Consider the following 246,264-nt stretch of genomic DNA (forward strand, 5'->3'; position numbering starts at 1 on the left):
TGCAAATGCTTTCACATTGTATGTCAGAACAGTTAACTTAATGTTCTAATCCTAATTTATATGCTAAAGTCAAAGTGAACAGCTTTTCATATTGTAAACCGAAACACAAATATATCCCCTGTATTGTATTCCATTGTTATGTTTATGAGGAACAGCTGATTGAAGTTATGCAAATGTATAAATTATAGCTAGGTGTTGAGGTTCTTTCGTGGCCATATGGTAGACAGTTAAAAGACCACTAGAGCTGATCTTGTGTGTAAAAGTGCACTCGTGCATAAATGTGAGATTGGCCCCTTAAAACACTGACTGCCTTTTCCTGTTTTTAGAAGACCTGCAGGAAACGTCCCCTGACGTAGAAAGGGGATAGGTGGGAGACCACTTGCCAATATATGTGATCACATGGAACAATATGGTATTCCACCATTTCAATGCAGTCACTGCCTCGTTTGTCCCACATCTGAGGATGATGTCCCTTTTCTTTGCCATTTACTCCCCTTTCCTGAACCACACTGTGGGGTTTTTCTCAGCTTGGAGATAGAAGGTTTTTGACCATCGTCCACAGGGACAAATGTCCTTCTTGAATGCAATGGATTCTGAAAACTGCAGGGGTGGATAAGGAATGCCAAAATATCCTTCCCCACTGTATACTGCACAGTGCAAAACACAATCTATGATCAATACCAAATACTCTCTATTGTATAAGGGCAGGACTGAGGGATATAAAATAATACAGTTGCTGTAATTCCATCTGATGTTGGTGTTTTTATGACACTGTGTTATGATGAACTAAATGTTCCTGTTGGAAGAGAACACATGTTAGTGTTTTGGAATAATTATTTAATTTTGAGATGTTTGCAGTGTTTTGGTAGTCATAGTGTATGGTGTTAGTGCATTATTTTATTTAGAAAATTAGTGTTGGAGTTTTGTTTACAATGCATGATTTTGAGCATTAAATTAACTGTTTTGACAATTGCGTGTTGTAGGTGTGTTGGTGCATTAAGAGTTTAGGAAATATGATAAAAGTATTGAAAAAAATTGTCATAGCAATCATAAAAATAAATTCATCACAGAATCCTTGAGAAACAAAACAAAACATTGTTTCTGAAAAATACTAAGCAGCATAACTTTTTAAGAATAAGAAATCATTTTAAGAAAACTTTTTTCCATCAACTGATTACAACTGTTGTATGATGCGCCGTTTGCTCACTCTCATGTAAACAAGGACAGATGAAAAGCACATGGGCCTGCTCTTGAAAGATGAGCTGATTTGCTGAACATCAAAAATGCAGCAGTTACAACGGTAATCCTGAAAACAAAACAGTTTACTTTCTGTTTCTGAAACCTATTTAAATAATTTAAACAGCCTTTCAGATGTTTGGATTCACTATGGTGTTCCTCACTGCACCAAAATACTTATATATTTTTGACTTAATAGGCTATTTATTTTCCATCTTTTTTTTAACATTTTAATCTGAACTAGAAATATTGGCCCTAAATATTGTTTGAAAGTGTTTATTGTTTAGTCACACTTTACATTAGGGCTTAATTAGTTGACATTACTTAATTCATTAGTTAACATAAACTGCCATTGAAAAATTCTTCTACAAAGATTCTGTATCAAATGTAGCTACTGCTCACTGTAAATGTAACTATGCAAGAAACATTTAATGGATGCACTGGGGCACAACCTCAGTGGTGTACTCTGGGATCAGTGGGTGTTTTGGGTCTCGCAACATCATATACCCTCACCCAGGCGACCCAGACAGGCTTTGTGGAGGAGGCCTGTTGTTAATTGTGGGGTTTCTCTCCAGCTTTAATGAAGTGAACTGCCTTCTTTGGAGCTTGATGATACTTGCTGGTGCTGATGGCAGAGGCTAAGCTCTCAGCAGTTGCCTTTAGCACCTGGTCATGTCGTTAACAATACCGAGCATCAGCCAGAGCCTTTGGGCAGCTGCTGAGGAGATGTTCTAAAGACCATTTTCCAGAGCAAAGAAGGCAGGAAGGTGTCTCGCTCTTCCCACAGACATAGAGGTTCGCTGGGCTTGGCAGGGCATCATAAACAGCTTCTACCAGGAAATGGACCCAATGAAAATCTGCCTCCAGGATGTTTGCCCAGGTGATCCTGCGCTGCAGTGTACACTCCCACTTAGTACTAGACTGGCAACCTTAGTGAGCCGAGCTCCAAGTTCTTTGTTGGTCTTCTGGATGGCGGCATCCTGAAATTATTGTAGTAATCCAGGATCAGTTCCTTAATCTTACTGGGAACATGATGGAGGTGTAGAGCAAGCTCGACCAGCTTATTGGCCATTAGGCATTTGCCAAGTCCAACCACAAAACAACTAGGTCACCTAGTCGAAAGTGAAAAAGTGAAAGTGACGTGACATTCAGCCAAGTATGGTGACCCATACTCAGAATTCGTGCTCTGCATTTAACCCATCCAAAGTGCACACACACAGCAATGAACACACACACTGTGAACACACACCCGGAGCAGTGGGCAGCCATTTATGCTGCGGCACCCGGGGAGCAGTCAAGGGCACCTAAGTTGGCCCGAGGTTCGAACCCACAACCCTAGGGTTAGGAGTCAAACTTAATGTAACTACACCAGTGTGTTCCAAGCAGCCAGGAGCTCCATAAATCCCCTCCTTCTGCACTGAGGGATCGATGTAGTTGTTCTTGAGGAGAAACTCTTCGTCTTCATGAGACGATGCTGAAAAACACCTTCCCTACGAAACTCAGTAGAGAGATGTTTCAAAACTGGTTTATGTTTTTCGAGGTCTCCTCTTTGGGAATCCACACTCCCTCAGCACACCTCCACTGATCAGTAACTCTTTCTCTTCACCAAGTAATCCTTCAGACTTGGCCACCTCAAGTTGAACTCTGTTGTTGGGGGGCAAGGCTGATGAGAGCTTTGTTGGGCTCCAGGTCTTTGTCTCTCAAGGAATCGCTCACTGTGTTCTGGAGGAAACGATTCACTTCCTCTATTGAGCACTCTAGCCGACCGCTACGCTTGTCCTAGAGCAGTTGTTTTGTGAAGCAGAAGGGATCGGCGGTGAAAGCCACTCGCTTCCTGGCTCTCTCTTCCCCATCTCTGATGTTACTCTGCTCTGCGTAGAATCATCAGTTTCTTCCCCAGGATGTTTTGCAGCTCTGCTAATGGTGGCTTCACCTCATCAGTAGCTTTCTTGTACTATTTCTTGAGGATGCAAAGCTCCTGACGCAGGTGATGTATTTTGGTAGCCCTACGGTTCATGGTGTGGGAGGTAGACTTGGGTTTTTCCTTTCTCTACCCAGCCGAATCTTTCTAAGGCATAGCTAAAGATGATGGTAGTCATCATTTGGAGTGGACTATCAGTATCTCCTTTGGCTGTGGCTTGGATGATGTTGTACACATCCTCGGCAAACTGCAGCCACTCCGTTTGCTGGCTGGGGGCCACTTAATCCCCCGCTGAACTACTCTTCTGAGATTTGGAGGCTCTGGTACGTGGAGGGACCGGTCTCTGTGAGTTGCCTCCTGGCTGGGCTCCTCTTGTGTTCAAGACCTGTGCATTACCTCACTCTCCCACTCCAAAAAAAAGCATTAACTGGTTAACTAAGAAGATCTTCCTGTAAAGTGATACCTATTGGTCTACATAATAGTTTTGCAATTTAATCTATGTAAATCTAATGTTTTTTTCTTTATATATTTTTGTGTATTGCTTTATTGTACTTAATGTTACATTATTTTTTGTTATAAGAAAAAAAGCATTAAACCTGTTATAGTTTATGACAAAACCTTTATTGAAACTAAATTCCACTATCGTGAAAATACTGTATACCATGATAAAAGCATTAGCAATTAATCGCTAAATTCTACAAAAATCATATACCGACATATCCCTTTTGTATAATAAAAACAGCCAAACATAGACATAATGATGCAAAAAAATAAAACCCTGGACACCAGACATACACCAATGACTTTGGATGTCTGACCCAGTTAATGTTATATCATTTATAACATGAGGGAGTAGTAGGATCCTCTCAGACCGTGGGCTGATATGTGAGCACGCATCAGCATTCCAGGGTCTGGAAGGTGATGATTAACAAGAATAAACGGCATTCAATCTTGTGTTCTGTGGTTGTGCATTCCCATCAGTGTCTGGAGAGCATGTCTTTTCTCTTCAATTTTTCAAACTTTAAACAAACACAGACTGGGTGGTACAGTTGAGGACCGACGAAACCCAAGATAATTATCCCAGCAGCAAAAGCAAACGCACACTGAAGTCAATCTAATCACATAAAACTATTCCTTATATCCTTCACAAAGCTGCTCTGATTGACACAAAGTGCTACATATATTTTATCTTTCAGCTAGAGGTGAGAAGAATAATAAACTTCTAGGCCTATATTGTACAATTATCACACATTTTCTCCAAATTGCTCATAATTGGAGGCTCGGGTTGTTATTTTAAGCCTTGTCCTGTGTTTTTCTAAGTCACATCTATTGGAGCTAAAGAAAAAAGGCTATATTAATCATTAAAGGCCCGACTGTGTGCACTCTGCTTCAGTGAGCACACAAGATTTGTAGTTGCCATAGAGATTGCACACCATGAGAGTAACCCCTGAAAAAATGGCCTCTCTGCACAGCGACTGCAAACCGGTCAGAACGCCATTAAAAGGATAGTTCAACCAAAATCCAAAGATCATTTATTCACCCTCATGTTGCTCCAAACTGTATGACTTTACTTTTTCTGTGAAACATTAAAAAAGATATTTTGAAGAACTGTTTTTTTCCATACATTATTTGTATAAACGTCAATGGGGTACAAAACAACATTAGATCCATTATATGGACAATATACTGCTAAGACATTTTTCTTTTCTTTTTCCTTTTTTTTTCATAGAATGGTGAAACTTTTGCCACTTTCAAAATAACTAAACAGTCCTGGCAAAATGTCAGTATCACATTATAAGTGGTGTGAGGAACTTCCAGAACAGTTAAACAATGCTGTGGAAATGCAGGGTATGGATGGGGGTGGGGTACCATTTGCTAAATAATCATCCACAGAAAGGCACTGGTCAGTAGACCAGGAACCGGCCTGCAGCAAGATTAAAGAGACACACCAGCCATGCCTCGTTTAGCCGGTCCCCTAGGGGGTCATGGAACGCTACAGTGGGCATCTCACATTTATCCAACATCAGCAGCTGCTGGACTGCCCCTGCCCTCCCCTTCACTCCCCTCCCCGTCCCGCTGGGGCATTCAGCAGATTTTAATTTCACTTCTAGCTTCTGTTCTGCAGCTTGTGCTTTAGGCACACAAAAGCCTGAGTTTCAAGTTGAACGTGAGAACCACCTCATCTCCTGAACCCTATTAGCATATGAATCCTTCAGCAAAATGATGGGATGGAAAGAGGGATGGGAAGACATAAGAGAGTGACTGAACAGGAGGCAAAGTGTGTCACCACCAAGTTAAAATCTTTTTTTTCTTTTTTCAAATTATGTTTTTTTGTTCTGTTTTTTTTTTTTTTTTTTTTTTTTTTTTTATGCGTGGGCATTATGCTTTTTATTAGAGTTTATTTTTGAGAGGCGTATGAACTTAAAATGGACAGGGAATGCTGTCAAGTTATTTGAAATAAGCTTTTATAAGTATAAAAGTTTCAATTTGAAAACACATACAAGAGATGCTTGAACTCGACCCAAGCATACTCAAGGTCTGTGCAGGTAAACAAAATGTGCCCATCTGGAATAAACTGGAGCTTTTCAAAGGCTTTTCAAAGAAGGTTGTAAGTGCTATTTGGCCTGGGTTTCATCCTCACAGATCATTTATTGCCTGAGCAGCTAATCTGCCAGCAAACCCAAGATTGACCCCATTCTTCAGGGTTGATCTGATGGGTCTTGCTGGGGGATATATGATGGAGGAATGAAATGACAACAGTTGCACTGACCCGATCAGTCTCTCTCAGCATGGTAACAAAGGGCCCCATACTTGTTCTTCTCCTCTCCAGCTGCGGACACAGAAACACAGCTGTCAGCAGAGCAGAACAGGAGAAATTACACACAGAACAAATTGATGTGGACCCTTGTGACACTCAGATGATTCATGGCTGACAGAACGCCTGGTTTAAGGTGAGTCTGCGAGTAAAACGTCCTTCAAAAATAACTATGCAGGTCAATAGGAGTCAAAGAAAAACAGAAAGTAAAAAGAATTCAAAGCATCCTGAATGTAGTCAGCTAAAATGTAGTCATGTTGAGATCAGTATCAGCCAGTAGCCCTCCACACTTGGCCTTTTAAAAAAATGCACTCAGTCATTTTTATAGTGAAAGTGTCTAATAATGGGGGTTAAGCCCAAAATATACTTTGGTATTTATGTGTATACCAAGGTATGTGTACAGTGTGTGACATAAATAAGATGAAACTACAATACAAACTACTGTAGACTGTAACAACAACAGATGCCAGAGTTGATGAGTGCTCTTGCTCATGTTTTAAATGAGAACAAAGACATTTTTAATCAGCTGTATCTTCTAGAGAGAAACACTTCATGCTTTGAAAGGCTACGCTCAAAACTGAAGTATACTTTGGGCTTCACAGAGATAAAGAGAGTTGTATTCGGTTGGTTATGTCATAAAAAATTATGAAATAATCGCACATGCTTTAAAAATAGAGATTTTTTTTTATTTTTATTTTTTATAAAACTTGTTAAACTAGGTAAAGGGTAAAAGCAACTCTTTTGTAAATGTTGACTTTTTAAATGAGGAAACAGACTTACTAAAGATCCCCATAAAATATAGTACATCTATTAGGTTAAAGAGACTAAAATTAGGTTAATATTGAATAAATTAAGGCTTTGAGTTCCTCAAAACTTTGATTCAGAAAGTATATTTGTCACTTTTGCCTGCTTTTTAGAGATAATGGCATAGGCCACTGAAAAAACCCATATTGTTCAACCACTACCAAGAGTCATGGAATATGTCCCGAATGAATCAAATAAATGTGAGACAGCACACATAAAATTGTTCTACCAAGCAGATAGTTGTAGATTTACGATCTGTTTTTTATCATTGGTGGTCTGCCGGACCATTACACAACACAAAACGACATCAATCTCCACTTCTGTCAGCCCATTAATGACAGTGGCGGCCACTTCCCCTCTCTATCTGCCCAAGTCCCATCAGCTTTTTGTTTCCTTCTTATTTTATAGTGATGAATGACTGATGTTATCGCAGACTGGGAGACAGGCTTTTACAAGCATGGATTACTTCAGTACACGACCAAAAACTACCACACTACAAGAAGCCAGGAGCATTAGATCAAAGCTCATAGCCACAAAGCAGTCTGACAGCAGTCTAGATAAGCACCACACATGTAAGGGAATCAACTAATGTCGTCCACAGGACATTATTTATACATTTTAATATGTCTTTCTCTCTGAGTTTGCAGAGGACTGGGGATGTGGCAGCACAAGGCTCAGAGCAGCTGCCTGTGTCATTATTGCTCTGAACAGCTTTTATCATTCCCATAAATCTGGTTCTGCAGAGCCCCATAAAATGGCAACCTGTGATGGTCTGGCACTCCGATCACCCCACAGAGAGAGAGAGAGAGAGAGAGAGAGAAGAACCACAGGAGCTGTTAACCTGACTAATGGCAAACTCTACTTGTGCAAAAGCCCAGCGGACTCCATGACCGCATTTACTGCTGCTACTGATGAGTAAACAGAGGTGAAAAAAACCCGAAACTTGGTATTATCAGTTTCAAAAATTCTGACAATAATACACAAGAAATTGAAATGCAGAATAAGTGCTGAGCTGTTAAGTGTGGGGTTCCTGGAAAATAACTAACTCTGTGTCCTAACAGACGCATGAAAAGTCATTAAATTGACAAGCAATATTTAAATTTGAGCCTTTGTCACAAGAGCAACAGAACATTTTGCCAGTAACTTGCTTTCCATTTTCATGCCACTACACTGGGAAACACTACTTGGCCTCCTAATGTTGTAAAGTTTACAGGGAGACAAAAAATATTGAAAAATGTATAACAATTTACAACAGTGGCCAATCTATGTAGTATAATATATATATATTAGGATATAACAACAGGCCTACAACGTATTGTTATTAAACCGCTTGGTACGAGGCTTTCAGTTTGGGATGCATTACAAAACGAACAATTCATTGGACTAATATATGGCTATTCAGTTAGCTTCATTTAAGGGAAAAATTATCAAATTGAAAATTTGAAGGGTGCTGGGTGGGGGCGGTCATCCCAATGTATTTTTGGGGGACAAATTAAATTGAAAAGCATATTCAGCTCTAAACTAAACAAATATTATACCAACAATAACATCTTTGAAAGGTTAACATTAGTGCTATTAACAGATTCAAAAATAACTAATCAATCACACATTTTTATGTAATTAATTTTGATTAATTGCATATTAATATATTTATGTTATCATAATTTCATATTGAACCTCCAAATTAATGAAGAAATAACATAAATATGCTATATTTTTAATATGGTTTAATGGTCTTCTTTTTCTTTTCTTTTTTCTTTTTGCTAAGTAGCCGACTGTTAATGAAGGTTGTCACGGTGCCAAAATGGCAATATTCGGTACCGATACCAGTAAAAATCCACGGTTCTCTAAGTGGAAGAGTTGTTTACATACATTATAACTAGTCAATAATGCCTTAATTCAGATCAAAAGCTTGCACATAAACAAGAGGTGGGATTTATTACAAGAACCAATCACATTCAATCATAACCGATCATATCCAATTATAGCTTATGTGACTTTCCCCAATTCATCTAAATGTGCCTCCAGAAAACTTTGGGGTCCACTTTTGGGTCTCTGTAGAAAGTCTATGGACTGAAGGGAGGCAAGCCTCTGCTCCAAAGTGACTTTTAGACTTTTAATATTATATTTTGTCATATTTGTGGTGTTTTGTTTTTGTAATATCGATAATTTTCTCATCCAACTTTTTGAGGAGACACTGGCTCCCTTGCCTCTGTAAACCCCCTGATATATATTTTCGAACCACTTTTAAGATTGAAAGTAATCAGAAAATCTCCACTGTCACTTCTGAATAAATTTAATGCACACAATTAATAGATGAATGCCAATTTAATGCATTCTGCTGAATAAGAGTATGAATTTCTTTCATAAGTCATACCCCGAAGTTTAGTGTAAGGGTAGTGTAAAAAAATTATCTAAAATACATTATAACAATGCATAAAATTATTATAAAGTTATAAACGCATGAATATTTGAAAAGGTTAAATTTGAAAAATTAATTCAAAGAAATGTCATTTTATCTGTCATCGTATCTTACCGCATGCAGCATGTTAAGACAATTGAAAGAAAGATCTATTATTTTACTGCACACACTTTCATCTCATTGCCTTCAATTCCGACTGTAAACTAGGGTAAACTATGAGTTAATTAAACTGCCTTTAGTGGCTATTTCTTTGTTGCGGCACTTGAACTTACACCACAGGGAAGACATAAAACATTTCAAACTACACCCAAAGTCAAAAAGCGATACTGTTGACAGTTTCAGCCTATAAACCTTCCAGGATCTCACACACGAACAATACCAGCTTCCACTACAGCATATGCTCCTTTTATCAGCTGATCTCATTTCACACTCAGCCTTCAAATCCATCACAGGGACAGGTAAGCTTGCTGAGAAAACAAAGAGCTCAGAAATAATATGGCTTCCAAGGGTAACTACAGTGTCCTGCTATTGTAGGAAAGGAAACACCTCATATAATACTCAGGACATTCTTGAAAATAGGAAAATGACCGCTTTCCTTCTAGCTCAGTGGCCTTCTGTGGCATGCTTTTAGGGTTGTGTTAACAACTGAACTCTCTCACCCCACACTCAAAGCACACAGCTGATGTCAGGATGATAATGTTGCGTGAGCAATGACGTGAGCCTGCCAGACCAAACAAAAAGACACATTTGATGTACTTTGGCCCAAAGCAGAGTGAGCTAAGACATCATAACAACAGGCTGAAGTCATCCTGCAACATACTTTGTAAAAAAGCAACAGCTGTTAATTTGCTATGCTTTGGTAAATATTACATTTCTCCTGACTACAAAGGAACCAAGATGTACTTTTCAGGATTTCTACACTCAGGTGTTTCTACAAACAAGTGTGTGCTCTGTCTCTAAGAAAGCCTCCACTACTGTCAATCATTGTTGTCCATGTCTGTTTGACCTGTTTGTTCACTTTCCCACCACTTAGATTTAAGTAAGGAATTTATAACAAAGTGAGTTTTTTTTATTTTTATATATATAATAAACATAGAACATTTTTCTCATTGTTGGAAACTTTGGAGAACACTGCATCCTTCAGAGCAGTTGCAAGTTGCAAAGTTTTTTAACAATGACATCTAATTAATAAAAGCCACAGAAAAATCGTACTACCATTAGACAGTCAACTAAGCCTAGACCAACTTCATGGCCTCTGGCGCATTGAGTGGGATGCTCTATCGATTAAGGATTCAGACAACAGTATTCAGGACATTGAAAATGTTCAAGCTATCTGCATTTATTATTAAGAATGGCTCAAGGTTCTTCAGCAAATTTGTGAATTTACTAAATGATTTAGTAAGTCCGAACTCAGTTTCAAAATGTATTCATTGTGATTTTCAATGAAAACATGCCCACGCTTTTCTTGCAATACATATTTGCTTTTTAATCAAAAGCAAACATATCTGACCACGAACCAAGAGTGTTTGTGTCCATAAAATAACCCTCATAAATTTAAGAAACTCATAAAGTTGAGGTGATAAATGTGTGTAATTATCTAAGTGCTAGAACAAGTACTTTAGACTCAATGATTTAGAGCGCAAACATGCTTTTCATATGTACTGTGTAACAGTTACTTACAAACAGTGCCAAAGGGTGCAATGAAATGAAACCATATTAGTGGATTATGGGATTGTCATACTGCTGTTTAACAGAACTTCCCAGCTGTGAATTCCCAGTGTCAAAGAACGGGAGTGAGTGATATGTCTGGTGAGCATTTAGCGTAAAACAAACAGCGGTTTAATATGTCGAAAAACAGCTCATCTCTACATCTCCTGCTGGAGAAGGGAGCTTCCCATCAGCACAGCTGTCAACAGCTGGGTGGGAGAACGCTTTCATGGACTGCCTGCTGTTCCCCTCTGGGGATCAAAAGAAAGAAATAGCTTTTATTAAAAATAAAAAAATTAAATGGCAAACACAAAAGATGCAACAATATGATTAATAAATATAATCAAATCTGTTTTAAAGTGTAACGTGTGTTAAAAAAAACTAATTAAAATGTGTAAATAATGCAATAATGCACAGTTTCTGTTTAATAGCACAAATTACACAATTTAAATACTATTTTAAAAGTTAGATTTAAAGGTTTAAAAGACAGACAAACTAACTATACAGACCTGGATGGCAATACTCTGGTGTCTTGATGTTGTTCTGTCCACAATCAAGCTTGTAGATCTTGTAAATCTAGCTTGTAGATTTGATACTAAAACACATATTGTCTTAGCTGGGGGGCATGAAAATGATGATTTCACCTTTGAGGATACTATTGAACTATGCAGTTAAAATAAAGACAAATTAAGACAGCTTTGCACTACAAGGTAACATTAATGAGCTGATAAAGCATGACAGAAAATTACCCATTAGAGTTGGATATGTTGCTGCTTATAATAGTACTGCTGCCTCGTGTCATTACTTTAGATGCAGCAGGTGACAAGTGTTCCTCATTGTAATCATTCCCACCTTCACAAAATAATGTGTAAGGACAATAAGAGCACAGATTCTTAAAACACACAAGACTATGTTAGTGGCAAGAATCCCAAAAATCTCTGTCAACAGCTTGTTTGGCACATCAGCACACAACTGCAGAAAGAATTCAGAAATACAACCCGGTGAACAGCACAGCACTGATAAAAAAATAAAATAAAATCAGCCCTTTTTCATCATACCCACGTGGCAGCAGCAGAGCCAAATCTCTTCCGCTATCCCGTCGCATAGACAGAAATTCACTCTGAATCAGAGCAGCCACACATGAAGCAGTGATAAGATGCTTCTCGAGGATTCAGGTAAACTCTGAGCTCTGTGTCAATGAGGAGTTCTCAGAATGTATCCACGTGTCTTCCCACATCATTACACAAGTCCAAGCCTCCTAACCCCATTTTGCCAGCATGTAAACAGAAGGCAAACATCGCTCCTGACCTTTTCTTATACTTCACTGATTGCCGACCTGAAGCAAACAAGCCGATTCTGTCCATTTAAGCTCAGCAACACAAAGTTTCTTTGACCTCATGCTTTTTTTCTAAGTTTTATCTCAACTGCCTGCTCAAATTTCTTCTGGCTTAACAGATAAACTGTACAGCAGCAAAAACACTAGAACTCAGTAAAAAAAGAGCACGCACTCATCTCACATGGCTTCCTGTCAATGCCGTCCATCTGTTCCACAGTAATCCACGTTCACCTTTTCAACCGTAGAGCCATGGGTGCAGAAGGAGCCACTCGAGGTTGGAGCCAAACAGACACAGAGTACAACAACACAAGAGTCAGTGCCGTAACTTCCCCTCCCTCCAGTTCAAATTTGGGGGCTGGATTTGGTGGGAGGCGAGCGTGCCTCAGTGAGCATGCTCTGAAACGAAAGGCACACTTTTATACGCACATGACAAGTGATTTCCAGCCCCTGGGTCCCTCCTCCCCTCCACATCCTCCCTCCCTTCTGCCTCCGAGCTGAACAGAACCCAGGAATGCAGCTCAGACCAAAGTCCGGCCTTCATCAGAAGGAGAGGAGGGAAAGAACTCCCCCCCACCCGATCAATAACACGTCCAGCTGCCCGAGGCGAGCGCTGAACTTTGCCGGCCGCTTGCTTTTCTTTATTGGAGGCAGGTGGCTAAATGGCAAGAGGTCTGTACCACAAATGGGAGGCTCCCGGTTTCCACTGAAACCACTGCTGGGAAAACGGCATCTAACTGACCCCCTGACCCTTCGAGAGCCCCGGGGCATCACAAAATGACTGGCTTTCCCAACAACATGGTTTTTCTGTAAAGAATAGGAATGTGAAAGGTAAAAAGACACCTGAGCAAAAGTGTTCAACTGGTTAAGTAAGATGTGAAATACCTACTTGTGTTACTGCTCTTCTCAAGTGACACACCTCCCTTAGTGAACTCCTTGACCTCTACTGAAACTCAAACAGGTCTTAAATTATTTCTTTCTACACTACCCTTCAAACCTTTCAGGGTCAGTAAGATTGTTTATGTGTTTGAAAGAAATTGTTCATGCTCACCACGGCTGCATTAATTTGTTTAAAAATACATTAAAAACAGTGATGCTGTGAAATATTATTACAATCTAAAATAACTAATTTATTTTTGAAAATGTATTTTAAAATGTAATATTCCTGTGACGTGTTTATTCCTGTAATGCAAAATGCAAAGCTGAATTTTCAGCATCATTACTCCAGTCTTAGTGTAACATGGTCTTTCGGAAATTATTATAATATGCTGAATTGCTGCCCAGGAAACATTTCTTATTATCAATGTCGAAAATTTGTTGTGAAAAATTTTTGTGATGCTTAATTTTTTATCTTATTTTATTTTTTAACTGTGAGATTTCTTACAAATATTATTTGATGAATAGAAAGTTCAGGATTTATTTACAGCATTTATTTGAAATATAATTTTTTTGTAACATTAACATGTAGCATGTAGCAGATTTGTTTAATAGAAATCATATTATTTAATAGAAAATGAGATTATACTGTAATCTAGAATACTTTATTCTGCAAGTTTTCTGTAATAGTCATTAAACTGCCACTATATTTCCGACATTGTGCTACTATAATCTCATGTCTGCTATTCAGTCTGAATTCTCGCTCTTTTATTTTCTACTTGATTAAGTAATTTCAACTCCAGTCAATATTTCAGGGTATTTATTAATTTGTTAAGTAGCCATGTAATAAATGATATGTCATTACCAGAATTAACTGTGCAGTATCCCTTACATAACCATGCATTTGAAAAGGACTGACATTTCTGATGTTTACTTTGTTAATTTCTAATACAAACACAACCACAACAAACGAAACATCTACAACACAAAATTCACAGAACTCTAAGAGAAAATTAAGCAAACTGAGCAATTCAAATGGTCAAAGAAAATTATTGATTATGGATAATATACATTTAAAATGTAAAACAGTATAATACTGATTTACAGTATGAAGGTGAAGACACACCTCCCATGGTGTTTTTCAATGTGTGCATGTCTGTTTTCACTCTTCTATCTGTGTGCGGCTGTCTGGATAACTCTGATAAGCGCCTTGTCTCAGTGTACATGCTGCTGTATTTGCCATTTCACTGATCAACCGGATGAGACTTTTTTGCTTGCCGAGTGTAGCAAAACAAACCATTGCTGTAGTCACCCATAAACGCGTACTTATCACAAACCACTCTATCTATCGCAGACAAAAACAGGCATGACCCATGGAATCACTGCTCGTTTTCTCCAGCCCGCTCTCACAAACACACGCTGCGCTGATAAGCCTGAAGAGCAAACAGACTCATTCTAGAAAACGTGATTTAGCTGGAACAAGCTTCTATTCAGAGAAACATGACTAAATTCATCAAAACAAAACTAAAGGTTGGTTATTTCTCTTTTAAAATCGATCAAATAATGAGATTTTCTACATTAGGTATTACATTTTATGCTATCCATTTAAGAAAGTCTGTGCAGGGTGTTTCTGCAATGCTCTGGCGATTCTCTCTCCTGCCCCAGTTTCTAAGAGAATCTGTCTGCATTCAAACCAGGTTGTACAATGAGGACATTAGTCCTTTGAGACATTCTCTCAGCCTCCGTCTAGCTCTCTCCTCTTTCACACACTTCTTTCCTGTCTTTCCCTGATTGCCACCCTACAATGAGAACCCTACCTCGTTCTCTTCATTCCTCTTCCCTCTTAATACCTGTCCATCATACCATGTCCCTGTAGGCACCAAACAAATACCAAGTTAATGTCTTACCTCAAATAGTTTCTATTCATTTTCTAAAACGCTGGAGCATCATTATCTGGAACAGGGGTTTTCAGAATGGGGTCCAGGGACCCCCAGATGGCAAAAACAGATCTGTGGGGGAAAACAAAAAAGAAATTGTAAGACTTACAAATTTCATATTTTCAAGTAAATTTTATGCTGGTATTTTATCTTTTTAGGGAGTTTCTCCCTAAAGTCCCTTTATTTTTTCTATTAAAAAATGGATTTATTGTAAAATGTGCTATACAAATAAATCTGAATTGAATATAAACATTATAGATAATATTTTAATTCTTTCTTTTAACCTTAGTACATTGACCACATAAATTATTTAATATTTAAACATCACATTGTCTTTATAATATCATACAAGTTTATGTATAAGATTACAAGTTCATTACAAAATTTAATTAATTAGGTAATATTATTGAAACAATTCAGAAGGTGTTTACACAAAACCGCCATTGTTTTCCATAAACAAATCGCCCGATTAGTTTGGCGGGTGTCAGGGTAACTACAAAGGAGAGAATTAAATGAAGGAGGACTGCTCCAGATGATTGCAGATCGGTCAAGGTCAAAGGTTATGGGAAAAAAAGGAGGTAAAAAGAGCACTCGTGCTGAGGTGAAGGAGGTTGTCTGACTGGGTAAGAACAAAACGGTGCAGGGAGGTGCAGAAGTGGGGGAGGAAGATTGTCATTACGGTGACCAACAATAAAAGGTTTAAGCCTGCGAACCTTCAAAGCCAAAATAATGCCAATTAGGCTTTAAGAGACCCTAGCATGGATTCAGCCAGTGGCTCTTAGCCAGGGTCCTATTTGTCGGCTTCAATCAGCTTTAGTCAGACAAACAGCTCGCATTGTCTGTGCATAAAAACTACATCAAGAACAAAAGCTGAACATTTACTGCCATTCTTGGGTCACGCCTTGCCATAACACAGCAGCATTGACCGGCGATCCACTGCACTGACCCTATGACTTTACGAAGTGAAAACAAATAAGAACGTGGCTTAACTCTGCGATGCAAAGGCAGCTGCTGCCTGTCCCATTGATGCTGAATAGCATGTGGTTATCTGGGTTTCATCTGCAAATAAAAAAGAAAGAACATAAGCTAAATCTCAACAAACAATGAGTGGACTATTTTAATTTGTCGTGGTAAGTAAATCAGATCCTAATCTCTCCCAGTTGTTTGCATTAATAAAGCTACTAACCTCTTGAGCCTGGAACAAAGATCTGTGCAAACAGCAGCAACTACAGTGCAGTTCATATGTTCAAGCAAACACCCTATATTTATTACACTTTAAGTATTTGCATAGTCTTTCTGCCACAAATATATAATGAAACTAATGATGCTTATTTAAAAGAATTACAGACAGCAGATAGAAGTGTTTGACCCAGTTGCTATGAAAATTTGTGACATTCTATATTGTTAGGCTATTTTTGAATATTAAAATAATAATAATAATACTTTTATTGTAAGGTATCTGTGCAAACCATAGACTGTAAATGGCAAATTAATAGCAAATTTTCATTGCCGCTTTTTTTCTTAATAGACTAGAAACATCTGCACAACCCCACAATGGACCTTTTGTGTGCATGTTAGAGTCTAAAAACTGGCCTTGAACTAAATGAGCTTTACAGCAAACAAAAAAGTTGAAAATTCACAGGTGTTACACTGATGTTGCATGAGGCAGCGGAGTAGCTACGGTACATGCATTACACAGGATGAAGCTCTATTGCCTCCTACTGGAAATAAACGGAAGTTCCCGAGGTCCTTCCCGATTGGCACTGTAGTATGCTACAATTTGCAGCTCTTTTCATGTGTTGGAAAGGTTTTTGGATATCTGAAATTAAAACAAACACTTTTCAAAGCCTATATAATAGATGTGTGAATGAAACTGAAATACATTTTCCTTTTCTTGTCTTTAAAATTCAAGTAAATACACTTCACCTTTACAAAAACGTTAAACAAAATCCTTTAAAAATTCAACACACGCACACGCACACACACACACACACATACACACACACACACACACACACACACACACATATATATATATATATATATATATATATATATATATATAATTTGTGATGGATTTTATATTCATGTTTTTTTTTCTCTTCACAAATAAATCAAGAAAACTGGCAGACTTACCTGAAATGTCGTAGTTAGGATGGTTAGATCTGTACAATGTTCCATAATTTGTAGAAACAGAACTTCCTCTTGAAATATTTGCAAACCTCTTTATTTTTACATTCAGTGACAAACAAAAGCTACAAAACTTATTCTGTCTCTGAAAGAAAAGTGAACAAAAAAACAGCAGTATCAAATATCAACACTGAAAATAAAACGTTATTCCGGTGAGATGGCTGTTGACTCATAAAGGGAGAGCCAGGGGCTCAGTGTCTTCACACACTTTTTATGTGTGCGTGTGTGTGCGTGAGCCCTCCTTTCACTCCACATATACGTGCCTTTGCCATCGGCATTGCACTAATATATGTCTTGTCTTTAAGAGGGCACTTCCCTTTTTTCTCTCTTTTTGACTGGAACTGAAATCAATGGTCACGCAATTACAGAATGTGGATTTGTCAACTGATGTCTGGCTGCTAAAGTGCGTGTGGGGAGCACTATACAAATACCCAATAAGAGGTTCAATAAGAGCAGTAACACTGCTGATTGCCGACTACGGTCCCATCAAAACCAGACAGCCAGTTCCAGGTGTTTTATTCTGTTGAGAGGCAATATTGCATATTGGCAAAGAACATCAATGTTCACTCAAACGTCTCAAGGCGGCCTATTGACTCTCCACCAGGGAGCAGAGTCAACCATTTGGAAGTTATAGCTCCTTTCAAACTGTTTTAAGATAGGAACAAACGTTCAGAGCTGGAAAGTGCTGTCTCGAGAGGCCCCGTCACCGATAATTAGTGATCAATCACGAATTAGTTTAAAAGCTTGAAAAGAACACTGAGAGCATTATTAGATTGCAGAGATTCACTGCTCTCCAATAATGACTTGGATTTTTAGAGGACTGAAATCCTCCAATCGTTTGTCAGTCTCCTCTATTGCCAATCACAGCCATTAATCAGGGGAAGGTCCAACCGGCCCATGTCTGAAAGATTGCAGGTGCCAAACAGAAAAGAAGGGGAAAAAAGGCTGCTTACAGCTTGTGTAATTAGAGGACATTAACTCAGAAGGAGTCAACTGCTTCAGGTTCATCACTATGTGATAAGTATACTTTAAGCATTTGATATTGCTATGACTAAGTCTTAAAATGCCACTAGGCCTTGAAAGATTCATCAGAGTCATTTATGTTAATTCAATAAGATCTAAACTGAAAGGTATTTGCCAATATTGTCTTCAATTACAAACAAATACAAGCACGGTTACCAAATGTACATGCAGTGCATAGTGGTTTAAAACTGTGGCTACTTACAACTAATCTAAAATATTTCCATGTTTGCTGTTTGCTATTGAAACCACTCTCTCCTTTAAGGATCTCTGACAGTAGGTGACCTGAACTGACCGGCTCTCTGTAATTGAGCAAATACATCAATGCTGCATTTGTTCAATCTAATTTCAGGCTGTTACTAGAGGGCATGTTTATCGAAGAGCACAAATACGTCTAATAACTCTGATTAGCCCACAAATCACAGGCTGAAGGAAGAAGCCGGATGACAAGATACAGTACCTGAGGTTAAACCAGTACATTAAAGATGTAATATCGTTGTCCTTAAGAAACCAGACCTTTCTTGTTTTCCCTGTGGCTTCAATGACTGATTCAGTCTGAAGCAAATTTGTATTTTATTTTTTACAATCAAACAGTTGTAGCTCTCAGTTTCAGTTATTGTGGCTTAAACTTAACATTGACACTAGAAAAAGCCTTCTATAGTTTGATAATTTACTGTTAACATACTCACTTTTTTGTAACAGCTGAACTCGATGAACTACTGAAAATGGTGACGTACTTGATAAATGTGTGAAACAATTTTGACTGAAATTAAATATCCAATCGGCTGGTATCACGCTTTTAAAAGTAGGCTACCTCACCTGGTAAGGCGCGAAATGGCAGACAGCAGATGACAGAAAGGCAAAAGACGCTTGACTACACCAAGATAATATGCACCCTCACACAAACCCACCTCTCCTCTTTTTTCCCCCCAAAAGGCAAATGTTTTTTTAATGGATCCTGGCCCAAATTGGCTAGAGATGTGTCTTAATAAAATGTACAATTATTACCTTAGAGTAACTTAAAGTGAATGAATTATGGATCATTTCTCAGCTCTTTTTTTATTCTGATATATCACTCTGCTGTATTTTATATTTTTGGGACACTGTTCATGCCGTCAGTCAGCAGCCATGAAGTACACAACTGTCCCTTGTTCGAATCATTTCGGAAAATCGGTCCTTTCAAACATTTTGCTCCAAAGAACCTATTCATAAAAACAAGATGCAAGTGCGTCATCGTGTGGCTCTAGACATCATGACGTGGCATATTTGCACGCTAAGCGGAATAATTGACTCCCGGCCATTGAATTATTAGAAAAAGAATGCACACCCGAGGTGTAGGGGTGTGGATTAATTTCCTAATAATTCAACAGCCTGGAGTCAATTATTCTGCATACTGCGGTTACCACACCTCAAGCCATCGATCAGATGATCCATTTAAAGGGATTCGTCCGGTTTTTGTACCAAAATTGATAGATTATTTCTTCCGCATCTCATCCAATGCCTCTTTTGCTAGTTCCAAAATGTAATTTAAAGCTGGTAATGGAGGCTTGAGCCATTGATCGCATTCTAATGCAGATATTTATGAAGTTATTAGAAAGAGAGCAAAAGAGACATGGACACAGAACAAGAGAAAGAAAGAGAGAGGGCTTGTTAATTAGGCTACCACAGTGCTGTTATTACCTCGTTAGTGGGGAATGTCATGTGTACCCTTTAAGCTGCTACACTATATCCTGTAGGCTAACTGATAAAATCGTCAGGGCAGTGCTGACAACACCTTTTGGTGCAAACTGCTTTACTGTTATTTCAGTTAATTATGCAAAGTGACATAGAAATGTAAGGTCAAGAGAGCTGCCTGGAACTACTTTCGCCATGCGTTTCCCTGAAAATAATTGCACACCGCAGATTGATCGTCAGCCAATCAGATTCAAGCCTTCAACGGCCCCGTGATATAATTATTTTATTAATAATCGTTATTTATAAATTTTCGATCATTCGTCATTTATAAAAACAGTAATTTAGAACATAAATAGTTTGTAATTTCATTTAACAAAGCATGCGTTGAATTCAATACAAATTACGTACGTTAAACGATTGAACTCAAAATAACAATTCTGGATTTCTACAAGATATCTTTCCTAAAAGTTACAAGAAACAATTAATATCAAACAAAAAGGCACCTGTTCAAAGGCAGGTGCATACCCACCCTCAAAAACATAACGACTTTTCCAAGTATAGCCTATATTATTATTAGTCGAAGAATGTGACAAAAATCATTTTTAAATTTGAAACTAGTTTGGAATATTCATTTTTAACAGTATGACAAATTACATTAAATGATCTCTGATTGTGGATATACTGCTAAATAGAACCATTTTGTTATTCATCTAGTTAAACATAAAGCCTTCTTTAATTAATTGCTGTGCATTTGCATATGAAACCCAATCAATAGTTAAAAAAATCCAGTAGGCCTATGCTGCATAGTGTATTACAACTGAGGTAAAATTAATTCTCGTTTGACCAAGTGCAATGTGTAATATTTACAATGATCTATTTACAGAAATGCAGTATAATATACTGTACATAACTATGTTTTCAGAGGTGTAGAAAGACCTTACTTAATGGACCGTTATGTTTTTATTACCTTAGATTGATCCCCTGGGTCCCTTTACATGGAAGTCGCCACCATGTTTCTACAGAAGCCCTAAACAGACAAACTGCTTTACAAAGTGCGTTTCGTCACTTTGTTGTTCTTGCGAATATAACACCGACACAATCATGAACATGAGAATTTCTTTTAATTAAGTAAATCTAATTCCTTGATTTACCTTCATAAAGAAATCTCATTGCTCTCTGCTTTCTTTACCGACGACATCTTTACTTGTGTTGGCCACCATAGCTTCTCTAAAGGGAGGGGTGAGTGGGGGACTCAGCCGTTGGTTGCAATTCTCAACCTCACCGCTAGATGCCACTTAAATTTACACACTGCACCTTTAATTTTTTAAAGCTATAGCATATGCCTAGCCTAGACATTGGTCACACTCGCACTAGATGAGAAATTATTAAATCTTTTCTCCTCAGAAGCCAGACCAAATTCCCCTTTATGTAGTGGTATTAAACATAAAATATACCAACTGTCTGTCTCTTGTGACCCATCATTCTACATTTGACTGTGGACTGACAAATTGCTTATAGTTGAAAACTTACTCTGTTTTACCTGCTCCAGACACTGGAAAGACCATAAAGCTTTAAGTACCAGAGCACAAACATGTTTCCCAAAGACCTTCCCTTGTCTGCCACTGGTTGAAAAAACTAAGATCCCTGCCTTTATCTCATGCCATTGGTTGAGCCATGGTGCTATTCCGGTTTCACAAACAATAAAGCAGTTATAGCCACTGACTACAGTGTTACAGCTTTTCAGAATAAAAATAATAATAAACCTACATTTGGCTTGTTATACAGTTTTTCTGTGCACATTAAAACAAAACTTCTTCAATATTTTGTTTTAATAATTACACACTTCAGCATTAATGTAAAGATAATACAAATACATTTGATATCCATTCAACTATGCTAAAACCAATATAACACTTTTTATGCATTCAAGTTACATTTGCAAGAGAAATTAAGACATAATTGCTTTTAAGCTCTTTAACACCTCATTGCAAAATTTTACATATTTGCATGGCAGGAAGTTATTTTTAAAGGGGTCATATGATGTTGCTAAAAAGAACGTTATTTTATGTATTCGGTGTTATCCAATGTGTTTATGCGGTTTAATGTACATTATTGTTTCTCCTTTATGCCGCGCCTTTCTGAAACGCAGCAATTTTTATAAAGCTCATCATTCTGAAAAACAAGGTGTGCGCTGATTAGCCAGCTATCCAGTGTGTTGTGATTGCCCGCATGTCTCAAGCGTGTGACAAATGTTATGCCCCTCACCATACTGTGGTCTTGTGTGTCCCAGGGTGACACCACAAACAATAAAACCCATCACAAACGAGACATTTGTTGCATCCAGTGGGGACATAATTACTGATTATAATTACTTAGGTGAACCTCAAATTAGAATGTTGTGGAAAAGTTCATTTCAGTCATTCAACTCAAATAGTGTATTAAAGAAATTCAATGCACACAGACTGAAGTAGATAAAGTCTTTGTTTTAGTTTTTTTTAATTGTGCTGATTTTGGCTCACATTTAACAAAAACACAACAAAATCTCAACAAATAAGAGTACTTCATAAGACCAATAAAAAATGTTTTAATGAATTGTTGGCCTTTTGGAAATTATGTTCATTTACTGTACATGTAATCAATACTTGGTAGGGGCTCCTTTTGGTTTAATTACTGCCTCAATTCAGCGTGACATGGAGGTGATCAGTTTGTGGCACTACTGAGGTGGTGTGGAAGTGCAGGTTTCTTTGACAGTGGCCTTCAGCTCATCTGCATTTTTATGGCTTTTGTTTCTCATTTTCCTCTTGACAATAGCCCATAGATTCTCCCTGTTGTTCAGGTCTGGTGAGTTTGCTGGCCAGTCAAGCATACCAACACCATGGTCATTTAACCAACTTTTGGTGCTTTTGCCAGTGTGGGCAGGTGCCAAATCCTGCTGGAAAAGGAAATCAGCATCTTCAAAAAGCTGTTCAGCAAAAGGAATCATGAAGTGCTCCAAAATTTCTGGATAAATGGGTGGCGTGACTTTTGGATTTCCAAAAACCACAATGTACCAACACCAGCAGATGACACTGCACCCCAAATTAACAGACTGTGGAAACTCAACACTGGACTTCAAGCAACCTGGGCTATGAGCTTCTCCACCCTTCCTTCAGACTCTAGGACCTTGGTTTCCAAATGAAATAGAAAACTTTCTGTCATCTGAAAAGAGGACTTTGGACCACTGGGCAACAGTCCAGTTCTTCTCCTTGGCCCAAGAAAGTCACCTCTGACGTTGTCTGTGGTTCAGCAAATTTCTTGACACATTTGTGTGTGGTGTCTCTTGATGCCTTGACCCCATCTTCAGTCCATTCCTTGTGAAGTTCACTCAAATTCTTCAATCAATTTTGCTTGACAATCCTCAGGTTGCAGTTCTCTCGGTTGGTTGTGCATCTTTTTCTTCCACACCTTTTCCTTTCAAGCAACTTTCTGTTAACATGCTTGGATACAGTACTCTGTGAACAGCCAGCTTCTTTGGCAATTAATGTTTGTGGCTTATCCTCCTTGTGAAGGGTGTCAATGATTGTCTTCTGGACAACTTTCAGATCAGCAGTATTCAGTGGAGCACAAGATAGCAATGCGCTGAAACGTTTGCTGGTGTCCATTCTGTTTTTAACCCACATGCACTTTGCACCTTTTTGCATGATGCAATTTGAAAAATAAAATAATTTTTTGTAGACTTCCAGTCTGGAGTGGATCAGTGTGCGGCCAGCCAATCCTCTTGTTCAATCCAATGCCATTGGCTCTACGCACCTGTAGTACAAGGACCTGCAGTACTAGAACTTTTTTTCTGTTTGGAGCGCTACATATTTTCCTAGTTTCAGATCAGCAGTATTCCCCATGATTGTGTAGCCTAGTGAACCAAACTGAGAGACCGTTTTGAAGGCTCAGGAACGCTTTGCAGGTGATTTGAGTTGATTTGCTGATTTACATGTCACTATATTCTAATTTGTTGAGATAGTGAATTGGTGGGTTTTTGTTAAATGGGAGCCAAAATCATCACAATTAAAAGATTCAAAGACTTAAACTACTTCAGTCCGTTTGCACTGAATTTATTTAATACACAAGTTTCACAATTTGAGTTGAATTACTGAAATCAATGAACTTTTCCATGACATTCTAATTTATTGAGATGCACCAGTAGTGTCTCTTTACGTAGCGTTGTGTAAACGCTGCGTAAACAAAACCATATCTGCATTTGTGATTGAATTAACAATCGCATCAAATGACCCCTTTAATCTTTACAATAAGTGCTGCATTATGCCACTGTGCATTTTGACTTGTTAAAAGTGATAGCCAATGCCCTGAGAAAGCCTTTTAAAGGCTCAGTAAACATGATCACAAATGTTCATATTATTCAGTGTGGCCTCCTCTGTCCACCTGCAAACAAAAACTCTGCCACATCCCATATCGTATTTGCATAAATTAAACCTGGCTGTGACCGATTACATCTGTTTAAAAATATTCTCAGATGTGTGCTTCCAGTGCAGTTAACATTCCAGTCTCTGGTGGCCAGATCCTACAGATAGGCTCATTCTTGCTGTAAGGTCTCTCTCCAGCTGAAGCTGTGGTTGGGCCCATGAGTTAAAGGAAGAATGGGTGGGTCCACTAGCTGCCAGACCCCTGAGTCCCCCTGCTCCTCACAGGCACACAGACCCAGATATGGAATCTGGATGGAAAGATTGGCTCCCATTAAGCATCATGTTTAAAGTGTCAAGATCGAATGTTTAACGTAAAAAGGATGAAACTAACCTTTCGAACTACTTGCACAAAATCCTTAGGATTCTGGGGAGAAAGGCCCTGGATCTGGCGAGTGCAGGCCTCCAAAGAAGAAGCATGTCCCACAAATAGAATATTTTTTCCTGATGTAAAAAAGGAGGGTGTTGGTAAACATCTATGAGGATTGTGTACTAAAAGCAATATTTCTGATCACTTACCCTTATTTTTGCAGTATGCCAAAATGTCTTTGGTCACCTGGTGGCTGCGACTGATGTACGTATCATACGCCTCCGAGACGGTTAGATTGCTAATGGGGATGTGAGGTCTGCGGGAAGGCAACTGTCGATCAGGACTGAATTTGAAATGTAAACAGCTCCTACACTGTATATAATAATCACGTTATCTGTTACCTGTATGTTGTGTCTACATTAAGGTTGGCTGCAGCAAGATCTATGGGGGGTATCCAAGCAGGCAAAGACGTTCCTGACACCCATTTAGTCCACTCAAAAAGCCCAGGCTCCACTCGAATGCTTATTCTTCCATCTTGCTGCATTCCTAGAAAAGGTGCACATGACATTGGGGTCGGAGAGTTTAATGGATCATTGCTGTATAAAACTATTCTTTTTTTTCTTTCTGTCTGAACAATTGTGTATTTATAATATCTTTATATTTTCACAGTATAAAGTTGGTCTTCATACATGAAAAGATATAGCTGTCTTTTAGATTTTAATAATGAAGTCTATACGGCATCTAAAAGATTTAAAACCACTGGTCTAAAAGACATTTACATTCTCCTACTGGAATTTTCCTGTAGACATGTAGACCACTGCTGCCAACAGATTCCTGACTACAGTATGTACCTCTGAGGATTTCATGAGCTGTCTGGACACATCGGAGGCTGGGTGAGCAGTACACAAAATCAATAGTGGTATTACTTTCCAGCAAAGCTTCACCTGGAAATCAGATGGATAACATAAAAAGAGCATGATACACAATTCACTGGGAGAATTCATCTCAACATCATAGCACTGGGCAGACATACCCACTATCTTCGCCTGTGTAGCTCCAAACACTGTGATAGGAGAATCCATTCCATAGTCCCTGTGTGCTCCACCCCAGGCAGGTAGTTCAGCAGGCATATTCAGGTTACTCCTCACGTACCTGCCTGTAGGATGACAAACTGAGCTTGCAAACGAAGGGGTCATTTACACAACAGCATTTTCAGCCAAAAACGGGAAACTTTTTATCTGTTTTGCCTATTCTTTAACACAACAATTTTTTTTTTCAACTGAACATATATATTTTTGAAAAGGGTTTCAAAGTGCAAGTTTTTGAAAACGCCACCGTTATCGTTTCCAGGTAAAAATGTGAATCTTTGAAAAACAAGCGTGTGTAGTAAATGTTAGGCATGTAGACATGCGCAGTATGTGTCGATTTTAAAGGCTAGTGTGAACAAGTATACACAACAATTGCAGAGTACATGGTGTTGTTGCTGCTCAAAAGTTTGCTAACGCTTCTTCAGCAAATTGTGGTTTTACTTCAATATTACAACCAACAGCGGAGATGCATAATATACAACATATAATCGTCACTTCCCTACAGGTACTGTTTACTAACAAGGTGACAGCACCAACTACCGTATTTTTCGAACAATAAGTTGCACCTGAGTATAAGTCGCATCAGTCCAAAAATACGTCATGATGAGGAAAAAAACATATAAGTCGCATTTATTTAAAACCAAGAGAAAACATTACCATCTACAGCCGCCAGAGCGCCCTCTTGCGGCTGTAGACGGTAATGTTTTCTCTTGGTTCATGTCTCTTAGTTAATTTCTCTGGGTTCAAGTCAAATTAATTTTGATAAATAAGTCGCACCTGACTATAAGTCGCAGGACCAGCCAAACTATGAAAAAAAGTGCGACTTATAGTCTGTAAAATACGGTACTGGCCTGGCATACATAATACAGTACAGCTTTTTTGGCCGTTTTCGTTTCCGTTCCGTATCATTTCATTTCCGTTTTTGACTACATTGTTGTTGTGTAAATTTAGCCTAACTCTAATCTGTTCAAATTACCTTTAGAGTCAGAACACTGTGAGAGCCAGTGTTTCCCGAACACAACATCCATTCGTTCTCCATGCCGACACACAAACAAGGTCCTTTTAGGGGTCCGAGACTGGATGCTTGAGCGAAGCACCTATCATCAACAGCACAGAAATGCTCATGAATGATCAAATCATCTGTAACTGAACCAACCCAAAGTTTGTTTTGAACTCAGCAGTGAAAAATGTTGGAAAAGTCACTTTAATTGCTGTATCGTGTAGTAACAGGCACCTGCATAGGTTGGCAAATAACACTCAAGATGGCAGACTCTCCCAACTTTGAGTTTTCAAAGCATCGTATGTTGAGCAGCCCATCCAGTGATTTGCTCTCCTTGCAACCCTTTTCCGAAGGGGAAGTACAAAAGAAGGAGTGTGACCTGTTTAAGAAGCATAGAGAGAAGAGCATCCAATAGACACTTTACTATCCCATTAGGCCACAGGAGAGTATTTGTGAATGGAATTGAAGCGATGCAGCTGATGCTGATAGGAAAACATGCCAAATGTAGTTGATCCAGTTTAAATTATACTAGACACGTTTGTGAAGTAATAACTAATTCAAAAGAAGCACCTACTGAAAGCTGATGAGTACAATTTAGGTGAACCTTCCCTTGAACCCCAAGAACATTGCAAGTAATACTGATTAGTTGCACTGAGAACTATCAAACTTGCACCGCAAATCATTTGGAGAACTTACCCATGAAAGACCCAGGTGTCAGACTCATCAGCCGGGCTCACATAGTTCTCAGGCAGCAGGGCAGAGATGCCTGTACCCAGAGACGTGCCGAACACCCAGCCCTCACTAGTGCTCATTTGCTCCACTGTAGTCGTGAAGATAAAGTCTCCAGGCACCAGTTCCAGCTCATCGTCATTCTGAGGAGTGTAGGGGTACATCACTCGCAAAGTCTGACAACGAAACAGAGGTAAGTCTGCGTTAAAGTGCATTCCAGTGAACTAGCAAAACATTAAAACTGAAAAGAAGTTTTAAAAGGACATAAGGCTCAACTCACCTCGTGATTTGCAAACCGTATGTCTCGTGAGAAGAGGGTGGCGAGCCAGTCACAACCCAGCTTGACTTCAATCCCTCTTGCCAACTTTTCCAAGATAGTATAATGATTGGTTGGGAAGTGATAGGCTAGAGTCAAATGAAGCTGCTTTTTATGGGGTTCCACATGAACATCTATGAAATAAATAGGGTATAAATTCATAAAAATGCTCACGACACTATTCAAATACACAGTATTTTGATAGATGAATAAGTATCAGTTTATTTCATTAGAACACAATTTAAACAGGGAAAAAGGGGAAGAAAAAAAAACAACATCTAGAATGTTTGATTTACAGTTTATCTTTGATAAGTACAGATTTAAAGGGATAGTTCACTCAAAAATTTTAATTCTGTCACCATTTACCCTCATGTCTTTATTTTTTCAATTTAAATTCTGTCACCATTTACCCTTATGTCTTTCTTTTTTCAGTAAAACAAAAAAGGTGAATGTATCTGCTAACATTTGAATGTACTGAAAGCATGTAGTGTCGAGGGGATGTCAAGCTCCAAAAAGGACAAATAAGCACCACAAAATCATAAAAAAGTAGTCCATACAGTTGTTTGCTGTATTACGTGCACTATATATGTTTTCTGAAAATACATGATAGCTTTGTGTAAGGAACAGAACAATGTTATTTTAGTATTATATACTATTATAATTGTATATTTTCAGCTTAAATTTTTTTTTGTCATTAAAAAAATATTTCTATTTAGCTTTATTTTATTTCAGGTTTAGAATGAATAATTTTAGTACTTAAACTTAGTTACAAAGGCAATATATCCTTTTTATTATTATTTTTTTTATCATTTATTAAGTGAAAAGTATCTTTAATTATTTTAGTTAATAGTAACAACAGAACAGACTAAAATTCATGTGATTATTTGCTGATAATTTTAGTTTTGTAAATATCGTGTTTTCATTATACTGAATTTCATCTTTTGTGTTCCATCGAAGAAAGTCATATGGATAATGAACGCCATGAGGATGAGTAATGAGCTGATTAGAACAAAATTAAACGGGAGCACTATGAAGGCACCATCTGTGACAAATGCTCTGATCACGCCTCCCCACCAGCTTTAGCAGCAGCCTCCACCGCAAAGTCAGCCGCAAACTTCTTCAGCGTCTCAGCCACCTGCTCCTCCACGAAGAGGCCTATGAAGTTGGTGGAGGTGTAGAGCTCCAGGGGCAGGGGGCTGGGGAAACGTCCTCTCCATTGATTCACTGCAGACTGCAGAGCTTCACACAGAGCCACTAGTTTATTGTCTGGACACTACGAACACATAAAATGCAGAAATGTAAAATGACACAACTTAAGAATAATAAATCAAGATTAAAATAGAAACTGTGACTCACCATAAAGAACTGGCAGAGTGTGATGTGTGGGAATATGTTGTGAGCTTTGTTTTTTCCACAAGTTAAGCGAGACTGCTGCCAGAAATGAGAAAGCTGGTTTTGTAATGGCCCACTGGGGCGCAGATACAGCACATACTCTCTTGGTAAAGGGTCATCCAGAAAAGGGTCATCCAAATGAGAGAAAAGCCTATGAAGATAAATGCCCATGATCGTGAATGCTACAGCACAGCTAAACCAGCAAATAAAGCCTGTGTAATTGTTACCGTCAACAAGAATTGTTTTATGCGTAGAAAAACTGGAGTGACTCATATGAACCACTAGAGGGTGGTACTATTCCTCAAGAAAAGCCAGCTCGAGCAGGGTAAGTGTAGGAAAGCTCACCAGTCACATGCAAGCTGAACACTTCTGCCTCCAGTCGATGCCAGAGCTTTCAATCTGTAAAGAGAGCATATTTTTAGAGTTATCAGCATCCAAAATCAAAGAATATAGTTAGAACATTTGGAAGATCTGGACTTTACTTTGGTGCCTTGCGTTTATTAAAAAATAATAAGTTGATTAATTCTGACCATTCATGCCAGTGTGTTAAAGCCATGTTTTATTTATTTATTTAGGAAATTAAATCTTTTTGCCTTTCATTTAGATTTAGCAATAAAAAGAGAGAAACTTCTACATTCATAAAATATATTATACAGGGGGTAAAACAGGTATTGAACATTTTATCCCAATAAATAGATTTCTGAAGGTGCTGCGGATATGAAATTTACACCAGATGTCGGTAACCACCCAAGTAATCCATATATACAAACAAAACAAACAATTTTAGAAATTAAGTTACCTGTGATAAAATGGAATGGCACAGGGAAAAAAGTACTGAACTACTGAAATGTATTTAATAATTTGTAAAAAAGCCTTTGTTGGTAATGAAAACTTCAAGACGCCTCCTGTATGGAGAAACTAGTTGCATGCATTGCTCAGGTGTGATTTTGTGCCATTCTTCCACACAAACAGTTAGGTTCTGTGGGCCTCTTCTATTAACTCTGACCTTTAGTTCTTATTTTCTATTGGATTCAAGTCAGGTGCTTCGCTGGGCCATTCTAGCAGCTTCAGAGAGTTCTTGACTGTGTTTGGGATCATTTTCTTGCTGAAATGTCCACCCTGTTTCATCTTCATCATCCTGGTACTGTAGGTATTGGGACTGAACCAGCTTATATTATTTTCCACTGACAAGGGGCAGGGTTAATTTCTAATTACTGATAGATTTCAGCTGGTGTGTCGGCTTTTCATGCCTTTTTGAACCTCCCTTTGTTCATGTGTTCAATAATTTCCCCCTTCGTCATTCAAATTTATTACACATAACTTTATTTCTGAATATTATATATACATTTCCTATTTTTCTTTGTATGTGGATTACTTTGGTTATTACTGACACCTGGTGAAAATTTCAAGTCAACGGCACCTTTAGAAACATATTTAGTGAGAAAAGTGGTGAGGAGTTAAATTATTTTACTGTATATATTTAATCCATTCATTAAATGTATTATATTATATATTTGGTCTACATTAATACAATTATACCATTAATTATCTTTAGTTAACTAAAACGCTAACAGTTAAGTTTATTGTTAAATTTAATACTAAGAAAATGCTTTCCCACTGTGTGGAACCACTGCATGCAAGTTCATTAAGCATGTTGTACTGTGCAGGCCTGAGCGAGCATATGATGGCAACATGTCTGAATTCTAGGATTGGTTGCATAAGACCCAAGGTCTGCTAATATTTCCTGTGGACAGTGTCATTTCTTTTAATCTAATACAGTATGCTATGCACTCATACTATGACTCCATGAGGTCTGTGACAGTGGAAAGCATGTGTAAAATGAGATGAGATTATATTTTTATGATTTCTAACACGAGCCAGAGAAGAAGCTGTGTGAGAGAGGTGATCTTTCACACTTCTCTCACACATCAGTGTCTCATACACACTTTGGTTGCTTCTTGAGGTGAGAATACTGCTTTAAAAAGCATTTAAAAAAAATAGGATTAACTTTAAATAGAAAGTGCCTCAGTATAACACAGCCTGGGTCATATTTTCCTTGATCTTGCATAGTTCTGTTAATGGTTTTTAAAGATAAACACACTTTCTTCATTTGACTGGCTTCTATCAGGTGGCAGATGAATTTATGCCAATTTATGGACACACAACCTTTGATATAAACAACAAAAGGTATGGGACGCATTTCTGCCTTCATTTAAAAAAAATAACTATGCACTATAATATAGTTAATTGGACTTTTGAAAAAAAAATTGGAATACGTTTTATGGGAAAATGCTATTTCAGGCTTACTACTTATTGTATCTGTACTTGATATTTTAATTATGTGTGAAATTTACAAGCTTTTTTTTAGTAAAAAAAATTTCTACACCAGAGTTTATTTAAATTATTTTGGCAATATTACAGTAACAGACTTGTCACCCATTTCTGGGTCATGACCTTTATTTTCTCCGTTTAAATAAGGCTATGGACTTAAACCAGGATGGTTAATCTGGCAGACATTTAAATATACATTTCTACTTTTAAACAATATTGCAATGTGCATACGTTAATTGCATTGTTTTCCTTTAAAAAAGAAAAAAAGAAGAAAAAAAACATGCATTAAAAAAAAAGAATAACCGCCCACACACTCACAATCTGTTTATAGGTGCCTTTTTGTGTCAAAGTACTTAATAAACCAGTTAATTTCATGTGGCAGACATTTAAATTGACATTTTTACTTTTAAACAATATTGCAATATGCACAAAAAAAGGATGCTATAGTAAATATTTTGTTCTCGCCTACATGTTCCTCATTTAACTGCCTCATGAATAATATGTGTAACCTGTAAGACGTTAAGTCGTGAACATATTGCAAGTATTATAAAGAACACCCTAATTTGCCATTTTCAGAAAACCTGAAACTTGATATAATAAGAAGAAGAGGTAAAAAAAATTGAACAGCATGCGTGTGAACAAATAACCGTCCCATTGAACAAAACTACACTGTGAAATGTTTTCTGTTCTCAAAGCTCAACTAAACGAGACAATGACTGTGGTTACATGCAATTTTGAACATTTCAGTCTGTGAACAGGTCATTATAAGCATCACATATAGCCTCTTTTCAACTATTACCACTGAAGCGAAACCCCAGGGTATACCAGGACTTCCCCTGAGCTCTGCTCTGCAGCTACCTCAAACAGGAAATAGTTCACCAAAGGCCACGGCCAGTCTGTATGTTTGCTTGCTGTAAACCTGATCTCTTAAAATAAAGAAGTGGGTTAACAACACAGTAGAAAACAGAAGGAAGGACAGGGTTAACAAGATATTACAGACATAGCCAGAAAGCCAAATGGGAGGGGAAAACAGACTTCTCTGTGGCAGCTTAAACAATTCTTTTTCGAAGACAAAGCACAGACCAGCAAAAACATTTTGTTTAAAACTACAGTAGGTCTCTCACGATTCTAATGAAATTTGATTAGTGATGGGTTTTTGCAACATTATTTATCTGTTGAAAAATTGATTACATGTATTATTTATTACAACTTTAAGTACGAGAAAGGTGCACTGCAAATAAAATGCATTACTACTGCTATTTTTATTATTATTATTATTATTATTATTATTATTATTATTATTAATTACTGTGGATTTATTAACGGCAGTCAACATGTGGCATATCTGAACATAATTAAATGACCAGATATATTAAATAAACTTATTATGAAAATACAATCAAACACTGACATTTAGAATATCTCAATGATCTCTCAACAACATGCAAATTATTAACATGACATAAAATTAAATGTTTTTTTTTTTTTTTAAACAAAACATAAAAGTGTGCTTTACCATGAACCAAGAAAGAGTACTGGCCTAAATACTGTATTTGTATTAGCCAGATTTTCAGGTGAATATGTGCCAAAATAACAGTTGGCTCATGGTCTTTCACAACAACAAGGCAAACACAAAGGTATTCTGTCCTCTTTAATTTTTGATAAGTTTATTCTGCTATTTTAAATGTATAATATATGACTGATATGCTATGGTTAGATGAATGTTATTTTTGCATTTAACATGCTTTTTTCCCCCGTTTTATCAAAACAGCCCTGCACTTTTTCATAGTAAAAGCTGCACAGATCAAGTCTTCTGTTACTACTGTTTCTTACAGTAAAATGACTAGCATACTTACTGGATCAGAAAATAGACTTTATTTAACTAGTTAACAAGAAGATAACAGAACAAATAAATTCTTATTTATTAAAAAAAATTACAAATAAATTCTTATAAAATCTTATTTCATTTAAAAAGCTCTTGACAACATGAATAATTAGCATGCATACCAAGCGTGATAGTGAAAACATCCACCCATTAAAGTTTAAAGTAGGTCATAATGCTTGAAGTAATATTTTCCTTTCAAAAAAACCAAATGTGCATTTTAAAATCAAGATTGATAAAGAAGAAGAAGAAGAAGAAAAAAAAAAAAAAAAAAAACGCCCACACACACCACACACACAACCTGTCATGTCTTCAGATGCCTTTTTAGGTCTTACAAGCTATTTCCAATTTACCCTGAATTACTCATATACAGTTTGATGAAGGTGCAGTGGGGTGATTCTTTACAGATTCCGGTGACACATAGATATTAAAATAAATATGAATGGAAATGTGGAAATGTTTGATCAGCAAACTTTCTGCCTATGGCTCAATAAATGTACATTTAGTCATTTTGCAGACGTTTTTATCCAAAGCGACTTACGATTGGGGAATACATAAAGTGATTCTTCTAAAAGGAGGCAAACAGACACAGGAAGTGCATGTAAATCCAAGTTTTAGGCATTGTTCAAATAAGTACAAGCTAGAAAGGGAAGGAATATTTTAGGATGAAGTCAAGTAGCATCGAAAGAGATGAGTTTTCGGCGGTCGCTTAAAAATTTTCAGGGAATTTGCACATATATGTCCCCATGTGCTTTGAGAAAAAAATGGAGACGTATAAAAGCATTTCATAATAATTATCAATAATTCGACAATTTAGTACAACTGCTTTTCTGCCACAACTCACTAACAAGAGTAACATCTTTGTGGTGCATTTGTGATATACAAGCATGCTAAATACACGTAGAAACAGCGCATCCTTGTGGCGCGGAGGACACAGAAGAGCATACGCAGCACGGTGATATGGAGTGACACAGAGGAAACCGTTGACAAAAGGAATTATTGAATAAAGTCATTATTTTAGTTTTCTTTGCTTACAAAAAGTGTTCCTGTCGCTTCATATAACCCAGATTGCACATCTGATGGCAGATGGAGTATTCTGACGACAATTATCATTCCTTCTATGGACCTTGACACTGTTATTTACTTGGCAGTCAATGGGACAGGCTCAAGCATCCAGGTTTTCATCTCAAATATCTTAAATTGTGTTCTGAAGACGAACAGAGCTTTTACGGTTTTGGAACAACATGGGGGTAAGTGTTTAATGACAAAATTTTCATTTTGGGGTGGAGTGACCCTTTGACACAATTAAGATTAGTCAATTTTATTATTCTGTTTTATTCTGTTCCATTTTTGTCATTACTGACTGTTTATTTTTATAAATCACTCAGATAATCTCATCAATGTGACTTTCATTATAAACCAGCTGACCAAACAGGCAAGAACACATCTTCCACTCGGCTCTTTGGGGAAATCCCACAGCTCAGACCTCTGCATCCTTAAGTTTCCTGTTTACAGACCTTCCTTTAGCCTGATTCCGTTGCCAAGACACTCAAGAGAGTCACTGCAATCCAAAACAACAATTCAAACAACTAGTTTTACAGACAGATGCTCCAGTGTGTACAGTGAATTTAAAAGATTTACTACTGCAGTATTGCAGTTAATTTATTAAAATTGTTAAAGTTATCAATGCACCTAAACAGTAATATATTTAAAAAGTAAGGGATCAGTAAGAATTTATTTTTTAAGAAATTAGTAATTTTATTCGGCAAAGGATGCATTAAATTAATCATGAGTGGGAGTGAAGACATTTATAATGCTACAAAAGATTTATATTCCAAATAAATGCTGCTATTTTGGAGCTTTTTATGCAAAACATGACAGTTATCACAAAAAAGAAAAAAAAAGAAAAAAAAAATTCTTTCCTGAGAAGGAAATCTGTATATTAGAATTATTTCTGAAGGATCATGTAGACGACAGAAATAAATTACATTTAAAGGGGTCATGAACTGAGGAACCAAAATTACCTTGATCTTTTGATATATAAGAGGTCATTGTGTAATAATATTTCACAACATTCCTGTTTTATTTTGATAAAAAATGTAGCCATAAAAGACTTCTAATATGTAAAATTTTTACCAATCACAATAGAGATGAAACGGTACACGTATTTGTACCGAACAATTTTCGTACAGATCTTTCGGTTCGGTACGCATGTACACCATATTACACAAACTCATTATATTTTACTAATCCTATTAGTCTTAAATATTTAAATGTACAGTATGTTTAAATTAATCTGTTATGAAATGCTATGAAAGCCAATTTAATATATTTTAACAAATAATCAAATTATTTCGATTTTAATTTAAAAACTGTGTTATGTGCAAAATTTACATGTTTGCATAAAATTATTTATTAAGTTGATTGTAGATAATTTATTTAAAAATAAATATACATTTTAAGTTTGTTTTAGCTGAGGTAGATTTTTATTATTAAGAAAATTTTAACTATAATTGAATGTATTTAAAGAAAGAGCAACTTGTTCAGTAAACCATAAAAAAAAATTCAGTTTAAAATTTAGTTTCCCCCCTACTGTACCGAATCATACCGAGCCGTGACGTTAAAACCGAGGTAAGTACCGAACCGTCATATTTGTGTACCGTTAGTTGTGTCTGGTAAATATCTACAATTAATAATCCTGTCCCTTTTCCAAAACAATAACCAACACAGCAAAGGGTGGAGCTGTATCCTTGTGTGCCGTCCAGAGCTTGAGTGTGAGCAGGAGGGTTGAAGGACACCCGCATTTGGACACACGGCTCTCATTCTGGCAATCGCACAACCGCCACAGATGGTGGACTCACAAATGAGAGAACACACACTGATACAGGCCCTTTATAAACAGTGGAGGAGTGGAAGAGTAGGCTGACTTTGTAACAACTGCCTTTGTGGATCCCACTCTTGTGCCTGCGTCTGTTTTTCAGCAGTGAAGGAGAGATTTGCTCTCTACTGATGCTTGCGTACTGGCCTACATCTGTTTCCTTTATCCCAGCAGCCACAGAGGGAGCTGAGCCAAAGAGGAAGAAGAAAAAGATACGATTGATCTCACTGACGCCCAGCAAGAGCAACAAACAGACGCTATCCCATAAACCCCAAGGCCCACAAGTACCAGCTGCCATCCCTGCCACACGGGGGACTGAACGAAGAGAAGTGCGCACAGCTGTCCATCCCAAAATATGGCCAGCCAACACCTGCAGGCCTGTCGGCAAATGTGGCCAACTGTGTGGGCAAACTGATGGCCCACTTGTTTCCACAGAACATGAAATGCATCCTCACAGGCTGCGAGGGATATAATGTGGCCTTTTAACAGGGAAGACGATCAGGATCTGTGTATTTATGCACCAGGAGGTCATGGTCGCTATCTCATCGCCTGTGTTGCGTGCCATTTTTCAGGAAGGAAGCTGATGACATTTACACAGCATGACCGACCCTGAGACAAAACCACAGTGAGGCAGCATTATTATATGCACAGACTGACTACTGGTAAATGATACCTTATGACAAGACAGTAACGGTGATATTTGGATGAGCAACACAATAACGAGAAAGACTGGTTAGTGAAAAACAAAGAAGAAATTTTAAAGAATACTATCTTATCGATTTTTAATGTTATGAAATAAGAGAGGACTAGAGCTGTCAAGCTCCAAAATGACAAATTCACCATAAAATGTATTTTTTTTATTTACTCCGTTATTCACTGACAATCTTGACATCCACTTTAACTTAAACCACCATGAGCTTGTTGAGCTCATGAGAGAAAGAATGATACTTGTGTAAATAATCCGTTTAAGCAGTTCTAACAAGTCTGAATGACTCTAATGATTAATATGATTCTGTGCACTGGATTGATTCTGTTGAAATTAATCTGCTGATAGGTATGATTTTACTGAACAGAATGATACTGACCAGAATGTTTCTTTTTACAGGAATGATTTGGACTGGAACAATTCTACTGATCGAAATTATTGTACAGATTTGAATGATTCCCCTGATTGGAATCATTTACATTTATGCATTTTGCAGACGCTTTAACCCAAAGCGAGTTACAATGCATTCATGCTATACAATTTTTTTTTTTTTTTACCAGTATGTGTGTTCCCTGGGAATTGAACCTATACTGATGCACAAAGTGATACTGAATGGAATAATTCTACTGATCAGAACGAATCTAATTAACAGAATGATGTTCATCACAATGACTCAGTTAATGATTCACATTTGAATATATCAAGCCCTCATTAAGTTATGTCTTTTATTTTTTTTATTTATTTATTTATTTTTTTGTCATTTTGGAGCTTGACATTTCCAGTCCTTATTCAGCTGCATTATATCGACAAGAGTGATTTTATAAAAAAAAAAAAAAAAAAAAAAAAAAAAATTCCAAATGCAACAGGACCATATTGGTAAACATCAGGGCACAGACAAATAATAATCTTCCCACACAAGACAAGACATTGACTACATGTGCTTTAATTCTGAACAGCTGCATGGTCTTGGGTTTTCTCATTTACTTGCCAAAATAAGAATGAAAAAAAAAAAAACACCTTGTGACTTACAAATCATTCATGCTGTAATGAGCGCAGATGTTCCTCCTCACATGTTACAGGACACATTTACCCTCATTACACTGAATGGTTCGGTATGATGGTGGTCGTAACTCAGGTAGGGGTGTTGATGTGGAGGGGGGTTGAAGAGTTTGCCAGGCATATGGGCCCATCTGCATGCTAAGAGGGCCCCCAAACTGTTGAATTATTATTACTATTAACATTTTAACTAATTGTTATCTTCTATACACAAACATGTTTTAACCATAATTAGTGTAGTCAAATAAAATTACAATCTGTAAATTATAGAAATGATTAGTGAAAGTGAACTTCTGTAATGTAACTTAAACTTTGTGCATTAATAGCACAAAGAACATGATGTATAGAAAGAAGAACTTGTTCGGTGGCCTTCAGTGGATCTTACAAATTAGGTATAATATTAAAACAGGAAATCAGGGCAGTTCACTGTTGTTATGTGGGTCAATTATAGTGGCATATTAATAACTCCTATGACTACACTCCATACATGCTAGTTCATACAAAAGCATAGGTGCCTTTACATACAATATTTATCTTTATTTTTATTTAAACTGCCCGAGCGCATACTGAAGACAGACAGATTACACTGTCTGATAGGCTAAATAGATGTACGTTTTATAAAACATCTGACAAATACAATAAAATATGGAGAAATATATATATATATATATTGTTACTCTTATTTTACACAAATATTATTTAATTGTTTAATTATTTCTCTATTTTATATATGTAATTATAATTTTAGATTATATATATATATATATATATATATGTATATATATATATATATATATATATATATATATATATATATATATATATAATTCAGATATGCTAAGTGAATGGCAAATGACATATAGACATCTATAGCCTACACTGATTTAGACATAATCCTCTAGTTTACATCTCTCCGTGGGTTTTTTGACACAATTACCAAAAATAGCTTGCAGACAATATTATGTGATATCAGTGTGATATCAGTGATCCGAAGGACAAACAAAAGTATTTTTTAAGCTAACCATACAGGTTATTAGAAACAGTTTGCAGTGTAGGTTAACCGCTGTTTTCAGATTCGTGACTTTATTACGACTTAAAATCAAAGTAGTTCACGCCAATGACAGTTTAAAACGTCCTGAGGCACCCTATATATGATTAACCCCGAGAAACGAAACATTATCTTTATTCATACAATTAATATTTTAAGAAGAACGTCGTCATGTAGCCTATGATAAATATGGCACTTACGCTCTCTGCTGAGGAAATCCCATCGAAAGCAGCACGTCCAGATTGGATCCATGTTTGACAGAAACGCAACTGTTCTGTCTCAATCTGCGAGGAATTATCTTTGAGTAAAGATCCTCCTTTGCTGCCATCCTTCAGTCCCATCAAATGATACTAACGACAGTCGAATACGACACATCCACATGTGCTTATTTCGCGATTTACGCTATGAGTACAAGCATAATCGTCCCTCCTCCTGACAGCGGCAGTGTATGTTTGTATACAGTTAGTTATACAGTAGATTAACGAGCTAGTAATGGCTGTGTTTTAAAAACCTATGGAGCTGTCAAGTCAGGACACGACACCACATTTGAGCAACGCGCCTCTATGCCCTAAAATGCTGTCTAAGTAGGCAGGTCACGAGGTTTTGAGACACAACCCAAGTATTATGCGCGTCAAACATTTATAACTACCAAACACGTTTACTCGTCACGCTTGACACCAACCCGATTTTATTATCTTAATTTACCTACAAGTCTAAAGCTGAACACAATTTACCGTTTACTGTGTCACATGACCCGCAATATCAAATAAATGAACAAAATAACTGCCACTGCTTAATTAAGTAGCCTATGTTATTTCACTACTAATGTAAAGTGTTTTGACAGAGGATAAAATTGGATAAATTTCCTGGTAGTGCTGACTATATAGGTTAGAATTAATTAAAATAACTCTACTAAATCACGTGTACTGGAGTAAACACTCTCGGCTCTGCTCAAAAATGTCTTTACAACACAAGCACAGGATGGGTGTGAAAGGCTACCAATGCAAAGTCAATTGTTTCTCATTTCTATTCGAAGCGTACAACAATTGAAGCCCCACCTTCTGCTAAACAATGATCTGCGATAAATGAGTCTGAAATAGGAAAACAGTGGCAAGCTCATTTAAACTCAAGTTAAAAACTGAAATACAAACTTAAAAGGAATAGTTCTCCCCAAAAAATGAAAAGTATGTCATCATTTACTTACCCCCACTTACCCCTTCATTGAATGGACGAAAAATAGTTAAAGATTTTTTTTTTTTTTTTTTTTTTTTACAAAATGTAATGTTCCACAGAAGAAACTACATACATGTTTGAAATGACATAAGAGTAAATTATTACAGATTAATAATTTTTTTGAGGGGGGGGGGGGTGGGGTATGTGAACTAGGGATGTTCCTCTAGCGGAGTCACAACAGCTTTTTGGCAAACAAGAAATTAAACCTTTTCACTGAGTGATCAGCTTTGACTCGGCACTGATAGACTTTATGACTCATAAGGCACAATAAATAAGACAAAACACACATCCTGCCTTTTGGAAAGCCCTCTTCATCTCCACCTAGTGGTAAAACATAATAAAAATGTATACACTATGACAAAAATGTGTATCATGTGCAACATTGACAATAGTAAGAAATGTTCCTCGGGCACCAGATCGTGTGACATTACATTTTAAAATAAATTAAACTAGTAAACAGTTTATAGTATTACTGTTTCTGTATCTTTACCCCCCCAAAAGTATCCTTGGTGAGCAAGATAAATTTCTTTTAAAACCAATTAAAAAAATCCCACCAAACTCAGACATGTATATTCAAGTGTATATTTATGTTTGATATAATTTTGCATTCATAATGTCTAAACCACAGCACCACTGCCAGGCAAATTGCAGATCCAAACTACAAATACAACAAATGATCATTCAGATGTGCCTGTTTTCTGTAAGTCATATTACCTTTAATGCCATTTGTAAAAAAAAAAAAAAAAAAAGTCATGGAACAACTCAAGGTATCATTTACGAGAACTTTAGGAAATGATGGATGCCTTGACGCATTTATGTATACACCGACCTGATAGACATATTGCAACCTCAACAGCGGATTTTTTGGTGATATATAAATTAAGCTGTATTTAAAAAATGCAGTCAAACTGCTTTTCAGCTATGTATGAGAGTTTGATGGATGGACTATAGCATCATACCACTGTAGCTCAAAGTTTTTATCCATGAGCTATGCAAGTCTGGGCAGGTCTTTACACTGAAAAGCATTGTTTTCATCGACCACTTGTTATCCTGAATGGTAAGGCTGATGATACATGGGGAAACAGTTTGAGCAATGTTGCCGTTAAAGAGTAACCAGGTGAGACACAGGGCCCAAGACCAATATAAAGTATCCAGGTAGAAATTTGTCACCCAATTTCAATGGTAGAGTGCCCAAACAACATTGCTCAATAAAAAAGTTGCCCCATGTATCATCGGCATAAAGCTACAAGATCTATTACAGCATCTATTACAGCATGGAAAGTACACAACAACTGCTGAAGAGCAAATGCTCAAAGATATAAACCTAACTGGCTTGATCAGTGAGTTCAGGAAATGATTCATCAACAGCGGAATCACCTGTTGAGAAAGGAGACGACTTATGAAAGGCTTCATTTTTTTACAGTTAGCACATAAACCAGGACATGAAGCAGGATTTACTGTTCAATCAACACTGTGTAACATTACTGTGAATCCTTCCAGAATCAAGCCGGAACAAGTGAAGATCGCTCATGTCCAAGGGAATGTACTCTCCTATAGAAATTAATATTTTGATACAAAGTATAGCCTCCTGAAATCCAAGTTTCTATTGCTGTATAAATACAGTACCATTTTCAACACTGAAATTTTTTATTTATTTATTATTATTTTTTTTGCAGTAGATCGGCATATTAGAATGATTTCTGAAAGGATCGCATGACACTGAAGACTGTAGTAATGGCATTACATCTTCAAATATTTTGAAATAGAAGACTTTCTTTCTTTTTTTTGCAATACATAGAAAAGTCTACCAACTAGAAAAGATAAACATCCCAGGTTCATACTCAGTAATGAAAGTTATTTATATTAACCAGAATAATATTTAGGTTCAAAAACAGAACCACTCTCATCCCTCAGCTGTTTGTTGAAGTCCATGTAAACCAAGCCTTCATAGACCTATAAGAAGGTTAATAGAGACGATCATGTTCCACACAGTGCATATCAAATTAATATGAATGTACAAACCCGCACAACTTTATCCTGTAGACCAGCTGTGATTAACAGCTCATCTATCTCTACATTGAAAATGAAGTTGGCTCTGATTGGTTTAGGAAGATCCTGTCCCAGGATAAAACTTAGCTAATAGTTTATTTCTACATAAAAAAGTTCTAAATAAAACCACTGATTGGCAAATGCTACACATTGGACTCTTTTCGAAGGAAGTAGAAAACCACACTGACTAAAAGCAAGATGAGATACGCTCCTGAAGCTTATCAAGGAATCACATGACCGATAGCTTAAACCAGGGTGTCCAATCCTACTTCTGAAGGGCTACTGTCCTGCACAGTTTAGCTCCAAAACCAATTAAACACACCTCAACCAAAAGTAACCAAGGTCTTTAGAATTAATAGATTCATCCAATTAGGTAAGCTGGAGCTAAACTCTGCAGGATCTTGGCCCTCTAGGACCAGGATAAGACACACCGTCTATGTGCATGCTTATGCTTACTTGTATACAGTACAAAACATAAATAGATTTTGTTTGAATTTCTCTGTCACTATTTTAAGTACGTTTATATTCTATGATTATGTCTTCTGTCTATTTTCTTTATCCAATTCTACAATTTATATGCCAAAAATAAATTTCCATTCCATGACAAACTGAATAGACTAAACTTGCCATGGGACCCTTATTAATTAAATAAAAATACAAAAAAATAAAAAGAAAGGAAGAATCTAATGAGCTTGGTTAATTTTATAATATCAGAAATTTCTAATGTCTATTTGATCTAATGTCTAAATTCTTTGTATTTTGATGATGTCCTATCTATATATCTGTAATATCTGCCTATGTGAGATTTATGATAATGCCAAAACAAAATTACATTTTATGATAAAATTAATGAACAATAAATGTTAATCAGAGCTTGTGAAAATGGCAAAATGAAAAACGATAAATAATCTGCAAATTTTGGAAAATGTTATAATATATCAGAGGGTATTTCTTCCATTAAAATTACAACAATGGCTCATATCTCACCGATGGGTGTTTGGACACACTTCGACAATTCCTCTGGTGTAGCTCTTCTCTCCTGACTCATAATAGTTCATAATGTATAACAAGTTCTCCAGGCTCAAGCATCAAATACAGGTAATGAGAATTACAACTGAGTAGGAATTAGACCAGTTATTTTAACAAAGTAAATGAGTGTAAGGAATAGTGATGAGTGAGAGTAAATACAGATGTGTGTGTGACGTACAGTAAATGCAGTAATTACTGGGTATGGGGCAAGTGGGAAAGTACAAATCAATATGGACCTGGATGGGTCACTGTGTATGATATCTCACCCACTAGAATAAACTTGTAACAACAGAATCAAGCCTTAGATCTAAATCTACCTTAGATCTGAAAAAGCAAATTACTTGTGCAATCTTAAAGTTCTGATCAGCACAAAGCATGTCTCCTGCAATCTGCAAAATTTGATTTTCACAGCCTAAAAATTTTTAGATTTAAAAGAATAATAACCAAAAAAAATAAAAACTTGCTGAAAATGTACTCACATTCAGGCCAAGATAAGTTTGTTACTGAATGAAATTTAGCTTAATTAAATTTAGCATTACATGACTTGCCACGCCCTTTTATTTTGGCCAGAAGTAACTGAAACACAATCATGATGCATTTGTATTATGTTTTCACTTTATAACCCATTAATTGATAGACTAGAGTGGTGTGGATTACTTGTAACCACATAGACTTCACTGAAGATCTGGTGGGAGGGTAAATCCTGTGTTGCATTAGTGTTCATGGAAAACATTTACAATTATGCTAAAAGTACAGAACAACAAATATTATGACTCACGTTTTGACAGTTTCCCACCAGAAATCCAATATTCCCCCCGACTCCAGGTAAAAGGGCTTTGGGCACACTGGTCAGATGAGCAAACAGACCTGTAACATCACTCTTGCGATACAAGTTTAGTGAAGCTCAGCATTTCATAACATATTCTTATCCATAGCACACTTTCTCATTCTCTTTTTTTTCGTTTTAAATATAAATTTATAATGTATAACTGAATCGCGTCACTGGAAACCCTGCAAATCCTTAAGACCGCAGTTTGAGCCAGCGGCTCAAATTCATATGGCTCAGGCCCTGGCCCTGTGTCCACAGACACCTCGACATCCTCCCCTTCAGGTGAGGGGTGGGGGAGAAAAGTCCTCTAGTTCAAATGAACGCTCTGTTGCAAAGCTACTTGCATCACTCTCCATTTTAGTGACTCTCGACAGCTGCTGTCAATCAATACGTCACTGCGGGTCTCAGGTTCATGCCCCACCCGGCTCAGCCCCACCCTCGGTTCGTCTCCTCCATCTCCGCTGTGCTCTGCCCACTTTTCAGCATTTTTCAAATATTGCCAGTGGGTGGAGTTTAGTTACCCTTTAAATATACAGGCTTTTTAATATGGCAAACCGTTTTAACATTCAACTATTTAAACCAACCCTATACGTATACTAGGATATGTATACTAAGAATCTTAATCACTACCAAGTAATGATTAGAGAAACAAACCTTTTTGAAGCTTTGAATCAACTAATCCAATTGCTTCGCAAAATGATTCATTGTTTCAAAGCACTCGAAAAAACACGGTGTTTACTGAAATCACATTACTTTGGCATTCTGATATGCGCTCCGAACCACTGTTTCGAAAACAAAAACGATTCTGAAAAGTTTTGAAGTTTCATGAAGCAGTGCTTCGAAAGTGGCCATCACTACTAGCAAATATCACAGTAGTGACTAGTTAGTTATTTAACAAGCACAATAATTAACCTTAAATGTCGCTAGTAAGTGATTTCTTTTTAAATTTTATTAATTGCTTTTAATTAGTAGTTATACTAACTGGTCAGAATAGCTACTTTACATCTAAAGTGAAATGCACTCTAGTATCTTAAAAATGTTGTCTAAATAGGTATAAGGATACATAGAATAGATACTACCAATTAGTAAAAGAAAACGTTAGTTTTAAGGAATAAATATTCAAATGGCTTGCCATAATGTTCGTGTGCATAGAGGACTGTCTAAAAGGCAGGTCCCTATAATATTAATATTTCAGTCTTCAACATTTTCAGTTGCCTTATATTTGCTATTTAACAAAAATGGAAAAGAATATCTCCAGGAATGGGAGACTGTTTGTATATTTCTGTTAAATACTTTTTTTTTTACACAACAACAAACTTGTCGATGCGGAGATGTTCAACAGATTGAGATCTGAATCTAGAGAATAGCTTTGTGAGGAAAATGTGTTATTTATTTCAGTACTCTGCATAGTGAAATCTACTATGACCATATTGTGAATTGTCAATTAGCAGGCAGTTATTTGACATGCTCATTATTCTGACAAATTAAGCTAAAAAACCTGAACTTCGAAAGTATGAAATATATGAAAATGCATTAATAACACAAATATTTGACATTACTAATTTCCACAAAGTTTAGAAGAAACGGTACAAAATAAACAAACCTGTCCTGGTACATAAAAAAATGAATGTTAAATAAGATAAACGTACAGGGGACACAAAAATAAAATATGTACATAAGGCAAGATCCAAATGGAGAATCATCACCAGGTTGTTTAATACTGCATTATGTTAGTCCTGCAATGTTCAAGGTTATTTAAAAACATCAGAAAATTGAATCTTCTGCGCTGAATGTTTTTCGATCTAAATTCTCAAAACTCCAACATCCTTTTAACTCTTCACTGGGGTTCTGCACTTGCTGCTGCAACTATGCCATGCTGCCGGAGCCGGCTCCTCAAAATCTGATTCTTAGATTTCCAATCTTCCACCTAAAACAACAAAACAATTAATGAGAATAAAACCTCTACCCAAGACTCACTTGGAGATTTAAATTAACTTAAATGAATACAATTTTTCTGTAAAATTAAAACCAGGATCAAAATGACGATTCAATTGAAAGTTAATTATTATACAGACCTAAATTATCATATTAATATAATTTATAATTTACAGATATAATTACAGTTATCCCTTATTGGTGCAACCAGTAAAATACCTCTTGCCGTAACAGCTGGTTATCCATCTTCAACCTATCAAGGGTGTTCAGTTCATCTCCTAACCTGCTGTTACTTTGTCGCAGCTCTTGAATGTAATCGCAGGCCTTTGATAGGATCCCACCTTTACTCTGAAACACACACAACACCAAATTTAGAAATAACCCAGCACTTCCTGTTGCTACAAGTAGACAGTACTAACAAATACCTGTCCAGTTTTAGTGGAATCCATGGTGCAGTCTGGAATTGTTTTGGAGAGCTGAACAATCCAGTTGTTAATTTTGTCTCTACGTCTTCGCTCGACTGTAAAGTGGTTTGGAAATAATCAATTGCAATTAATCTACACAACTAACCATAAGTCATTTACAATTATTTTTCAGTACCTTCATTGTGCTGAGCTCGCCTTTTATCATCTCTCGAATTTCTTGGCCCCTCTGTCTTACTGCAAGTATTTACAAAGTATGTTACAACAAATGTTTTTGTTCCTTGGGTTCATTTTGTTCCTACAATAATCCATTAATCCAGATTCAGTTCAGTCAACAGCTAATTTAAATACACTTTACACTACAGGTCAAACATTAAATTTTTTTTTTATTATTCTGGTTGGAAAAAAGCCTCTTATGCTCATAAAGCTGCATTTATTTGATTAAAATGACAGAAAAAAAATATTTTTTACTTTCAACCACCAAGGATCATGTGACACTGAAGACTGGAGTAATGATGCTGAAAATTCAGCTTTGCCATTAAAGGAATAAGTTACATTTTAAAATATATAATACTAGAAAGCAGATTAACCAAATAAATGCAGCCTTGTTTAGCAAAAGAGAATTAAAAAAAAAAATAATAATAATAAAATAAAAAAATTATTCCATACTTTTTCGTTTTCACAGTTTAATATAACAGCATACTTATAGTGATATCAAAATAATAAATTGAGTCCATTATTTTAAATTCATTTTACATTACTGTTAAAGGGGGGGTGAAATGCTATTTCATGCATACTGAGTTTTTTACACTGTTAAAGTGTAATGCTAAACATGGACAAAGTTTCAAAAATTAATTTGTACGTTTGAAGGAGCATTTCTGTTCCAAAAATACTCCTTCCGGTTTGTCACAAGTTTCGGAAAGTTTTTTTTGAGTATGGGTCTGTGATGCGTTAGATGGAGCGGAATTTCCTAATATGGGTCCTAGGGCACGTCTGCCGGAAGAGCGCGCGCTCCCGTATAGCAGAGCACTGAGAGCACAAAAGACGTTCACTGATCAGAGCGAGAGCATCGCGAAATGTAACAAAAGAAGTGTGTTTTTGGTTGCCAGGGCAAGACAACCCTGCACAGATTACCAAAAAAAAAAAAAAACAGCATTAAGGGACTAGTGGATGGAGTTTATTTTTACAGAGCATCAACGGAGTTTCGAAGATGCTTGTTTTGCAAACAAGGCCCAGTTTGATGCCGGATTTTCACATCGTTTATTTCTTAAGGATAATGCAGTCCCAACGAAGAGGGTCACGATCGTGTGTTGGAACCGCATGCGGTGAGTAAAACTGCTTCAAATATCTCTGTGTTGTTAACTTAGCTATCGGCGCGTAAGCACATCAAGTAAACAACATGCGATGTTGTCATCAAACTGCACTTTCCACATGTACAGCTTAAAAAAAAAAAAAAAAAAAAAAAAAAGACGACAAAGTGGAACTTTGGAACTAATTTTCCAAAACCGCTAAGCAAATATATACAGTTTCAGTACATACCACATAGACGTTGTTGCTGATGCTGCTCTTGTTAAATTTCAGCCTCTGGATCTGATTCTGGATCATAAATATACGCTGAATCTGACTGTTAGCCATGGTTTGTTTTTCCTCACGGTAAAGTCACAGCTTCAAGACGCTCTCAACGCAAAAGCCTACTGGCGCTCGTGATTCTTTAGCTCCGCCCACACACCACGCCTCCAGTCGGTCGTGTTTTTCCGGGAAAAACCGGTACAGACTATCTTTCTCTTATGAATATAACAAAACTAAAGACTTTTTGGAGTTATGGAGGATGCAGTACTACTCTATAGGTACTCAAGATTAACAGGATATTGAGTGAAAGCGAGCATTTCACCCCCCCTTTAATGATTTTTACAAACTGCAAATAAAGAAGTGCAAAGAATGCAAAACAGCAAAAACTGAATAGAGAAATGTATTAAACGAGGCTGGAAGAAGCAACATTACGCATTGTAAGGTTGTGTACGAGGTGCAATAGACCTCTGGTTGGCTCCAGTAAGGACCTCCTGTGGAGACATCATAACATATAACTGACCTGAAACAAGAGCAAAAAACAAATAAAAATAAAAACTCAGTCTGTTTTGCAACAGAACTGATGCACTGTTCAATTGATTCACTGTTACTATCAAATGAAATGCATCATTTATGTTCAAAAAGGTTTGATGATGTACCTGCAGGAGCACTTTGACTAAGCAGAGCATCTGAGGCCTGAACACCAGTCACCATGGTCCCGGCCGCTGTGTCTGATATAGTAGCAGGATAGTATGTGTAATGGGTTTCTGTGCCATCGCCATCTAAGCCTTCTGACTGAGAAAAAACAGCCTGAAAAACATTTTTAAATAATATTAAAATGAAATGTAATTAGGTTCAATTCTATTCATCTATATCAGGTGAAGCAATTTTGCACCTGCGTAAGAGGCTGTGTTGTAGCAGGAAACCCAGTCACTACACTAACAGCTGTTGCACTGTCAGTTTGAGCTTCCAGCTGTCCATCTGCGACTTGGATTACGCGATATGTAACCTGAGGAAAAATTAAGAGGATAAGTTGTTATGCAATACAATCTTACACTTGTCTGTAGAAGCTACTTAAAGTGAAAAAAAAGAGATCACTGCTCAATATTTCGAGTCCTTGTCAGAAAAAACATTCTATGGGAACAATTACGTTTGGTTTATAATCTGTCTGCATCATCACCAGGTGTAAACTGGGCCTAAGTTCTCACTCAGGTCTGAATGTAACCCTTCCTCTCCATCTCCTACCTGCCCTGAGGGAGGGTACAGCTCCCCTACCTGCCCCCCGGCTCCCTCTGTCTTGAAGAGGTATTTGATCGGCTGCTCCGAGGAGAATGTAGAAGCAGACTGAATAGTTGTAATTGCTGATGGGTCCTCTGCAGTAGCAACTGCCCCTGAGAAAGAGAGAAAGAGAGAGAGAGAGAGAGAGAGAGAGAGAGAGAGAGAAACACACACACACATCAATTTTCAAAACTTACTTAAAAATAAACTTGCATTACTGCATCACCCTTGATCTTACAATACCTTCTTCAATGACTGGAGAATTGACATCAGGTTCAGAACTTTTCTGGTGTCTAAAAACACAACATTTAAAATATGTAGTTAATAAATAGTAAATAATAGTGCTATTACAAACTGTATAGTTCAAGTATTTGATTATTTGCTACAAACCCTTTCATTTCCACAGTCAGTCTGTACCAGGTAAAATGTACCTTCACTCCCAGTAGCCTGATCAAACCTTCACAGAATCCGACAGAGGAAACCAACAATATAAACGTTAGCATAAAAATACTCGAGAACGTGTGAGTACTTCATAAAATGTACACAATAACCGTTATTAACAAAACTGGCCAACAGGAGTCACTCCTCACTTACATTAACACTCCGGATGTGTACTACACGGTAAACATTTTAAAATAAATACATTTTAAATTAGATGCACAAGAATAACTAAACTGTGAAAAATACAAAGTTATTTATAATGAATAAAAATATAGATTATATTTGTTTCAGTTGAGAGGATAGCTAGCTAGCTAACCTACCAGTGCTATCTGGCAAGCTTAAACAAACAAAAAAAAAAAATTAAATGCGCCGCGTACACGAATAAATCACTTCCATCTACATTTAGCCATAATGAAATTGATGTTTAAGTAAGCAAAATAAATATGTAAATTCATTTATCATCTCACCGTTTACTATTGTGTGCCGTCTTGTTTACAACAGGAGCAACCGGAGCGGTTAGTCTCTGCGCATGCGCACAGAGTCGACTCCAATAGGACATTACTGTGTGGATTGGCACATGACCGAAGGAGTATCTTTTTTTTTTTTTTTTTTTTATTGTTTCTTTTCTTATCACAATAAACAATGCAAATATCTCACACAAAAAAGAGAAAAAATAAAGAATATTACAATCCTCAAAATGTACAATATAAATCTTATTGTATCATAAACTAAGAATCACACCTCCAGCAAATCATCTGAGAAAACATTTTCTGCTTTTCACATGACAAGGGAGAACAAACTATATTGAAAAACAAAAACAATAAAAAGTAAGCTAAAACAAAATAAATAAAATAAGACAAACAATATAAAAAGGACTCAGCATATCTGAAGTGTTATTAAATGTTTATGCAATTTTTTAGCATGGGCATTCTCAACCTTTATGAGACAGTTTTGGAACAGCAAAAGTTCATTTTTAAGTGCAGACCATGTGGGGGAGGACTTAGCAAATCGACATTTATGTATATAATATTTTGTTGCTATAATTAGATTATTGACCAAAAATTCATCATTTTTATTTTGTAGAATTACACCCATCTGAATGTTTTGATATGAAAAGAAATCTGACCGAAGGAGTATCATCACAGGTTTTTTACGGAAGTTAGAATGTGAACTTTTTGGGGTAACGTTAGTTGTATAAAAATATGCATAATTTTCTTTAAATGTCATTTAATCGCCTTGCTTTGTTAAGTGTCAGAAAGTGGAATGTTTAAACATATTAGGATTTGAATTTAGCAACTTTAAGCGTATAATGTCGTCTTTTAAAACAAACGTGACATTTTGTAAAGTCGTTTCGTTCCGGATAGCAGTGGATAACGTTCTGGGTTCAATCCAAAAACGGGAAAGCTGACTAACGTAAAGTTATGTAGGGAGTGCGTTTGTTTTAGTCCAAATCTGAGAGTCGATATCAGTATTATATGTCTTCAGAAAACGCCAGACGGCGCTGGAGGTTCGATCCCTCGTCTTCAGAAAACTCCAACTAAAGAAACCGCTGAGCAATCACAACACTCATTTCGTGTTGTTACATGGAAACCACATGTACACATTTTATGATGTTCTTTTTACTGTTTATCAAATAACGATTATTTATAGGTTACTGTGTGTGCATAATTATGCAAATTGATTTTCTGAACTGTTTTTTTCTAAGCACATTTTACCATTTCCAAACCACATCAGTTAATCAGTCTTAAACTATACATTTTGTGTTTAGTAATTTATAAGTGATATATAATATATATAATTATCCATGAAGCCTGGAAGTCTTATATTCATGTGTGCAGGTTTTCTTTAAAATTAAAAAGATAAAATTAGCCAAAAAAGAGATTGACCTCAGACTGAAAATTCAAAAACTATTTAATGCCCACAAGAAGCATGCAGTACTAATGCAATACTATAATTTGCAAATTCAAGGCATGACCATTGGACAAGGAAATCCTCTTTGAGTCAGCAGGGTCAGAAAAAAACAGAAAAGACTTAACTGCAAAAGAATTAAGAATAAATGTAAAGAATTAGGTGTGAAACCATCAGGAACCATTTAGTCTCCAACACCACCATTTTCCAGAACTGCAACCTACCTAGAGTATTATTTACCTATAAGTCTCAGAGAACTTGACGCCTTGTACTTCTGAAGAGTCCAGATAGGTTGCAGTTTTAAGAAATGGTGGAGACTCCAGAGCAACAACACAAATCTTTCTTTACATTATATAGTGTTTATTTTGGGGAAATGATGCATAATTTGAGATTTGGTGAGAGTGTGACATAGGTCTATATGTTTATGGCTTTCAGGAAGAAAAACAACAACAACAACACACACACACACGTTTGTTTTTGTGAAAGTGGGGACATCCCATAGGCGCAATGGTTTTTATAATGTAGAAACTGTATATTCTATGGCCCTTTACCAACCCTACCCCTAACCCTAACCCTCACAGGAAACTTTGTGCATTTTTACTTTCTCAAAAAAACCTCATTCTGTATGATTTATAAGCGTTTTGAAAAATGGGGACATGGGTTATGTACTCATAAGTCACCCTCTCCTTGTAATACCTGTGTCATACCCATGTCATTATACAAAGTTGTGTCCTGATATGTCACAAAAACATGCCCACACATACACATGCACGACTGTCTTATGATGCATGCATACACTGTTGAACATTGTTAGTATATTAAACTATCAGAGTGTTAAAAGTGTGCTTTTAGACACAGGACCAAATGACGTAGTTGAAGAAACAACAATAAAGGCTTGTTGTAAATTATTATGCACCTTATTTTTTCCCATAACAGTAGGCATAGCCATTTAATGGGTCTGGCTTTTGGTCTCAACTGCATCCAGCAATTTTTAGCTGCACAAAACAGCTTGTTTTGCTGCTTGATATTGCATATGGGTGTCTTATCATGATATTTGAATGTATCATCTTTACATTAAGTAGCTTTACTTTATCTGTTATGTGAGTTTATGTAATTTATTTTTCATTCCATAATGTTTCCTATACTCCTATACCTGATTTTACAAATAAGCTTCTTGGAAGGAAATAAATGCTATTAACCACAGCAATTTGGAGACATTCAGTAATGGTCCACTTCCACGGCAGTCCGTTGGTCGCTCTAGAAAAAAAAAAGATGCTTAATCTGTTAAAGGGTGGAGGATAATGAACTGATGTAAAAAGATAGAAAGCAAAAATTCAGAATGCAAAATTCAGAACTCAACCAATCTAGGTAAACAGTATATTGTATAACAGTATATTTTTTCCACAAAATGCCCATATTTTCCCAATTTTGGCAAAGTTCCATGTTTTTACAAAAACATTCCAACTATATTAACCATTATTTATTGGTCGAGATTAAGTTAAGAAACTGACACTAACCTTTCCCAGTCTATTTCACAACGTGTTTCTTCTCTTCTTGACTTGTTTTCCGTGACAGAGAGCATACATAAGTCTTGGTCTGGTTTTGGTAAATCTTGGCATGATCTTTGATAATGAGTCGACACACTTCAGTTGTAGCATAGAATGAAACATTGCTGTTATCCATTGTCTTGTTTGAGCTGGCGATTAGTGTCTCGCCATCATAAAGTTTGCAGTAAAAGGCTGTGTTGTCACAAAGTGGGTAGTAACAATCAACTGTTAGGCTTTGGTTTTTATTGACACAGACTGTGAATACTCCAAAATCTGGTTTATTATGGCAATAGACAGCTGAGGAAGAAAATAATCATCATGTATTTTGATTTGAATGTGCATTGATGTAAATGCTTTCCTGACAGTAAAATAGTGTTATAGTTCCTTGAAAGTCTGTAAAATGATTCAGATTTTATTTTATTTTACAAATAATAAACATTACATGCATAGAGACCATGAGTGATTTAAAAACTTTAATCTTGAAGATTAAAAAAGTGTAACTTGAATCAAATCACATTAAACTTAAAGGCCTACAGTATATGAGATTTGTGTGTGATTCTTACCCGAGAACAAGAGGATGACAGCAATCACTTTAATATTCAAGTAGCTCTCTGTGTGAAGCAATAAAAACAAACAAGCTAAAACAAAAAGTAGGGTTTCATTTCGTAAATATGGAACTGCTTTTTTTTCTTTGTGTATAGAGGATTTTCTCTCACACCAAAGGTTAAGAATAAGAATTAAAATATCAATTATAATATCTATTATTTAGTCTTTAAAGTCACAGATGATACCCAGAAAAAAATAAATAAACAGGATAACATTAAAGTCATCCGTTGACACACAAAGGATACTGGCATCTACAAATTTGAGCTATTATACAGATAGTTGACAGGATCAACAGTTTGAAGACTAAAAGATTCATAACAGAAAACAATTAGAAAGCTCTTACCTTCGATCATTGTTGCTTGAATTTATTTGCGTTTTGTGTTAATAATCCTTCTTTAAACTATTTGAAATTGAGAGAAACATCTAATGTTGTCAGCAGGGTTCCGATGAGAGAAATCAACAGGAACGTGCTTTTGCTGAGCTTTTATAGCATTCATTTGTGTGTGTGCTGAGGGATTTAATGCATTTCCAGATTAAGATAATTATAATTAGGAAACTATTTCTTAGAAAAACATATACGTACACCCCAATCTTTCTATATAGATTTGAATTATTACTATATACTATAACAGCCTACAATATATCACCCTTTATTTTTTCTTAAATCATGAAAAATATTATAGTCAGAGAGAACCGCAGCCTTCCCAATTCACAGTCCATCAGTGTGCCTTTTACATGTGCTAAAACATCATGAATTATAAATGGTACTATCAGAGAGATGAATTTCCGGGAGATGTTATAACAACTTCACTTTGATGCATTTCTAACCATAATCATAATTGATATTCTCAGAACTACTTGTTTAAACTCCACATCATGTAGTCACTTGTACGAATCAGAAAAGCAGTTCCTCTTCAGGACCTCGAGCTGCGTCGAAAACGCTTTGGGGAACGTGCTTAGCATGAGCGACTCTGAATATTGTGTGTAATCAGTCCAATGGAATAGTGACGTAAGCGACCAGGAAGCTATAAAAGCACGTGCCGCGCAGCTGGCATCAGCTTCGCGTCTTCAGCACTCTGTGTGTGAATGTCATTTGTTTGTCTTGTGAGTCTTTTTTACTGTTGTCTGTCCAGTAGAGCTCCAAGTCATGTCTAAGAGCCAGGCGAAAACCAAGCATATTAAAGGCGAATCCGGATCACGTTATAGGTTGTGTGTTCCTCCCTGCCCGCGATATATAACGAGCGAGGATACACACAGCCTATGCGTGGTCTGCCTGGGAGCGAAGCACGCTGAGTCGGCCCTCGAGGGGGCTGTCCGCACTGTGAGAGAATGTCGGTGCGGCTGCTTCGTTCCCGAAGGGCCCCTCTTCGAGGAGGGGGGCCTTCGCCAGCATTCCCCGCGGTGCTGGTCCCGCTTCTGCTGAGGCAGAAAGGCGGCTGCACTCGTGGGGTTCACAATTGGATTTAGGCGAGTCCCTATCTCCTTCCACTTCCGCCAGACCCGGTGCCCAATCATTGGAGTCGGAAGCACGCTCTACGGTTCCTTCCACCCAGGGAGAGGGATCGACACTCCGCCTCTCTTCCTCCGAGGAGGTTGACGTGGAGTCTGTTGTCAGTGATTTGCCACCCCACTCGCCGCAGTATGAGGAGCTCTTAGAGAGGTGGTGACTCAGGCGGAGGCCAAACTGAACATTGATTAGCCTGCCGAAAAAACAACTGAACTGCAGCGAAGCAAGCTCGATGAACGCTTCCTGTGCGCGAGTCAACCACCTCCTAGCCGGGGCCTTCCCTTCTTTCCCGACCTGCATGAAGAGATCACCAGGTCGTGGAAACGCCCATTTTCAACCCGCCTCTACATCCCCTTGTCTGATTACTATGGTAACGTAGTGGGGATGGGAGAGCACGGCTATAGAGCGATGCCTCGGGTGGAACAGACGCTCGCGAGCTATCTGTCCCCCTGTGCTGCATCGTCTCTGAAGGCCCCGGCATTGCCCTCCAAGCCGCTCAGAACAACATCGGCCTTGGTGGGCAAAGGGTACGCGGCTGCAGGTCAGGCTGGTGCGTGTCTGCACACCATGGCGGTGTTACAGGCGTACCAAGCCAACCTGCTTAAAGAGCTAGATGAGGTAGAGGAGATCAAGTCCCACGATATTTCTAAGCTAAGAAGCACCGCTGATCTCTCCCTCCGCGCCACCAAGGAGACTGCCCGAGCGATTGGGAGGTCCATGGCAGCTATGGTGGCTTAAAATGCTTATATATATATATATATATATATATATATATATATATATATATATATATATATATATGTATATATATATATATATATGTATATATATATATATATATGTATATATATATATATATGTATATATATATATATATATGTATATATATATATATATGTATATATATATATATATATATATATATATATATATATATTATAAGCATTTTAAAATTTCTAATTCTACGTTTTTTTTTTTTTATAAAGTATTCCTATTTCCTCCCATTCCTTTCTCTTGTCCAAAATCTCCAGATCAATTTTTGCTTCAGGTATTATACATACGGGCACTTCACTCCATACTGAAGAAATACTGCATACTGTATCAAATATCTGGTATATCAAAGCTTCATACACTTTCACATTACATCATTGAAGATCTTTCTGATCCCCATTCTTTACCAGCTATTGCCAGCATAAAATTTACATTTTTCCTACACTTTTTCTCAACTTCTTCTATATTACCAATCATATAAAATCAGTATTAATAGAAAATGTATTTGTAGTGCAGAAGTGGAAGAACACAAAAGTGGTTTGTACTGTAGGTGTATTGGAAATTGTTGAGATTAGTGTTTTAAATATAACATTTTCAATATAGATATGGAATTATTTAATTAACTGAAATTCTATTTTAACAGCAAAACTAAAACTGCCAGTAGATGGTGGCAAGTCATTCCTTCAATTGATTCGCTCAAACTGCTTATTCATTCAGTTAACGAAGCAAGTGACTGTCTTTATGAATGGGAACAACCAGGAGACAATCAAGGTCAAAAGCTGAGAAGAAGAAGATGAGTAAGGATGTGTGGTGGATATGGAGACAAAATAGAAGAAGTGATAGAAGAGGCAAATGAAGTAGGCTTATCTATAAAACAATGGCCACTACGATCAAGACAGGTTTGAATATTTGGAAATTAACATTGTCCTCAACTATTTAAATGTTTCATAGAAGAGGTATGTAATCCATCAATGTGTACTGCCCTGTTATATTGTATACTGACTGTAATGATTTTTAATCCAGCTTCAAAACATTTGTACTGTGTACCAAGGAATGGTGACCGAGTGAAGCAGCTAAGATATTAGTATGTTCAAGTAAAACATCTGTGTATGTGCATACAGTAACGACTTTACAGCAACATTTTATAGTAATATATTGTACAGTAAGTCTGACCTTTACACATTTGCTATAAAGTCAGAAGAGAACATGCAACATGTATAAATTTTGTTTAAATGTGTCTTTTTTCAAAATGAAAATACATAAAAGGATTTTAGGATATAGTGTATTTGGAACTGTATTTAAGTGAACCACCTCAGAACCTAACCAAATCAAAAGGGCTGGAGTTATGTGTGAATTATTGTTTGAACTCTCATTTTGACGGCACCCATTCACTGCAGAAGATCCATTTGTGAGCAAGTGATGCAATGCTAAATTTGTCCAAATCGGTTCCAATGAAAAAACAAACTCATTCACATATATATGAGATATCATATGCAGTTTTTGCACTCTCAAAACACTTGATTCACCACAAGCTGGTCATGCCTGTTGGCCAAAAACATACATAAAAACACCTTTTACAAACCATTTGCAAATGTTTTCTTGAAAGTCTAATCTATCAAATCCAATGACACATCGTATTTGTGTAATGTGTGTTTTTTCTTTAATTTACAGGAATTTACTTTTTTTTATATATTGGCTAAACAGGCCAATAAGAGATAACTGCTACTACTTTTTTTATTACACAAATGTCCCAACCCTAACAATGACTCACTTTGTCATGATATTGCAATGGTAATAGCTTTTTGGTGAACAAAATTCAGATATTAGGATGGGTACTATAGTTCCAAGTTTGTTTATTTACTGTCAAAAATGCAGGAATCTGATCTTAAATGCAGGGATGTGATCTTAACATGGCAGCATCCATGAGAGGGCAAGTTCTTTAGGAGTAAAATGTTTTTACTGGAAAAGAATGCACGTTTGTATTTATTACTTGATATTGATGATGTATTATTTTCAAAATTGTAAAAAAAAATAAAAAGCTGCTCTGATTGATTTCTTACACAAACTGACCAGTAGCCCCTCTTTTACACATATGTGTGTGTGCTGTGTAAACAGGGACAGCAGGTCAGTGACCATGGTTTTTCACTGATTGCAACATGCATGATGATGAAACAATATTAAAAACTAAATATGAAGATAATCTTAAGATTTTTCAAATGTTTCTATTATATTGTTTATATTTCACAGTGTAAACATATATATATGTGTTGTCTTTGGATGATATCTGGTACTAATTACTTGTTGTTGTTTGTTATTTCACAGAATTGAAATGATTCAAACTGTGCATGATGATAGAAGGAGTGGTTATGCAATATCTTGAGACCTTTGCACAGTGTCCCAAAGCATTGACTGGGAAGACACGTTTAGTAATGATCTGATATTAGATTAATAGGATTAACAAATGTAGGTTATTCCAGAAATTAATTATTAATTTGATGATGAATGCAACTAATTTCTCAATAGCTTGTTTTGGACAAGTTTCCTTTAAAATAAAGACACGGTCAAACTTTTGTTCATAGTGTGTTCTGCACGATCAGCCTTCATCATGGCTTTCAATGCGCTGTGTATTTGGAAAGGGCTAATTTTAGTTTCTTTCCTCTTCCTTTCTGTCCATGGACAAGCCTCAGGGCCGTAAGTACCTTTAAATGATAACTGTTTAGTAATATCTACATATAAATATTTCGTTAACCTAAAGCGATCTTTTTTGTAAATGTTGCACTTGAATAGGATCCTTAAAATGCTGAAAGTTTTCTCAACTATACAATGCAAAAATAATAATACTATATTCCCAAACATGGGAACTGCTTAAACTGAAGTGCAGGAAGTTCTAGAATATGTATTGGAATACAAAAGCGGTAGAACTGTGGACAAGCAAATCTCTTTATGCTATGATATCTCTCATCAGGTCTTTCATGGTGACGTTTCCTGCAGTCATCGAGTCGGGATCTGAAGCTAAATTGTGTGCAAGTCTTCTCAAACCCAATGAAAGCCTTGCCATGAACATTTATCTGGTTGATGGTGATCAGAGCACTTTAATGCTGCAGGAGAAAGCTGAGGAAGAGTTTCACCGATGCTTCAACATTCAGGTTAGCCAGCAGGAAATGTGCATTCACACATCATTTAACATTTTAGTCAAGATTTAAAATAACATATCACCCAACAGACACCTCTGGTAGAAGCAGAATCAGTGCAGGCAGTGAAAGTGGAACTTCAGGGGAAGAACTTCAAGATGACTGAAGTGAGAAAAGTCGTGTTCAGACGTTACAACCATTTGACTTTAATCCAGACTGATAAACCCATCTATATTCCAGGACAGACAGGTGAGCTGTTCATTTTATAAGATTTGAAGTTCAGGGAATAGTGAGGCTGTTTAGTTTGTTTCACACTGCTGATGGTGTTTTAATGGGATGTCATTAGTGAAAGAGCATTAGCACTGTGCGGCACAATAGATATAGCCCACAGTAGCCACACCCCAAACCACTGGGCTGTTTCATTCTGCTTGGTTTTATTTGCATCTGATAGTACTAAGTGTATCTTTCATTGTCAAATATATTACAAAAACTGTTTTATAAATGTACTCCTTAAATGAACAACTACTCTATATTGAAACTTTAAAATATGTGGTCTGCTCACATGTTTACTTGTTCTACATATGAGATATTTTGGAAATGACATTGTTTTCTAGTTATACTATGTAATCTATCTGGTATTTATGGAGCAAGTACATTTAATTTAGTCAGTGTTTCTTTATTCAAATTGAATTCATTCATTTTCAAATTAGATTCAAATTCAGTTTTCTTCCCACATTTCTTAGTTCCTCTAATTTTGCACTGCATCTCAGAAATGAAAAGTTGCGAAGTTTGTAATCTTATGTTATAACATATCACTCATTTCACAGTGCATTTCAGAGTTGTCACCATGGATAGAAATTTCGTACCCTTTGATCAGAAGGTATGTATCTACCTATATTTAAAAATAAATAAATAATAATAATAATAATAATAATATACATATATATGTACCCTGCAATAAATATTTTATTTGCAATGGATAAAAAAAGTAATAATAATGATTTTTATGTTTGTTTGTATGTTTTTAGTACAGTACAGTCGTGCTGGAGGTAAGCACATGGTACCCATCTTTTACAGCCACTGGTGTCACACACAACAAAAAATTTATGGAATTTGCATTTCACATGTTTGTTGTACTTGCAGTTATTAAATATTCAGTGATTATAGATTATTAATAATGGTCAGCCTCTACAGTAGATTAATAAAGCTGAGCTATATCAACACTGTGTTCTTTGGGATCAAACAGGACAATCAGAATAACAGGATTGGTCAGTGGAAAGATGTTTCCTCAACAAGGTGGATATTGCAGCTTTCTCATGAGTTGAACCCAGAGGCCCGCCAAGGCATTTATAAACTAAAGGCTTATATTGGTGAACGGGCGATCACACATTATTTTGAGGTGAAGAAGTATGGTAAGTGACAATTTCATGGAACATTTTTGCAACGTAAAATCTTACCCATAACCTTTTTAATTGATTCCATGGTTTTGCTTTCCAGTTTTACCAAAGTTTGAAATGACCATGAAAGCTCCAAAAGAAATAACGTTTGGTGATAGTGAGATGAATATGGAGGTTTGTGGAAAGTAAGTGAAGGTTTTTTCTGTTTTACTGCATTAAAATTCTAAAATACTATAAACAAAACATTAATTTTTTTATTATATATTATTTACTTTATAGATACACATTTGGTAAACCAGTGGCTGGGAAAGCAAGAGTGGAAATTTGTCGGGAACATTTGAGATACATTTCTCAAACAGACTTGATTTCACCATGTTTGGTTGAAACTACTGAGGTGTGTGACTGCATTATTTTATTTTAAATATATGAAACATTTTCATCATAGTCTTTGTATTGGATGTTTTCAATGGATATTTTTGTACTCTATCTGCAGATGAATGCAATGGGTTGTGCCCCCTTTACTTTGGACACATCAATCTTTTTTAATTCTAAAAATGAGAGATTTCTAAAAGAACAACTTACTTTAAAAGTGAATGTAACAGAAGAAGGAACAGGTAAGAACTTCGAAAAACTACATTTACGTTAATATTAATTTTAACAGTCATATTAAACAGTTATATTTAATTGTTTGTTTGTTTTATCAGAAAACACCATGGATAAATCTGAAACTATAATTCTGACATATGAATTTGGTAAAGCTATGTTTAGTGAGCTACCCAAAAGTTATGAACATGGGTCCGTTATACAGGGAAAGGTATGTTTTATTTCTTTTTACATTAATAGTGAGTTGTATTGAAATACAGTCTGATTAAAAAAAAAATGTTTTCCTGTTGAACAGATCAAAATTGTGAATTTAAAAGGAGCACCTCTTCAAAACAAAGCCGTTTATCTTTTGGAGGGTAAACTGTGGTCCTCAAAACTGCTCCTAAATCTCACTACAGACAGTGATGGACTGGCCAGTTTCTCTCTTAATACATCTAGTCTTTCTGAAAGTGATATTAAACTAATGGTATGATAATATTCGTGCACCCAGTGTTTGATCAACTGATGTCTTTGGTAATTGAAAATAACTCGACATTCTTTGTTATTCAGGCAAGTGCATATCCAAAGTTCCAATATCAAAGCTTTAAAACACCATACTTCTCTACAGAAGAAAAAACAATTCAGCTTCTCCGACCCGACACTCTATACACGCCAACATTAAGTGAACTGATTATAGAAGATATTGAGCAACCATTAAAGTGTGCTGCTGAGTTTACAGTGACCATCAAGTATTATTTTGTTGGAGAGACTGTTCAAGACTTCAAAACTGACATCGTCTATATAGTGAGTACAATTGCTGCATGTCCACAGGCTATCTACAGTATTACAATCATGCTTTCCTCTGAGATTTTCAGTTTGTCATTGGAGTGTCATCTGTCTCTTTCAGGTCTTGTCCAGAGGAGTGATCGTTCATCATGGATATGAGAAGGTTGAAGTCAAGTCTTCTAATGGAGCAGCAAATGGCAGAGTATCATTCAAACTGTCTGTTGGTGCAGATCTAGCTCCTGCTGTGCAGATTCTGGCCTACTGTGTTCTGCCCAGTGAAAATGTTGTTGCTGGTAGCAGAGATTTCATGACTGAGAATTGTTTAAAAAACGAGGTACACAAAAGGTTCTGAGATAATTTAGATATCACTGTCTTTAAACCTCATTTTAACACAACAAAATTTTCATCACAGCAACACTAAAATGACTGGCTCTGTTGTTGTCGTCACAGGTTTCTCTGCAGTTTTCTCCTGCTAGAGCAGTTCCTGGTGAGAAAAACACTCTCCATCTCTCAGCTCAGCCTGGTTCACTGTGCGGCCTCAGTGCTGTAGATCAGGGCATCCAGATCCTGAAGCCAGGAAAACGTCTAGATGCTGAAAAGGTTTAATTGTATACCTCACATGGCTAAAATGATGGCCAATGTTAAAAAGCTGTCTACATTACAAAAGATGAATATTTCCAATAACATGTTTTTAGTAGTTTAATAATTGGTAAATGTTTTTTTTTTTTTTTATCTCATCACAGATCTTTAACCTGCTGCCAGTGCGGTCAGTTTCTGGTTATCCTTACAATGCCGTGGATACACCGGAGTGCCTGGAAGTTAGACCTCGTCGTGCTGTGTCACTAGACCGTGTTTATGACAGCTTGTTGGTAACAAACTGCTCATTAAATTGTTGACGTTACTTATAAAGAGAAGAAAGTAGGATATAATTAAAAAAAAGATAAACATAGTATTACACCATTCTCAAGAAATGTAAATTTTAATTTACTTTGTTTTTCAATTTCCATTCAGTTTCATTTCATGTCATTTATTGCTGTTTGACAGAATGTGGGATTGAAAATGGCAACAAATTTGCATGTGAGACAACCCGATTGTCTGACACTCTATGGTGTAACTTATCGAAGAGGTTTTCACTTGGGTACGTCTACTTGAAATTTGTAATATGATTAATGTTTTGTTGTTCCATATAGGCCTAAATTGGAGAAAATGTTTAAGGGATCCCAAAATCATTTCAGCGGAATATCACTTTGCTGTTGTTGAAATTTTATTGTTAGCAGCTGATGTCTGAAATGGATTCAGATGCATAAACAAACAACAGGTTTTGTAGATGAATAAATGCATAAATAGAGACTGATGGGGGAATTTACTAGAATCAGTTCAAACCTGCTTTTTGCACACGTGCATTAGTAATTTATTTGAATTTTCAGAAAGGAAGAATTCTGTAAAGGAAAGTTCTGCTCGACCACCTCTGGAGACAGTTCGTACCTTTTTCCCAGAAACATGGATTTGGCAGCTCACTGAAGTGGGGTATGTAAATGCCATAAAGACCATATATTCAAGGATATACTTAACAAACTTTGTAAGTGGCACATTACGAGGAAAGATAGGATAAGATAAGACTTTATTTTATACCCAAGGGAAATTTACATTACAGTAGCATAGACAATAAAACACACACACACACACACACACACAAAATAGAATGAAGAAGAAGAAAAACCTAACTTAATCATACTAAAGTCCATATATAAAAATGACGATGACGACTGAATATACAAAATAAACATCATAAATACTGCCATTCACCGAAAAGTACTGTACTTCTAAGTAAAAATAAATAAATTTTCTGAACATGGATAAATAACTGGGTAAAACAGGTCTTATTAGAGTGTCAGAACCCAGGCTCAGTGCTAAGATATGCTGAACTCATCTCTGGTAGCGCTGAGTTATCAGTTTGATACACCTTTCAGGAGACGTCAGCAAAGAAAGTTGCTGATGCAACTACATAAGCAGAAATTTCACAAAAATTCCATAGTACATTGAATGCCACCAAAGTTAATCAATCTCATGAACAGTTGAAGGTGACTTTGGCCCCTCCTGTAAAAAACTCTAATGTTATATGACCAGTCCAATTTATTGTTTTTGTTAACACCCAGATACTTGTACACGCCTACCATCTCAATGTCCAGCCCCCGGAAATTTACTCTGCATTTTACTGTACTGTGCTGCACAACAGGGACTCTGGATCAGCTCAGGTTCCTGTGACGGTTCCTGACACCATCACCTCTTGGGAGACGGAGGCCTTCTGTCTGTCCTCCAAAGGTCTGGGTCTGGCTCCTCCTGCTCAGCTGACAGTTTTCCAGCCCTTCTTCCTGGAGCTCTCTCTGCCTTACTCCATCATCCGTGGGGAGATCTTTGAGCTGAAGGCCACTGTCTTCAGCTATCTGTCCAAGTGCATCATGGTGAGACTTCAGACTTAGTTTTATTCAATCATATCAAATCTGCCACTAATCATGTGTGTTTGATTGACAGGTTAAAGTGACTCCAGCTCCTTCCTCAGACTACACTCTCAAAGCCTCCTCTGATGAACAGTATTCATCCTGTCTGTGTGCTAATGGAAGAAAAACCTTTAAATGGATCCTCACTCCTTCTGTTCTTGGTGAGTTTTCCAGTCTGAATCATTGTTTCTCAGTGTTTGTGGATGTTTGTATCTTCACGTACATGCCTTGTGTTGTAGGAGTCTTGAATATTACAGTCAGTGCAGAGGCTGAGTCGTCCCAGACTGTGTGTGACAATGAGATTGTGAGCGTGCCAGAGAGAGGACGCATTGACACAGTCACACAAAGTCTGCTTGTACAGGTCAGCACACTTCAAACAGCTCTCAGACGTCATTTCTTCATGATCCTAATGCTGCTTATGTCAGTATGATGTGTTGATGTTACTGTTTTATGCTGCAGGCTGAAGGAACTGAGAAGACCGAGACCTACAGCTGGTTACTGTGTCCAAAGGGTTTGTCTGCAGAAAACATTTAGCATTATAGTGTTTCTCTGCTGATCACTGATGTGTTTCTGTCTCTCTGGTTCATAGGTGACAGTCTCACAGAGGAAGTGGATCTGAATCTTCCTAAAGATGTGATAAAGGGATCAGCAAGATCCTCTGTTTCAGTCATTGGTAACATTTACATACACAAGCAGAAATTATATGTTTGTGTTTGGGTTTTTAAAATGTAATCAGTTTCATTGGTGTTTGGTTTTTAGGGGACATACTGGGTCGTGCACTGACAAATCTTCACGGATTACTAAAGATGCCGTACGGCTGTGGAGAACAAAACATGGCTATTCTTTCTCCCAATATTTACATTCTGCAGTATCTGGAAAACACAGAGCAGCTCACTTCAGCCATCAGAGAGAGAGCCACTGGCTTCCTTAAGAGTGGTGAGAGAAATTAGTCAGGTCAAGAAAATACTGAGAAATGAACTCACAATACATTAGATTTCAGAAAAACTTGATGAACCCAAACATTTAATCGCTGTCAAACTCAACAGGATATCAGAGACAACTGAACTACAGACATTACAGTGGTGGATTCAGCACATTTGGACACGGAGATGAGAATGCATGGTAAAAAGGGTTTGCTCTTATTTTTATCAAAGCAAATAAGTTCATTTAAATTAATAAACCCAGGCATCCTGTATAAAATATTATATAGTCTGTCTTCTCTTCTTCTTTTTTAAATTGAGTTGATTTTGAGTTATCATTTGAGTTACAATACAGCAGTGGTTCCCAACCTTTTTCAACTCGCGGCCCACACAACCAAACACATATGTTTGCGCGGCCCACTTCAAAAAAATTAACTGACCCCGCTATTGTTGGGTTAATAACTTAGTACTCAGAAGCTAGATTTTAGACTATATTTATTGAATAAACTAGGGCTGTGCGATATGGACAAAAAAAAAAAAAAACTATCGCGATTTTTTTGATCAATTTTGCAATTGTGCTTTTACAGTCATAAATGCATTCAGGATTAATTTGAAACATATTTCCAAAAGAAAACCAATCAGAGCTTTATCAAAAAGTTGTAAAGTCTCTACAACAGACATAAGTCAAAATTATCACTATAGTGAAGATGTAAAAAAATGTATAGACTTGTGGCAAAAAAATAAAATAAAAAAAAAATCCTGTATACAGGGACTTTTTTTTTCTTTTTTGCCATGCATTGTTCATAGAGCTCATTAATTGTAGCGGTGCCTCAGGTGTTTGCAGTGTGTATACAGTATGTGTATGCGGTCAGCAGTGAGAGCGCATAAATATAACGCGAAAGCACATTAAAATAATGCACGAGTGCGAATCTCTCTGTTCGCAGCAGATTTCCTTTGCTCTGTCACAAAACCGGTCGTGCTTGCTCAGATACACGCTGCTTTGCGAGGAGAGTGTGTGCACACTTAAAACGTGTCTCCTCTCACTTAAACTGCATCCTGTTCACTAACAAATTCACTCTATGCTCATGTGTTAGACATGAATTATTTTCGCACGTTTTTATTTCTAGCCTTTTACCGCAGTGAGAACGCTCTGATCCGTCAACATTGGCTCAGAAAAAAAGGCTCATCACAGACAGTGTGTGAACCTGGAGTTAGGCATATGCGCACGCTCAAATCGTGATTTTAGGACGTTTTCTTTTAATCGCACAGCCCTAGAATGGACTGGAAATGAACAGAAAATAATTGGCGGCCCACCTGCAATACCACCGCGGCCCACAGGTTGAAAACCACTGCAATACAGGAACTAATAATTAAATTAATACACCACCAGGTTGACTGCTTTTGTCCTGAGGTCTTTTGGAAAAGCGCAGAAATACATATTTATTGATCCACAAATTATTCAGAGTGCAAAGAAATGGTTAATAAGCAGACGGGATTCAGACGGCTGTTTTATCCAACAGGGAAGACTGTTCAACAACAGAATGAAGGTGTGCTATGTGTTTCTCATTGTTTGCTGTGATCAGTACACACCAAGTCTGGTAATAAATGTAAAAATGGTCTTCATTTCTATTTCTCCTCTATTCCAGGGTGGAGTGAATGATAATGTGACCATGACGGCCTACATTACTGCATCACTACTTGAACTAGAAACTCCAGTCACAGTAAGTTCATCTACATGAAACACAGTAGGCTATAAACTCAGAAAAATTAAGCTCACAGTGGCTGTTTCTCTGTTTCTTTCAGGATCCTGTCGTCACTAGAGGTTTGTCATGTTGTAAGTCCGTCATTGAGGATGTCAAAAACACTTACACCACTGCTCTGCTCGCCTACACCTTCAGTCTGGCTAAAGACACAGACACTCGACAGCAGCTTTTCAAGAAACTAAACGAAACTGCTATTTCAGACGGTAAGAGATTTGTTTTCAATTACTTTCTGTTGTTTTCAACGACTATACTTGTTTTGTTTTTTTAAATGCCTTTGTCCATGTGTCCTAAAGGGTCTCATCTCCACTGGTCTCAGTCTGCTTCTGCTGATGACTCTGATTCTCTGGCAGTGGAGATCAGCTCATATGTGCTGCTAGCTGTTCTCTCTGCTGATTCACTCACTACAGCTGATCTGGGCTTTGCTAACAGGATTGTCAGCTGGCTTGTGAAGCAGCAGAATGCCTATGGAGGATTCTCCTCCACACAGGTGACTCAGACTACTCAAAATCAAACACTTGATTGCTGAATAATGGGTAAAAGACACATTACTGAACACATTTATTTCTCAGGACACAGTGGTGGCTCTTCAGGCTCTGTCTTTGTATGCTACCAAAGTGTTCAGCTCTGACGGCTCCAGCACAGTGACTGTACAGTCAGCAGCAGACACTCACCACTTTGATGTCAATCAGGAAAATAAGTTACTGTACCAGGAGAAGCAGCTGCAGGACGTCCCAGCCAAATACAGCATTGAAGTGAATGGCTCAGCCTGTGTGTCTGTGCAGGTCTGTAGAGCGTTCAGCTTTGCTCACTTTCTCTCTTTCTTCTCTTAGCTTTTGTGGTTATTGTGCTGTGAAATGGTTTTTGTTCATGTTGACTCTCTCAGGTCGCTCAGTTCTACAACATTCCCACTCCTACTGAAGCTAAAACACTGAGCATTGATGCTAAGATTGAGGAAGATTGCAAGAAAACCTTTGGAAAATACCTACTGTTAAATTTAACTGTGACGTAAGACCAGTTACTTTATGCTGTGAAAAAGTATTATGGTTATGGCTATATTTTATTCAACATTAACTCTGATGGTTCGTATTTTCCCTTTTCCAGATACAACGGTCAACAGACAAAATCTAACATGGTCATTGTGGAAATTAAACTCTTATCAGGATTCACAGCTGACACATCATTGGTGCGTTTGACTGTAAAATGATTCATTTTTAGATTTGCTGTACTGATTCACTGTACAGCAAATCTAATGATGGAATATATTGTCTGGTTCAGTTCTGGGTATGTGACAAATAATACATTTCTTATTTTCTTTTTTTAAATCACCTAGCTTGAACTTCAACGCCTTCCGCCAACATCACTTGTGGAGCGGCTTGATTCTAAGGATGATCATGTCATTGTGTATCTGAAAGAGGTGAGAATAGAGACACATTCATATAATAATTTCAGTGATTCATTCACATTTGATCTACTGTTAAATCTTAAATTTCCATGATCCTGTTTAACATCCTGCAGGTTCAACAAAATATTCCAGTAAATCTCCAGATACAACTGAAACAGATTCTTCCAGTAAAGAATCTCAAACCAGCTGCGATTAAAGTCTATGATTACTACCAAACAAGTAAGATTTGATGTGCCATTTCATCTGTTATTATTATGCGATTGCTATTAAGATAATTTCTCTGTATCAATATTTCCCGCAGGTGACCAGTCACAGACCGAGTACTCATCCCAGTGTGAATGAAGTGTCATGCTTCACTTCTGCAGTTGGATGAAAAAGTTAAATTCTCACTAAACGTTTAATGTTTCACTGTTTTTTCCAGTGTTGATTATACTTTTACAGAATTTTTTTTCTTATTATACTTTTTTTTTCTTATTGTAAAAAAAATACATGCAAATACTAGTACTCTCTTGTCAGCAAAATAACTAGTGTACTTTTCCTTAACATCATTGACAAAAAGACCCAGAAATAAAGATTTAAAAATACATTGATTATCTTATATGTATGTGGACATTTCTCACATTTTATTTGCACAGATTAAGTTAAGATGTATGAATTATCAGCATCCCTCCTCCACCCCATCTCCTTACTTCGAGTTCACTTAATAAATAGACGGGGAAGGGGGGTTACTCTAGGTTCAGTTTCCGAAAACGTACAACGGTCTTGTGCAGTCTGGTTTGTCTTTCACAAAACCCCTCACTTATTTGAGAAAAAAATTGCAATGCAATAATACCCCCCAAAAAAATAAAATAAAACTCTATTAAGTAGACCACTACTACATTCAACATGACAAACTATTAACAAATATCAACACAGTTTCAAGTGTCTCACAAATGCCTTTTTGGTTCAAATAGGAAAAAGAAAAAATAGTTCACAAATTGTCTCGCCAAAAAGGCTACAAAAAAGCAACGAAATTAGTCCAAGTCACAAGATCAGCAGTAATTCCAACAGTTTAATAAATAAAGTTCCCACAGTCAATAAGGGAAAAAATACATAAAAAACATTTCCCCGATCAAAAAACAGTCAAAAGTCAAGTCATGAGTCATCAGAACTGGCCTAGTAGTGTACTCACGACACTAAAATTTTTAAATTGTTAGTTTTGTAGTTTTTCATATGTATCATTACATTAGTAAGCTCCAAGCCAGTACCTGCATTTAAAGTTGCAATCGGACAAAGGATGCAGCGAACCAGTGTAACCTAGCCTCAGTCTTGGCTAAGCCTGAGGTACATCAAATATATTATATATCAAATTTAAAAGAGATTTAAAAACAAATATCAATATCTTAAACTGAATCCTAAAATGGACAGGTAACCAGTGAAGAGAGGCAAGAAAGGGGGTGAAAAGCAGTACCCTCAATACAAACACATTGTTCCAAGCGTAAAATCAAGGTCTTATGGTCTACAGTATCAAATGCAGCCGTGAGGTCTAGTAGAATTAAAATCGCACAGTCCTCTGGGTCAGTAGCAAGTAACAAGTCATTAAAAACTTTCAACAGTGCAGTTTCTGTACCATTTAAAGATCTAAAACCAGACTGAAACACTATGTGTATACAGAGATCTAGAAATGAATTCAATTGTCCAAATACAACCTTCTCCAGTAGTTTGGAAAGAAACTGACGTTTTGATATAGGTCTAAATTGAGCAAGAACTGATGAATCCAAATTAGATTTCTTCAGCTCATACTGATTAAAAAGAGCAGAGAACTCTTAGTAACTCTTAAGTAGAAATGGATAAAAAAAAGTAGATGGGAGAGAAATATTAGCTCTAACAACCTCAATCTTAAAAAACCTAAAGCAGTTTGGTCAAGACCAGTTGTTTTTAAATGTGCTATATAAATAAATTTGTATTGTAGTGTATTATGTAGAAGCTGACTTTACTGAAAGATGAACAGTCTAATTAGTGGAAGAAGAGGAAATGCCTTGAGACGTCTACATCTACATCTAAATTATATTTTACTAGTCTCTGTTGTCTCATTAAATTTAGTATGTAACGAATATTCTTCTGGGAAATGTATTGGAGTAAAAGTGTAGGTGACATGGCAGGAAAAATGGGTTCTTACTCGTAACAAAAGTCAGTCAAAAAGTCAGTAACAAATGTGAGTTTAATCAAAACACAAAATTACAAAATCCAGTTGGTTCTTATATCCTATGACATTGCATTTTAACTTAACATGAAATTCCTTTAACTTAAACGTTTAAACACAAGTTTTATCCACAAATGACAGCAAGACGGTAAAAAAAAACGGTTTCTCCCTTATTTCCCTGATCGCACCTATTCAACCTCGTTTAACAGCAAGTGCGTGGCCGTTAAAGAAACAGAACCGGAACTATTCATCAAAAACATAAGAAAATAATAATGAAACATATACATAGAAAATACCAAAATTGCCTCTAAAAGAAAATTACAGAAGTTATACTTTACGTCATTACTTGCAAATCAAAACTCTAAGCAAACTGTTATAAAACATTACTGACGTTAAATTCAGTCTTACAAAAAGTATCGATTATAATTAGGAAATGTTGTATAGAGTAAAAGTAAAAGTTTGGTGAAGTATATAAAACTCAAGTAACGTACAGCTACATACTCCAAAAAAATACTTAAATGGTTAGTTCACCCGGATAGCAAATTTATGTAATTAATATCTTACCCTGATGTTGTTTCAAACCCGTAAGACCTCCGTTTATCTTTGGAACACAGTTTAAGATATTTTAGATTTAGTCCGAGAGCTCTCAGTCCCAGTCAGAGGGTCAGTTAGAATTTTTTGAAGCATCAAAAATACATTTTGGTCCAAAAATAGCAAAAACAACGACTTTATTCAGCATTATCTTCTCTTCCGTGTCTGTTGTGAGAAAGACAAGTCAAGATTGTTTGTGAAGAAGTCTTTCCAGTCAAGATTGTTTGTGTCTGGGAGCTCCATGGGACGATAGTAGGTTATCACGATCTGGAACAGCATCACAAGGGTTTCCCCCTTGAGGGAGTTGGCACAAATGCCCTCGTGAAGGTGATGGGGTCTGGGCTCACCTGAGCCACGGAAATAAACATTGCCTGTTCCTCCATTTTAGGCACGGCGGATAAGCGGGATAAACAAGACTTCTTAAAAAGCTAAACATTAACGCGGGGAAAGGGAATGCCACTTACTGTTGGGTCTGCTGTTCTGCCATGGTTCAAGATGTGGGACAATACTTTGGAGTTTACCCTCCCCTCAGACTGTACTCCAAATATGCATAACCCTTACTCCATTTATTATATTGTGTGTGCACTTGTGAAACTCTTTAACTGTACAGTAGCAGTGGAGGACTATAATTATGTTGCAGAACTAAAAAAAAATCAGCGGAAAGTGGCATTTCATTACTGCCCACACAAGGAAATTGAATATTCAAGCTGTTTATCCATTTTCTACCCCTGAACATAAAAAAAATATAATAAAAAACAGTAAAATCTTGTTTTAATTTATTTCTGAAAAGAACTTGTAGTTGCTCTCCCACTCAATTTGAGTGGGTGTAATTATCAGTTGTTACAGCCCACTATTTGTCTACACAGTTAAAGGTCAGTGGCTGTGGATTTCTAAGTAGACGAGGGGTCTCCGAACTTGGCCCAGGAGGGCCAACATCCTGCAAAGTTTTGCTCCAACTTGACTCAACACACCTTCCTGGAAGTTTCTAACATGCCTAGTAAGACCTTGATTAGCATGTTCATATGTGTTTTATTAGGGGTTGGAGCTAAACTCTGCAAGATATGGCCCTGCAGAGTAGGATTAGGTTTTCAGATCACATTTACATTTACTTTCAGATTTGCTTAGTCTGCATAATACCCGACCTGCTTCTTAAAAAAAAAAAAAAAAGAAATGTTTTTTGTTAAAGGGGTCATATGATGTTGCTGAAAAGAACATTATTTAGTGTATTTGATGTAATGAATGTGTATTTTGTTTAAGATTCAAAAACATTATTTTCCACATAATGCATATTATTATTATTATTATTATTGTTTCTCCTCTATGCCCTGCCTTTCTGAAACACATCGTTTTTTTTTTTTTTTTACAAAGCTTATTGTTCAGAAAAGCGAAGTGTGCTCTAATTGGCCAGCTATCCAATGCGTTGTGATTGACCGAATGTTTCAAGCATGTGATGGAAATGTTACGCCCCAGTATAAACATATACTGTTATGGTGTGTCTCAGTCAAAACACCAGCATGAAACTGATCTAATTGATCCACAGCACGATATTGTGCTCCTTCTGAAGGTGAAACAGTTGTTTCGCTTTCACAATGAAACACACAGCCTCTCCACGACATGACGCTGACGGCAACTGTGAGAATCAAAGCTATACCACCTTTCTTTGCGTGAACATTTAGCCAGCATTATGCAAATCTTCCCACACAGTGATGTAGACATGTTGGGGCGTGTTTAAACAAGCAGTTTTACGGGGACGTGGACAAGTCTTAAATTTATAAAGAATATCTCTTTGGATTTGAGACTTTAGTATTTGCAACTTTACAGATCTTCTTTATGCACCAAGAGCTTCTAACACTCCAAAGAGAAAGGAAAACATTTAATCGCATCATATGACACCTTTAAGTTTTGCTTCAAAAAAAGCAAACTTCAGTTTTTGCTTTTCAAATAAAAGAGTGATTTTAGTTCAATATGATGCAGGCTCATTTATTGGTAATAAATAATAATAAGTAACACTGATGACAATAAACAATCAAATAATTCTTTTCTTGTTGGGGGCTTGTTTCTGAAAAGCTGTGGTTGCTTATTTTTCTTGTGAGAGTTGACAACTGTTCTCTGAACTTTAAAGATTTCAGTTGAGTGCCTTCATATTATTTACTAAGATTTTAACTGTTCAGTTTATTTTTTGACTGCAAATAAAATTACTATTTAGACTGTTTACATGCTTGGACATTCCAATATGCAACATTTAAGTTTTAAGCTATGTTGTCAACTCAGAATTACATTGTGAAGAACTTAATGTTTATTGAATGTGTATTTTGTGTGTGAATAAAGTTTTATTATATCTTCACCTGAATTTAATCTACTTGTAATATTTTGATGCTTGGTCTTGATCAAACTCATCATTACAAAATAACCAACCAACGCACATTGGCACAAACGGTGTTGTCTACATGGTTGAATCATTAATCAGAGGATCAATACAACTGTTTTTTAAGGACCTCCTTTAGCATGAGACTGCCTTTATAAGAGACATTTCAGTTAATGTCATGATCACTCGTCATCATGGATCTGAACATTACCTGCTGTTGGAAGGGGCTATTTCTGTTCGCTTTCCTTCTTTTCTGTGTCAATGGACAAACATCAGGGCCGTAAGTTTTTTATGATTTCTGCTAAAGACAGGAATTTTATTTTATTTGTAATAAAATCTTGAATGGCAAAAGAATATTTAAATAGTAATAATTAACCTTTAAATTGTGCAGATTCTTAAATATTCTTCATTACACTTTCATTTTAAATATTTAAATTATATATTATTATTATTATCATTTTATTTTATTTTTTCAAAAACTTTTCACTTTAAATAAAAAAGCTGTACTTTTCTGGGACAACTAGAAATGTTTTGATTTTTAGATGTAAAAAAATTACATTACATTACATTAATCATTGTACTTTGATTTCTCCTGTATTTATTTAACTGGACTGTGTTGCAAGAAAAAAGGTTGGGTTTTTGAAAGACAACTTATAGCATAAGAAACATGCATATCTAAGGACTTCGGGACTATTGTATGATTATTATCTTTTTTAAATAGATATTTCATGGTGACATTTCCTGCAGTGATTGAGTCAGGATCTGAGGCCAAACTGTGTGCAAGTCTTCTCAAACCCAATGAAAGCCTTGTCATGAACATTTATCTTGTAAATGGTGATCAGAGCACTTTACTACTGCAGGAGAAAGCTGAGGAAGAGTTCCACCGCTGCTTTAATTTCAAGGTTTGTCATCAGTAAATTATAATATGTTTGTATAATCATAATGCATCTAGTTTTTTGAGATTGCATGTTTGCAGAGGTTGTGAATTATATAATGTCTACATTAATATATATATATTTTTTACTTTTTTTAATCAGGCTCCTCTGGTAGAAACGGAATCTGTGCAGAAAATGAAGGTAGAACTTCAAGGAGAGTCCTTTAAGCTGTCTGAAGAGAGAAAAGTCATGTTCAGATATTACCATCCTCTGACCTTTATCCAGACTGATAAGCCCATCTATATTCCAGGACAGACAGGTGAGCTGTGAATGTTTCAAGTAAAACATGTTATCATCATGCAATGAACTGATGTAGAAACATAGATCAATAATGACTACTGTTGCAAAGTCCAGCATACGAGTAAACATTTCAATGGGTTTGTAAACAGACAAAAAAAAAGAGCAGCGAAAAGTCAGAAAGCAGACAGGAAAGACTGACGGGGTGCTAACAGCTTTAACATAACAATGGCCATCTAGTGTGTGCTATTGAGAAATCCCTTCATATCCAAACCTAAATTCAGCCTGAATACTGGAATTACCCCAAAAAACTAATGCGTAGCTAAAGATAAAGTATTACTACATGGGGAAGCCATGGTCTAATGGTTAGGGAGTCATACCCTTAACCCAAAGGTTATGGGTTCAAGTCTAGTACCGGCAGGGATTCTGGGGGGGGGGTAGTGAATGTACAGTGCTCTCACCCGCTTTCAGTACCATGAATGAGGTGCTCTTGAGCAACAACCCAAACCCCCAACTGTTACCCGATCGTGCTCCACAGTGACAGAACTAAAGCATATGCACTAGGAGGTAATAAAAATGAAGCAGCAAGCTCACATTAGTGGGTTATACAAACATTGTCAAATAGAATGCAGCCTTGAATGGTGCATGTTTGATTTGTCGAGCCCTCTCGCAGGATACACATACATCACACATCCATACTAATGTCACAAAGTGGGGTACAATCACTAGTTATATTAGTAGTAGGGGTTAAACGACTAGTGATTTTTGAAAGTCAAATTTTATGTGATGAAGTCGACTAGTCGCTGATGACGTCATTAATGAACAAAACCCTAGTTTTTCTATTAGTGAAGCTGTGGGATTTAGTTATTAACAAATACATTATAAAACTTTTAAGTTTCTAAACCATTTTTGTTGAAAAAAATCACAGAACAGCATTGAGAGTACTTTTCCACGCAGAATGATTCTGTGCCCAAGTGATCTGCAGATGACATACAAGCTGCTGTCTATAGCCTATGTGTGTGCATTAAAGTGCAGCTGTGCATTAGATTAGAATAGCGATTACCTTACCTGTACAATAAGCAGTTTAGAATGTGCGTTCTCCTGTTCAATTTCGAGCATCCAGTAATATAGTCACACATGTCTTGTGGACCTTTCAGAGTATACATTTACTTGTCATTTAAACTGTTTGGAAAGGTAAATTTGGAGCGTAAATGTGGAATTCCTTCAAATGTTTATCCTGTTGCACCCTCTATAGGACCGGCGACAAGTCGACATCAAGCTTAAAGGGTTAGTTCGCCCAAAAATGAAAATTATGTCATTAATAACTCACCCTTATGCTGTTCCAAACATGTAAGGCCTCCGTTTATCTTCGGAACACAGTTTAAGATATTTTAGATTTAGTCCAAGAGCTCTCAGTCCCTCCATTGAAGCTGTGTGTACGGTATACTGTCCATGTCCAGAAAGGTAAGAAAAACATCATCAAAGTAGTGCATGTGACATCAGAGGGTCATTTAGAATCTTTTGAAGCATCAAAAATACATTTTGGTCCAAAAATAGCAAAAACAACGACTTTATTCAGCATTATCTTCTCTTCCGTGTCTGTTGTGAGAAAGAGTTCAAATCAAAGCAGTCTGGATATCCGGTTCGCAACGAATCATTCAGTTCACCAAGTCGAACTGAATCGTTTTAAACGGTTCGCATCTCTAATACACATTTATCCACAAATGACTTAAGATGTTAACTTTTTTTTAATGTGGCTGACACTCCCTCCGAGTTCAAACAAACCAATATCCCGGAGTAATGCATGCACACAAACAGTACACTGCTTGAAATGCTGTGAAGATGAACACCGAACACCATTCGGATCACCAGTAGTTCTTTCGGACAGTTCGATTCAATAAACCGGTTGAAGAAAACGGTTCACCAGTTCTTTTGCGCTCGACGTAATGGCATCATTGGCGAGGATTGCCCTTGATTCAAGCCTTCGGTTTACCCGCGGCCATAACACTAGCACAGAATCAAATCACCAAAAGAATCAGTTCAGTTCAGACGCTCTGTGTGTCAGTCTGCTTCACGCTGAATCACACATGCGCAGTATCATCGGCTCCTCGGTTCACGAATCGGACGCGTCTGACAGAAACGGTTCTTGACTCGTGACGAGTCAATGTTTTGTTGGTTATTTGGCTCGGCTCGGTGTTCTTCTTCAGTTCTCGCTTCACAGCAGTTCAGTCAATGTACTGTTTGAGTACATGAATTACTCCGGGATATTGGTTTGTTTGAACTTAAAGGGAGTGTCAGCCATGTTAAAAAAGTTTTTTTTGGGCGAACTAACCCTTTAAAGCGTCATGGCAGGACACTGAAGTCGACTATTCGACTAATCGAGTAGTCGGTGCAAGCCTTAATTAGTAGAGTAGCTAGCTACATGAAAATCATTGAATGTAACTTGAAAAAAGTAATTGTGCTATGGGTGTATAGGCTGCACATACACAGTCACTGTTAATGCGAGCTACAGCATGGCATACCAGCCTAAACAATCTAGCTGAAGCACATGCCGGAGATTCGTCCAGTGGCTGTTCCCTTGCACAGACAAAACAGGGGGGAATTATAAAACCTATCAAATGTGGCTTTTAAAGACTATCATGCTGCTCAACAAATATCCTGTAAAGACATACCTTTAGATAAGGCCCATGACAATGCCAAACTCCTCATGGAGTGGGCTCAAACACCTATTGGGCAGTCAACTCTTCTGGAGGCTTAAAACAGACTAATAGCTTCCACTATTTAGTGCAACAGTCTCTTCTCCTGGACTGGATGGCATGTTTAGCACCCACAAAGTAGACAAACAGCTGCTCGTTCACGCAAAACTGGTTGGTTGTGTTCATAAGTCTGCAATGCCCGAGCCAGTCCCAATGACAGGTCCCACTATTTGACAATATTTCTCTGCACAAGCTGGACATGTAGCAGGACGAGAGGAGAACACCCTATTGGTTTGATTTGAAATTCTTATTGCCTGGACCTTTGTCCAGGATTTTCTGAAAATTATGGCAAGAAGCCATTATAGTGACTGACATATGCCAACGCCTATGAAGTAGACATATTTTTGGTCCACCGACACGGTCCAGTCCCTTGGCCACCAATGAGTGCGACCACAGCCAAATCACTTTGTGCAAAAAAGTTGTTTTGTACCATCCATGAGAGATCACAGTTCTGGGGTGGGAAGCATGCTATGAGGGTTAGCGGGCACCCCCCCCCCCCTCTCTCTCATTTTATTGGCGGGTTGCAACTAACTTGTTCAGGTGCATACCTCCACCTACTGTACCGGGGTTTGCAACTTCAAGGCTTCACGTACTTCGCATGGAAACACCCTATATGCTGTGCTCTAACCCTGTATATTTAAGAAACTTAAAGATTTAGTGGGCACCCATAGGAAATTGTTCTTTATATCAGGCAGACCACCACTCTGAGAGGGGGAGTGACTGCCACGCATAGCAATTCACCAGTGGAGTGGTGCTATAAACATAGCAGGTAGCAGCTGAAGTGGGGCTCTACACTCACCTAAAGAATTATTAGGAACACCTGTTCAGTTTCTCATTAATGCAATTATGTAATCAACCAATCACATGGCTGTTGCTTCAGTGCATTTACGGTTGTGTTCCTGGTCAAGACAATCTCCTGAACTCCAAACTGAATGTCAGAATGGGAAAGAAAGGTGATTTAAGCAATTTTGAGCGTTGCATGGTTGTTGGAGTCAGACGGTCCAGTCTGAGGATTTCACAATCTGCTCAGTTACTGGGATTTTCACGCTCCACCATTTCTAGGGTTTACAAAGAATGGTGTGAAAAGGGAAAAACATCCAGTATGCGGCAGTCCTGTGGGCGAAAATGCCTTGTTGATTCTAGAGATCAGAGGAAAATGGGCCGACTGATTCAAGCTGATAAAAGAGCAACTTTGACTGAAATAACCACTTGTTACAACTGAGGTATGCAGCAAAGCATAAAGTGATAATTGTGAAGCCACAACACGCACAACCATCTCTAAGCAGGTACTGCTTAAAGCACATGAACAAATGAGAAACTGGTACTCCTCTGAACTCTCCTCACTGCTGACCACTGTGCTGAGACAGGGGACTGTTTGCATCGCATGAATGATTGAGTGACTGAGACTTCTCTATGCTCTGCTCATGGCGTGTCACAACTTAAATGCAGGGGGCTGTCTACATCACGTAAATAAGTGAGCAACCGGACTGTCTCTGCTCTTTTCTTGACTGGCCTGAAGGATCTGCTCGCATGCAGTGAACGAGTGAGTGATTGGAAATGCCCTGTGCTTTGCACACTGCTGGCCACCACTCTAAGGTAGGGGGCTGATTACATTAGGGTTGCCTAAACATTGCTTTGAGGCAAGGGGCTGCTGCCATCACATGAATGAAAATGTTCCATACACTGCTGGCCACTGATCTGAGGCAAGGGGCTTCTGATATTGTGCAAATTAATGAGTAATTGGAACTTTTCAATGACCTACACACGACTGTCCAATGTACTAAGGCAGGGGCTGCTAATGTTGTGTAAATAAGTGATCAATTGAAACTGCACTACACTCTGCACACAGCTGACTGCTGCTTGGAAGCTAGTGGCTGCTAATATAGTGTGAATTCATGAGCAACTGGGGCTTTCCTGAGCTCTATATACAACTGGCTGCTGTTTGGAGCCAAGGGGCTACTGGTATGATATAATTGAGCAATTGAGTAACAGGAAATTCTTCATGCTCTGCACGGCAGACCGCTGCTCAGAGGCAGGGGGCTGCTTGTGTCTTGCAAATGAGGAACTTTGAGCCTCTGTAAAACTCCTCTTGTAAGCAGCACTGTCAGTTGCAAGGCCATTTTCCCGTCAACTTGAGATCCTGACTTGGAAATGGGGTGAGGAGAATGCTGGAGTCCTGTAGGCCTCATTCACTGGAGAATAGACAAACTCATTTAGCACTGCAACTGCATGGGACAGCCCAGGTAGAGAGGCAGCAAATATCCTTTCCAAAGGTTAGACGTGGGAGGTTTAGGTGAACAGGGGATTGACCTATCACAGGGTCCACACCTAAACTCCTAATCTCACTGTGCTGCCACTTCGGTCTCTGCTGTTCGTATAGAGTGGCCTGCTGCTCAGAGAAATTTGCTGTACCGGACAAATCTGTCTTTCTCTCTCTGTTAGAATTAGATGTCGTGAAAGGGGCCGAGTTTCAAGATACACAATGGAGCACACCAAACTAAACGGGGAGGGAGGGCAAAACACTCACATGCAAACAAAACACACTCCTTGTCGGCCGCGCGATCGACTCTCTCATCCATTTGCATAGACAAGAGATGTAAAATCATGATTTCTATCATTTAAAAAAAAAAAAAAAAATTATTATATATATATATATATATATATATATATATATATATATATATATATATATATATATATATATATATATATATATATATATATATATATATATATATATATATATATATATATATATACTGTGTGGGCCAGCCCACATTGGCCATATTTCATTTATATTTTTGTTTAAATTAATAAATTTGTTTGTTTAAATTAATAAATGTTTAAATTTAAAATTGTCACTCAAAGCACACTTAGTAATTAACCTCTGCTGCATTTTGAATCAAAAAGCACATTAAAAAACAAATACTACTTAGATTAATATATTGATGCGATGTTCAAAGTAACGTGACTGCAAACTAAACCAACAGGATACTAGAACTGCGGTCCTGAAACTGCAGCCATCGCTATATCGTCCAGTACGGTAGGTGGCGCTGTCACGGAAAACTAGGGTCCTAGAACTGCGGTCCTTGATCAGCGGTCCTGAATCTGCAGCCTCTGGTTGTGCAGGAACATACTATTGCCTGGCTTCAGTACATTTTGGAGAAAGGCGTTTTCCCTAGCAATTACGCAATATTGAGAGAGTGACCTAATAGGGAACTTCATTTTTTTTTATCTTGTAGTGTGAACGCAAAGCAGAGGTTTTAATACACATTTTTGTTTTCACAGTGAACTTTAGAGTTGTTACCATGGATACAAACTTGGCACCGCTTGATCAGCAGGTCTGATTTGTTTTGTCTTAGATTTTTATCTCCCTCATCTTCTTTTGCATTCTGAATACAGATATATATATATAGAGTTCAGATGCAAAAGCCTCTAAATGCCATCTGAAATTTTCATTTAAAATTAGGATTTTTATTAAGCTCCATATGCTTAGGTTGAGTCATTTTACTTTAATGGCAATGTGCAGGTCCTTTTCCAGGCTATTAAAGTGAAAATACTGATCATAAATATAGGAGCCTGATAAAAATCCTAATTTTAGATGAAAATTTCAAATGGCACTTAGAGGCTTTTGCATCTGAACTCTTCATATATGTATATATATATGTATATATATATATATATATATATATATATATATATATATATATATATATAGCTATTAATCCTTTTGATATCCCAAATAATTTCATAATTATTTGTTATTTTGCAGTATGGTTCTGTCGTGCTTGAGGTAAGAAAAAAAAAAACTTCTGTACAGTCATAACAAACACACATTTTAAATTCTTTGCTTCTTTGGCAATTAATGCTTGTGGCTTACCTTCCTTGTGAAGTGTGTCAATTATTGTCATCTGGACAATTGTCAGATCAGCAGTATTCCCCCATGATTGTGTAGCCTAGTGAACCAAACTGAGAGCCCTTTTTGAAGGCTCAGGAAACCTTTGCAGGTGTTTTGAGTTGATTAGCTGATCGGCATGTCACCAGATTCAAATTTGTTGAGATAGTGAATTGGTGTTTTTTTTTTTTTTTTTTTTTTTAAATGAGAGCCAAAATCATCACAATTAAAAGAACCAAAGACTTAAACTACTTTAGTGTATGTACATTGAATTTACTTAAAACACAAGTTTCACAGTTTGAGTTGAATTACTTTTCCACAATTTTCTAATTTATTGAGATGCACCTGTATATATTATATTTGCAATTATTGTATTTTCATTAATTCTTTAATGATCAGGAGGACATGTAGTGCTAACTGTAACTAAATATCTGAACTGTGTCTAAATAGGACAATCAGGGTAACAGAATTGGTCAATGGACAAATGTTTCTTCAACAAGATGGATTTTGCAGCGTTCTTATGAATTAAACCCAGAGACACGTCAAGGTGTGTACAGACTGAAGACTTATATTGGGGACAGGATGATATCACATGATTTTGAGGTGAAAAAATATGGTAAGTCATAAAAAGAAATAATTTTCAATATTTCAGTAATATCTTTGTATATTAATTTCTAGTTTGACTACTAAAAATCTAATTTCTACCTTCTGATTTCCAGTTTTGCCAAAGTTTGAAGTTACTATAAAACGACCCAATAAAGTGAGTGTTGATGAAGAAGAACTGGTTATTGAGGTTTGTGGAAAGTGAGTGGTTTATTTTATTAGCTGCGTTAAGAGAGAGTATTTTCTTCTATTGTATTATTTTGAATTCATTTTTTTTTTTTTTTTTACTGTAATTTTTTTTTATCCTAATTTATTATTTTGTTAACTCAACCCTTGGCTGTATCTGTTGCTTGTACCTTTTTCACAGATACACTTATGGGCAGCCTGTACCTGGTAAATCATGGGTAAAAGTGTGCCGTAATATTCTGCCCTACCATTATGCCTCTGATAGTAATCCATTATGTTTAGAGGAGACCACTGAGGTATGCGAGCTGAAATTCAATACAAGTAATGGTACACAATATATTTCTTCCATTGATCCAAGCAAATCACTCTTTAGTAAATTTATGTGTTCATTTACTATAATTAGATAAAAAAGACAGGCTGTGCCATCCATACCATAGATGTATCAGTCTTTTTGAACTCCACACTAAAGACAAATCTGCAGAATTCTCTTCATGTTGAAGCAACAGTCACAGAAGAAGGAACAGGTGAGATGTTGGATTTGGTCAGATCCTTGTTACACACATTTTCTTTTTTTCTATTTCTTTTTAGAAATGAAAAATAAATATTTTTACCATTTACAGAGATCACCATGACAAAATCTGAAACTATTTCTCTCACTTATGAAATTGGAAAAGTAACACTTACTGACTTGCCCAAAACATATGAACATGGATCAGTTATAGAAGGAAAAGTAAGTCTAAAATTAGTTTGTCTCAGTCTTACAACATTGATTCAACTTCTTCGTCTTCTTCTTCTTCTTCTTCTTCTTATATCATTTATTCCTTAAAAAAACTTATTTTCAACAGATCCAACTCTCAAATTTCAAAGATGCACCAATTCAAAACAAAGTGGTTTATCTTTTGGAGGGCCAAACCTGGTCCTCAAAACTGCTCCTAAATCTCACTACAGACAGCGATGGACTGGCCAGCTTCTCTCTTAATACATCTAGTCTTCCTGAAAAAGATATGACTCTGATGGTATGATCACTTTATTTACCTAGTTTTCTTTTGTGTTTGCTGGAGGGTTCAGTTGTTTGAGCAAATTTATTTTCTTTGTTTTTCAGGCAAGTGTGTATCCAGAGTTACTTTATCATGGTTATGGTTACAAAACACCTTACTTCGCTAATGATAAAAAAACAATTCAGCTTCTCCGGCCTGTCACTCCATACACCCCATCATTAAGTGAACTGATTATAGAAAATATTGAGCAACCATTAAAGTGTGATGCTGAATTTACAGTGACCATCAAGTATTATTTTATTGGAGAGACTGCTAAAGACTTCAAAACTGACATTGTCTATATGGTGAGAATGTGCAGAATGTACACTGATACACTGATGAATTCATTGTTTGTTAACAGTATTAACTGGCTGCACTGGTCAGTTTGTCATTGGAGTGTCATCTGTCTGTTTCAGGTCTTGTCCAGAGGAGTGATTGTTCATCATGGATATGAGAAGGTTGAAGTCAAGTCTTCTAATGGAGCAGCAAGTGGCATAATGTCATTCAAACTGTCTGTTGGTGCAGATCTAGCTCCTGAAGTGCAGATTCTGGCCTACTGTGTTCTGCCCAGTGAAAATGTTGTTGTTCATAGCACAAAATTTGATGTGGAAAAATGTTTCAGTAACAAGGTATGTATTGTATCTTGACAAATAAGCCTCTTGAAACTGTATTTCTGGCTCAGTCCTAAAATAAATAATATTTACTGTCATCACAGGTTTCTCTGCAGTTTTCTCCTGCTAGAGCAGTTCCTGGTGAGAAAAACACTCTCCATCTCTCAGCTCAACCTGGTTCACTGTGCGGCCTCAGTGCTGTAGATCAGAGCGTCCTGATCTTGGAGTCAGGAAAACGTCTGGATACTGACAAGGTGTAAATAATTAAAAATTCATATTGACTACCTGTGTCTTTTCTGGGAATCTACCGGATGAATCAAATGAGAACAGACTATACTTAAATATTTCTACTATGATCCATCTATATTTAAGATTGCATCCTGATCTTACGAGAATAGACATTAATGTGAATGTGGTCATATGACAGATCTTCAACCTGCTGCCAGTGCAATCAGTGTCTGGTTATACTCAAACTGTTGAAGATGAGCAGGGGTGTCTGCATGTGAGACCCCGAAGAGATCTGTCAACAGACAAGGCCTATGAATCCTTAAAGGTTGGTGGATTATATGAATGACAGTGCTGTAGATAATGATTGGGTCAGTTCTGTACATTCATAAGTAATTGCACAAGAAAGCCAAACTGATTGTTCTGACAATTAAAAGTGCCATTTTTCTTTCACAGAGAGTGGGATTGAAGATGGCAACAAATTTGGCTGTGCGACTCCCTCAGTGTTTGTCATACAGAGGCTTGACTTATCACAGATACAGAAGTATAGTTACATGAAGTATCTTTATAATTCACTAAATTATTAAATCTAAATAAAATTCAATTAAAGTTAATGCATTAACTATGACAGCTCTAAAATATAAAAACTACAGTTAGTAAACTAAAATAATTTAAACAAAAAAACTCCACTAAAATAAAACTGTATTATGATGATCTGTTTTCTATTCACTGTTTTACTTTGTATATCTGTTTACTTTGTATACACTGTTTAACTGTACATATTTCCACATCTTTTCAGTTATGTATCGTCAACATGTCTCATATGAGGCAAGGTTAGGGATGTCTCCACTGCCAGATGCTACATCCAGCAGAGATTCTCCAGCAGTGACGATTCGAACCGTTTTTCCAGAAACATGGATCTGGGAGCTTGCTGAAGTGGGGTCTGTGAAACATAATCAGTACTTCTGAAATCATATTGAAACATATCTTTAATAAATCATGTTCCCTCAAGTCCAGATGGAAAAAAAAATCATACTTTCTTTACAGATTCTAAGTAAAAAAAAAAATACTGTGCTGAATATTAAATATAACAGGGAAAAATGGATGCTTAATGCCAGAGTCTGAATCAAATAGACCTGTTGTTGTAATTCCACAAATAGAGACTCTGGATCAGCTCAGGTTCCTGTGACGGTTCCTGACACCATCACCTCTTGGGAGACGGAGGCCTTCTGTCTGTCCTCCAAAGGTCTGGGTCTGGCTCCTCCTGCTCAGCTGACAGTTTTCCAGCCCTTCTTCCTGGAGCTCTCTCTGCCTTACTCCATCATCCGTGGGGAGATCTTTGAGCTGAAGGCCACTGTCTTCAACTATCTGTCCAAGCGCATCATGGTGAGACTTCAGACTTAGTCTTATTCAATCATATCAAATCTGCCACTAATCATGTGTGTTTGATTGACAGGTTAAAGTGACTCCAGCTCCTTCCTCAGACTACACTCTCAAAGCCTCCTCTGATGAACAGTATTCATCCTGTCTGTGTGCTAATGGAAGAAAAACCTTTAAATGGATCCTCACTCCTTCTGTTCTTGGTGAGTTTTCCAGTCTGAATCATTGTTTCTCTGTGTTTGTGTATGTTTGTATCTTCACGTACATGTCTTGTGTTGTAGGAGTCTTGAATATTACAGTCAGTGCAGAGGCTGAGTCGTCCCAGACTGTGTGTGACAATGAGATTGTGAGCGTGCCAGAGAGAGGACGCATTGACACAGTCACACGAAGTCTGCTTGTACAGGTAATTTATCCATGATTTGTCCATGACGTCATTTATCCATTACCCTAATGCTGGTTAATACAGTATGGTGTGTTGATTTTATTGTTTTATGTTGCAGGCTGAAGGAACTGAGAAGACTGAGACCTACAGCTGGTTACTGTGTCCAAAGGGTTTGTATACAATTATTTTGAGTCTTAAGAAACAATAATGCTGTGATTATTTGGCTTGTGTTTAGTTTTTAGGGGACCAAGAAAGATTTCAACTAACAAAAAGTTGCTCAGAGAATTTTGATTAATTAAATTTGTTTGGCCGGTTTGTTCTGTAAAGACTAATTAGCCCATTATTTTCTAAACATAAACCATATACCAAAATATGCTCATATGTCTGTTATATTAAAGAGAGCTGAAATTTGTAAACCTTTCATGACAACTGTAATTTCAAAATTGTGGCTATTTTGTCTTATTTTTTACAAAGTGTATTAATCGCAATAATATCTGGCTGTGATTTTATTTAATTTTTATTATTATTTATGGGACTTTACAGACAGTATTAGAATGTTAATTCTATAATGTTACTCTGCTAATCAATGATATTTGTTTCTATCTCTCTGGTTCATAGGTGACAGTCTCACAGTGGAAGTGGATCTGAATCTTCCTAAAGATGTGATAGAGGGATCAGCCAGATCTACTGTTTCAGTCATTGGTAACATTAACATACACAAGCAGAAATTAAGAGTTTGAGTTTGGATTTTTGAAATGTAGTGATTTTGATTTGTCTTTGGTTTTTAGGGGACATACTGGGTCGTGCACTGACAAATCTTCACGGATTACTAAAGATGCCGTACGGCTGTGGAGAACAAAACATGGCTGTTCTTTCTCCTAATATTTACATTCTGCAGTATCTGGAAAACACAGAGCAGCTCACTTCAGCCATCAGAGAGAGAGCCACCGGCTTCCTTAAGAGTGGTGAGAGAAATCAATCATGTCAAGAAAGTACTGAGACTGATAATAAATTCTTCATTTTTCAACATGCATGAATGTCAGTCCATTGAGCTGAACAGTCAGACACATTGGATCACCCCAAACAAACAGTTAAAGTAAATTATTATCACTATAAACAGGATACCAGAGACAGCTGAACTACAAGCATTTTGATGGGGCATACAGCACATTTGGTCATGGTGATGGAAATACATGGTAAATATATATATTTTTTTCAATCTTTTGTTAAGGGAGTTTTGTTAGTATTCTACAATTACAGTTAAAAAAGGAAGAAATTTCTATGTTTAAATCATTTGGTTTGAGATATTTTGGGTTTGTTTATACAATGATGACATCTTTTTTTTTTAAATAAAACTTTAAAACACCAGGTTGACTGCCTTTGTCCTGAGGTCTTTTGGCAAAGCACAGAAATACATATTTATTGATCCACAAATTATTCAGAGTGCAAAGGATTGGTTAATAAGCAGACGGGATTCAGACGGCTGTTTTATCCAACAGGGAAGACTGTTCAACAACAGAATGAAGGTTTATCTATCTATCTATCTATCTATCTATCTATCTATCTATCTATCTATCTATCTATCTATCTATCTATCTATCTATCTATCTATCTATCTATCTATCTATCTATCTATCTATCTATCTATCTATCTATCTATCTATCTATCTATCTATCTATCTATCTATCTATCTATCTATCTATCTATCTATCTATCTATCTATCTATCTATCTGTCTATCTATCTGTCTATCTATCTGTCTGTCTGTCTGTCTGTCTGTCTGTCTGTCTATCTCTGTCTGTCTGTCACCTGTAAAATTGTAAATTGACTTAAAAATATATTTTGGCTTTAATTTTAACATCAGTCTTGTGTATATGAACTTTCCTCTAATAGTTTTGAGTGTTACTTTATTTACCTCTATTTCTCCTCTATTCCAGGGTGGAGTGAATGATAATGTGACCATGACGGCCTACATTACTGCATCACTACTTGAACTAGAAACTCCAGTCACAGTAAGTTCATCTACATGAAACACAGTATAATCTCATAGAAAAAAATACTCACAACTGCTGTTTCTCTGTTTCTTTCAGGACCCTGTCATCAGTAAAGGTTTGTCCTGCTTGAGGTCTGTCATTGAGGATGTCAAAAACACTTACACCACTGCTCTGCTCGCCTACACCTTCAGTCTGGCTAATGACACAGACACTCGACAGCAGCTTTTCAAGAAACTGGAGGATGTTGCTATTTCAGATGGTAAGATAGTTGTTTCTGATGACTTTCTGTTGTCCTATATGACTATACCTTTTTATACTGGTGTCTCTTTTGTCCATGTGTCCTAAAGGGTCTCATCTCCACTGGTCTCAGTCTGCTTCTGCTGATGACTCTGATTCTCTGGCAGTGGAGATCAGCTCATATGTGCTGCTAGCTGTTCTCTCTGCTGATTCACTCACTACAGCTGATCTGGGCTTTGCTAACAGGATTGTCAGCTGGCTTGTGAAGCAGCAGAATGCCTATGGAGGATTCTCCTCCACACAGGTGACTCAAACTACTCAAATCAAACACATGATTGCTGAATAATGGGTAAAAGACACATTACTGAACACATTTATTTCTCAGGACACAGTGGTGGCTCTTCAGGCTCTGTCTTTGTACGCCACCAAAGTGTTCAGCGCTGACGGCTCCAGCACAGTGACTGTACAGTCAGCAGCAGACACTCACCACTTTGATGTAAATCAGGACAATAAGTTACTGTACCAGGAGAAGCAGCTGCAGGACGTCCCAGCCAAATACAGCATTGAAGTGAAGGGCTCAGCCTGTGTGTCTGTGCAGGTCTGTAGAGAATTCAGCTTCACTCTCTTTCTGTATTTCCTCTCTTAGCTTTTTGCATCTGTTCTGCTATGATATGGTTCATTCGTTTATTTATTTAATTTTGTTCATGTTGACTCTCTCAGGTCGCTCAGTTCTACAACATCCCGACTCCTACTGAAACTAAAACATTGAGCATTGATGCAAAGATTGAGGGAGATTGCAAAACACTGGGGCAAATTTTTTTCTTGAACTTCACTGTCAAGTAAGAACACACAAATACACATTATATATAGGTGTGTGTGTGTGTGTGTGTGTGTGTGTGTGTGTGTGTGTGTGTGTGTGTGTGGTTGTGTGTCTCGACTAAAACCTGGCCACAGCTAAAGATTTTCCTAGTTTAGTACTAGTTGACATTTATGCTATTAGTCATGTATCATGATATTAATTTAATTTGTGGCAAGACAGAGACTGTCTCTTGTCTAATATCTAATGTCTTGTCATCTCCCAGTGTTACATAGCAAATGACACTTGTTGTGAAAGGCCAAAATAGCAAATGTTCAATTATATAATGCATATCTCTGGAACAACTCATGGAATATTGTTAAATTTGTGGAAAATAGTGTGATTGCATAGCAAAATGCAAAGCCGACGTATGGCTTAAATGTATGGCTTAAAATTTTATTGTACCTCTCTCATTCAGCACAAATCCAAATGTTCCATAGTTGATATGTAATAATTAATTGTTAAACTATTATTTATTTTGCAATCAAAACTTTCTCCTAAACTTGTTTAAAATAGCATTAACATACAAAAATGGTATAACCATAAGTGGTTCTTGGTCAAGGGTGGTTGTCAAAGTTGACTAATGATTAGGGGACATCACTAATGTATTAACAACAATTTTCACTAATTTGTAATTTTGTTACAGTATGAGGCATTTAAAACCATTTTATCTGTTTGCTTTTTTTTTTTCCAGATATGATGGTCTACAGGAAAGGACTAACATGGTCATCGTGGATATTAAACTCTTATCTGGATTCACAGCTGATACATCAATGGTGCAGTGTTTCATCACAAACTTCTACAATTTCTAGAGTTCAATAATTTGAGAATAACCATCAATTTTTCCACGCAGCTTGGAATGTACTCCTCACTTGTGGAGCGTGTTGATGCTAAAGATGATCATGTCATAGTGTATTTGAAGGAGGTGAGAGAACAGCAACATTTATATAATTTTATGTCATCCCTAATTTTGAGAATGGGAGAAAACAGGGTGCAATACTGAAAAGTAAAACCTTGTACTATTTGATTCAACCTCTCAATTTTTTCTTTTTTTTTATCAAAATGTTCATTTTACCTTGCCATTACTTATTTTGCAATCAAGCAATCAAGATGTTTTTAACATTTCAAAACACATTCTCCTGTTAAAAGATGGAATACATTTTGACATGTGACCAACAATTCCAAATCTTGATTTATTGTACAATCTTCTTTTTCTTACCTCACTTCTTAATACAAGTCTGACTTGCTAACAATATGTGACCCTGGAGCACAAAACCAGTCTTAAGTTGCTGGAGTAAAACCTTGTAGGGGTTAAAATGATTTTTTATTTATTTTATGTGTGTGTGTGTGTGTAATATATATATATATATATATATATATATATATATATATATATATATATATATATATATATATATATATATATATATATACCTCATAGCATTTACAATTGCTGAAGATGTTTTGTCCCATGTTTCAAGAATCACTGTCATATTAACTGATTCATAAACATTTTATTATTAATGTCCATGACTGATCAGTTTTTTCCTCCTGCAGATCCCCAAAAATATTCCAAAGAACTACCTGATACAAATGAAACAGGTTCTTCCAGTAAAGAATCTCAAGCCAGCTGTTGTCAAAGTGTATGATTACTACCAAACAAGTAAGATTTTATATGTCAGTGCTGAAAGTTGTTGTCATGTGAGATATTAATTGTTTATTCAGATCGATTCTATGTACATTTTTCCATCGTTGTATGCATGTTAACATCTTTATTTTTCTTCAGGTGATCAATCAGAGACTGAATACTCCTTCCACTGTCAATGAAGCTGCAGAACTGTGTATGTCACCTCTTTATTCATGCTGGATGAAGATGTTTGAATTTTATCATTTTAATCTTGTATAATAGGCATACTTTTTTCCTTTTCATAAGCCTAAATTTTAATAAACCTCCAAATTGTTTGGCCATGTCTCAACAACCTGAGAATATGATGCATAAAACGGTTGAAAACAAGTTATGGTGATTTGGTTTTGATTTTTCTATGTGTAGAAGCTTTAGCTAAGACAGCATTTCAGAATCAGATGAGGTTTGATACTGAAGAATGATTCCTGTCACAAGCTCAACATTTAATGTCTTCCTGCCCGTCACAAGACCAGTCACCTCTGTGCACTACATTTCCCAGAATCCTCCATGGCACACACCTGCTTACTGTACACAATCACTGCACCTGTCTACCATCAGCGTCATCAGTCTTTATAATCAAGCACTCTCACGCTATTTGGTTTCAAGTTTGCTACTCTTCACTCTTATCTGACTCCATTTACCTACCTGTGTTCTCCTACAACCCCTTTGCGCCCTCACCATCTGAAAGACAAAGGAAGGACTCTTGTGACTCACTCAGTTTAGTTCGATTACTGAACTGTTGATGCCTACCTTGCCCCTCTGTTGAATATCCTGCCGTCCTTATCCTCTGTCCATCCATTGAGCCTGTTGTGATTTCCCACTTACCTGAGTGTTCCCTGTGTGTGTTGCTGACAGATACTTTGTAAAATCTTCAGAACACAGTTTAAGATATTTTAGATTTAATTTTAGATTGTAAAATTTCCACAGTCAGTGATGTTTTGGGGTGCCATGCCATCTGCTGGTGTTGGTCCACTGTGATTTCAGAGGTCAAAGGTCAACACAGCTGTATACCAGGAAGTTTTAGAGCACTTCATGCTTCCTGCTGCTGACTAACTTTATGGAAATGTAGATTTCATTTTCCAACAGGACTTGGCACCTGCACACAGTGCCAAAGCTACCAGTACCTGGTTTTAGGACCATGTTGTACTTGTTCTTAATTGTCCAGCAAACTCGCCTGATCTTAACCCCATAGAAAATCTATGGGGTATTTTGAAGATGGAGATGCATGCGATATGCCAGACCCAACAATACAGAAGAGCTGAAGGCCACTATCGGAGCACCCTGGGCTCTCATAACAGCTGAGCATTGCCACAGATTGATCGACTCCATGCCACGCTGCAGTAATTACAAGCAAAACGAGCCCCAACTAAGTTCACGTTCGTACAATGTTTCTAAAAATCCTTTCTTTGTGTTGGTTTTAAGTAATATAATAACTATTTGGGATTTTCCTTAGTTGTCAGTTATAATCATCAAAATTAAAAGAAATAAACATTTGAAATATATATCAGTCTGTGTGTAATGAATGAATATACAAGTTTCACTTTTTGTATGGAATAAGCTAAATAAATCAACTTTTTAATGATATTCTAATTATATGACCAGCACCTGTAGGTTGTAGAATTTTTATATTCTCCTGCATTGTTAATTGAACAGCATCAGCCAACAACTAAATTACATTTAAAAAATAGAAAGAAAAAAAATATAAATGACTAACAATTTACCCCAAATTATCAGCCTGTCTTAACCCATCAGTCAAGAAAGTAAAGAATGCTATTATTCCGAAAAGTTAAACAACTGTATAAATATAATATGAGAGTGAGATAAAGAGAAAAAAGAATAACAAAAATAAATGATATTACCCCTTTAAACAGAAAAAGTATGTATTAATCCTGTGCAACCAGGATTACCAAAATTATTCCAGAGTTTAGGAGTCATGCGGAAAAGCTCTACACCCTCACATGGACTTTGTTATTCTCTGTGCATTATACAAAACAAAAATATAGTATTGGAACAGCAGCTTCACAAGTCTCTACGTTGAAGGGCAAATTATGGTACTGAATCTCAAGTAAGTATTTTTAAACTGAGTTTCATGACGAGCTTTCAGAAGTAATTTTAGAAGTGTCAAATGATTTTGCAAACATATTACGGTAATTCTCTTACTCCGAATGAGTGGGTGTAGGTGATGTTTGACCCTCAGATTCAGTGTCATTGTTTGTTTAATCAAGGAAGACATCAGCAGCCTTACGTTTTGTTCACTTTACAGTTTGTTCAGATGATACACTATATATATTGTTTACTACAGGTCGTGTGAATTGATAATATAACATTTAGCACAAATTAGCTCAATGCTAATTCACCACTCATGTTTTCATAACAAAATACCTGCATGGTTGAATCATTAATCAGATTTTGTAAGACCTCCTTTAGAATGAAAGTCCATTTATTAGAGACATTTATCTCATGACCTGGATAGTATGGGATGGTCACTCGTCATCAAGACAGTAAATGTTAGCTGCTGTTGGAAATGGCTCCTCTCTTTCTTTCTCATCTAAGTCAATGGACAAACATCAGGCAAGGCACCTCTATCTGCAATGCCCCTTAATAATTTTTGAAGGATTATATAAAAGTTTAACTGGACCATGATCAGAAATCACAATAGACCCATAGGAGATCAAGATCAAAAATCTGATCTGAAGAAAGCCTTGAACAATTAGATATCTGCCTGACTTGTATGAAACCTTTGATATATTAAATTGGATGGCTTTATGAATCAGAATCTTTACTCCCCTTGAGTTGGATGTATATGAAGAAGAGATCACTTAAACCAGGCCATCTTCTACGAACTGTACTTTAAGTAGTTAGCTAGACAAAAGGTGGGTTTCTTGAAGCACAATAGATTCTTTAAATTGTTTGTCTATTTTAACTTGGAAAGTTTGGGGCTAGGTAAGTCAGTAGAATATCTTAAAGAGTTTTAAAAAAAACTAGAAATCTGGTTGTCTGTGGTAGCCCTAGTGACAAAAAAAAGTTTACCAAATATACTTGCAGCCAGACTAATTGTCAGTGTACTTCAAGTGTGTTAATGATTAGTTAACTTGAAGTGTGCTATTTTGGAACAACTTTTTGAATCAACTTTTTTTGTACTAAGTGTATTTAAGTTGTAATTAAATTATCCTAAAGTACAACTTTAAGTGTATTTAGTCTACTTTTTGTGCTAAATTGGAACAACTTCAAGTATACTTAGTACATTTTAAGTATAAACCTATTTACAAATTGAACATGTGAGAGAAAATTCACAATTATCTTATTGTTTTTTATTAATTAGAGGAACCAGACTTCCATTGAAACTTCTCATCCCCTCACTCCCAAGTAAAAACAGAAGGATTCACAATTTTATACTAGAAATTGTCAAACTTTGCCAATCTGCATATTCATCTCAAAATCACGAAAAAAAAAAAAAAAACATGGTATATAATCTTCATCATGGTGTAGAATCTTCAGTATTAACAGATTTACACATTTTAATGAGCTGAGGTTTCAGAAGCCATATAAGAAGAGGTCAAAGTATTTGCAGATATGAAGAAACATTTACTCTGAGTGGGTGTAGGGGATTCTTGACCCTTGATTTCAGTATTGATTGTTGAAACTGGAAGGAGCCCTAGGGGTATTTTGGTTGTGTGTGTGTGTGTGTGTGTGTGTGGTTTGTTCAGATGATGATGTGTGTATATTTAACCATTTTCTACAGGTTGTGTAAATGACTAAAAACATTTATAAAATATAAAAATAAATATACATTTCCTTGTAAAATGGCAGCATAAATTCACTGTAAACTTTGTTGTTAAACTGTAAAATATGTTTTGAAAATATCTGTATAAGTATTTGTTACAAAATCATCTATATTGTATTGCAGAAATACTGTAATCATTTTAATATTTACTGTAGCACAGATCTATTTTTCAGGTTTTTGTAGTGCTTATATTGCACAGGTTTTCAAATGTTATTGCCTACATGCATGGTTGAATCATTAATCAAATAATCAATACAAATGTTTTTGAAGGACCACCTTTAGCATGCGACTCCTTTTATAAGAGACGGCTCAGTTCATGTCAAGACCTGGATATCACTCGTCATCATGGATCTGAACGTTAGCTACTGTAGGAAATGGCTCCTGTTCTCTCTCCTTCTTGTCTGTGTCAATGGGGAAACATCAGGGCCGTAAGTAAATATGTTTCTATTCATTTTAATTTCTGTATTAATCTTCTGTCGCTTTTTCTAAGTTAAAAAAGTGGCAACTAGATCAACACATTAACTTTGTTCTGCAATAAAATCCATAAAAAAAGTAAATTAAGAAAAAAGAATTTACTACTCAAATCATTGAATGCCTTATCATATCTTTACAGCTCTTTCACAGTGACGTTTCCTGCAGTGATTGAGTCAGGATCTGAGGCCAGACTGTGTGCAAGTCTTCTCAAGCCCAATGAAAGTCTTGTCATGAACATTTATCTGGTTGATGGTGATCAGAGCATTTTACTGCTGCAGGAGAAAGCTGAGGAAGAGTTTCACCGCTGCTTTAACTTCAAGGTCTGCCCTTAGCATATTATAATAAATACAGGTGCTTCTCAATGAATAAGAATGTCATGAAAAAGTTCATATATTTCCGTAATTCAACTTAAATTGTGAAACTCGGGTATTAAATAAATTCATTGCACACAGACTAAAGTAGTTTAAGTCTTTGGTTCTTTTCATTGTGATGATTTAGGCTCAGGTCTAATATGTTATATCAACTCATAAATAATCATAACAATTATAATACATCATAATACTTACGTATATGTGGTTATAAGTTTAACAGTATGATTATTTATAACACACAATGAGCACCATATTAAATCTACTTCATTAACAGTATAATGGACTGTATCCTATCTTGACATTATTTAAGATTTTTTTCAAAGTAATTTATTTATTTTATTTGTAGAAAAAAAAAAGACAAAAGGGACAATACATATTAATGAAAATATTTCACAAATGTAAATATGCCAGATTATAGCCAAAGGCTAATTTCCATCTGCAGACCCCCAAACAGGTAGATGTTACACATAAATACACATAACTACATACAGACACACTATGCACAGTCTATATACAGAGAAGCAAGTACAATAACAGTGATCACAACATACATGTCCATAATACACTATATCCATGCTACACTAACTCCTATTACACAACCCATATCACACTGATAGTTCTATCCCCTTTATTTTTACAAAACACTAACTCTATTTTACATCTAGTATGTATATTTATGATTACTAAACATGCTCACATATTTGTGTGTTCCTCAACCATACTTTTAAACGATTCCTAAAAATAGGCAAACTTGTGCTTTCCCTCACTGACTGAGGGATACTATTCCAAAAGCTCACCCCCTGATATGATAGAGCGTTCTGTGAAAAGGATGTCCGCCTAAACGCCAAGACACAGTCACCTCTCATATTGGCTCTAGTCACTCGAGACCCGACAGCACTGATAGACCTTTGTTTAATAAAATCACTCAATGGTAGAGGTGCCAGACCATGTATAACTTTATAGATTAAACAGGCTGATTTAAATAATTTGAAATTCGCAAAATTTAAAAACTTATATTTATCTAAAATATTACAATGATGATATGAGGAAGGTTTCTTATCTAATATTTTCAATGCTCTTTTGTAGCATACCTCAATTGGCCCGATAGCAGCATGACTCGTATAAGACCAACCTGTGACACAGTACTCAATATGAGCCAGTATCATAGAGTGCAAGAACGTAATCGCTGCTGTATCCGATAATGAGGTACGGATTTGTTTAAAGTTCCGTAAATTAAAATTTACAGTATTCACAACTTTTTTAATATGTTTTTTAAAAGATAATTTCGAGTCTATCAGAACTCCCAGATACCTGAATTCCTCAACATTAGTTAATTCTTGTCCACCCAAGCAAACTTTTACTGTGGCCACAGTTGTTTTAGGTTTACTAAAACACATTGATACAGTCTTTTTAACATTAAGACACAAGCATGAATCATTCAGCCATTTTTGCAAATCATCTAAAGCGAATGAAAGCTGATGGGCTGCATCCTCAGCACTTTTGGCATGTGTAAAAATCACCGTATCATCAGCATACATAATCGTGTCAACATTTTTGCATACATTGGGCAAACTATTCACATACAATGAAAATAGCAGAGGTCCTAAAATTGATCCCTGAGGAACACCCTGTGTATATTGAAGATAGGGTGACTTGCAATTCTTTATTTGCACACATTGTTTTCTATCCGATAAATAAGACTGTATCCATTTAACTGTTTGATTACTAAAGCCAAATGTTAACAGTCTAGACAAAAGCTTTAAGTGATTCACAGTATCAAACACACGCTTCAGATCAACAAAAACAGCAGCAACATAACTGTTTTTATCTAAATAGAACTTCACCTTCTCGACAAAAACACAAATAGCCATTTCAGTTGAGTGTAGAGATCGAAATCCAAATTGCATAGGGTGCAGACCCGGATTGGAATCATTAAAATGTGCAATGATAGAGTCGGCTATCCACTTCTCCGCTATTTTAGAAAAGATAGGAAGTATGCTGATAGGTCGATAAATAGCAGGGTCTAGTTTATCACCCGATTTGTATATTGGTATGACATTTGCAACCTTCCAACTCAAGGGAACGACTGCCTGCGTAATTGACAAATTAATAAGATGGGTCACAGGCACCAAAATACAAGATTTAAAAAGCTTCAGAAGATTGGTATCAAATCCAAACACATCCCTTGCTTTAGAATTTTTTAATTTAGAGATTATGTTATCTACTTCATTTTCTGTAATTGCGTGTATATTAAACGTAGAATTTGGAGTTACGGCATCCATATAAAGGTCAATGTGGGCCATATTTTGTTGAGAGTCACAAGAGCTAGAAAACAATTGAGCGATCTCATCAATGGTATTTTGAAAATAACTATTTAATTTAGTTGCTAGGTTGAAAGGCTCTGATACCAATTCATTAGCAAATTTTAGTTCAAGGTCTTTATCAGCAATATGCTTGCTTGTACCCAGGAGTTTGTTAATATTTTCCCAAATCAACTTACAATTTCCTCTGGCACCATTAATTACAGACATGAAGATATTTGCTTTTGCTATTCTCAAGGTTTGTGTGACTTTATTTCTTGCGGATACAAAATGTAATCGATCAGTAGTTAATCCAGATTGTAATGATTTTTTTAGTAATTTATCTCTGAGTATCATAAACTGTTTACACTGATTATTGATCCAAGGCAAGGAATAAACTCATTTCTTTAAATGACCCACTTTCTGAAATTGAGACAGAATCATTTTAATAGTAGAGTATATTAAATCACAACATTGATTAGTGTCATCACATATTACTATACTAGACCAATAAAAAGTATTTAGAGCTGCAATTAAGCATTGTTCTTGGCTCTTTGGAATAAACGTTTGTTTTATATGAATGTTTTTACAGACACTTCTCAATCGTTTTTTAGTCAGCTTTCTAGAAAAGAATATAGCATTGTGGTCAGACAAGCCAGTTAGGAAATTGTACGTTTTTATTATTCTATCTGGTTTGTTAGAAAACACCAGGTCTATCAAAGTTTTAGAATGATTTGTTATTCTAGTGGGATCACTGATCATTTGTGTTAATCCAAAATTATCTGTAGTTTCTTTCAGTTTCTTTCTGTCACTTTTGCTGTCCCAATTTACATTTAAGTCTCCCATTAGAATAACCTCATTATTAAAGTCACAACAACTCAGAAGTGCTTTAAATTGATCATAAAAATCTACTTTTGCTGACGGCGGACGATAAAGACATAGAATAGTAAATGACATTTCTGTTGAAAGTGCCACTTTAACTCCAACACATTCAATTGATATTTCAGTAAGCCAAATTATTTGTGTACATTTTAAAGAGTCCTTCATATAAATTAACACCCCTCCTCCCTTCCCTTGATGCCTATCCATTCTAAAGACATTGTAGCCCTGTAATGATACCACTGCTTGTGGGGAAGAGGGTTTAAGCCAAGTTTCTGAAAGTCCTAAGAAATCCACATTTGAGTTAAAGAGAAGATGCTCTAATTGTTCCCTCTTAGGGGCCATACTGCGTATATTCAGATGGCCTCCTAAGAGCCCTTTATTTTTACACTGTGGATCCCATAGTCCTGGCTTGATTAAGAGTCTGAAATAACTTACATGATCGATATTTTTTAAATACCGGGTTCCTTTGTGTGCACATGGATATGATGCGTTGTGAAGCCATACTAGACTTAGTTGTAACAGAATCCAGTAGAGGTGTTATTAGCCCAGATGGCTGCTGTAGCCCAGGTAGCAAAGGTGGTATTAGCCCAAATGACTGCTGTAGCCCGGGTGATGGTATTAGCCCAAGTAGCTGCTGTAGCCCGGGTGATGGTATTAGCCCAAGTAGCTGCTGTAGCCCAGGTATCAAAGGTGGTATTAGCCCAGGTCGTTGCTGTAAACCAAGTAGCAGTGATGGTAATAGCCCAGGTAGCTGCTGTAACCCAGGTAGCGGAGAATGAATTTGCCCGGAGAACTGCTGTAATCCAGGTAGCAATGATGGTATTAGCCCAGGTAGCTGCTGTAACCGAGGTAGCAGTGATGGTAATAGGTCAGGTGGCTGCTGTAGCCCAGGTAGCAGAGATGGTATTAACCCAGGGGGCTGGTGTAATCCAGGCAGCTGTAATGGTATTAGCACAAAGAACTGCTGTAGCCTAGGTAGCAAAGGTGGTGTTAGCCAAGACAACAGCTGTAGTTGTGATACAGGGCTTAAAACAGGCCAGGATTCTGCTCAACATCACCAGCCAGAAGTAGTATCATCAAAAGATTCATAACCCCAGGGAATGATCTAGATGCTGTTTGAACAAGTTTACCTGGGGGCGGTCTAGCATGTCCACAATCCAGGATTCTTGCATACAAAAGATGTTGGCTCCTCTTTGCTGGATAGAGAGTTATCCATTTTCCTTGGACATGTTAAATTCAATAGGATGTAAAAGGACAGGAGAAGACCAGACAAACATAGCAAAGTCCAAGGGTTTTTGATGTACTTTTGTTGCAAACAAACGGGACCTGCCAAACCATGCTGCTGCACCACGGCGGCCATCTTGAGATCTGCACAGTATCTTACTATAGCTTGTGAGTACAGATGTTTAGTGTTTCCTGTGGAGCCAATGTTTATTATTTGATGTGAGCTTAATACTCCTACTGAAAAAAATTATATCTTTTATATGGTTACATTTTATTTTGCTGGTCCCCTTAATCAATTGACTATCAACAACTTTGCAACTACATGCCAACTAACTCTCATTAGAATATTAGTATGCTCAAGAATGGTAGAATGTAGTATGGTAGAATAAGCTGATGTACTTCCAAAGACACAGTTTATCTGTTTGTTGACCATCAAAATATAGTCTTAGCATACAGTACATTTACAGTAGCAGACATACTAATACTCCAATGATCACTAGTTGATATGCAGTTGCAGAGTTACTTATCAACAGCTGTCTAAAGGGTACTATCAAAATAATCAAACTGATATAACAATAAAAATAGTTCAAAGCAAATGTGTCATATTACACATTCATCTGATCTGTTACGTGATCTTATGGCTGTTTGAGAGAGAGTTTTTTAGTTTTTGTTATTATTATTATTTTCATTGCTACTTATAAGTGGGTTTTGTCCATTTTAAGTAAAGTAGCATCAGAAAAATGGCAAGATATGAGGCTTATAATACATTATAACTATATATAAATATAATCCATTTGAAAAGTGAATGCAACGTGTTCATTGTGTTATAAATAATCATACTCTTAATAGCTATAACCTCAAATAAGTAAATATTATAATATATTACAACTTTACTTATGAATATTCATGAGAAGATACAACATATTATAAGTTTTATTATACTGCATAATTCATTCATTATAATGTTTTAAGAATATCCTTATAATGTATTATAAAAATGGGCTTCATAGAGTGTTAATGCAAAACATTTAGCTATTTTTTTTTTTTTTTTTTTTTTTTTTGTGAATTGTTGGCCTTCTGGAAAATATTTTTATTTACTGTATATGTACTCAATACCTGGAATACTTTTGCTTTAATTACTGCCTCAAATCAGTGTGGCATGGAGGTGATCAGTTTGTGGCACTGCCAATATGATATGGAAGGCCAGGTTTTTTGACAGTGGCCTTCAGCTCATCTGCATTGTTTGGTTTCTTGTTTCTCATTTTCCTCTTGACGATACTAGATTCTCTATGGGGTTCAGGTTAAGGGAGTGAAAGTGTGAACACACTGTGAACAGTGCAGTTGGGGGATCAGTGCCTTGCTCAAGGGCACATAAGTTGTGGTATTGCCAGCCAGAGATTCAAACCCACAACCCTAGGGTTAGGAGTCAAACTCTTTAACCACTAGGCCACAACTTCCCCAAGGTCTGATGAGTTTGCTGGCCAGTCAAGCACACCAACACCATGGTCATTTAACTTTTTGTGCTTTTGGCATTGTGGGCAGGTGCCAAATCCTTCTGGAAAATGAAATCAGCATCTACAAATGATGGTCAGCAGAAGGCAGCATGAAGTGCTCTAACATTTTTTGGTAAATGGGTGCAATTTCTTTGGTTTCCAAAAAACACAATGGACCAATACCAGCAGATTGCATCGCACCCCAAATCATCACAGACTGTGGAAACTTAGCACTGGACTTCAAGCAACTTGGGCTATGAGCTTCTCCACCCTTCCTCCAGACTTTAGGACCTTGGTTTCCAAATGAAATACAAAACTTGCTCTCATCTGAAAAGAGGACTTTGGACCACTGGGCAACAGTCCAGTTCTTCTTCTCCTTAGCCCAGGGAAGATGCCTCAGGAGTGGCATAACAAAAGAAACACGACAACTGTATCCAAATTCCTTGACACGTCTGTGTGTGGTGGCTCTTGATGCCTTGACCCCAGGCTCAGTCCATTTCTTGTGAAGTTCACTCAAATTCTTGAATCGATTTTTCTTGACATTCCTCATATGGTAGCAGTTCTCTCAGTTGGTTGTGTGTCTTTTTCTTCCACACATTTTCCTTCCACTCAACCCTCTGTTAACATGCTTTGATACAGCACTCTGTGAACAGCCAGCTTCTTTGGCAATGAATGTTTGTGGCTCCTTGTGAAGGGTGTCAATGATTGTCTTATGGACAACTGTCAGATCAGCAGTCTTCCCCATGATTGTGTAGCCTAGTGAATAAAACTGAGAGACCATTTTGAAGGCTCAGGAAACCTTGCAGATGTTTTGGATTGATTAGTTGATAGACTGTTGTGAATTGGTGGGTTTTTATTAAATGTGAGCCAAATCATCACAATTAAAAGAACCAAAGACTTAAACTACTTCAGTCTGTGTGCATTGAATTTATTTAATACACGAGTTTCACAATTTGAGTTGAATTACTGAAATAAACTTTTTTACGCCATTCTAATTCAATGAGAAGCACCTGTATTTTCAAATAAATTTCAATCCAATTCAAGTTTTTGTATAGCGTTTTTACAATACAAATCATTGCAAAGCAACTTTACAGAAAATTTAGTTTCTACAATATTAAGTAGTAGCTTATCAGTGGTGACTGTCAGTTTATGTGCATATGGGAGACATTTTCTTAGAAATTAATACAAGATGTAGTCAAACAGACGTTGAACACTTTTAACAGCAATTATTATATGATCACACTTGTAGTAATATTTTGTAGTTCTGTATGTTGTTTCAAGGTTAGCATCATCTGAGGTCCTCTGAGGGGTGGGCATCATCTTTTTTCTGGTGTTCTTGATCCAGACTGAAGCTTGTGTAAATCATATTGGCAAAACAGATAAACAAATAGAGCCATAATTAGCGTAGTTGCTGTTCCAACCAAGTAAAATAAATTAATTTAACCCAAGCTAAAGAATAATAATGCACATTTGATCAGATACAACTGCAGTCACAAATTATGAGATGCATTGTTTGAATGCTTGACGAAAGAGATGTGTTTTTGATCTACTGTAGATTTAAACTGAGAGAGTGTGTCTGAACCCCAAACATTATCAGGAAGGCTATTCCAGAGTTTGGGAGCCAAATGCGAAAGAGCTCTACCTCCTATAGTGGACTTTGCTATCATAGGAACTACCAAAAAGTAGAGTAGCATGGTATAAGGGTAGTTAGGTATGCAGGAGCTAGTCCATTTAGGTCCCTATAGGTAAGTAATAATCATTTGTAACTGATAACTGAACATAATAACTTGCTAGTGCAGCGACTATAAAATTGGCATAATATGATCATATTTTCTTTACCTGGTAAGGTCTCTAGCTGCTGCATTGGACTACCTGTAGCTTTTTTTATTGAAGATGCAGAATAAGCACCTAGACGTCCATTACAATATTCCAGTCTAGAGGTCATTAATGCTAGCTGAACTAGCTTCAGAAACCGATAACATGTTTCGTAGATTGGCAATGTTTCTAAAATGGAAGAATGCTGTTTATGTAACATATTAGACATCAACTTGTCTTTTGAAATTTTCCATAAGACCCAGATTTTTGACTGTAGAGGAAGTAACAGTACAACCGCCTAGTTGCAAACTGTAATCTAAGAGATTGTGTGTACTGTTTTTTGGTCTAATATATATCTCTGTCTCATCCAAATTTAATAGGAGAAAATTATTGGTCATCCTATCTTTTACATTTTTAACACACTCCGTTATCTTAGATAATTTAGAAGTTTCATATGATCTCGTTGAGATCTACTGTATAGTTGAGTATCATCAGCATAACAGTGGAAACTAATGCCGTATTTTCTAATAATATTACCAAAGGGCAACATGTGTATATTGAAAATAGCAAAGGACCTAGGATAGATCCTTGTGGCACTTCATATTTTACTGGTGATAAATGAGATCCTCCCTATTTAAATAAATAAGGATCTAAACCATCTTAGAGCCTGCCCTTGAATACCTGTATAGTTTTGTAATCAACCTATGTGTATGTCATGATATATGGTGTCGGACACAGCACCAAGATCAAGTAAAACTAGCAATGAGATGCAGCCCTGATCTGACACAAGAAGCAAGTATAATTTTAACAAGTGCAGTTTCTGTGCTATGGTGGGGCCCGAAACCTGACTGAAATTGTTCAAACAGATCTTTTTTTTTTTTTTTTTGCAGGAAGAAGCATAATTGAGCAGACACAACTTTTTCAAAATTTTTGACATAAATGGAAGATTTTAAATGGGCCTATAATTTGCCAGTTCACTAGGATGGTTGTGGTTTTTTAATAAGAGGCTTAATAACTGCCAGCTTGAATGGTTTTGGGATGTGAACTAAAGATAATGAGTTAATAATATTGAGAATCGGTTCTTCAGCTTCAGGTAACAACAACTCTTTCAGTAATTTAGTGGGTACAGGATCTAATAAACATGTTGTTGGTTTAGATGCAGTGATAAGTTTTATTAGCTCTTCCTGTCCTATAGTTGTAAAGCACTGCAGTTTATCTTTGGGTGCGATGGATGAAATGGAAGAATTAGACGCTGTAGAATCTACATTTGTTATTGTATTTCTGATGTTATCTATTTTATCAGTGAAAAAAGTCATTAAGTCATGACTATTAAATGTTGGTGGAATATTTGAATTGGGTAGTGTCTGGTTATTTGTTAATCTAGCCACTGTGCTGAATAAAAACCTTGGGTTGTTTTGTTTATTTTCAATGAATTTGTGGATATGCTTGGTCCTCGCAGTTTTAAGATCCTGTCTGTACTGTAGCTGGACTTACTGTTTTTCCACGCAGTTCTAAAAACTTCCATGTTATTCGTTGGGGGCAACAATTTCTAATGTATTAGAGAAAATAGTGCCCATGTTGCCAGTCATTTAATCTAGTTCATGTGTATTTTGGGGTACAGATGAGATAAATTAGGCAGGTTATTATCAAATCTGTCTTTGGTGGAACAATAGTTCTGCCCTGACAGTAACACTGAGCCATATAGTTAATATCAGCGATATGCACCATGCACAATACAAGGAAATGGTCAATAACATCATCACTTTGAGGTACGATATCAGCAAAATCGTTTTCATGCGATATAATTAAATATAGTGTAAGATTAAAGTGATGAGTGGGCCCAATGACATTTTGCTTGACTTTTTTTTAGGTCAGTAAACGCAAGTCCTAATGCATCGTTTGTATTATCAACATGAATATTAAAATCTCAGACAAATAGTGCTTTATCAACTGTAACCAAAAGGTCATTATAATTCATAATTCATCATAACAGTTTTTGAGATGGTGTGTTTGTAGAGGTTGTGAATACAGGATATTATTTCTCATCAGGCTCCTCTGGTAGAAACAAAATCTGTTCAGAAAATGAAGGTAGAACTTCAAGGAGAGTCTTTCAAGATGGCTGAAGAGAGAAAAGTCATGTTCAGACCTTACCATCCTCTGACGTTTATCCAGACTGATAAACCCATCTATATTCCAGGACAGACAGGTAAGCTGTTAATGTTTAAATATCATCAAATATAGGCCTATACCCCCTCCTTGACAAAGCCTAATATTAGTAAACAATATATTGATACAGTATATTGAGCATCACAGTTTGATATTAACCCGGCTTTGTAATGTCAAACATGTACAGTGTAAAACGATGCAGTGTCAAAATATCAGTGTCATGGATAAAACATGATGGAAATACTGTATGCTGTATAAACAGTCTTTTAGCTTTTGAGATAAAAAATTGTCAAATGTTGATGGAAAATGATGGAGAGTGTTTTATTCTTTTAGTCAACCTAAAAGTCCATTCAGGAAAAAAAGCTGAAAGTGCAGTGCTGCAGCCTTCATGTAAACAGGTCGCCATGCTAGTGTATTGATGCAGTCAATGAGACTGACTCCATGAACATTAACATTAGAACATTAAACCCAGGAAATATACAGAGTAAAATGTAAGATAAAGAATATCTATAATTTACAGTGAATGAGCATCGTAGAATGGTAGAGTCAGGAAGCTTATGGTGTATTAGATCTGAAATACTCGTTATCAAAATACAAACATGGATTATAATTGTATTTAACATACCTTTTTTTCACAGTGAATTTTAGAATTGTTACCATGGATAAAAAGTTTTCGCCGCTTGATCAGCAGGTCTGGCATGTTTTTTTTTTTTCTCCTTTATTTTTAAATATGTTCAACAAGCAAACATGTTGGCTTTTAATCATATCAGTTTTACAACTTTTTTATTTACTATTTGTTTGTTTATTTACAGTATAGTTCAGTGGTACTTGAGGTAAGAACACATTGTGTTTTCAATAATTATTCTGTATGTCTTCATTATTGATCAAAAAATTTGAAAGCTGGTTGTAACTAACTTCACTTTTTGCTTTGTATTAAATAGGACAGTAAAGGTAACAGAATTGGTCAATGGACAAATGTGTCTTCAACAAGGTGGATTTTGCAGCGTTCTTATGAATTAAACCCGGAGGGGCATCAAGGCATGTACAAACTGAAGGCTTATATTGGTGACAGGATGATATCCCATGATTTTGAGGTGAAAAAATATGGTAAGTAATGAATAATTTGCAATGTTTGCATGGGACAAATTTCATACAAAATTAAAATGTGATTAACAATAACTTTCTTACTTTGTAGTTTTGCCTAAGTTTGAAGTTACTGTTACAGCACCAAAAACAGTGAGTATAGATGATGAGTCATTGGCAGTTGAGGTTTGTGGAAAGTGAGTAGCATCTTTACTTAAATTTATTAGAGGGGTCATATGATGCTGCTAAAAGTTGATTCTTTACAAATCTCTTTATTCTGAAAAGTGAGGTGTGCTCTGATTGGCCAGAAATCCAGTGCATTGTGATTGGCTAAATCCTTCAAGTGTGTTACGCCCCTTACCATACTGCAATGCCATCTCTGGGCACGACGAGACAAAACTAATAAAACCCATTGCAAACTAGGCATTTTTTTTGCATCTAGTGAGGACTTAATTACTAATTGTAATTACTTATACTGTTTTTTGTTTGTTTGTTTGTTTTTATGTGTTGTGTATTGCACTGTGTAAACATAAAACCATGTTTGCATTTGTAATTGGAGAAACGACAAACAGCAAGTGCTACCCTACACTGCTCATAACTTGCACTTGAAATGTTAGTGGCAAATCAGAAACAGCCTTTGTGTGTAGACGGCATTGTAGGCTACTTTTCAGGAAACAGTCCTCAATAAAAAGAGCTGCATAGATTTCTGAATATTTGGATTGAACTGCTCTGGAAAAGTACCGTAAATACAGCTTAATCACTGATTTCTAGTTGTGTCCCCTTTTGGAAGGCCAAACAAAGTAATTTTGTTTTCAAAAAGAAACACACAGCATCACACATGGCAGGCTTGAGGACCGGCTGATGGGTGTGGACAAGTCTTAACTTTTAAAAAGAAAATCTCTTTGAGTTTGAGACTTTAGTCTTTGCAAATTTATGGAATTTATCTATTCACAAACAGATTGTAACACTCCAAAGAGAAAGGGACAATTAAAATTGCATCATATGACCCCTTTAAAAACATAAAGAAAGTATTGTTTCCTTCCATCCATCTTTGACTTGTACACGTTTTACAGATACACATACGGGCAGCCTTTATCTGGTAAATCGTGGGTGAAAGTGTGTCGTGATATTCCTCGCTACTCTTACTGGCGTGACAAACACAGTCCAATATGTGTGAATGAAACTACTGAGGTTTGTTAGTGCAGTATCAAAAGTGTCATGTGGCATTTATTTCCTAAATCCAGATTATTAAATTACTCTAATGTATTGTGTTTATGTTCATTAATTTCCATTAGATGAAAAGGACAGGCTGTGCCATCCATACCTTAGATCTATCTGCCTTTTTAAACTCCACATATGAGAATCAGCTGGAAAATTCTCTTCACGTTGAAGCAACAGTCACAGAAGAAGGAACAGGTGAGCTATTAAGTCTTGAAAGGAGAGCTTTAAAATATGATTTCATTAAAATGCAAGTTTCACACTCCATATATTTGTATTTCACAGAGATTATGATGACAAAATCTGAAACTGTATCTCTTACTTTTGAAATTGGAAAATGCACACTTACTGACCTGCCCAAAACATATGAACATGGATCAGTTATAGAAGGAAAAGTAAGTGTAAAATCAGGTTGTCTCAGTTTAACAGGATTATTTGATATGTACAGAATCATTTATTCCTTCAAAATCTTATCTTAAACAGATCAAACTCTCAAATTTCAAAGGCGCACCAATACAAAACAAAGTGGTTTATCTTTTGGAGGGATCCTGGTCTTCAAAACTGCTCCTAAATCTCACTACAGACAGCGATGGACTGGCCAGCTTCTCTCTTAATACATCTAGTCTTCCTAAAGTAGACATTACTCTGATGGTATGACAGTTGCTGCTCATCCAACAATTGTTTGATCAGTTAATATTTTGATAACATGAAAATATTGGCACATTCTTTTTCTTTTTTTCCAGGCAAGTGTGTATCCAACGTTTCATGGTTATGGTTACAAAACACCTTCCTTCTCTACGGACAGAAAAACAGTTAATCTTTTCCAGTCTGCCACTCCATACACCCCATCATTAAGTGAACTAATCATAGAAAATATTGAGCAACCACTGAAGTGTGATGCTGAGTTTACAGTGACCATCAAGTATTATTTTATTGGAGAGACTGCTAAAGACTTCAAAACTGACATTGTCTATATGGTGAGAATGTGCAGAATGTACACTGATACACTGATGAATTCATTGTTTGTTAACAGTATTAACTGGCTGCACTGGTCAGTTTGTCATTGGAGTGTCATCTGTCTGTTTCAGGTCTTGTCCAGAGGAGTGATCGTTCATCATGGATATGAGAAGGTTGAAGTCAAGTCTTCTAATGGAGCAGCAAGTGGCACAATGTCATTCAAACTGTCTGTTGGTGCAGATCTAGCTCCTGAAGTGCAGATTCTGGCCTACTGTGTTCTGCCCAGTGAAAATGTTGTTGCTCGTAGCAAAACATTTGACATTGAAAAGTGTTTCAAAAACAAGGCATGTCAAAAAAACAAACAAAAAAAACAAAAAAAATTCCCGTTTACACAATAACAGTCTTTCTGATTCAATACTGAAATGACTCACCCTACTGTTGTCATCACAGGTTTCTCTGCAGTTTTCTCCCTCTAGAGCAGTTCCTGGTGAGAAAAACACTCTCCATCTCTCAGCTCAGCCTGGTTCACTGTGCGGCCTCAGTGCTGTAGATCAGAGCGTCCTGATCCTGAAGCCAGGGAAACGTCTGGATATTGAAAAGGTGTATATGCAGAGATTCAGTGTTTACCTAAATGTATGTCTACATAGTTGGAATATATGAGTCTAGTATATTCTATAATCATCATTATTGTTTATGGTGACATAAAGGGAAGGGTAAGTTCACCCCAAAATGAAAATTAGTCCATGATTTACTCACCCTCAAGTAATCCTATGTGTAAATTACCATCTTATTTCAGACAAATATAAACAAAGTTATATTTAAAAATATAATGTCTCTTCCAAGTTTTATAATGTTAGTAGCAGTCTGGATTTTGTAGTAAAATAAAGTGCATCCTTTAAATTATAAAAAGTACTCCACATGATTCCGGGTGGTTAATAAAAGTCTTCAAGTGATATGATGCATTTGTATAAGAATAATATCCATATTTACAACCTTATATACCTCTCCATCTCTGTCTTCTGTTAATTGTTGCGCATGTGTCAAACAACACTGCTCGTTAATTATTTAAAAAAAAGAGCTAATTAAGTACAAAATGAGGATTTATAATGGAAAATGTTGGAGGATTTCAGTCTAAGCCAAGAGAAGTCTGGTTTTCTTGTGTTGTAAACAAAACTTAGTCCTTGAGAGACTAGAATATTCTCACCAGAGCTTATGCTACAGCTACATCATCCATTGAATTGTCACTCTTTTGTGAATGTGCATACGACAGTTAGTGGAAGCTAGAGATTACGGTTGATAAAATTTTACATATGGTTATTTTTCTTACTCAAATGCATCTTTATTAACCCCATGGAGCATTGTGGAGTACTTTTTTATGATAGATGGATGTTTTTTATTTTGCTTCAAAATCTTGTCAACTATTTACTGCCATTATAAAGGTTGGAAGAGCCAGGACATTTTTTAATATTACTCCAACTGTATTCATCTAAGAGAAGAAAGTCAAATTGCCTTGAGGGTGAGTAAATCATGGGGTAATTTTTGGGTGAACTATCCCTTTAAATAGGGGTGCTCCGATCACGATTGGCCGATCGTTAATGCGCATCTCGTCAGTAAAGCCGGTTCTCTAATCAGTGGTTAATTCCATCAGGTGCGTGATTTCACATAGAGCAGCTGTTACTACACAGCGCCGTTGTTAACTGAGAAGATGCACCAAAAAACGCTGAAAATGAAGTGGATTTGCACATCTTCTCTATTAACAACGGCTCTGTGTAGTAACACTGCTCTATGTGAAATCAGGCACCTGATGGAATTAACCGCTGATTAGAGAATCGTCTTTACTGACGAGATGCGCATAACGGCCGATCGTGATCGGAGCACCCCTACCTTTAAACCTAATTTTCTTTCCCACCGCAACATAAAGATTAAGAGGTACCCTGACATGACTTGTTTAGTGTGAATGTGCTCTCATCACAGATCTTCAACCTGCTGCCAGTGCAATCAGTATCAGATTACCCTTACAGCATTGAAGATGAGCAGGAGTGTCTCCATGTGAGACCCCGTCGAGCTGTACTGACAGACAATGCCTATGAATCCTTAAAGGTAATAAGTGTATTAATATGTGTAACAATACGGTAGATTAGCTGAGTAACTACATAAATATATCAATGCATGTACTTACAATTCCTCTTATCCTGACAGCAAAAATGATTTATTATTTTTTTTTTTGTATTTATGTTACATTTAATGTGGTTCATTTTTCTGTTGGACAGAGTGTGGGGCTGAAAATGGCTACAAATTTGGCTGTGCGAGTCCCTGAGTGTCTGTCATACAAGGGCTTGAGTTATTACAAAAATGAAGGTATAGGTTATATCTGTTATGCATGTATGAGTTCATTAATGCATGCATTTGCTATCAATGATTTAAAATTATATGTATAAACCTGAATAGATTTTTTTTTTCAATTCTACTAAAGCTGATACCCCTTGATTTTAAAAGAATATTTAAATTTAATATAAATTACATATTTTTTTTGAAAAAAAAAAAAAAGTTACAGTGTAAACTATAAAAGAGAAAATAATATTGTGGTTGAAATGTTGTCATTATATTAATATTGTGAACACAATGTTGTGAATATAGTTTAGATATTTCAGAATATTGCTATAGTACATGTTCTGATATGGGTATCACATCATATTGTGTGCTTTTTTCATAGTGATGTATGATTATATGAGTCGATCTGGTATAATGCTTAATTCGGATGATAGAGACTCTTCAGTTGAAGTGACAGTTCGTACTGTCTTTCCTGAAACATGGATTTGGCAACTTGCTGCACTTGGGTTAGTGACAATATTGTCAACTGTCATTCAATATCATCATTTAATATCATATTAAAACTACAATATCTGTAATGCTTCTCTTGGCACTGTTCATGCAATGAGATTTTGTTTTGAATACAAAAAATACACATCTAAATGAATATGTGAATTGGATTGCAAAGTTTAAGGTTCATATAAACACAACTTTCATTGGATTCATTCAGATTGATGAATATTAGACAGACTAGAGACCTACTGTGAATCAGATTATGTGTTTTATGTCTGTTCTGAATATTGTAAAAACAAAACAGCATCTGAAAGTCTAATCAAATTCTCTTGTAATATCAACACAGAGACTCTGGATCAGCTCAGGTTCCTGTCACAGTTCCTGACACCATCACCTCTTGGGAGACGGAGGCCTTCTGTCTGTCCTCCAAAGGTCTGGGTCTGGCTCCTCCTGCTCAGCTGACAGTTTTCCAGCCCTTCTTCCTGGAGCTCTCTCTGCCTTACTCCATCATCCGTGGGGAGATCTTTGAGCTGAAGGCCACTGTCTTCAACTATCTGTCCAAGTGCATCATGGTGAGACTTCAGACTCAGTCTTATTCAATCATATCAAATATGCCACTAATCATGTGTGTTTGATTGACAGGTTAAAGTGACTCCAGCTCCTTCCTCAGACTACACTCTCAAAGCCTCCTCTGATGAACAGTATTCATCCTGTCTGTGTGCTAATGGAAGAAAAACCTTTAAATGGATCCTCACTCCTTCTGTTCTTGGTGAGTTTTCCAGTCTGAATCATTGTTTCTCGGTGTTTGTGTATGTTTGTATCTTCACGTACATGTCTTGTGTTGTAGGAGTCTTGAACATTACAGTCAGTGCAGAGGCTGAGTCGTCCCAGACTGTGTGTGACAATGAGATTGTGAGCGTGCCAGAGAGAGGACGCATTGACACAGTCACACGAAGTCTGCTTGTGCAGGTCAGTGCACGTCAAACAGCTCTCAGACGTCATTTCTTCATGATCCTAATGCTGCTTATGTCAGTATGATGTGTTGATGTTACTGTTTTATGCTGCAGGCTGAAGGAACTGAGAAGACCGAGACCTACAGCTGGTTACTGTGTCCAAAGGGTTTGTCTACAGACAATATTTAGCATTATAGTGTTTCTCTGCTGATCACTGATGTGTTTCTGTCTCTCTGGTTCATAGGTGACAGTCTCACAGAGGAAGTGGATCTGAATCTTCCTAAATATGTGATAAAGGGATCAGCCAGATCCTCTGTTTCAGTCATTGGTAACATTTACATACACAAGCAGAAATTAGGAGTTTGTGTTTCTAAAATGTAATCAGTTTCATTGGTGTTTGGTTTTTAGGGGACATACTGGGTCGTGCACTGACAAATCTTCACGGATTACTAAAGATGCCGTACGGCTGTGGAGAACAAAACATGGCTATTCTTTCTCCCAACATTTACATTCTGCAGTATCTGGAAAACACAGAGCAGCTCACTTCAGCCATCAGAGAGAGAGCCACCGGCTTCCTTAAGAGTGGTGAGAGAAAACAATCATGTCAAGAGAATACTGAAATACTGAAAAATTAAGTCACAAAACATTTGACTTCAGAAACACTTGATCAACCCAGAATTTTAAAACTCAACAGGATACCAGAGACAGCTGAACTACAGACATACTAGTGGTGGATACAGCACATTTGGACACGGAGATGAGAATACATGGTAAATATTTGTAAATTTTTACTCTACATAGTTACAAAGTTAAAATAAGTATTTTTATTTTACATCAATGGTATTTCGTTCAATAACATATATACTGTCAAATAATTGTTCAGGAATAATCACCAACTTTTATTTTCTGAAATAAAAGTCTGTGTTTACATCATGTGTGTACTGTGTATAAAGTATTTATTACGTATATATATAAATACACACATACATGAAAAAAAAGAAATATATATATATATATATATATACACATTCATATATTTACATTTATATATGAAATGAGGTTCCAAACAGGATATAATTATATTAAAACCTGAATGTATAGATGTAAATTGTGAATACGTATATTGTTATGTCTGATTATATATGCAAATCTGAACATATAGTTATAAGTCTGAATATACTGAAGTAAATCTGAATGTATAGTTACAAGCCTGAATATATAAATGTAAATTGTGAATATATAAAACTTAGTCTGAATATATAGTTATAATTCTGAATATATATACATGTACATTTTGAATATATAGTTATAATCCTTAATATATAAATGTAAATTGTGAATATATAGAAGTGAATCTAAATAAATACTGTAGTTATAAGTCTGAATATATTCATGTAAATCATTGATATACAGTAAATGCATATCATGAAATCCAAAAATGTGTAAATCCTGAATATACTGTATAGATGCAAATATGGATATATACTGTATTATCTTAATATAACTATCTTTATTATTAGTGTAATCAATATACTTTTTATTATACCTGTGCATACTGTATATAGTTATTAATATAAATATTTACTATATTAATTATTGTAAGTGTAACTCACTTATCTAAACCAAAAGGAGTATTTTTCATATACTTTAAAAAAGGTTGGCTGTGGTGCCAAAATGTCATCACAGTCAATGACAATGCTAATACCCATCTTTTCTACACAGTTCAGTATGGCTGAGAGGGCTATGACATTGCCAAAAAAAAAAAAAAAATTATATATAGTGACTGAAGTGAAAAGAGACAATTGCAGCAGCATGTGATAGACAGTAAAAGTTAAAATAACTAATATAGTAAAATATTTGCATTGATACAAGTACATACATAAGGTGTTACTGAAAAACTCATCCCTCAGTGTAGTAAAGCAAATTTTTACACACACACACCCACACATACATCCACACACACGCAGTGAAGTAATATGATTAATAAATGAGCATGCCAGCTGATGTTAAATTAATACACCATGGCTTTGTGTCAAAAAACAAAAGACAAGATACAATATTAAAAGTAAAGAGTTTATGAATTACATACATAGGCATAGCGTTTACATAAAAAAGAAAAAAGCAAGAACATTTAACTATTGACATAACTAATAATAAAGATATTATATTTATGCTGAAATGTAGACTGTATACTGTATATTCAGATATGCATTTATATATTAAAGATTTATGAACATTGTGATTTACTGTTACACAATTAGAATAATAAATATAAATTCACAAATTACATTGATGTATTCAAAATTCATATTTACCTCATTCTCTCAGACTTTAACTATATATATTTAGATTTACATTTATATATTCAGAATTGTAACTATATATTCAGATTTATAGCATATTTTTCTTAAAACTGCTGTAATGTGGGGAAGCTGGATGGAACAGGCTGAGGCTTGAATCTAGGTGCAAGTAGTTTAAATAAGATGACTAAGTGAACAAAAACAGGAAACACAGGGAACTAAGAAACAAAAGCACGGGTAGAAACGACACCAATAACATTCAACAACTGACAAAACACAAGTTTGACACAAGGGCCATATTTATACACAGTGGAACACAAGGAACCAATGAATTGCTATGGAGACTAGGAGTCGGTGTGGTGGTTCAATGAGTGTCTATGCCAACTAATGAGGATAGCTATGGACACAGACACAGCAGACAGGGGAAAAACACACAAGGAACATGTGACAGCTGCTCGAAATGTACAAAATGTATATATTAAATGATCATGAATCAATTTGCCAAACTGTGTTTCTGTCTTATCCTGAATCAATACAGTAAACCTATAATAAGTTTTTATATTCAGACTATTTTAGATTGGTTTCTGTTAGTAACTACTGCAGGGTAGCCCAATATCTGCCAGTTTCCTGCTACAGTGTTTTTCAGCAAGATGCATTCGGTTCTCTTTATTTCTGCTAGAAAAATTTTACAAACTGCAGCTTTAAATATATACATGCGTGCATAATAAATATAGACAGTACATACACATAAACACAGTATTTTATTTTGGATGTTATTAATCGCAATTAATTGTTTGACTAATCAACTGAAAATAAATAATGACATTGTTTAAATGAAAACTTTCAAAAACCAGGTTGACTGCCTTTGTCCTGAGGTCTTTTGGCAAAGCACAGAAATACATATTTATTGATCCACAAATTATTCAGAGTGCAAAGGAATGGTTAATAAGCAGACGGGATTCAGACGGCTGTTTTATCCAACAGGGAAGACTGTTCAACAACAGAATGAAGGTGTGCTATTGGTCACTAAACATTATCACAGAAACAATCTATCTGTAACAAAAATGTTTTACTTAATGTTCCTCTAATATAAAACTGCAGGGTGGAGTGAATGATAATGTGACCATGACGGCCTACATTACTGCATCACTACTTGAACTAGAAACTCCAGTAACAGTAAGTTCATCTACAGGAAACACAGTATAAACTCAGAAAAATTACGCTCCCAGCTGCTGTTTCTCTGTTTTTGTCTCAGGATCCTGTCGTCAGTAAAGGTTTGTCCTGCTTGAGGTCTGTCATTGAGGATGTCAAAAACACTTACACCACTGCTCTGCTCGCCTACACCTTCAGTCTGGCTAAAGACACAGACACTCGACAGCAGCTTTTCAAGAAACTGGAGGATGTTGCTATTTCAGATGGTAAGATATTTGTTTCTGATGACTTTCTGTTGTCCTATATGACTATACTTTTTTATACTGGTGTCTCTTTTGTCCATGTGTCCTAAAGGGTCTCATCTCCACTGGTCTCAGTCTGCTTCTGCTGATGACTCTGATTCTCTGGCAGTGGAGATCAGCTCATATGTGCTGCTAGCTGTTCTCTCTGCTGATTCACTCACTACAGCTGATCTGGGCTTTGCTAACAGGATTGTCAGCTGGCTTGTGAAGCAGCAGAATGCCTATGGAGGATTCTCCTCCACACAGGTGACTCAAACTACTCAATTCAAACACATGATTGCTGAATAATGGGTAAAAGACACGTTACTGAACACATTTATTTCTCAGGACACAGTGGTGGCTCTTCAGGCTCTGTCTTTGTACGCCACCAAAGTGTTCAGCGCTGACGGCTCCAGCACAGTGACTGTACAGTCAGCAGCAGACACTCACCTCTTTGATGTCAATCAGGACAATAAGTTACTGTACCAGGAGAAGCAGCTGCAGGACGTCCCAGCCAAATACAGCATTGAAGTGAATGGCTCAGCCTGTGTGTCTGTGCAGGTATGTAGTGCATTCAGCTTCATTGACTCAATCTCACGCTTTCCTTTCTTAGAATTTTGTGGTTAATTTGCTGTGAGGTGGATTGTAAATGTTTTTTGTTTGTTTGTTTGTTTGTGTTGAATCAGGTGGCTCAGTTCTACAACATTCCCACTCCTACTGAAGCTAAAACACTGAGCATTGATGCTAAGATTGAGGGAGATTGCAAAACATTGGAACAAAATTTCTTTTTGAACTTCACTGTCAAGTAAAAACAGATTTAAATTATTATTATGGCTACTGTTTTGTTTTAATATGTATAATCACATCTTTAGTGAATGCCTAAAATTACTGACAATGTGAAAAATTATTTCTCTGTAGTATCAGTTGTAAAATGCTGTAATTACTTAGAAAAAAAAATGGATGCATTTGCTTGTTTAAATGCATATGTTTTGTTCCCGTTTGTTTGTGTTTTTAGCATTAAATAAGGCCTGTTAATTTGCTCTTTTTAAGGTACGTTGGTCCCCAGGAAACAACTAACATGCTCATTGTGGATATTAAAATCTTATCAGGATTCACAGCTGATACATCAATGGTGTGTTTGGATGTATACAGTAATGTGTATTAAAGTGCCCCCATTATGGGTAATGAAAGGTTAATATTTTGATTTTGGGAGTTCCCAACAACAGGTTGACATGCAGCTCAAAAAACAATTTATTGTCTTATAATAGGCTTTTTTTTTTTTACCTCACTTGCTCAATGACTCCCAAACGATTCGCTCAACAATTAATTTTTCCACACTTGGATTACGAGTCCGAATCTCTAATCATTAGGCTATTTTTCACTGCTCCTAAAGCACACCTTGTGGCAAAGAATGAATTTGCATTTTCATTCAGACAAACGTGAAAAGACAAACAATTGGGCAGGCAATACAGCTTGGGATTCATTTAAAAAACTACTAATTTCATCGAAACAGAATCAACTTTCTTCAAAGAGATAATAACATTATACATGGTGTACTTTCACATTTAACACTTTACAGGATGTTTTCATTTACTTTGAGCTGTGTTGCACACTGCATAAAACGTCATTTTCAAAAATCCATAATAAGGGCACTTTAAAACAAAGATGTTTAAACATTTTTACTTCTGTTTCCTTGCATGTTTGATTTACTTTGCAAGAACTAAAAGAAAAAACACATAATCATCATCATAATCCTATTTTCATATTAGTAATTCTATTTTCCCTATAGCTTAGAACATCAATTGGTTCAGCAGTCCTTGCTCAGAAGTATGTGGAGCGGGTTGACACAAAAGAAGACCATGTCCTAGTTTATTTAACAGAGGTAAATAAATAATAACAATTATAAAATTAGCTTGTATTAAATAATTTCCATGACTAGTACTGTATATATGTATTTTTGTTTATCCTCCTGCAGATTCCAAAACATATTTCTATGAATTACATGATGCAAATGAAACAGGTTCTTCCAGTGAAGAATCTCAAGCCAGCCGTGGTCAAAGTGTATGATTACTACCAAACAAGTAAGATTTTATTTTAACATAAAAAAAAAAAGTAAAGGTATAGAGTTTAATGCCATTTTGATTAAATAAATAAATTACAGAGCATGTAATTCATAAACTCTTTACTTTTAATATTGTATCTTGTCTTTTGTGTTTTTGACACAAAGCCATGCTGAATTAAGTTAACATCAGCTGGCATGCTCATTTATTAATCATATTACTTCACTGCGTGTGTGTGTGTGCATGTGGGCGTGTGTGTAAAAACTTGCTTTACTACAGTGAGCGATAAACTTTTTCAGTAACACCTTATGATAACTTTCATTAATAAATAAAAAATAAAAAAGGAATCATTACTTAATATATGTTCACTTATCTAATGGTGCTTGTTAATGTTAACTAATGAACATTCAATGCATTAAACTTTAAGTTAAAAAAGTAGAATATGCTAATTACGTTTGACTTTATTTTAGATTGTAGTTTAAGCAAGTTTTATTTGAAAAAGCTTAATAGTAAATAAGACACAATTAGACAATATTTGAATAAAATAATAATAATGATAACAACAATGAGAACAAATATATATTTGCAACAACTGGTAGAGTGCTTAATGCTGCATGCATGCGCACTGTTGTCAAGGTAACATTTGGTCAGTCATTCCCTTTGCCAAGAGAGTTCCAAATAATTATATGAGACAGTAATGCCCTACATCCTTCCAAAAAACACCCTTTAAGGGCTCTCCCCATCGAAGGGGGTAGAGGATAGGGATACTCACTTCTGTTTGGAATTCGCCCATTATAAAACAGATAGTTCCGTTCCTTGATTCTGATTGGTTGACCCATGTTCGAAGCTGTTGTAAATTAAACTACAAACTGTAATGTATTCAAGTGTGATACGTGATGATGTAAGTGAATAACATAAAAAAAAAAAAACATGTGACATGTAAGAACAAGGAGGTAGAAAAAGCATGAGAGTTCTAGAGTCAAAGCGTGTCATCTCATTTAATGATTAAAAAGCAACAATACACAAACATACACCTTTGTTTACTTCTGTGTGATGCTCAGCAACCACTTTGTTAGAACCCCAACTGTTTCTGAGGAACTACATAGCTGCGTCCCAAATGGCGCACTCATAAACTATGCACTTATGCATTATGTACTCTACCATGTGGTGTATGAATTATATAAAGTTTTTTTTTCATAATCAGAGACTGATAGCCCTACCCATTCACTACGTAATTAAAGCTGTGACAGATGAGGACATGAAGTGTCCAACATGCCACACTTTTTCTCGGTTAGTTAAGCGCATCAAAATTCACCTTTTCTATTGGGAATTTTCAGTGTTAACTGAACACTGCACTACTTGCACTATTTATACTACAAAAGGTCATAGAATATTGTATAAGTATTTTATGTATTGTATAAGTGGATGTACCTTATGTTTAATAAAGTTTGCTAAGATGGTCTACTACTTCCGGTTAGTGTAGATGGATACACACTCTTACGGCTTATATTGCCTACAACACATTTTGTGGGGGTGAAAGTAAAAGTGATGTGACATTCAGCCAAGTATGGTGACCCATACTAAGAATTCATTATCTGCAGTTAACCCATCCAAAGTGCACACACACAGCAGTGATTATACACACACACTGTGAACACACACCCGGAGCAGAGGGCAGCCATTTATGCTGCAGCGCCCGGGAGCAGTTGGGGGTTCGGTGCCTTGCTCAAGTGCACCTTAGTCATGGTATTGCAGGCCCAGGACTCTAACCCACAACCCTAGGAGTCATACTCTCTAACCACTAGGCCCAAAACAAACAAGCATAAAAGTGTTAAATAAAAACTACGAATATGGCAGGTAGAGAGAGCAATTTGAGTGATAAATAATCAATGTCTAACCTGATGAAAAATATTAATTCAATGTTATACGTTATATTTCAGCTGCAGCAACACTGTAAACTTTTTTAATGATACATTAAGTCATTAACTTTTAATTGCATCATGCAAACACATGAGCAGAGTTCTCAACATGATAGACCCACGACTAGCAGATCAACGTGCCTCTTCATTCTCTCCAATACAGTAGGAAATAAAATTTAAATGGAATGAAAAATAAAAATTTGGATGATGTTAACTGAAAAAAAGATGACTGAGAGTGCAGTTTAAACAGTAAAGGAATCCACGTAACTAAGCAACAGAGCAACCGTTAAAAAGAAGCAGCTACGACAAAGTAGTAGTGTATGTCCCAAAGCTTGTGTGCTATTCTTCTACATGCTCAAAAGTATAAATTCAATGTTATAAATTCACAGTAAATCACAGCTTCTTAGGGCTTATTGCTTTAATCATAGTCATATATCTGGTCTGTTTGATGTATAGACTTCTATTATTTGCACATCTTAAATCATTTATTAATTATTTGTTAATGTTTTTGCAGTATCCAATCTAAAGTGGAAACTATTCATCAATTGTAAATGTTTAAAAACATTTACTGATCATTAATACCTTTTATGAGCAGTCATTTCGATGGCAAAAATAACCAGAGCTTACCCAATTTCACATCTTCAAATTGATCCCTGTACACTGCTGACCAGTTCCCCGACCTTAAACTTTCCTGTACGACCAAACCTGTCCCTAACTCTAACCGTATCACACCTCAACAGCAGCAGTTGTGCGTAAAAAAAAGCTTTTAATCATTGTATAAGATCTGATACAATTATTTGTAGATTTTCAAGATGTCCATGATATGAATTAGAAGTTTAATGACATTTGTAAGCATTTAAATTTACATGAAATGTTAATTGTTAGGTAATGTTTAATACATGTATTAATAAACATTAACAAGGCATATTATTTCACATTTCTAGATATGAGAATATATATAACTAATGGTTCATTAAGCATTACATAATGTTTGTTAATGTTTTATTAATGAAAGTTATTATAAAGTGTTACCACTGCTATTCTTCTCCTAATTTGTGTGTTGATGTAATCTTCTTCCTTCAGGTGATCAGTCAGAGACAGAGTACTCCTTCCACTGTCAATGAGGTCATCACCTTCAGTTCTGCAGCTCATAATGTGAGCAGTTATTCTCAGTGGCATTGGTTTATTTTATTTCTCATTTTCCATTTGCATTTTCAAATGTGTAATCAGCGGCACTCACAATTTTATTTGTTATTTTTTCTTTTAGCAGAATGTGTTTGATCTCATTATAGAAAATTATGAAACCACCAAAATATTGTACAATAAACTGTAACGTCTTCAGAACATCCCAGGAAAAAGCTGCTCTATAAATCTATGCTGCCTTCAAAAATCGATCAGGTGAAGGAGACAGGAATAGAAGCTGACATTGGATTCAGACATGCCTTGCTGCCTTCCTACCTTGGAATGCATCCTCCAAAGGCAGCATTTTTCAGCTTTCGGGTGCAGCCAGGGATAAAGTGCTTCTAAATACTCTTTTCCTAAATCCTCTGTTCTAAAGCCTAGCCATAGCTATCTTGAAGGACATTTTTTCTCTCTTGTTGGACTGCAAGGAGACGAGGAATGAATATGAAGGAGTGAGGAAGCATCCAGGAGAGCTATAAGTGAGAATGCATAGGTGCATGCTTATGCAGAAGTCTTGTTTTATTTTGGAAAACCTGATGCATGTAAAAATTCTCCTCCCCTGCCATCATTTTGTTTCACCTTTCACCTTTGTTTCTCAGTGTTTGGACCCTCTAACTCTAGCACTCTCTACTCTAATTATATTCTTTAAAAAAGACTTGCACTCTATTAATTTACTGCTTGTTTTCTTAAAAACTTGTTTTCTTGCTTTCTAATCTTTTTTATTCTGTATTTTTATAATTTTGTATTATATGTTTTCTTTTCATTATACAATTAACAAAATAAAAAACCTCTAACACTGTTTGCTCTATTTTTTCTATTCTATTCTATTATCTCTTTTCTTTTCTTTTTATTCATTATAATATTTTAAAACCCCTTGCTATGTGTACTGCGTTAAGCTAAATGAGACTTATAGCACTTATATATCATTGATCTTTTGTTGATATTGATTGCTTCCATTGTCCTCATTTGTAAGTAGCGTTGGATAAAAGCATCTGCTAAATATAAATGTAATGTAGATTAAAATAAGCATTGAAAACAATGGTGAAATTTTACGTGTAGAAGCTGCTATGGCAACAACATTACATTTCAGAATCAGATGTTTTATGGTGATGCTGTAAGAAAATAAAGATGAGCTTGATGAAGATGTTTATTGCAACATAGCAGTGTCAATGTACATTTAGTACCTTGGATTCAATGGAGTCAGAATGAACACCTAACATCCTAAACTCAAAACATTGTTTTAAACAGTTACAGTTTACCTCCCTTAATGTAAATTAAGTTGCTAATCTTGTAACAGCTGTGGTGCATGAGTTCTCAGTGTTTCACACCTATTCCCATTCTACCATTGGTCACCATTTGCTCAGGATGTGATCATCACAAATGATCTAGAAACAACTGAACTGACTTTCTTCTTTTCAGAATCAGAAATCAGAATCAGAAAGAGCTTTATTGCCAAGTATGTTTGCGCATACAAGGAATTTGTTTTAGTGACATAAGCTTCCAGTACACAGAGACACCAACACACAGACAAACAAAAAAAAAAAAAAAAAATGTAGTCAAATAAATATGTATATAAACAATTGTGCTATAAATGATAATGGGATAGGATTGAAAATGATGCAGGGATGTACTAGGATGGAGGGGTAACAAATAAATATAAGGATGTTGCACTTTTGTTTGCATAAGCATAAGTGGGGAACATTTAACTGTTCATGAGGTAGATTGCCTGGGGGAAGAAACTGTTTTTGTGCCTTGCTGTTCTGGTATTTGCGGCTCTGAGACGCCGGCCAGATGGCAAAAGTTCAAAAATGGGGTGACTTGGATGTGAGGGATCCAGAGTGATTTTATGAGCCCTTTTCCTCACTCTGGATGTATACAGTTCTTGAAGGGTGGGCAGGGGAGCACCAATAATCCTTTCAGCAGTCCGAACAGTTCTCTGTAGTCTTCTGATGTCCGATTTTGTTGCTGAGCCAAACCAGACAGTTATAGAAGTACACAGTACAGACTCAATGACGGCTGAGTAGAACTGTTTCAGCAGCTCCTGTGGCAAGTTAAACTTCCTCAGCTGGCGAAGGAAATACAACCTTTGTTGGGCCTTTTTTACAATGGAGTCAATGTGATTGTCCCACTTCAGGTCCTGAGAGATGGTGGTTCCCAGGAATCTGAATGACTCCACTGCAGTCACAGGGCTGTTCATGATGGTGAGTGGGGAAAGTGCAGGGGGGTTTCTCCTGAAGTCTACGATCATCTCCACTGTTTTGAGCGTGTTCAGCTCCAGGTTGTTAAGACTGCACCAGACAGCCAGCTGCTCAACCTCTTGTCTGTAAGCAGACTCATCACCGTCCTGGATGAGGCCGATGACTGTAGTGTCATCTGCAAACTTCAGGAACTTGACAGAGGGGTCTTTAGAGGTGCAGTCGTTGGTGTAAAGGGAGAAGAGCAGAGGGGAGAGAACACATCCCTGAGGGGCGCCAGTGTTGGTGGAGCAGCTGTTTGATGTGAATTTCCCCAGTCTCACTAACTGTTGCCTATCTGTCAGAAAGCTGGTGATCCACCGACAGATAGAGCTAGGAACAGAGAGCTGGGTCAGTTTGGTCTGGAGGGTTGTTGGGATGATGGTGTTGAAAGCCGAACTAAAGTCCACAAATAGGATCCTCACATAAGTCCCTGTTTTGTCCAGATGTTGCAGGATGAAGTGCAATCCTATGTTGATTGCATCATCCACGGACCTGTTTGCTCGGTAAGCAAACTGCAGGGGGTCCAGTAAGGGTCCATTGATGTCCTTCAGATAACCCAGAACCAGTTTTTCAAACGACTTCATGACGACAGACGTTAGAGCCACAGGTCTGTAGTCGTTAAGTCCTGTTATCTTGGGTTTCTTTGGGATAGGGATGATGGTGGAGCGTTTGAAGCAGGAAGGTACTTCACACAACTCCAGGGATCTGTTGAAGATCCTAACAATTAAGCCATGTTGGGAAATAATCATGATTGAACCTCTATTGTTACAGGATATATGGGTTGGGGCAGCCTGTTGTTTCTTACAATACCTTGTGAAATGTTGTTATATTTGAGATCTGCTTTTTAACCTTCTTAAATTAATGATGTCCATTTTATTTTATTTTTTACTATTGTGAAAGTCATGAAATTTGCCAAGTATGTTAACTCATACTCGGAACTGGTGCTCTGCATTTAACCCACCCATCCAAGTGCACACACACAGCAGTGAACACACACCTGGAGCAATGGGCAGATATCCTCCAACCAGGAATCCTTCCCCAACTCCTGCCAGCAACAAGACTCGACCTGTGTGACCTTCGCGTTTTATTTCATGTGATATCATTCAATGCAAGAGCCTGCAATGACGCGGTTTGACCAGTGTGGCGCAAGACTGTAATTCAGTCACCCCAGATGCAATTCAAGAGAAGAAGACAGCGCTTCAGAGTGGAAAACGCAGCAGAGCTGAACTTGAGACTGCTGAGGGGCGTTTGGATGATTATGTAAACATATGCTGCGCACTTTCATCTCAATAACATAATTAATACAACCAAAACTGATTGCAGTGTGAAAGCAGCAGTGTAAAACGCATCTGATTACAGCGATCTGGATGTTTGCACGAGCTCTTGCAGTTCGGTAAAGTACTCCAGTTAAATCATGTCATGTTTATTATACTGTATTACTTTAGTACTTTATGCAATACATATTGTTAAATCGAGCAGCTTTACAATATTAAACATGAAAAATCAGAGTCATTGTTGCTTTCATTTCGAATTACAACCTGATTTTCTGTTATAAAGCAGCTCTGCAGTGTGAAGTGAAGGTAGTTTTAGGGCTGGTCCGAATACCACGTGATGAGCTTTTCGGTTCGCGAAAGAATCGTTCGATTTTAGTGAACCGGTTGATCCATTTCACCCAATCGAACTGAATCGTTTGAAACGGTTCGCTTTCCCAATAAGTATTAATCCACAAATAACTTAATCTGTTAACTTTTTTAACGTGGGTGACACTCCCTCGGAGTCAAAATAAACTAATATCCCGTAGTAATTCATTTACTCAAACAGTACATTGACAGAACTGCTGTGAACAGGGCCATAGCTGGGGTTTACAGGGCCCCGGTGAAGGTTGTACCAGTAGGTCCTGTTCGAAATTGTTTACTTTTTATGTTCGTGCTATTTATTTGTGCCGTTTACACATAAGTTTTTTTCAAGTCTGTAGGTATCCAGGATCAGAAACTGAATAATTAAATGTAAAATAGTACTGCATAGTATTCAATGTAAAAATTAAATATACAATCATACCAAAATGTATTCAGATGCTGTCAACATTTCTCACATTACCACAGTTTATTTGCTATAGTATGGAAAATCTAATGCCGTGTCGAAGTGATGATGTGCATTATTCGCAACTCTTTTACTGGCTTTTTGAAGAAAGATCAAGATTTTTTCGCGCCGAAAAAAAATATGTGCAAACTGTAATGAAGCAGAGATCAGTTAGTTCCTCACTTTCTGCACTGACGCAGAGATTGTTCGCTTGCTTCAGTGAAAGTATAGCATGCCTAACATTTTCGACTTGTACATTACACGTCACGCGTCCTTTCGGGATCTTTACGGGTTGTGTGTGAAAGCACGCACATATCCCGGGTAATCACTGGTAGTGTGAAAGTCCAAAATCTAGCAACCCGGGAACAATTGCCGACACACTTTACCCGTGTATTTGCCGGAATGGCAGTGTGAAAGGGGCTTATAAGAGACAACCAATGCATGCAATATAATACACATCCAATTTTTTTCTACTTTAACCTAAGACATAACCGAAAGTTTTTTTTTTTAAACATACTTTCCAAAACGGGTAATTTTAACTATTTTTTTATGTATTTGTTGGCAAAAGAGCAAAAAGTATGGAGTCAAAATAATGCCGTAGGCTATAGATACGGAAAAAAAAATTGCAAACAAAATTAAAGAATTGCAAAAGAAAATACATAATTGGGAGAAAAAAATTAAGTGTTGCAAACAAAAATAAAGAATTGCAAAACTTAAATGAAATAACGGGAATGCAATGATTTTGCAAAACATATTGTCCATGGCCATATCTACTAATTTATTTGCAATGCTGCTTTTATTTTGCTTGTCAATTTAGTTTGAGCTTGCGATACTGTTCTCCCTTTGCGCTTCATTTTCCTGCTCGTCTCGCTTTGTGACACTGTTTTGACATGGGGGTGGAGTCAAATGCTATTGAATAAAAAGAAGCAATCCACCCGCAAGCCTCTGCTCATCATGACAGTACCTGGATCAGTGAACTGCATCAAAAACGTCACTTCCAAGTAGGCATGTTGTACACGTCCATGTCTTTTGTCTCCACCCCCACGTCAAAACAGTAGCAAAAAGCGAGACTCTAAAGACTCTATAGTCCCTTTTGCACTGCAATTCCAGAAGATACACGGGTAATGTGTCCCGGCAATTGTTCCCGGGTCACTAGATTTAGCATTTTCACGCTGCCAGTGATTACCTGGAATATGTGCGTGCATACACACACAACCCATAAAGACACTTGACATCAGGGTGTGACGTGTAATATATGAATAAAAAACGCTAGGCACATTAACTTTCACTTAAGCTGACGAACGATTTCAGCTTCAACACAGAAACTGAAGAACTAACTGACCTCTTCTTCGTTACAGTTTGCACATAATTGTTTTGTTGCGAACGTTGATCTGCCTTCAAAACAGCTGGTAAAAGAGTCATGCGTCATCACTACAACACAGCCTTTACGGCATTAGTCCTGGCTTTTGTTCACAAAGTGAACTGAACCCAGCAATGTTACTAGGTCCCCGACCCGGGATCAATCCTGGGACATGTTTGAGTTCACACAGAAGGCGACCCGGCAGTTTTCCGGCATTTTTCCGGGTCCGATGTGCAATTTGAAAGGGGTTTCTGTTTAATAGGAATAAGGGATGATTTAAGAAATACCTGTACTGTATTTATAGTTAAATACGCAAATACGTTGTGCGTTTAACAGTTTCTGTAACTTATTACACAAAGGGCAACGCTGTTTAGCTGTGTTAACTAGATGGTAAGGCTGTGCAAAAAAATCGAACGCAATTTTCATACACATCTCGTCAGTAAAAACACCGTTTTTATGACATTGAAAACAGCGGTATACAGATAGGAGAATTGTGTGAAAAATAATGTTTTTTTACATGCGAACCATGAACACATGTTAAATTGCACAATGTAAACACAATCAAAGCATCAAAAAGCACGAAAAACAGGGCCTTTAAAGATGACAAGTTCACAATTTGAGTTTGTTGTGAATAGAGCATGAACATGAGTAGAGCAGGTCATGATACTCATCTGCAGTGTGCTGGTTAGAGCGGTTCTCGTTCTCGAGTCAAGAACCGGTTGTATCAGTTTTCGGATAACCAGTACACTGAACCGAGAACCATTTCTTTTGGACGCATCCGATTTGAGAAACGAGGAGCTGATGATACTGCGTGAAGCAGACAGACACACAGAGCGTCTGAACCGAACTGGTTCTTTTGGTGATTGATTCTGAACTGATTCTTTGCTAATGTTATGAGCCCAGGTAAACTGAAGGTTTGAATGAACACAACATTAACATTTAGCCAACCATGTTAGAACACACACAAATCAAGAAAAACAACACTGGAGAGAGGCAAATCATGTGAATTCTCGCGAATACTACTGCTGCGCTTCTGATCTGTTTCTGGTGTGAGTAGGCACCGCGTGGAGGACGTAACAAAATCTCATCGGAGCCATAATGCGCTGCTGACACATGCAGTGGAAATCAGGGGTAAGGGGACATTCACATATCGCGACTTTTGCTCGCTCAATTTCGTTATTTCAAATGTAGGCGCGTTCATAATAGAAACCACGTGCGTGTGGTGCGACGTGCTGGTTTTTTCCAGGCGTTTCTGCACTACATTGAGTTAAAAACATCTCAACTTTTCATAACGCCGCAAGTGCACCACAAGTCATGTGACAAGAACCAACCAACCAGCTTCCTCATCATTTCCATTCATTTGAAACCTCAGCAGAATTTTTTTTGAAGAATGGGGTGCACCATTTTCTTTTTAAATAAATCTTGTAGCAGAGTTACAGCAAGTGTCTTTCGGTGATGGAAATCCATTGCTGAAATTTCCTTAAAAATTAATCTCAAAATTTAAAATCAAATGCCAACCCACTGAACGCATATTCGAATTATCGAATATTCTGATCCAACCCTGCTAATGATAAAATATTTTTATTAGTGGGAAAAAAATATTATTTAATTTAAGTGAAAGTCAGGTAAGTCGTGGGTTAGTGGTTAGCCCTAGGGTTGTGGGTTCGAGTCTTGGGCTGGCAATACCACGACTTAGGTGCCCTTGAGCAAGGCATTGAACCCCCAACTGTGAAGGTTGTGCTTGAATAAAATAGTTTATCCCAAAATAAAGCATATCATCCCTTACCTTTATTTTGTTTCATATCTATATGACTTACAAAAAAGGAGATGTCATGCAGAATAATGTCATTCAGTTACTTTTTCATATGTCTAACTAAATGGTGAATGAGAGAGTTTATCTGTATTATCTCATTTAGTGCCAAATACATTTATTTGTATTAATTAACTGTATAATAATTGTAATTACATAAAATGATTTTCAAAAGCTAATTACCTTCATTTATTCGTTACAGTATGTATAACTCAATATTTTAACTAATTGCAAAAGCTGAATAATCAAATTCTACTGATTAATCAGTGAAATAATCAACGATTAGTCGATTAATCATAATCATTAGATTAATTGATTATCAAAATAATATTTTGTTGCAGCCCGTATCTTGAGTATTATCAGATTTAAAAAATAAATAAAAATAATGAGCTTCTGAGGTTTCAGAACCTATATGAGAAGAGGTCCAAGGATTTGCAGATATGAAGAAACATTTACTCTGAGTGGGTGTAGGGGATTCTTGACCCTTGATTTCAGTATTGTTTGTTGACTCTGGAAAGTGCCCTAGGAGTATTATGTGTGTGTGTGCGTGTGTGTGTAGTTTGTTCAGATGATGATGATGTGTATATGTTACCATTGAAAAACAATCTAAAATAAAATATAGAAATAAATATACATTTTCTCATATAACGGCAGCATAAATTCATTGTATAACTTGAAGGTTGTTTCACTGTTACATTTTTCTAAATAGCTATATTTATAACATAATGTGTCTTTTATATTTAGCTGCATAAATTTTAATATTTACTAGGGATGTCAACGATTAATCGATGATCGATTAATTGTCGATAAGAGATGCAATCGATTAAGGCTATCGATGGTCGGTTAACCGATTCAATGTTGGGCTGCGTGCGGCTCATGCGCACTCAACACGTGCGAGCGGCTGTGAGTGACGGTGACGATATATAAAAGCATCATCAATCATTCACAATGTACAAATTAAGCTTTTAATGTGATTTAAACTTTAAAGTACATTAAAATAGAAACAACATAAGTTATTCAACATTAAATGCAATAGAAATGTAGTTACTAATCATTTCATCAGATAACTGTTTTATATCGTGCGCTTTGCAGGGCTGCGGGACACAGTGATAGGACAGGTAGTCTATTCATTCCTACAACTTGTTAATTCATTCCTAAGAATTATTAATGTGGCAATTGTCCATGTTTCATTAATTTTGTTCCCTAAATAACCCATGATTTAAGTGAAATAAGGGAACAAATTAATAAATCGAACGAATTCTTAATTCATGAAATCTTTAATTTCCCTTCCAATGTTTACCACAGTAAGAGATGCGAAAACAGTTATTAAAAGCGAAAGATAATAAAATAAACCTGGGAAATTAGAGGGTTAGACTATGAAGATTTAGGAAAAGAAACAATGCCTAAATATACTGAATTTGTGGAAATTCGTAACCAACCGGCAAACCAGAACAAAGCCGCGTAAATGAAGACTATGGGGTCCAAAAGCATGGTCGCGATCTAACATTTTCCAGTTAACCTATTATTCCTCTAATAAACAAAGCTTTTATACCACACTTGTCATAATCAGATCTTATCATTTCTAAATAAATAATTGCTGGATTCAAAACAGCGATTAATAGGCGCTGTGACCGACACATTCCTGGAGCATTCAGTTTACGGTCCACTCTGCTGTTATGCCAAGGACGTTTTTGCTCATATGAAGAGGATCATCTTTTCCGTCTATATGCGAATGCGTGTTAAGTACAAGCCTAGTTTACATTATAAATAATAGTTTAACATTCAAATACATTGCGAATATGGAAACATTTCGATTTGTGCCGAATGAGACATGAGCAATAACCTCCAAATAAATCTAGCCAAAGCCGCGCTCGCTCATCCTCGTCTGCACGCATGCACTGTCACGATCTAATGCGCTGTATGCCGGATTTTTAAAAATCTGACATTTTCTAGGACAGAATCCAGCAGGATCAAATTAATGTGAGCAACTGTGTTTTGGTGCAGCAGCGCCGATGTAGTTCACTTAATGTGCAGCGCAGTCACACGCGCTCCACATTTCGGATAATTTTATACAATAATGTCAGTTGAAAACATTGCAATTGTGCTTTAAAATACAACAACGAGCACCACAAAACCATTTAAAGAGGCGCGTTCAGCGTTCTCCGTGCGGGATTGGAAACAGTCAACAAAGTAAAATGACCTCAAAAGTATGGCGCGCTCTCTTCATTTTATCAAATGATCATAATCGCATCTATTCATTTTATAATCCTGCTACTAGCATTTTATTCAGACTAAAACCTCTTTAATTCAAGTGAGAAAGCGTTTTGTGTGTGTGTGTGGCTTTTGCACATCCTGTCATACCGCTGACTGCGTGCCTGCAATAGACGCATTTTGCAGTATTATGGTTAACGATTAATCGATTAATTGATCGTTAATTTAAACGACGATCGATCATGGAAATAATCGAAATTTGACATCCCTAATATTTACTGTAGCACAGATGTATTTTTCAGGTTTTAGTAGTGCTTATATTGCACAGGTTTTCAAACGTTATTGCCTACATGCATGGTTGAATCATTAATCAAATGATAAATATAAATATTTTTGATGGTCCACCTTTAGCATGAGACTCCTTTTATAAGAGACGGCTCAGTTTATGTCAAGACCTGGATATCACTCGTCATCATGGATCTGAACATTAGCCCCTGTTGGAAACAGCTCCTTCTGTTCTCTCTCCTTCTTGTCTGTGTCAATGGACAAATGTCAGGGCCGTAAGTATTGCTTCTATAAAAAATAAAAAAAATCATCATATGTAAATCATCTTGAAGCTTTTTCTCATTTAAAAAATGGGAAACTAAATCAACACATTAACTTTGATGTTTTGCAATAAAATCCATTTCAGAATTAAAAAAACAAAACAAAAACGTACTACTCAAAATGATTGAATGCTTATCATATCTTTACAGATCTTTCATGGTGACGTTTCCTGCAGTGATCGAGTCAGGATCTGAGGCCAGACTGTGTGCAAGTCTTCTCAAGCCCAATGAAAGCCTTGTCATGAACATTTATCTGGTTGATGGTAACCAGAGCACTTTACTGCTGCAGGAGAAAGCTGAGGAAGAGTTTCACCGCTGCTTTAACTTCAAGGTCTGCCATCAGCACATTACAATAAATAAATATTTGTTTCATCATCTAGTTTTTTGAGATAGTCTGTTTGCAGAGGTTGTGAATACATGATATTATTTCTCATCAGGCTCCTCTGATAGAAGCAGAATCTGTTCAGAAAATGAAGGTAGAACTTCAAGGAGAGTCTTTAAAGATGTCTGAAGAGAGAAAAGTCATGTTCAGATCTTACCATCCTCTGACCTTTATCCAGACTGATAAACCCATCTATATTCCAGGACAGACAGGTGAGCTGTGAATTGTTCAAAGTTTTAAAAAAGTTGAATGCTGATGTTGACAAAGTGTCAAATGTGTACAGTGTAAAACGATGCAGTGCTTATAAAAAAAGGTGCCCAATCACGTGCCTCTTTATTTACGAGCTTCGGGCAGTCACAGATATACCGTGCATTGTATAAACAGTCATTTCAGCTTTTGAATGAAAAATGTCAAATGTTGATGGAAAACACGCAGGAAGAGTGTGTTTTATTCTTATCTTTTTAGTCACCATAAACGTCCATCCAGGAAAAACCTGATAGTACAGTCTGCAATAAAACGAGGATGTGCAGAACGGGAGCCGTTGTGTAAACAGGTCGTCATGCTAGTGTATTCTTGCAGTCAATGACACTGACTCCACAAATATGCAAATAGACCATTAAACTCAGGACTTAGAAATGCACAGTGTGAAACGTAAGATAATGAATATAATCTTGAGTGAATCATGAGCATCGAAACATTTTAAGCAAGATAAACCAAGACTCTATTCAGGACAAACTGGATGGTGCAATCAGGATTAGCAGTCCATTAGATCTGAAATATTGGTTATCACAATAAAAAACATTATAATTATGTTTATCACACATTTTTGTTTTCACAGTGAATTTTAGAGTTGTTACCATGGATAAAAACTTTTCACCGCTTGATCAGCAGGTTGTGATTTATTTATCTCTTCTTTATTTTTAAATATGTTCAACACAAACATGTTGGCTTTTAGTCATGTAAGTTTTACCAATTATTTAATTACACTTTGCTTTTCTTACAGTATAGTACAGTGATACTTGAGGTAAGAACACAAACCTTCTGTATTCATGACAAGCACAACACTGACTTTTATTTTTGCAGTTATTGTGTTTTCCGTAATTATCAATGTTGCCAGGTATTTTAACACTTGTGGGTTGCTTTTCTTTTTTGCGGGTTTAAGTGACACCAATACCTGACATTAAATTCAATTTTTTGGGCTGGGTTCCCCTGGCATGTGAATTTAACCCGCAAAAAAAAAAAAAATAATAATAATAATAATAATTTTAGCATTATTGTGAAAACCTGGCAACCCTGGTAATTATTTATTTCTTATTTTTTGGGCAGAATATGTGTAGTTGGCTGTTACTAACTTCACTTTGTGTTTGGTATTAAATAGGACAGTAAAGGTAACAGAATTGGTCAATGGACAAATGTTTCTTCAACAAGGTGGATTTTGCAGCGTTCTTATGAATTAAACCCGGAAGGCTGTCAAGGCATATACAAACTGAAGGCTTACATTGGTGACAGGATGATATCACATGATTTTGAGGTGAAAAAATATGGTAAGTCATAACAAATTATTTGCATTATTGGCATGGGACAAGTTTCAGAAAAAAAAAATCATGATGCAATTAATAATATCTATAACTTTCATCCACTTTCATAGTTTTGCCTAAGTTTGAAGTTACTGTGACGGCACCGAAGACAGTGAGTATAGATGATGAGTCAATGTCAGTTGAAGTTTGTGCAAAGTAAGTAGCATCTTAACTTAAACATATTAAAAGCATAAAGTCCTTCTTTGACTTGTACATGTTTTACAGATACACATACGGGCAGCCTTTATCTGGTAAATCATGGGTGAAAGTGTGTCTTGATATTCCACCCTACTCTTACTGGGGTGATAAACACAGTCCAATATGTGTGAATGAAACCACTGAGGTTTGTCAGTGCAGTACCAAAAGTGGCATGTGGCATTTATTTCCTAAATCCAGATTATTAAATTACTCTAATGTATTGTGTTTGTGTTCATTCATTTCCATTAGATGAAAAGTACAGGCTGTGCCATCCATACCTTAGATCTATCTGCCTTTTTAAACTCCACATATGAGGATGAACTAGAAAATTCTCTTCATGTTGAAGCAACAGTCACAGAAGAAGGAACAGGTGAACTATTAATAACTGAAATTAATTTTAAAATATGATTTCATTAAAATGCAAGTTTCACACTCCATATATTTGTAATTCATAGAGATCACCATGACAAAATCAGAAACTATTTCTCTCACTTATGAAATCGGCAAATGCACACTTACTGACCTACCCAAAACATATGAACATGGATCAGTTATAGAAGGAAAAGTAAGTCTAAAATCATGTTGTCTCAGTTTAACAGCATTGATTGATATGTACAGAATCATTCATTCCTTCAAAATCTTATTTTTAAACAGATCAAACTCTCAAATTTCAAAGGCGCACCAATACAAAACAAAGTAGTTTATCTTTTGGGGGGAACCTGGTCCTCAAATATGCTCCTAAATCTCACTACAGATAGCGATGGACTGGTCAGCTTCTCTCTTAATACATCTAGTCTTCCTAAAGAAGACATTAATCTGATGGTATGACAGTTGCTGCTCATCCAACAAGTGTTTGATCAGTTAATATTTTGATAACATGAAAATATTGGCGCATTCTTTTTCTTTTTTTCCAGGCAATTGTGTATCCAACGTTTCATTATGATGGTTACAAAACACCTTCCTTTTCTACGGACAGAAAAACAGTTAATCTTTTCCAGTCTGCCACTCCATACACCCCATCATTAAGTGAACTAATCATAGAAAACATTGAGCAACCATTAAAGTGTGATGCTGAGTTTACAGTGACCATCAAGTATTATTTTATTGGAGAGACTGCTAAAGACTTCAAAACTGACATTGTCTATATGGTGAGAATGTGCAGAATGTACACTGATACACTGTTGAATTCATTGTTTGTTAACAGTATTAACTGGCTGCACTGGTCAGTTTGTCATTGGAGTGTCATCTGTCTGTTTCAGGTCTTGTCCAGAGGAGTGATCGTTCATCATGGATATGAGAAGGTTGAAGTCAAGTCTTCTAATGGAGCAGCAAGTGGCACAATGTCATTCAAACTGTCTGTTGGTGCAGATCTAGCTCCTGCAGTGCAGATTCTGGCCTACTGTGTTCTGCCCAGTGAAAATGTTGTTGCTCGTAGCACAACATTTGACATTGAAAAGTGTTTCAAAAACAAGGTATACATTATTTTTTAAAGCACCCTGAAAAAAAATCTGCCCATTTACACAGTCACGGTCATTCTGATTCAATACTGAAATGACTCACCCTACTGTTGTCGTCACAGGTTTCTCTGCAGTTTTCTCCTGCTAGAGCAGTTCCTGGTGAGAAAAACACTCTCCATCTCTCAGCTCAGCCTGGTTCACTGTGCGGCCTCAGTGCTGTAGATCAGAGCGTCCTGATCCTGGAGTCAGGAAATCGTCTGGATACTGACAAGGTGTAAAGGCTTTAAGATGCTAGTGTCTAATATGTTCACCATTATTGTTTAAAGGTTACAATTTTTACGCAAAATAAAGTGCATCCATTTCATCATAAAAAGTACTACACATGGCTCCGGTGGGTTAATAAAGGCCTTCTGAAGTGAATCGATGCATTTGTATAAGAAAAATATCCATATTTATAACTTTATAAACCGTAATCTCTAGCTTCCGGTGTTGTACATTTGTTCAAAAAAAGAGTGGCGTTTTAGCGGATGATGTAGGATGTAGGTAAACACAGAATGTGGAAGAACAGAGCAGAGCACAAAACAAAACATCGGTCACGAAATAGAAGTATGGAGGATTTTGTTATAGGCCAAGAGATTACTTTTTTCTTTTGCTATAATTAAAACTGTCGTGTGTACAACAGTTAGTAGACTCTAGAGATGATGGTTATTTATTGTGAATGTGCTCTCATCACAGATCTTCAATATGCTGCCAGTACAATCAGTATCAGATTATCCTTACAGCGTTGAAGATGGTGAGGAGGAGTGTCTGGATATGAAACCCCATCAAGCTGACAAAGCCTATGAATCCTTAAAGGTAACAAATGGATTAATATGTGTAACTGCAGTAGATTAGGTGAGTAACTACATGCATAAATATATCAATGCATATGCTTAAAATACCTCTTAATCTGAGAGCTACAACTATTTTTAATTTATTTTTTTCTGTTACATGTGGTTCATCATTGTTGGACAGAGTGTGGGTATGAAAATGGCAACAAATTTGGCTGTGCGAGTCTCTCTGTGTCCAACATATATGGCCTTTGATTATTATCCAGGTAATATTTGTTACTGTATATATGTATGTGTTCATTCAGACATACATTTGCTCTCAATAATTTAATATGACTGGAATTCACCATTATTAACCAATTTTTCACTGCAAAAGCACATATGTATGACTCTTTATTTGTTTTGTGATTATGGTGACAGTTGTCTGATCTGTAAAATCAGCAGTTTTCAAAATTTGTGACATCAAAGAACTGCTCGAAAGAGCTGCACCACCCAAAATGTAAAGGCCCATTTATTCTGTGAGAAAAGTGTAAATGTATGAAGATAACATGTTAAAGTTTAGTTTGCTGGCTTTTATATTCTTATTTTACTTATTATTATACTTTTTATTATTTTGACCGTGTATCTGTTTCTTCAAACTATTTTATGAGGGGCCATACAAGCCATAATTCCTTCTGGGACTCTCACACACTTACATTCTCCATTCACATGCATATATTCTTGCTTTCACACACTTGCATTCTCTTTTCACATACATACATTTCTACTCTCACACACACATATTCTCCTTTTACATTCATATATTTTTTACCTTTTTTTGGTATCAATTACTGTCCTTTTTAAGCAGGAAGTCACTCTCAGACCAGGAAATACATGTGCAAGACTCAGCTCTTCTTCACAGTTTTACAGTTGTGCTATTCAACATCATCCTGTTTTCTTTTCAAGTACATATTTTAAGTTTTTAACTTTAGAATATTGTTATCTAACCTATGTGTTCTACAGATCTGTGTAAAGTGTTAAGACACTGATGGTATTTACAGGGCTTTAGGCTAAGGAAATTTACTAGTTGTCCGGTTCGGTCAGTGGTTTGAATTTCTTTACTTGCCCTGACAAAATTTTCACAGTACTTGCCACAATCAATCAATCAATCAATTAGAATTATTGTTTTCATTGTTGACTGCAACATTGTATTGTAATAAATAATAACCATTTTGCACCGATAGGTACAATAGTTCAAAGATAAAACTGAAATGAACCATGCTTTTTCAGGTCTTTCAGGTAGGTCTAACTATTCCAGTTAAGGCAAGGCAAGGCAAGGCAAGTTTATTTATATAGCACATTTCATACACAATGGTAATTCAAAGTGCTTTACATCAAAGAAAGTAAAATAATCATGAAAAATAAGAAAAAAAATAAAACAAGCAATTTTAAAACTTTTAAAATGATTAAAACGTTTACTTAAAATCAATTTAAAAACAGTTAGAAAATGATTTTATATAAAATAAAACAGTGAAAATATAGTGCAATCAGTTTGGACATAGCACAGTGGTCATTCAATAAATGCACAACTAAACAGATGGGTTTTGAGTCTAGATTTAAATGTGACTAGTGTTTTAGCACATCTGATCTCTTCTGGAAGCTGATTCCAACTGCGGGCAGCATAGTAACTAAAGGCGGACTCCCCTTGTTTTGTGTGAACCCTTGTTATTTCTAACTGACTTGATCCTAGTGATCTGAGTTCTCTGTTAGGTTTATATTCAGTTAGCATATCTGCAATATATTTCGGCCCTAGGTCATTTAGTGACTTATAAACGAGTAAAAGTACTTTAAGATCAATCCTAAATGTAACTGGAAGCCAGTGTAAGGACCTGAGGACTGGGGTGATATGCTCAGATTTTCTGGTTCTAGTCAGAATCCTGGCAGCAGCGTTCTGGATGAGCTGCAGCTGTCTAGTGGTCTTTTTGGGAAGGACGCTGAGGCTGAGGAGCCCATTACAATAGTCCACCCTGCTGGTGATAAAGGCATGTACTAGTTTCTCCAAGTCTTGGCTGGAAACAAAACATCTAATTCTTGCAATGTTTTTTAAATGATAGTATGCTGATTTAGTCACTGCTTTGACATGACTACTGAAACTAAGGTCTGTCTCCAGAATCAAACCAAGATTCCTGACTTGTTTTTAGTTGTATGACCCCTAGAGTCAAGGAATGCATTCACCTTGAGAACTTCATCTTTGTTTCCAAATGCAATGACTTCAGTTTTTTCCTTGTTTAACTGAAGAAAGTTCTGGCACATCCAGAATTATTAATTTCATCAATGCATTTGCAGAGGGAGTCAATGGGGCTGTAGTCATTTGGAGATAAGGCTAGGTAAATCTGGGTATCATCAGCATAGCTATTTGACTCAGTGGAAGCATATACAGGTTAAACAAGAGCGGTGCAAGAATTGAGCCTTGTGGGACTCTGCATGTCATGGACGTCCACTTAGACTTATGCTCTCCTAGACTCACATAATAGCCTCTCCCTTCTAAGTATGACCTGAACCATTTAAGTTAAGGATGCACTTATGAATGAATATTTTATTATTACTATTTATTATTATTAGTTTTATTACCTTAATTATATGTGTTTCTGCACTATGTTTGTACTTTCTGTACTGGAAACTCCTGACAAATTTTATTCTGTGTGTAAACACTTGGCAATAAAGCTCTTTCTGATTCTGATGAAAATGGCAATTCAATCTCTGACAGCAGGTGGCGCTTGTAGAACAGTAGTCTAGCACTGAGTTATTGCTGCATGCAGAGCTGCGCTAATTAACACTCCTTTAATGTGTATTTAACAAATAAGAGGTGTATTGTATTTAAGAGGAAAAAGAAAATGCCATCGAAAATTTTCTGAAGACAGTCAGTTCTCCTCAGAAATACATCCATATTAACCTCACCCTAATTACATAATTATGATTTGAATTAATATAAAGATATCGCTGTCCCTAACTTGCAACCTCCCACTTAATTCACTTCCTAAATTAAGTGAAAAAATAAATAAAAAAATAAAACACTTGGGCGCTTAATTATAATACGTCTATCTGCTAACACGACTGAGGCTGAGCCAGTGTTGTAGCAACAATCACTTTCTGGGGAATAATTAACTCAAATGAAGTGAATATTCATGAGTCTATGAATATAACGTGCTTATTGCTTACAAATATTAAATTACCCAAAGAGGGAATATTTAATCATTTAAAGGTAACCTTTACTAGAATTAATTTAAGTTACTCTAGACAATCTGTTCGTCCAGCAAACTGGAAGCTAGACTTCCTTATCAAAATTCAATAAAAATACCCTTCTTACAAACTCCAAGAAATATTAATCTTCTGACCAGGAAAAAACAATATTTTCTGTGTCTGTACTACTAAGATTACTGAAATTAATTCATATAAAACAAAGCTCGTAGCGTAGATCACACGATTCAGGGACTTCGATCTCAATGAGCAATAAAACAATTCAATTCAAGCAAATTATAGGATTTAATAAAAACAGACTAAAGAGTACATAACTACAATTCACACGGAGTAAATATGATTATATAGCAAAACGAAAATACAATTTAAACAAGGTAAACGAACAAGAATAATAATGAGATAAATGAGAGAGAGAGATAAAGAGAGGGAGAGAAAGTGAAAGTGAAAACCAATCTCAGCTTGGCAATTTCAAACAGTTAACTTTCCAAGAGACCCCAAGTCATTGAATAATTTCACAAACATGGAATAGGCTAGACAACCTTAAACAGCAATTTTAGTTGCGATATAAGAAAGTACTTGCTTTGATCTGGCTCTTGTGTGTAGCTGCGCTCAAATTGTCCATCCGTGCGGCCTCACCGCGGTTCTTTCAAGAGCAGATGATGCGTGAGCTCGATGGTTAACGCAAAGGTAAACTTTGCCAAAAGATGATTAGACTTAAGTTTGTTTGGCTCGTGAAAACAATTGAATGAAGTCAAATATCCGAAGACAATAAAGAAAAACTAAATAAAGAAACGAAAAGTAAAGAAGAATAAACGGAGAACTTAAAGAAACAATAAAGAAACGAAAATTAAAGAAGAATAAACGGAGAACTTCTTGAAGTCCGGTTGCAAAGCTGGGAATCCTCTTTTCTCTCTGGCGGAATGCCCAGAATACAGGTTTCCCTGAGCTTTGACGTAAAACCAGGTTTACACCTATTTTTCAGTATGAGCCAATGAAGTGTAAACAAACTGAGGCGGGAAAAATCTTCTTTGTTTGCTGATCTCCCCCCACTGGTCTAATTTATGGCAATGAAAAAATTAAAAAAAATTCTTAAGCAAGATCGTTCCTCTGAAACAATGCATCTTTTTGTAATTTGCTATCAAGATTCGTTACAGTCGTGTTTTTACGATTATACAGACACCAAGAACTATGATTTTACCAATCCCGTATACAGAGATACAGAGTTATTCTTAACTAAATGCATATAAAGTTTGCATTAAACACACAGTAGCATTCATATATTCCACTATGCCACATGCATACTTTTGAGCACAAAAAGGGAGACATTAAAATACATTTAGAGGTAGTTTAAGTAAAAAGGTCCATGGGCTAGCCAAAAATGCTTGTGCCTGTTTTTGAATGTGTGTGCGTCTTTTGAGTGTGGGTGCGTCTGTTTCGCTGGAATGTGTGATCAAAAAGGGTTTTGTCTTCCCTTTTGAAGTTCGATATCGCATCTCTGGATAGTCTCCAAGGCGTTATAACTCTCATCCACGCCAGGACATTGCCGTCATGGCGGCGCCCAGGGTGGTGAGTTATGTTGTAAGAGGGTTGTAAAACGAAGGTCCTTGTTTTTTCTTTAGTTCACATTCTGGTCTTTGAGTGTAGAATGTGTCAAAGGGTCAGGATTCATTAATATGGAACAGATGGTTGAATACCATCCGCTCATTGGTGTTACAGTGTCCTCAATCACAATTCGCTCAAAGGACGAGGCCATGTAACGATGATAATATTTATTTATTTATTTTTAAACCCAGATAGCTTGCTGAAATACTTCTGTGGCTGCCTCATCTACCTCAGCCATGCTGATCAAGACCTGTCCCAGTGACCCTGTTTCAACTAAACGTATTCCGTTTCATCTAAACGCCTTACGTTTCCACTATACTCCTTCTGTTTCCACTATACTGTCTCTGTTTCCACTATACTCTCTCTCGCATATACATACATTATATACACGTATGTGTGCATATGTATGTATGTGAAAGGAGAATTAATGTGTGTGTGAGAGTAGAAATATAAGTATATGTAAGGAGAATGTATGTGTGTGAATGCAAGAATATATGTATTTGTAAGGAGAATGTATGTGTGTGAATCCAAGAATATATAAATGTGAAAGGAGAATGTGTGTCCATGCAAAAATATATGTACCATATTTTTGGACTATAGCCAAAGTCACACCTCAGTATAAGTCGCATTACTCCAAAAAAACGTCATTACGAGGAAAAAAACACATATAAGTTGCACTGGACTATAAGTCGCATTTATTTATAACCAAGAAACAAGAGAAAACATTACCGTCTACAGCCGCGAGAGGACGCTCTATCCTACTCAGTGTAGACTACAGGAGCACTGAGCAGCATAGAGTTCCTTCTCGCGACTGGAGACGGTAATGTTTTCTCTTGGTTCATGTCAAATTAATTTTGATAAATAAGTCGCACCTGACTATGTCACAGGACCAGCCAAACTATGCAAAAAGTTTGACTTATAGTCCGGAAAATGCGGTATGTGAAAGTAGAATATAAGTGTGTGAGAGTGCCAGAATGAATTATGGCTTGGAAGGCCCCTCATACTATTTGATAAGTTAGAATCCAAACAGTTAGTTTTTTTCTTTCTTTTTTTACACTTTTTTCATTTACATTTTTGTTCGATTCAACTTCTTTATGTATAAATTATTAATTGGCCCCATGATTTAAAAAAGCAGATTTAAATTTATATTACATTTAAATTTATAATGTATATTACAAAAAATTGAAATAAATAGTTACAGTATAAACAATAAAAGGGAAAATGGTGTCATTGTAAAATAACATATTGTAGGGTTTAATGTTGTGAACACAGAATACAGTTTAGATATTTCAGAAAGTATATAATGTGATATAGAGTATTTGTGTACTAAATTGCTACATGTCCTGATTCAAGTGTCACATCTTTACCTGTGCTTTATTTCAGTTGGTGATTCAATATCATATGATTCTGAAATGGATTTGAATATGAATGAGGGAGACTCTTCAGTTGAAGTGACAGTTCGTACTTTCTTTCCTGAAACATGGATTTGGCAACTTGCTGCAGTTGGGTTAGTGACAATATTGTCAACTGTCAACATCATTTAATATCATACTAAAACCACAATAACTGTAATGCTTCTCTTGGCACTGCACATCCAATGAGTTTTTGTTACACTTTAAAAAATGTAATGAGCTAATTACTAGGTAACAATGTTACACATAATATTTTTGAGTATTTTTTCAGGCTTGATTTTTTTTTTTAATGGATTTTACCTGAATAAATTATGTGAAATCGCCTAAATTAATTAATCTCTGACACAATTAATTTAATACAATTAGGGAAATGTTTTCATTCATTTTAAATTTATTCTTAAAAAAAGTCTGTAATTTTGAGTGAGGTCTGTTTGTATTTTGTTATTTTATACATTTACAATACTGTATACAGCAAAACAGCTTAAGCGGGAAAATACTTGAGAAATACTGGAAAAGTCCTGCACTAATACTAGCAAAGCTACTGCTCATTAAACAAGGATTGATGTCTTAGAGGAGTATTATCCATAACCATAAGCTCTACTCATCTGCACAGTGGTAACGATAGCACTGTGCAATGGAAACTTCAATGTAACAGAAACTATTACAATTGTCAAACATAACTGAACATTAAACAATAATAGATCCTTCCCTTCTCTCAAAAACATAAAATAGCATTTAATTTCCAGATGTACTCCCCATATCCAGCCATATGCAAAGCATGCTGGGAACTAACAATCACCTAATTGAGCTAATTCTCTTAAAATAAATAAATTTATGCATTTAGCAGACGCCTTTATCTTAACCGACTTACAGTGCACAAATAGGTTTTATAAGTAAAAAGTCTTCAACATTTTCTATACAACACTGAATCACAATTTCTTTAATGAAATCCACACATTATTTTTAATTATCACCTTAATTTTTTTTTTTATGAAAATTACAAGACCAATGATTCATTTTTTACAGTCTAAGAATATATAAATTCACATGTAAATGAATGTGTGAATTGGACTGTTTTAGATTCATATAAACACAACTTTCATTAGATTCATTCAGATTGATGAAAATTAGACAAACTAGAGACCTACTGTGAATCAGATAGTCAGTGTTTTATATCTGTGCTGAATGTTGTAAAAGCAAAACAGCGTCTTAAAAGGCCAATCAAATACTTTTGTAATATCAACACAGGGACTCTGGATCAGCTCACATTCCTCTGACGGTTCCTGACACCATCACCTCTTGGGAGACGGAGGCCTTCTGTCTGTCCTCCAAAGGTCTGGGTCTGGCTCCTCCTGCTCAGCTGACAGTTTTCCAGCCCTTCTTCCTGGAGCTCTCTCTGCCTTACTCCATCATCCGTGGGGAGATCTTTGAGCTGAAGGCCACTGTCTTCAACTATCTGTCCAAGTGCATCATGGTGAGACTTCAGACTCAGTCTTATCCAATCATATCAAATCTGCCACTAATCATGTGTGTTTGATTGACAGGTTAAAGTGACTCCAGCTCCTTCCTCAGACTACACTCTCAAAGCCTCCTCTGAGGAACAGTATTCATCCTGTCTGTGTGCTAATGGAACAAAAACCTTTAAATGGATCCTCACTCCTTCTGTTCTTGGTGAGTTTTCCAGTCTGAATCATTGTTTCTCGGTGTTTGTGTATGTTTGTATCTTCACGTACATGTCTTGTGTTGTAGGAGTCTTGAATATTACAGTCAGTGCAGAGGCTGAGTCGTCCCAGACTGTGTGTGACAATGAGATTGTGAGCGTGCCAGAGAGAGGACGCATTGACACAGTCACACGAAGTCTGCTTGTGCAGGTCAGCGCACGTCAAACAGCTCTCAGACGTCATTTCTTCATGATCCTAATGCTGCTTATGTCAGTATGATGTGTTGATGTTACTGTTTTATGCTGCAGGCTGAAGGAACTGAGAAGACAGAGACCTACAGCTGGTTACTGTGTCCAAAGGGTTTGTCTGCAGACAATATTTAGCATCATAGTGTTTCTCTGCTGATCACTGATGTGTTTCTGTCTCTCTGGTTCATAGGTGACAGTCTCACAGAGGAAGTGGATCTGAATCTTCCTAAAGATGTGATAAAGGGATCAGCCAGATCCTCTGTTTCTGTCATTGGTAACATTTACATACACAAGCAGAAATGAGGAGTTTGGGTTTGGGTTTTTAAAATGTAATCAGTTTCAATGGTGTTTGGTTTTAAGGGGACATACTGGGTCGTGCATTGACAAATCTTCACGGATTACTACAGATGCCGTACGGCTGTGGAGAACAAAACATGGCTATTCTTTCTCCCAATATTTACATTCTGCAGTATCTGGAAGACACAGAGCAGCTCACTTCAGCCATCAGAGACAGAGCCACCGGCTTCCTTAAGAGTGGTGAGAGAAATGAGTCAGGTCAAGAAAATAAGTCTTGATACTTTTGACGTCAGACACACTTAATCAACCTAAACATTTAATCACTATCAAACTTAACAGGATACCAGAGACAACTGAACTACAGACATACTAGTGGTGGATACAGCACATTTGGACATGGAGATGAGAATACATGGTAAATATTTCTAACTTTTTACTCTCACTTTTTTCGAAATAGTTACAAAGTTAAAATAGTAAGCAGATAGGTGGTATTTAGTTTCAATAATTTATGTACAGATTTAATCAACTCAAACAACTAATTATATTATTTAATTTAAAACTTTAAAACACCAGGTTGACTGCCTTTGTCCTGAGGTCTTTTGGAAAAGCGCAGAAATACATATTTATTGATCCACAAATTATTCAGAGTGCAAAGGAATGGTTAATAAGCAGACGGGATTCAGACGGCTGTTTTATCCAACAGGGAAGACTGTTCAACAACAGAATGAAGGTGTGCTATTGGTCACTAAACATTATCACAGAAACAATCTATCTGTAACAAAAATGATTTACTTAATGTTCCTCTAATATAAACTGCAGGGTGGAGTGAATGATAATGTGACTATCACAGCCTACATTACTGCATCACTACTTGAACTAGAAACTCCAGTAACAGTAAGTTCATCTACAGGAAACACAATATAAACTCAGAAAAATTACGCTCCCAGCTGCTGTTTCTCTGTTTTTGTCTCAGGATCCTGTCGTCAGTAAAGGTTTGTCCTGCTTGAGGTCTGTCATTGAGGATGTCAAAAACACTTACACCACTGCTCTGCTCGCCTACACCTTCAGTCTGGCTAAAGACACAGACACTCGACAGCAGCTTTTCAAGAAACTGGAGGATGTTGCTATTTCAGAAGGTAAGATAGTTGTTTTATTTATATACAGGTCCTTCTCAAAAAATTAGCATATTGTGATAAAAGTTCATTATTTTCCATAATGTAATGATAAAAATTAAACTTTCTTATATTTTAGATTCATTGCACACCAACTGAAATATTTCAGGTCTTTTATTGTTTTAATACTGATGATTTCGGCATACAGCTCATGAAAACCCAAAATTCCTATCTCAAAAAATTAGCATATATCATCCGACCAATAAAAGAAAAGTGTTTTTAATACAAAAAAAGTCAACCTTCAAATAATAATGTTCAGTTATGCACTCAATACTTGTTCGGGAATCCTTTTGCGGAAATGACTGCTTCAATGCGGCGTGGCATGGAGGCAATCAGCCTGTGGCACTGCTGAGGTGTTATGGAGGCCCAGGATGCTTCGATAGTGACCTTAAGCTCATCCAGAGTGTTGGGTCTTAAGTCTCTCAACTTTCTCTTCACAATATCCCACAGATTCTCTATGGGTTTCAGGTCAGGAGAGTTGGCAGGCCAATTGAGCACAGTAATACCATGGTCAGTAAACCATTTACCAGTGGTTTTGGCACTGTGAGCAGGTGCCAGGTCGTGCTGAAAAACGAAATCTTCATCTCCATAAAGCTTTTCAGCAGATGGAAGCATGAAATGCTCCAAAATAAAACACAGTGGACCAACACCAGCAGCTGACATGGCACCCCAGACCATTTCCTTCTCCCCAGTCTTCCTCCAGACTCTGGCACCTTGATTTCCGAATGACATGCCAAATTTGCTTTCATCCGAAAAAAGTACTTTGGACCACTGAGCAACAGTCCAGTGCTGCTTTTCTGTAGCCCATTTCCTGCACACGCCTGTGCACAGTGGCTCTGAATGTTTCTACTCCAGACTCAGTCCACTGCTTCCGCAGGTCCCCCAAGGTCTGGAACCGGTTCTTCTCCACAATCTTCCTCAGGGTCTGGTCACCTCTTCTCGTTGTGCAGCGTTTTTTGCCACAGTTTTTCCTTCCCACAGACTTCCCACTGAGGTGCCTTGATACAGCACTCTGGGAACAGCCTATTCGTTCAGAAATTTCTTTCTGTGTCTTACCCTCTCGCTTGAGGGTGTCAATGATGGCCTTCTGGACAGCAGTCAGGTCGGCAGTCTTACCTATGATTGCGGTTTTGAGTAATGAACCAGGCTGGGAGTTTTTAAAAGCCTCAGGAATCTTTTGCAGGTGTTTACAGTTAATTAGTTGATTAAGATGATTAGGTTAATAGCTCGTTTAGAGAACCTTTTCATGATATGCTAATTTTTTGAGATAGGAATTTTGGGTTTTCATGAGCTGTATGCCAAAATCATCAGTATTAAAACAATAAAAGACCTGAAATATTTCAGTTGGTGTGCAATGAATCTAAAATATATGAAAGTAAAATTTTTATCATTACATTATGGAAAATAATGAACTTTTATCACAATATGGTATTTTTTTTAGAAGGACCTGTGTGTGTGTGTGTGTGTGTGTGTGTGTGTGTGTGTGTGTGTGTGTGTGTATGTATGTATGTATGTATATATATATGTATACACCTTTTTTATTTTTTTTGAGTTACCATGTCTCTTTTGCCCATGTGTCCTAAAGGGTCTCGTCTACACTGGTCTCAGTCTGCATCTGCTGATGACTCTGATTCTCTGGCAGTGGAGATCAGCTCATATGTGCTGCTAGCTGTTCTCTCTGCTGATTCACTCACTACAGCTGATCTGGGCTTTGCTAACAGGATTGTCAGCTGGCTTGTGAAGCAGCAGAATGCCTATGGAGGATTCTCCTCCACACAGGTGACTCAGACTGCTCAAATCAAACACATGATTGCTGAATAATGGGTAAAAGACACATTACTGAACACATTTATTTCTCAGGACTGTCGTGGCAAAATTTAAATCAACTCTCATCAGCATAAGAGACAGACTCATTCTCAGGTATAATTAAAAAGAAAGCTTTTATTCTTTGCAAAGAAGGTCAGACAGTCATACAGCAACACTTGAGTTCCTGCAGAGTGAAACCGACCCAGGAAGAGGGCAGTCCTCCACCTTATATACCTCTGCTCTTCCAAGGTTACACAGTTTCAGCAGCTGTAAAATTCCACACATAACAAGGAACACTCTCTATGGGCTGTTTCTCACACATTTAGGACTTAGGTGACCCCCTCAGGTCATCCTCAGACATCGTCCCCCCACTATATGGCCCAATGACCCCCTCAGGTCATTCTCAGACATCTGTTTTCCCCCCCAGGCATCACCCTTCTGAGCCCACACAGTAAAGAAAAGAAAACACATGCTTATATATACAGAAGCAATGTTAAATGAATTTTTCCACCACAGGACACAGTGGTGGCTCTTCAGGCTCTGTCTTTGTACGCCACCAAAGTGTTCAGCTCTGACGGCTCCAGCACAGTGACTGTACAGTCAGCAGCAGACACTCACCTCTTTGATGTCAATCAGGACAATAAGTTACTGTACCAGGAGAAGCAGCTGCAGGACGTCCCAGCCAAATACAGCATTGAAGTGAATGGCTCAGCCTGTGTGTCTCTGCAGGTCTGTAGTGCATTCAGCTTCATTGACTCAGTCGCTCTCTTTTCTTTCTTAACATTTTGCTGCTGTTTTTTCTTTTAATGTTGACATTCTCAGGTAACTCAGTTCTACAACATTCCCACTCCTACTGAAGCTAAAACACTGAGCATTGATGCAAAGATTGAGGAAGATTCCAAAACACTGGGACAAAATTTCCTTATGAACTTCAATGTCAAGTAAAAACAGATTTAGATTTTTTTATAGCTACTGTTTCTTTTATTATATATAGATACCTCTTTATTTAATGCCTAAAAATTTTGATAATCTTAGTTGTAAAATTCTATAATTGCTTGGATAAATTTAAAATCATAATAAGCATTAAATCAGGGCAGTACATTTATCTTTTAAAGATATCATGGTCCCCAGGAGACGACTAACATGCTCATTGTGGATATTAAACTTTTATCAGGATTCACAGCTGACACATCATCGGTAAGTTTAGGTGTATAAAGTTATTGTGCATTAAGAAGACACACATTTTTTTTTACACATTTTTACTACTGTTTTTTTTTTTCATGATAGCTTTAATTTGCAAAAACTGAAAAAACACCTATTCATCATCATCATATTTTCACATTAGCAATTCTATTTTCCCTATAGCTTACAACGTCAATTAGTTCAGAAGTCCTTGCTCAGAAGTATGTGGAGCGGGTTGACACAAAAGAAGACCATGTCATAGTTTATTTAACAGAGGTAAGTAAATAATAACATTTATATAATTAACATGTATTCCATAATTTCCATGAATGGTACTGTATATATGTATTTTTTGTTTATCCTCTTGCAGATTCCAAAACATATTTCTATGAATTACAAGATGCAAATGAAACGGGTTCTTCCAGTGAAGAATCTCAAGCCAGCAGTGGTCAAAGTGTATGATTACTACCAAACAAGTAAGATTTTATTTTAATATTCAGAAAAATTTAAAGGTGACGGTGTGTAGTTTAATGCAGTTTTCATTAGATAAATAGCAAAACGTATAATTCACAAAATTTTTGGTATTATTAATATTTTATCTTGTTTTTTGTATATTGTTGACACAAAGCCATGCCATATTATTTATTGGTGTCCTCATTTTATTAATCATATTACTCACTATTGTCTAATTAAAGGTTATAGTAACCACTAACAAATGTTACAACTATTTTCATGATAGATGTATTGCATTTTCTAGTATATATATTGTCACGGGCTGAAGAATCACACGACAGGGTTTAGTGCAAAAGTGAAGCCCCGGAGGGTGTATTTATTGACAGGTGCTTTTAAACCGTGACGTTGCCAGTAGTGTCAGGTGCTCGTCCTCAGTGCCACGTGATCCTGTTTGCCGGCCGGCTGAGTGCAATGGGACTTGGTGTCCTGTGCTCGGGTGGCGGGCTGGTCGATCCGCAGCTTTCTGGAGGGACAAGAGACACAACATTAGTTACTGTCGTCTGGAGATCCTCTCTCCCTGTGTCACCCTTAGGCGCAGCTTTTATGGTCCTCTTCTCATCCGCTTCAGCTGGGACCGATCAGCCGGCTGTGATCGCGTGCAGGTGAATCTCCCTCGTTGCCAGGGTGACGCTGATAGGTGCCCGGGACATGGCTCACACCCCCGCCCCCTAAGCGCCGTCCTGGTTCCTCGGGCGAGGGGGGAGGTGGGGGCTGGGGGAGGAAGAGTACCTGACAGACCTGCGAAAGCTGTCCACAGGCGGGAGAGTCCATCTGCATTGGTGTTGGCGGTTCAAGCTCGATGTCGCACATCAAAGTGGAAGTCCTGGAGCGCCAGGAACCACCACGTCACCCGGGCATTGGTGTCCTTAGCCCGTGCCATCGACTGTAACCGGGCGTGATCAGTGACGAGGGTGAATTTCCGTCCCAGTAGGTAGTATTTCAACTCCAGGACTGCCCACTTGACGGCCAGCGCCGCCTTCTCCACTGCCGCGTACCGTTGTTCTGTTGTGGACAGCTTTCGGCTGATGTAGACCACCGGGTGCTCCTCACCGTCTTGTGCTTGGGATAGTACGGCTCCCAACCCGTTGTCGGATGCATCCGTCTGCAATAAGAAGGGATAGAGAGAATGGCTGACACTTTTCCCTGTTGCGGACGGATCAGGCCCCGGCCCACCTGGAAACTGAGGTATTTTGCTTTAGGTAGGGCGAGGTGGCATTTCTTGGGTTGGCGGTGAGCCCTGCCTGCCGCAGCTCGAGAAGCACCCTCCGGAGCCGCCCCAGATGGTCCTCCCAGGTCTCCGAGTGGATGATGACATCATCGATGTAGGCTGCAGCGTAAGCTTGATGGGGTCTCAGCACGATGTCCATCATCCGCTGGAAGGTAGCCGGAGCCCCTTGCAGCCCGAAGGGGAGAACCCGGTACTGCCAGTGGCCAGTGGGGGTGGAGAAGGTGGTCTTCGGTTTGGCAGTCTCCGTTAACTGTACCTGCCAATAGCCCCGGTTCATGTCCATGCTAGAGATCGAACGTGGACATGAACCGGGCTCTCCCCAGCCACTCCAGCAGCTCATCGACACGGGGCATCGGGTATCCATCGAATTCTGAGACCTCGTTTAGGCGGAGGAAGCCGTTACAGAACTGGAAGGGTGCCTTCCGGTTTTGGGACCATGACTATGGGAATGGACCAGGGACTGCGGGAGGGCTCAATGATCCCTAGCTTCAGCATCTCTCGTACCTCCCCTTCGACTGCGTGTCGCCGTGCCTCCGGGATTCGGTAGGGCTGCTGTCGTACAATGGTCCCTGGCGGTGTGTGTACGTCATGCTGCAGCAGGCGGGTTACCCGGGACGTGGGGAGAACACATCAGAGAACTGACCGAACAGATGTTGGAGCTCCGTCTTCTGGGCGGCCGACAGGTGAGTCCTCGTCCCCTCCCAGCGCTTTAGGAGATTGATGTGGTGCAGTTGGCTTTCCTTCCAGCGCCCCGGCTGGCGTACTCTGTAAGTCACGGGCCCCACTTTCGCCGCGATGATGTATGGGCCTTGCCATTTGGCGAGGAATTTAGACGCTGCTGTTGGGACGAGGACTAGGACGTAATCACCTGGCTGGAATTCCCGTGGTTGGGCCGCCAGCTCATATCGTCGACATTGAGCTTCTTGGGCGTCCGCCAGGTGTTCCCGGACGCGGAGCATGATGCGGTCGATCCTTTCCCTCATCTCCCTCACATGCTCGATCGTGGTCCGATGGGCGGTCGGCTGCTGCTCACAGGCCTCTTTGGCGACATCGAGCAAGCCACGGGGCTGCCGCCCAAACAGAAGCTCGAATGGTGTGAATCCTGTGGAAGCCTGGGGGACTTCCCGGATGCCGAAGAGGACGTACGGCAGCATTTGATCCCAATCCCGTCGGTCGTCCGCTGCCACGTGGCAGAGCATCTGCTTTAATGTTTGGTTAAACCTTTCGACCTGCCCATCGGTCTGAGGGTGGTACACGGTGGTCCGAAGCTGCTTTACCTTCAGGAGGTGGCAGAGGTCAGCCATCGTCCGGGACATGAAGGGGGTGCCCTGGTTGGTCAGTATCTCCCGGGGTATGCCGACCCAGCTGCACAGTAGGAAGAGCTCCTGGGCCATGGCCTTGGATGTGGCTTTGCGCAGTGGAATGGCTTCGGGGTATCGGGTCGCATAATCCACAATGACTAATATGTGTTCGTGTCCCTGGGCGGACTTTGGCAGCGGCCCTACAAGGTCCATTCCTATCCACTCAAAGGGCAACTCAATGATGGGCAGCGGGATTAACGGAGCTGGGGGAGGAGTTTGTGGCGACGTCCGTTGGCAGTCCGGACAAGCCTGACAAAACTGCGTGATCTCCGCCTCCATGTCGGGCCAATGGAACCTGCCTCGGATTCGTTGAGTGGTGTTCTGCGCCCCCTAGGTGGCCCGCCATAGGATGGGAATGGGCGAGCTCGACGATTGTCTGTGTCTTTGTGCGTGGGACTACCAACAGCTTTACCTCCACCCCCCTTCGCTGCGCGACACAGTACACCAGGCCATTCTGGATCACGAAGTGTGGGGTTGGGTGTGGTGGTGGTTGGACCTCTTTCCCCTCAACCACTCTCACCTGCTTCCAGCAGTGCTTCAGCCGATCATCCCCGAGCTGCTCCTTCATAAAATTTCCCCCACCCCGCACCTGCTGGAACACATCATAGAAAAGGTTAGAACTTTGGGGGGGGGGACTCACCATCTCGGGCGCTGTCCGAAACCAGGAGGACAGGGCGCCGTCGGGGACCTCGGCTGAAGTTCTTCCTCTTATGGTGGTTCCCGGCAGGGCTGGCAGGGCAGGTGACTTGGGTGAGCAGTTGGTCAAAGCCTGGCCAGTCTCTTCCCAACAGGATGGGCATGGGCAGGTCCCTGACTACGCCTACTTCCAGTGGCCAGGTGCTGGTCCTCGTGGAGAGAGTCCCCCACCAGGTGGGTACGTTCTGGGTGTCCCCATGGACACAGGTGATGGTGAGGCGGGCTTTGGTTCCCATCCGTGGGGGAAACAGGGAGCACTGGACCAGGCTTACCGCACTTCCAGAGTCCAACAGGGCTGTACACGGACGGCCTCTCGTGGTGGCTTCAAATGGACGGCACAGCCGCCAGCGAGGCGCGATTGGGAGAGGGTGGTGGCTCCGTTGGCTTTAGTTCATCCTTCTGGCGTGCGTCGCTTCTGGTACACCCTCCGGGGAAATGCCGGTGCTCGCTCCCCAGCCTCTCGTCGCATCGTCATTTCCGCAAGTCTAATTCTGGCCTTGTTTGCACCTTGTGGTGAGCCCGCTGTATTTTATCTGGTGAAGTCTTCTCTTAAACATGTACCAAACGGTTGATTTGGCCATTCTGAATGTTCCTGCCATTCTGAATGTTCCTGCCATCTCTCTGGTGGATTTGTTTTTGCAGCCTGACAAACCTGTCTCACCTGCATGGGGAGCTATTTGTCTGCATGATGGAAAGGCAAATGGCACACTTAAAATCATCTCCAGACCTTTTACCTGGTTAACTTAGAAATAACTAAGAAATAGCCCACATCTGTCTGTGAAATAGCTTTTGAGTCAACTGTCCAATTACTTAAGCTCCCTTGTAAAAAAGGGGGAGGTACATATTAAAGAGCTGTAATTGCTTAACCTTTACTTCACTTTACTTTCACTACAATTGTGATGAGAATACCCTCACATTAAAGCACAGGGAGTGCACTTTAAGCCCACATTTGTTATATAACTGTAACTTGAATATGTTTTGGTCAACAGTTAGAATAATAAAAATTGTGCCTGTGTACAAAATATTTATGGACTTGACTGTATCTAAATACATACACTATGTTTAATGAAAAAATGTTACAACTATGCATGTGAAGATTTGTTTTACTACAGTGAGCAACAATGAACCAGGCCAGAGCCTTCTATTAACTTGTGTCTTGATATTACCTTCTTTCTTTAGGTGATCAGTCGGAGACCGAGTACTCTTTCAACCAAGGGTGTTACTTTGGGTCTACCATTGGGGGGTTTAAACTCGCAGCATATTTATTAATTTATGTATTTATTGAATAATTTTCTTGTGTAAAAGGTACCGTTCCTGTATTAGAAATACATTGTGATACTTTTACTGATTTAGGCTACTTAACATAAATACAGCTAATCACTTGACTATTTATGCCATAACCTGACTATTTATGGCATGCCTTCCACTGTCAATAAGGTCAAGCATTTCAGTCCTACAGCTCATAGTATAATGACACAGAATACAAAATGTATTTTAATACTGTATGAGTAGTTATTCTTAGTGGCATTGTTTGATTTCATTTGTAATTTTTATGTATTCTTTTATACAGTATTGTTCAAAATAATAGCAGTACAATGTGACTAACCAGAATAATCAAGGTTTTTCGTATATTTTTTTATTGCTACGTGGCAAACAAGTTACCAGTAGGTTCAGTAGATTCTCAGAAAACAAATGAGACCCAGCATTCATGATATGCACGCTCTTAAGGCTGTGCAATTGGGCAATTAGTTGAATTAGTTGAAAGGGGTGTGTTCAAAAAAATAGCAGTGTGGCATTCAATCACTGAGGTCATCAATTTTGTGAAGAAACAGCTGTGAATCAGGTGGCCCCTATTTAAGGATGAAGCCAACACTTGTTGAACATGCATTTGAAAGCTGAGGAAAATGGGTCGTTCAAGACATTGTTCAGAAGAACAGCGTACTTTGATTAAAAAGTTGATTAGAGAGGGGAAAACCTATAAAGAGGTGCAAAAAATGATAGGCTGTTCAGCTAAAATGATCTCCAATGCCTTAAAATGGAGAGCAAAACCAGAGAGACATGGAAGAAAACGGAAGACAACCATCAAAATGGATAGAAGAATAACCAGAATGGCAAAGGCTCAGCCAATGATCACCTCCAGGATGATCAAAAACAGTCTGGAGTTACCTGTAAGTACTGTGACAGTTAGAAGACGTCTGTGTGAAGCTAATCTATTTTCAAGAATCCCCCGCAAAGTCCCTCTGTTAAAAAAAAGGCATGTGCAGAAGAGGTTACAATTTGCCAAAGAACACATCAACTGGCCTAAAGAGAAATGGAGGAACATTTTGTGGACTGATGAGAGTAAAATTGTTCTTTTTGGGTCCAAGGGCCACAGGCAGTTTGTGAGACGACCCCCAAACTCTGAATTCAAGCCACAGTACACAGTGAAGACAGTGAAGCATGGAGGTGCAAGCATCATGATATGGGCATGTTTCTCCTACTATGGTGTTGGGCCTATTTATCGCATACCAGAGATCATGGATCAGTTTGCATATGTTAAAATACTTGAAGAGGTCATGTTGCCCTATGCTGAAGAGGACATGCCCTTGAAATGGTTGTTTCAACAAGACAATGACCCAAAACACACTAGTAAACGGGCAAAGTCTTGGTTCCAAACCAACAAAATTAATGTTATGGAGTGGCCAGCCCAATCTCCAGACCTTAATCCAATTGAGAACTTGTGGGGTGATATCAAAAATGCTGTTTCTGAAGCAAAACCAAGAAATGTGAATGAATTGTGGAATGTTGTTAAAGAATCATGGAGTGGAATAACAACTGAGAGGTGCCACAAGTTGGTTGACTCCATGCCACACAGATGTCAAGCAGTTTTAAAAAACTGTGGTCATACAACTAAATATTAGTTTAGTGATTCACAGGATTGATTCAAGGTCCTGGACCTCTCTTAAAGGGGTCATGACATGGGTTTTTTTATTTTATTATTATGGTCCCCTAGGTGCAATTATAGTATTACTATAGTTAAAAAAAAAAAAACTTTTAAAATGTAGTGAATTATGACATTTTCCCACCCTGTTTCTCATCCTTTGATTCAAACAGTCTGTTTTGGGTTGTTTCCCCTTTAAGAGTTCAGTGTTAACGCCCACTGTTATGATTGGCTAACGACATTTGACGGAACATTTGCGGATTGAGCGTAACTGTTTAGTAGCGAGTGATGCATTCGAAGCGATGGCTCTTGCAATGATAAAACCTTATATGTTTGAGCCGGAATCAGATGAGGAATCAGAGGAAAATGAACCATCACCACAACAACGAAGACTGGATCAGCCCGTGTCCACATGGAAAGTGAAACTATTTTGAATTAATAAAAAAATTGTAACCCGAGACACTTGAAAACGGTTTATTGTTGCATAATTATTCTATAGTTTAATATGCTAACAGTTCAACATTATTTACCTAATTTCAATGAAATGATAGTGTGTACTGCGGACAAAAATGCATGCACAGGCCATATTTGAAGATGCAGCATTGATAAGGCAACATTTTTAATCTTCTATTACATGTAGGCCTACTAGAAAGGCGACATATTTTCAAGATTCTCTTATACAAATAAACTGCATCCATTTTTCCCTGACGTCAGGATCTTTCGGCAGCGTATTCAAAGATGTTGTTTGTCCACAGCCAGGAACAGCACATCTGCGTGGCATTGTAATTTTCCTGTACACAGACCCACTTGCTGTCCGTCGACTGAACACTTGTGAGGCGCGCAGCGCGACAACGATCCGAAATGAGCGTAGTTGTCTTGTGCTGGAGGCGGTCATATGCAAATGGTTGGAACGTCACTTCGCACCGTGACGTCACTTCTTACCATGGATCCAGAACGAGCTGTATTTAGAGCTTGATTAAATAAATGGCTCGTTTATAATGGGGAGGACGTCTTAAGCTATGAAACTTGCAGGACGTTTTAATGGTACAAAGACCTCTTATATTCCAAAAGATCAAGGCAAATTTGGTTTCTCATTTCATGACCCCTTTAAGCATTAAGAGACCCCCATTGTGCCAAAAAAAAACCTTGGTTTTTCAATAAAGCTATAATAATTGAAACATGAAAATTACGTGAAAAGTGTGGTTTCTGTATTAAATTTAGAGCTGCTCACATATTTCTTTTAATGTGATTTTACAGCATTTACAGCATTACACACATTAGAACCAATCACACACGATTCTATTGAGTTTATGAACACAATGGCCTATCAGAGGTGTTCAGATTAGTCATTGCTGAAATCTCAGTTTTGTTCAGTGCGCGCATCCTAAATTCTTATTCATCATAAGCAACAAAGTGCACGTGTATTAACTATATAAGTTATATAGGACATATAAGATATTATTTTACAGTGTGGACAGCTTCATTGATTATAACAGGAATTTTGAGTGCTTAAACTCTAGCTAAACTGAAATTTGTAATATTTTTTAATGTGAATGTTCTTTGCTCGCTTTCTCCATAATTTACCTGTGTTAATTAAAGATATTTTGTTTTTACCATAGAATGTTTGTATTGAGTTATGATCACTTTAAATAAAAAATCAGTTGTATTAAATATTTAAAAATAAATTACATAGTTAAATTACCTTCTATTAACTAAATCAAATCAATAATTGAAATGATTGTTAATAGCTTACAAATCATTTGCATTAGAACTTCTGGAAAGCTTATTGCTTACATAAAGTAACATCAGCTCATTCAAATTCTCTGATCGGGCCTGTCCAAATACCCACACTTATGATCCGCTCTTTAACTAAGCTACAAGAATACTTTTTGTATACACCAATAACAGCTTTATTGAACAATTCTTCTCCTCCAAATTACATATTCCGAAATTATCAAAGAGTACCATGACACATCCACGTGCAATTCCGGTTGTGGCTAGAAAGTGATACAGCTTAAACAGGAAGCTAACAATAAATTAAATTTTCATCCCCAATAATTAATATGCTACTATTTCATTTTATTTTTTTAGTCATGACTGTGCAAGAGGTTGCAGGTTTCAAAATTTAAAAATAATACAAAATATCCAGGGTTGGAATTAGTTTGCAATTTGGATTTTTATAAGATCCTTTGTTTCCTGATAAATGCCGTCTCAACTATTTCTGAAGTGCTTCTTGTTGGAAAACAATCTTACCAGAATGTTTTTCTGTTGGAATTGTGTAGGTCCATGTGTTTTCTTTTTTTTTTTCTGTCTTTTTTTTTTTTTTTTTTTATAAGCTGTTAAATTATTAAGCAGTGACTCATGTAGTTATTTTTTTTTTGTGTTTTATGTGGTGCGCTGGGCATATATTTTTAATTCCTGATTTGTTCCCTGACATGATGCTTGTTGCAAAGCAAAAGTAAAATTTTGGTAAAATAAAACACTTCTTTTACAAAGAACACCACTTTCTCAGATAACAAACTGAAGCAACTCCTGCATAGATTGCAATATCCATTCTCGATCCAATGATTTCAACTAATTCAGCACCACCCTCATGGACAGCACCGGGTAACATCACACGTAAGAAGGTTTCATGTTAACTCTGAATTCATTTTTTTAAATGGCTGTTTAAATATCAAGAAATGCTCAATATAATAATGCATTTTGTCAGACTTTGAATTATTATTTTTTTCTAAATGCTACAGTAAAACCTAGTGAAAGTTGACAGAGACAAATTCTTGGGTGTCCTGAAGAGTAATTTGTTGAAAATTTTATGTTAATTCTTCAGAAATTTTAAAAATGCATGTAGAAAAAGCACGAAATAGTCAGTGTTATGTATTTTAACACTTTATTTTCCTCCCAAACTAAGCAGTAAACTGTATATTTTATAATATGCAATATTAATATGCTTTAAAAAAAAAAAAAAAAAAAAAAAACTTGTTTTGGGGCACATTTAATTAATATCTGCTGAAATATTGGTCTTCCTCAGCTTTTTGGCCACTTCATGTATCCGTACCCTAATTTAACAGATAGGCCTTCAAAACATGTCCACGGTGGCAACAGTGAGAATAAAGTTAGGCCCTGAGATTTTCCTCTGAAATGCAACTACACTCAAAAAAATATTTAGGCCTTATAAATAAGATTTATGTAATTTGATTGCATATAAATTTTCCATCCATTTGGATTACGTATTTTTAATGTAAACGTATTAATAAACTTAATGTGATAAATATATGTAAGTCCTATATAAATAAAACAAGTAACATTTAGATTTATGTAATATTTTCAATTAATCCAATTTATTTTAAATTAATAAGAAATGGGTTTATGTGTTATTATGAAATAAACTTATTTTACTTAAAATGCATCACATTTAAGTAATTTGTATTAATAAACCCAACGTATTGTAAAATCATATTTATAAATTTGTATTTACTTATTCATCACCATTTCCCCTCCCAATCACAATATACAACACAAAAAAGAACGTCCAGAGGGTCACTTCATTTCACATTTTTATTTTAGAAATAACAAGCACAAAAGGCAGCAAAAAGAGGAGCTAGCAAGACAGTCTGTGCTCACTGTACTGTGTTGTGTACAACCTCAACAAAAATTAATGTACTTTCATTCTTTACTTAACAAACCAAGGTTAATTGCACTACTTGAATTATTTATTTGTTTTTTTGCCACAACCATCCTATAACAAATAAATGCAAAGGATTTTAACAGACTGCAGACACAGTACTTTTTCCTCAAGAACTGTGCTTAAAAAAACTGCAAAACTTGAGGTAGACGTAACAATCAGGTCAAATCTGATTCAATGACAACACTTGTTAACATTACACAAACATTTTCACAAATCTGTGAAATGCAATAATTTGGAAAAATAAGGTGGTGGTTCTAACGAGTAGAAAAAGTGCAAGTCAAGAGGAAAAATTTAAATATCAGCATAACTCTCAATGATTCACTGAAGCATCTTAATTTTCAGTCCCTGAACTTTTGGCGACAGCTTGGTTGTATCCAGTTCCATCAGGATTTTCTGAAATGCTTTTGTCTTTTGGATAGTTTAAGTTAAGGGCATAAATTAGTCCAAAAAGCATCACACATCCAAGTGTGACACTTGGCAGGTTTTGCAGAACTTCAACTCCTTCAAGAACAACACCAACATCTGAAGGTTCTTCTTCAGGACCAGCACCCTCCGCTCGAATGACATAGATGCCCATTGTTGTCTGTGCAATGAGAGACTCGGCCTCCACACTTTCAGTGTCCTGGAAGATAAACAAAGAAAATAAGTTCCCAATGTGTTCCAAGTTTTCCTATTGATTCAGTCATGTAATTGAAATGATAATTGTACTGTGTTCCTGTTTTGCCATGAATAATGTATTAATTTCCCTATCTACACCAAATCTGAGATCAGCATAATGATGTGAGTGTTTCACGATTATGATTTCATATTTTCCTTACTTTGTAATACCAACTGGATCATTTTATCCAGGTCATTTTTAGTTTGATCAATCATGCTCTGTACTGATTGCTGCATAGTTTAATCTTTCGCTGCACACTACACACAAGGGCATAAGCTAGACTGTGATACCAATGAGAAAAATAACATAATCAATGAAAATTTAAATTTGTAACATGAAGAGAATAGCTTGACACACACTTACCACATATTCTTTGACAAGTGTCTCGATGTCTTCGTTGAGGTAGACACCTCAGGATACTATCACGCCTGGTGTTTATGTCTTCATTCTCAAACAAGCATAAGATCCCAAAAAACGTCATTAATTATTAACTAATAGTTCAAGAAAGGCTACATTTTAAAGAGGTAGTTCACCCAAAATTTACAATTATGTCATAAATTTTGTCCAACTTTTGTTCATCTTCAGAACACAAATGAAGATCTCTTTTTAAGAAATCTGAAAACTTTGTTTCTCCATTGACAGCTACACAATCACCACTTTGACACTTCAAATAATTCAAATACTGCTCAATTCATATGGAATAGTTTTATGATCTCTTGATAACATTTTTGAAATGTCAAAGTATTGGTTGCGTAGCTGTTAATAGAGGAACAGAAACCTCTCAGATTTCATTAAAAATATATTTGTGTTGTACAGAGCTCTGCACATGACATGCAAGAAAAAAAAATGTAATTGTGCACACGATTTAGCAAATCGAGGGAATGCAGGGCCGTGCACAGACCTTTTGAGGGGCATGTGCTGAAACTGAAAAAGGGCACCCCCCCCCCCCCTTTTATTATATCAAGATTATTTAGTAAGCCTGCATAAAAGGAAGAAATGGTCACATCTTCATGACAAATTCATTAACACAAAATAATAGTCTCGAAAGCTTTAGATTTATTCACGATTAATAACAACCATAATAATAATATTAGATAATTAGATAATATAGATAAACAGGGTTTTAAGGGCTTCTTCAAACCTAATTACAACAGCTCTTGTGTACTCCCTCTTATTTAAAATTGCATTTATAGAGAAAAAAAATACTTTCATACATAAACATGTTAACCAAATAATACAAATTAGCTTATAACCAAACAGAAACCAAAATCTTTTTTTATTGAACTTTATGCACTTTTTTTATGAACTTTGCAAAGAAAAATATATATATATATTCTCTTTTTTAGCTATTCTGTTTGGTTTTATAAGCTAATTTGTATTATTTGGTTAACATGATTATGAATGACATTGAGAAGAGGGGAAGGTGAGCAATGCGTCAAGTATTTGACAAACTTTTTTGAAATATAATTTAAGTAATTATGTCCAACTCAATTCCAGATTATAAGAAACTATAGCCATACCGTTACTATAACATATCCAACATGTATCCACCTACCTGGCAAACATTTGATACTGTGGTGGACCAGGGATGTTGGTTTCTTGAAGATCTCTTATTCACTACACTTTCCCTAAAATAAGCCAGCAATGAAAAAAGAAATAAAAATAGTGTGAAGATTTTCACAGTGATCTTCAGTAAAAAAAAAAAAATTAGTTACTACTACATTACTGTAGTAAAACCATGTTTTACTACATTTTATACATGTGCGGACAAGTGGAGAGTATACCATAACATGATTAGCCTAAATGTTAATAAATTAAGTGTATCAGCAATCATAAATCAAAGAAGAAATTTCTTAAAAATATAGTTATCTAGGTGACGAGGATCAGTCGTCGCTTTGTGTAAGTTCCAGTACGAAACAGCGCGGGGGCACACCTGTTATGGTTTTTCCGATGATAAAAACAAATTATATGTTGTTGTATTACTTATCAATATATAGTTTTTGACCAGCAGCGAATGTGTGCAAATGTAAAAAAATTTTGTCCGTCATTAAAACGGCGACGGCACCTGCCGCTGCCGGGATCACATTAAATTTTCATCTACAGGTTACAAACTAGTTATATAGACGGAGCGCTCAGTTTTTCCTGTGGTAAAATTCATTTGGCCAAAATCGCATTTTATTATTCATGAAATGCTACTGTATGCACGGGCTATTTAAGTGTTGGCTGTATATTGGCTATGACTAGATGGCAAATGCTAGCCCTCTCTCTCAGGCGACGTCCCACGTATCTCAGTCAGTGAGTCAGTCAGACATCCAATAAATAAAATATGAGCCTTTATAGACATGGTGTTTAGTAGTACTTATTCAAACAACAAGATATTTATTTACCCTTCGCAAAACTTTGTTCAGCTCCACTTCAGTTGATTCAATGAATATAGAGGGGGCGGAGTTATCAGCTTACTGACAGCTTGAGGATCCAATAAGATTTACACAAGCTCGTTTTAATAACTTTCATTTGCTAAATATTTGTAAAACAGACAGACAGACGTAAAGGGTGACCAATAGCATTGATAAAAAAAACACCAAAAAAAGGGCACTTCGGAGTGTAAGGGCAAAAAGGGCATGTGCTCTGCACAGGTTGAGCCCTACCTGTGCACGTGCCTGAGGGAATGAATTATTAAATTGTGCGCACAATTTACTTTTTTTCTTGCATGTCGTGCGGGGCTCCGTAGTGTTTCGAAGATAAGTTACGGGTTTGGAACGTCATGAGGTTCAGTTAATAACACTTTTTTATTTTTGGGTGAACTAATACACTATTATAAAACACTGTACACAGACAATAATCTTAATTATTTAGCAACTTATTTATATGAATAATGCTTTAAAAATATTGTGCATAAACAATAATGGCAATAAAGTTCTTTAATTTGAATAGAGAGAAATAGAAAGACTGTGTGCATGTGTGTGAGAGAGATTGAGATGTCCTCACTAATGAATCAAATAAATGTGTATTTAATGTGTAAGAAAGATTGTGTTCTTGGCATCTCAGAGGGATAGAGAAAGTGTGTGTGTGTGTGTGTGTGAGAGAGTTTTCTGAATTCCTGTCAAGTCAAATGAGTAACCGGTTGAAAAAAAGCAAAACATAAAATCACACTTACTTTAGCTGTCAGTGCCATTATGGTGTGGATTTTCTGTCCTGCACATCCTCCTTTGTGACGGAACACCTTCATCAGGCCATCAGTGTATTTGTCCAGTTGACCAATGAATTTTGATATCAACGGAACAGTCGTTATACGCATGAACTCCAAGTTGACCTGAAAAAAGATGAAAAAGGACACAAAACAATATATTTGACCTTAAACAAGATGTGTTAGTGAATAAATCTGCACTTCTGTTTCAAACAACACTTAACTACTTACTTCTCCAATTTTAAACAATGCTGGCCATATGTTTCGGACCGCTGTAATCATTGGCTCCTGAAGAATTTCTTGTCGTCGGTATGAGAAGATACGCTGCATCTTTTCCTTGATAATGGTCTTGTTATTCTTTTTTTTAACCTCGGTCAATAGAGCAACCCTTTCCACCTCCAGGCTGTCATAGGTTTGGACAGAAATGAACCTCTGCCCTCCGTGGTTTTTTTATGTTTAAAGCTGGTTTTAGTTAGAAACAAAAGCATACTTTTGATTATGGAGTAACAAAGCCAGCATTATATTTTCACGAGTTCACCCTTACATCTAATCTGAAGGCAAATAGTAGGCATATTTTGGCGTGCTGTCCTGGGGGAGGGGTCCGGGCCCGGAGCATAGCCCGAACCCAAATAACTCCCCCCATCCCAATTTGGGATAAATAGATTAGAAGTGAGGAGTTGGGGTGGAGGAGGGTTGCCGAAAAACTGTCGTGGGACAGGAGGTAGGAAGACTGGATATATATACGCTTGCGAGCTATAAGATGATTAGCTAAACGAGATGCACCTGTGCCAAATTGGATGATTATCTGATCGTGCTTCTCCCGAACTTTGTTAATGAAACCACATTTCACGAGTTCACCCTTACATCTAATCTGAAGGCAAATAGTAGGCATATTTTGGCGTGCTGTCCTGGGGGAGGGGTCCGGGCCCGGAGCATAGCCCGAACCCAAATAACTCCCCAAAAGAAGCTTAAAGCCATAGGACAGCAGCCAGAGAGATAAAATTTAGTTGCCCCCCAAAATATGCGTGTTGGGAAGAAAATGCAGAGCGACCTGGAGAGCCGTGCAGTGTTCGACGAGAGCTGCGGCTCGCAACGTCTTACCAGCGAGCCCTCCATGCCGCTTATGGGAGGAGCACGATGCCAGATATCAGGAAATGAGGGACTCTTGCTGCCTCCGAAGGGAGCTGCGGCTCTGCTGCACCGGAAGGGAGAGTCCCTCTTGCGGCTGAGTACGAGGCGCGGTTTGTTGCATCTGATGGAGGGCTCTCACTGCGACTGAAGGGAGCCAGCGACTGTATCCCATCGGGAGGGAGATCCCTGGCCGCCATAGAGTATGCAACATAACTCGGACGGGGGGTTAACACTGCGACCGAAGGGAGCCGTGGGTCTGCTGCACCAGAAGGGAGAGCCCCGTCAGATGCTAAATAGGCAATGAGATTCGAGACGTGGTTTGGCGCGTCGGATGAAGGGCTCCTAATGCAACCGAAGGGAGCCAGCGGCTGTACCCCATCGGGAGGGAGATCCCTAGCCATCGTGGAGCATGCAACATAACTCAGATGGGGGGTTCACACTGCGACCGAAGGGAGCTGTGGGTCTGCTGCACCGGAAGAGGAGCCCTAGTCCGATGCTGAAAAGGCAAAGAGACGCGACTGTTGGAGGGACTCCCGCTGCATCCGAAGGGAGCTGCGGCTCTGCTGCACCGGAAGGGGGAGTCCCCCATTGCGGGTTTATGGAGGCACGGTTTTTTGCCTCTGAGGGTTCTCCCAGCCTCCGTAGGGGGTTCGCAACTCTGCAGCAGGAGTGCTGCCCCGGAGGGGAGAGCCCTGATTGACGCTAACTAGAATACGACTGTTGGAGGGACTTTTGCTGCGTCCGAAGGGAGCTGCGGCTCTGCTGCACCGGAAAGGCGAGTCCCCCTTGCGATGCGAGGCATGGCTTGATGCGTCTGATGGAGGGCTCTCACTGCGACCGAAGGGAGCCAGCAGCTCTATTCCCCCGGGAGGGAGAACCCTGTCCGCCCTTGAGCATGCAACATAACTCAGACGGGGGGTTCACCCTGCTACCGAAGGGAGCCGTGGGTCTGCTGCACCGGAAGGGAGAGCCCCATCAGATGCAGAATAGGCAAGAAGATTCGAGGCACGGTTTGATGTATCGGATGGAGGGCTCCTGCTGCGACCGAAGGGAGCCAGCGGCTGTGTTCCCCCGGGAGGGAGATCCCGGTCCGCCCTTGAGCATGCAACATGACTCAGACGGGGGGTTCACCCTGCGACCGAAGGGAGCCGTGGGTCTGCTGCACCGGTAGGGGAGCCCCGTCCGATACGGAGTAGGCAAGAAAACGCGACTGATGGAGGGACTCTCGCTGCGTCCGAAGGGAGCTGCGGCTCTGCTGCACCGGAAGGGAGAGTCCCCCTTGCGATTGTATAAGCGGCTTAATTTGATGCATCGGATGGAGGGCTGTCACAACGACCGAAGGGGGCCTGTGGCTCTGCTGCACCGGGAGGGATACCCCCATCTGCCGCTGAGCGCGCAGCGCAACTCAATGACAGATGAAAAGGCTCACACTGCGACCGAAGGGAGCCACTGCCCAGCTGCACCGGAAGGGAGAGCCCTGTCCGATGCTGAAATAGGCAAGGAGATTGTTACGATGGCTGGAGGGCCCTTACTTTGGCCGAAGAAACGATAACTGAGAGGCTTCTATTATTCAAGTACACAACATGATTTAAGGAGGAATTTTTTTTTTTTTTAATTGAATGAATCAAAATAGGTAACTGCACTTACATCCATTTTTTTTTTTTTTTTTTTTTTTTTTAAACTATCAGCTGATCAGGGCTGCATGGGCTGCCTTTATGTGGCTTTGATTGTACCTGATGTAACTTTTGAAAGCTTCTGATGACCAACGACCCAGAGCCTGTATTTGATTTTGGGAGAGTCCTTTCTGAGCTGCTGTAGTTGCTGCCCCAATGCGGAATGAGTGGCTGGAAAAATTTTCTGCGTGAAAGCCTGATTGCGTAAGTATGAGCTTTAAATGTTTTTGGAACCAAAAACGTGTAACGGGATGGTTGGAGTCGTCGACAAAGAGAGGGTCCAGTGCGGATTTGGATTGGGCGTTCCTGAACTGGATATAAGAGACGAGAGCCTGATAAGGTTGAATTGGAGATGGGAGATTGAAAATGTATATGTAGTGGCCTTTCCTTTCTTGGTCCGTCTTACTATGTTTAATGGAGTAAGCGATGGTTTCGTTATCCCGTATGCACAAATCAGAGATTGTCGGATGGAGTTTGGGGTTGAATTTTGAGGTAATTGCAATTTCTGAGCATCTCAGAAAGCCGAAAAAAGCCAATAGGAACATGGCATCTAGGGTACGAGCGGTATGGATCGAATGATACCCTGTGCGGAGCTTTTGGATGCAGTTTGTGAGGATGTCCAGAGTTATGGGTTGTCTGGAATCCGGGTTTGATGGGCGAGCTCTTTGAATTCCTTTGATTAAAAGAGAAGTTTGCGAATTGTTTATCACGGAGGAGGGGAAGCCGTGGATTAGTTTATGGAAAAATTGAACGCCACTTAAGTAACCTTTAATAGAACTTGCCTGGAGGTTCTTCGCGGTACTGAGGAAGGAAATAAATGAAGTAATTGAGAGGAGAGAAAAATCGGGGAATGGCAAATGATAGGAGAGGTGAAAAGTTTTAAAACATCTCCACGCTGTGAGATACGACTGGATGGTTCTGGGAGAAACTGCATGTAGGATAGAGTCGATGGATGCGTCGAGAAGGGGTTTGAGGGGATGCGTTATGGAAATATGAGTTGTGAATAGAGAGGAACTGGGGTAGGTGATGTGTCTGCTTCCGGAGCCAGCGTTCTGAATTTCTGAAACATGAAACGAGAGAGAGAATCAGCAATTTGATTTTTGGATCCGGAAATGTGTTTAGCAATTATGATAAATTGATCACATGCTGAAATCCATATTAGACGTCTTAGTAGCGGCATGAGAGCTAGGGAATTGGAACGGCCTTTATTTATGCAATGCACGGTCGCTTCGTTATCGCAGTATACTAAAATGCTGCTTGACGTCCAATTTTTTCCCCATAGAAAGGCTGCGACGACTAAGGGGTAAAGTTCGAACAGCGCGGAGGATTGGGGAGAGTCGAGCATCTGGGGGGGCCACGGAGATGCGAACCAACGGCCTTGATAAAACCCCCCGAAACCGACGGATGGGGCTGCGTCGGTAAATAATTGGATGTCGTCGGGGAGAGACACCAGATCGCTGTAGAAAAAAGTTAAGCCGTTCCATTGTCTGAGGAAGGAGATCCATAAACTGAGTTCATTGCGACATGCCTGGTTTATGATAATTTGATCATCTAAGGCATGCACGGAGGATGCGAGTGCGAGAAGATGAGAGATGAAAGTGCGGCCTTGCGGGATTATGCGCATTGCAAAGTTAAGATGCCCGAGCAGAGAGAGGAGATCGCGCTTTGAACAACTTTGGCACTCTGCTAAGGAAGAAGCCACTAAAATTATTCTGTCGATTTTTTCCTTTGGCAGAGAGGCCTGGAATTTGATTGAATCCAGGTTGATACCTAAGAATTCAATGAAATGGGTTGGTCCCAAGGATTTCTCGTGCGCAATGGGGATTCCTAGCTCTGAGAAAACCCTGTGGACAGTTGTGATATTTTCGGCTGGAATTGCATCGGGAGGTGAGACAATAAGAAAGTCGTCGAGCAGGTGGATTAGGTGAGGAATTGAATAGTTATTAGAAAGAATCCAGCAGATTGCCTCTGATAACATGTCGAAAATTTTTGGGCTGCTTTTACATCCGAAAGTAAGGCGTACGGAGAAATAAAACTTCCCACGCCAGCGTATCCCGAAAAGATGCCATGAATCTGGGTGGAGAGGCATCACTTTGAAAGCAGAAGTGATGTCTACTTTAGCCAGCCATGCACCGCGACCTACATTTTTTATCATGGTGATCGCTTGATCTATGTCATGGTAGTGCAGAGAGTATTCTTCGAGGGGTATGAGGCTATTTATGCTGGGAAATGGGGAATTACGTGGGGCTGAGAGATCGATAATCAGTCTCTTTTTTCCAGAAAATTTCCTGGTAGCCACTCCGATAGGGCTGATTCGAAACTCTTTGAAGGGGGGGGCATCGAAGGGCCCGATCATGAAGCCTGACTCGACTTCTTTTTTTATTAATTTATCTACTGTGTCTGGTTCTGCGAGTGCGGATTGAAGATTTTTGCAAATAATGTTCTGTGAGATTGGGCATGTAGTGCCGGGATTAAATCCCTGTTTGAGGCCAGATAGAAGAAAATTGGTAAAATTTTTGTCTGGGTGGTGTGAAAGTTCAGAGGAAAGATGAGAAATATTAATCGGAGTCGATAAGTAGTTTCTAGATTTTTTATTGGTAGCTTTCATGACTGGGCATACTGTACGAGCGTGGGCTCCACCGCAGTAATTACAGACATGGAGAAATTTGCATTGCTGTCTCACGCAATTTCTTCTGTTGAAATTACCGCAGACCTGTTGATTACCCGTGGCTGAGAAGGATTCTCTATTTGATGCTGGATGGGTGGTTGCCGGACGTGGAACGTAGCTGGTTGACTTGATTTGCGTCGGTTCTGGGCAGGGAATAATAGCTGGATTGATTTGGGGGCATGAGATGGTCGAGTGAGCAACTGACCTGCAAACTGCGCATGATATGTTGCGACAGCTAAAAAATACGCGGCTGTGAAGATCAGCATCCAGGGCGCCCCAATAGGGGCATTGATTCCACTGGGCTACGCGTACTGCACATTTGGCTGAGAATAGCTTGTGGTAAGTATAGAAATGGGTTCCGCCATAAGACAGCGCGAGTTCCGCGACTATAGCCAGATAGTCATTGAGCTCGCGCCGTCTATAGGGAAAAGCAGAGCAGATTACCTCCGTATAGCGGCTAAATGCGATCGTAAATTCGGAAAAAGAAAGGGGGCGGGATGAACTGGGAGTCGAATTTTTTAAAGTTACTGAGAAATCTCCGCAATCTATTTGTCGGTAGGAATCAGCCGGAGGGAGCAGAGAGAGAAGAGAGGAGAGATCAACATCCGCACCTGTGAGAATCTGTGATTTGATGGAACTAGGCACGGGGGGTGGCTCCATAGCGGCGGCATTAGGTGGAGTATGTAGAGGGGTCGCTGTGAATAGAGTATACTGCGGTTTAGCTTGGGTAGAGGAGTTGGAAGGAAGATGAGGAGGGGCCATAACCGTTTGCGGAGGCATCCTCACGCACGGATTATCCCCTGGAGCTGGGGTCGGCCCGTAGGGCGAAGGATAGAAGGAGAAAGGCGGAAATGAGGGAGGGGTTGCACCCGTTTGCGGAGGCATCCTCACGCATGGATTGAACCCCGGTGCCTGGGGAAGCCCGTAAGGAGAGAAAGAGGAAGATGGAAAGGAGGAAGGAGGCCCGCCTGCTTGTGTTGCTAGCTGAGGATTCCCAGCTTGGGTGTCTGCAACTGGGGCTGCTGGCCATTGGTGGGGGAAAGAAAAAGTGGAGGGGTAAAAGTAAGGAGGCTGAGCTTGAGCGGCTAGCGGAGGCAGCCTCGCGCTAGTCTTTGCAGCCGAAGGTAAAGTAGAAATCAGTGGAGGTTGGAAATTCGCGCCCGTAGGCACTGTTGCATGCGGCGAGGCAGCTGAAGGAGCTGCAGAGATAGGTTGTGAAGAGGGAGGCAGTGCGATGGGAGGAGCGGCCGAGTTTGGGGCGTGGCCCCGACCTGCTGATGATCTGCTATGTCCTGACGCTTGGGGGGAGCTGGAACTTGAGCTGGAAGAAGATGACATTTGTGTGACACGTTGTTTAGACCTGTGGGCTTTGGTTACCTTTTTGGAGGTAGGTGGATTATTTCCTAGTGTGCTATAAAGCTCGTAGAGTTGAGCTTTGCTCATGTTGCGAGAAAACCTGACATCCGAATTTGACAGCGCTTGTCTTAATCCTGCGACGGTCCATTTTCCAATGGGTGGGATGGATGGTGAAGCCGATGCATGTGATGTTGATGGTGATTGGATTGGCTGTCTCGATGGAGGAGGTGAACGGAGACTTCGAGGTGTGTGCGAATCCGGCCTATTTCGTCTTCGCCCGCGCGCTGAGGTCTCGGGCTCGGCGCTGCATCCCGGTCGAGAAGGAGGTGCTATGGGGTCAGCAGAGGAAGCTGCTTTAGAGCCGGTGGCTTGCTGGGGAGCTTCTAGCTCATTGTCTGAAGGGAAGAGTTCGAGTTCCGACATCTGGCGGACGAGTGGATGCCGAAAAACTGTCGTGGGACAGGAGGTAGGAAGACTGGATATATATACGCTTGCGAGCTATAAGATGATTAGCTAAACGAGATGCACCTGTGCCAAATTGGATGATTATCTGATCGTGCTTCTCCCGAACTTTGTTAATGAAACCACATTTTTGAGAATTATTAGAATAGTACTCTCATTTACTAATTGCAGTAGTTTATAACTGTCTTTATTTGCCGTCAAACGTTAAACCACAGAACAAGAGCAGACCAACAGCAAAAGACACAGACGGGGTAACGTTAAAACCATGGTTCACATAGAACACCCGACCAACTGCCAACTGTTGGAAGTTATCCATGTACGATATAAATACAATTAAAATTGCAGTTGGTTTAGTAATCGTTTAATGACACATCGCTATTTTAATCTTTAAACAGTTAACACCTAAAACCATTTTTTCCTCTCGGATTTAACTTAAGCTATGCACGTGGCCAAAGTTCTAAGTTATGTTATTCAGGTCAGAAAATACTTATAATAATACTGTCTAACTTAGCTGGAAAAAAAGTAGCTTAAGGGGAAAGTAGATAAAGTTAGCTTTTATAAGAACCATGTGCAAGTTAGTTAGCTAATGTAAGTGGAATAAATGCAGATTGATAGTCAGTGCATTGATACAGTCTAATACGCTATCAAAAGCAGTAATAACACACATATGAAAGCGGTCAACTTTTATACGATGAGTACATATGTAACTTGCCTTGCAATCAGGTTGATCCAAGAAGATTATCCGATGTAAGATGGCGAGGAGAACGGTGGTTTTTAAACTGCCTCTCTGCCGCATGGCGCTGGTTGCTGCTTTTTTTCCCCATGTGCATTGCCAAAGACATGTGTATGTGCCGTACCGCTCCCTACCGACTGGAGTATGGATCATTTCCGCCTCTAAACAATTCCATTGCCCATAAATTATATGCAAACCAATCTCATAAAATATAACTGATATGATCTGGCTCGTTCCACAGCTAGATATATTTAAACCATATTCATAATTGTTAACTGATTAAATCGAATAGTTTTCACAATAAAACAATTTACATGGATTCTAAGCAATTTGACTACATACATTCTGAAAATATTATTATTTAAATAAAATCAAAAGGATGCAAATACATAATTATAAACTATGCCATGATTCATTTTTTTGAGTGTAACACCTCAAAAATGCAGAACATGCTTCTGGTTCCACAGCAACCAAAGACAAATTGTCTGATAACACTAGTTTTATGGCTCAGAGGAATGCGGGCAAAGCTAATCTTACTCAAGTGTCTCTAAAACAGATTAATTTATAGGAAAACCTTTCTTTGAATGAAAACACATATGCCGGGCTTATCGAACAATTGGACCAGGAACAGCATGTTTTGCGCCCAAGTCCCACTCCCGAAAGCGCTGTACCTTTGAAAAAGTACTACCTCGCAAGCAGGGACTTTCTGAGGGGCATTTTATTTTACCAGGAACTTTATTTAAATCCTGGTTCCTGCGGTGGCAACACATCAAGTACCAGCCCATAGTCCCTAGTTCCTGGGTAAAGTTCCAGCAGTGGAAACGCAGCTATATACTTCAGGTCATTGTGTAGTGTATGTTGTTACTCTTCATGTATGTTGGTTTTTTTGTATTGTAAACCGTTTTATGCAAGCTTATGATAGAACCACTTGTTCGTGTAATCTTATATGTAATTTTGCATTAACACTTAATAGAGTTCCATATAAACTATCAGCCAAAGGGCCGTAAAACTAATATCGACAACCTCCTGGTTGGAATTTCAGCCTTTCTCACTGGACAAGCCAATCTTCTCACACTTTAAAATGCTTGCGCACAGTTCCGCCCAGCTTTTTCTTCTTCTGCTTAATTTTCTCTCTTAGCCTTTTTTTTCACTTTCCACTGGGAAGAAATGATTACCATCAAGTCAGAACATCTTTGGAATTCATCACTCTTCAAACCCAAAAGAACATGATCACAAGTCCAAAAACCTTAAGGCTATCAAGACTTTCATCTTAGACTGCATCCAGACACTTGTCAACAACCAAGGCAATGCAATGATCATACATTTAACTAAACGAAACTATTCCCCTTTTTCCTGACATTAATTTGTTCATTTGTAAATTCTATGTTTCTAGCTTCCGGTCTCATTTGCGTCCAGCTATTTTTAGATGTACAAAACAGTTTGTTTTGCTGCTTGACATTGACAATTGATGTGTCGTGTTATATTATTTTAATCTGTTACCTTAAAGGGTTAGTTCGCCCAAAAATGAAAATTATGTCATTAATAACTCACCCTTATGCTGTTCCAAACATGTAAGGCCTCCTTTTATCTTCGGAACACAGTTTAAGATATTTTAGATTTAGTCCGAGAGCTCTCAGTCCCTCCATTAAAGCTGTGTGTATGGTATACTGTCCATGTCCAGAAAGGTAAGAAAAACATCATCAAAGTAGTCCATGTGACATCAGAGGGTCCGTTGGAATTTTTTGAAGCATCGAAAATACATTTTTACGAAAATACGATTTTATTCAGCATTGTCTTCTCTTCCGTGTCTGTGTGAGAGAGAGTTCAAATCAGAGCCATATAGATCAAAGCAGCTGGATTTCCGGTTCATGAACGAATCATTCAGTTCACCAAATTGAACTGAATCGTTTTAAACGGTTCGCATCTCTAATACGCATTAATCCACAAATGACTTAAGCTGTTAACTTTTTTAATGTGGCTGACACTCCCTCTGAGTTCAAACAAACCAATATCCCGGAGTAATGCATGCACTCAAACAGTACACTGACTGAACTGCTGTGATGAACACCGAGTCGAGCCAGATAACAAACAATAGACTGACTCGTTCACGAGTTAAGAACCGGTTGCATCGGTGTTCGGATCACCAGTAGTTCTTTCGGACAGTTCGATTCAATACACCGGTTGAAGAAAACCATTCACCAGTTCTTTTGAGCTCGACGTTGGCGAGCCTTCAGTTTACCCGCACCCATAACACTAGCACAGAATCAGTTCAGAATCAATCACCAAAAGAATCAGTTCAGTTCAGACGCTCTGTGCGTGACATAATTTTCATTTTTGGGCGAACTAACCCTTTAAAGGGATAGTTCACCCAAAAAAGAAAATTATGTCATTAATGACTCACCCTCATGTCATTCCAAACTCGTAAGACCATCTTCATCTTCGGAACACAGTTTAAGATATTTTAGATTTAGTCTGAGAGCTCTCAGTCCCTCCATTGAAATTGTGTGTACGGTATACTATCTATAGTTATAAAGGTAATAAAAACATCTTCAAAGTAGTCCATGTGACATCAGAGGGTCAGTTTGAATTTTTTGAAGCATCAAAAATACATTTTGGTCCAAAAATAGCAAAAACTACGACTTTATTCAGCACTGTCCTCTCTTCCGGGTCTGTTGTGAGGGCGTCCACTACAGTTTGGTGATATCGGGTTCGTGAAGGAATCACACGATATAACCGGATCTTTTTGAACCAGTTCACCAAATCAAACTGAATCGTTTGAAAAAGTTTGCATCTCCAATACGCATTAATCCATAAATGACTTAAACTGTTAACTTTTTTTAATGTGCCTGATACTCCCTCTGACAAACCAATATCCCGGAGTTATTCATTTACTCAAACAATACACTGACTGAACTGCTGTGAAGAGATGAACACCAAGCCGAGCCAGATAACAAATGAATGATTGACTCGAAGAATGCAGATCATATTTATTTTGCTTTAGCATGAAGCTGCAGTTTCACAATACTCGAATTACACTTGAGTAACATGAGTAACAATAAAATGCTCCAGCCACTTTTATCTTCATGTCTTTTGCTTGCCATCACAAGCCCACTCTCCTTTGTGTCAGTTTTAGTTTGTTAAAAGCAATGAGTGCATTAGCCTTTTATCTGACACTTTTTCTTTGATGTTGAACCACTCCGCCCCTGCCCAGCAGTCAAAGCGGCATTATGTTGCAAAGGTGTGGACTCAGAAGAAGGCTGCAAGGGTTAAGGGTGCCATTTGGTACAGGGCCATGCAAGTGCTGCAAAATCCAGGTTGCGGCTCACTTGACCACAGTAGTTTTGCGGCACTCTTAAGCCTAAAAAAACATGGTTCCACAGTATTTTCCATATATATGTTATCTTAAACATTTTAGCACTTCTGGTTTTCTCTCAGAGTCAATGGGTTTTTTGAAAGTGAGTTTGATTAAATCCCCTAAAATAAGGTCCGTGGTTCACACAAGCTTAAGATACATTCTTAAGTTGCTAATGAGTTGCTAAATGGGACTACAGGCACTGTCAGAGACATATATGGCTTTATCATACACCCGGTGCCAGGCACAATGTTAAGTGTTTTTTTTTTTTTTTTGCTAGTTTCAGCCCGACGCAGTTATCATTTTCATGTCCTGTGTCACATTGTTTAAATAGCAAATGCATTTGTGCGCTCATGGGCATGCTGGCCTGAAAACGAGGTGTGTTCAGGCGCATTATTAGCGTGTTGCTATTTTGAAGCAACTGAAAATAGACTTGGCTTTAGACCAGGTTTTAGTTAGTCAGTTGCACAGTCTATTTCAGTTGCTTTTTTTTTTTTTTTTAAAGAGCGCGTTAGTATCGGGTCCACAACGCATCCACAACCATACACTCTGCTTATTACACACAGACCCACATGGAAAAAATACTATAGTAATTTATAGTAAATACTGTAGTGTTTTTGAACCATTCTATAGTAAAGTACTTGAATTAATTTTGTTGTGGTATTTCTATAGTTGCTGTGGTAATATAACAACTTTAGTAATGTAAACAAATTACTTTACTTTTGAAACATTTAAAGCAGGCAGGGTTAATGTTACAGTGGTACTCAACACTGATTACTGTCAGTCCTTCTTCACTTGAATTAAGGTTATAATACTTTAATTGTAAAGTACAACCACCTCAGAACTGGACTTAAGCAGCTCTTTTAACTTTTTTATTTTACTTTTTAAGGTTAAATACATGTTTAAAATAAGATAAAGTTTAATAGCTTTTTTTTTTATCAAATCTTTGCATAGTCATGACAGGAAACACTGGCATCTGACAATGCATTAAAGAATAATAATAATAATAATTATTGTTTATATATACTTGTTTAGTTGATTTTTCAATATCGTGGTATGCCAGTTTCAATTCTCATATCTGGCACACTGCCTATGTCTCGTCCTCACTCAGTTTAAAGTGCTTCCACACAGCTGAGGTCTTCTGCATTTTTGTTTTCTCTTCCAGATGAACTGTATCATGACGTTCATGATTTTCCACTGTAATTTTATAACGCAGCTCTTTGGAATGTAATACAAATGCATAATTTTAATGAGCTGAGGTTTCAGAAGCTATATTTAAAGAGGTCAAAGGATTTGCAGATATGAAGAAACATTTACTCTGTGTGGGTGTAGGGGATTCTTGACCCTTGATTTCAGTATCGTTTGTTGACTCTGGAAAGAGCCCTAGGAGTATTTGTGTGTGTGTGTGTGTGTGTGTGTGTGTGTGTGTGTGTGCGTGCGTGTGTGTGTGTGTGTGTGTGTGTGTGTGTGTGTGGTTTGTTCAGATGATGATGATGTGTATATTTTACCATTTTGATAAAAACAATATAAAATAAAATCTAAAAATAAATAAAAATGTTCTCGTATAATGGCAGCATAAATACATTATAAACTTTGAGTTGTTAAACTGTCAAATGTTTTGTAAATACCTATATAAGTATTTATTACATAATGTGTCATTTATATTTAGCTGCATAAATAATCATTTTAATATTTACTGTAGCACAGATGTATTTTTCAGGTTTTAGTAGTGCTTATATTACACAGGTTTTCAAACGTTATTGCCTACATGCATGGTTGAATCATTAATCAAGTGATCAATATAAATGTTTTTGAAGAACTACCTTTAGCATGCGACTCCTTTTATAAGAGACGGCTCAGTTTATGTCAAGACCTGGATATCACTCGTCATCATGGATCTGAACATTAGCCCCTGTTGGAAACAGCTCCTTCTGTTCTCTCTCCTTCTTGTCTGTGTCAATGGACAAATGTCAGGGCCGTAAGTAGTGCTTCTATAAAATTTTTATATATAAATCATCTTGATGCTTTTTCTCATTTAAAAAATGGCCAGCTAAATCAACACATTAACTTTGATGTTTTGCAATAAAATCCATTTCAGAAAAAAAAAATCATACTACTCAAAATAATTGAATGCTTATGATATCTTTACAGATCTTTCATGGTGATGTTTCCTGCAGTGATCGAGTCAGGATCTGAGGCCAGACTGTGTGCAAGTCTTCTCAAGCCCAATGAAAGCCTTGTCATGAACATTTATCTGGTTGATGGTAACCAGAGCACTTTACTGCTGCAGGAGAAAGCTGAGGAAGAGTTTCACCGCTGCTTTAACTTCAAGGTCTGCCATCAGCACATTACAATAAATATATTTGTTTCATCATCTAGTTTTTTGAGATAGTCTGTTTGCAGAGGTTGTGAATACATGATAATATTTCTCATCAGGCTCCTCTGATAGAAGCAGAATCTGTTCAGAAAATGAAGGTAGAACTTCAAGGAGAGTCTTTAAAGATGTCTGAAGAGAGAAAAGTCATGTTCAGACCTTACCATCCTCTGACCTTTATCCAGACTGATAAACCCATCTATATTCCAGGACAGACAGGTGAGCTGTGAATTGTTCAAAGTAAAAAAAAAATGTGAATGCTGATGTCATCATACGCCCTGCTTGACAAAGTGTCAAATGTGTACAGTGTAAAACGATGCAGTGCTTATAAAAAAAGGTGCCCAATCACGTGCCTCTTTATTTAGGAGCTTCGGGCAGTCACAGATATACCGTACATTGTATAAACAGTCGTTTTAGCTTTTGAAATAAAAAATGTCAAATATTGATGGAAAACACGCAGGAAGAGTGTGTTTTATTCTTATCTTTTTAGTCACCATAAACGTCCATCCAGGAAAAACCTGATAGTACAGTCTGCAATAAAACGAGGATGTGCAGAGCGGGAGCAGTTGTGTAAACAGGTCGTCATGCTAGTGTATTCTTGCAGTCAATGACACTGACTCCACAAATATGCAAATAGACCATTAAACTCAGGACTTAGAAATGCACAGTGGGAAACATAAGATAATGAATATAATCTTGAGTGAATCATGAGCATCGAAACATTTTAAGCAAGATAAACCAAGACTCTATTCAGGACAAACTGGATGGTGCAATCAGGATTAGCAGTCCATTAGATCTGAAATATTGGTTATCACAATAAAAAACATTATAATTATGTTTATCACACATTTTTGTTTTCACAGTGAATTTTAGAGTTGTTACCATGGATAAAAACTTTTCACCGCTTGATCAGCAGGTTGTGATTTATTTATCTCTTCTTTATTTTTAAATATGTTCAACACACAAACATCTTGGCTTTTAGTCATGTAAGTTTTACAAATTGTTTAATTACACTTTGCTTTTCTTACAGTATAGTACAGTGATACTTGAGGTAAGAACACAAACCTTCTGTATTCATGACAAGCACAACACTGACTTTTATTTTTGCAGTTATTGTGTTTTCAGTAATAATCAATGTTGCCAGGTATTTTAACACAGTTGTGGGTTGTTTTTCTTTTTTGCGGGTTTAAGTGACACCAATACCTGACATTTATCCCCTGGCATGTGAATTTTACTATGGGAACACCATAGTATTTTACCCTCTAAAAGTTTTACAGGGGGACCCCCTGAGCTAATTTTGGGCTAGCTTTGATTATCAATTAGGCAAGTTTTATTGTGAAAACCTGGCAACCCTGGTAATTATGTATTTGTTATTTTTTGGGCAGAATATGTGTAGTTGGCTGTTACTAACTTCACTTTGTGTTTGGTATTAAATAGGACAGTAAAGGTAACAGAATTGGTCAATGGACAAATGTTTCTTCAACAAGGTGGATTTTGCAGCGTTCTTATGAATTAAACCCGGAAGGCTGTCAAGGCATATACAAACTGAAGGCTTACATTGGTGACAGGATGATATCACATGATTTTGAGATGAAAAAATATGGTAAGTCATAACAAATTATTTGCATTATTTGCATGGGACAAGTTTCGTAAAAAATCCTAATGTTATTAATAATAAATTTCGTCCTCTGTAGTTTTGCCTAAGTTTGAAGTTATTGTGACGGCACCGAAGACAGTGAGTATAGATGATGAGTCAATGGCAGTTGAAGTTTGTGCAAAGTAAGTAGCATCTTTACTGAAACATATTAAAAGCATAAAGTCCTTCTTTGACTTGTACATGTTTTACAGATACACATACGGGCAGCCTTTATCTGGTAAATCATGGGTGAAAGTGTGTCGTAATATTCAACGCTACTCTTACTGGCGTGACAAACACAGTCCAATATGTGTGAATGAAACCACTGAGGTTTGTCAGTGCAGTACCAAAAGTGTCATATGGCATTTATTTCCTAAATCCAGATTATTAAATTACTCTAATGTATTGTGTTTGTGTTCATTCATTTCCATTAGATGAAAAGGACAGGCTGTGCCATCCATACCTTAGATCTATCTGCCTTTTTAAACTCCACATATGAGAATCAACTGGAAAATTCTCTTCATGTTGAAGCAACAGTCACAGAAGAAGGAACAGGTGAACTATTAATTACTGAAATGAGTTTTAAAACTGATGTCATTAAAATGCAAGTTACACACTGACCATCTATTTGTATTTCACAGAGATCACCATGACAAAATCTGAAACTATTTCTCTCACTTATGAAATCGGCAAATGCACTCTTACTGACCTGCCCAAAACATATGAACATGGATCAGTTATAGAAGGAAAAGTAAGTCTAAAATCAGGTTCTCAGTTTAATAGCATTGATATGTACAGAATCATTTATTCCTCCAAAACCTTATTTTAAACAGATCAAACTCTCAAATTTCAAAGGTGCACCAATACAAAACAAAGTAGTTTATCTTTTGGAGGGATCCTGGTCTTCAAAACTGCTCCTAAATCTCACTACAGACAGCGATGGACTGGCCAGCTTCTCTCTTAATACATCTAGTCTTCCTAAAGAAGACATTAATCTGATGGTATGACAGTTACTGCTCATCCAACAAGTGTTTGATCAGTTAATATTTTGATAACATAAAAATATTGGCACATTCTTTTTCTTTTTTTCCAGGCGAGTGTGTATCCAAAGTTTCATTATCATGGTTACAAAAGACCTTCCTTCTCTACGGACAGAAAAACAGTTAATCTTTTCCAGTCTGCCACTCCATACACCCCATCATTAAGTGAACTAATCATAGAAAACATTGAGCAACCATTAAAGTGTGATGCTGAGTTTACAGTGACCATCAAGTATTATTTTATTGGAGAGACTGCTAAAGACTTCAAAACTGACATTGTCTATATGGTGAGAATGTGCAGAATGTACACTGATACACTGTTGAATTCATTGTTTGTTAACAGTATTAACTGGCTGCACTGGTCAGTTTGTCATTGGAGTGTCATCTGTCTGTTTCAGGTCTTGTCCAGAGGAGTGATCGTTCATCATGGATATGAGAAGGTTGAAGTCAAGTCTTCTAATGGAGCAGCAAGTGGCACAATGTCATTCAAACTGTCTGTTGGTGCAGATCTAGCTCCTGCAGTGCAGATTCTGGCCTACTGTGTTCTGCCCAGTGAAAATGTTGTTGTTCATAGCACAAAATTTGACATTGAAAAGTGTTTCAAAAACAAGGTATGAAAAAAAAAGAAAAAAGAAAACCCATTTTCCCATTTACACAATCACGCTCATTCTGATTCAATAATGAAATGACTCACCCTACTGTTGTCGTCACAGGTTTCTCTGCAGTTTTCTCCCTCTAGAGCAGTTCCTGGTGAGAAAAACACTCTCCATCTCTCAGCTCAGCCTGGTTCACTGTGCGGCCTCAGTGCTGTAGATCAGAGCGTCCTGATCCTGGAGTCAGGAAAACGTCTGGATATTGAAAAGGTATAAAGGCTTTAAGATGCTAGTTACTACTATGTTCATCATTATTGTTTAAGATGACATGGGTGTTAAAAGAATAGTTCACCCAAAAATGAAAATATATGTAGTGTACTGGCTCTTCCAAACCTCATAATGACAGTAAATGAGTGTTAAAATTTTGACGCAAAATACAGTGCATCCATTTCATCATAAAAAGTACTCCACATGGCTCCGGTGGGTTAATAAAAGCTTTCTGAAGCAAATCGATGCATTTGAATCAGCAAAATATCCATATTTACAACTTTATAAACCGTAATCTCTAGCTTCCGCTGTCATACATGTCTTTATGAAAGAGTGGCATTTTAGCGGATGTTGTAGGATGTAGGTAAACGCAGAACGTGCAAGCACAGAGGAGAGAGCAAAACAAAACACTGGACACAAATTAGAAGATGGAGGATTTAGATATAAGCCAAGAGATGACTGTTTTTCTTTTGCTATAATTAAAAACTAGACTAGCAGAGAGACTAGCATATTCTGGAATGCCACTCTCTCGTGAACATGTGTACAACAGTTAGTAGACTCTAGAGATGATGGTTATTTATTGTGGATGTGCTCTCATCACAGATCTTCAATATGCTGCCAGTACAATCAGTATCAGATTATCCTTACAGCGTTGAAGATAAGAGGGAGTGTCTGGGATGGCAGGCTGTGAGTCTCCATCGAGCTGTACTGACACACAAAGCCTATGAATCCTTAAAGGTAACAAAAGGATTAATATGTGTAACTGCAGTAGATTAGGTGAGTAACTACATGCATAAATATATCAATGCATGTGCTTAAAATTCCTCTTAGTTTATATATATATATATATATATATATATATATATATATATATATATATATATATATAGTATATTTTTTTTATTTTTTTTTTTACTTCTGTTACATGTGGTTCATCATTGCTGTTGGATAGAGTGTGGGTCTGAAAATGGCAACAAATTTGGCTGTGCGAGTCTCTCTGTGTCCAGTAAATATAGGAAAATTTTTAGGTAATATTTGTTATATATGTATGAGTTCATTCAGACATCCATTTGCTATCAATAATTTAATATGACTGGAATTCACCATTATTAACCAATTTTTCACTGCAAAAGCACATATGTATGACTCTTTATTTGTTTTGTGATAATCGTGACAGTTGTCTGATCTGTAAAATCAGAGGTTTTCAAAATTTGGGACATCAAAGAACTGCTCGAAAGAGCTGCACCACCCAAAATGTAAAGGCCCATTTATTCTGTGAGAAAAGTGTAAATGTATGAAGATAACATGTTAAAGTTTAGTTTACTGGCTTTTATATTCTTATTTTACTTATTATTATACTTTGGATTATGTTGACAGTGTATCTGTTTCTTCACACTATTTGATATGTTAGATGTACAAAGCTCACTTACATTTTTGTTAAATTCAACTTTTTTATGTATAAATTATTAGGCCCCATGATTTAAATTAATAAGCATATAAAAAAAAAAAAATTGAAATAAATAGTTACAGTATAAACAATACAAGATATTGTAGGGTTAATGTTGTGAACACAGAATACAGTTTAGATATTTCAGAAAATATATAATGTGATAGAGATACAAATTTGTGATTTTGTACAGTATTTGTGTACAAAATTGCTACATGTCCTGATTTAAGTGTCACATCTTTACCTGTGCTTTATTTCAGTTGAAGATTCAATATCATATGATTCTCTAATGGATTTTAATATGAATAAGGGAGACTCTTCAGTTGAAGTGACAGTTCGTACTTTCTTTCCTGAAACATGGATTTGGCAACTTGCTGCAGTTGGGTTAGTGACAATATTTTTAACTGTTAACATAATTTAATATCATATTAAAACCACAATAACTGTAATGCTTCTCTTGGCACTGCACATCCAATTAGTTTTTGTTAAGAATACATAAATTCACTTGTAAACAAATGTTTGAATTGGACTGATTTGTATTCATATAAACACAACTTTCATTAGATTCATTCAGATTGATGAAAATTAGACAAACTAGAGAACTACTTTGAATCAGATAGTCAGTGTTTTATATCTGTGCTGAATGTTGTAAAAGCAAAACAGCATAATAAAAGGCCAATCAAATACTTGTGTAATATCAACACAGAGACTCTGGATCAGCTCAGGTTCCTGTGACGGTTCCTGACACCATCACCACTTGGGAGACGGAGGCCTTCTGTCTGTCCTCCAAAGGTCTGGGTCTGGCTCCTCCTGCTCAGCTGACAGTTTTCCAGCCCTTCTTCCTGGAGCTCTCTCTGCCTTACTCCATCATCCGTGGGGAGATCTTTGAGCTGAAGGCCACTGTCTTCAACTATCTGTCCAAGTGCATCATGGTGAGACTTCAGACTCAGTCTTATTCAATCATATCAAATATGCCACTAATCAGGTGAGTTTGATTGACAGGTTAAAGTGACTCCAGCTCCTTCCTCAGACTACACTCTCAAAGCCTCCTCTGAGGAACAGTATTCATCCTGTCTGTGTGCTAATGGAAGAAAAACCTTTAAATGGATCCTCACTCCTTCTGTTCTTGGTGAGTTTTCCAGTCTGAATCATTGTTTCTCTGTGTTTGTGTATGTTTGTATCTTCACGTACATGTCTTGTGTTGTAGGAGTCTTGAATATTACAGTCAGTGCAGAGGCTGAGTCGTCCCAGACTGTGTGTGACAATGAGATTGTGAGCGTGCCAGAGAGAGGACGCATTGACACAGTCACACGAAGTCTGCTTGTGCAGGTCAGCGCACGTCAAACAGCTCTCAGACGTCATTTCTTCATGATCCTAATGCTGCTTATGTCAGTATGATGTGTTGATGTTACTGTTTTATGCTGCAGGCTGAAGGAACTGAGAAGACAGAGACCTACAGCTGGTTACTGTGTCCAAAGGGTTTGTCTACAGACAATATTTAGCATCATAGTGTTTCTCTGCTGATCACTGATGTGTTTCTGTCTCTCTGGTTCATAGGTGACAGTCTCACAGAGGAAGTGGATCTGAATCTTCCTAAAGATGTGATAAAGGGATCAGCCAGATCCTCTGTTTCAGTCATTGGTAACATTTACATACACAAGCAGAAATGAGGAGTTTGTGTTTCTAAAATGTAATGAGTTTCACTGGTGTTTGGTTTTTAGGGGACATACTGGGTCGTGCACTGACAAATCTTCACGGATTACTACAGATGCCGTACGGCTGTGGAGAACAAAACATGGCTATTCTTTCTCCCAATATTTACATTCTGCAGTATCTGGAAAACACAGAGCAGCTCACTTCAGCCATCAGAGAGAGAGCCACCGGCTTCCTTAAGAGTGGTGAGAGAAATGAGTCAGGTCAAGAAAATAAGTCTTGACACTTTTGACGTCAGACACACTTAATCAACCTAAACATTTAATCACTATCAAACTTAACAGGATACCAGAGACAACTGAACTACAGACATACTAGTGGTGGATACAGCACATTTGGACATGGAGATGAGAATACATGGTAAATATTTGTAACTTTTTACTCTCACTTTTTCCTAAATAGTTACAAAGTTAAAATATTAAGCAGATAGGTGGTATTTATTTTTTATATTTTATGTACAGATTTAATTAACTAAAACAACTTACGATATTATTTAATTTATAACTTTAAAACACCAGGTTGACTGCCTTTGTCCTGAGGTCTTTTGGCAAAGCGCAGAAATACATATTTATTGATCCACAAATTATTCAGAGTGCAAAGGAATGGTTAATAAGCAGACGGGATTCAGACGGCTGTTTTATCCAACAGGGAAGTTTGTTCAACAACAGAATGAAGGTGTGCTATTGGTCACTAAACATTATCACAGAAACAATCTATCTCTAACAAAAATGTTTTACTTAATGTTCCTCTAATATAAAACTGCAGGGTGGAGTGAATGATGATGTGACTATCACAGCCTACATTACTGCATCACTACTTGAACTAGAAACTCCAGTCACAGTAAGTTCATCTACAGGAAACACAGTATAAACTCTGAAAATTACGCTCCCAGCTGCTGTTTCTCTGTTTTTGTCTCAGGATCCTGTCGTCAGTAAAGGTTTGTCCTGCTTGAGGTCTGTCATTGAGGATGTCAAAAACACTTACACCACTGCTCTGCTCGCCTACACCTTCAGTCTGGCTAAAGACACAGACACTCGACAGCAGCTTTTCAAGAAACTGGAGGATGTTGCTATTTCAGATGGTAAGATATTTGTTTCTGATGACTTTCTGTTGTCCTATATGACTATACTTTTTTATACTGGTGTCTCTTTTGCCCATGTGTCCTAAAGGGTCTCATCTCCACTGGTCTCAGTCTGCTTCTGCTGATGACTCTGATTCTCTGGCAGTGGAGATCAGCTCATATGTGCTGCTAGCTGTTCTCTCTGCTGATTCACTCACTACAGCTGATCTGGGCTTTGCTAACAGGATTGTCAGCTGGCTTGTGAAGCAGCAGAATGCCTATGGAGGATTCTCCTCCACACAGGTGACTCAAACTACTCAAATCAAACACATGATTGCTGAATAATGGGTAAAAGACACATTACTGAACACATTTATTTCTCAGGACACAGTGGTGGCTCTTCAGGCTCTGTCTTTGTATGCTACCAAAGTGTTCAGCTCTGACGGCTCCAGCACAGTGACTGTACAGTCAGCAGCAGACACTCACCTCTTTGATGTCAATCAGGACAATAAGTTACTGTACCAGGAGAAGCAGCTGCAGGACGTCCCAGCCAAATACAGCATTGAAGTGAATGGCTCAGCCTGTGTGTCTGTGCAGGTCTGTAGTGCATTCAGCTTCATTGACTCAATCTCTCTCTTTTTTTTTCTTAGCATTTTGCTGCTGTTCTGTTATGATATGAATCTTTTTTTTTTTTTTTTGTTCATGTTGACTCTCTCAGGTGGCTCAGTTCTACAACATCCCGACTCCTACTGAAGCTAAAACACTGAGCATTGATGCAAAGATTGAGGGAGATTGCAAAACACTGGGACAAAATTTCCTTTTGAACTTCACTGTCAAGTAAAAACAGATTTAGATTTTTTTTTATGGCTACTGTTTCTTTTATTATATATAGATACCTCTTTAGTGAATGCCTAAAATCATTAATTCCTTGGATAAAAAAATTATGCATTTGCTAGTTTAAGTGTATAAGTTGTGCTCCTGATTCTTTGTGTTGTTAGCATTAAATTTATCTTTTTTAAGATATCATGGTCCCCAGGAGACGACTAACATGCTGATTGTGGATATTAAACTTTTATCAGGATTCACAGCTGACACATCATTGGTGAGTTCAGGTACATAAAATTATTTTGCATTAAGACAAACATTTTTTACACATTTTTAGTACTGCTTTTTTAGTACACATTTTTAGTACAAACTTTTTTTATGTTAGCTTTACTTTGCAAAAACTGAAGAAAAAAAAACACTTAGTCATCATCATCATATTTTCATACTAGTAATTCTATTTTCCCTATAGCTTAGAATGTCAATTGGTTCAGCAGTCCTTGCTCAGAAGTATGTGGAGCGGGTCGACACAAAAGAAGACCATGTCCTAGTTTATTTAACAGAGGTAGATAAATAATAACAATTATAAAATTAGTTTGTATTTAATAATTTCCATGACTAGTACTGTATATATGTATTTTTGTTTATCCTCCTGCAGATTCCAAAACATATTTCTATGAATTACATGATGCAAATGAAACAGGTTCTTCCAGTGAAGAATCTCAAGCCAGCCGTGGTCAAAGTGTATGATTACTACCAAACAAGTAAGATTTTATTTTAACATTCAGAAATAAATGTAAAAGTACACAGTTTAATGCCATTTTGATTAAATAAATAAATTACAAAGCATGTAATTCATAAACTCTTTACTTTTAATAGTGTACCTTGTCTTTTGTGTTTTTGACACAAAGCCATGCTGAATTAACTTACCATCAGCTGGCATGCTCATTTATTAATCATATTACTTCACTGCGTGTGTGTGTGTGTGTGTGTGCATGCGGGCGTGTGTGTAAAAACTTGCTTTACTACAGTGAGCGATAAACTTTTTCAGTAACACCTTATGATAACTTTCATTAATAAATAAAAAATTGAAAACAAATCATTACTTAATATATGTTCACTTATCTAATGTGCTTGTCAATTTTAACTAATGAACATTACCAAATGATTAACAGATCATTATTTATTGTAAATTGAAATGCATACAAATGTCATTAAACTTTCAATTGATGTGATCATGCATGTTTTAAAAATCTTCAAATGATTTTGACTGATAGTTTACAATGATTAAAAGCTTCATTAATTAACCATTTACAAACGTTATATAATGCTTAACTGATCATTAGTTATTATTCACAAATGTCATTTAACTTTCAATGCGTTAAACTTTAAGTTTAAAAAACGTAAGTAGAATATGTTAATTACATTTGTCTTTATTTTAGATGGTAGTTTAAGCAAGATTATGCAAGTTTTATTTGAAAACGTTAGATAGTAAATAAGACACAATTAGACAATATTTGAATAAAATAATAATAATGAGAAGAAATACATATTTGCAACAACTGGTAGAGTGCCTAATGCTGCACGCATGCGCACTGTTGTCAAGGTAACATTTGGTCAGTCATTCCCTTTGCCAAGAGAGTTCCAAATAATTATATGAGACAGTAATGCCCTACATCCTTCCAAAAAACACAGTTTAAGGGCTCTCCCCATCGAAGGGGGTAGAGGATAGGGATACTCACTTTTGTTTGGAATTCGCCCATTATAAAACAGATAATTCCGGTCCTTGATTCTGATTGGTTGACCCATGTTCGAAGCTGTTGTAAATTAAACTACAAACTGTAATGTATTCAAGTGTGATACATGATGATGTAAGTGTATAACATAAAAAAAGCATGTGACATGTAAGAACAAGGAGGTAGATAAAACATGAGAGTTCTAGAGTCATAGCGTGTCATCTCATTTAATGATTCAAAAACAACAATACATAAACATACACCTTTGTTTACTTCTGTTTGATGCTCAGCAACCACTTTGTTAGAACCCCAACTGTTTCTGAGGAACTACATAGCTGCGTCCCAAATGGCGCACTATAGACTATTCATTCATACACTATGTACTTATGCATTATGAACTCAACCATGTGGTGTATGAATTATATAAAGTTATTTTGTCATTCATAATCAGAGACTGATAGCCCTACCCCTTCGCTAAGTAATTAAAGCTGTGACAGATGAGGGCATGAAGTGTCCAACATTCCACAGTTTTTCTTGGTTAGTTAAGTGCATCACCCAGGGATTTAAAACATAAAAAAATATAATGCTTACAACACATTTCGTGGGGGTGAAAGTGAAAGTGACGTAAGATTCAGCCAAGTATGGTGACCCATACTAAGAATTCATTATCTGCAGTTAACCCTTCCAAAGTGGACACACACAGCAGTGATCATACACACACACTGTGAACACACACCCGGAGCAGAGGGCAGCCATTTATGCTGCAGCGCCCGGGGAGAAGTTGGGGGTTCGGTGCCTTACTCAAGTGCACCTTAGTCATGGTATTGCTGGCCCGGGACTCTAACCCACAACCCTAGGAGTCATACTCTCTAACCACTAGGCCATGACTTCCCAAAACAAACAAGCATAAAAGTGTTAAATAAAAACTACGAATATGGCAGGTAGAGAGAGCAATTTGAGTGATAAATAATCAATGTCTAACCTGATGAAAAATATTAATTCAATGTTATACGTTATATTTCAGCTGTAGCAACACTGTAAACTTTTTTAATGATACATTAAGTCATTAACTTTTAAATGCATCATGCAAACACATGAGCAGAGTTTTCAACATGATAGACCCACGACTAGCAGATCAACGTGCCTCTTCATTCTCTCCAATACAGTAGGAAATAAAATTTAAATGGAATGAAAAATAAAAATTTGGATGATGTTAACTGAGAAAAGATGACTGAGAGTGCAGTTTAAACAGTAACGGAATGCACGTAACTAAGCAACAGAGCAACCGTTAAAGAAGCAGCTACGACAAAGTAGTAGTGTATGTCCCAAAGCTTGTGTGCTATTCTTCTACATGCTCAAAAGTACAAATTCAATGTTATAAATTCACAGTAAATCACAGCTTCTTAGGGCTTATTGCTTTAATTATAGTCATATATCTGGTCTGTTTGATGTATAGACTTCTATTATTTGCACATCTTAAATCATTTATTAATTATTTGTTAATGTTTTTGCAGTATCCAATCTAAAGTGGAAACTATTTATCAATTGTAAATGTTTAAAAACATTTACTTATCATTAATACCTTTATGAGCAGTCATTTTGATGGCAAAAACAACCAGAGCTTACCCAATTTCACATCTTCAAATTGATCCCTGTACACTCCTGACCAGTTCCCCAACCTTAAACTTTCCTGTACGACCAAACCTGTCCCTAACTCTAACCGTGTCACACCTCAACAGCAGCAGTTGTTCGTAAAAAGCTTTTAATCATTTTATAAGATCTGATACAATTATTTGTAGATTTTCAAGATGTCCATGATATGAATTAGAAGTTTAATGACATTTGTAAGCATTTAAATTTACATGAAATGTTAATTATTAGGTAATGTTTAATACATGTATTAATAAACATTAACAAGGCATATTATTTCACATTTCTAGATATGAGAATATATATAACTAATGGTTCATTAAGCATTACATAATGTTTGTTAATGTTTTATTAATGAAAGTTATTATAAAGTGTTACCACTGCTATTCTACTCCTAATTTGTGTGTTGATGTAATCTTCTTCCTTCAGGTGATCAGTCAGAGACAGAGTACTCCTTCCACTGTCAATGAGGTCATCACCTTCAGTTCTGCAGCTCATAATGTGAGCAGTTATTCTCAGTGCCATTGGTTTATTTTATTTCTCATTTTCCATTTGCATTTTCAAATGTGTAATCAGCGGCACTCACAATTTTATTTGTAATTTTTTCTTTTAGCAGAATGTGTTTGATCTCATCATAGAAAATTATGAAACCACCAAAATATTGTACAATAAACTGTAACGTCTTCAGAACATCCCAGGAAAAAGCTGCTCTATAAATCTATGCTGCCTTCTAAAATCGATCAGGTGAAGGAGACAGGAATAGAAGCTGACATTGGATTCAGACATGCCTTGCTGCCTTCCTTCCTTGGAATGCATCCTCCAAAGGCAGCATTTTTCAGCTTTCGGGTGCAGCCAGGGATAAAGTGCTTCTAAATACTCTTTTCCTAAATCCTCTGTTCTAAAGCCTATGACCAACCAATCAAAATTAGCTATCTTGAAGGACATTTTTTCTCTCTTGTTGGACTGCAAGGAGACGAGGAATGAATATGAAGGAATGAGGAAGCATCCAGGAGAGCTATGAGTGAGAATGCATAGGTGTATGCTTATGCAGAAGTCTTGTTTTATTTTGGAAAACCTGATGCATGTAAAAATTCTCCTCCCCTGCCATCATTTTGTTTCACCTTTGCAGTTGAAATAAATCATATAGATCTCATAAATTTCAACAGGGCATCTTGCTTTATTGATATTTAATATGAATGTCTTAAAACTATGGCAGATCCCATAAGCATGGCTGATGATGCTTTGAAGCGACGCTTGAGTGATTAAAAAATATTCCAGTGTACAAATAAGCATTCCTATGATTCCGTCATCCTCCATGCCAGCCCCTCTTTAATGGAATGCTTATGTTTTGAAGTTCAGTGAAGTTTAAAAAAAATCATAAAAGTGATGCAAAAGCAACTAAATAGTATAAAAAAGGTGCAATTAAAAGCAATTTATCTGCAAACCAAATGTTTTAATAAAAACAAGAGGGGAAAGCATTGATGTGTACACTGAATATGGTGACAGTAAAGTGTGTTACAGCTAATTTATTGAATGTATTACAATATAATTTTTTTTAATTATTATTATTTTAAGTTACTGATTTTTTTATGCATATAAAATACAAACATTTGTTCAAACTAAGTGTTGTAGGATAAACAGAGACCATTGATGTGCAAATTGAATTTAGTGACACTACAGTTCGTAACATTGAAGTTGTTGACAAGTTATTGATCCAGGAAATTCGAATATGTGAATATCCATCTTTTTCTTCCTTTAAAAGCAGGTGTTGAGATTTGTACATCTTATGGGTCTAGCTTCTGCTCTCATCTGCATCCAGCTATTTTTAGCTGTACAAAACAGCTCGTTTCATTGCTTGATATCGAAAACTGCTGTATCTTACCATATTATTTTAATGTATTAACAATTATGAACACTGGTTTGTAGTGCAAACAGTTTTACTGTTTACAGCATTTTGTTATTCGGTTAAGGCTAAAAGGCTATTTATCAAAATTATTGCTAGGAACAATTTGATAGATGCTGGATATTGGTAGGGACCTATCAGCTCAGGTTCCTGTCACAGTTCCTGACACCATCACCTCTTGGGAGACAGAGGCCTTCTGTCTGTCCTCCAAAGGTCTGGGTCTGGCTCCTCCTGCTCAGCTGACAGTTTTCCAGCCCTTCTTCCTGGAGCTCTCTCTGCCTTACTCCATCATCCGTGGGGAGATCTTTGAGCTGAAGGCCACTGTCTTTAACTATCTGTCCAAGTGCATCATGGTGAGACTTCAGACTCAGTCTTATCCAATCATATCAAATATGCCACTAATCAGGTGAGTTTGATTGACAGGTTAAAGTGACTCCAGCTCCTTCCTCAGACTACACTCTCAAAGCCTCCTTGATGAACAGTATTCATCCTGTCTGTGTGCTAATGGGTGTGCTAAAAACCTTTAAATGGATCCTCACTCCTTCTGTTCTTGGTGAGTTTTCCAGTCTGAATCATTGTTTCTCAGTGTTTGGACCCTCTAACTCTAGCACTCTCTATTCTAATTATATTCTTTAAAAAAGACTTGCACTCTATTCATTTACTGCTTGTTTTCTTACAAACTTGTTTTCTTGCTTTCTAATCTTTTTTATTCTGTATTTTTATAATTTTGTATTATATATGTTTTCTTTTCATTATACAATTAACAAAATAAAAAACCTCTAACACTATTTGCTCTATTTTTTTTCTATTCTATTCTATTATCTCTTTTCTTTTCTTTTTATTCATTATAATATTTTAAAACCCCTTGCTATGTGTACTGCGTTAAGTTAAATAAGACTTATAGCACTTGTATATCATTGATCTTTTGTTGATATTGATTGCTTCCATTGTCCTCATTTGTAAGTAGCTTTGGGGGTGGTGAGGAGAGAGGGAGGGAAATGAGAGGCGGAAAGGGGAGAGACTGAAGAATTGAATATGGATTAGAGGGATGAATATTCTACGCGCAGAACTGATTGAACTGATTGACTGATTCATGATGGCGGCAGTGTTGATGAGAGCCGCTGGTGGAGGCTCGGCTTGCCCCCGTACAAAACCTGCAATTTATAAAACGGACAATGGGAAGGTGATAGTGGAAGATGAACTGTTAAATTTCATCGTGGTTAAAATGAAGACGTTAAGCCATGATGAGATTGTTTTGCTAGCAACTAATAACTTTTCAACTGAGTGGATAGAGGAGTCTAAGCGGCTTTTGTTTGATGTATGCCCGGATACCACGCTACGCTGTATTGGACATATGGATGCCTCGGCGTTGCTTAGCAGAATGGAGCAGCTGAACCAAGAAGTTTCTGGCCTGAGGAGGGCATTGCAAATACAGGCAGAAGTGGGTGAAAACTTGTGGACAATTGTTGCGACCATGGATCGCCGAGTGACAGCGGTGCAAACGCACTGCACATCGGGTTTTGATATAGGGGCTGATGGCAATGTGACATGCGAAGGGATGTCGGGGCGTGCAGGCCCTGATCGGCAGGAGGAGTTAACAACGTCTCCTGCTGGGAAGTCTTGTCACCTGGGTCTGGATACTGAGATCGCCAGTAGCTCATGTGGGGGGGTGAAGGGACTGGAGGGTTCCGCTCAACAGCTATATATACCGCTCTATATGAACATTAGTGTTGCGTCTTACCCAGACAGCAAACTGACTACGAAACGCATCCGCCGCGGAGGTACAGTGAACTCCGGAACGGATCCAGAAAGCGGATCCGAAACTGCGTCCACTTGCACTTCGCCGCGGTGGCGGCTCGCGGATCCGGTCCGACACCGCCGCGGTCCCTTTGCGTATCCGTACATAAATGGGTACATCCGCCCCGGCTTCGCTTTGGATCCGCGAATGAGCCGCATATCCGCTCCGGGTCCGTTTTGGACCCGGTCATATGAGCATCGTATCCGGCCCGGACCCGTTCATAAAATTCCGTCTGCAATGCCACTTTTTTCCACCACACTGCCTGATAACATCCTCTTCATCCAAAATTCATGCTGCGAATCCAGTGTGTGAACGTGATTGAACTGTGCCTTGTTAAAGATGCCAGGAGAAGAAATAGCTGTGAAATCCGAGTCTTGAAGTGTCTCTGGGTTTTGGTATGTGATACATTAGGCTGCATTACATTTTGCTGACGCATTTTTAACCAAAGCGACTAACATGCTAGCCTACACAGTTTTCTTTTTAAGGCAATTCTATCAACAATGATATATATATATATATATATATATATATATATATATATATATATATATATATATATATATATATATATATATATATATATATATATAATGTAGAGTACAAAAAGACCATCAGTGAGTGCTGTTTTTAAACAGTGTCAGTTCTAAGTGATAGGATCAGCAAGACTAGTTGTAAGTACTACAAGAGGAGATGTTTTCTGATTATAATGAAATTCTGGGAAATGGGAATGTGTTTTATATCTGTTAAGTTGTATGTAACCATTTACAGTTGACATGAGACATAAGTAGCAAACATACGTTTTTTTAGTATTGGAATGCAAGTCGGATTATTGAAAAGGAGCAGTAAATTGGTTGTATTCTATCTTGCAGTTGATCGTGGGTGGGGTTTAAACACACTGGGCTCCAGGCCACTGGAATTTGTAAAGGGCATGGTCTCTGAATTGGAAAACAACATGTAGCCTGCGACAGACTATTTAAATTAAAACTGAAACAATTTGAAACGAATAAAAATTTTATTTAACAAAAGAAAACATGACCATAAGTAGCCTAATCATCTGCCTCAGCCTGGTTAGACCGGTTGGTCAGGCGCCTCCTTGCCGCACCACAGTCTGCAGCCAAGTTAAACCATCCTATGGCATAACGTTGAATGTCTGTGGCTGTGCGACACAAACTATTTGCACGTACAGCACCTGTAGACACAAAATGAGGTTTTAAATTCAGCATGCATTTGGTAGGCTACTTATGACTTAAGCCCGGGCTGCCCAGTTATTGGCTGGAATTAATCAGTGTTGCCAGATTGGGCATCTTTTGACTTCGTTGGCTGGGGAAAATAAGCCGGTGTTACAATATATTCGGTTCCCGAAATATTTGGTTCCAATGGGTGGAGCTATCATGAATACTCACGAGACCATAGCATGGGCGGGGCGACAAATACAAGTGAGTGGAACAGAAATTATTAGCGTGAGCGCCTCGTTTTGTTTTATGGATTATTTATTTCAAACAGGTAATAAAGTTGAACGAAGTTAAGCTTAACTACTCAGACATCCCAAATCTCCCGGAAGTTCCGGGAGTCTCCCGCATATTGAAAGCGGCTCCCTGAGACCCGCAAATTAGTTAAAATCTCCCAGAATCTAGACCGAGCGAGCAAAAGCACGCATGCGAAACAGATACTGTGTTTCAAACCGTGTAGCGCACGCATGGCATGGAGGTAGAGGGAGCGAGAGACCTTGCGTATGTGTGCCAATGTGCGTGTGTGCGAAGCGCATGTCAGACAGAGAGCATCCTGATTGGCCTGTTTCTGCAAATCAACCAATCAATTGTCAGTGTGTGATTGCAAAAGGCATGTTGAGGTGAGTTGACAAGTTTCATTTCATCTGCATATTATTCAGGCTAGTTGCCAAGGCTACATGAAAAAAAAAAAAAAACTTTTTAAAGTTGCAATGGAAAATAAATAAAAGCAGTTTACATAAATTGTATAAACAGATTATGTAAATAGTAAAAGTAATCTACATATTTAAACATAATTAACGAATAATTACATAGGCCTATAGCTTATAGTAATACAATTTTATATGCTATATCTTTTAGGGACCACAACATGTTAGGAAGGCCAAGCGCAGGGAAGGCTGCTCCAATATATCTCAGTTCTCCCATTCAAGTCTCACTGAGAAGGTGATGTAGTTCCTTCCTTGGGGGGGTGGGGGTGGGGGTGGGGGGGGGTTGTTGCTGACATTCTATGATATAGAACTGTTCATTTCTCATGAATGACAGATTAGTATTTTTAAAAGGTGTGTGATTGCTGTTTAAATAAATATTATATTCTTGTGTCTTTATTCAGTCTCCCAAAGTTGTCTGCATATTATTAAAATAACCTTTAAATTATAGGCTGATTGTTTAAGTCAACATAAGACCTTGGAGTTGCATGTTGCATGCTTTGGATGTTGCTTTATACTGACTCAACTGAAAATCTTTTTGATACACAACCTTTACTTTATCAAAGGTTGTCATAAATGCTAAGCTTTCAGATGCATTAACAATTGTTTTCTCTAGCAATGCTTTAGAACGTTGGTCAAATTAATTTATAATAATTACTAACCATTAATCATAAAAATTAGGCCTACATATTATCAGTTTAGTAATTTTATCATTCTTATGTAATCTTTTTGTAAACAAGTGAACACAAAAACACTGGTGTAGAAGGCATGGGTATACAAAAATTAAGGAAAGGTACATTTCTAAATACATATTTGAATAATATAGTAAATATTTTATTGGTCCTGCTGTATTAATTTTGTCCTTGATCCCATGTTTTTCTCTTGTCTAACATTCTCGTTTTTACAGATGAATATAAATAAAATATGTAATTTTAAGACACTGTATCTTACTTTAAAAGTAATTTCGAGTTAATGAATGAATGCTTTAAAAAAAACTACATTTTTACACAGAAATATGTTGAGGCAGATGTTTTTGTTTATCAATTTTAAACAGTCTAGATCATATTTAGGACAGGTATAACTTCATGCATATTGTTTTACATTATAAAAATTATATATATTATATTCTTTAAATGAGAATACTTTTTAATTTGTCTTGAGCTATCATGTTATTATATAAAAGCTATTTCAATAATAGCCTACAGACAACTTTGGGAGACAGAATCAAAACACAAGAATATATTTGTAAATATTTATTTAAACATGCAATAATAGACATTTAAAAAGCTTAATCTCAGTCATTCGTGAGAAACGAACAGTTAGAAGTAGTTTAGAACAAAACACCATCTGAAGCGCTAATAATATGTTCCACTCGCTTGTATTTGTCGCCCCGCCACGCTATGGTGTCGTGAATATTCATGGTAGCTCCACCCATTGGAATCAGATATTCCAGGAACCGAATATATTGTAACACCGGCTTAGGCGGGCAGATAAAGTTAAATTGCAGGGCAGATTGGAGTTAAATTGTTTATCTGTGACAGAATCGTTGTTGGGGCAGATTTTTTGATGAAGGGGACGGGTTTTCGATCATGATTGGGCGTAAATCACTCAACCCAATCTGGCAACACCGTTTACAGTTTCAGCCGACCCCAGCATTGCACCGCACGCAGCTGTGTGTGGGAGCCGTTACACTTCCCTTCCCTTCCCTGCAGCTGAATACTTAAAGTGACTTACGGTACATTAGTGTCTTCGACGACATGTGACTGAATGCCCTCTTGCCATTTGCCCCCTTCGAGCTTATGGTCTTGGCCACTTCTTCTGTGAACATCCGAGAGAGGATGTTCCACTCTCTCCACCAATCGTGGCCAAAGAAGAAATCTAAAAGTAAGTCACAAAACACCTTAAAATACAGACAAGGTATAAAGCCTATTTTTGTGGGTAAAAAATGAGATTATGCTTTAATATTTGTTTGAAAATGTTTCATCCCTTTTGTACTGCACCGACAAGCGGCAACCGCAAACTGAGAGAAGCAGCAGACAGCAGAGTTTATTAATCCTGCGAATTCTTTGCTAGTGGTGCTTGCAAGCTTATACACAATTTTTTTTTTTTTTTTTTTTTTTTTGACGAACAGAAATTAATTTATTCAATGACGTTTGAATTTGCAGATTTTATTTAGCCTTCTAATTTTATTCTATGCCTGTTTAAGAAAAACCTCACAGCCTAACATGTTTTCATTTGCTATACAAACAACAGCAACTGAAGCTTTATCTTGTAGAGTGTAGTCTGCTGCACTTCTCCGATCGGCAGATCCCGATCCACAGCTTCCATCCCGATAACAAGAGGAAAGAGCTTATGCTCCGTCAGTTTGGGTCGTAAGGCACCCTGAATAACATGAAAACTCAACAGGATTTGCTTTCTGCCATCTCGGTCTACATTAACTTCTTTCTGAAACGTCAGAAATGAACCAGGCTCATGCATCAGACAAACCATGTCTAGCTGGACATGTCTACTTTTAAAATAAGCCATTTAAATAGTATAATAATAACAATAATTTTATATTTAGGCCTATGTAATTCAAATGAAACCAACCAGAGGTGCAGTGTTTCCAGTCTGAACTCATTATCTGTAATGATGTCACACCATATTCGGTCATCTACACAATGCGTGAATTCTGTTCATAATTCTAAGTAGCCTATAGCCTATAATTAAAACATTTAAAGTAGACTAATTACGGGGAAAACTTAACTTATTTTAATATACATTTTAATATATTTTATTCCATGTCGTTGTAGATCACAGGCTAAAGTAAAATTCAAATGGTGTTTTATGAATAAAGTTGTCAAGTCTGCTTTGTCAATAACATGCAGCAGCCGGAAAAATATAATATTATTTTATTATTAATGTAATTAATTATTATTATTATTATTATTTTATCTTACAAGCACCACTAGCAAAGAATTCGCAGGATTATTAATAAACTCTGCTGTCTGCCGCTTCTCTCCTGGTGAAGATAACCTGAGCAGCGGTTGCTGCTTGTCGGTGCAGTACAGAAGGGATGAAAGGGGCGTTTCAGCGCCGCCCACACATTCAAACAAATATTAAAGCATAATCTAATTTTTTACCCACAAACAAAAATACGAAAAATCCAGCTAAATTTTCGTTTTCCGTTTCTTAAACAAAACGAAAAAAACGAAAATCAAACCGTTTCTCATTTATCTTTATTTATTTTTAAATAGAAAATCGAATGACCAAAAGATACACGGACCCATCTTGAAAAGCTTGTAAAATTGCTTCTTTTGACTTAGGCAAAATAAGGCACACAAAAGTCACACTTTTGACATAGGCGATTATACTACAGGGGTAGAATTGCACGATCTGTTCAACTGAGGATGTGGGCAATTTTACATCATGAGAAGATATCTTATGCAAAAGAAATCATTTTTGTCAAAAAATGACGTAGGCAATTATTTTAGGAAGGTGACGATATGTGTTTGTACACTAATAAACCACGAAAAAACACATGGAAGCTGCAAAATCATATAGAGAAGTAGTTGGTAAGCAGGAAAGAGTGCAAAATTTTGACAAACTAACATTAATAACCTAAGGTTATGTGGTAAAGATCCGAATGAGCTCTAGCTCTTACTGCAATTCTTCCTTCTATTTATTATCCCGATATAGGCTACGTTCAGATTGTCAGTCCAAAAGAACTAACATTAGCACCAAGCTAGCACCAAGTTACTGCAATAAATTAGACTACATACTTTCCCAAATTAAAACAACTTAACATAGGACGTCCGCGATAGAGCTCGAATATGGGTAATGGGAATTAAAATCAGGCATGGGCTACTTTATGCTACACAAGCCTACTGCAACGGCTAATAAAATGGCAACCAAAATCCACGAAAATTTTACCAAAACCTTCGACAAAGCAGGTAACACCGATAGATTATATTTCAATGACAGATATAACATTAATAAAATATATCTTAACGTTACACTTACTTGGCAGCCGAACTTCACGCGAAGGAGATCCCGACTAATTCCCACACGGCGGTTATCTATTAGGCGCGTCCGAAGTGCGGATCCGTATGTGATCTGTTCTGGGTCCGCTGATTAAAAGCGCTGTGTAGACTTGAGAGGTATGTCCTGTCTACGGATAATCAGTTTGGTTTTAAACGAAAGCATGGTACTGATTTATGTATTTTTGCACTAAAGGAAATTTTAGATAGATATAATTAACAAAATTCCACAATTCCGTGTTAATCATCAATTTTTTTTTTTTTGAATTGATTAAAAGTGGGGTCCCTGGTTTTTTGATTAGAATCTTGGTCTATTGGTATTCTCATCAGACAATGAGAGTTAAATGGGGGAGTGTAACAACGGCTCCCTTTAAAGTGACCAATGGGGTTCGACAGGGTGGAATTCTGTCTCCTTTTCTTTTTAATGTGTATATGAATTATTTGTCTATGATTTTAAATGCTTGTGGTACAGGTTGTAGGTTTGGTGACTCACTAATTAATCACCTTATGTACGCTGATGACTTGGTCATTTTTACCCCATATAGTGCTGGTATACAACAGCTTTTGAGACTATGCACACAGTATGATGTAGATTTTGATATAAAGTATAATTTGATTTTTATCTATCTGGTACTGTACTTGATGTATGCACAGATATACCATATCTTGGCCATATTATTGCAAATGACCTGTCTGATGACAAGGATATTTATAGGCAGTTTCGTAAGCTGTATGTGCAAGCGAACATGTTGTGTCGTAAGTTTAGTATGTGCTCTGTCCCTGTGAAGATTTCACTCTTTAGAACATACTGTACACCGTTGTATATTGCCTATCTTTGGTGCCGTAATAAGCAAGATAGCATTAGAAAGCTTACAGTGGCTTATAATGACAGCATGAGGCTGCTGCTAAGAGTCCCAAGAGACTCCAGTGCAAGCCATATGTTTGTTAGTGCTGGGGTACCTACCTGTGCTGCAGTCTTGCGTAACTTAATGTTTAGATTTATGGGTAGGGTGTCTGAGTCAAAAAATGATCTAATTGCTGTGTTGGCTAACCCTAGACGAAGTTCTGTAAGATTTTTGTCCAGACTGTGGAACCATTGGTGTACATGTCTGTATGTTAGACACTGAACACTGTGGAGGGTCTATTTTTACTTCTTGTATATTTATTATTTGTTGTTTGTTTTGTTTTTTCTTCTATGTATGTGTTTTTGTATTGTACTATGGATCCCTCTGGGTCTGGAAATAAAGTTTATTAAAAGCATCTGCTAAATGACTAAATGTAAATGTAATGTAGATTAAAATAAGCATTGAAAACAATGGTGAAATTTTACGTGTAGAAGCTGCTATGGCAACAACATTACATTTCAGAATCAGATGTTTTATGGTGATGCTGTAAGAAAATAAAGATGAGCTTGATGAAGATGTTTATTGCAACATAGCAGTGTCAATGTACATTTAGTACCTTGGATTCAATGGAGTCAGAATGAACACCTAACATCCTAAACTCAAAACATTGTTTTAAACAGTTACAGTTTACCTCCCTTAATGTAAATTAAGTTGCTAATCTTGTAACAGCTGTGGTGTATATGTTAATGAGTTCTGACACCCCATTGTCTAAGATGGTTCTCAGTGTTTCACACCTATTCCCATTCTACCATTGGTCACCATTTGCTCAGGATGTGATCATCCCAAATGATCTAGAAACAACTGAACTGACTTTCTTCTTTTCTATAACAATTAAGCCATGTTGGGAAATAATCATGATTGAACCTCTATTGTTACAGGAGATATGGGTTGGGGCAGCCTGTTGTTTCTTACAATACCTTGTGAAATGTTGTTATATTTGAGCTCTGCTTTTTAACCATCTTAAATTTATGATGGCCATTTTTTTTTTTTTTTTACTATTGTGAAAGTGAAGTGAAAGTCATGAAATTTGCCAAGTATGTTAACACATACTCGGAACTGGTGCTCTGCATTTAACCCAACCTTCAAAGTGCACACACACAGCAGTGAACACACACCTGAAGCAATGGGCAGATATTATGAAGTTATTTTTGATTCAAAACAACTGAACACCTGTGGCAGTGTGATTTGTAGTTGTAGAGAAAAGCCACACATGTGTATCAGTAAATTTGAAGCCACAGAGGGAAATGTTTTAAGAGATGCAAACCTGTAGACTTTTTTTCTCTCCTACAAACACAACACAACACAACAGTTACACCTTCTCAAATTCTTCATTGCAGGTGCACAAATCCTATTCTACAAATCACACATTTAGAAACTCGTACGCTTGAATTTTTTGAAACAATTGCTGCAGTGAATGTGGTGCAAAACGCATTTACACACCCGCATCAAGAGATGTGAAGCCGTGGAGAAATGTTGAACATCCGCAAATCAATACGTGAATTCATCAAATGAGAGTTGCACACTTGTAGAATATTTTCTCAGAAATGTCTTGTATATTTATCTAACACAAACACAAAGTACATAACTACAGCTGCTTGAATCTGAATGAGGAACAACAGGGGCGTAAAACTGCTTGGGGCGTATATCTACCGCCTCAGTAGCTCTTCTGATTGGCTGAAATTCTGTAATCTCTAAATTGTCCCGCCCACTACCTCTACAGATGCACAAATCACTTTTGAACCAAATATCTCGGTGCAAAAGGGAGAGCGCGAAACTTGTCACTTGAAAGCGAAAAACAGTGTTTGAAATTCATCGCAGCGGATTCAAGCAGCTGTAATTATGTACTTTGTGTTGGTGTTAGAAAAATATACAAGACATTCTGAGAAAATATTCTACAAGTGTGCAACTCTCATTTGATGAATTCACATACTGATTTGCGGATGTTCAACATTTCTCCACGGCTTCACATTTCTTGATACGGGTGTGTAAATGCGTTTTGCACCACATTCACTGCAGCAATTGTTTCAAAAATGCGAGCGTACGAGTTTCTAAATGTGTGATTTGTAGAATAGGATTTGTGCACCTGCAATGAAGAATTTGAGAAGGTGTTACTGTTGTGTTGTGTTTGTAGGAGAGAGAAAAAAGGCTACAGGTTTGCAACTCTTAAAACATTTCCCTCTGTGCCTTCATATTTACTGATACACATGTGTGGCTTTTCTCTACAACTACAAATCGCACTGCCACAGGTGTTCAGTTGTTTTGAATCAAAAATAACTTCATAAGATATCTTTGACCCAGGGATCCTTTCCCAACTCTTGCCAGCAACAAGACTCGACCTGTGTAACCTTCGCGTTTTATTTCATATGATTCAATGCAAGAGCCTGCAATAACGCGGTTTGACCAGTGTGGCGCAAGACTGTAATTCAGTCATCCCAGATGCAATTCAAGAGAAGAAGACAGCGCTTCAGAGCGGAAAACGCAGCAGAGCTGAACTTGAGACTGCTGAGGGGCGTTTGGATGATTATGTTAACATATGCTGCGCGCTTTCATCTCAGTAACATAATAAATACAACCAAAACTGATTGCAGTGTGAAAGTAGCAGTTTAAAACGCATCTGATTACAGCGATCTGGATGTTTGCACGAGCTCTTGCAGTTCGGTAAAGTAAAGTTACTCCAGTTAAATCATGTCATGTTTATTATACTGTATTACTTTAGTACTTTATGCAATATATATTGTTTAATCGAACAGCTTTACAATATTAAACATGAAAAATCAGAGTCAGTGTTGCTTTCATTTCGAATTACAACCTGATTTTCTGTTATAAAGCAGTGTGAAGTGAAGTTAGCTTTAGGGCTGGTCCGCATACCACGTGATGAGCTTTCCGTTTCGCAAAAGAATCGTTCGAATTTAGTGAACAGGTTGATCCATTTCACTCAATCGAATTTAATCGTTTGAAACGGTTCGCTTTCTTGGGCGTCGTGACGTCATTACTTGGTGTGGCCACCACGTTGACAGCCTCCTTTACTGCTACTCGGGCTATTGCGTAGTGTTTAGACATACTCCCTCTCATCCGTGTGTCTTAATTTGATTAATTAAAAATCTATTTCAACCATTGTAAACCGTTGCTGTATTGTGGGGTGTAAATAGCGCAACATATAATCGCCATGGCGAAAATAAAATGAGAATAGATTAACTTTAAACCGCTTTCCTGCTTGGAGGTGCGATGGAGACCATAACATCTGAATATTCATTTATATAGCTTAAGTCAACATTGAAAATAAGGGAAATTTCAACATTCATCTTTTTGTTGCTATCCCTCTGCTGACATAAAAAATTTGAACTACAAAAATGCTGCATTAACTAACGTTAAGTGATTTGTGAAGCTAGGTCTACCGTGACTTAAGTTTCAGATTGGTGTGAAATCTTGCTCTCACAACAACCACGCTATCTTAAAAAACCCAACATCACGCTTAGGTTGCTTTCAAGTAAGCAAAATGATGCTTTGAAAACAGCTGTTTCGCTGGAAGGGCAAGGAGTAGCAACAGGACAACAACACAGAGACTTGACAGGTCCGGTTCAAAAGCTAACAGGATATTTTACAGGAAAATACCCATCCATTTGTGAACTGTACATGAGACTTCAATGACTTGTAGCTTCGGAACTATTCTGAAGTGTAGGTGCTCACAAAACAAACAAGGTAGCCGAAGATATCTATTATGCAAAAGTGCAGCAGCAAGTCTCTGTCGGTACTCCACTATTTTTTGGGAATTTCATATGGATCCAAACCATTAACAGTGCTGATTTTGTCCACATACCCTGGCATCCATATTTAGCGTATCCCTATAAATCCCACAACCTTTCCACGATTTTACCATCTTTTCTCTTTCTCCTAACTCTGCTTCTTCTCGTTTGACTTGATGTATGTTTACGTTCGCGAGGCTGCCAGCAGGACCGCCATGTCCCAGAATGCAACGCGGCGCCCAAGCCCTATTAATCCACAAATAACTTAATCTGTTAACTTTTTTAACTTGGCTGACACTCCCTCGGAGTCAAAATAAACTAATATCCCGTAGTAATTCATTTACTCAAACAGTACATTGACAGAACTGCTGTGAACAGGGCCATAGCTGGGGTTTACAGGGCCCCGGTGAAGGTTGTACCAGAAGGTCCTGTTTGAAATTGTTTACTTTTTATGTTCGTTCTATTTATTTGTGCCGTTTACACAATGTTTAAGTTTTTTTCAAGTCTGTATGTATCCAGGATCAGAAACTGAATAATTAAAAGGAAAATAGTACTGCATAGTATTTAATGTAAAAATTAAATATACAATCATACCAAAATGTATTCAGATGCTGTCAACATTTCTCACATTACCACAGTTTATTTGCTATAGTATGGCAAATCTAATGACGTGTCGAAGTGAAGATGTGCATTATTCGCAACTCTTTTACTGGCTTTTTGAAGGAAGATCAACGTTCGCGATGAAAACAAATATGTGCAAACTGTAATGAAGCAGAGATCAGTTAGTTCCTCACTTTCCGCGCTGACGCAGAGATTGTTCGCTTGCTTCAGTGAAAGTATAACATGCCTAACGTTTTCGACTCGTACATTACACGTCACGCGTCCTTTCGGGATCTTTACCGGTTGTGTGTGAAAGCACGCACATATCCCGGGTAATCACTGGTAGTGTGAAAGTGCAAAACCTAGCGACCAGGGAACAATTGCCGGCACACTTTACCCATGTATTTGCCGGAATGGCAGTGTGAAAGGGGCTTATAAGAGACAACCAATGCATACAATATAATACACATCAAATTTTTTTCTACTTTCACTTAAGACATAACCGACAGTGTTTTTCAAACATACTTTCCCAAACGGGTAATTTTAACTATTTTTTATGTATTTGTTGGCAAAAGAGCAAAAAGTAAGGAGTCAAAATAATGCCGTAGGCTATAGATATGAAAAAAAAAATTGCAAACAAAATTAAAGAATTGCAAAAGAAAATAAATAATTGGGAGAAAAAAATTAAGTGTTGCAATGCAAACAAAAATAAAGAATTGCAAAACTTAAATGAAATAACGGGAAAGCAATTATTTTGCAATACATATTGTCCAAAGCCATATCTACTAATTTATTTGCAATGCTGCTTTTATTTTGCGTGTCAATTTAGTTTGAGCTTGCGATACTGTTCTCCCTTTGCGCTTCATTTTCCTGCTCGTCTCGCTTTGTGACACTGTTTTGACATGGGGATGGGGTCAAATGCTATTGAATAAAAAGAAGCAATCCACCCGCAAGCCTCTGCTCATCATGACAGTACCTGGATCAGTGAACTGCATCAAAAACGTCACTTCCAAGTAGGCATGTTGTACACGTCCATGTCTTTTGTCTCCACCCCCACGTCAAAACAGTGCCAAAAAGCGAGACTCTAAAGACTCTATAGCCCCTTTTGCACTGCAATTCCAGAAGATACACGGGTAATGTGTCCCGGCAGTTGTTCCCAGGTCACTAGATGTAGCATTTTCACGCTGCCCGTGATTACCTGGAATATGTGAGTGCATACACACACAACCCACAAAGACACTTGACATCAGGGTGTGATGTGTAATATATGAACAAAAAACGCTAGGCACCTAGGATCAATCCCGGGACATGTTTGAGTTCACACAGAAGGCGACCCGGCAGTTTTCCGGCATTTTTCCGGGTCCGATGTGCAGTTTGAAAGGGGCTTCAGTTCAATAGGAATAAGGGATGATTTAGGAAATACCTGTACTGTATTCATAGTTAAAGGTCCCGTTCTTCGTGATCCCATGTTTTAAACTTTAGTTAGTTTGTGATGTTGTTTTTGTTGTTGTTAGAGTATAAATAATATTTGTAAAATTCTAAAGTTCAAAGTTCAGTGCCAAGCGACCCATGTAGACCCGTTTGGACCATATTCCTCTAGTTCATGCAGTAAAGACGTTACTAAAAAAGTTTTTGGACTTCCACCCACATGAATACACAAAAAAGGAGCTGGGTCTTGTTGCCCTCCGATGAAGAAGAGGAAGAGTTGCGTTTGTGTTTGTCGCCATGTCATCGAAACGCTGTTATTTTCATCTCAGAGTCCAATCACCTTTGTTTGGACTTCCCAGGGATGCTGTACTTAGAGATCAATGGTTTCAAACTCATTTCCCGAAAATTATAATCCACATGTAAAACTATGTGCAGCACATTTTGAAAGATGGAGCAGTTCCCTCTTTGTCTGGAGAAATCGTTGTTTATGGACCACAACCGGTAAGTGTATTTTATTATTTAAGTTTGTGCGTTTAACAGTTTCTGTAACTTATTACACAAAGGGCAACGCTGTTTAGCTTTGTTAACTAGATCGTAAGGCTGTGCAAAAAAAATCTAACGCAATTTTCATACACATCTCATCAGTAAAAACGCTCCAGTGATTATGAGTACATCTCCAGCACGTGCGTTCAGATCAGGATTGCCAGGTTTTCAAAACAAATCCTGCCCACTTGCTTCTCAAAACTAGCCCAATCGCGTTTCCAGTTGGGCAGCGTGCGCTAAGCTGGTGTCGAATCACAACACAGGAACCGTTGGCCCAATCAGAACTCATTACGTATTTCTGAAGGAGGGACTTTATAGAAAGAGGAAGTCATCAGCCCGTTTTTATGACAGTGAAAACAGCGGTATACAGATAGGAGAATTGTGTGAAAAATACTGTTTTTTTACATGCGAAACATGAACACGTTAAATTGCACAATGTAAACACAATCAAAGCATCAAAAAGCACAAAAAACGGGACCTTTAAAGATGAAGAGTTCACAATTTGAGTTTGTTGTGAATAGAGCATGAACATGAGTAGAGCAGGTCATGATATTCATCTGCAGTGTGCTGGTTAGAGTGGTTCTCGTTCTCGAGTCAAGAACCAGTTGTATCGGTTTTCGGATAACCAGTACACTGAACCGAGAACCGTTTCTTTTGGACGCATCCGATTTGAGAAACGAGGAGCTGATGATACTGCGTGAAGCAGACAGACACACAGAGCGTCTGAACCTAACTGGTTCTTTTGGTGATTGATTCTGAACTGATTCTTTGCTAATGCTATGAGCGCAGGTAAACTGAAGGTTTGAATGAACACAACATTAACATTAAGCCAACCATGTTAGAACACACACTCAAATCAAGAAAAACAACACTGGAGAGAGGCAAATCATGTGAATTCTCGCGAATCCTACCACTGCGCTTCTGATCTGTTTCTGGTGTGAGTTGGCACCGCATGGAGGACATAACAAAATCTCATCGGAGCCATAGTGCGCAGCTGACAAATGCATTGGAAATTAGGGGTAAGGGGACATTCACATATCGCGACTTTTGCTTGCTCAGTTTCGTTATTTCAAATGTCCGGCGCGCTCATAATAGAAGCCATGTGCATGTGGTGCGACATGCTGGTTTTTTCCAGGCGTGTCTGCACTGCATTGAGTTAAAAACATCTCAACTTTTCATAACGTCACAAGTGCACCACAAGTCATGTGACAAGAACCAACCAACCAGCTTCCTCACCATTTCCATTCATTTGAAACCTCAGCAGAAAGTTTTTTGAAGAATGGGGTGCAACATTTTCTTTTTAAATAAATCTTGTAGCAGAGTTACAGCAAGTGTCTTTCGGTGGTGGAAATCCATTGCTGAAATGTCCTTAAAAATGAATCTCAAAATTGAAAATCAAATGCCAACCCACTGAACGCATATTCGAATAATTGAATATTCTGAACCAACCCTGCTAATGATAAAATATTTTTATTAGTGGGAAAAAAATATTATTTAATTTAAGTGAAAGTCAGGTAAGTCGTGGCCTAGTGGTTAGTGGTTAGCCCTATAGGGTTGTGGGCTCGAGTCTTGGGCTGGCAATACATCGACTTAGGTGCCTTTGAGCAAGGCATTGAACCCCCAACTGTGCCCCGGGTGCCGCAGCATAAATGGCCACTGCTCTGGGTGTGTGTTCACTGCTGTGTGTGTGCACTTTGGATGGGTTAAATGCAGAGCACGAATTCTGAGTATGGGTCACCATACTTGGCTGAATGTCACTTTTTACTTTAGTTTGGTTTGCAGAGATCAAAACTTGATCTAGCTCAGGATTGTTTTGATTATCTTGTCCCTTTAAGGTATTTTAAGAGTAATTTTGTTGTGAAGGTTGTGCTTGAATAAAATAGTTTATCCCAAAATAAAGCATATCATCCCTTACCTTTATTTTGATTCATATCTATATGACTTACAAAAAGGAGATGTCATGCAGACTAATGTCATTCAGTGACTTTTTCATATGTCTAACTAAATGGTGAATGAGAGAGTTTATCTTTATTATCTCATTTAGTGCCAAATACATTTATTTGTATTAATTAACTGTATAATAATTAGGGGTGGTGAAAAAAATCGACTATCGATTAATCGCGAGTATGTTATGGACGAGTATGAATCGATTATTAAATTTTCAAAAATCGATTTTTTTTTTCCATTATTTTATTTTGTAAAAAAAAATTATACCGAGAGTTGAACGTCACGAACGCGCCCAGTTCCAGTTATCAAGCAGCCAGAACAGGTGTGTAAAATGGAAAAAACAGGAGCGATCTCCCCTGCACCAGATAGCAGACATGTAATACTTCATCTCTGACTCAAAAAAACGTAATGCTCCTTAACAAAATCTTCGAGAGCGCATTGAATCAGTGCGAAAAAAAGCGGAGCTTGTGTGAGAGTGAGCCATTTTATCTGACCAATATTGTCAACGTTAGCGAGTATTGGCATTAGATTATTATTATTATCATTATTATTTTTATTATTATCTAATGGCATCAATAAAGCTTCAATAAACCCGCAATGAAGTGTTGGGACTTCTATTCGTGGACACTGATTCTGAAGGGTAATATCTGTATTCAGAAGATGACGAGATATTGAAAGTGAAAGTACACCAAGCACAAACGGCGAATCCTTTGCCCAATGTAAATGGTCCTTTGCCAAATGTCAAGGTGTGAACAATGTTTGCAGGGGTCGGAGTGTTCATCGCGAAATTAGCAGGCGTTTTATTGTTGCGGGGACGAGGCGGGAGATTTTTTCCGCGCTAGACCTGTATATTTGTCTTCTGACCGCACCTCTCCGCAATCGCGGTGACAGTATTGTAGTGGAGACTTTGTCTAATGCCTCTGGGTCATACCTGTCAAGTATCCCGTTTTGGCCGGGAAAGTCACGTATTTTACCCTTCTTTCCCGCCGTCCTCCCGTATTAGTATTTTCCCGTAAATCTCCCGTATTTATTTTTTTTTATTTTAACCTGCGTTATTAATAAAATAATGATAATAAAAACATTCCCAATCTGAGCTCTGTCACTAGTCTCGCGATAACTGCCACCTGTAGTAGCCTGTCGCGAGCATAGACAGTAAAAGAAAGGTCGCGAGGGGTGTGTGAGGTCAGGTGACATGAGTTATAACGCGGGAAAAACAACAAAAGAAAAAACCGAGACGGATGATTGATGCTACGATAGAGAGTGAAGGCACACCTGCCAAAGTACCAAAACCCATGTGTAAATACCAGGATAAATGGGACAGCGAATTTACTTTTTTAAAGAATGCAAAGTCTGCAACAAATTTGTACAACAACTCACTAAAAGAGTAAAAGAAAATTTATGTGAAATAAAAAGAAAAACTGTAAAAGAAAAACAATATGAAATGAAAAGAATGTGTGGAATGAAAATAAAATGTAAATGTAACGACAAGCAATGTTAAATTAACAGAAAATATGAAAATAAGCCTTGTAAGGGATACTGGAGCTTTGTTGGGGTGGTGGGACTGCTTGCGGTGGGCGCCGGAAAATTTCCCTTATTTTCAAATTCAAAACTTGACAGGTATGCTCTGGGTATGTTAGACAAGGTCGAAGTATTCATAGGACAGTAGGAGGTACCCAGACAGCACATGTACGTCTGGCCGACGTCGGCCCAATATCGAAACGTCGGCCTCTATACCTAAAACATCTATAAAACATCGGCCTGGTGGAGGCCGATATAATTTGGTCAGTGCTCTGTTCTCCAGCTCATCAGTCGTCGGCCCTGAGTTGGTTCACGACCGCGGGCCGATGCCGCGCTTCTCTGTGTGCGCGTGCCCAGTATTCGTCTCTTTTAGCCACCCAGAGAGAGAGAAGAGGATAATCCCAGGGACATCTGTGGCTCTGAGGTAACGTTACGATTTCACTTCAGCTCAATTAGACAAAAAATACTACTTTGTTAATTCTGTGACACTGAAAAAGTACTAGTAATACAGTCTGTGGGCAGCTGAAGAGTCTGGCTCATTTTCAAATAATGTTACCGTTAACTTTTTGAGCCAACGGTCACGGTAGCGATTTTTTTTAACATTAATGTTAACGCCTTAATGCGTTTTCAGAAGTTTCTCGGAGGGAAAATGTAAAAGCGGGTTATTAAAGACTATAAGTCCTGACTGCTTTTTCACCGTGTTTTTCACTCTTTTACAGGCTTACAGAAATAATCCGGTGAAATAATATGGTGAGCTATTGTTGCTGTTGCTTCTGAACTACAAAATGATTTTTAAATTTATTATTGAATGAGACTGTACATTATAAATGTAATGCTTTAACTCTAGATGTTTGTGTAAATGCTGTGTGTGCGTTGAGTCCTGTGCGAGCGGGGAGCAGAGTTGCCATGGAAACGGGGCATCAACACAAAAACCGTTACTGGCAAGCAATAATCTCCGTCTCTCACTGCGTTTTACACTGTTTTAGGTAAGTTTAGTCGCTAAAATCACACAAATATTACATACAAATGTTCCTGACACGTTTCTTACTTGTTATTGACTTGTTTCAATTAAATTTATTTTATAGAAATGGTTTAGTGTCTTCGAAAAAGTCCGTTAGCATCTTAGCAGTTTTCAGGTAGGCTAACTATATAGATTGAGCTCTTGTTGATGACACTCTGGGCTTTTAATAAAATCTTCGTGTGTGTATGAGATATTTTGATGGCACTTTGAATGTTTTGCTGGTGATTTGTCCGTATGTTATTGGAAAAGGCTGATTTACTGAATCGATGACGTCACTTACAGTGAGAGTGTAATCGGCTGAAATCAAGTTCACATTAGTTTTGATATTTCATGATAAACAGATATTAATACAAATTGTTCTGTGATTTCAGGAGGACAGAAAGAAACTCTACAGAACAGAAGTGAAGCTCCAAGATTTCAACATTTCTGAAGGGAGATTCTGACTTAGAAATACAGGTGACCTGAAGAAGCTCATGAAAAACATGAATATGCCTTTTTCAGAATACATTTCACCAATTTTAAGAAGTCCCTGACATCATAACGTAAGTCACACTCAACCTAAAACTAAAAATATAGATTGTGTTATTTTAAGATTATATTTTTAGTAGTAGAATATGTATATTACATGTTATTATAATTGTTATATATTATTCTGTCTTTTATCTCCATTTCACCTCTACTCTAGCTTGTTTCCTTCTAATGAACCTGGAACTGCAGAGTAAATATTGTTGACTCTGTGTCAGATTGCTTGTTTTGTTCCTGGATTCTTCAGTGATGATGAGCAGAGTCTGAGTGAACCTGCTGTCAGACAGTAAGTACCGTGGGGTTTCAGTCAGGGCTTTCAGTAAACAACTGTAAGATACCTGTACACATCTTACACATCTCTGTTACAGCTAACGCAGCCGTATGTGTAAAGGTGCGGTCACACTAGCCTTTGAACGTGCAAAATTATTTCGGACGCCGCTGCGAATATGGGCGGGAGCAAGATATAACGGTTTCCTCTTATCACAACATGGGTTAATCTGTGCTTTTACTGTGTCTTTGGCGATGGCGTCGAAAGCGTCTTATTATATTGCACTCTGTCTCTCTCTCTCTCTCTCTATAAATATACACACTAAACAATAAAAAAAAAATATAGAACGTGTCCTCATTCAAATGTGCCATCTGTTCCTGTTTCCATTGACACTGCGAACCATGCAGCTTCTTTTTTAATTATCTTTTAAATATGTATTATATAAAATAGGATGCTGCCTACGGCTAAAATTAGCACTTCATTTTTGTAATTTCTGTACAGAGAGGTCACGCAGTGACGTATCATTCATCTACTGGTCCCACGACTTCACGTGATGCGAATTCGCAGGTCAAAGTTCACCAAACTTGAACTTTCGAATGCAGCGAAATGCGAAAATTTTCGCATGAGCCTGGGTTTCCGGTCTGACGCATTCGCATGCGTATGAATGGAAGTCAGTGGAATGAAAAGTGCAGTGTGACCGCCCCTTAATGCACATATTATGCCCCACACAGGCTCTCAACAACAATGACGGGGCTGATCAACAACTTCAGCAGTAGGCTAGATTAGTGTGGGTTAAAGGGATAGTTCACCCCAAAATGAAAATTTGCTGTTAATTTACTTTCCCTCAGGTCTTCCAAGGTGTGGGTGACTTTTTGGTAACAATTTATAATAAAGTTAATATGTAAGTCACTTTTAAGTGAGTAGTTAATGATGAACTAATCTAAAGCGCCTAATAAGTGATATACTAATAATTTGTGTACTTTTTGTAAATTCATTTTAAAAGTAATTTACAAGTAATTAGATTATGATTAACTAATCATTTACAAAACATGACTGTGTTCATAGAAATAAATGATGTTAATATTTTTATCTATGTTCTGTAGATTAAGTTATAAATAATTTACAAGTGACATGAATATACATTCACTAATGATTAAGTAATATGATATGATTTACACATCTTTCATAAGCAATCTTAAAAAAAATAAAATCACGAAAAAAATCAAACAGATCCTTAATTTTTAATAGTTACTAGTTAATATATTATGAATCACTTATAAATCATTGAAATGTCAACATTGTACTATTATCTCAATAAACAGTATAAATCATTTACAAAGCTTTCTGTACCCCCCAATCTAAGGTGTAAACTACTCATCAGTTGTAAATGTTTTACAAACTTTGTGGTTTTCAGTTGTGTGTGCGTATGTATATGTGCATATATATATATATATATATATATATATATATATATATATATATACACATACACATACACATACACACACACATATATATATATATATATATATATATATATATATATATATATATATATATATATATATACACACACACCAACACACACACACACACAAAATCAACCAACCTGTAACCGGAAAGTTTACATTTACAACTGATGAGTAGTTTACACTTTAGATTGTGGGTGCAGAAAGCTTTGTAAGTTATTTATAACTTAATCTACAGAACATAGATAAAAATATTAACATCACTTATTAATCATCTATGAACACATAGTCATGATTTGTAAATGATTAGTTTACCATTAGCTAATTACTTTTATTACATGGCTCTGTGGGTACTTGATTCTGATTGGTCAGTTGCGACATTCCGATGCATGTTATCCCTGGATAACAACCTGTAAAATGTAATAACACAGGCTCATCCGGGTAACAGCAGTTGGTGCTGTACTCTTGCTTGAACTATTTTTTTCTTGGTGGAAGCTGTGCATTTGTTTAGCTAATAAAATATAAAAGCTTTATTCAAAATTGTGTACAATTGTTTAATTATGTCATCCTGGTTAGGGTTGGCCTGATTGACGATGCCATCGTCCATCGCCGATGGCTGATAGACATCACGATGCTGCGCCGGAAACAGCGTCATCAGCTCCAGTATCTCGGCCGTGCATCCGTTGTCATGCAACAGAGAAGTCACGTTCTATAGACAGTTTCTGACAGTTGTGAACGTGCTGACAGCTGGTTGCCCAGGCTATGGATTAAAGGTAATACTGTTGTAAGTAGTGTTCATTTTCTCTAGGGGTGTCCATGGTTAACCGGTTAACCGATTAACTGTTAAAAATTGCGTAACCGAGTGAAACATTTTGCTCGGTTAAGTGACGTCAATGGCGTGCATTGAATTTAGTTGTAATACATTTTTGCACCACCAGAGACCGCCAGAGCGCTCCCAGACATTTGTAATTTCCACAAGAAGTAGTCATGTTTCTAATATGAAGCGGGCAAAAAAAAATTACAGCGTTGGAGCACTTTAAAATTGAGAGCGACGGGGCAAAATGCAAGTATTGCAATACAGTGCTTAGATATACTTCAAGTACAACCTCGTTGTTGTAATCTCAACAGCCAACACCCGGGCATCATTAGGCCGGTCAGGACTCACTGGATGCGTGGCGATGAGCGAAAGCATCTCAGCTGCGTGGCGTGTCTGTTTTTAATTCGGCTCCCATGTTAACAGGTTAGAACTTGCCGACTGCCTGCGTGAGTCGCGTGGCTCATGCGCGGCTTGACGCATGCATGCTAGAAATAGAACCGACGCCTTGTTGGAAGCGTTTCCAGGCAAAATATAATGGGAAAATATGTTTATATGTCATTTTGTACACAAATACATATTAATTCATGACATTTTGATATTTGAAAGTCTATAGGTTGACATGAATTCAGATATAAATGTAATTAACAAAAATAATCATCGATTTTCAAATATTGTACCTGTCAAACATATCATAGTCATAGCCTTAGCGAGGCGGCCGCGGAGCCTGCTTGTTACCTTCGCCTAAACACGGAAAGTTACATAACCATTACTAGAGCCTGTTCCTTTATAACATAGCCAAAGGTCGGTGTATATTTGCTTTATACATTTTAGGCTTATTCTCAAATACAGATTGTGTTAGTGGGCGGGATTATTAGGTAGTTTTAATAGGACAATTTGACCGGAGAGATTAAATTTGTCGGACATTTCTTTTTTTTCTTTTTTTGGCCAATGTCTGGAAATTACCGGACAACGGAAACCCTGGCGCACACTATGGTTAACCGATTATTAACCGCTAAGGGCCTCGGTTAACGGTTAATGAAAAACTTGAAAACGTGCAGCCCTAATTTTCTCCTAAATATCGATCATTTCGCTTCATTAGACCTCAATGTATCACCAGTAGCCACCGGTATTGATTTGGTCTTTTTTTTTTCTGGACATCCACACAGCACCACAGTATTATAAACTAGAGATCAACCGATAGTGGATTTTTCCAATACTGATAGCTAGTTTGGACCACACTGGCCGATACCGATTTATAAACCAATAGTTTTTAAAATTAATACTGAACAAAATGGATACTGAACGAGAGCAGCGCTCTGCGGTCGCGCTGTGGGTTCCCGGGTTTGTGTCCATTCTCGGACCGTATTTCAACTGTAGAAAAGTTTGTTCCGAGCCGAAACTGACTTCTTTCATATTTGTCGACCAATATACAGAAAACTACATCAGTATATCATCATAAACACAAACGTTTTTGTCTTACATGAATGTAAACAGATGAGAAAGAAAACACGTGTACAGTATTTTTGTTTAAAGAGACAACAGCCTAATAAACGCGCTGTCTGTCATTAATGTTAATCAAAGAACAAAAGAAAATCATTCACTGATCACGACTGAATATATTTAATAACTTTAATTGATTAATCTTTATTTTATTTATAAAAAGAAAACTATGCAGTGTTTTTAAACTTTTAATTACAGTTTCTGTACCTGAAATTTTGTTTAGTTGTATTTAGGATATTGCTAATTGATTTGTTTGTTCATATCTTACTACTGACTGGTTACTTGTCTTTAACACTTTAATATTTTTATTAATTAATTGTTTTTGCTATGGTATTTTTTTTTTTTTAAGCACAGGCAAAATTCCTCTTGCAGTGTTTTGTAAGCTGCTGATTTTTGCTCGTGGTTATTCAGCTGTAACAGAATGCTTTGTAAAAAGACAGAAACATGTTTGACATCTAAATGTTTGACTTAATTTTTTTATATTGGATTTTTTATCTTATTGGAATCGAAACTAGGAATCGATAAGCAGAATCGGAATTGGAATCGATAAAATTCAAACGATACCCAACCCTACACACCGGACACGTCACATTTTATTTGCTGCTATTTTAGAACAGTGCATGGTTATCTAATCATGCGCAGCGTCTTTGAGAAGTCACAGTTATCACACACACCGGATGCGTCACATTCAATTCAAGCAGCGGTCTAAAACTGTTTATTTAATCACCAAACAGACATAAGTTTGCTTCAGGAATGAACTATGTGGCATATGTGTTTAAAGTTCAGTGTTAAAAAAAAAAAAGAGCAAACGGAAAGAAAACGCGCAATCTGTATTACAGCTTTCTATATGAAGCATACAGACTGTATTAGAGCCACAGAAAGACCAACGTTTTGCTGTAAAATGCACAATACATAATTTATAGCCTAGGGTGAAGTCATTATGTAAAATTACAATGATTTGAGATTAATATAATGTTATTTAGTAGAAAACTATGTGAACGGCTGCATTTAAACTCGCGTTTGAAGTTTCCCACTCTGTGCAGCGCACAGTGTCACATGGCAAAACAAACGCAACACGGAAAAATATCTCCATGGATTTTGCAGATAAACGATAGTTCTACAAATCAACTATCGGTGCCGATTAACCAGCAAAACCAATGAATCGGTCGACCTCTGTTATAACAATGTGCATGATACAATACTCATCAAATAATAAAGAACTCATTTCCTGTCCCTTGACTCAGATTAAAAAGTAATCACGGCCAACAAAATAACTTGTGCTTGGTGTTAACTGTTAGCCATTCATAGCACTCGTAGTTGCAATCTTTGAAATGGTGCATAAAAATGTTGCTGGCCTTCAGTTTAGGTGTAGGTCTTCCTTTCTCAGTTGTAGATCTTCATTTCTCAGTTATTCTATTTTGTCTGCAAAAGAGCACCTTAAAAAAGCATTTTAGTAGATTGGCAACCAGGTCTGTAGGCTGTATTTTCTTTTCATTGAATTTCACTTTCGTACTATGGAAATCCCTGACTAAAAGGGCAGTCTAACGCTGGGGGTAGCACTGGGCACGTCTCTAGACCCAGAGGGCGTGCTGTCATTGAATGTCAAAATTTGATTGGCTGATGATTCTGTCACTAATGCTCGTAACAAATCAGATGTGACTTCTTTCATCAAAAGGGTAGCACAATCTGTAGTGCTGGCCATAGACTTTTTGTAATGTAGGATATTCTAGGTCAACCTCAACTAAACTAATCACAAGCAATTTGTGAACATTACACAAATGTAAATGTTAAACAGTTAAATGTTAAATACTAAATAGTCTTTAAAAGCTTTTTTCACACAATTTTGTTTTTTATAGGGCCAGCAGAGCCCTGCTCACCCTGACGGCCCACCGCTGCTGTCAGACAACATCTCCAAGATGCTATAAACTGCAGGACCAGTAAGTACAATCTTGAACATACACAACTGTTTCATAAGTTTGGGAAGGTATGGTTTTTTTGTGTTTTTGAAAGTATTTTATGGCAACCACAGTTTAATTTATGAAATTAATACAATTCCCTACAATTTAAAATAATAGTTTTCTATTTGAATATATTTAGAGAAGTCATTTATTCCTGTGATGGTAAAGCTGTATTTTGAGCATCATTACTCCAGTCTTCAGTGTCACGTGATCTTCAGAAATCATTCTTATATTCTGATTTGCTTCTGAAGAAACATTTCTGACTATTATCAGTGTTGAAAACCGCTGTGTTCCTTCATTTTTTCAGGATTCTTTGATGAATAAAGTTTTAAAACAGTACAGTGTTTGAAACAGAAATGTCTGTTTTAACTTTTGATAATTGAGAAGACAGTGATAATAATTGAAAATGTTTATTGAGCAGCAAATCAGAATGATTTCTGCAGGATCATGTGAGACTGAAGACGAGTAATAAAAATTAGCTTAGATCACAGAAATAAATTACATTTCACAATATATTCACGTAGAAAACTGTTGTTAAATTGTAATATTTCACAATATTACAGTTTTTTTACTTGCTTTTGATCAAATAAAGGCAGCCTTGTTGAGCAGAAGAGACTTTTCTCAAAGACGTAAAAAGAAAATCGTACTGACCCCAAACTTTTAACGGTAGTATAAATTACAAATATAATGTTCCACCGACTGAAATGTATATTCCATTCTAAAGAGATGCCTGTTCCACAAATATTACATTTACAGGGATCACGTGAAACACTTCATCAATAAACTGATTTTTGAGAGCATTAGTGGCAGTGTGTCGATTTTTGTTTATTGATTGGTGAATTGGAAGTGGATGTGCGTTTATTAAACCTACTTGTGATTAAATCAGATATATATATATATATATATATATAGCAAAAAAATTGAAGCTCAAATTGAGGCAGCAGCATCTATGGTGCATGGCCTGTAGTGAGGTCACTAAATTCTAATCAATCAATCAATCACCTTTATTTATATAGTGCTTTAAACAAAATACATTGCGTCAAAGCACTGAACAACATTCATTTGGAAAACAGTGTCTCAATAATGCAAAATGATAGTTAAAGGCAGTTCATCATTGAATTCAGTTATGTCATCTCTGTTCAGTTTAAATAGTGTCTGTTTTTATTTGCAATCAAGTCAATGATATCGCTGTAGATGAAGTGACCCCAACTAAGCAAGTCAGAGGCGACAGCGGCAAGGAACCGAAACTCCATCGGTGACAGAATGGAGAAAAAAACCTTGGGAGAAACCAGGCTCAGTTGGGGGGCCAGTTCTCCTCTGACCAGACGAAAACCAGTAGTTCAATTCCAGGCTGCAGCAAAGTCAAATACCAAGAATTTATCAAAGTCCACTAAAGGAAGTAAAACCTATTGGTATTTTACTTTGAAAATAGCCTTCCAAATAATATTTGGGGCTCGGACACACTTTTTTGTTGTTGTTTAAATTAAATTAAAATACATAGTTTAGTATTCACACAACACATCTAATAACCATGCACTCCAGTTATATGTGATTAAATAAATAATATTTTGTCTGAAATAATATGAACAGCAGCAGCTATTCTAAACTTTCTCCTTTTTATTTCCTGTCTCTATCTCAGGATCGCCATCCCAAGGTTTCTAGAGATTACAGCAGCTCCAGACTGAATCCAAACTCACTTTTGAAGACTTCAGATGACAACAACGCTCACAAAGACTACAGACGACAACTGTACATGAACACACAAAACATTGGACACACAAAACAAATATTATCCTTATTTTGCCTATAAGGGTAAATTAGATGATTTTCAAACTGCTTTATTGTAACGTCTCTTATATCTGTAAATGAACAATATTTACTCTCCGAGTTATGTGGACCTACATGTCCCCTTTTATTTGTAAGCATCACTTTAAAAATGTTGAAAGATAATGTTAATGTTAACTGAATACAAAACTAGAGACTTGTTTAGTAAGATTTTATCAGAAAATATTTTTGAACTTTTATCATGCAACATTTTAATTGCTTAATTAGTATTGTTTGCCTGGTTTTATTTTGTGTTTATGTAACTCTTTTTAAAAAGTTCTTGGCATAAAGTTCGCATGCGATGCTGACAGCACTGAACACACACTTTTTATTATGAACTAGATGGTCTTCCCAGTGAGTCTCAGTCATCTCTGGCTTTTTAAACTGGAACCTTGAAACATGCATTTCCTGTAAACCTACTTTGAAATAAGTATTGTCAAAAGGTGCTATACTCATACATTTAACCATGCAAGGACTGTAGTAATGGTTATTTTTGTTTTTACTATGGGTTTACTGCAAAAGCTGTAGTAAAATCATGGTGATTGTAGTAAAACTATGGCTGATTTTGTTTTTCTATGGTTTTACTGCAATAGCTGTAGTAAAATCATGGTTGATGTTCAAAAGACTACAAATAATCCCGAATTATCCACTTTTGATCAAAGCATCTGGTAAATGTTATTGTATTTGTACATGTAATATGAAATAAATGAAAATATTAATAAAGTTGCGTCTGTTCTTGAGAGTGGTGTGTATTGTTTTATTATAAACCAGCGGCGGTAGCCGCGGGTGGTCCGTAACGATGAGCAAAACGCCGGTGAACCGCGTCCACGCAGAGCGGCCGGGATGTATCGTCTCAGCATCGGCCGGAGATCATTTCCGATCAGAGGCCGACGTCGCCGAGACATCTTGCCTATTAGCAAACGCTCCCTGAGCGATATCGTCCCGATGGAATTGTGTAGGTCGGCTCGACATCGGCACAACGTATGTGTGCTGTCTGGGTAAGGTGGAGAGTAGTCCGAGCCGTGCACACTCGGCGTGTGCGCGAGGCAGATCTGTCCGCGCTGCTCATAGCAGAAGCAGAGGCGATGTGACACGGGGCATAGATTTTGAACTAAAAAGGTCTTGTCTACTTGTGTTTGTGTGTCATATGAATAATATATATGTGCCCCATACATGGAATCAGAGTGCCTGCTGCATGTAGTAAACTGAAAATCCCAACCACTACATGCATTCGGTTTGTTTCTACCATTTATTAGTAATGATTTACACAGTTTGTTTACTACTTAGCCTACTGTTGTGAAATGGAAAATCAATAATCGTTAATCGAGAATCGTTAATAATCGAAAATCGACTGTAATCGAATCGGGACTTCAATAATCGTAATCGAATCGAATAGGGAAATCATACAGATTAACCACCCCTAATAATAATTGTAATTACATAATATTATTTTCAAAAGCTAATTACCTTCATTTCTTTGTTGCAGTATGTATAACTCAATATTTTAACTAATTGCAAAAGCTAAATAATCAAATTCTACTGATTAATCAGTGAAATAATCAACGATTAGTCTATTAATCATAATCATTAGATTAATCGATTATCAACATAATATTTTGTTGCAGCCCTAATCTTGAGTATTATCAGATTTAAAAAATAAATAAAAATAACGAGCTTCTGAGGTTTCAGAAGCTATATAAGAAGAGGTCAAAGGATTTGCAGATATGAAGAAACATTTACTCTGAGTGGGTGTAGGGGATTCTTGACCCTTGATTTCAGTATTGTTTGTTGACTCTGGTAAGTGCCCTAGGAGTATTTTGTGTGTGTGTGTGTGTGTGTGTGTGTGTGCGTGTGTGTGTAGTTTGTTCAGATGATGATGATGTGTATATGTTTCCATTGAAAAACAATCTAAAATAAAATATAGAAATAAATATACATTTTCTTATATAACGGCAGCATAAATTCATTGTATAACTTGAAATTGTTTCACTGTTAAATGTTTCTAAATATCTATATTTATAACATAATGTGTCATTTATATTTAGCTGCATAAATAATCATTTTAATATTTACTGTAGCACAGATGTATTTTTCAGGTTTTAGTAGTGCTTATATTGCACAGGTTTTCAAACGTTATTGCCTACATGCATGGTTGAATCATTAATCAAATGATCAATATAAATATTTTTGATGGTCCACTTTTAGCATGCGACTCCTTTTATAAGAGACGGCTCAGTTTATGTCAAGACCTGGATATCACTCGTCATCATGGATCTGAACATTAGCCCCTGTTGGAAACAGCTCCTTCTGTCCTCTCTCCTCCTTGTCTGTGTCAATGGACAAATGTCAGGGCCGTAAGTAGTGCTTCTATAAAAAAAATAAAAAAAAAATCATCTTGACGCTTTTTCTCATTTAAAAAATGGGAAACTAAATCAACACATTAACTTTGATGTTTTGCAATAAAATCCATATAAGAATAAAAAAAAAAGAAAACGTACTACTCAAAATGATTGAATGCTTATGATATCTTTACAGATCTTTCATGGTGACGTTTCCTGCAGTGATCGAGTCAGGATCTGAGGCCAGACTGTGTGCAAGTCTTCTCAAGCCCAATGAAAGCCTTGTCATGAACATTTATCTGGTTGATGGTGATCAGAGCATTTTACTGCTGCAGGAGAAAGCTGAGGAAGAGTTTCACCGCTGCTTTAACTTCAAGGTCTGCCATCAGCACATTACAATAAATAAATATTTGTTTCATCATGTAGTTTTTTGAGATGGTCTGTTTGCAGAGGTTGTGAATACATGATAATATTTCTCATCAGGCTCCTTTGATAGAAGCAGAATCTGTTCAGAAAATGAAGGTAGAACTTCAAGGAGAGTCTTTAAAGATGTCTGAAGAGAGAAAAGTCATGTTCAGACCTTACCATCCTCTGACCTTTATCCAGACTGATAAACCCATCTATATTCCAGGACAGACAGGTGAGCTGTGAATTGTTCAAAGTTTTAAAAGAGGTGAATGCTGATGTTGACAAAGTGTCAAATGTGTACAGTGTAAAACGTGCCCAATCACGTGCCTCTTTATTTACGAGCTTCGGGCAGTCACAGATACACCGTGCATTGTATAAACATTTCAGCATAAACAGTCATTTCAGCTTTTGAATGAAAAATGTTAAATGTTGATGGAAAACACGCAGGAAGAATGTGCTTTATTCTTATCTTTTTAGTCACCATAAACGTCCATCCAGGAAAAACCTGATAGTACAGTCTGCAATAAAACGAGGATGTGCAGAACGGGAGCCGTTGTGTAAACAGGTCGTCATGCTAGTGTATTCTTGCAGTCAATGACACTGACTCCACAAATATGCAAATAGAACATTAAACTCAGGACTTGCACAGTGTGAAACGTAAGATAATGAATATAATCTTGAGTGAATCTTGAGCATCGAAACATTTTAAACAAGATAAACCAAGACTCTATTCAGGAAAAACTGGCTGGTGCAATCAGGATTAGCAGGCCATTAGATCTGAAATATTGGTTATCACAATAAAAACATTATAATTATGTTTAACACATTTTTGTTTTCACAGTGAATTTTAGAGTTGTTACCATGGATAAAAACTTTTCACCGCTTGATCAGCAGGTTGTGATTTATTTATCTCTTCTTTATTTTTAAATATGTTCAACACACAAACATGTTGGCTTTTAGTCATATAAGTTTTACCAATTATTTAATTACACTTTGCTTTTCTTACAGTATAGTACAGTGATACTTGAGGTAAGAACACAAAACCTCATTCTGTATTCATGACAAGCACAACACTGAATTCTATTTTTGCAGTTATTGTGTTTTCCGTAATTATCAATGTTGCCAGGTATTTTAACACTGTTGTGGGTTGCTTTTCTTTTTTGCGGGTTTAAGTGACACCAATACCTGACATTAAATTAAATTTTTTTGGGCTGGGTTCCTCTGGCATGTGAATTTAACCCCGCAAAAAATAATAATAATAATAATAATTTTAGTTTTATTGTGAAAACCTGCCAACCCTGGTAATTATTAATTTCTTATTTTTGGGGCAGAATATGTGTAGTTGGCTGTTATTAACTTCACTTTGTGTTTGGTATTAAATAGGACAGTAAAGGTAACAGAATTGGTCAATGGACAAATGTTTCTTCAACAAGGTGGATTTTGCAGCGTTCTTATGAATTAAACCTGGAAGGCTGTCAAGGCATATACAAACTGAAGGCTTACATTGGTGACAGGATGATATCACATGATTTTGAGGTGAAAAAATATGGTAAGTCATAACAAATTATTTGCATTATTGGCATGGGACAAGTTTCAGAAAAAAAAATCATAATGCAATTAAAGGCGCAATATGTAATTTTTATGCCTTAAAAATAGCAGAAATCACTATATCTATGTTATATATATTTTTTAGTTGTGTACTTGCATCATCCCGACATTTTCCACGAACTTTCATATCCGGAGAAAATTATAGTTTAATAAGAAGACACGGCACGTTTCTTTATTTCCGTTTTGTCGCCCGTCTATGGCGTCATATAAACTTTGACCCCTCTAGTTTATCTAATTTCCTGCGGAACCGCCAAATACAAAGGTGAACAGAAACAAAGACGAGACGAAGAAGAAAAAATAGTAGCCTTGATTGAGACTATTATATTTTTTATTTATATTCGTATTTAAACCTCAATCAATAACTTAGTTATGGATCATGATTATGCTTTGCCTGCACGTTCTGTGAAGCGCAAACGCACGGGTGAAATAAATGACCTGAGATGGATTTGGGACAAGAGAAGCAACAAGACACGGGTAAATATTGGAGTTGCATTTCCAAGATAGAGAGAGCTTCGTGACAAGCTAAAACTACAGAGAGATGCCGAACTCACTTGCATTCTGATAAACAGGTATGCATCCATTCAGCTAACTGTATCTATCCGTATATTTTGTGAAACGATGATGTCTTGTGTAAAACGCAGACGGACTAGCTCTCATGTAAATCTACATTTGTTGTATATCAAGCTGAATAAAGTAGCTTCAAATGCAGTTCTCTAACTTGTTTGATATCATAGTATAACGTAATTATAATTATTAACGAAAGGCGGCCGTGTTTTTTAACATATATTATTACTAGCTAGATGGAATATTGATTTGATAGGGGTCTCATAATTCATATAGACGGTTTCATCGGGCGCACGCGCCTGGACCTAAGTTAACCTCTGGCCTGTGTTGTGTATATCGGTCTGGCTGCGGTGCCTTCTACAAACGCAGTTAAAGGCAAGGTGATGAGTAGACTGAAGTTGGGCTCAGGTGGTTGTGCTGTGGGATGTGTTTCCCATACATTTATTTATTTTTGGAGACTCACCACAATTTTAAAACTGATTTTTTTTCGAAAAGGCTTCATTGAGTAACGTTAAGTACTGCACGTTTAATAATAATAATTCCTTACATTTATATGTTTAAATATCAAAGCGAGGCACAGGTGTTTTTATATCGCTGTATTTCTGAAGGAAGACTTGCATGTTATATGCCTGATAGCAGCGTGTGAGCGTACCAACTCTGCTTCGTTTACAGCTGTTACTGGGGAAACCTCTATTTCTCACGCTTTATGTCTATGCTTTAAAACATCTCCAGCTGGCAAATAATGAATTGCATTTTCATTAAGTCCGCCTGATCCACGCAGCAAACATTTTGTTTGTTATCAAAAAATATCTACTCTAGAGGGACTTGGCTGTTGTTATTGATTCTATTTGGAAGTCTACCGGAAGTTAAGTTAGGTCCAAAAAAACACTCATGCGCAGTAACGTTTGTTTATGTTGTTGCCGTTGAAACCGTCTATATCTCTCCTTTCGAAAAGACGTGATTGTCAAAATACTAAGTTAGAATGAGTGAAGAATGATAGGGAGCGACAGAGCGCGTGTTCCAATGAACAACAACTCCCATGAGCCTTACGCTCTTTCCCGACGTCATCAAAGTACGTCTTATGTTATTATTTTGATTGAGTGACCCCTGGTGGACAAAAATTCCATACTGCGCGTTTAATAATAACTATAACTTTCATCCTCTGTAGTTTTGCCTAAGTTTGAAGTTACTGTGACGGCACCGAAGACAGTGAGTATAGATGATGAGTCAATGGCAGTGGAAGTTTGTGGAAAGTAAGTAGCATCTTAACTTAAACATATTAAAAGCATAAAGTCCATCTTTGACTTGTACATGTTTTACAGATACACATACGGGCAGCCTTTATCTGGTAAATCATGGGTGAAAGTGTGTCGTGATATTCCACGCTACTCTTACTGGGGTGATAAACACAGTCCAATATGTGTGAATATAACCACTGAGGTTTGTCAGTGCAGTACAAAAAGTGTCATGTGGCATTTATTTCCTAAATCCAGATTATTAAATTACTCTAATGTATTGTGTTTATGTTCATTCATTTCCATTAGATGAAAAGGACAGGCTGTGCCATCCATACCTTAGATCTATCTGCCTTTTTAAACTCCACATATGAGGATGAACTAGAAAATTCTCTTCATGTTGAAGCAACTGTCACAGAAGAAGGGACAGGTGAACTATTAATTACTGAAATGAATTTTAAAATCTGATTTCATTCAAATGCAAGTTTCACACTCCATATATTTGTATTTCACAGAGATTACCATGACAAAATCAGAAACTATTTTTCTCACTTATGAAATCGGCAAATGCACACTTACTGACCTGCCCAAAACATATGAACATGGATCAGTTATAGAAGGAAAGGTAAGTCTAAAATCATGTTGTCTCAGTTTAACAGCATTGATTGATACGTACAGAATCATTCATTCCTTCAAAATTTTATTTTTAAACAGATCAAACTCTCAAATTTCAAAGGTGCACCAATACAAAACAAAGTGGTTTATCTTTTGGAGGGCCAAACCTGGTCCTCAAAACTGCTCCTAAATCTCACTACAGACAGTGATGGACTGGTCAGCTTCTCTCTTAATACATCTAGTCTTCCTAAAGAAGACATTGATCTGATGGTATGGCTCATCCAACAAGTGTTTGATCAGTTAATATTTTGATTACATGAAAATATTGGCGCATTCTTTTTCTTTTTTTCCAGGCAAGTGTGTATCCAAAGTTTCATTATGATGGTTACAAAACACCTTCCTTTTTTACGGACAGAAAAACAGTTAATCTTTTCCAGTCTGCCACTCCATACACCCCATCATTAAGTGAACTGATCATAGAAAACATTGAGCAACCATTAAAGTGTGATGCTGAGTTTACAGTGACCATCAAGTATTATTTTATTGGAGAGACTGCTAAAGACTTCAAAACTGACATTGTCTATATGGTGAGAATGTGCAGAATGTACACTGATACACTGATGAATTCATTGTTTGTTAACAGTATTAACTGGCTGCACTGGTCAGTTTGTCATTGGAGTGTCATCTGTCTGTTTCAGGTCTTGTCCAGAGGAGTGATTGTTCATCATGGATATGAGAAGGTTGAAGTCAAGTCTTCTAATGGAGCAGCAAGTGGCACAATGTCATTCAAACTGTCTGTTGGTGCAGATCTAGCTCCTGCAGTGCAGATTCTGGCCTACTGTGTTCTGCCCAGTGAAAATGTTGTTGCTCGTAGCACAAAATTTGACATTGAAAAGTGTTTCAAAAACAAGGTATACATTATTCTTTAAAGCACCCTGAAAAAAAAATCTGCCCATTTACACAGTCATGGTCATTCTGATTTAATACTGAAATGACTCACCCTACTGTTGTCGTCACAGGTTTCTCTGCAGTTTTCTCCTGCTAGAGCAGTTCCTGGTGAGAAAAACACTCTCCAGCTCTCAGCTCAGCCTGGTTCACTGTGCGGCCTCAGTGCTGTAGATCAGAGCGTCCTGATCCTGGAGTCAGGAAAACGTCTGGATACTGACAAGGTGTAAAGGCTTTAAGATGCTAGTGTCTACTATGTCCACTATTATTGTTTAAAGGTTAAAATTTTTACGCAAAATAAAGTGCATCCATTTCATCATAAAAAGTACTACACATGGCTCTGGTAGGATAATAAAGGCCTTCTGAAGTGAATCGATACATTTGTAAAAGAAAAATATCCATATTTATAACTTTATAAACCGTAATCTCTAGCTTCCGCTGTTGTACATTTGTTCAAAAAAAGAGTGGCGTTTTAGCGGATGATGTAGGTAAACACAGAATGTGGAAGAACAGAGCAGAGCACAAAACAAAACATCGGTCACGAAATAGAAGTATGGAGGATTTTGTTACAGGCAAATAGATTACTCTTTTTCTTTTGCTATAATTAAAACTAGACTAGCAGAGAGACTAGCATATTCTGGAACACCACTCTCTCGTGAACGTGTGTACAACAGTTAGTAGACTCTAGAGATGATGGTTATTTATTGTGGATGTGCTCTCATCACAGATCTTCAATATGCTGCCTGTACAATCAGTATCAGATTATCCTTACAGCGTTGAAGATGAGCAGGAGTGTCTGGTTGTGGGACCCCATCAAGTTGACAAAGCCTATGAATCCTTAAAGGTAACAAATAGATTAATATGTGTAACTGCAGTAGATTAGGTGAGTAACTACATGCATAAATATATCAATGCATGTGCTTAAAATTCCCCTTAATCTGAGAGCTACAACTATTTTTAATTTATTTTTTTCTGTTACATGTGGTTCATCATTGTTGGACAGAGTGTGGGTATGAAAATGGCAACAAATTTGGCTGTGCGAGTCTCTCTGTGTCCAACATATATGGACTATGATTATTATTCAGGTAATATTTGTTACTGTATATATGTATGTGTTCATTCAGACATACATTTGCTCTCAATAATTTAATATGACTGGAATTCACCATTATTAACCAATTTTTCACTGCAAAAGCACATATGTATGACTCTTTATTTGTTTTGTGATTATGGTGAAAGTTGTCTGATCTGTAAAATCAGCAGTTTTCAAAATTTGTGACATCAAAGAACTGCTCGAAAGAGCCGCACCACCCAAAATGTAAAGGCCCATTTATTCTGTGAGAAAAGTGTAAATGTATGAAGATAACATGTTTAAGTTTAGTTTACTGGCTTTTATATTCTTATTTTACTTATTATTATACTTTTCATTATTTTGACAGTGTATCTGTTTCTTCAAACTATTTTATGAGGGGCCATACAAGCCATAATTCCTTCTGGGACTCTCACACACTTACATTCTCCATTCACATGCATATATTCTTGCTTTCACACACTTGCATTCTCTTTTCACATACATACATTTCTACTCTCACACACACAATATTCTCCTTTTACATTCACATATTTTTTTTTTTTTTACCTTTTTTGGTATCAATTACTGTCCTTTTTAAGCAGGAAGTCACTCTCAGACCAGGAAATACATGTGCAAGACTCAGCTCTTCTTCACAGTTTTACAGTTGTGCTATTCAACGTCATCCTGTTTTCTTTTCAAGTACATATTTTAAGTTTTTAACTTTAAAATATCGTTATGTAACATATGTGTTCTACAGATCTGTGTAAAGTGTTAAGACACTGATGGTATTTACAGGGCTTTAGGCTAAGGAAATTTACTACTGGTCCGGTTCGGTCAGTGGTTTGAATTTCTTTACTTGCCCTGACAAAATGTTCACAGTACTTGCCACAATCAATCAATCAATCCACCAATGAATCAATAAATTAGAATTATTGTTTTCATTGTTGACTGCAACATTGTATTGTAATAAATTATAACCATTTTGCACCGATAGGTACAATAGTTCAAAGATAAAACTGAAATGAACCATGCTTTTTCAGGTCTTTCAGGTAGGTCTAACTATTCCAGTTAAGGATGCACTTATCAGGATTTTATTTATTTTACAATCAAATGAGCCGATTCTCATTCTCGTTTTTCTTTTTTTACATTTATTAAATGTTTATTTTGCTCTACTACTGGCCAAACTAACCTTGAAAAAACAAACAAACAAAAATATATGCAACATGAAGTGCACAAAACAAATACATCAGATGGGCTGAATGAATATTTTATTATTACTATTTATTATTATTAGTTTTATTACATTATATGTGTTTCTGCACTATGTTTGTACTTTCTGTACTGGAAGCTCCTGACAAAATTTATTCTGTGTGCAAACACTTGGCAATAAAGCTCTTTCTGATTCTGATGAAAATGCCAATTCAATCTCTGACAGCAGGTGGCGCTTGTAGAACAGTAATCTAGCACTGAGTTATTGCTGCATGCAGAGCTGTGCTAATTAACACTCCTTTAATGTGTATTTAACAAATAAGAGGTGTATTGTATTTAAGAGGAAAAAGAAAATCTCTCCTCAGAAATACATCCATATTAACCTCACCCTAATTACATAATTATGATTTGAATTAATATAAAGATATCGCTGTCCCTAACTTGCAACCTCCCACTTAATTCATTTCCTAAATTATTTAAAAAAATAAAAAATAAAACACTTGGGCGCTTAATTATAATATGTCTATCTGCTAACACGACTGAGGCTGAGCCCGTGTCATCAATCACAATTTGCTCCAAGGACGAGGCCATGTAACGATGATAATATTTATTTATTTATTTATTTTTAAACCCAGATAGCTTGCTGAAATACTTCTGTGGTTGCCTCATCTACCTCAGCCATTCTGATCATGACCTGTCCCAGTGACCCTGTTTTAACTAGACGTATTCCGTTTCATCTAAACGCCTTACGTTTCCACTATACTCCTTCTGTTTCCACTATACTCTCTCTGTTTCCACTATACTCTCTCTCGCATATACATACATTATATACACGTATGTGTGCATATGCATGTATGTGAAAGGAGAATTAATGTGTGTGTGAGAGTAGAAATATATGTATGTGTAAGGAGAATGTATGTGTGTGAATGCAAGAATATATGTATTTGTAAGGAGAATGTATGTGTGTTAATCCAAGAATATATAAATGTGAAAGGAGAATGTGTGTCAATGCAAAAATATATGTACCATATTTTTGGACTATAGCCAAAGTCAATCCTCAGTATAAGTCGCATTAGTCCAAAAAAACGTCATTACGAGGAAAAAAACATATATAAGTTGCACTGGACTATAAGTCGCATTTATTTATAACCAAGAACCAGGAGAAAACATTATCGTCTACAGCCGCGAGAGGATGCTCTATCCTGCTCAGTGTAGACTACAGGAGCACTGAGCAGCATCTCTGGCAGCATAGAGCGCCCTCTCGCGGCTGTAGACGGTAATGTTTTCTCTTGGTTCATGTCAAATTAATTTTGATAAATAAGTCACACCTGACTATAAGTCGCAGGACCAGCCAAACTATGCAAAAAGTTTGACTTATAGTCCGGAAAATGCGGTATGTGAAAGGAGAATATAAGTGTGTGAGAGTGCCAGAATGAATTATGGCTTGGAAGGCCCCTCATACTATTTGATAAGTTAGAATCCAAACAGTTAGTTTTTTTCTTTCTTTTTTTACACTTTTTTTCATTTACATTTTTGTTTGATTCAACTTCATGTATAAATTATTAATTGGCCCCATGATTTAAAAAAGCAGATTTAAATTTATATTACATTTAAATGTATAATGTATATTACAAAAAAATGGAAATAAATAGTTACAGTATAAACAATAAAAGGGAAAATGGTGTCATTGTAAAATAACATATTGTAGGGTTTAATGTTGTGAACACAGAATACAGTTTAGATCTTTCAGAAAGTATATAATGTGATATAGAGTATTTGTGTACTAAATTGCTACATGTCCTGATTCAAGTGTCACATCTTTACCTGTGCTTTATTTCAGTTGATGATTCAATATCATATGATTCTGAAATGGATTTGAATATGAATGAGGGAGACTCTTCAGTTGAAGTGACAGTTCGTACTTTCTTTCCTGAAACATGGATTTGGCAACTTGCTCCAGTTGGGTTAGTGACAATATTGTCAACTGTCAACATCATTTAATATCATACTAAAACCACAATAACTGTAATGCTTCTCTTGGCACTGCACGTCCAATGAGTTTTTGTTACACTTTAAAAAATTTAATGAGCTAATTACTAGGTAACAATGTTACACATAATATTTTGAGTATTTTTTCAGGCTTGATTTTTTTTTTAATGGATTTTACCTGAATGAATCATGTGAAATCTCCTAAATTAATTAATCTCTGACACAATTAATTTAATACAATTAGGGAAATGTTTTCATTCATTTTAAGTTTATTCTCAAAAAAAGTCTGTGATTTTGAGTGAGGTCTGTTTGTATTTTGTTATTTTATACATTTACAATACTGTATACAGCAAAACAGCTTAAGCGGGAAAATACTTGAGAAATACTGGAAAAGTACTGCACTAATACTAGCAAAGCTACTGCTCATTAAACAAGGATTGATGTCTTAGAGGAGTATTATCCATAATAACCATAAGCTTTACTCATGTGCAATGGAAACTTCAATGTAACAGAAACTATTACAATTGTCAAACATAACTGAACATTAAACAATAATAGATCCTTCCCTTCACTCAAAAACATAAAATAGCATTTAATTTCCAGATGTACTCCCCATATCCAGCCATATGCAAAGCATGCTGGGAACTAACAATCACCTAATTGAGCTAATTCTCATTTTGACACCTAATTCTCATAATTGCATTTAGCAGACGGCTTTATCTTAACCGACTTACAGTGCACAAATAGGTTTTATAAGTAAAAAGTCTTTAACATTTTCTATACAACACTGAATCACAATTTATTTAATGAAATCCACACATTATTTTTAATTATCACCTTATTTTTTTTTTAAATGAAAATTTCAAGACCAATGATTCATTTTTTACAGTCTAAGAATATATAAATTCACATGTAAATAAATGTGTGAATTGGACTGTTTTAGATTCATATAAACAGAACTTTCATTAGATTCATTCAGATTGATGAAAATTAGACAGACTAGAGACCTACTGTGAATCAGATAGTCAGTGTTTTATATCTGTGCTGAATGTTGTAAAAGCAAAACAGCATCTTAAAAGGCCAATCAAATACTCTTGTAATATCAACACAGAGACTCTGGATCAGCTCAGGTTCCTGTCACGGTTCCTGACACCATCACCTCTTGGGAGACGGAGGCCTTCTGTCTGTCCTCCAAAGGTCTGGGTCTGGCTCCTCCTGCTCAGCTGACAGTTTTCCAGCCCTTCTTCCTGGAGCTCTCTCTGCCTTACTCCATCATCCGTGGGGAGATCTTTGAGCTGAAGGCCACTGTCTTCAACTATCTGTCCAAGTGCATCATGGTGAGACTTCAGACTCAGTCTTATCCAATCATATCAAATATGCCACTAATCATGTGTGTTTGATTGACAGGTTAAAGTGACTCCAGCTCCTTCCTCAGACTACACTCTCAAATCCTCCTCTGATGAACAGTATTCATCCTGTCTGTGTGCTAATGGAAGAAAAACCTTTAAATGGATTCTCACTCCTTCTGTTCTTGGTGAGTTTTCCAGTCTGAATCATTGTTTCTCTGTGTTTGTGTATGTTTGTATCTTCACGTACATTTCTTGTGTTGTAGGAGTCTTGAATATTACAGTCAGTGCAGAGGCTGAGTCGTCCCAGACTGTGTGTGACAATGAGATTGTGAGCGTGCCAGAGAGAGGACGCATTGACACAGTCACACGAAGTCTGCTTGTGCAGGTCAGCGCAGGTCAAACAGCTCTCAGACGTCATTTCTTCATGATCCTAATGCTGCTTATGTCAGTATGGTGTGTTGATGTTACTGTTTTATGCTGCAGGCTGAAGGAACTGAGAAGACCGAGACCTACAGCTGGTTACTGTGTCCAAAGGGTTTGTCTGCAGACAATATTTAGCATTATAGTGTTTCTCTGCTGATCACTTATGTGTTTCTGTCTCTCTGGTTCATAGGCGACAGTCTCTCAGAGGAAGTGGATCTGAATCTTCCTAAAGATGTGATAAAGGGATCAGCCAGATCCTCTGTTTCTGTCATTGGTAACATTTACATACACAAGCAGAAATGATATTTTTGTGTTTGGGTTTTTTAAAATGTAATCAGTTTCAATGGTGTTTGGTTTTAAGGGGACATACTGGGTCGTGCACTGACAAATCTTCACGGATTACTAAAGATGCCGTACGGCTGTGGAGAACAAAACATGGCTATTCTTTCTCCCAATATTTACATTTTGCAGTATCTGGAAAACACAGAGCAGCTCACTTCAGCCATCAGAGAGAGAGCCACCGGCTTCCTTAAGAGTGGTGAGAGAAATGAGTCAGGTCAAGAAAATAAGTCTTGATACTTTTGACGTCAGACACACTTAATCAACCTAAACATTTAATCACTATCAAACTTAACAGGATACCAGAGACAACTGAACTACAGACATACTAGTGGTGGATACAGCACATTTGGACATGGAGATGAGAATACATGGTAAATATTTGTAACTTTTTACTCTCACTTTTTCCTAAATAGTTACAAAGTTAAAATATTAAGTAGATAGGTGGTATTTAGTTTCAATAATTTATGTACAGATTTAATCAACTCAAACAACTAATTATATTATTTAATTTAAAACTTTAAAACACCAGGTTGACTGCCTTTGTCCTGAGGTCTTTTGGAAAAGCGCAGAAATACATATTTATTGATCCACAAATTATTCAGAGTGCAATGGATTGGTTAATAAGCAGACGGGATTCAGACGGCTGTTTTATCCAACAGGGAAGACTGTTCAACAACAGAATGAAGGTGTGTTATTGGTCACTAAACATTATCACAGAAACAATCTATCTGTAACAAAAATGTTTTACTTAATGTTCCTCTAATATAAAACTGCAGGGTGGAGTGAATGATAATGTGACTATAACAGCCTACATTACTGCATCACTACTTGAACTAGAAACTCCAGTAACAGTAAGTTCATCTACAGGAAACACAGTATAAACTCAGAAAATTACGCTCCCAGCTGCTGTTTCTCTGTTTTTGTATCAGGATCCTGTCGTCAGGAAAGGTTTGTCCTGCTTGAGGTCTGTCATTGAGGATGTCAAAAACACTTACACCACTGCTCTGCTCGCCTACACCTTCAGTCTGGCTAAAGACACAGACACTAAACAGCAGCTTTTCAAGAAACTGGAAGATGTTGCTATTTCAGAAGGTAAGATAGTTGTTTTATTTATATACAGGTCCTTCTCAAAAAATTAGCATATTGTGATAAAAGTTCATTATTTCCCATAATGTAATGATAAAAATTAAACTTTCTTATATTTTAGATTCATTGCACACCAACTGAAATATTTCAGGTCTTTTATTGTTTTAATGCTGATGATTTCGGCATACAGCTCATGAAAACCCAAAATTCCTATGTCAAAAAATTAGCATATTTCATCTGACCAATAAAAGAAAAGTGTTTTTAATACAAAAAAAGTCAACCTTCAAATAATTATGTTCACTCAATACTTGGTCGGGAATCCATTTGCAGAAATGACTGCTTCAATGCGGCGTGGCATGGAGGCAATCAGCCTGTGGCACTGCTGAGGTGTTATGGAGGCCCAGGATGCTTCGATAGTGGCCTTAAGCTCATCCAGAGTGTTGGGTCTTAAGTCTCTCAACTTTCTCTTCACAATATCCCACAGCTTCCTTTATGGGGTTAAGGTCAGGAGAGTTGGCAGGCCAATTGAGCTCAGTAATACCATGGTCAGTAAACCATTTACCAGTGGTTTTGGCACTGTGAGCAGGTGCCAGGTCGTGCTGAAAAACGAAATCTTCATCTCCATAAAGCTTTTCAGCAGATGGAAGCATGAAGTGCTCCAAAATCTCCTGATAGCTAGGTGCATTGACCCTGCCCTTGATAAAACACAGTGGACCAACACCAGCAGCTGACATGGCACCCCAGACCATTTCCTTCTCCCCAGTCTTCCTCCAGACTCTGGCACCTTGATTTCCGAATGACATGCCAAATTTGCTTTCATCCGAAAAAAGTACTTTGGACCACTGAGCAACAGTCCAGTGCTGCTTTTCTGTAGCCCATTTCCTGCACACGCCTGTGCACAGTGGCTCTGAATGTTTCTACTCCAGACTCAGTCCACTGCTTCCGCAGGTCCCCCAAGGTCTGGAACCGGTTCTTCTCCACAATCTTCCTCAGGGTCTGGTCACCTCTTCTCGTTGTGCAGCGTTTTTTGCCACAGTTTTTCCTTCCCACAGACTGAGGTGCCTTGATACAGCACTCTGGGAACAGCCTATTCGCTTCAGAAATGTCTTTCTGTGTCTTACCCTCTCTCTTGAGGGTGTCAATGATGGCCTTCTGGACAGCAGTCAGGTCGGCAGTCTTACCTATGATTGCGGTTTTGAGTAATGAACCAGGCTGGGAGTTTTTAAAAGCCTCAGGAATCTTTTGCAGGTGTTTAGAGTTAATTAGTTGATTAAGATGATTAGGTTAATAGCTCGTTTAGAGAACCTTTTCATGATATGCAAATTTTTTGAGATAGGAATTTTGAGTTTTCATGAGCTGTATGCCAAAATCATAAGTATTAAAACAATAAAAGACCTGAAATATTTCAGTTGGTGTGCAATGAATCTACAATATATGAAAGTAAAATTTTTATCATTACATTATGGAAAATAATGAACTTTTATCACAATATGCTAATTTTTTTAGAAGGACCTGTGTGTGTGCGTGTGTACACTGTGTGCAGAATTATTAGGCAAATGAGTATTTTGACCACATCATCCTCTTTATGCATGTTGTCTTACTCCAAGCTGTATAGGCTCGAAAGCCTACTACCAATTAAGCATATTAGGTGATGTGCATCTCAGTAATGAGAAGGGGTGTGGTTTAATGACATCAACACCCTATATCAGGTGTGCATAATTATTAGGCAACTTCCTTTCCTTTGGAAAAATGGGCCAAAAGAAGGACTTAACAGGCTCCGAAAAGTCAAAAATAGTGAGATATCTTGCAGAGGGCTACCACTTGCCACCAGTTTTGCCATATTTCAGAGCTGCAACATCACTGGAGTGCCCAAAAGCACAAGGTGTGCAATACTCAGAGACATGGCCAAGGTAAGAAAGGCTGAAAAACGACCACCACTGAACAAGACACACATGCTGAAACGTCAAGACTGGGCAAAGAAATATCTCAAGACTGATTTTTCTAAGGTTTTATGGACTGATGAAATGAGAGTGAGTCTTGATGGGCCAGATGGATGGGCCCGTGGCTGGATCGGTAAAGGGCAGAGAGCTCCAGTCCGACTCAGACGCCAGCAACGTGGAGGTGGAGTACTGGTTTGGGCTGCTATCATCAAAGATGAGCTTGTGGGGCCTTTTCGGGTTGAGGATGGAGTGAAGCTCAACTCCCAGTCCTACTGCCAGTTTCTGGAAGACACCTTCAAGCAGTGGTACAGGAAGAAGTCTGCATCCTTCAAGAAAAACATGATTTTCATGCAGGACAATGCTCCATCACACGCGTCCAAGTACTCCACAGCGTGGCTGGCAAGAAAGGGTCTAAAAGAAGAAAAACTAATGACTTGGCCTCCTTGTTCACCTGATCTGAACCCCATAGAGAACCTGTGGTCCATCATGAAATGTGAGATTTACAAGGAGGGAAAACAGTACACCTCTCTGAACAGTGATTGGGAGGCTGTGGTTGCTGCTGCACGCAATGTTGATGGTGAACCGATCATAACACTGACAGAATCCATGGATGGCAGGCTTTTGAGTGTCCTTGCAAAGAAAGGTGGCTATATTGGTCACTGATTTGTTTTTGTTTTGTTTTTGAATGTCAGAAATGTATATTTGTGAATGTTGAGATGTTATATTGGTTTCACTGCTGAAAATAAATAATTGAAATGGGTATATATTTGTTTTTTGTTAAGTTGCCTAATAATTATGCACAGTAATAGTCACCTGCACACACAGATATCCTCCTAAAATAGCTACAACTAAAAACAAACTAAAAACTACTTCCAAAAATATTCAGCTTTGATATTAATGAGTTTTTGGAAATCATTGAGAACATGGTTGTTGTTCAATAATAAAATTATTCCTCAAAAATACAACTTGCCTAATAATTCTGCACTCCCTGTGTGTGTGTGTGTGTGTGTGTATATATATATATATATATATATATATATATATATATATATATATATTTTTTTTTTTTTTTTTTTTCTTCTTTTTGAGTTACCATGTCTCTTTTGCCCATGTGTCCTAAAGGGTCTCGTCTCCACTGGTCTCAGTCTGCTTCTGCTGATGACTCTGATTCTCTGGCAGTGGAGATCAGCTCATATGTGCTGCTAGCTGTTCTCTCTGCTGATTCACTCACTACAGCTGATCTGGGCTTTGCTAACAGGATTGTCAGCTGGCTTGTTAAGCAGCAGAATGCCTATGGAGGATTCTCCTCCACACAGGTGACTCAAACTACTCAAATCAAACACATGATTGCTGAATAATGGGTAAAAGACACATTACTGAACACATTTATTTCTCAGGACTGTCGTGGCAAAATTTAAATCAACTCTCATCAGCATAAGAGACAGACTCATTCTCATGTATAATTAAAAAGAAGGCTTTTATTCTTTGCAAAGAAGGTCAGACAGTCATACAGCAACACTGAGTTCCTGCAGAGTGAAACCGACCCAGGAAGAGGGCAGTCCTCCACCTTATATACCTCTGCTCTTCCAAGGTTACACAGTTTCAGCAGCTGTAAATTTCCACACATAACAAGGAACACTCTTTATGGGCTGTTTCTCACACATTTAGGACTTAGGTGACCCCCTCAGGTCATCCTCAGACATCGTCCCCCCACTATATGGCCCAATGACCCCCTCAGGTCATTCTCAGACATCTGTTTTCCCCCCCAGGCATCACCCTTCTGAACCCACACAGTAAAGAAAAGAAAACACATGCTTATATATACAGAAGCAATGTTAAATGAATTTTTCCACCACAGGACACAGTGGTGGCTCTTCAGGCTCTGTCTTTGTACGCCACCAAAGTGTTCAGCGCTGACGGCTCCAGCACAGTGACTGTACAGTCAGCAGCAGACTCTCATCACTTTGATGTCAATCAGGACAATAAGTTACTGTACCAGGAGAAGCAGCTGCAGGACGTCCCAGCCAAATACAGCATTGAAGTGAATGGCTCAGCCTGTGTGTCTCTGCAGGTCTGTAGTGCATTCAGCTTCATTGACTCAGTCGCTCTCTTTTCTTTCTTAACATTTTGCTGCTGTTTTTTCTTTTCATGTTGACATTCTCAGGTAACTCAGTTCTACAACATTCCCACTCCTACTGAAGCTAAAACACTGAGCATTGATGCAAAGATTGAGGAAGATTCCAAAACACTGGGACAAAATTTCCTTTTGAACTTCAATGTCAAGTAAAAACAGATTTAGATTTTTTTATAGCTACTGTTTCTTTTATTATATATAGATACCTCTTTATTTAATGCCTAAAAATTTTGACAATCTTAGTTGTAAAATTCTATAATTGCTTGGATAAAATTTAAATCATAATAAGCATTAAATCAGGGCAGTACATTTATCTTTTTAAGATATCATGGTCCCCAGGAGATGACTAACATGCTCATTGTGGATATTAAACTTTTATCAGGATTCACAGCTGACACATCATCGGTAAGTTTAGGTGTATAAAGTTATTGTGCATTAAGAAGACACACATTTTTTTTTACACATTTTTACTACTGTTTTTTTTTTCATGATAGCTTTAATTTGCAAAAACTGAAAAAACACCTATTCATCATCATCATATTTTCACATTAGTAATTCTATTTTCCCTATAGCTTACAACGTCAATTAGTTCAGAAGTCCTTGCTCAGAAGTATGTGGAGCGGGTTGACACAAAAGAAGACCATGTCATAGTTTATTTAACAGAGGTAAGTAAATAATAACATTTATATAATTAACATGCATTCCATAATTTCCATGAATGGTACTGTATAAATGTATTTTTTGTTTATCCTCTTGCAGATTCCAAAACATATTTCTATGAATTACAAGATGCAAATGAAACGGGTTCTTCCAGTGAAAAATCTCAAGCCAGCAGTGGTCAAAGTGTATGATTACTACCAAACAAGTAAGATTTTATTTTAATATTCAGAAAAATTTAAAGGTGACGGTGTGTAGTTTAATGCAGTTTTCATTAGATAAATAGCAAAACGTATAATTCACAAAATTTTTGTTATTATTTATATTTTATCTTGTTTATTGTATGTTATTGACACAAAGCCATGCCGTATTATTTATTGGTGTCCTCATTTAACTAATCATATTACTCACTATTGTCTAATTAAAGGTTATAGTAACCACTAACAAATGTTACAACTATTTTCATGATAGATGTATTGCATTTTCTAGTATATATATTGTCACAGGCTGAAGAATCACACGACAGGGTTTAGTGCAAAAGTGAAGCCTCGGAGGGTGTATTTATTGACAGGTGCTTTTAAACCGTGACGTTGCCAGTAGTGTCAGGTGCTCGCCCTCAGTGCCAAGTGATCCTGTTTGCCGGCCGGCTGAGTGCAATGGGACTTGGTGTCCTGTGCTCGGGTGGCGGGCTGGTCGATCCGCAGCTTTCTGGAGGGACAAGAGACACAACATAAGTTTCTGTCGTCTGGAGATCCTCTCTCCCTGTGTCACCCTTAGGCACAGCTTTTATGGTCCTCTTCTCATCCGCTTTAGCTGGGACCGATCAGCCGGCTGTGGTCGCGCAGGTGAATCTCCCTCGTTGCCAGGACGACGCTGATAGGTGCCCGGGACATGGCTCACAACCCCGCCCCCTAAGCGCCGTCCTGGTTCCTCGGGCGAGGGGGGAGGTGGGGGCTGGGGGAGGAAGAGTAACTGACAGACCTGCGAAAGCTGTCCACAGGCGGGAGAGTCCATCCGCATTGGTGTTGGCGGTTCAAGCTCGATGTCGCACATCAAAGTGGAAGTCCTGGAGCACCAGGAACCACCACGTCACCCGGGCATTGGTGTCCTTAGCCCGGGCCATCGACTGTAACCGTGCGTGATCAGTGACGAGGGTGAATTTCTGTCCCAGTAGGTAATATTTCAGCTCCAGGACTGCCCACTTGACGGCCAGCGCCGCCTTCTCCACTGCCGCGTACCGTTGTTCTGTTGTGGACAGCTTTCGGCTGATGTATACCACCTGGTGCTCCTCACCGTCTTGTACTTGGGATAGTACGGCTCCCAACCCGTTGTCAGATGCATCCGTCTGCAATAAGAAGGGACAGTTAAATTTGGGAGCGCGCAACACTGGCTCAGAAGCGCCGCTTTTATCCTCCTGAACGCTGCTTCTTCCTGGGTTCCCCACTTCACCTTCTCCGGCTGTCCCTTCTTAGTGAGGTCTGTCAGGGCTGTCGCTAGGGAGGAGAAGTTAGGTATAAAACACCTGTAGTACCAGCCAACCCCAAAAAGGCCCGTACCTGTTTCTTGGTGGAGGGCCTCGGGGCCGAGAGAATGGTTGACACTTTTCCCTGTTGCGGACAGATCAGGCCCCGGCCCACCTGGAAACTGAGGTATTTTGCTTTAGGTAGGGCGAGGTGGCATTTCTTGGGTTGGTGGTGAGCCCTGCCTGCGGCGTGGAGAAGGCGGTCTTCGGTTTGGCAGTCTCCATTAACGGTACCTGCTAATAGCCCTTGGTGAGATCGAGCGTGGACATGAAGGTACGAGAGATGCTGAAGCTAGGGATCATTGAGCCCTCCCGCAGTCCCTGGTCCAGTCCCATAGTCATGGTCCCAAAACCGGACGGCACCCTCCGGTTCTGTAACGACTTCCTCCGCCTAAACGAGGTCTCCGAGTTCGATGGATACCCGATGCCCCGTGTCGATGAGCTGCTGGAGCGGCTGGGGAGAGCCCGGTTCCCCTTCGGCTGCGTGTCGCCGGGCCTCCGGGATTCGGTAGGGCCGCTGTCGTACAATGGTCCCTGGCGGTGTGTGTACGTCATGCTGCAGTAGGCGGGTCTGCCCGGGATGTGGGGAGAACACATCAGAGAACTGACCGAACAGATGTTGGAGCTCCGTCTTCTGGGCGGCCGACAGGTGAGGGCTGATGTCAACAACCACGGGTGAGGAGGCGACTAGGGCCACAACCTGAGTCCAGCGCTTTAGGAGATTGATGTGGTGCAGTTGGCTTTCCTTCCAGCGCCCCGGCTGGCGTACTCTGTAAGTCACGGGCCCCACTTTCTCCTCGATGATGTATGGGCCTTGCCATTTGGTGAGGAATTTACACGCTGCTGTTGGGACGAGGACTAGGACGTATTCACCTGGCTGGAATTCCCGTGGTTGGGCCGCCAGGTCATATCGTCGACATTGAGCTTCTTGGGCGTCCGCCAGGTGATCCCAGACGGGGAGCATGATGAGGTCGATCTTTTCCCTCATCTCCCTCACGTGCTCGGTCGTGGTCCGATGGACGGTCGGCTGCTGCTCCCAGGCCTCTTTGGCGACTTCGAGCAAGCCACGGGGCTGCCGCCCAAACAGAAGCTCGAATGGTGTGAATCCTGTGGAGGCCTGGGGGACTTTCCCGGATGCCGAAGAGGACGTACGGCAGCATTTGATCCCAATCCCGTTGGTTGTCCGCTGCCACGCAGCAGAGCATCTGCTTTAATGTTTGGTTAAACCTTTCGACCAGCCCATCAGTCTGAGGGTGGTACACGTTGGTCCGAAGCTGCTTTACCTTCAGGAGGTGGCAGAGGTCAGCCATCGTCCGGGACATGAAGGAGGTGCCCTGGTTGGTCAGAATCTCCCGGGGTATGCCGACCCGGCTGCACAGTAGGAAGAGCTCCTGGGCCATGGCCTTGGATGTGGCTTTGCGCAGTGGAATGGCTTCGGGGTATCGGGTCGCATAATCCACGATGACTAATATGTGTTCGTGTCCCTGGGCGGACTTTGGCAGCGGCCCTACAAGGTCCATTCCTATCCACTCAAAGGGTAACTCAATGATGGGCAGCGGGATTAGCAGAGCTGGGGGAGGAGTTTGTGGCGACGTCCGTTGGCAGTCCGGACAAGCCTGACAAAACTGCGTGATCTCCGCCTCCATGCCGGGCCAATGCAACCTGTCTCGGATTCGTTGAGTGGTGTTCTGCGCCCCCTAGGTGGCCCGCCATAGGATGGGAATGGGCAAGCTCGACGATTGTCTGTGTCTTCGTGCGTGGGACTACCAACAGCTTTACCACCACCCCCCTTCGCTGCGCGACACAGTACACCAGGCCATTCTGGATCACGAAGTGTGGGGTTGGGTGTGGTGGTGGTTGGACCTCTTTCCCCTCAACCAGTCTCACCTGCTTCCAGCAGTGCTTCAGCCGATCATCCCCGAGCTGCTCCTTCATAAAATTTCCCCCACCCCGCACCTGCTGGAACACATCATAGAAAAGGTTAGAACTTTGGTGGGGGGGGACTCACCATCTCGGGCGCTGTCAGAAGCTAGGAGGACAGGGCGCCGTCGGGGACCTCGGCTGAAGTTCTTCCTCTTCTGGTGGTTCCCGGCAGGGCTGGCAGGCCGGGTGACTTGGGTGAGCAGTTGGTCAAAGCCTGGCCAGTCTCTTCCCAACAGGACGAGCATGGGCAGGTCCCTGACTACGCCCACTTCCAGTGGCCAGGTGCTGGTCCTCGTGGAGAGAGTCCCCAGCCAGGTGGGTACGTTCTGGGTGTCCCCATGGACGCAGGTGATGGTGAGGCGGGCTTTGGTTCCCATCCGTGGGGGAAACAGGGAGCACTGGACCAGGCTTACCGCACTTCCAGAGTCCAACAGCACTTCCAGAGTCCAACAGGGCTGTACACGGACGGCCTCTCGTGGTGGCTTTAAATGGACGGCACAGCCATCAGCCAGGCGCGATTAGGAGAGGGTGGTGGCTCCGTTGGCATTAGCTCGTCCTGTATGCCGGGAACCGCCGACCTGCTGACTGTGCGCTGGGTGCCCTCTGGCGTGCGTCGCTCCTGGTACACCCTCCGGGGAAATGCCGGTGCTCGCTCCTCAGCCTCTCGTTGCATCGTCATTTCCGCAAGTCTAATTCTGGCCTTGTTTGCACCTTGTGGTGAGCCCGCTGTATTTTATCTGGTGAAGTCTTCTCTTAAACATGTACCAAACAGTTGATTTGGCCATTCTGAATGTTCATGCCATTCTGAATGGTCCTGCCATCTCTCTGGTGGATTTGTTTTGTTTTGTTTTTGCAGCCTGACAATTGTCTGTCTTACCTGCATGGGGAGCTATTTGTCTGCATGATGGAAAGGCGAATGGCACACTTAAAATCATCTCCAGACTTTTACGTGGTTAACTGATGTAGAAATAACTAAGAAATAGCCCACATCTGTCTGTGAGATAGCTTTTGAGTCAACTGTCCAATTACTTAAGCTCCCTTGAAAAAAAAGGGGGAGGTACATATTAAAGAGCTGTAATTGTTTAATTGTAACAATGAGCCAGGCCAAAGCCTTCTATTAATTTGTGTCTTGATATTACCTTCTTTCTTTAGGTGATCAGTCGGAGACCGAGTACTCTTTCAACCAAGGGTGTTACTTTGGGTCTACCATTGGGGGGTTTAAACTCGCAGCATATTTATTAATTTATGTATTTCTTGAATAATTTTCTTGTGTAAAAGGTACCGTTCCTGTATTAGAAATACATTGTGATACTTTTACTGATTTAGGCTACTTAACATAAATGCAGCTATTCACTTGACTATTTATGCCATAACCTGACTATTTATGGCATGCCTTCCACTGTCAATAAGGTCAAGCATTTCAGTCCTACAGCTCATAGTATAATGACACAGAATACAAAATGTATTTTTAATATTGTATGAGTAGTTATTCTTAGTGGCATTGTTTGATTTCATTTGTAATTTGTATGTATTCTTTTATATGTGTACTCAGTGGCAGCAGCCCACTCACAATTTTTCATTTGTTCTTATTTTTTAAATGAACTTGTTTGTACTTATTATGGAAAATAAAGATTTTAAAAATTTGCATGCATAAGGAGTCTGACAACAGCCTGCACTCCACATAGAGATCTTATCTCATCATCATCGAGTGTTGGGGGGTTGATTGAAGGTCCTGGACCTCTCTTAAGCATTAAGAGACCCCCATTGTGCCAAAAAAAACCTTGGTTTTTCAATAAAGCTATAATAATTGAAACATGAAACTATTGAAAATGAAAATTACGTGAAAAGTGTGGTTTCTGTATTAAATTTAGAGCTGCTTACATATTTCTTTTAATGTGATTTTACAGCATTTACAGCATTACACACATTAGAACCAATCACACACGATTCTATTGAGTTTATGAACACAATGGCCTATCAGAGGTGTTCAGATTAGTCATTGCTGAAATCTCAGTTTTGTTCAGTGTGCGCATCCTAAATTCTTATTCATCATAAGCAAAAAAGTGCATGTGTATGAACTATATAAGTTATATAGGACATATAAGATATTAATTTACAGTGTGGACACCTTCATTGATTATAACAGGAATTTTGAGTGCTTAAACTCTAGTTAAACTGAAATTAGTAATATTTTTTAATGTGAATGTTCTTTGCTCACTTTCTCCATAATTTACCTGTGTTAATTAAAGATATTTTGTTTTTACCATAGAATGTTTGTATTGAGTTATGATCACTTTAAATAAAAAATCAGTTTTATTAAATATTTAAAAATAAATTACATAGTTAAATTACCTTCTATTAACTAAATCAAATCAATAATTGAAATGATTGTTAATAGCTGACAAATCATTGGCATTAGAACTTCTGTAAAGCTTATTGCTTACATAAAGTAACATCAGCTCATTCAAATTCTCTGATCGGGCCTGTCCAAATACCCACACTTATGATCCGCTCTTTAACTAAGCTACAATAATACTTTTTGTATACACCTATAACAATGAACAATTCTTCTCCTCCAAATTTAATATTCCGACATTATCAAAGAGTACCATGACACATCCACGTGCAATTCCGGTTGTGGCTAGAAAGTGATACAGCTGAAACAGGAAGCTAACAATAAATTAAATTTTCATCCCCAATAATTAATATGCTACTATTTCATTTTATTTTTTTAGTCATGACTGTGCAAGAGGTTGCAGGTTTCAAAATTTAAAAATAATACAAAATAACCAGGGTTGGAATTAGTTTGCAATTTGGATTTTTATAAGATCCTTTGTTTCCTGATAAATGCCGTCTCAACTATTTCTGAAGTGCTTCTTGTTGGAAAACAATTTTACCAGAATGTTTTTCTGTTAGAATTGTGTAGTTTTTTTTTTTTTTTATAAGCTGTTAAATTATTAAGCAGTGACTCATGTAGTTATTTTTTTTGTGTGTGTTTTATGTGATGCGCTGGGCATATATTTTTAATTCCTGATTTGTTCCCTGACATGATCCTTGTTGCAAAGCAAAAGTAAAATTTTTGTAAAAAAAAAAAAAAAAACACTTCTTTTACAAAGAACACCACTTTCTCACATAACAAACTGAAGCAAGTCCTGCATAGATTGCAATATCCATTCTCGATCCAATGATTTCAACTAATTCAGCACCACCCTCATGGACAGCACCTGATTACATCACACGTAAGAAGGTTTCATGTTAACTCTGAATTAATTTTTTTAAATGGCTGTTTAAATATCAAGAAATGTTCAATATAATAATGCATTTTGTCAGACTTTGAATTATTTTTTTTTCTTCTAAATTCTACAGTAAAACCTAGTAAAAGTTGACAGAGACAAATTCTTGGGTGTCCTGAAGAGTAATTTGTTGAAATTTTTATGTTAATTCTTCAGAAATTTTAAAAATGCATGTAGAAAAAGCACGAAATAGTCAGTGTTATGTATTTTAACACTTTATTTTTCTCCCAAACTAAGCAGTAAACTGTATATTTTATAATATGCAATATTAATATGCTTTCAAAAAAAAAAAAAATCTTGTTTTGGGGCACATTTAATTAATATCTGCTGAAATATTGGTCTTCCTCAGCTTTTTGGCCACTTCATGTATCCGTACCCTAATTTAACAGATAGGCCTTCAAAACATGTCCACGGTGGCAACAGTGAGAATAAAGTTATGCCCTGAGATTTTCCTCTGAAATGCAACTAACACCTCAAAAATGCAGAACATGCTTCTGGTTCCACAGCAACCAAAGACAAATTGTCTGATAACACTAGTTTTATGGCTCAAAGGAATGCGGGAAAGTTAATCTTACTCAAGTGTCTCTAAAACGAATTAATTTATAGGAAAACCTTTCTTTGAATGAAAACACATATGCCGGGCTTATCGAACAATTGGACCAAAAACAGCATGTTTGGCGCCCAAGTCCCGCTCCCGAAAGCTCTGTACCTTTGAAAAAGTACTACCTCGCAAGCAGGGACTTTCTGAGGGGCATTTTTTTTTTTTTTACCAGGAACTTTATTTAAATCCTGGTTCCTGCGGTGGCAACTCATCAAGTACCACCCCATAGTCCCTAGTTCCTGGGTAAAGTTCCAGCAGTGGAAACGCAGCTATATACTTCAGGTCATTGTGTAGTGTATGTTGTTACTCTTCATGTATGTTGGTTTTTTTGTATTGGAAACCGTTTTATGCAAGCTTATGATAGAACCACTTGTTCGTGTAATCTTATATGTAATTTTGCATTAACACTCAATAGAGTTCCATATAAACTTTCAGCCAAAGGGCCGTAAAACTAATATCTCCAACCTCCTGGTTGGAATTTCAGCCTTTCTCACTGGACAAGCCAATCTTCTCACACCTTAAAATGCTTACGCACAGTTCCGCCCAGCTTTTTCTTCTTCTGCTTAGTTTTCTCTCTTAGCTTTTTTTTTCACTTTCCACTGGGAAGAAATGATTACCATCAAGTCAGAACATCTTTGGAATTCATCAA

General features: G+C 37.6%; 9 protein-coding genes and 5 long non-coding RNA genes across 20 annotated transcripts; 8 read left to right on the forward strand and 6 right to left on the reverse strand.

The window, feature by feature from the left end:
* Nucleotides 1–5,517: 5,517 nt before the first annotated feature.
* On the reverse strand, nt 5,518–13,279 carry LOC113115105 (uncharacterized). Its single transcript, XR_003293828.1, has 2 exons — nt 12,414–13,279; nt 5,518–5,987 (listed from the first exon to the last, which is right to left on the reverse strand). It is a non-coding gene; the product is annotated as an uncharacterized LOC113115105 (long non-coding RNA).
* Nucleotides 13,280–23,412: 10,133 nt separating this feature from the next.
* On the reverse strand, nt 23,413–39,824 carry LOC113115106 (ubiquitin-associated and SH3 domain-containing protein B). The gene is made up of 14 exons (XM_026282392.1): nt 39,326–39,824; nt 29,570–29,623; nt 29,189–29,375; nt 28,907–29,105; nt 27,797–27,966; nt 27,484–27,692; nt 27,022–27,166; nt 26,764–26,884; nt 25,733–25,855; nt 25,551–25,643; nt 25,101–25,245; nt 24,909–25,015; nt 24,724–24,833; nt 23,413–24,640 (listed from the first exon to the last, which is right to left on the reverse strand). Exons 1-14 carry the CDS (start codon nt 39,451–39,453, stop codon nt 24,503–24,505), a joined length of 1,929 nt encoding a protein of 642 aa, XP_026138177.1. The 5' UTR covers nt 39,454–39,824; the 3' UTR covers nt 23,413–24,502.
* Nucleotides 39,825–45,629: 5,805 nt separating this feature from the next.
* Nucleotides 45,630–50,471, reverse strand: usf1 (upstream transcription factor 1). 4 transcript variants are annotated; one of them, XM_026282397.1, is made up of 11 exons: nt 50,375–50,471; nt 49,857–49,923; nt 49,710–49,759; nt 49,464–49,579; nt 49,084–49,197; nt 48,848–48,998; nt 48,657–48,711; nt 46,801–46,859; nt 46,626–46,720; nt 46,420–46,548; nt 45,630–46,192 (listed from the first exon to the last, which is right to left on the reverse strand). In XM_026282397.1, exons 2-11 carry the CDS (start codon nt 49,862–49,864, stop codon nt 46,103–46,105), a joined length of 867 nt encoding a protein of 288 aa, XP_026138182.1. In that variant the 5' UTR covers nt 49,865–49,923; nt 50,375–50,471; the 3' UTR covers nt 45,630–46,102. The 4 variants fall into 4 exon arrangements, with proteins under 4 accessions (XP_026138182.1, XP_026138179.1, XP_026138180.1 ...); XM_026282394.1 differs by having other exon boundaries at nt 48,624–48,711; XM_026282395.1 differs by having other exon boundaries at nt 49,434–49,579.
* Nucleotides 50,472–58,784: 8,313 nt separating this feature from the next.
* Nucleotides 58,785–69,318, forward strand: LOC113115116 (alpha-2-macroglobulin). Its single transcript, XM_026282416.1, has 34 exons — nt 58,785–58,937; nt 59,212–59,392; nt 59,470–59,626; nt 60,205–60,257; nt 60,406–60,426; nt 60,624–60,789; nt 60,875–60,959; nt 61,054–61,168; nt 61,268–61,388; nt 61,479–61,588; nt 61,673–61,843; nt 61,927–62,160; nt 62,264–62,476; nt 62,593–62,742; nt 62,886–63,011; nt 63,187–63,280; nt 63,570–63,669; nt 64,379–64,604; nt 64,675–64,801; nt 64,880–65,001; nt 65,100–65,151; nt 65,230–65,313; nt 65,400–65,576; nt 65,687–65,762; nt 66,951–67,107; nt 67,207–67,281; nt 67,364–67,526; nt 67,617–67,810; nt 67,893–68,105; nt 68,207–68,328; nt 68,425–68,506; nt 68,654–68,737; nt 68,839–68,944; nt 69,027–69,318. Exons 1-34 carry the CDS (start codon nt 58,852–58,854, stop codon nt 69,065–69,067), a joined length of 4,284 nt encoding a protein of 1,427 aa, XP_026138201.1. The 5' UTR covers nt 58,785–58,851; the 3' UTR covers nt 69,068–69,318.
* A 4,718-nt stretch (nt 69,319–74,036) lies between these two features.
* LOC113115112 (alpha-2-macroglobulin-like) lies at nt 74,037–91,211 on the forward strand. Its single transcript, XM_026282408.1, is given in 34 exon segments — nt 74,037–74,143; nt 74,585–74,765; nt 74,901–75,057; nt 81,080–81,132; nt 81,564–81,584; nt 82,137–82,302; nt 82,406–82,490; nt 82,657–82,771; nt 82,879–82,999; nt 83,096–83,205; nt 83,321–83,491; nt 83,578–83,817; nt 83,929–84,141; nt 84,228–84,377; nt 84,551–84,676; nt 84,805–84,892; nt 85,148–85,289; nt 85,509–85,734; nt 85,805–85,931; nt 86,010–86,131; nt 86,229–86,280; nt 86,729–86,812; nt 86,899–87,075; nt 87,231–87,306; nt 87,480–87,636; nt 88,048–88,122; nt 88,201–88,363; nt 88,452–88,645; nt 88,727–88,939; nt 89,062–89,180; nt 89,892–89,973; nt 90,051–90,122; nt 90,755–90,860; nt 90,984–91,211. Coding segments are annotated over 34 exon segments (4,332 nt in total). The 3' UTR covers nt 91,025–91,211.
* A 3,743-nt stretch (nt 91,212–94,954) lies between these two features.
* Nucleotides 94,955–121,997, forward strand: LOC113115113 (alpha-2-macroglobulin-like). The gene is made up of 35 exons (XM_026282409.1): nt 94,955–95,093; nt 95,279–95,459; nt 105,274–105,430; nt 106,029–106,081; nt 106,203–106,223; nt 106,332–106,497; nt 106,586–106,670; nt 107,547–107,664; nt 107,769–107,889; nt 107,977–108,086; nt 108,175–108,342; nt 108,435–108,668; nt 108,780–108,992; nt 109,099–109,248; nt 110,623–110,748; nt 110,919–111,006; nt 111,362–111,485; nt 111,818–112,043; nt 112,114–112,240; nt 112,319–112,440; nt 112,539–112,590; nt 112,669–112,752; nt 112,833–113,009; nt 113,119–113,194; nt 115,579–115,735; nt 115,826–115,900; nt 115,980–116,142; nt 116,231–116,424; nt 116,506–116,718; nt 116,844–116,962; nt 117,208–117,289; nt 117,947–118,039; nt 118,133–118,238; nt 121,220–121,291; nt 121,404–121,997. The coding sequence occupies exons 1-34, from the start codon at nt 95,011–95,013 to the stop codon at nt 121,258–121,260; spliced, it is 4,305 nt and encodes a 1,434-aa protein (XP_026138194.1). The 5' UTR covers nt 94,955–95,010; the 3' UTR covers nt 121,261–121,291; nt 121,404–121,997.
* Nucleotides 121,998–128,092: 6,095 nt separating this feature from the next.
* On the forward strand, nt 128,093–154,052 carry LOC113115108 (alpha-2-macroglobulin-like). The gene is made up of 35 exons (XM_026282398.1): nt 128,093–128,125; nt 131,427–131,575; nt 131,771–131,951; nt 132,058–132,214; nt 132,841–132,893; nt 133,006–133,026; nt 133,381–133,546; nt 133,651–133,735; nt 133,805–133,922; nt 134,027–134,147; nt 134,233–134,342; nt 134,432–134,599; nt 134,692–134,925; nt 135,037–135,249; nt 135,357–135,506; nt 135,970–136,089; nt 136,249–136,330; nt 142,287–142,410; nt 143,564–143,789; nt 143,860–143,986; nt 144,065–144,186; nt 144,285–144,336; nt 144,415–144,498; nt 144,585–144,761; nt 144,861–144,936; nt 145,095–145,251; nt 145,341–145,415; nt 145,495–145,657; nt 147,279–147,472; nt 148,016–148,228; nt 148,322–148,440; nt 148,615–148,696; nt 148,865–148,957; nt 149,052–149,157; nt 153,659–154,052. Exons 1-35 carry the CDS (start codon nt 128,108–128,110, stop codon nt 153,766–153,768), a joined length of 4,446 nt encoding a protein of 1,481 aa, XP_026138183.1. The 5' UTR covers nt 128,093–128,107; the 3' UTR covers nt 153,769–154,052.
* Nucleotides 154,053–159,501: 5,449 nt separating this feature from the next.
* On the reverse strand, nt 159,502–163,027 carry LOC113115123 (uncharacterized). Its single transcript, XR_003293833.1, has 3 exons — nt 162,900–163,027; nt 160,106–160,190; nt 159,502–159,706 (listed from the first exon to the last, which is right to left on the reverse strand). It is a non-coding gene; the product is annotated as an uncharacterized LOC113115123 (long non-coding RNA).
* A 2,710-nt stretch (nt 163,028–165,737) lies between these two features.
* Nucleotides 165,738–170,206, reverse strand: LOC113115117 (proline-rich protein 36-like). Its single transcript, XM_026282417.1, has 2 exons — nt 169,013–170,206; nt 165,738–166,793 (listed from the first exon to the last, which is right to left on the reverse strand). The coding sequence occupies exons 1-2, from the start codon at nt 170,178–170,180 to the stop codon at nt 165,745–165,747; spliced, it is 2,217 nt and encodes a 738-aa protein (XP_026138202.1). The 5' UTR covers nt 170,181–170,206; the 3' UTR covers nt 165,738–165,744.
* Nucleotides 170,207–176,133: 5,927 nt separating this feature from the next.
* Nucleotides 176,134–189,805, forward strand: LOC113115119 (alpha-2-macroglobulin-like). Its single transcript, XM_026282419.1, has 35 exons — nt 176,134–176,282; nt 176,456–176,636; nt 176,741–176,897; nt 177,542–177,594; nt 177,709–177,729; nt 178,116–178,281; nt 178,373–178,457; nt 178,527–178,644; nt 178,749–178,869; nt 178,956–179,065; nt 179,148–179,315; nt 179,408–179,641; nt 179,753–179,965; nt 180,068–180,217; nt 180,818–180,952; nt 181,167–181,242; nt 181,922–182,045; nt 182,368–182,593; nt 182,664–182,790; nt 182,869–182,990; nt 183,089–183,140; nt 183,219–183,302; nt 183,383–183,559; nt 183,659–183,734; nt 183,893–184,049; nt 184,140–184,214; nt 184,293–184,455; nt 184,544–184,737; nt 184,819–185,031; nt 185,153–185,271; nt 185,455–185,536; nt 185,729–185,821; nt 185,915–186,020; nt 189,072–189,143; nt 189,256–189,805. Exons 1-34 carry the CDS (start codon nt 176,197–176,199, stop codon nt 189,110–189,112), a joined length of 4,305 nt encoding a protein of 1,434 aa, XP_026138204.1. The 5' UTR covers nt 176,134–176,196; the 3' UTR covers nt 189,113–189,143; nt 189,256–189,805.
* A 3,457-nt stretch (nt 189,806–193,262) lies between these two features.
* Nucleotides 193,263–198,348, reverse strand: LOC113115121 (uncharacterized). The gene is made up of 3 exons (XR_003293831.1): nt 198,279–198,348; nt 196,011–196,154; nt 193,263–193,532 (listed from the first exon to the last, which is right to left on the reverse strand). It is a non-coding gene; the product is annotated as an uncharacterized LOC113115121 (long non-coding RNA).
* A 3,296-nt stretch (nt 198,349–201,644) lies between these two features.
* On the forward strand, nt 201,645–243,541 carry LOC113115109 (alpha-2-macroglobulin-like). Of its 3 annotated transcripts, none has more exons than XM_026282400.1 (35): nt 201,645–201,858; nt 220,567–220,715; nt 220,897–221,077; nt 221,184–221,340; nt 221,950–222,002; nt 222,117–222,137; nt 222,492–222,657; nt 224,449–224,533; nt 224,603–224,720; nt 224,825–224,945; nt 225,031–225,140; nt 225,230–225,400; nt 225,484–225,717; nt 225,829–226,041; nt 226,150–226,299; nt 226,803–226,919; nt 227,079–227,160; nt 230,197–230,320; nt 231,457–231,682; nt 231,753–231,879; nt 231,958–232,079; nt 232,178–232,229; nt 232,308–232,391; nt 232,479–232,655; nt 232,755–232,830; nt 232,989–233,145; nt 233,236–233,310; nt 233,389–233,551; nt 236,608–236,801; nt 237,344–237,556; nt 237,650–237,768; nt 237,943–238,024; nt 238,192–238,284; nt 238,379–238,484; nt 242,874–243,541. In XM_026282400.1, exons 2-35 carry the CDS (start codon nt 220,630–220,632, stop codon nt 242,981–242,983), a joined length of 4,365 nt encoding a protein of 1,454 aa, XP_026138185.1. In that variant the 5' UTR covers nt 201,645–201,858; nt 220,567–220,629; the 3' UTR covers nt 242,984–243,541. The 3 variants fall into 3 exon arrangements, with proteins under 3 accessions (XP_026138185.1, XP_026138184.1, XP_026138186.1); XM_026282399.1 differs by lacking the exon at nt 201,645–201,858 and adding an exon at nt 205,933–206,533; XM_026282401.1 differs by lacking the exon at nt 201,645–201,858 and adding an exon at nt 219,713–220,158.
* On the forward strand, nt 209,097–210,287 carry LOC113115124 (uncharacterized). Its single transcript, XR_003293834.1, has 3 exons — nt 209,097–209,403; nt 209,699–209,965; nt 210,065–210,287. It is a non-coding gene; the product is annotated as an uncharacterized LOC113115124 (long non-coding RNA).
* LOC113115120 (uncharacterized) lies at nt 210,752–218,421 on the forward strand. 2 transcript variants are annotated; one of them, XR_003293829.1, is made up of 4 exons: nt 210,752–210,811; nt 212,839–213,046; nt 216,436–216,516; nt 218,177–218,421. It is a non-coding gene; the product is annotated as an uncharacterized LOC113115120 (long non-coding RNA). The 2 variants fall into 2 exon arrangements; XR_003293830.1 differs by having other exon boundaries at nt 212,839–213,035.
* Nucleotides 243,542–246,264: the final 2,723 nt, after the last annotated feature.

Source organism: Carassius auratus, chromosome 15 (assembly GCF_003368295.1).
Source record: "Carassius auratus strain Wakin chromosome 15, ASM336829v1, whole genome shotgun sequence".
Taxonomy (NCBI): domain Eukaryota; kingdom Metazoa; phylum Chordata; class Actinopteri; order Cypriniformes; family Cyprinidae; genus Carassius; species Carassius auratus.

Coding starts and splice junctions, on each gene's coding strand:
- LOC113115106 (XM_026282392.1), bottom strand. CDS start 39,453: ATGGCAGCAAAGGAGGATCTTTACTCAAAGATAATTCCTCGCAGATTG. Junction 25,856..26,763: donor ACAGTGTTCTGACTCTAAAG/GTAATTTGAACA, acceptor GTCATCCTACAG/GCAGGTACGTGAGGAGTAAC. Junction 24,641..24,723: donor TTGTGCAAGTAGTTCGAAAG/GTTAGTTTCATC, acceptor CTTTCCATCCAG/ATTCCATATCTGGGTCTGTG.
- LOC113115116 (XM_026282416.1), top strand. CDS start 58,852: ATGGCTTTCAATGCGCTGTGTATTTGGAAAGGGCTAATTTTAGTTTCT. Junction 60,960..61,053: donor AATATGGAGGTTTGTGGAAA/GTAAGTGAAGGT, acceptor TTTACTTTATAG/ATACACATTTGGTAAACCAG. Junction 63,281..63,569: donor TCGAAGAGGTTTTCACTTGG/GTACGTCTACTT, acceptor TTGAATTTTCAG/AAAGGAAGAATTCTGTAAAG.
- LOC113115113 (XM_026282409.1), top strand. CDS start 95,011: ATGGATCTGAACGTTAGCTACTGTAGGAAATGGCTCCTGTTCTCTCTC. Junction 95,460..105,273: donor ACCGCTGCTTTAACTTCAAG/GTCTGCCCTTAG, acceptor ATTTCTCATCAG/GCTCCTCTGGTAGAAACAAA. Junction 111,486..111,817: donor TGGCAACTTGCTGCACTTGG/GTTAGTGACAAT, acceptor ATATCAACACAG/AGACTCTGGATCAGCTCAGG.
- usf1 (XM_026282393.1), bottom strand. Junction 49,580..49,709: donor TTCTCCAGTCATTGAAGAAG/GTATTGTAAGAT, acceptor TCTCTTTCTCAG/GGGCAGTTGCTACTGCAGAG. Junction 46,860..48,623: donor CGTACACAACCTTACAATGC/GTAATGTTGCTT, acceptor AAATACTTGCAG/TAAGACAGAGGGGCCAAGAA.
- LOC113115119 (XM_026282419.1), top strand. CDS start 176,197: ATGGATCTGAACATTAGCCCCTGTTGGAAACAGCTCCTTCTGTTCTCT. Junction 178,870..178,955: donor AGTCACAGAAGAAGGAACAG/GTGAACTATTAA, acceptor TGTATTTCACAG/AGATCACCATGACAAAATCT. Junction 185,272..185,454: donor CTTTTGAACTTCACTGTCAA/GTAAAAACAGAT, acceptor ATCTTTTTTAAG/ATATCATGGTCCCCAGGAGA.
- LOC113115117 (XM_026282417.1), bottom strand. CDS start 170,180: ATGTCGGAACTCGAACTCTTCCCTTCAGACAATGAGCTAGAAGCTCCC. Junction 166,794..169,012: donor CAAATCACAGATTCTCACAG/GTGCGGATGTTG, acceptor TTCATGTTTCAG/AAATTCAGAACGCTGGCTCC.
- LOC113115108 (XM_026282398.1), top strand. Junction 134,343..134,431: donor GATCAGTTATAGAAGGAAAA/GTAAGTCTAAAA, acceptor ATTTTTAAACAG/ATCAAACTCTCAAATTTCAA. Junction 134,600..134,691: donor AAGAAGACATTAATCTGATG/GTATGACAGTTG, acceptor CTTTTTTTCCAG/GCAATTGTGTATCCAACGTT.
- LOC113115109 (XM_026282399.1), top strand. Junction 226,042..226,149: donor AAAAGTGTTTCAAAAACAAG/GTATACATTATT, acceptor TTGTCGTCACAG/GTTTCTCTGCAGTTTTCTCC. Junction 238,485..242,873: donor GTATGATTACTACCAAACAA/GTAAGATTTTAT, acceptor TTCTTTCTTTAG/GTGATCAGTCGGAGACCGAG.